The sequence below is a fragment of the Vipera berus genome (assembly GCF_964194415.1).
Source record: "Vipera berus genome assembly, chromosome: 4".
In the NCBI taxonomy this organism is placed as follows: domain Eukaryota; kingdom Metazoa; phylum Chordata; class Lepidosauria; order Squamata; family Viperidae; genus Vipera; species Vipera berus.
The window spans coordinates 93833962-94122319 of record NC_138206.1 but is presented as its reverse complement, the minus strand read 5'-3'; the positions used below and the strand labels follow the sequence as shown (position 1 = coordinate 94122319).

At 38.4% G+C, this 288358-nt stretch overlaps 5 protein-coding genes across 14 annotated transcripts; 3 read left to right on the top strand and 2 right to left on the bottom strand.

Moving 5' to 3' along the window:
* The first annotated feature begins 48886 nt into the window (after window positions 1-48886).
* On the top strand, window positions 48887-72747 carry NAXD (NAD(P)HX dehydratase). Of its 2 annotated transcripts, XR_014026352.1 has the most exons (12): window positions 48887-51560; window positions 53394-53768; window positions 56471-56621; window positions 58279-58324; window positions 59649-59737; window positions 61070-61178; window positions 63914-63964; window positions 64044-64148; window positions 65866-65986; window positions 66938-67058; window positions 67627-68143; window positions 72726-72747. XR_014026352.1 is itself a non-coding variant. In XM_081327147.1 (11 exons), the coding sequence occupies exons 1-11, from the start codon at window positions 50936-50938 to the stop codon at window positions 67775-67777; spliced, it is 1944 nt and encodes a 647-aa protein (XP_081183273.1). In that variant the 5' UTR covers window positions 48887-50935; the 3' UTR covers window positions 67778-68654. The 2 variants fall into 2 exon arrangements, 1 of the variants encoding a protein (XP_081183273.1); XM_081327147.1 differs by lacking the exon at window positions 72726-72747 and having other exon boundaries at window positions 67627-68654.
* Window positions 72748-74980: 2233 nt separating this feature from the next.
* CARS2 (cysteinyl-tRNA synthetase 2, mitochondrial) lies at window positions 74981-110360 on the bottom strand. 2 transcript variants are annotated; one of them, XM_081327148.1, is made up of 15 exons: window positions 109869-110360; window positions 108348-108398; window positions 104971-105088; window positions 103244-103315; window positions 102084-102189; window positions 101203-101286; window positions 98153-98282; window positions 96652-96785; window positions 93358-93443; window positions 91042-91108; window positions 85869-86007; window positions 84906-85029; window positions 79677-79775; window positions 78408-78665; window positions 74981-77165 (listed from the first exon to the last, which is right to left on the bottom strand). In XM_081327148.1, exons 1-15 carry the CDS (start codon window positions 110177-110179, stop codon window positions 77121-77123), a joined length of 1824 nt encoding a protein of 607 aa, XP_081183274.1. In that variant the 5' UTR covers window positions 110180-110360; the 3' UTR covers window positions 74981-77120. The 2 variants fall into 2 exon arrangements, with proteins under 2 accessions (XP_081183274.1, XP_081183275.1); XM_081327149.1 differs by having other exon boundaries at window positions 93358-93422; window positions 109869-110359.
* Window positions 110361-115510: 5150 nt separating this feature from the next.
* On the top strand, window positions 115511-122615 carry ING1 (inhibitor of growth family member 1). The gene is made up of 2 exons (XM_081327150.1): window positions 115511-115891; window positions 120799-122615. The coding sequence occupies exons 1-2, from the start codon at window positions 115750-115752 to the stop codon at window positions 121500-121502; spliced, it is 846 nt and encodes a 281-aa protein (XP_081183276.1). The 5' UTR covers window positions 115511-115749; the 3' UTR covers window positions 121503-122615.
* Window positions 122616-137676: 15061 nt separating this feature from the next.
* Window positions 137677-172958, bottom strand: ANKRD10 (ankyrin repeat domain 10). Its single transcript, XM_081327493.1, has 6 exons — window positions 172647-172958; window positions 164553-164705; window positions 158816-158907; window positions 142222-142445; window positions 140221-140316; window positions 137677-139159 (listed from the first exon to the last, which is right to left on the bottom strand). The coding sequence occupies exons 1-6, from the start codon at window positions 172845-172847 to the stop codon at window positions 138705-138707; spliced, it is 1221 nt and encodes a 406-aa protein (XP_081183619.1). The 5' UTR covers window positions 172848-172958; the 3' UTR covers window positions 137677-138704.
* A 17703-nt stretch (window positions 172959-190661) lies between these two features.
* ARHGEF7 (Rho guanine nucleotide exchange factor 7) lies at window positions 190662-287386 on the top strand (the record flags this gene model as incomplete). Of its 8 annotated transcripts, none has more annotated exons than XM_081327490.1 (22): window positions 190662-190677; window positions 191021-191057; window positions 207998-208084; window positions 223131-223215; window positions 224799-224929; window positions 225750-225951; window positions 227631-227719; window positions 234747-234841; window positions 235773-235868; window positions 238471-238593; window positions 243704-243842; window positions 244914-244973; window positions 248108-248254; window positions 248812-248898; window positions 251576-251654; window positions 252669-252808; window positions 254632-254856; window positions 257450-257543; window positions 259249-259338; window positions 279927-280026; window positions 283044-283098; window positions 285025-287386. In XM_081327490.1, exons 6-22 carry the CDS (start codon window positions 225753-225755, stop codon window positions 285145-285147), a joined length of 1941 nt encoding a protein of 646 aa, XP_081183616.1. In that variant the 5' UTR covers window positions 190662-190677; window positions 191021-191057; window positions 207998-208084; window positions 223131-223215; window positions 224799-224929; window positions 225750-225752. The 8 variants fall into 8 exon arrangements, 7 of the variants coding, with proteins under 7 accessions (XP_081183616.1, XP_081183617.1, XP_081183612.1 ...); XR_014026418.1 differs by lacking the exon at window positions 190662-190677 and adding an exon at window positions 259809-259842 and having other exon boundaries at window positions 190759-191057; window positions 285025-285069; XM_081327491.1 differs by lacking the exon at window positions 190662-190677 and adding an exon at window positions 266987-267163 and having other exon boundaries at window positions 190759-191057.
* Window positions 287387-288358: the final 972 nt, after the last annotated feature.

Here is a 288358-nt window from a genome sequence, read left to right as displayed (position 1 = left end):
CAATTAGGCAATTCTCCAGCTTTGTTTTTAATCTTCTTTCATAGCTACAGGAAAGTTGATTGTTTGGAACAGGAACTTATTTTCCCACATCTCAGAAACCCAAAGTAGTTATTCTTATTTATACGCTTTTTCAACCATACATTAGCATTATAAAACACAGTAAATGGCTTTGTTGATGATAATGCCAGTACCAGCAATCTTCAAGTTTAATGCATTGGTTCTTACCTAGAACACATATTTTAAAACTGCAGGCTGACAGCAATCTGAAGATTTGACTTTAGAACTTTTTGTTAAAGACTTTTTCTTTATTAGCACTGATGATGTTACCTAGTTTTAGTAATGAAAGGTCTTCAGGAAAACAACCAGAGAATTCCAAGGACCCCTCCTCGCATGATAGTGTTTAAAACTTTAAAAGGTATCCTCAGAAGCTCTTCATTTAAGTGAGAGCCTATTGCTCACATTAAGAGTGAGAGGAGGGAAATTTAACTCATTTTTATATTTGACTGAATCTTGGAACTAAGAAAATGATTTCCTATACTGCTCATAAAAGATATCTAAATAAAAACATTAGGTACAGAAAAACAATAATTATAAATGCAGAAGCAATCCTAAATATCAGTGTGAAATTTTTAATAGGAGGACGTTTCTGAATGAGTAACTGAATCTCAGAACAAAATCAAATCTAACATCCATTCTGTACACAGCTATTAATTAAAAAACCTTTATATATATTTGTTGCCTCAGAAGAATGTTTCCGATACCTGCTTTTCCAGGGTTTTGTTTTTTCTTTTTGCGTATTTATGGTCAGAGATGAACTGTAGCAGATACTGTTCTATTATTTCATATTTCATGGTTCCCATTTTTTTCCTTTCCTTTCTATTTTTCAGTTTCTTCAACCTCAACTCCAGATAACAGGTAGTCTTCGAGTTTTGATTGCAATTGAGCCCAAAATGTCTTTGGCTAAGCAAGACAGGTGTAAGTGAGTCATGCCCCATTTTATGACTTTTATGGCATGGTTAAGTGAATCATGTAATTGTTAAGTAAATCTGGCTTCCCCCATTGACTTTACATCTCAGAAGCTTCCTAGGAATACCAATAACAATAGCACACTTAGACTTATATACTGCTCCATAGTGCTTTACAGCCCTCTCTATGTGGTTACAGAGTCAGCATACTGCCCCCAACAGTCTGGGTCCTCATTTTACCAACCTTGGAAGGATGGAAGGCTGAGTCAATTTTGAGCCAATCAGGATCAAACTGCTGGCAGTTGGCAGAATTAGCCTGCAATACTGCATTCTAACCACTGCACCACCATGGCTCTTGCATGAAGATTGCAAATGACAATTCCAGGATACTGGGATGGTGCAACCATCATAAATATATGCCAATTGCCAAGCATGCAAAGTTTGATCACATGACTGGGGATGCTGCAATGGTGATAAGCTTGAGAACTGGTCATAAGTCACTTTTTCTTTTTCTTTTTTTTTATTAAAGAGTTTTACAAAAACAAAATTTTACAATATATCCCCAAATCCCTCCCACCCCAAACCTGCCCACTTCCCTCACCCCCACTTCCCAGAGCTAAATACAGGATTATAGTTACAATAATCATATTCTAAATAAAAATTATGTATAATATACAATTAACCAAATTCATAATGTGCTTTAACTCCCCTTTAACATAACTACAAACAAAGTACCAATAACAATATCCCACTAAAATCTACTCATAAGCTAAATGGAACTTTTTAGTCCCATATTTGTTCTGAATATAATTTATCCATCTCCTCCAAACTGAAATATATCTTTCCTGTGAATGATCTTTCAAATAAGCAGAAAGCTTAGACATTTCTGCAAGATTCGAAACTTTAAACACCCATTCTTCTATAGTGGGCAAACTATCCTTCTTCCAATATTGCCCCACCAGTAACCGTGCTGCTGTTATCATGTTCAACATCAAGTTAGTTTCTTTAACATCACAATCTACAACAATACCCAATAAAAACAATTGCGGAGAAAACTTTATCTTTCTCTTAAAAATCTTTTGAATGTTCCACCAAATTTTGATCCAAAAAGCTTTTATATTTCTACAAGTCCACCACATGTGAAAATAGGTAGCTTCTAAGTCACTTTTTCAAAGCTGTTGTAACTTTGAAAGTCATTAAACATTTACCCTCTTAATTATGTATATAGTACTATCAAACTGGAGGATTATATCTGATGTATCAATTGGGGTTTGTGGAATTTTAATGAAATGCCCAAACTCTTTAAAAAATATTGAAAATTATTATTCTTTCAGAATTGAGGGAAATTATGTAACCATATAAAAATGGAACATCTATCATAAACACTAACCAGCTGCATCTAGGGTTGATAGTATTTCCATTGGGTTATCTGAAAGATATGTTGCTTTCTTTTACACATATTTTTACAGAGTATGATATACTATAATGGACTAAGAACAGGAAAACTCATTTATTTCTCTCGGACCAAATATTGTTTTTATCTCACAAGGTTGCCGCTGTGGGGAAAAATTGAAGGGACCACTATATACTTCGTTAGAGATCCTATACAAAAGGCAATAAAAGGTAAAGGTAAAGGTTCCCCCGCACATGTGTGCTAGTCGTTTCCAACTCTAGTGGCCGGTGCTCATCTCCGTTTCAATGCCAAAGAGCCAGCGCTTGTCCGAGGACGTCTCCATGGTCATGTGGCCGGCATGACTAGACGCCAAAGGCGCACGGAACGCTGTTATCTTCCCACCGTAGTGGTCTCTATTTTTCTACTTGCCTTTTTACGTGCTTTCGAACTGCTAGGTTGGCAGAAGCTGGGACGAGTAACAGGCGCTCACTCTGTTACGCGGCACTCGGGATTCGACCCGCCAAACTGCCGACCTTCTGATCGACAAGCTCAGCGTCCTAACGCACTGAGCCACTGTGTCCCTTACAAAAGGCAATACTTATTTTAAAAATGCAGGTTAACAGCAGTCTGAAGATTTGTCTTTAGAACTTTTTGTTAAAAACATGTTTGTAATAATTATAGATATATTTACCTAAGAAAACACAACCCATATAAATTGCTCTACAGGTAGTCCTCAACATACAACAATTCACTTAATGACCATTCAGTTATAATGGCACTGGAAAAAGTGACATATGACCATTTTTCACACTTATGACCATTGCAACATCCCCATGGTCACGGATGCTTGAAAAATGACTCACGTTTATGACAATTGCAGTGTCCTGGGGTCATGAGCCTTTTGACAAGCAAAGTCAATGGGGAAACCAGAGTCACTTAACAACCATGTTACTAATTTAACAACTGTAGTGATTCACTTAACAAATGTGGAAAGAAAGTCATAAAATGTGGCAAAATAAAGACATTAACAAATGTCTCACTTAGCAACATAAATTTTGGGATCAATTGTGGTCATAATTTGAGGACTACATGTATTCAATATTTAATGCTTCTTCTTCTTCTTCTTCTTCTTCTTCTTCTTCTTCTTCTTCTTCTTCTTCTTCTTCTTCTTCTTCTTCTTCTTCTTCTTCTTCTTCTTCTTCTTCTTCTTCTTCTTCTTCTGTCACTGCATATTGTTATCAGTGGCTGGCCTACTCAGCTCAGTTTAACACTCTGCACTGGGGAACTAACTCATCCATAAGCCCGGATTTCACCTGTAGAATAATTTCCAAGACATCATCAGCTTCCATATCTTAATCTCCCAAATATGGGCAACCTAGATTGCACAACATGCAAAGTCTTTGATAATTAAGGAAAGCATACACATTTCTATGAGCTCTCAGAATATGGTATGCAAAAAATGCCAAACAGCCTTCTTTCTCAACCTTCTTCTTCTTCCAAGAAAATATTATCTTTCTCATCTTCTCTCTATACAAAGGAACTATTAATGAATATAGCACTCCATGTTGACTCCCTGTTTCTGAGATTAAGCTAATGTTGATACAAGGCTTTGGAAGGTTTCAATCATCTGTTCTAGATTGCTAAATACAGGGAACTGGCAAAATCATATCCAATATATTTTAAGCAGTTTTAGATTCATAGCAAAGCACTTTTGAAGAGACCCAGGCACAGAAGTCTTATCATCACTTTCTTCTCATTGCATTCTGTTTCCTTTCATTTTTTGCTCAACTTTTTGTGTTCCTTGAAGTCAGTGGCTCGGTATAATTGATATACAATATACTGATATAGTATTAGAGGTGTGGTAATTGGCTGTAATGTGAACCAACAGACTATCCCAGTTTGTGGGAGGGAAAGGAAGCTCAAAGAATGCAGAGACTCCTACATTGGATAATGTAGCAACTTGTTTACAAACAACTTCTGGAACATTATAGGAAACAAATGCCCCATTACACAAATCAGTAGGATTCACCATGAGATGTTTCTCTGCTCATAAAGATAACTTTATACAACTGCATTATTTTTTATGATAATGGTGGGATAAAAACAAAAAAAGTAGGATAAACTTAAAGACTAAAGTAGATTTATTGAAGTTAACAGGATGAGTTAATCTTCACTTTAATTTTTAAAAAGCCTGGTTTAAATATGACCGGATTTAGATTCAAACCCATGTATTTTTTACAAGCTGGGAGAAAAAGATTATTCTTTTGTTATGTTTAGAAAATATAGCTGTTGAATTTTTTCCTACCCTTTGATCTACTCTAGATAGTTTTGGTATTGATAATATTTTTATGTTCAATCCCTTAGATTGCAAGATTATATATGTTTTTACTTAGCTCCATTTAGTTGGGAAAGAATTAACTCTTTAAATATGCATAGGATCAGACTGCTAGTGATGTAGGGATACTTCTATTGGCCCATGTAAAAACTAGACCCAATATTTCTATTGGCCCATGTAAAAACCTGGAACCCTAATGTTTCGTTTTGGAGGGGGTTAGTTTCCAGGTATCTTGTACCCCAATTTCCTCTATCATATTAAAAGAAGTCTTAGGTAATCTTTTTCTTCAACTTTTTCCTGTTTTGCCACTTTTGTAGTCTAATGTCCCATCTACTATTGCATTAAAGTCTCCTACTAGACAAATATTTTGGTATTCCATTTCTACTATTTTTCTATGAAACTTTTGATAAAATTCTTCTTGTTTATTATTTGGTGCATATATTACTACTAAAGGTATTTGTTTTTGATGTAAAATTATTTCTACCATCACAATTCTTCCTTCTTCATCTGAATAAATCATTTTGGAGTCTATTGTCTCTTTAACATATACAGTGTAAGGTCCCAGTCCCTTACTTGAACTTGAGATACCATATCAGTCTAATCAGATAGCCCAAGCAGAGACTTCTCGATCAAGCAGCACTTTATTTGGTCAAATTAAGCAGCTAGGTGGCCAACGATCTGGAACGCTGGCAGTTACGTCCAGAAGTGCCACACATTAGAAAATTGGTAGCATTGCTTTATAAACTTTGTTAGCCAATGAAAATCAACAACAGAGCCATTACATCATAAGAAAGACATCAATCATTCCTGTACACTCCCTTATTCCCTCCTTCAATATATCACATCCATGTACATGTTTCTCACACTTGCATGAAATTTCTCTGGTGCAAAAGCTGATTATAAAAAGAAAAAAAGCAACAGTTAGATTAAATAATTTCCCTTTGTTCCCGAACCCTTCAACAGCTACTCCTCTTTTTTGTTGTTGTTGTGCTGATGCATAGTAGAGTTTCCCAATTTTTGGGTATTCCAAAAGTTTATAGTATTGGTTTTTATATATGTCTTTTGCAAACAAATTATATCAATATTTAATTTCTGTAATTTTTAAAAGATTTTGTTTCTTTTTGATGGAGAGTTCAGTCCATTTATATTCACTGAAAAGATTCCGCTTTCTCCATTTTGTTTACTTATATTTAGGTCTTGGCGATCTCATGGTCCTCTGTTCTCTTACCATTCCCTCACCCTCTTGGTCTGACTTCTCTTTCTCTTCTTCAATTTGTATAGCTGTTTCCACTGTTGTTTGTTCTGTCTGCTTTTGTTCTTTTCTATCCTCTTGTTGATGTTGTACTCTTTCAACCAGGAATGCTCTGTTTCTTTCATCAAAATCTTCTGCCTTCCAAACTGAATCCAGTCAATATCTTGTATTGTTTCAATTGATTAGGATCCCTTCTGGCATTAACCATCTAAAATTTATTCCTTTGGCAATTAACTTTGTGGCCAAGAAGTGATATTGTCTTCGGGTGTCACTTATTCTTTTGGGGATCTGCTTCAACACCACAGTTTCTTTATTTTATGTTGTAATGGTTCATTTTTAACTCTTCACAGTATTTCATCTCTTATTGTTTTTTTATAAATGTTACATGGACTTCTTTGGGTAATTTATATTTCCTCACATAGCTTGAATTCATTCGGAATATTTCATCTATTTCCATTTGTATCTCCACTCTTTCTATTTCTAGGGTCTCTGCCAATAGATTAATGATCACTTCTGCTATATCTTCCTCTTTGTCTTCAAGTATCTTTTGGAATCTTAAGTAATGTACAGCTTTCTCCATTTCCAAGGCTGCAACTGCTCCTTCTACGCTTTGGTTTGCTTGTTCCAATCTTTCATTATCTTGCATTAATGCCTCCATTTTTTTATCCGTTTCTTCTGATTTATTTTCCACTTTCTGGATTTTGTTCATTTTTAGCAATCAATTGGTGATGGGCATCAAATTGTGCCTTTATATCCAGCACTTGCTTATTTAGATTATCAAAGTTAGTTTTTCTCTCTTCGTGATTTTTCTGTATTGATTCTTGAATTAGCTCTAATGTGGCTTGCATCTCTCTCTGAGCACTATTTATTTTTTCTCGCTGCAGCAACGTTTCAATAGATCCCTGGCTTGCTGGACTAAATAATAATAATAATAATAATAATAATAATAATAATAATAATAATAATAATAACAACAACAACAACAACAACAACAACATTGGAAGGGACCTTGGAGGTCATCTAATCCAACCCCCTGCTCAGGCAGGAAACCCTATACCATTTCAGACAAATGGCTGTCCAGTCTCTTCTTAAAAACTTCCAGTATTGGAGCATTCACAGCTTCTGGTTAATTGTGTTCCAACAGAGGGTGCAGAAGAAGTTTTTTTCATAAGTTTAGTGAGATTTGGTGCTCTCATTTTTCAATTAAATGAGTTTTATAAATCCACAAGGAGAAAAAGCAAAAGAAAAACAAACCAACTGACTTAGGTTATAATCCAATCATGAAAGGAGCCAACTGTTTTAGGCTAATCCAAATGTGCCAGTTAGTTTAAAGATGTAAAAAGCCCTTTGTTTCCAAATAGTTTCTGTTGTACTTATATCCAGGGTCAGAAGATATGATTGTAGAAAGTTTTTTCTGGCATAGAGTCACATAAAGTTCTTTTGTTTACACCAGGTGTTGTTTCAAGGTCAAGAGCTTCTCAATTTCTTTTAGTATTTTCACCACTAGATGTCCTTATTTACTGGATTGTCTATGTCCGGGTTTAAAAAGTTCTTTTTAAGTTGTTTTCTCATAGAAATTAAATATGAAAAGATTTTCCACACTGTTAGAGTTAACTAAATTTTATTTAAATCAGTCCCAGTTTCATTTATATATACATATGTGTGTGTGTGTGTGTGTGTGTGTGTGTGTGTGTGTGTTAAGTATTTGTCAAGTCTTTTGAATACCTTGCTAGTTAAATCTTCTTTCCTGTTTCAGCCTAACCCAAGGCTATCTGCAGGCTATAGTCACAACTTACAACACTTCATTATTTGTGTAAATTATTCAAATTGCTAATGATAATTGCTAATACACACACACACACACACACACACACACACAATGATCATATCAGTCTCCCTTTAATTCTTTGTTAGCAATCAAAAAAAATTACACAAATATGAGCTGTCACTGCTGTGACTACTGCCTGTGGATGGCCTTGGGTTAGGCTGAAACAGGAAATAAGATTTGCCCCGTCTTTGGGGCCTAGCAAAGTATGTATATATATATGTTTTCTGAGGTTTTCGCGGGTGCCTGTATGTGGATCCTTGGTTTTTCGGGTTTTTCCCCGCGTGGAACTAAAGGTGTAGGCGCAACGTTTCGACGGAATCCCATCCGTCATCATCAGGCTTTAGCTTCCTTCTTCTGGGAGAAGCATGTGGCTGTTTGTTCCTCTTTTTTAAACTGCCAGAGGGGGTGTGTTCTGTGGAGGTGTGCTCTGATTGGGTAGGGGACCAAGTGTGTTCTGATTGGGTGGGAGTGTGTTTTGAATGGTGGGTGTGTTCTGATTGGGTGGGGGGGTGTTCTGAGTGGATGGGCTGGTCTCAGCTGCCAGCTCCAGACCTGAGCTGGTGAGTTGTGCTGCTTTTGTTCGGCTTCGTGTTTGTGGTGGTGCCATGTTTTTATAGTGGGTGTCAGTTTGCTTATTGTGTGGTTTGGAGGGGTTTAAAGTGGCTGATGTTGCAGCTGTAGTTAGGTTTTTGTTTTGTGGTTGTGTGTCTTTATCGTTGTGGGTTCGGATTTGCTTTTTGAATGGTTGTGTGGTGGTGATGTCATGTGATGTTATCATGAGTTTGGGTCTGGGATCATTCTTGGTGGTTGGGCCTCGTCTGTCAATCAAGGCGGGTTTCCAAATGGCTGGTAGACGAGAGGTATCATCTCGTTTATTCATGCTGTGGGGGCGTTTTTCTATCTCAATGGCTTCTCTGATTATTCTGTTGAAGAGCACAAAAACTCACTCAGAAAGGGAGAACAAACTTCATCCCTGGTCCAACACTTTGAAGCCACGGGACATGAAATTGATTTTAAAAAAACCAAAACTATCGCCAAAATTGAACATTTTAACAACAGAATAATCAGAGAAGCCATTGAGATAGAAAAAGGCCCCCACAGCATGAATAAACGAGATGATACCTCTCGTCTACCAGCCATTTGGAAACCCGCCTTGATTGACAGACGAGGCCCAACCACCAAGAATGATACCAGACCCAAACTCATGATAACATCACATGACATCACCACCACACAACCATTCAAAAAGCAAATCCGAACCCACAACGATAAAGACACACAACCACAAAACAAAAACCTAACTACAGCTGCAACATCAGCCACTTTAAACCCCTCCAAACCACACAATAAGCAAACTGACACCCACTATAAAAACATGGCACCACCACAAACACGAAGCCGAACAAAAGCAGCACAACTCACCAGCTCAGGTCTGGAGCTGGCAGCTGAGACCAGCCCATCCACTCAGAACACCCCCCCACCCAATCAGAACACACCCACCATTCAAAACACACTCCCACCCAATCAGAACACACTTGGTCCCCTACCCAATCAGAGCACACCTCCACAGAACACACCCCCTCTGGCAGTTTAAAAAAGAGGAACAAACAGCCACATGCTTCTCCCAGAAGAAGGAAGCTAAAGCCTGATGATGACGGATGGGATTCCGTCGAAACGTTGCGCCTACACCTTTAGTTCTACGCGGGGAAAAAACCGAAAAACCAAGGATCCATATATATATATATATATATATATATATATATATATATATATATATATATATATATATATATATATATATATATATATATATATATATATATATATATATATACATTCATACAAGATAATACATCCTACTATTAAATACAGTACATTGTGTTGTTTAAGTGTTCCCTTTATTTTTTGAGCAATATATATATATATATATATATATATATATATATATATATATATATATATATATATATATATATATATATATATATATATATATATATACTTTGCTAGGCCCCAAAGACGGGGCAAATCTTATTTCCTGTTTCAGCCTAACCCAAGGCCATCCACAGGCAGTAGTCACAGCAGTGACAGCTCATATTTGTGTAATTTTTTTTTGATTGCTAACAAAGAATTAAAGGGAGACTGATATGATCATTTCAAACTTATTTGTTCTCATCAGTCAGCCATACCCTTCTGAGATTCGAACCTGGGCCATTAGGCAATTGTTCTAACCTTTAGGCCACTGGCTCTTTCTCGCTTTGTTAGCTGAGAAGCAAGGGAGATATGTGTTAAGTGTTTGTTAAGTATTTAGAATATATATGTGTGTGTGTGTGTGTGTGTGTGTGTGTGTGTGTGTGTGTGCGCGTGTGTTCCTTAATTTCATTGTCATGTTTATAATTTCTTGCCATTTTTAACTCCTTTCTTACCAAATCTTTCCAGGGTCTTTACTTCAGAAATTTTTCAAATCAGGGGATCTCTATTTCCAAATCCATAAGGAAGAGGAATTTAAAAAAAATGGTCTCACCCAGTTCTTAGCACATTGTTGACAATCAGCTGTTTGATGGCTTGCCATGGCTCTCTTTTTCCCTGGTTGTCGATGACTTGGGCTGCCTGTGCCTACAGGCAGCCTTTCTTCCGTCCATTTGAAGAGGTTCCTCAGTTCGTTTCGACCGACTGCCATCTGGTCCAAACTCCCAAAGCTTTCCTTCTTCTTCATTGCCCCTCCAGGGCAACTTTCCGACTCCTTGGGGCTGTGGTGGCGAACCTATGGCACACGTGCCACAGGTGACACACAGAGCCCTCTCTGTGGGCACGTACACCGTCAACCCAGTCCCAGGCCTTCAGCTGGGTTTTATAAAATCTTTTTGCTTTAGGCCTCCGCCGCCATGTGCAAAAAAAAAGATTCAGTCAATCAATCAATTTCAACTTCTCGCGGAGAAAAAAAAGATATCGCAAAGTTGGAATTGATTGATTGAACTTTTTAGTCCCACCCAGTCTGCTGTTACCACCATAGCCATACCCACCCAATTGGCCACACCCACCCAATTGGCCACACCACACCCACCCAATGGGCCATGTCCACCCGGCACCCAATGATACATAACTGGGTTTTGGGTTGCAGTTTGGGCACTCAGTCTCTAAAAGGTTCACCATCACTGCGCTTGGGATCTCCAGACAGAGTGAAATCAGGCTAAGAAGCCAGAGCTTGAGTTTCTTCCACTAGTCTCATCATGACATCATTTGTGAATGCTGGCTCTGATGTTTCTATTGGCCCATATAAAAACTGGGCCCTGATGTCTGTCAGTTATAAGGGGAAACTATCTCTTCTCTTGGCACTGAGAAACAACAGGGGCAAAAGACGACCATCATTGAAGATCTACTGAGAAGTAAGATCCACTGTTCCAACATTGCCCATTCCAAGACTTTAGAAATCCTCTAATTTTAGTCACTAAATCTCAACCATTTAATTGCACCTCTTTTTTCTGGTTATTATTTGATTACTTACATACAAGCAGTATATGTAGGAGAAAACACTCATGTGCATGCAAGCTGTTAGCTATCTTCATGACCATTTTAGTACAGACACCCAACCCTGAAATCATAGGTGACCCAGTTACCTTTTATTCATAGAATGTGAGGGGATGCCTCCTATTTGCCCTCTCAAACAGCAAAAATAATCTGGGCCAGCCCCAATGCTACTACACTTTTTATTATATTATTACAGCTCAACATACAGTATATAATTGAGTTACTTTCTCTAAGTAAACATGTATATCCACAAATACTGATATGTAAAAACCACCATTACTTCAGAGAATTTGGAACATATTAAATACAAGATAGAGCCCCTAAGAGTAGATAAGGAGAGTGCATTAAGCTAAAAGATGGAGAGCTAAATGAAAACATTATCGCTACCTTTCCTTCTGTTTGTTTTAGTTCTGTAAGTCTCATTCACATAATGAGTGTATTGACAATCATTATGTAAATTAGATCACCTTTCCAGGAGGATGTCTGTTCCTCTATGAGTCATTTAAAGTAGTTTATATATTCATCAATAGAATCCATGGTTATAATAAGATTTTTTTCCTCAGGAAAATAGTAATTACTTACTAATATTGTTTTGGCTAAAACTATAACATAAATAAATAGAAGATTTTTTTAAAAAAAACAGAATAAAGGATCTATTTAGGAAAATTAGAGAAATGGGAAAATTCAAAGGAATATGAACAGAAAGATTTTTAAAGATGGAATATAATACTTTAAAAAGAAAGAAGGAATACATAGAAACCTTTACAAGACCAAATTGAATGAGACAATATGCAAGAATTTGATGATGAACTCATGGTAAAAAAAATAGATGGTCTAGAATAGGAAGATGTAGGGATGGAGGAACTGGCAGTCTTTAGAAAGGACACCAGAAAGAAATTACACAAATAGTTAGAACTGGATGGTGGATAATGCAATAGAAATAGCAAGAGAAAAAGAACTGTTTTACAAACTAGTCCAAAGCCTTGATTGTATCACTTGAATAAGTCTCTCAATGCCCCAAGCATCTGATTCTTCTGTTAAGAAGTCTCTGCAATAACCAAGATACAGTTGAGAAGGGTCCTTGGAGGTCATCTAGTCCAACCCCCTGCTCAAGCAGGAACCCTATACCATTTCAGACAAATGGCTGTCCAGTCTCTTCTTAAAAACTTCCAGTGTTGGAGAATTGACAGCTTCTGGAGGCAGGTTGTTCCACTGATTAATTGTTCTAACTGTCAGGAAGTTTCTCCTTAATTCTAGGTTGCTTCTCTCCTTGATTAGTTTCCATCTGTTGCTTCTTGTCCTGCTTTCAGGTGCTTTGGAGAATATCTTGACTCCCTCTTCTTTGTGGTAGCCCCTGAGATATTGGAACACTGCTATCATGTCACCCCTCATCCTTCTCTTCATTAAACTACACATACCCAATTCCAGCAACCGTTCCTTATTTGTTTTAGCCTACAATCTCCTGATCATCTTGTCTGTACTCTTTCTAGAGTCTCAACATCTTTTTTACATCGTGGTGACCAAAACTGGCTGCAGAATTCCAAGTGTGGCCTTACCAAGGCATTGTAAATAGTATTAACACTTCATGTGATCTTGATTCTATCCCTCTGTTAATGCAGCCTAGCACTGTGTTGGCTTTTTTGGCAGCTACAGCACACTGCTGGCTCATATTTAAGTGATTGTCCACTAGGACTCCAAGAACCCTCTCACAGTTGCTACTATTGAGCAAGGTACCACCTATACTATATCTGTGCATTTGGTTTTTCTTGCCTAAATGTAGAACCTTACTTTTTTCACCATTGAATTTCATTTTGTGAGATAGTGTCCAATGTTCAAGTCTGTCAAGATACTTCTGTATCTTAAGTCTATCTTCTAGAGTGTTAGCTACTCCTGCCAGCTTGGTGTCGTCTGCAAATTTGATGAGATCCCCATCTATCCCCTCATCCAAATTGTTGAAGATGTTGAAGACCACTGGGCCCAGAACAGAGCCCTGGGGCACCCCACTACACACTTCCCTCCATATAGATGCAGTTCCATTGAGGATGTGAATACAATTCACATGTATTCACATCCTCAATATAATGTATTGTATTCCATGTGAATACAATATATGGGCTACAGGTCTGGAAGTAATTAAAATAGCCTGAAATATTTTGACAATGCCACTATGATTACAGAAACAGGAAAAAAAGAAAACCAAGGACAATTGTTCTAAAAATAAAAATAGGAGAGCAAAAACACTGGGTTTTCTTTGAATATCAACAAAACAAAGATAATGTCTACTGAAAACCCAGAAGATTTAAGGTGAACAATGAGATAACAGCAGTGGTTGGCAGTTTTAATGTTCTAGGCTTCATAATTGGTGAAGAAGGTGTCTATGCAAAAAAGATTCAGAGAATCTTGGACAACAAAGAACCAGATAACTAGTATAAGTGGATGATGTTAAGTTTTATATTAATTGAAATGCCATAGACGATCAACTCATTTCAGCTAAGCTAAAACTTAACATAATTCACTTATTAGACTGACTTCCCTGTTATGCCTTGGAGAATTTTTATTCATAGACATTAGGAATTGACTACAACTTGACAGAATATCACATATAAGGGATTATTTAAGCTTTCCACCATTTAAAAAAAACAAAATGACAAAAAGTGAAGTTGTCAACGCTGCTAACATTGAATGTTATTGCTTGACGTGAGATGAAGAAGTAGCTATTTCATATGTTAAACTTTAAGACGTGTATTGTTTTAAAACATGTATTGTTTTAGTTTAAGGTTAGGAGGGGGGAATGAGTAGGATTGCACTTTCAAGGCCATTTGAAAGAAGATAAGGTTTAGCGGTTCTTCTAACGGAAGGGAAACTGATTCTTTAAATTAATTGGAGAATATGATTAATGACAAAATTAGAAAGATGGGGAATTGTGTTTTAATATATTGTGCAAGGGGCGGAGATTTCAGATTCCAGCTTCTTTCGAGCAAGCATTTGCTGGTGTATTAGGCTAATAAAGGACTTTTAAGGTAAACAATGCCTCAGAGTCACTTGAAAAGCCCATACATCGGAAACTTGACAGAAGTGCTTTTTCTCTTTTTTTAGAGGGGGTGGTGTATTCTACTGTAAATTTATTTTTCTCCTTCACCCTTCAAACCCTCTAAGGTAGGGCTTTTCAACCTTTTCACCCATTGTACCACTTTTAGGATAAGGCAACATCCAAGTACCACCAGTCACCTAGCAAGGTGTCAAAAACTTGATGACCAAAAAAAAGAAGGAAAAAAGTGATGAAGTACAGGTAGTCCTCGACTTACAGTAGTTCACTTAATAACTGTTCAAAGTTACAATGGCACTGAAAAAAGTGCCCCCCCAAGCTACAGTCGAGGAAGACACCTGTCTGCCTGACTGGTAGCATTCTTCCTCCTGTCTGAGGTTTTCATTGTTGTGAGCATTTCTGTTGAGGATTGGCAGCAGGGGTGGGGTTGGGAGTGTTTGGTTTTTATTCCCCCCCCCCGCTGGGTGGTTGCAGTAGGTTTTGGTCACTTCACATAACCCTGGGACACTGTGACCGTCATAACTATGAATCAGTTGCCAATGGTTGCCAGGAGCCAATGTACAATTTTGTGGTGGTCATCTATGCTGAAACACATTCAGTCTTAGCTCTGCAAGGCCGTCTGGAAATAGTGAGGGACCAGCCGCTGCTGTGTCAGCCCCGCCCCCTGGGCACACGCTGGAGAGGTGTCACCCTTTGTGAGGAATGAAGAAATGTACCATCGCTTGGAAGTGGCCAGCACGTGGCCCTCGCCTACTTCATATATCTGGCTTGATGGGCTCCAGGGAAGGGGTTTTGGCAGGCAGTGGAGTGCTCTCATCACAGCACTGAGAGGCTGAGCCAGGCAGTGTGAATCCAAAAAGAAGCGCGCCACTGCTCAGCCCTCAGCCTGCCCAGTTTTGGCAGGCAGCTGGGTGCTCTCCTCACAGCGCCGAGAGGCTGAGCCAGACAGCGTGAATCCGAAGAGAAGTATGACACTGCCCAGCCCTCAACCTGCCCGGTTTCATCAGGCAGCAGGTGCAAAGCTGGCGAGCTTCACACTGCCCCGCTCAGCCTCTCGGCGCTGTGAGAGCGCCCCGCTGCCTGCTGAAACCATGCAGATTGGGGGCTGGGCAGTGTCGTGCTTCTCTTCGGATTCACACTGCTCAGCTCAAACTCTCAGCACTGTGAGGAGAGTGCCCCGCTGCCTGCCGAAACCAGGCAGGCTGGGGGCTGGGCGGCATTGTGCAGGTAAATTCGACTCTCACGCTGCTCATGGCATCTCCTCCCCCAGAGCCCACCAAGCCAGATATGTGAAGTAGACGAGGGCCATGTGTTGGCCACTTCCAGGTGATGGTGTATTTCTTCATTCCACACAAAGGGTGACACCTCCCCAGCTGTGTTTCTTGCCTGTTTTCTCCCTCCCTCATCTCAAATATTTTCCCACCACTCTGTTTTAGGAAGGAAGGAAGGAAGGAAGGAAGGAAGGAAGGAAGGAAGGAAGGAAGGAAGGAAGGAAGGAAGGAAGGAAGGAGAAGGAGGGTCTGAGGGAAGTCCTGCCTTAGTCCTACCCTGCTGCCCTTTTACCATCTCCTTGTCCCCTCCCCCTGGCCTATCCTGGGGGTCTCCCATCCTATTGTTAAGGAAGCTTTGGATACAAAGCCAGGTCCCTCCCATGGAGAGGGAGTGGGCCTCCCTCTGACTTTACCCTCATACCCATCATGAGCAACCTGGCTAAGTAGAGCAAGCATAGCAGCAGCAGCCTTGAGGATGAGGGAAGTGGGGCTTGGTGCCACGGGTGCTTGAGGGCCAGGCTGGGTGTTTGACCTCTGCTGCCCAGGGCTCCGGGCAGCCCACGTCACCATCCAGCCCCCCCTTGCATGGCCTGAGAGGAACAGTGAGGCTCCTCCAGTGGACCATGCCTTGGCACTTGCCCCAGTCTCACCCCCTTCTGCCAGAGACCCTCAGAACTGTCCCACTCCTGCCCAGGCCCCCACAGGCACCCTTGACACGAACAATGTAGAGCTGGCCATGCCCACCCAGTAGGCTACACCCACTCCAGCCACGCCCACCCAATAGGCTGTGCCCACCCTTACCACATCCAGCCGGCCCCCCGAGGGCAAACGCAATGCTGATGAGGCCCTCAATGAAATTGAGTTTGACACCACTGTACTACAGGGCTGAGCAAAGGATTATTCATTTATATTGTGCTCCAATAAAAATATAGAAATTTTGCTGAGAAAATGGATGAACTGGTTTAGACTCACACAGATTAACATGCTTAATTCTGCAACTTCAAGCAGCTCAAAAAAACATTTTTACCCTATTAATAATAAGGACCTCACGTACAGTTTGCTACATTTTCTTTCTATTTGGGAAGAGCCTTACATAACTAACCTACCCTCCATCAGTAAACTTTCTTTAAAGAAAAGCATGATTTTAGATATTCAGAGTAGATTATAGAATAGCCTCACCCCCTATTCATAAGTGCTTGCAGAAGGTTAAAGAAAATGTTACTATGAATATTTGTGTATCCTTTTGCTACTTTCTTTACTGTCTTGCAAGCCCTTTCTATTTGATACATTTAAAATAAAAAGGAAGCTATTCATACCTTCTATAAAATTATTTATAACTATATGTATAAAATGAAGAACCATCATTTCGCTTTTACATGAAACCATTACTTTGTACTCCTCATGGATGCAAATAAATTCCTGAGAATATTTGGAATAAAGTCCTGATACATTTAGAGATAGATTAAGATTAGTTTGCTGGAAATCAGGGTGCTCAAAATTTTCTGATCCTTTTTGTTTTTAACCTTTAGAGAACTACTTAATGTAATTTCTTCTTAAATTGATTTCTTATGTTAAAAACATTTCAGATTTAGTTTTTTATCCTTTCTCTGCTTTTTCTTTTTTTTATTTTGACCCTTAATGGCAACTTAAAGGTAAAGGTAAAGGTTCCCCCGCACATGCGTGCTAGTCATTTCCGACTCTAGGGGCCGGTGCTCATCTCCGTTTCAAAGCCGAAGAGCCAGCACTTGTCCGATGACATCTCCGTGGTCATGTGGCTGGCATGACTAGATCCCAAAGGCGCACGGAACGCTGTTACCTTCCCACCGTAGTGGTCCCTATTTTTCTACTTGCATTTTTACGTGCTTTCAAACTGCTAGGTTGGCAGAAGCTGGGACGAGTAACAGGCGCTCACTCTGTTATGCGGCACTCAGGATTCGACCCGCCAAACTGCCGACCTTCCGATCAACAAGCTCAGTGTCCTAACCCACCGAGCCACCGCGTCCCTTCAATGGCAACTTAGTGCTTTACAAATAAGATTATTTATCATGCTATATAAGTAAACTATGATGTATCTTATTTTGATTTGCAAGCATTAGATTCCCTGCTGAAAGACAAAATATACTGTATGGCCTCCATTACACCTTGCAGTCAACCCAATTTTCCAGTTAGACATTGCACTGCTTGAAATTAACTAGCAATCTGTAATAGGGAAACTCTGTGCATATCCCTTGGGCTTTTCAATCATCCTAATTCTAGAGTTAGCTATTTTCCCAGTTAGAATAAAGAGCTTGGTTGAGAGCTCTGAAATGTGTATTGACTACAAAATTCTACTTTAAGGAAACTTCCCAGGGATATGAAAAAATAAGAATTTGAACACAGAAAAGATAGTTCTATGAAAGAGAAAAGATATATAGTTTCTATTAAACCAGCCAACTCTATTGTTCATTTAGACATCTCACTCTTCAAACCCAAGTCATTTGTTCCATTGCTGTTTAGGAATCTCAAAGGCATGACTAAAATTCGCCAGTGAATTTTGGATACAAAGCTGACAGGTAATAGTTATGGCTGTATGACAATGAGCCCAACTTTTTTATAGACACATACTAAATAGGAATTGACAATGTGGTGGGAACACTTTACAAGGAAAAAATAACAATGCAGAAAGGTCTTACAAAGTGACAGAAGATAGAATACTTTTGAGAAAGACAACATGCACGGGGCTTTACAAAAGGAAAAATAGTAACCTTTTCAAAGATATGAAATATAATGTATAAGGGAGCCAACAGTTCTTAAAGGAGAGGTATTAATCATGTCAACAATCAACAACTGCTCAGCTTCAAGACAGAATGGTTGTTGGTTCAGAAGCGTTCCAATTCTAGGACAAGCTTATCTTTGGTTCAGAAAAAAGATGTTCTCTTCCAGAAGAAGCAGACTTGCAATCTGGGAGTCTTCCTGATGTATGATTTCAGCTAGAGTAGCAGAGGGAAGTTTTCCAGACCATCTCAGACTATTCAGGAAGTATTGTTGTAACTTTACTTATGATTTTATTTTCTTGAAATACGGTAGCTTTGATTTGTCTTATTTTGTTAAGAGTTGTAAGATTGGGATGACATTATTTTAATAGTTCTGATTTTTATTGAACTGCATTTTCAATGCTGACCATTGAATGTTTTATAAATGTTAATCACTGAGAAGGAAGGAAGGAAGGAAGGAAGGGAAGGAAGGAAGGAAGGAAGGAAGGAAGGAAGGAAGGAAGGAAGGAAGGAAGGAAGGAAGGAAAGAAGGGAGGGAGGGAGGGAGGGAGGGAGGGAGGGAAGAAGAAAGGAAGGTTTCTTTCACACTTAGTAAATGTCAATATTCATTATAATAATACTTGTAATACCATAAATGTCAGCATTATCTCAGCACCAGACAAGTTTGTGTAGGCTGGAGAAAAAACAATACTGATTAAAACTTTGATACAAGATAAATAGAAAAAGTTAGGGCTATAAATTAGTCTCTAAAACAAAAATGTCATGTAAGAAGACAATGACAAGTCACTTCCATATTGTTCTGACAAAACCAGCACATGCCTGTGTATGAAATAACCAGAAATCAAGTTTTCCTCAAAGAAAACATGACTATGTATATTGACAGTTCACAAAGCCAATGAATGAATGATAGTTGCAGTTACTGATTAAAAAAAGAAATCAACCCCAGAAATACTAAAATTAGAAATAAGTACACAGTAAAATAAAACTACTGGGATAGCAGACATAGCCACTCCCTCATGTGTATTAATAAACCCTGATAAATTTGCAGCTTTAACAGGATAAAGTCCTTTATAAACCTCAAGGCCAGAAGGTTAGGTTAGGAAATGCAGGAAATGCTGCACACTCCGAATAGCATCTGTAACAATGCTTAGCAATGCTTAGCTGAGATGGAGGAAACCACTCTTTCTTTACTCAATGAGAATGAACAAATATGTAACATGAATATGTTTCCATGACCAGATGACTTTACTGCAAAATGCAAGTCTTTGCTTAAAGTTCCTGGACAATAAATATTTGTTTTACAATTATTTTCATTGAGTTAAACTGTCTGGAATCTGGAACTAGAAAGCATTTTAGTTCTGGGAGTCAGAACAATAAAAAAGGAGTGGTTTCCTCCATCTCAGCTAAGCATTGCTAAGCATTGTTACAGATGCTATTCGAAGCATGCAGCATGGTTGATTAAAACAAAGTCTTTATAACCTGGCACATAGCCAGGATGTCCTGCAATAAACTTTGAAACTCCTCCCACTGACTAGATAAGATATAGAACTAACTAATAACTAGACTACATTTCCCAGAAGCCATCTCTTAAGGAAATGGCGTTTAACCCTTTAAATGCTAAATGTTCTTACATACAATTCTCTTAAGGATACAGCATTAACCCTGTAAATGCTAAATACTCTAACACAGTTCTTAATTCCTAAACTAGCTACAATCTGGTCCAGCACACAGCCTTTCTTATAAAAGCATCCCTTTCTTCTAAAAAAATAGATTATAGTCTCAGAAATTAAATATTGTTTAAATTTTGTTCCCAACCCCCCTTCCTACACCCTACTCTTCCTACTCATGGAAAGACAAATGAAAATACCAACCAAGCCCTTAATTCTTTGCCTTTAACCTTAACCCTAGACCTTTCATTAATCAATCTGAGATATGATTGTCAACAGTCAGCCAGATGTTCACACTGGATTTGTCATTTTTATCCACCTGTCTAGTCCTTCCCAAGGCCCTGGGAAAGGCAGATATTTATGTTTGATAATATTAGAGCTATCATCACAGCAGGTAAGCTATTCCAGATAAAGCTTCCTTTTGCAATTGACTGATGTTGAATTTGTCAGTGCTAAGGGTGTTCAAGTGATGCTCCAGTTGTTTTGGTATTGTACTCAAAGTGTCTATTACTATCAGTACTACCTTTGTTTTCTTTTACTATAGTCTTTCTATTTCTATTTGCAGGTATTAAGATTGACTTGCTACAAAGCCCTGCTCACAACCGGACAACAAAAACTGGAATGTTCTTTCTAGCTTCCTTGATGGAATTTAAAAATGACTGATTGTTAAGTATTATTCCAAGAGTATCTCTCCCCCATAAACATACTATTCCTTACTTCTCTCCCTGAACAGTTATACTGCTTGAAATAGAAATCAGATATTTAGCTAAAGAGACCATTTGATTTCTGCATTTCAGAAATTCACAACTTGCTGTTCTTCCACATAGCTCACTGCAGGAGGCTGACAATGCCTAGATGCTGTGTTTAAAGTGATTCCTCAAGGAAGCAAGGGAAGACAAAATGTGAAGAACCTATCATTATCTTGAAGAATGCTGAGTTTTTTCAGAGGAGGGACCATCTCCAAAAAACTATCTGAAGGAGACCTTCCCATTGGTAGCTTCCATTGTCCTCAAGTCACTATGTATAGTAGTAATCTATTTATTGTGTCATCATGACTGTTTGCTTGAGAAAAACAATGTTTAGGCAATTGACATTCTTTGAGATGATAATTTCTGACATCTGCAGTCTGTTCCTGTACTGGATTGCTTATTTTGGAAATAATCTCCCAAAGTAGCAATTGTCAAGATAATTCTTCATTGCTAATAATCAACAGTGTGTTAATGCCTAATGATTAAAAAACAGAATTGGAAAAAGAATTGAATATAGGAGTTTGCTATTGCTATTGCTAGTCCATGTATGATATGCTATACACTAAATAAGTAAATAGGAGTTTGTGAAAGAAATTCATGTTTGACTGTAGTACACTGAACTCATATGCTGTATTATTTTTTCTAATTTTGTGACAACTTATACTCCTAAAATGATAAATGAATTGGTATGACACCTCCCCCGCCCCATGAATAAAGCTAACCCTGTTATTAGGATATGGGTTAGGCAAAAAAAATCATTTAATCGAAGTTATATTCTAGACTGAGGCTTACTTTTATCTGACACATTGCTCATTTTTATCTTTATCTTACTTCCTAGCCATACTTTTTCCATTTTGAAAGGATAGATTATTTAAAGCAATAGAAAACTCTACTCCATTAACACCTGCCATCTGCATAGGAAGTTCTTAACTTACAATCGCAACTGAGTCCAGAATTACAGTCCTAAATTGTGCTGGCTTTTTTGGCTGCTGCTGCTGCACACTGATGGCTCATATTTAAGTAGTTGTACACTAGTACTCCAAGATCCCTCTCACAGTTACTTTTATTGAGCCAAGTTTCACCTAACCTGTACATCTGGTGTTTCTTGCCTAAGTGTAAAACCTTACTTTTCTCTACATTGAATTTGATTTTGTTAGATAGGACTCAGTGTTCAAGTCTGTCCATCTGGATCTTGAACCTATCTTCTGGGGTGTTGGTTTTTTCTGCCAGCTTGGTGTCATCTGCAAATTTGATGAGTTCCCTTTCTACTCCCTCATCAAAATAGTTCATGAAAATGTTGATGAGTACTGGGCATGAAAATGTTGAAGAGTATTGGGCCTAAATGAAACCTTGGGGTACCCCACTATTTACTCCCCTCCATGTAGATGTAGTTCCATTGAGGACCACAAATTGAGTTCAATTGGTCAGCCAGTTACAAATCCATCTGGTGGTGATGCTCTCTACCCCACATTTTTCTAGCTTGCCAAGTAGGTTGTGGTCTACTTTGTCAAATTCTTACTGAAATCCAAGTATACTATATCCACATTTCATTGGTCCACTAGTTTAATCACTTTGTTAAAAAATGAAATAAGATTTGTTTGGCATGATCTGTTTTTGACAAATCCACGTTGGCTTCTGGTTATAACTGCTTGCTTCCAGGTCTTCACAGATCTGTTGCTTGATTATATTTTCCAGGATCTTCTCAGGTGTTGAGCACAACATTCAGCACAACATTGTTTTACTGCTACTTCAAGATACGTTTCCTTTCGGAAAATCAATTCCCACAAATGTTTACTATTGTATAAGAGGATATTGACAAATTAAACATAATCAGAAATAACAATCCATTATTTCTCCATAATCAAGTAAACCATTTTTTTTCTCCCCCCCCCCCAGGAACTCTTAGGTTCCATATATAAAGTTCTAATTTCTGTTTTCTTCTACTATCCTTGTTCCTTCTCTCAAAATTCTTGCCATCTTTATCCATGTTCATTGTAAATTCCCTTGTAATAATTCTAGTAAATCTCTTATTTTAAAAGGATAATCCACATTACTCTTTTGATAGACTGTTTGTATGTCTTTTTCAATTTTAAAATGATCATCACTTTCAATATAAATTAAATATTTCCATCTCTTCTTTGTTTATAATTTTAACTTCATTTTAAAATCTATTTCAGTTAAATTCCAAGAAACCTGTTCTTCCTCAATAAGAACTTTTGCTTCCAGTATAAAGTTAAATAATTCACCAAGTATGACATAATTCCTCTAAAGTTGTCACTTGATGCTGTCTGGCAATCAACTTTCAAAGTCTTGTTATCAACTTGAAATATAAATACATATTTTTCCCATGTAATAGGGTAGTTCTAATGAATTTCAAAGCCTTTTTAAAATCAATTTAATCTGAACTCTTAGTGCTTAAAAACTTTCTAGAAACACTATAATCACCCCTTTGCTTTATATTTCAAACAATAAACCATTTACAAGGCTGGAAAGGCATATTTTTCTTTCTTTTTCTTAAACAGATTGAAGAGAGACTTTCCCAATGAATGATAGACTTGCAATTCTGAAGGTTTCTCAAACTTAACAGTCAGTAAAAAAAAAATAAACTCCAAAGTGATTAAAAAGATGAGGCTTGGTTGAATTTTGAGTCCATGAAAGTCTTCATTAAAAGCTCAGTGCATGATACAACTCCCAGAAACATTGATTTCTGCTGTCAACCCTCAGTTGTTCAGAGTGCATGAAAATAATCCCAAGATCTCTCTTTAATCCAGAGAGGATTGTTGGCAGTTTTGATCCTATATCTAACTACCTTTTGGCTGCAATGCCTCCTACTGAGAGCGGAACATCAATGCACCAATTTTCAGTAGAAGGAAGTCTTTTAAGCACAGTTCCAGCACCCTTTCAAAAGGCCACAAGTACATGTTTTAAATCAGTTCTTCTACTCTTACAGAATAATGCTAGATTCATTATATAACAAACCCATATAAAGCCTGCCCGATTAACACTTTGCAAAGCAGCAGTCAGTTGTTACAAGACAGCTTTGGAGGGCAGTGCCCAGTAACTGAAGGATCAGGGAGCATGTCTACAGCAGCCAAGGATATCAGATGAAAGGTTGACAAATATTAGCACTTGTCTGCTTACCCCAACATCAGATAAAATTGACATAAACTGCCTTCACGGTTGGTTAGTAATGAGGCAAAGATTGCATCATGAGCACATATCTTCTACAAACAGTTAGCAAAGTGCCTTTATACTATGAGTAATAAGATGTGAGTGGAAAAAATCCAATAAAATAACAATCAATTTGCACACAGTTAAACAGTACCAATCTTAAGAACTGAGCCTTCACATTAAGAGGAAGTTGTTACATTTATCTTTAACTAACTATAAATAACAGCTTTGTCAGCCTTGCAAGGTTGTGCAGACAACATAGATAGATAACCTTAATTGTCATTTTTTATGTGGGCACACTGGCATTCATTAAAAAGGAAATTTAGTTGCTTGCTCTCAAAGTGTACACATACATAACACACATTTAAACATGCTATCTACAACATAGGCATAAACCTATACCCTTATGTATAAATAACATATAAATATTAATGACTGTCCATTTTGGTGGAGCAGTGGGCTAATGCCTCCTTAAGTAACACCAGCTGCCTGCAATTAGTGCAGGTTCGCATCCCACCAGGCTCAAGGTTGACTCAGCCTTCCATCCTTCCGAGGTAGGTAAAATGAGGACCCAGATTGTTGGGGGCAATAAGCTGACTTTGTAATAATGCCGCTTGGGGTGTGTGTGTGTGAAAGCCCTAACAAGCAGGCATATACATAGAATGAAGGCTACTGCTAAGCTTGTAAGCCACCCTGAGTCTTCGGAGAAGGGCGGGATATAAATGTAATAAAAATAAAATAAAAAAAATACATAATGGAAAGAGGAAGCTCTAGAGTTCACAATGTTAATACTGTATGGAACAAAACTATGACTGAATCTGGATGTTCTGCTTGGGATACCATGAAGCCTCCTCCCAGAAGGTAACAAGGAAAACAGGTCGTGAAGAGGATGTGTAGTGTCCAAGACAATCTTGAGGACCCTGCTCAAGCAACGCTTATATGCTATGTCCTGGATGGAAGGGAGGGAACTGCCAATAATCTTTTCTGCCATCCTCACCACTCTCTCCACCACCTTCCTGTCTGAAGCAGTGATGCTTCCAAACCAGACTATAATGCTGTATGATAGGATGCTCTTGATTGTCCCTCTGTAGAACGTGGTAAGGACAGGGGAAGGAAGATGAGCTTTTCTCATGTGACACAGAAAATTCCAGTCCCAGCAATCTTGATGCAAGGAAAATATAATCTGAAACAAGATCAGTAAGGACAGTTTCAATAGGTGTATGAATCATGGATAATGATGAAAGAGAATATATGTTTGTATAGTATGAAATCCTGTGTGTGGTAAGGAGAGCTTCAAAGGTAGAACAGCTTCAAAGATGTAGTGATTAAGCAAGTCTCCACCCCACTTTCACAGAGCTGAACAGCATCTAAGTTTAAATTAGCTTCTTCTGCAAGAGGAACCCTCCCTATCACACACTGAGTGAAATTTTCACTAGCCCCTTTCTTTGCTACATTTTCAAAATTCTCCTTTACCTGCACTAGGTAATGGGAACAAGTTATGCTCTTTTTAAATTTTGTTGGAAATCATTTACAAAGCACTACATTAGAATATCAATCTTAATTTTTCTATCTATATTGTTACGTAAGCTTTATTTTCCCTGAGGCTTACGGTATTTCCCAGTACAAGTTTAATAACTGTGTGTTTTATGTAACTTGAAATATTTTTACAGAAATTTCACATATTAATAACAGAATGAAATCATCTTGAGGTTCTCCCCAGAATGTTTATTTTATTTTATATTTTTTTCTGTTGAAGAACTTTTTCAGTCATCATCAGATCTGCATAATATTTTTATCCATTTTCACTGCAAGTTAGAAGGGAATGTTTTCTTTTTCCCCCCCTTTCAATTAAAGTTTGTTTTTATTTATCTCTTATGAGATTTGTCTAGTTGGAAAAGGCTGTTTAGGGCACCGACTTCTGTTTTTTGCAGGAATAGAAATCAAGGCATCCAAGATAGATTGCTATCTTGCTTCCAGTATTGCAGAAAACATTCACTGAAGAGAGCATATCCTTTGGATAATTAGTTCCACTGTCAAACTGTTCTTATAGTAAGGAAGTTTATCCTGAAGTTCAGTCAGAACTTCCTTTTCTGTAACCATGATTCTTTGTTCCTATATTCTGGGTCAGCAGAGAATAGGTCTTGACATTCTTATATGAGATACTCCCCAAGTAATTAAAGAGTGCTATCATGTCCCTCTTCAATTGTTTTTTCTCATGACCAAATATACCCACTTCCTCAGTTTTGTACATTTCGTTTTGAATCCCTTAATTTTGGCTTTCTCTGTACCCATTCCAGGTTTTTTTTTTTTGGAATTTTCTTAAAATATGACACCCAGGATCTGGATACAATATTCAAATGGAATTTGACCAATGCAAATTATTACCTTATAATTTTAAACTATATTTACATTACAAGTAGTCCTCAATTTACACCAGTTCATTTAGTGACTGTTTGAAGTTACAACGGCACTGAAAAAAGTGACTTGTGACCACTTTTCTCACTTACAACCATTGCAGCATCACTGTGGTCATGTGGTCAAAATTCAGACGCTTGGCAACAGACTCATATTTATGACAGTTGCAGTGTCCTGGGGTCATGTGATCAGCTTTTGTGACCTCCTGAGAAGCAAAGCCAATAGGGAAGCCAGATTCATTTAACAACCATGTTACTAACTTAACACCTCCAAGGATGCACTGAACAACTGTAGCAGGAAAGGTCGTAAAATGGGACAAACTCACTTAAGAAATGTCTCACTTAGCCACATAAACCTTGGGCTCAATTGTGGTTGTGGCTCGAGAACTACCTGTAATACAAACTAAATTCTGGATCAATTTAAATGAGTCAAAGCAAATGTAGCTACACTAGACTTCAAAAAGGAGCCCTGTAAGAATAGCTCGCTGAAGATGGATGAGCAATGGTACAAAAGTGAAGAGGCTAAATTTCCTGTCTTTATCATTCCAGAACATTTGGTATTTATCTTGCATTGAAAGACTTTTCAAGCAGTTTATCTGTTCATTAGCTAATGTATCATGTCACTCAACAAGTAGCTCTAGGTCAGCAGGTGTTCTGTTCCAGCCTACCACCAGCCCTGTTGGAATGTCAGGGACAACCCCTTTTTATATTCAATAGGCTGGAACTAATCCAACCAAATTTATTTGCAAAAGCTAAACAAAAAAGTTCAAACAAAAGTTAAACAAATACAGACCAAGACTTTATCAGAAGCTCTTCAAACGGTTGCCTTCAGCAACCAGCATCTCCCACACATTCCCCTTTTAAACAGCAGTCTCAAGGCGTGGCTTCTCATTGCCTTCTCCCGAGTTGCCTCATTGCTTTCCTTTGCTCAGTTCTGCTGGTTTGCCTCCTGCTCCTAGCGTCCCTGAACAGAGCCAGCTGTGGATCGTCTTCTTCCAATCTTTCAGGCTCACACAGCTGGGTCTGAGGAGGAACAAGATGGGAGGGGCCTGGCTGAGAGTTCTGTGGTGCATCACCTTCCTCTGACACCAAAGGCTCTCCAAACCCCTCCTCCTCCTCCTCTTCAGAATTGTCCGATTCAGCTGCCGAAACCACAGGCTGACACTGAATCACAACAGCAGGATAGTCTCCTAAGCAAAATATTATTGAATGGTGATCTTTGTATCCAATACACTTTTTAATTGTTAGATCAATTCCTGAGGATATTCTATTTTGAATTTATAATTTTAATATCTCATTTTACAGAAATCTACCCGTAGTGCATTTCCTTGGAAAATATTATCAAAGACATCCAGCTGATTATCTTCAAAAAGTTTTCCAATCTTGTAGAATATTCACATTCCCAAACGTTATCTTCATTCCCTTCCAAGTTAACTTTGAATATGAGTGAAGATTATTTCCCTTTTTTAAAAAAAATACAGTGTTATAAAAGTCAACATGCTAATATGGAATGATGGCAGACCAGTCACTTTTCTTCCATTAAAGTTTAAGGACTTTTTAATGTATCCTTATCAAAAAAAAACATACAGATGAGAAATTTGAGAATGTACTTGGTTTAATCAGATTTTGTTGGGGAAGCATAGTAATTGATTTATATACAGCACCAAGCTATAGACCAGGGCTGCACAACACTGAGCCTGTCAAGCAGTCCACTGGTATTTTTTTGAAATTCACATTGCCACAGCCAGGAAGGATATGTTGCAGCTACTGCCCCAAAAGATACACTACCAAGCACCTCCAAGGCCTCCATGTCTCACCAAACCACCAGCGCCAGCACTGCCTCTGCTTTACCAGCCAGATAATTAATTTTTTTGCAGCCCACAATTATTTTTTTAATTGATCAATGTGCCCATTTGCCCTTATAAGTTGTCCAGGCCTGCTATAGACCATAAATGCTGAACCACATAGCCTAGCAAAACAAAACCAAGTAAGACATATTATGGCTTAGCATGATGAACTTAGCCAATATCAGCAACCTCACCATCACTTCTAATATATATTGTATAACTTTAGACTGCAGGTTTGTTTTCCGCTAGCAGATTCTTTATTTCAAAAAGAGGAGATACAGCTACTGTATAGAAATGATATCAGGGAAATAAAGACACTGTATAATATATGAACATATGAAAACGAATACAGTAGTCCTTGACTTATGACCACAATTGAGCCCAAAATTTATGTTGCTAAGTGAAACATTTATTAGGGAATTTTGCCCTATTTTATAACTTTTCTTGCCAAAGTTGTTAAGTGAATCGCTGCAATTGTTGAGTTAGTGACACAGTTGTTAAGTGAATCTGGTTTCCCTATTAATTTTGCTTGTCATAAAGTCACAAAAGGTGATCACATGACCCTGGGACACTGCAACCCTCATGAATATATGCCAGTTGCCAAACATCCTAATTTTGATCATGTGACCATGGGGATGCTACAACAGTCTTTAGTGTGAAAAACAGTCATGAGTCACTTTTTTCAGTGCTACTGCAACTTTGAATTATCTATACTGATTTGTGTTAATATAAAACATTAATGGATTTCTCTTTGGCATTAGATACTAAAATCAACATTAAAATGTAATGCAAACAGTATGAGACAGAATAAAGAGAATTTTGTATTACAAGGTGCAAAAGAATTATGAGGTTAAAAATTAAGTCTAAGCTTGCAACAGAGATGTAACATGGTGCAATAAATGCAAATGAATCGAGATCAAAATAAATTCAAATGAGGGTTATTAGATGAATTAGAATCAGTTAACAGATGGTTTTATACATTCTGCTAAGCCATAAACCACCCTATAACTGTATTCATACAACATTTATTTTATTTATTTATTTATTTGTTTCGATTTATATACCGCCCTTTTCCCAAAGGACTCAGGGCAGTTTACAGTGCAAATTAAAACAGAGCCTTGGTGGAGCAGTGGGCTAATGCCTCCTTAAGTAACACCAGCTGCCTGCAATTAGTGCAGGTTCACATCCCACCAGGCTCAAGGTTGATTCAGCCTTCCATCCTTCCGAGGTAGGTAAAATGAGGACCCAGATTGTTGGGGGCAATTAAGCTGACTTTGTAATAATGCCGCTTGGGGTGTGTGTGAAAGCCCTAATAAGCAGGCATATACATAGAATGAAGGCTACTGCTAAGCTTGTAAGCCGCCCTGAGTCTTCGGAGAAGGGCGGGATATAAATGGAATTAAAATAAATAAATAAATAAAAAATTAAAATAAAATTAGATTAATAGCCCCAAAACAGTTTAAAATTTAAAACCATTAAAACCCCTCAGTCCAGGCCGGCTAAATCAAATAGCCAAGACGCAAATTGAAACAAACTACATTTTGACTTTTTGCATGTAAAATAGACGAATAATTTTCATGGTAGCCCTACTCCACATGATATGTGTGGTTGTGGATGCATATAGTGGCCCTTGCTAATTTGGGGAAACAATTTGAAAAATAATCATGAAAACATAAATGGTTACAATAAAACAAAAAGCTGATTAGCTGAATGGTTTGCAAGAAAGAAGGATAACATTCCACTGAACTAGAAAGTGAATGTTAAAATAACCATAGAAAAAATGCTACTGGAAATTATTTAAGTTCAATTTAGATAACTTCTTGAGTGGTTTTATCAGATATCGGTAGTGTTTATTGAGTCAAAGTGTAGAAAATAATGTTACTGGAAGTGATTTAAGTTCAGTCAAATCACCACAAGGTGGCAGCTATAATTTTCTATACCTAGCCACTGCTCTCCAAACAGACCCAAAATAAGCGGTATCCCAATTGTTGATAAATACTTGAATAAAATCATCAATTACTTCAAGAAAATAAAATTTCTTTTGTAAATGACATTGTTATACAAATTATTATTCTTATAGTTTTACTGTATTTGAAGACTACATTTCTTATAGGATAAGGTTTTGCAGAGCTGTTACTAGTGAACATGAGACAAGGGACATAGACATGAGGGAGATTTATATCTAGGTACAGACACACACACATTCAGCTATAGTTAAAGATGTGTGCATCAATTGAGATTTGCAAAAAAGAAAAGTGAAATGTAAACAGTGATAATTATTTTAATTATAAAACAACAGAGTCTCAAGTACTTTACAAAAAGAGAATTTTATCAAGACAGATTAAATGCAAATGATTAATCATATAACGTACTGGCCAGCGTTTCAGATTGCTATTCCATCAAACATCTCTTAATGTGACTTAGCTATGTCATTAACTTAACAGTCATGGGACTCATTGAGAATTCTAAAGTATGCTTAAATTTTAATAACATCATCACATTTTAACAGATTAATCTCCTGGGGTCTGAAGCCCATATCGATTTATCTTCAAATTATTCCCTGAAAAAGAGTATCTTCATCCATTTTTAATGAAAACCATGAATCAGGTATATCCTAATATCAAGTAAGTTAATTCAAAGCATAATAATCTAATGGCAATATATTTCTTATTCAATATCTCAGACAAATAAAGAAGAAGGGTGAACTGTTCCACTGGAGAACAAAATACTTTGGGTCTTCTGCTTATTTATGATCTTCCAATTTATCCAGTTTCTACTGATCCAACAAAAAAAGTAGGCAGGGAATTCTGGGAGTTGAAGTCCACACATTTTAATGTTGCAAAGTTTGAAAAATTACTGCACACTTCTTTTTTCCTTGCTTCTTGCTTTACTAAAACTTCTAGAAGTAACTGCAACTTATACAGGAAACCCAAAGTAATCGTTCAAAAATACAAGATCATAGGCATGCTTATTTCAATCAGTAAAAACAATAATATAATATATGGCATGTTTTTCTGCCAAGAAACAGAACTCTTTGTATTTACAAATCTAGGCACTACTGTGGCTTTCATGTGCATTGAGATAATATCTGCCACTGAGAGAGTCCTCCAAGATAGTTTGCTGAGTGGTGGTGGTGATTTTTCCCCCCTGCTGATAAAAAGCCAGTGGTGGGATTCAGCCGGTTCGCACCACTTCGGCAGAACCGGTAGCTAATTTTTTGTTGCCCAGGCAGCATCCACACAGAGAACTGGTTGTTCACATATTTGAATCCCACCACTGCAAAAAGCTGCTTTTGCTGCCAAAGCGGGTTCCTTGGCAGCCAGCTCCCTAGACTGAGTGGGGGCAGCTAGGAATGACCCAAGATAACTCTTGTACCACCATGGACACTGCTGGGAAGAGGAATCCTAGAGGTTGCAATTCCTGGTAGGAGTGGTCAGAGAGTCTGTGTCCTCATCTTTCTTCTCAGCTGGTTGTTTTTTTAAAAACTTACCTTGGCTTTTAATTGCACATTTCAAAGTTTTTTTCTTTTAATTTGATTCTTAGTTTTAAAAGTTAACTGACTGTTTGAAGGCTGATTTACCATAAGCCCCTGCTGGATTTTAACACTTTCTTTCCTTTCTCGCTGATTTTTTTTCCCAGTTGTGAACTGCTTTCTCTTTCCTTATGGAAGCTAATGGCAATTTTCTGAGCAGTGAAACTGACTAGATTGGATTTACATCTATATCAGATTTCACTACAGGGTTTAACTCTTTAAAAACTTTGGTCTAGATTTTTTAAAATTTTTAAACTCAAAAAAGGAAAAAGAAATATTAAGAATAAAAAGAACAAGGAAAAAAAGAAAATAAATATGTAAAGATATTATTTCCAATCTTTATCATAAGTAAAAACAAATTTGATAACTCATCAGCTCCTGTAATGCTACAAAGATATTTCTTTTTCCAATAGCCTATTATCTATATGCAAATCTATAAATCTTCAATTTTTTCAATCCTGATGTCAGCAAAGTCTGTAAAGAGTTACCAGAGCTTTATAAAAACAAATGTCTTATTTTAACTTTGATCAAACAAACCAACTTTATATTCCTTTTACTTCTAACAATTTAGATGTTGTAGGATTTGTCTTTTCAATTTTACTTTTTTCCATCTCAGAAGCTTCTTCAAGGCTTTAGCAAACCTCTTTCATAAATCCAATAAAAAGTCATGATCCAGATCATTGTCTTGTTTTATCATTTGTATCTTGACTTTGATTTTGAAAGATTTTACCAGCTGTTTTTGTACATCCAGTAAAAAGTCCTTATTAGGGTCATTCTAGTGTGTCATTTGTAATTCCACTTTACATTCCTTCCCTATTTTGTAATCTATTCTTTTTTTATTTCCACTTTGATTTTCAAAATTTTAATCAGTTTCTTTTGCGCTTCCAGTAAAAAGTCCTTATCAGGATCGTTCTTTGGTTTTCAAAGTCTTAACTTTCTTTTCTATTCTAAAAAAATCCACGCTTTTTATTATCTAGTATATCTGCATAACTTTAACATAATGTATCCACTGATACAGACATCATTGTTGATATTTCTGATATTGTAGCCAGTTTTTCCCTGCAGCATTTAGAGCAGTGTTTCTCAATCTCAGCAAGTTTGAAATGTGTGGATTACAATTCCCAGATTTTTCCCAAACCAACATTCTGGATATTGTAATATACGCATCTTAAAAGTTGCTGAGATTAAGAAACACTGATTTACAGCTTTGTCAAATTTGCATTATTCAGATAGTTTTCAGGTTCGGCTATGTATGTTGCAATAAACTCATTTTGCTTTAACCTTACAAAACCTGAAATCTTCCCAAGAAAATAGCTAGCCTGTTTAGCTCCTTTTGCCTTTGCAAAAATTCACTGTGACTAATTCATTGCTGCTGGTTCTCTGCTTCCTTCTTACTGCCTTTTCTGACTTCAGAAATAAGGCAAGATTGGAGAGGCTTTTTAAATGATTTAATTTAATTTAATTTAATTTATTATCATTTCTATACCGCGCTTCTCCCGAAGGACTCAGGGCGGTGTACAGGGCAAGAATAAAACACAGAAATTTACAAAAATTAAAAGAAATTAAATACATGCCCGATTAAAATACAATAGATACATAGTAAAAACCCCAATAAGAATGATAAAAAACCCCACCAATCCCCCCTCAGGCCAGGCCGGCTTGCTCGAACAAGTATGTTTTCAGATCGCGGCGAAAGGAGCGCAGATCGGGCACCGTCCGGAGCTCAACCGGTAACTGGTTCCATAGCTCCGGAGCGCCCACAGAGAAGGATCTCCCCCTGGGGGCCACCAATCGACATTCTCTGATCGGTGGCACCCTGAGGAGGCCCTCTCTGTGGGAACGCACAGGGCGCAGGGAGCTTGATGCCGGCAGCAGATGCTCCCTGAGGTACTCCGGCCCCATGCCATGGAGGGCTTTGAACACCATTACTAGCACCTTGAATCTCACCCGGAAGACAACTGGCAACCAATGCAGCTCACGGAGCAGAGGTGTCACGTGGGAGTATCGGGAAACTCCCAACACAACTCTCGCGGCTGCATTCTGTACCAGTTGGAGCCTCCAGGTGGTCCTCAAGGGAAGCCCCATGTAGAGGGCGTTGCAGTAGTCTAGACGAGAGGTCACGAGCGCGTGAGTGACCGTGCATAAATCATCCCGGCTTAGATAGGGCCGCAACTGGCGCACCAGGCGAACCTGGGCGAAAGCCCCCCTAGTCACGGCCACCATGTGATCTTCCAAGGTAAGCCGCGAATCTAGGAGGACTCCCAAGTTGCGAGCCCTATCTACGGGGGGTAATAATTCACCCCCCATAGAAAGAGATGGAATATCCGAATAGACCCGGGATGAAGGTATGCAAAGCCACTCGGTCTTGTCGGGGTTGAGTTGAAGTCTGTTCCTCCCCATCCAGACCCGAACCGCCTCCAGGCAACGGGACATCACGTTGAGGGCATCACTGGGGTGGTTTGGGGTAGAAAGAAAAAGCTGGGTATCATCAGCGTACTGATGATACCCAACTCCAAAGCCACGAATGATCTCACCCAGCGGTTTCATATAGATGTTGAACAGGAGAGGCGAGAGGACCGACCCCTGAGGAACTCCACAAACGAGAGACCTCGCGGTCGACCTCTGCCCTCCTGTCAACACCGACTGCGAGCGTCCCTGGAGATAGGAGGAGAACCACTGTAAAACCGTGCCTCCCACTCCCAATCCCCTGAGACGCCGCAGCAGGATACCATGGTCGATGGTATCGAAAGCCGCTGAGAGGTCCAATAGGACTAGAACAGAGGAATGACCCCTGTCCCGAGCCCTCCAGAGATCATTCACCAGCGCGACCAATGCCGTCTCCGTGCTGTGCCCGGGCCTGAAACCCGATTGGTACGGGTCTAGATAATCCGCTTCATCCAGGACCAAAGGGAGCTGATGCGCCACCACACTCTCAACAACCTTCGCAAGAAAGCGAAGGTTGGAGACCGGACGAAAGTTGTTCAATACAGCTGGGTCCAAGGCAGGCTTCTTGAGGAGGGGCCTCACCACCGCCTCTTTCAAGACGGCAGGGAAGCTACCCTCACTCAAAGAAGCTGATATAACTGCCTGGAACCAGCTGCGTGTCCTCTCCCGGGCTGCATAAATCAGCCAGGAAGGGCACGGGTCCAATAAACATGTGGTGGAGCTCAGTCTCCCCATAATCCTGTCCACTTCCTCCGGAGTCACAGAATCAAACTCCTCCCAAGTGATATCGACAAGACCACCCGCGTCCTGATCGCCAGACTCTGCCCAGTCGGAGTCCAGACCGGTCCGAATCCGAGTGATTTTGTCCGACAGATAATTGTTAAACTCCTCGGCACGACCCTGCAAGGGTTCCTCCCTCACCTCCTGATTAAGGAGGGAGCGAGTCACCCTAAACAGAGCGGCCGGACGATTATCTGCGGACGCGATAAGGGTAGCGAAGTGATTAGACCTCGCCACCCTTATCGCAGCGAGATAAGACCTAATATGGGTTCTTAGTCGCAATCGGTCGGATTCGGATCGGCTGGACCTCCAACCGCTCTCTAGGCCCCGTCTCCGGCGCTTCATCTCCCGGAGCTCCGCGGAGAACCATGGAGCTCGACGGGATCTGCATCGGGTCAGGGGCCGCAAGGGTACAACTCGGTCAAGAGCCTCAGTGGCTGCCCTTTCCCAAGCTTCCACTAAGGCATCTGCCGAGCTGTGAGTGGGGGAGGCAGGTGGGGACCCCAGCGCTGCCTGGAATCTCGCGGAATCCATTAAGCGTCTGGGGCGGTACCATCTAACTGGTTCCACACACCCACGGCGGGGGGTGGCAAAACGGAAGACCAGCCGCAGGAGATGATGATCGGTCCATGACAGGGGCATAATAATTGGGGAGCCCCCACCAAGATCATCTAACCACCGCCCAGATAAGAAAACTAGGTCAAGGGTGTGGCCTCCCTCATGAGTCGGCCCTGAAATTACTTGCGTCAGGTCCATGGCCGTCATGGAAGCCATGAACTCCCGAGCCAACTCAGATGATCCTCCCAGAGATGGTAGATTGAAGTCCCCCAAAACTATAAGTTTCGGGAACTCAACCACCAACCCAGAGGACATCGAGAAGCTCAGGCAGGGCTGCTGCTGCGTGACTAGGCGAAAGGTACACCAGCAGCAAGCCCAACTGCGCACCAGGGCCGCATCTCAAAAAGAGAGACTCACAACCGACTATCTGCGGAACGGTGGCCTCCCGCGGAGCTAAGGTCTCCCTCATAACAACAGCCACTCCCCCACCCCTACCCTGAGCCCGAGGCCGGTGTAGCACCCGGAAACCTGGTGGGCAGAGATCAGCCAGAGGAATACCGCCCTCTGGGCCCAACCAAGTCTCCGTGATGCAAGCCAGGTCCGCCTGCTCACCCTCGACCAAGTCACGGACGAGAGGAGCTTTATTAACGACAGACCTGGCATTCAGGTACACCAGCCGGAGCTCAGGAGGCTGCACATCCTCACTCCCGGGACCTCGGGGTAGAACAAGAGGGTCGGAACGCCTCACCGCTTGCAAGTAGCGGAGAGGCCTTCCCTGGAGTTGATACGGCCCTCTGTTCCTGCACCTGCTGCCATTCCCTAACGTCGTGGGAATAGGCATTCCCACGACTTGCCCTGGAGCCCCGGGGGCGACCGACCTCCGCTCCTCCCCTCCGCGATCAATCCCGGCCCTGGCCTGAACAGTGGTTGCTGGACTGCCCCCCATATCCGAACAACCAAAAGAAGTTCCCACCCCCCTCCCTAACCTCCTAAAAAATTTAACCAAAAAACTAACCAGGGGCCTCCTATTTGGCTTATATCGGAGGCCCCTACCCATGCCCAGCCATCTCTCAGGGTCCCAACACTCGGGCCCTTCATCAAGAGGAGGTGTAAAAAGTAAGGCGGGTCGCTCCCAGGATGGGGGGGCCCCCCTGAGAACGTATAAGGTCGTGCTCGAATAAGTCAGACGCATGATCTTAACAAGTCCGACAAAAAAAACAGCAAGGCAGACCAGATCAACTCAACATGGGAGGATCTCAAAATAAATAAATCGAAGGCAAGTGTCCAGAGAGCCGGCCCAGCTCCACTGCCACTGGAGCTGGGAAATCCCGGGATAGATCGAATCCCGCCCTCTCACGGCGGTCAAAGCCGGGGGGCAACCTGGTACATACAAACCGGGGGAGCAATACCCCCCAGAGCTCTCACCTCTGGGAGGCAGCAGATGTAAAAACTTAACCACTCTCCCACAGTGGTTACAACCCGGGCCTTCTATTATAGGGGAGGGGGGAGAAGGGGAGGGAGTTAGAGCAAAGAATCTATGAAATATATCAGGATTAATAAGCCGGCATGGTCACAAAATGGTAGGAGGGATTCTGGTTACATAAGTCACTTCCATGTTGCAAAAAAGACTGGATGATAGTCAGTCAAGGAGGGAAACCACAACATGGTCCAATGATTTTCTGGCGGCGCAGAAATTAAGTTTTGCCTCACAAATGTCCGAGGCAACAGCGTCCGCGTTCCACCACCAGGCCAGGTCACCATATCAGAGAGGCCCGCTCCCTTCACCGTCAGCCATCTCGGAAACCAGCTAAACGACGTCTCCACCACTCCAGCATTTTCGCGCCCCCGCCGCTCCAAGCCGCGATTCATAGTCATTCTAACAACACGCAGCTTCCCAAGCAGCAGGAAGGCGTTCCAGAGCATCACCGAGCTGTAAACAATTAATCCGGGCGTCACAGATCTCAGGAACACCACCAGGCTCCGTGGAAGGGGTCTCGGGACCTCCGATGCACAAACGGTCAGCCGGTCGGAGCCACACTGAGCGGAGCTTCAGCAAAAAATCAAGGTCTTTCCAGGCGCCTCAGCAGCCTCCGCAGTCTCCCTCGGGGCTCCGCCCAGCTCCTCCGCCTCCAACAGCCTCCATCGGAGTTCGCCGGGTCCCTGCGGCACCGATAAACAGCTGATCGGCGCCACACAACACGGGGCTCTGTTCAGCTCCTCCACGTCCACCAAGCCGTCCAGAAACTCCCGAAACTCCCCCGGGCTCCTCCAGGCTCCTCCGGGCTCAGCTGGCAATCCTCAGAAAGTCCTCAGAGAGTCCTCGGAGTCCTCGGAGCCCTCGGTGAGTCCAGGCTCCCAGAGCCAGGCAAACCATGTAGGCGTTCTTAAGGCAGGCACCAAAGCTCAGCTCCCTCGTCCTCCTCCTCCTCACCCGAAACCTTCACAGGACCCAAATATCACTGTGAAGCTCCCCAGGGTCGCCACATTGCTAAAATTGCCGAAGCTCCTAACGGAGCTCAGCCCTGCACGTCCGCCATCTTGTGCATGCTCCCAAATGATCCCACTTTGTTGGTGCTGGGGTTTTTTTCTACTTATCTAATAAAAGACACTTGGGCAGAATTTTTGTTAGTGCTTGTGTTACTATAACTTTTTTTTTATTTAAAAAGTTTTACAATACATTTTGACTTTAATCCCCCCCTCCCCCACCCCCACCCAACCCTCCCTATCCCTCTCCCCCATTCCCTCCTCCCCCCCCCCGACTTCCCAGAGCTAAATACAGGGTATAAAATCAAAAAACAAACATAAGCACCCCTATGTTATCAGCAATAAACTATTAATTCTATCTCCCTCTAGCTCATATAAAATGAATACAAACAATATTAATATTACAAATAAAGTAAAAAAGAAAAAGAGGAAAACAGAAAAAGAGCTTTACTCAGAATAGATTTTCTTAATCCCAATCCTTATTCATATTAATTTCAAAAAAAAGAAAAAAAACTTTCACCTACTATTTACATTCTCCAACCTTTCTCTAATTTCTAAACAAATTCTCAGTTACGCGCCAAAAGCGCCTATCTCTATTAACCTTAATAATCTCCAACCAAACTAAACTATGATCAAAAATAATTCTTGCATATATCACGCCAAATGTCTCTCAGTTCCAAATCATCCTTGAGTTCAAATAAAAAGAGTAAAAAAAAAGGTTTAAGCAGTCTGTAAGACAACTTGTTGTTAATTAGGAGCTTGCATACCCATTCTTAGTTCAACACATACTTTTAGTCCATAACCCTAATATACTTTTCTAACAAGCAAATAACATCAATCTTAAATTGTGTTAAATATTAAAAAAAAAACTTTCTTTCTCCTCTATGATAAATTTAATCCATTGACATTCTAATTTAAAAATTTAATCACCAATCTTAACGCTCCAAAGCTTTTGGAGCACGTCTGTCATGACCCCCAAAACTTCTTTGGACTGCGCCCCTCCCACAGCTTCACTGTAAGTACACTTTGGAGATTCCATAACTTTCTGCTGGTCTTGCTCTTGCTCTCGTCTCGCTCTTCTTAGGGCGGCACGCGTCATCCTCTGGCCTCCTGCAACATCCGATGAAACTGTATCTTGATCCCCTTTTAACACATTGCTATAAAAATCACGTGCCTGGGCCACAGTAACCAGACAATGTCTTTTACCTTCATGCGTCACCACCAGTCCAACTGGAATCTCCCATCTAAACTTAATATCACATTTCTTAAGTTCCTGTACAAGAAATGCAAAATCTTTCCTTCTCCTTAAAATCTTCGGAGGAATCTCTTTTAAAACCAAGACTTCTTGCTCAGCCACTACCAATTTAGTATCATAAGCATCTTGAATGACTTCATCTCTAATTACTCTCTTTGTAAAATAGACCACCACATCTCTGGGTAACTTCCTCTGTCTTGCAATCCATGAATTTACACGAAAAATTTTGTCCATATTTCCCTCAATTTCAGATGCTGGCTGGCCCAATACCCCTTCCAGAGCCTCAGAAATCAGCTGCTTTAAATCTTCTTTACAATTCTCCTTTAAACCCCTGATTCTAATAGCATACTGCATCTGATGATACTGAGCAAGGCTCAATTCTCCGTCCATTTTATCCCTTATATTTTCATTTTCTAATACCTTTGCTTCTAATATAGAGTTCTTTTGACTGAGATCCTTCACTTTTACATCCAGCTGTTGCACACATTTAGCTACAGATTCAATCATAGACAACATGTCCACCCTCATTGCTCTAAACTTCTCTTCCATCTTCTTCTCCAATTTCTCCATTTTCTCCTCCATTTTCTCCTCCAGCTTTTTCAACTTTTCATCCATCATGTCAGACATCAATTGTGAATGCTTTCCAAGAGCATCTTGTAAATCCTTAAGCGTCAATGCCGGAGGAGGTGCAGGAGGAAGCAAAGCTTGCAATGAGGTCTGTTGCACCAGGGAAGACCCCGCACTCCGAAGAGCTTTAGAAGTTTTAGCCGCCATCTTCCCCCACTTTCACTTATTGCGCACTTTCACTTTAAAGCTATAAAATCCATTGAGCTAGAGAGTAAAGATAAGAGTCCACATCACCTTGACCTCCTGTACCGCTCTGCCTGCATCTTGACAATCAAAAGTATTTCCTTTTGGCAGGGGTGGTTGCTAACGCCTGGCTCTGCTCCATAAATCCCGGAGCAGGGGCGCTGCGCAGCTCGGAGCAACCCAGGCTTTGGGGGGGCTCAATCCTTCAGCCGCCCAAACTCTCAGCTCAGGCGGCCCCGGAGAGCTCAACCCCTACCTGGGGCCTCACCCCCTCCTCTTCTCCCGAGGAGGGGGCTTCAAATCCATCTAAACAGCTGATCGGCGCTGTTTACGATGGAAAAACACAGCTGCGGAGCGGGCAGCCCGAAAACGGCTGTCTTCGGCGTCGCGTCGCCACCGGAAGTCCTATTACTATAACTTCTTGAAAAATTAATTCCAACAAACCTGCAAGACTTGTAACCTATTAAAAGTAGCCTAGATAAGCATCAGTGCAAGATCAGAGGCATATTTTATCATACAATGATAAGAATAGCTAGTACATTACACAACTTAATTAATATTTAGACATATACTGTGGGATAGATACACAAGAATAATTATCTTCTTAAGGTATTCATAAAATTTCATATGAGGGCATTTTATCATGCATAATGAACGTGAAAAAAACAAAAAATGTGGTTCATATTCATATAATGATGCAAAACTTTGATTAATATTAGAATGCAATGGAATTATTTGTATTAAGTTATGTGGATGCTGAACTAAAAAAGAAATATGGAAAAATAACACTAATATTGTATATGGTAACTGCAGCAAGATTATTGTAGGTACAAATATAGAAGAAGAATAAAATACCACAAATATAATTTGGATTATAAAATCAATAGAGCACACAGAAATGGCAACGCTGACCAATTTGTTCAGGGAAAAAATAAAACTTTTTCAAAAGACTGGAAACCTTATATGGGCCTTTTGCTAAAAGAAAAAAAGACAAAATTGATGATTTATAGATCTGGGGATTATTAAGAGCTAAAGAAGGAGGTAAAATAGTAGGAGGGCAATTATGCAATAAAAAGAAATATTCTTTTTTCCCTTTTAATTTTCCCTAATTTTATTGTAGTATGTATGTATGTATGTGAATGTGTGTGTGTGTGTGTGTGTGTGTGTGTGTGTGTTTGTGTGTGTGTATAAAATCTTCATTTTGGCCATTATCTATCCATTGTAGGCAGTATATGTATATGTATATGTATACGTATATGTATATGTACAGTATATGCAAAGTTAAAGGTGTACCTGTAGATTTTACTCTGCAAGTTGTTGCCAACTATAGGGAGCAGTTCTCATCTCTGTTTCAATATGTGTGTGTGTGTGTATGTATGTGTGTGTAAATATACAGTATGTAATATTTCATACTGTATTTTTTATTTTCTTGGACTAATCCAATGGTCCCCAACCCCCAGTCCGTGGACCAGTACCGGACCACGACATGCCAGCAACCGGTCTGCACAAACAAGTAAAGCCTCATCTGCAAGATGCAGGCAGCACACAAAACCACACTTCCTCCGGTCCGCGGAAAAGCCTCTCTCCACATAACTGGTCCCTGGTGCCCAAAAAGTTGGGGACCTGTTACCATTCTTGCTTGTTCTTATAAAGTAACCTAAGACAATAACTTGCAGTGACTTCTTTGGAATAATATAAAAATTACAGTTAGTCTGCTTTTCCTAGTAAAAAACCCCCCTTCTCAGCCATTCCTTATCATTTCTTTGAAGATTCTTCCTTGCCATATTACGACATTAAAGTGGTGGACAGCTTTTGCCTTTTAGATTGATTATTAACAGTAAAGGAATCAATAAATACAGAATAGACAAGCAATTGTAAAGTAGCAATGAAGCCCTGGAAAAGATACTCAGGTGCTGGGATGTGTCTATTCCTACAAAGATTAGAATCATACAAGCAAGAGTTTTCCCTGTGGAAAACTACGGAAATGAAAATAAACTTTGAATAAACAGGATAGAAAGAAAATTTACATGAATGTTAGAGTTGAAGAAGACTCCTAAGAATATTAGAGAGGGAGGGAGGGAGAAAGAGAGAGATAACAAAAATACCAAATGTAATGTATTGGCCTTATCTGCTTAAATCACTTGCTTTATGTCTAACTGCTTGCTTAATGGCTGACCTACTTTTGTATGTTATGTAATGGTTGCTGGCTGAGCTAGACTTGCTGTCTCCAGTCTGTTAAGTAGGTTTGGGGTGGGAAACTGCTGCTTTAAATCTATTGGTCACCACCTAGAGGCCAACCATATAAACAGGTGCGCAGCAGCTATTAGCCTGCTTCAGTTCTGTTCTGACTCTGAATAAACTTGTTCCTATTTTGAACACCCAAGAACTGAATACTTAACACTGGCGAAAAAGGTGGAATGTGCTGCTTCATTGTAAGAGCCTGAAGTCACTAGGGGGTGAAGCCAGCACAGAGCCTGGCAGGAACTACATTCCCCCCCTCGGTTTTCCTAGCAAGCCACACTGGAGATCACCGTGCCCTAAGGATCCATCCTAGGGCCTACACAGCACAAGGCAACGCAAGACACAAACCATGAAGACTACTCTCTATGGCGAAAGTCAGAAAACTCGAAGAGTTTGACATGACACACCCAGAGAGATGGGCATCCTACATTTCCCACGTAGAAAACTACCTCTGCGCCAACCAAGTCAGCGAAGATGACCTGAAGGCAGCGACCCTCCTCTGAGTGTGCGACCCAGCCACCTTCAATATCGCCAAGAACTTGGGTGCACCGCTTGAGTCCATCACCTACGCGGACGAAGAAAAAGCTTCAAAAACATTTCGAGCTGAAGTTATCCATGAGAGTGTGGAAGCATGCCTTCGAGCAATGCAAACAACAATCCGACGAGTTGGCAACAGAATTCATCTCAGTTCTGCAGCAGGCATCTCTATGCAATTTCGCCAATTTGGAAGAGAGACTAAGAGACCACTTAGTCTGTGGACTCAGGAACTGAGAGCTACAACAAAAACTTTTCGCTAAGGAGACTCTCTCGCTACAGGAAGCCTTGAAGAGGTCATGGTGGATGAAGCCACTGGAGGAGCCGTTAAGGCACTGTAGCCCTCCAAAAGCATGCCAAGCACCAAAGCCATCCACCACGAGGACGCTGAGTGGATGGAAGACACCGACTCCGACTATGAAGTCGACAAGCAACAGAGGCACCAGGAGAAGGGACCGAGGCCATCTGACAAGGCAGTTCCGTTCCTTAGGTGCATGGGCTGGGGAGGCCGCCATCAAAGCACAGAATGCCGTTTCTGAACAGCAACGTGATGGGCATGTGGAAAAGCAGGCCACATTGCCATCTGCCAAGGTTGCCAGCAGGACTGTCAGCAGGAAGAATCATTCAGGAGAGGTACCGGGGCCCCGGGACAACACCAAGTAGGGTTCTGCTCCAGTCGTAGGAGCGTGTTCCGCACTGGTGCCCAACGACCTCATAAGCAGAAGCTTCGACTGCAAGTCGAGCTTCAGGGAGTTCCATGTAAAAGGGAACTGGACACAGGCTCAGCTGTGTCCATCATCTCCATTGGAACCTTCTGGCACATTTGCAGCCGTAGCAACAGATAGGTCAAACTTTGACCATCTAACATTTTACTCTCAGACTTCCAGAACTCCTGAGTGGCGGTCAAGGGTGAAGCCACATTAGCAGTGAAGTTCAAGGGATTTACAGGCTCACTAGATGTTATTGTGGTGGAAAGCCAATGCACGAGCCTCATAGGGCTCAATTGATTTGATGCAATGGGCATCCAAGTAACCGGCATTCACCAGACACAGGCAGCAAACTTGTCTTCAGTCTGCCAGGAGTTTGCGGATGTTTTCAGTCCATACCTGGGAGAGTACAAGGGCCCTCCAATAGCTTTTAAGCTTGATCCCCTGGTAACGCCAATCCAGGTGAAGCCCTGTCGAGTGCCTTTCGCATTAAAGCCCAAAATCGATGCAGAGCTGGATAAGCTGGTCAGTCAGGGGGTATTGCAGCCTGTAGACAGTGGGGGGTGGGAGACCCCCATTGTAACACCACTCAAGGCCAATGGAGAGGTACGCATATGTGCTGACTATAAGTGCACCATTAACCGGGCACTTCAACAGCACGCGTACCCAGTGCCAGTTGTCAGCCATATTTTGGCGTCCTTGCAGGGAGGCCGCATGTTCACTAAATTAGATTTAGCACAGGCCTATCAACAGCTGCCGGTGGATGAGGACACGGCAGCCACCCAAACCATTGTTACACACAGGGGGGCCTTCAAGGTCAAGCGCCTACAGTTTGGGGTGAGTGTGGCCCCAGGGATTTTTCAGGGAGTGATGGAGTGTATGGTCAAGGGTATTCCGGGGGTCTGTCCCTACTTCGATGATTTACTCATTGCCGGGGACTCTACAGAAGTCCTGGCTGAATGGCTTAGAGCCGTCCTTCAGCGGTTCTGCGCAGCAGGACTCAAACTAAAAAAAGAGAAATGCAAGATTGGGGTACAGTCTACTGACTTCCTGGGATTCTGCATCGATACTGATGGCATCCATCAATTGGAGTCAAAGCTGAAAGCGATTCAACTGGCTCCAAGCCCTAGGTCCAAAGGGGAGCTTCAAGCCTTCTTGGGCCTTCTAAATTTTTATCATGCATTCCTCCCAAATAAGGCCACAGTGGCAGAGCCATTACACCAGCTCTTAGACAAAAACACTCAATGGCAGTGTACCAATGTTCACAAAAGAGGTTTCCAGGCAGTCAAATCACTGCTGTCCTCGAACTCGGTGCGCAAGCACTTTAATGAAAAGCTGCCAGTTTGCATCGCGTGTGATGCATCCCCATATGGGGTTGGGGCTGTGTTAAGCCACTTGTCGGCTGATGGGAAACAGTCTCCCATTGCTTATTATTCGAGGACCCTGTCTTCTGCTGAGCACAATTACGCACAGATTGACAAGGAGGCCTTGGCCATTGTGGCCGGGGTTAAAAAGTTCCATGACTATTTGTATGGATGCCATTTCACGGTCTTCACAGACCACAAGCCACTCCTAGGGTTGTTCACTACAAACAGACAGACACCTCAGATTCTGTCCCCGCGAATGCTGAGGTGGTCTATATTCCTTTCAGCCTACAGCTATAGGCTGATTCACAAACTGGGTAAAGAAATGGGCCAAGCAGAAGGCCTTAGCAGATTGCCTTTGCCACACGTGGAGCCAGATGCGGCTCCAGCTGCACGCATTTTAGTCATACAGAACTTGCCAGAGTCTCCTCTCCATGCTGGAAACATGGCTGCTGAAACAGCAGCTGACAAAACACTTAGCCGCATACTAACTTGGGTTCACACTGCATGGGTAGACAAATGTCCAGGGCCAGAATTTCAAGGGTTTTTTATGAGAAAAGATGAGCTTTCAGCTCATAAACGGTGCATCCTTTGGGGAAGTAAAGTCATAGTCCCCAGCTCATTACGGCCCAGGGTTCTTCAGTCTCTGCACGAAGACCATCTGGGAATAGTCTGGATGAAGGCACTGGCAAGGAGCTACCTCTGTTGGCCAGGGCTAGATAAAGCTATCAAGGCCCAAGTACACAGTTGCTTCACATGTCAACAATCCAGGCTGGAGATGGAGCAGACCTCTGTCCACCAATGGGAGGAAACACACACACTGTGGTCCAGAATCCACATTGATTTTGCCAGACCCTTTCAGGGACAATTGTTTTTAATAGTGGTCGACAGCCACTCTAAATGGTTAGAGGTGGTGCCAATTTCCACTATGACTACTGCTAGGACCATCCAGGTGCTGCAGAAACTATTTGCAACACATGGGCTTCCAGACGTCTTAGTCTCCAACAACAGGGACCAGTTCACCGGGTCAGAATTCCAGGCCTTCTTCAGGGCCAACCTCATAAGGCATGCCACATCAGCTCCTTTCACCCATCGTCAAACGAACAAGTGGAATGCATGGTCTGCACAACCAAGGATTCCCTGAAATGCATTGTCACAGGGGATTGGCACCACAGGCTGGCTGATTTTCTATTCTGCCAGCACACAACGCCTTCTACCGCCATGGGCAAAAATTCCAGGTGAGCTTCGATGGGGCAGGCATTTGATCACTAAACTGGACAGGCTGCACCCTGACAGAGTCGCCTCAGACACTGCATAGCCAAAGGCGCCCAGAACCTTGCAAGTGGGTGACTGGGTTTGGACCCAGAATTATGGGCAAGGGGCTTTGTGGGTGGCAGCAAAAGTTGTTAAGGTGTCAGGACCACTCTCATATGAGGTGGTCCTGGAAGATGGGCAAGTCTTCGCCAGCACATTGATCAGCTGTGTCGGCGGCTAGCAGATCAGTCGCTGGCTCAGGACTCCCAAGAGGGACAGATACTGGGTCTACAGGACAGTGGTCCAACAGAGCAGTTTGCACGCTCTGAGAGAGCTCTTGCACATGGTGACGGGGAAATGACTGTAGAAAAGTCCCCTTCTGACACACAGACTGTATCCCAAGATCTGGACAGACAACCTGCACCAAGAAGCAGCCCAGCAGATTTCGTTGCACAATTGGACTTTGGTTTGGGCTGACCGGGACAGGCCAGCCAAAGGGACTTGAGTCACTCGGACTCCACTGAGCCTCAGAGCCCTGGTCTACCCAGCCTGGCAGGCAAGCAGGTAGACCGGAAGATTCCTTTAACCCCCAGATGTTCTGAATGGTCACGAAGGCCGCCTAAGTGTCTGCAAGATTATGTAAAATAAATGAGTTTGTGCTATCCAGGGGGAAGGGGTGTAATGTATTGGCCTTATCTGCTTAAATCACTTGCTTTATGTTTAACTGCTTGCTTAATGGCTGACCTAGTTTTGTATGTTATGTAAAGGTTGCTGGCTGAGCTAGACTTGCTGTCTCCAGTCTGTTAAGTAGGTTTGGGGCGGGAAACTGCTGTTTTAAATCTATTGGTCGCCACCTAGAGGCCAACCGTATAAATAGCTGTGCAGCAGCTATTAGCCTGCTTCTGTTCTGTTCTGACTCTGAATAAACTTATTGCTGTTTTGAACACCTCATCTCGCTTAATGCCTGCAAGAACCGAATACTTAACACCAAATCATCAAACAAATCAATCCAGGGTTCTACTCTGGGGCACATAAGAACTCAAAAATATTGTAATAGTTCAAGAAAAACCATTTGAAACCCTTTTCATCTTAACTTCCTATCGAATTACCTAAGCATCATTAGAAAATAATTCAAAAGCTGAGGCAAATTTAGTTATTCAAATTCACCCTGCCACAGCTCTTAAATATTTTGTATTACACTAATTAAAAAGCCACCAACTGTGGGGGAAGATCCAATTCAAATTATGTATTGGATATTATTAAGTATTTTCCTTCAGGATTTCCTCGATTCCCCCAAAGTTCTAAAAAAAGGCCTGGACATTTTTAAGGCAAATGTTCACCTCGTTCATCAATGACAAGCCATGGTTTGTTTCAATCTTCCTTTTTCAACAAACAGTGGAAAACATACAAATGAAGCCAGGATAACTGTGCTTTACAGTTTATTTATTTATCATATTTATATAGTCACGTATCTCAGAAAATATGACTCTGGCCAGTGCACAATCATAACCAGCCTCATGTCCAAATTTCCTGCAGCCTTGTGTTTATCATGAATGAAAGCAGATATACATATCCCAGAATAATGTTGCAAGAGCCAATCTGGGACCAAAAGTTTAGGCTTCTGAGCTTTTGGACTCATGCTGGAGCCCATCCTCAGGGAACATTTTGCTAGAAAGAGGTTCCTTGAGAAAGGGCTCCAGGAGGAGCCCAAAAACTTGGAAGACTAAACCTCTGGTCCAGGTAGCCAACCTGGATTGGATCTATGTTTGTCTGTTTATGAACCTAGCAACTTAATTACAATATAGGATAGTCACATGATTAAAAATTTATTATTAAGCTATTATATAGTACATACCTCTGTCATTATAAACCAGTTATTCCTGTATTGGAACTAGATTTTGATTCAAAGGAAGATTGGAATTGCAAGCAAAAATTAACTGGAAATAACTTGCCATTAAAATCTAAAGCACAGAAATGGAATTAGCACTAGTGATCATATAAGAACTCCCATTCTTTATGAACAAAAATTATCTAATTTTTTTTAAAAAGTACAGTATTAAAGAGTTGGGAGAATTAAAACAGGATTATAGGTGATCCATTTTGGATCCCTTCCCTTTAGAAATAAAAGAGGAGGGGCAGAGCTTCTACTATTCAAGCTATCCGAATCAACACACTCCTTTTTATGTTTTAACGCCATATCTTTTTAAAATAAACATCTTGGTTCGGCTCTAAAAAAGAAATCCTGCACCTAAATCTGCATTGCTTTACCCATCAACTTTCTGAAGATGTCAATCAATGAAAGAAACCACCTACGATTGGCTTTTCTGTGGGCGGTGCTCCCGCGGAAGGAGAGGGCGGGAAGAGGGCGGCCTGTAAGTTCCCATTGCCGCGGCTGGGCTGTCCACCCGGAAGGAGCGCCGATGGTTTGTGCCAGCCGTTCGCTGGTGTGGTTGGCAGGAGGTGGCGCGAGCCCCGCTTGGTGGCGAGGTAAGGAGGGGAGCGCAGAGCCAGCAAACTGGCGGGGGCGCGGAATAGCTAAAGAGGACCCTGCACACTTGGCGCTTTTCTCCGCGGCAATGATTTGGGGAAGGGGCGCTTATGTAACCGTTGCGTTGGCCTCGGCACTGATTATATTCTGGCTGCAATATGGAAAAGGTATGAAGCGTCTTTGGAGTGTTTATCTCACGTGGGTAAGGCGTACCTTTACGTGTCGGCTGCTGTAAGCAATGCATAGCACGCCAAAAACACCGCCTGCTTCCATTTAGTCACCTGGAGTCGTACTGTATTTGAGGTTGTCTGTACAGCACGCATTCTCGAACTGTCTCTATCTCACCTCTCTTGCTTTATAGAACACCTTTAAAAGAAAGGAGGGGGGCGAAAGAAACTTGCTTTGAAACCTTGTATTTACTCAGAAGGAAGAGCCGCTGAGTTCAATGATGATTACTCAGCAGTATATAGATTGCAGGGTTACAGCAGAGTACGCCGATTTGGTGAGAAGTGGATTAATTTGGGGCATGTTTAAGGGCATAGTAAAAAAAGTAAAGGCATTGACGTTCGCCACAATGTTTTCTCTGCAAAATCGCGGAGAAATTTTTACAGCAAAAAAAAGTTACTGGCCTTAAGTCACACTCAAAATGCTAACTTGAAGTTACAAAGTAAAATCGATCCGTTTGTTTCGAGATCACGAAAGGACCGCTCAGTAACAGTCTGCAGTGGGATTAAATTTATCTTGGTCTTACTTTAGGCGTGTTTTTTGGTACCTGTGTCTGGATTTGCTGTATTGAATATTATGCTATATGCCATTTCGCAGATAGTGAATTGGCTTTTCAAGGGGTAGACCACATTTTAGATGTTTCCGATGTTTTCTAGTGTCGCTTACCCCGAATAATTTATGTGCAATCAGGAATATTCAATGGTTAGAGAAGCCAGATGCAGTATCTCTAAAACTGCTTTCGGCGGAGGCGTGGCAAATTCGCAGGAGATCAATCGTTCGGTTTGCATAACACTTCAAACCAGAATATGTATTGTTTGCATTTGGTTTTAATGTGTTCTGCGGCCTCGGCCAACCTGCTTTGTAAAACAAAATTTAGGATTTGGCACACATGCCTGACTACTTCAGTGGTGACTTGTTCACTGAATTGTAAGCAATTCTATACGTATTTTTCAAGGAGGCAGTATTTTGTACGGTGTGTGGTTCTTATAAGAGGTCCTGATGAAAAGAGGCCGCAAAGATAAAATACACATTTTATTCGGAAAACTGTCATGTATCTAAATGGCATGTGTTTTCTTTTGGAGCTATTCGACCTTGTTTGGGGCACGTTGGGGGGGGGGGTATCTGTATTGTTTTCTTTTCTTCTGTGGCCGCACACGCACGCCTCTTTTATTTGCAGGAAGGAAGTCTGGTCGGGGCCGCTACGGGCTTCTGCGTGGATCTGGGTCCGAAATTCCATTTTCTTCCTTACCGGCGTAGGGCTCAGATCCCGAGGGAGCCACCCTGTTTGGGGGATGCAGGGGGGGCGAGGCCGCGCGCGAGGTGCATTGTCTTCGCCCCCTCCCTCTTCTCAGTTGAAGTTGTGACCCCTGAGTCTCCGCCGCTTTGTGCGTGAACTTGGTGACTGACTGGTGTGCGCGCACGGAGGGGAGGGGGACCGAGTGCAATGCGCGGTGACGCTGGGCTGCCTTGGGCCCTCCGGAGCGGGGGAGGAGGAGGAGGAGGAGGCCGGCTCAGGGCTTCTCTTCGGCGCCGAGCTCATACCGTCTCCGCCGGGCCATCTCCGAAGCCGCCGGGCAAGTGAGGCTATGAATCGCCAATCGGCTCTTCAAGTGCCGCCACCGCCACCGCTGCCCAGCTCCCGCTGCCCGGCCCCGAGGCGAGGGAGCGGCCACCGCATCGGCGGCTGAAAGGCCAGGCCTGCGCCAGCCACTTCCACCGAAGCAGCGACGGCGGGGTCCGGCTGCAGCCCGGCGGCGTGGGGAAAGTTTTGCTCGGGGCCGAACGGGCGGGGGCGGGGGCGGCCGCGAAGGGATGAGGAGGGAGCCCGGCGCAGCGCCGGGCTCTCTGCCGCCGCCGGCAAGCCGCGCAGAGGGTGGAGTGGCCGGGCGGCGCGGTGGGCGTTGATCCCCCCTTCTCGCTCGCGGTCCCCGCCGCCCCCTCCCACTCCCCCGCCCGTTTCTCTGCCGGCCGGCCGCGCTCCTCGCCTCCCTGCCCGGGCGGGCCCGGCCATTGCGGCCCCCGGCTGGGCGGGCAGGAGGATGATCACCAACACGCGGGGCTTCCTTTGGTCGGACCTGGAGACGCGGGCGCTGTTGGAGATCTGGGGGGAGGCGGACGTGCAGAGCGCGCTGGACGGCAACTTTCGCAACAGCCATGTGTACCGGGACGTTGCCTGCCGCCTGGCCGAGCTGGGCTTCGAACGCACCCCGGAGCAGTGCCGCATCCGCATCAAGGGCCTCAAGCGCCAGTACTACCAGGCCCGCGAAGGACTCAAGAAGAACGGGCACGCCCGCAAGATCTGCAAATACTACGACGAGATGGATCGCATTCTCAGCTGCCGGCAAGGCGGGCACGGAGTTGCCGAGCGGCCTCTGACCCCAGCGGAGGTGATGGTGGTGGCGGCGACGGCGGCCGGAGATGAAAGCCACCACCAACCCGCCATGGTGCTCGCCGCGCCCCCTTCCGCCAGACAGAGCGGCCTCCGCAACAGCCGCCAGGCGGACGCGGAGGAGCACGACGACGACGACGACAAGGAGGAAGACGACACGGGGTCTTCCCCGCGGGACAACTTCCAGGACGACTCGGGCGAGTGTTCTTCTTATGGCGACCACACCATCAAAGTGGAATGTCCCCCCTTCGCCATCCCGCTGCCACCCGCCGAAAGTGAGTTACTGTACTAAAAAGGGGAGGGGGAGGGCGAAGGATCTATCTTTGACTTGTACTCCTCATCTTTCCAGCCAGTGCCTAGTTGGTTGTGGGTGAGATGCTTCTCCTACCTTAGTTAAGGTCTTGTACCTCACTCTTGTATTTGCTGCCTGGAAACTGAGGCTGCAATCTTTTGCTCTTTGCCCAGAAACTTGCATTGCATGGGCATGTATTGGGTTTTTTACACACACACACACACACACACACACACACACACACACACACACACACACACACATATATGTACACACACACACACACACACACACACACACACACACATATATATATATATATATATATATACATACATACATACATACATACATACATACATACACACACACATATATATATCCATTTATGTATAACCTCTGTGTGTGTGTGTATACACACATACACAGGTTATATATAAATGGGCATATATAGGTCATTGTGGATTTCCATTTAGAGCAGTGTTGCTCTGTTGTGCTGTGTTTGGCTGGCTTAAAAGTGAATATCTCAAAGATTGCACACCATAAAAATCATATTTTCTCTGTTACATTCTTAGTTCCACCTTTGTCTATCAGAGATCTTAAGAAAAAGTTTCAGCACAGCTGTCACCTTTCTCTCCAGTTCTTGATTAAATTAGCATTTCCAAGCTATCATTCCCAAATGAGTTGGATTTCTGTTTTCACCATCTCATTGAGAGAGATAATAGATATGGTGCAATATGTTGAAGAAATCTGGTCTAGAATATAAGGAGTCTTACCTAATCATACACAACTTAGAGCAGATCCATTCAGATAAAGTTTGAATTATCCTCCTAGATAGAGGCTGGTTAACATTAGTAAATTTCATTTGTTGTAGTAACTGCACTTTATTTTAAAATTAATTCCTATTAACCATATTATAACTGCTTCATTTAATTTAACCAGAAAGAATCCTTGTTCTGCACATGCTAACTGCATATTAAAATATTACCCAGCAACAGCAGGGAGTCAAAAAATGATGTAAGACCTTGGAAATATCTGTTTTGAATTCTCTAAACAATACACTTCATATTCCTGAGGATACTGTCACATTTATTTATCCATGAAGAAATCAGACATATCTTGGGATACCAATGAACTTTTTATCCATTTCTTTTATTGAAGGGTACAAAGAGTTTTAATACCCATTTACCCCTCAAGCTAATTTTTGATAGGCCTTTTATACAAATTCTGTGTAAAAGGAGCAGTATTGTATATTTACCAATGTTATTTTCTGCAAACATTTTTAGAAAATTATTCATAGAAAGCAACAGTGGTGTTCTACTCTGTGTTTTTTATTTTGCCTAATTCTGGCTTCATAAATTGACAGGCTTAGGTCTGGTAGTTCACACTGTTTTTTTACACAGAACTTATATCAAAGACAACATGTATAGTTACATTCCTTGTAATATATCTCTAAAAGTAGGAAATTAAGCTGATGATAATTAAATGCAATAGAAGTGCTATTAGAGTTGTGTTGTAAACCACCTGAATTACTAATATTGTGATTAAAATAAGCATATATGTTTTTTAGAGATTTGCCTCAAAATCAGTACACCCTTGCAGAATATGAAAGACTGATTGATTATGGGGTAACATTTTATGGACTATACTCAGTTAATTTCTATGAAGAATACATTAGAGTTGATTATAGCCCACAAGGTATTATACTGTAATGAATATTTACTAGAATGGTACATAGGTGAATATGAAATTTTAGGGGTACTTTTTATTACTTCTATTCTTTAAACTATTAAAATTAGCTTGCTTTTGTTTTTAGGTTTTAAACAAATTAATGCTCACACCAATGCACCACCATTATTATCTCAGGCTAAAAGATCAAAAAAGCGACATGCAAATTTAACACTGGACAAAATGATGGAAAAGTTTTTACAACAAAGTATGGATACTGAAGAGAAGTTTTATAAGTATGAAGAACAGCGACTTAAAATTGAAGACAAACGACGTGAAGCAGAGCATGCCAGGGAGCTCCAGATGTTGCAGATGTTGGGACAGATGTTAGCAGGAATCTCTTCCACAGTATCACAAAGGTCCCAGTTTGTACCAAGTAATCCTTCACAAAGATCAAATCACCGATCCTATGGAGAAAATTTTAACTATAATTCTATGACAGCAACATTATCTCCACCCATAGGTACTTCATTCTCTTGCATTTTTGACACATGGATCTACTAATAAGTTTTGTGCACTTAGTTGTGCATCTTTCTAAAAATCAGTGAAATTATACTTGGTATTCTGAGGTTTGTTTTAAAAAATGAATTGTGTTCAGCTAATAAAAATATTTCTGTAGACATGGAGTTTATTTAAAGTTATGCTTTTCTTGAGCATTGCTTTGGAATACAGCATTGTAATGTGTAGCTCATATAGTTCAGCATTTTTAAAGATGTAGAACAATAAGTTATTATTTTAGATGTTTAAAATGAGATTATATATATATAGATAGTAAAATCCATGTAGGTAGATATCTAATGCTCATAAGCTTCTGGAATTAAATATTTAAAATAATGTAAAATTTTCATTAGAATCAAAATTAACTACTTAAAAACCACAAGCTTACTGTATAAATAATTGCAGAATACAGTGACCTATTAAAAAGTGACTTGTTTAAAACTTTAAAAAAATCATGGCTTATAGCAGAAAGGAGGGTGTCATCAACCCTCCCTAATACTAAATAGGAGAAGAATGTTTCTTGTTTATAAATAGCAATACCTGGCAATAGCAGACAATAGCACTGCTTCCCTTTACTACATTACTTTCACTAATCTTCCCCAGTTCTGCCTGCCCCAAATATCATATTCTTCATTTGAGGGCTTTGCAACTTCATTAAGCATTAAAATCTTTCAGATTAATTGTTTCTTATAAACTTCCAGCCAAATGTGGTTATTAGTGCTGGAAGAACTGCACAGTTATGTTAGGTAACTGTGAAAGCACTTCCTGGTTACAGTACTAAATTTACATTCTAAAGCAGCTATTAAGATGCTCTTAAAGCCGTCTTCATGCACAATAGGTTTTGCATAGTTGCACAGTAATACAATGAGCAAAGTTTTAAGTAGGGGAATATGGAATTTGTATCCTGCAGTGTCAGGCATTCCCACCCACTCCCCCAGCACATTTGCTGTGGCACCTTGTATATCACAGGGTTTGCTGGAGACTGAATTGAGGAAACATGAAAAGAATGCTTGCAAATCCTATTGTATTTAGTTGTTACCCTTGGAAATTGTGCATGTTAGGATATGCTTAATATTTCCACCCATAGAGGTCTAGAAGATTTTTGGCAGTGCACAAGTTTCTTATCATCTTATTCCAACCTGCTATGGAACAGAGTTTGAAAACTGGTTTTAGAACAACTCACATAGCTCACTGTGCCGATGTTCTTCAGGACTAGAGGTAACTGCAACTGAATCCAGCTCTATGTATTTGATATAAATAAATTTTGAGCCTCCATTAATTGTGGAGTCCTTGTTGTTTAATTTTTGTTACTTGCTTTCAGATGTTTCAGTACCTTGATACTAGGCACTAACTCGGTGTGAGTTTTACTCACTGTTTATATACAGTCACTTGCGCTGCCAGTTTCTGTGGGGTGAACAGGGAGCACACCCCACACTAATTTGCACTGATGATGTTACCTAGTTGGGTACTGAAATGTCTGCAAGCAAACAAACAAACCTAGAGGGCTCCACAGTTCAACCCTGATTGGAGCCTCCATTAAGATTCAGAGTTTCATTCTGAACTTGTAGAATGCTTTATGATTGCTTAGTAAGCTTCATTGTACAAGTGCAGTATAAAATTAATACCAGTTTGGTGTAGTGATTAAGATACTGGCCTGGAAAGTAGACTTCTAATCCTTCCTTAGGCATGAAACTCAGCTGGATGACTTTGGGCCAGTTGTTCTTTCCACCCAACTCATTTCACAGGTTCACTAGTTCACATGTGAACCAGACCATCATTACTTATTCAACACAAGAAAAGTTAGCATGATTTGTGAACATAATTGAATTAGTATCTATCTCTTGGCATCTTTTCATTCTGAAGCAATATGTTTTTCGTCAGTTGTAGCATTTTCTCTTTGCAGTCTCATGCATAAGATAGAAGTCAATACATACAGTACATCTGGTTAGTCTTGTTTCTCCTGAGCGACAGATGTTATTTCAGGTGGTTGGCATGCAACAAGTAAAACTTGGTTAAAAAAATTGATTTATGTAAAATCAGTAAAATCAACTGCCTGGAGCTACTTATAATGTTACAGTTAAGACATCTCCATTTTTTCTCATTAGAATTTTCTCCCAATATATTACATACCTCTTGGAAATCGTTAATAGACAAGTTGAAAAAAACAAACAGGAACTTGATTGTTCAATATGAAACACTTAGATCAATATGTTTAGAGAATTCAGTACATTTTGCACACCTTGGTTTCATAGTGAGTGGGATATCTCAGAATAAAATATATGTGTTTTCTTAAGAGATTTCTTGTGCTTCCAAGTATGTGTGACCATACCCAAGTAGGGAATTGGAAAACTGATGCCTAGATGTGGAAGACTAAAATAATTGATTTGCCAAACTAGACATGTTTTTATATCTGTTAGAAGGTTGATGATTGGGCGGGTGGGGGTAAGTGTGGTTTATTCAGACATGATAAACAAAAACGTACATTGTATACTGTTGTTTGTGAATAAGATTATGTGGAATTTGGGTTGTTAAAATATATTTACAATACAAATATGTTTTAACAGGGCAATTTCTTTAGAAAAAAATTCTTATCTGTGAATACATACGTTAAACATATTAATCTTAAAAGTTTATATTTGTAATATTTATATTTCCTTATTTTTTCAGTTATAGAGAGATCTTTTTCAGTTCACAAAACACATTCCATAAAGGAAATGGAAAATATATTTCAATTGGTGCGAAATGTTATTCCACCTTTAACTGCCAAAAAACATAAAGGCCAAGATGGACGAATAGGAATTGTTGGAGGATGTCAAGAGTAAGTTAAATAAAAATGTACAAATATGTATTGTTACTATACTGTCTCAGACATTACTGTTTATCTTTGTGACATTACTGTTTATCTTTGTTTTTTACTTGTATCACTTTCATACCAATTATTGTAACCTATTGTAACCCAATTAAGCAACCTAAAACTAAGGAAAAATTTCCTGACAGTTAAAACAATTAATCAGTGGAACAACCTGCCTCCAGAAGCTGTGAATGTTCCAACACTGGAAGTTTTAAAGAAGAGAACGGACCACCATTTGTCTGAAATGGTATAGGACAGGGGTGTCAAAATCAATTTCATTGAGGGCCGCATCAGCATTGCGGTTGCCCTCAGGGGGACAGGTGGGTATGGCCAGGGTGGGCATGGCCTACTGGGTGGGCGTGGCCAGCTCTACATCGTTCGCATCAAGTGTGCCTATAGGGGCCTGGGCAGGAGTGGGACAGATCTGAGGGTCTCTGGCAGAAGGAGGGTCTCTGGGCCAGGGCCAAGGCAGTGGGGGCCATTCCCTCACTGTTTCCAGTATGGCTTCGCGGGCTGCATGAAACCACTTCGCGGGCCAGATCCGGCCCCCGGGCCTTGTGTTTGACATGTCTGGTATAGGATTTCCTGTCTGAGCAGGGGGTTGGGCTAGATGACCTCCAAGATCCCTTCCAATTTTATTATTATTCTTGTACCATTTTTGTGCCATTTCTACAGAAAATTATTTTTCAATTTTACATTTTTTTTTCTTGCATGGAAGTAGTAGTCTTCAAATAAAACAACACATATTACTATTACATACTTGGGGCATAGACTGTGTTAATCTTCAGTTAGGATGTCACAGGAAATTCATGCTTTAGGCATTAGAGGTATATCAAGGTATATCTTTTGTGTGTTACAAATAGCTATTACTATCAAGCAATATGTTGCAAATGTAGCTTAATTCTAACTAGAAAGGTTACTGCTTTAATTGAGTGTTATGTATTGATCTGGAGAAAGTGACAGAAAAAATACATTGTCTTGATCGCTGCCATATTTCTGCACTGTTGGAAAATGACTCCATTTTCATCATTAGCAAATTAGGGTGATAAATGTGTATCTTATTTATAATTAATATAGTGTTAGCCTACTGAACAGTGAGAGCTTCATTTGGATCTTTAAGTCATCTGACTGCAATTCCACAATTTAGTATATAAATTAGTATCTGTCATAAAAAGCAATACTGTTAAGGAATAAAATGCAGAAATATTTTTGTGATAGTACAGAAAAGTGGAAAGTATTAAATATTAAAATTCACTAAATTTTTAGTTTAAAATTGTATGGTACATGAACTTTTATGAATTAAAGTTTCTATTTTGTGTGTAAATATATATGATAATCAGTGATTTAGGGTGTTCTTGTCACATTCTACATCTGAAGTTCAAAAGTGAGTATAAATCCTTTAGAATAACTGCATATTGTACAATGATAATAGTTGTGTGAAAAGGCAGTGCAATGTTAGATTTAGTATATTTGACAAAAATGTTAATGTTAAGAAAGTATCAGTAGAAATATGCTGATAAAGTGAAGTGATGTTGCTATATATATCACAACTTTTCCTTGTGATATAAGTTCATTGGTCATATTTTTAGTAAAGTATATATTTCCTGGATTTTTTTATATGCAGGTATACAGGAGCACCATATTTTGCTGCAATTTCTGCTCTCAAAGTGGTATGTTTCTTTTTACATTTGCGTTGAGTACAATTAAAGATACTGTTGTTTATTCCACAGTTAAACACAATTGGACTATTTAAAAATGTGCTGTACCCTGTTCCCAATACTAGAAAAAAATGATAGTTTTGTATTGGTGAAATGTCTAATTTATTCAGGAAACTGAGATTTTAGTGTATTGATAGTAACTATATGTAGGTCATTGCATGTGTAAATTTTAATATCCATCCATTATCAGACGTAGATATTGGTTACGTAGTGTGTACAATGGTATTAGAAATTTTGGAAATAGTAATTACTAAAGCTGCTCCTTAATCATAAATGAAGCCTGAATTTCTTGATGGATTGGAAAATTTAATTTATTCAAGATGAACTGGGTATCCTAACCTGTTGTGTTCCAAATTCTACTCCTTTCTAAAGTTTTGGCCCTGATTTGTTACTTCAGAAATTTGGCAAGTGTTCCTAGGGCACTATGCCAAGAAGAAGAAGAAGAAAGCTGACATTTATATAAAACACCATGCACAGGAGGGGTAAATGTATTGGATTTAGTTATTAATTAACTCAGAGCAGTCATATAACTGGATCATCTTTGGATGCTTGATTTACGACAGTTAATTTAATGACTGTTCCAAAGTTAACAACTTTGAAAAAAGTGACTTTTTTCACACTTATAACTATTGCAGCATCCTCATGGTCCATGATCAAATTTCAGACACTTGGCAGCGATGTCATATTTATGACATTTGTAGTGTTCTGGGATCGTGTGATCAACTTTTCCGACCTGACAAGCAAAGTCAATGGGCAAGCCAGATTCACTTAACAACTGGGTTACTAATTTAACAACTGCAGCGATTCACCTAACAACGGTGGCAAGAAAGATTGTAAAATGGGGCAAAATTCACTTAACAACTGTCTTGCTTAACAATATAAATTTTGGGCTCAATTGTGGTTATAAATTGAGGACTACCTATATTCATAATGAGTTGTTTCATTTTTTTTATTGGCTGCATTGTAAACTTCATAGGAAGAAACTGTCCTTGTATATTTACACCTAACTTGAATATATTATTTTATTATTAATAAAGTAAGAGAGTTTTAAGTATTGGCTTTTAAATATGGAAAGTATGTTTATTTCTAATCTGGAACAGGTTTTTTTAATTAAAGTTAGTGAGATTTACTTCTTATATTTAATATTGGGGAATAAAAAGGAAAGGGAAACCTGAGAATGTTGAATTTCAGCATGAAATCAAAAGAGAAAAAATGTAACTTTGAGAAATTTTAAATAAATGTTACTAATGATTGAAAACGTGTGCATTTTTTTTAGGGGGCAGACCTATCACATGTATTTTGTACCAAAGATGCAGCAACTGTAATAAAATCTTACAGTCCAGAGCTTATAGTTCATCCAGTTCTGTAAGTATTTTGTCTTTCTTTGGACATGAAAAAAAAAACACATGCTTAGCCAGCTGCTGTATAACTTAGGGTTTTAACTGAAGAAAGTTAATTCCAATCATAATTTTTAGTGATATGTTCATATCATCATACAAGCCATTGCCTTTTGCATCTGTCTAAAGAGTAGAGTATCTTCAGATGAGATCAGTGTCCCTAGAATTAACAGGATAATATTCAAAACTATTTATGCAAGTGTTCTTTATGTGTCACATGCATTTTTTCATTTTGAATTATAGTAAGTTTTATCTTGCTTGAAACTAGGATCATTTCAGAAAATCATATTGAGATACCTTTTTTTTCCTTTCATAGAGTTTCTTTAAAAGGCATGTAGGCATTTGATTGCTTCAGAAATTGCTGCGCTCTGAAGTCATTTCAAATTGTTTCTCAAACTTAATAATTTTAAAATGTAAAGACCAGCTTGCAGCGTGCCAGTGCCCTGGCTGGCTGGAGAATTGTGGGAGTTTATCCACACCTCTTAAAGTTGCCAAGTTTGAGAAATTCTGTGTTAAACCCTGCAAAAAGGATACCCAGAAAAGGGTACCTCTTTTCTTTTCTCCCACAAAGAGTGATGCTCAATATTCAAGCCTAGCACTACTTGGATTTTTGTTGAGGCTGAGTTCCAACTGAAAGTTAGGTCCCCTCCCCTCCCCCCCACACTATTTGTTAAAGCAAAATATTCAGCAGTGCCTGAAAATTTCAAGAGCACCAAGATATTTTATGGAACCCATTGCCTGCGATTGGTCACTAAGTGAATCTAAATGCATACGTCTTACATTGTAAATATTATATGAACTTGGGGATGGGGGAGGACATTGGGGATGGGGAGTGGCTAAACAGTCCCGTGAGATGGCACTGAGGGATGGGTCAGGAAGCAGCTTGTCTCTCAGATAACAAGGTCCTTTGCTGTAAAGAACTTCATAGGTGATAACCTGCACCTTAAATTGTGAAACCTACTGTGAAGAGTTCAGTTTTCATGCAAAAATAAGAACACAGTTCTTTACAAATGTAATATTGGGAACTGCTCTTACGAGATACAGAGGGTATTCCCCCCACCCCTCTTCGTTCAATTGCAATGCATCATGCTTTATCCATAGCAATAAATTGATATCCCTCTATCCCAATTGTTTTTCAAAAGTAGCTGGATGTTAACTTTTTTTAATCATATGAATGTGATGATCTGTGTTTTCAGGAAAATTTCTATATATCCTTCTAGTAGATGCATAGAAAGAAAAGTGCTATAGTGGTAAACTGGAAGATTGTTTTTTATTTGCATAGTTTGATGTTTCTTTTCAGTGATAGCCCTGATGCTGTGCGTGAGGTAGAAAGCTGGTTACCACGACTTCACTCAGTTGTCATTGGACCAGGACTGGGAAGAGATGATATACTACTTGAACATGCCAAGGTAACTTGGACTTCTTAAGGTATTGCTGGTACATTGCCTGGATACTATTATTATTTTTAAAAAAGAGAACGTCAGCTTTATTATTATTTATGCTTTATGCCATTTCAGAAATGTAAACAATGCTGCATGGCTTGCAAGTTATAAAAGCAAAATAATTTAAATAGAAATCGTTAAAACATCCTGTATTTATTTGTGGCTCCTGCAAGCACGTACAAAAAGTTGTTACAGATGGCTTTGGCTAATTTCTGGGGACCAATTCATAGATAATGGTTTCTATAAAATATACGTGATATTTTACTCCTCTCTGCCTTTGTATCCATGTGCAAGGTACAGTGTTAGGTATTTATTTTGAATGTATTTTTCTGACACACTTTTGTTGGGAAAGAATGAATGCCAAAATAAAGTTTGCCTTCGCATAGATTCCATTTAATAAACTTATAGTAACACCTGTTGCTTAAGATTGCAAATGCCTGTATCATGGCACTACAAGAATTGCAACATGTGGAAAGTGACTTTATTTGGAATTGTTGAAGAAGAACTAAAAAAACGGAACTGATTTTTTCCTTGAGGAAGAAAAGAAAATGTTTCACTTCTCAATCAAGAAGCTTCCTCGGTTCTGACAGCAGGGGGCAATGGAAGGATAGGTACTGACAATTGAGACTGGATGGTGAGGGGATGGAAAGATACGTTCTGATAGGATGGTGGGTGGGGATGGAAGGATTGTAATTTTTTGCAGTCATCTGATTGTAATCACTCTCTGAGAGCTGTTGAGGCCACTTGGGTTTTATGCCCTTAGGGTCACCTGAATCAGGGTGTGATTGGTTGTGAAATCTTCTTGAAACTGCTGCAAGAGCTGCATTGTAAACTAGAGATGGGTGGTGTCTTATTAGCCCTCCCCCATTGAGGGAGGGGTGTTCAATTCTAACATAGATGGATTCTTTTACCCTACTTTCAAACCAATGATCCTCTCTATCCAAAATGTGGACTTTGCTGTCTTCAAAAGAGTGACCTTTCTCTTTCAAATGCAGTTGGGCCACTGAATCTTGTCCTGATGGGTTTGATCTCCTTTGTTGTGCCATGCACTTGTGAAGTGGTTGTTTTGTTTCACCAATGTACAGATCTGCAAATGCCTCACTGCACTGTATTGTCTGTATATCACATTGCTTAATTTGTGTTTCATCCTTGGAATGGACAAGCTTCTTCTTTAGTGTTTCTTGGGTTTAAAGTGTACATGTATTTTGGATTGGTTGAAAATCCTCTTGAGCTTTTCTTGAAAGGAGAAAAAATTCCCATGTGGTTTGTTTCACTAAGGCAGAAGCCTTCGATCACTCTTTAGAAGACAGCAAAATCCACATAACCCCCCAGGTGGCCTTAACAGCTCTCAATGAGTGCTAATGACCAGGTGACTGCAAGGAAATACAATCCTTCCATCCTCTCCCCCCACCCCCTACCATCATCCTATCAGAACCTACCCTTCCATTCTCTCCTCCCCCCATCAGAACTGATGAAGCTTTTTGGATGAGAAGTGAAATGTTTTCTTCTTCTTCCCTCGAAGAAAAAAACAATCCAACTGCTCTTTGAAGAAAAAAAAACACCTTTAACAATTCCCAATAAGCCATTTTTTTCAGTGTAAGAACTTTAATAGTCACTGTGTAGGTAAGATAGGTAGGCGGAAGAGTAGTAGAACATATCCATGAACAGTAAGCAATATATTTACACACATTCAAGAAATAATAAAGCTAAGAAGGAAACCAGAACACATCCCCTTCAGCAGGCAACCCCCAGATAAGCAAGGATTAACAACAGGCAAGCAGTCAAGCAGCAAACAATACCCTAATAAAGGGACTACCAAGTTGAAAATAATACCACCAAAATTGACAGGGAAACCTGCTGTATATAAACAGGGAGCAAATCCCACACTCACTCACACTGATGGTGTTACCTACTTAGGTAATGAGCTACACATACATTCTCTTCTACTGAATGGGATTATTATGGTTGGATTTTTTACAGTTTGCTTTTATTTTTATTTTATTTTTATTTTAATTCCATTTATATCCCGCCCTTCTCCGAAGACTCAGGGCGGCTTACAAGCTTAGCAGTAGCCTTCATTCTATGTATATGCCTGCTTATTAGGGCTTTTACACACACACCCCAAGCGGCATTATTACAAAGTCAGCTTAATTGCCCCCAACAATCTGGGTCCTCATTTTACCTACCTCGGAAGGATGGAAGGCTGAGTCAACCTTGAGCCTGGTGGGACTCGAACCTGCACTAATTGCAGGCAGCTAGTGTTACTTAAGGAGGCATTAGCCCACTGCTCCACCAAGGCTCCTTTTATCCTAAAAAGCTTATTTGTATTGGCTTTGCATGCATTTTTAATATGTGCTTTTAAATGTGTGGGAAGTCTTCAATAGATTCACTAAATGAATGTGAAACTATATGTGAACATATTTTTTGGTGAAAATATTATTGTGGAAGCGAAAGAGGAAAATGGCAAGAGTAATAAATGTGATATAGAGCATTTGTGCTTTTTAGAAGAGGTGTTTTATTATTTGGAATGGTTTGAATTTTATTCTGTTTTATTTTATTTAAAATAAACATTTTATTTAAAATGTTGAAGTTGCCTTTTATTCAAAATGTATTACTTTTTGCAAAAGGAAAAAAGAATTACATTTTCCTGTTGCAATGTTACGATATTTAATTTACAGTTTGTTTTTTTTATATATAAATAGGGCATTATAGAAAAATCCAAGGTCAAAGGAATTCCTATTGTGATTGACGCTGTAAGTATGTTAATTTTATTAATTTGTTTAAATGATTTTGAACTTATCATTAAATATTTCTTCCTATTGCCTCATGCAGGATGGTTTATGGCTCATTGCCCAACAGCCGTCTCTTATTCAGGGTTATCCTCGAGCTATTCTTACTCCAAATGCTATGGAATTTAGCAGACTCTATGAAGCTATGGTGAGTCCATACGGTTCTTAGTTACATTTCCATGAGGGAAGACACTGCAAACCCAAATTACATTTACTAATGTAGAACTTCAGTAATTAATCAAATAGGCTTTGTGATTTTAGCCCAGTTTAAGCTTTTTAAAGCATAAATTTCTAGGCTCTCAACCAGATTGGGGGGGGATAAGAGTTCACCATGCTGCAATGACACCCAGAGAAGGTGACATTTAATCTCAAGGTTGCTTCCTAATTTAATAAACAGATTAGGCTGCCCACCTTAACCTACGTATCTACAGTATGTATGGTGTCTATGTAGTGAACATTAAAAAGGCAGTTTTTGACAAAATCATATGTATTTGTAGTTTATTTGGTGGAGCAGTGGGCTAATGCCTCCTTAAGTAACACCAGCTGCCTGCAATTAGTGCAGGTTCGCATCCCACCAGGCTCAAGGTTGACTCAGCCTTCCATCCTTCCGAGGTAGGTAAAATGAGGACCCAGATTGTTGGGGGCAATTAAGCTGACTTTGTAATAATGCCGCTTGGGGTGTGTGTGAAAGCCCTAATAAGCAGGCATATACATAGAATGAAGGCTACTGCTAAGCTTGTAAGCCGCCCTGAGTCTTCGGAGAAGGGCGGGATATAAATGGAATTAAAATAAAAATAAAAATATTTGTCTAGCTACAGATAACTACAGTCCCTATATGTACAGGTAGTCTTTGTTTAGTGACCATAATTGGGATGGGCAGATATGTTGTTAAGCAAAGCCTGACATTAAATGGGAAATCATGTGTCTGTGACTGTGCTTTTCTTTTCCCATTCCCCTGCCCTTTGGAACATTCATCTGGGCACTGGATAATTAGCAAGAAGGGAATTAATATTTGTATTTAGATTTATTGAAAAGGAAGGGATTACAAGAGAGTAGGTAGGCACACAATTGAGAATTCTCATTGAAAGCAGTGCAGTGGTGCCAGCAGAGGTCAAGCACAGGACAATGTGTGCTGGCTATAATGGTGATCACACAGACTGAGGGATGCTGTTCAGTCATAAATGTGGTCATTGGTTGTAAAATTATTTTTCACCACCATTGTAACTTTGAACAGTAACTGAGGCAACTCAGTGACTGAGATCTAACTATAGATCACAAGTCTAGCTAGCTAGGCTAGGTTTGAGTTTGAGAAGGATTTAGACAAGATGGCTTCATGCACGCCTCATTTTGTGCAATAGGATAAAAAAAACTAAGTTACCATCCATCTTCAAGTAGTTTGGTCAATCTTCCAACACTTCTTCATACTTTTCTACATGAAAAGCATCATCTCATCAAGGTCAAATGTAACTGTCTCTTGCTTGAGAATGACTTATGTTTTGAAATCATTGCTTGTGTCTTAAAGAGAAAGCTTCATTCTAGTATTTTTTTAACATTACACAAGTTAAAACTTTCCAAAGCAAACCCTTCTAAGATCTGGGATCTGCTTTGAGTGGATTTTTGTACCCCTTCTTTTACATATCTCCATTCACTTTTGCATAAATAAGTGCAGATAGCTTGTGAACAGATCAAGTGAGATATAGTAAGACTTGTTACAAATATGGCAACATCTGTTGTATGGCTAATAGAGACTATAGTTGAGCAGGCAGCTAACATTTCATAACATAAAAGTTTAAAAATAGTATGATGAATTCTTCATTACTTGCTGCAATTAATTCTGTATGAGTTCTCCCTTTGCTCCTTTCTAGCTTAGAGACCCTGTAGATAACAGTGATTATCATGGATGTCTGTTAAGACTCAGCCAAGCCTTGGGGAATTTGACAATTGTTCAGAAAGGCGAACGAGACCTCATTTCAGATGGAGAAAAAGGTATATGAAAGAAACACAAAGCAAATATTTTTATAAGTTAAACATTGTTTTCCAATATGGGTAGATGGTAAAGGTAAAGGTTCCCCCGCACATGTGTGCTAGTCGTTTCCAACTCTAAGGGCCGGTGCTCATCTCCGTTTCAAAGCCGAAGAGCCAGCGCTTGTCCGAGGATGTCTCCGTGGTCATGTGGCCGGCATGACTAGACGCCAGAGGCACACGGAACGCTGTTACCTTCCCACCATAGTGGTCCCTATTTTTCTACTTGCATTTTTACGTGCTTTCGAACTGTTAGGTTGGCAGAAGCTGGGACAAGTAACAGGCGCTCACTCTGTTACGTGGCACTTGGGATTTGACCCGCCAAACTGCCAACCTGATCGACAAGCTCAGCGTACTAACCCACTGAGCCACCGCGTCCCTATTAGGTAGATGGTATGGGAAGATAAAACCAAATGCAGGTGCATGCATTTAATATATTAAGGGAGTACTAGCAGTTATTTTGCTAGTCATTGGTCAAAATCATATTCTATGATTTTAAAATATACATAGATTGGCCATCAGAGCTATTTGATAATGTAAATGTACAGTGAAATTATTAAATAAAAATTGCTGTCGCTAAAGAGGTCCTTGTCTTAAACCTTTGAAGTTAATGTAATAATGCAAAAATAAATATGTAATAGGAAAAAAGACAGTCCTATGCCTGTTCAGCGAAATGTAGTTCTGAGTCCATGTGCACATAACAGTGTTTAAATATTAATCTTATAAAATAGATAGATAACATAAAATAGTTTCTGTTAACAAATTGGTTAAATTCAGTTCTGGTCATACTTAAAAATGAACTTTGCAATTAAAGATACACTTGCTTGCTATACTTCATATCTACATTTTTTCTGTTCTCCCACAACTCTGTTCAATAAGGATTATTTTCAGTTCCTTTCCTTTTTTGTATTACAGTGCTTGTATGTAGCCATGAAGGAAGCAGCAGGAGGTGTGGGGGACAAGGAGACATCCTCTCTGGGTCCCTTGGAGTCTTAGCCCACTGGGCCTTTCTTGCGGGACCAGAAAAAACAAATGGGTAAGGCATGTTATGCATCCTGATCAGCTTCTCTTGATTGATGGGTACCTTTATAGAACAATTCAGCATATGCCCAATTTACAGCTGCTCTGTGAGAAAAATAGGCGGTTTCTAAATTTGATAGATAAGCAAATAAATAAATTTCTATTAGCAGCTGAATAGATCCAGCATCATGGCTAATATTGCAATGTTTGGTGCAACTGTTTGCAAAATTCATCAGACATGAACTGAACATAACACTGGTAAAATACATTAATTTTATACTTGTTTTTTTCTTATGCTACTTTATCAATTTTAGTCCTTTTCCCTTTGAGAAATCCTCACCTGGTTCAGGATGTTTTTATTGTTACTTGCATTTTAGTCCACAGTTGGACATACAGGTCTGGGATATTTAGCATCTTTTAACTCTGATCTGGTGGGCAAATGGGATCCATCATTATTATTGCTTTCATTGCTCTTTCTGCCTGTTTGTACTGGCCTAAGAACTAGCAAAGATTTGTTGGTTTGTTTGTGCTTCTGATAGTCATGCTCATTTCAGATTTAATTGGGATTCTTGTTTCTATTTTAGTCAAAATCCCTTTCTAGTGGCTGCATTTGGAGCATGTTCACTTACAAGGCAGTGCAACAACCAAGCCTTTCAGAAATTTGGACGGTCTATGACAGCTTCTGACATGGTTTTAGAAATTGGAACAGCCTTTAATAAACTTTTTGAAACCTAAGACCAAAGCAGCAGAAGAGGAAAAAGAACAAGTCTGGCAGCCATGAAAATTGCAGTAGGATATCCTTGTACAATGCATCCCTTTTCAAGTGCTGTTAGCAGTAATGGTATACTAGGTAGTTTTTATTTTTTAAAATAAAAAGTGTAGGTATTTTTAACGGGTTTGGATTTTTTTTCTTTTCCTTATTTTGGGCTGAACAAGTTGTAGTTGCAGATGTTATAATAAAACAAAACTGAAAGTATTTCCTCTGTTCTATCTTACAGGTTGGTTTTTGAGCAATAATTACCAGTAGCAAAAAATACTCATTTGATAGGCAACATAAAGATAAACCAACTGTGGATTCATAAGCCCCATGCTTATTTTCTAGTAAGTACTTACGTGGATATTCTCAGTCATCTAGGTCATACTTGTCTCAAAGGTACTTTTCCAAAAGGCAACTAGATGATGTTTTTTCCTTAAGGAAGATGAGTTTTGCTTCTCATGTAAGAAGCTTCATCAATTCTGACTGAGTGTTGGGGAGATTTTAATTTAATTTAATATTTAATAATTTGATTTCTATACCGCCCTTCTCCCGAAGGACTCAGGGCGGTGAACAGGGCAATACACAATAAAAATATTATACAAAAATTAAAAAGCCATTAAACATTATGCCCTTAAAATTAATACATATTACAATTAAAACTATTTATAAAAACCCAACCCCATCCCGTCAGACCAGGCCAGCTTGTTCGAAAAAGAAAGTTTTGAGATCGCGCCGGAAGGAGCGAAGGTCGGGGGCCATCCGGAGCTCAACCGGTAAGCTGTTCCAAAGGTCTGGCGCGCCCACAGAGAACGCTCTCCCCCTGGGGGTCACCAATCGGCATTCTTTGATCGGCGGCACCCTGAGGAGGCCCTCTCTGTGGGAGCGCACTGGACGGAGGGACGTTGACGCCGGCCGCAGGTGTTGCCGTAGGTAATCCGGACCCATGCCATGAAGGATGTTGGGGAGAAGATGGAAGGATCATGTTTCTTTGCAGTCATCTGGTTTTTAGCATTCTCTCTGAGAGTACGCTCTGAGACTCGGTGGCTCTACAAGAGTGTTAACAACCAGATGACTGCAAATAAATATCCTTCATTTCCCCCCCCCCTCCCATTCGGTCAGAAATGATGAAGCTTCTTGGTTGAGAAGCAAAATGTCGTCTTCCTCAAGGAAAATATAGTTCAGTTGCCTTTTGGAAAAGCATATTCGAGGTAAGTATTTAAAGGCTCGTGGCCTGCACTAACTAATTTCAATGGAAGGAAAATTATATGTGAAGGTCTCCCATTGAAATAAATGGGATTTTAAAGTACTTTGGTGGCTTGTATTACAATATTCTTCCACCATCTCAGCTTCCTAATTTGATTTGCAAGAATTAATTTGTTTTGTTCTTGCAATAATTGCCGAGGTTCAGTTCTGTGCACTTAGTATGCCACTTTTGATAAGTGCCGTCTTTGAGCAGAGACTGCATGCAAATTGCCTTTGACTCCTTGGTCTATAAAGACACTAATTTTTGTTCCTTCTTGAAAGTGGGGGGTTGGAAATGCATTGCTAGTTTTTGTTTTAAAGTAGCACCAAGAAGCTGTAAATCATGGCATGTTTAGCTGAACATATTAAAGCTTCATCTATTATTCAGTGCTAGTTTAGAACATAAAACCAAATCATTTGTGGAGAAATCAGGCATACCTGGAATTGGGAGTTCAGCAGGTTATATTACAAAAGAGGGAATGTTTTAGAAACGGCTCACCACGAGCAGCTTTTGCGTAGATCCCTCAGTCTTTGCACAGCGATTGTGGATAATAGAAAGTGCCCTTCATGCTTTTATACTAGCATTAAAAATCATCTTGTAACATACTACTTACATGTGGACGTATTTTTAGGGGGGAAAATCACCAGCATTGAAGTGGTTCAAAAATGAAAAGTGAAGTATTAACCTTAATTGCACAATAAGATCACTCAGCTCACAGTAGACTGCAACATAAGAGAGAAGATAGTTCAAAGCTCAGTAGCAATTTATTCTTAACATCCTTGCAATAAAGGCTATAGAACCATCCAAGAGCATTCAGCTGCCCTAAATGTATCCTGTTAGTTTTACTGAATAAAAAGCTTAATTTAGTATGATTGAACTAAATATTTTGATTTCAGCAGTTTCATCTCATAGTAATTGTTTTTAAAAGATTGCAAAAAAAAGATGGAATATAATTGGTTTTTACTTGAATGATTAACAGTCTGCTACTATGCATATTTACTCAGAAATAATGTCCAACAAGTCAGTGGAGCTTGTTCCAAAGTATATATGTGGACAACTTAAGCCTTAGTATATACTCTCTAGTGCTAAATTAGCACTCCTCTTTGTATACGGACAGTTGCTATTGGGGTTTGTTACAAGGTACAGTAGTTAACCACTATTTAATGCTAACTTTCTTTGGCAAGCAGGAAATTGCTCTGTATAAATTCAGTGCTTATGGTTAACATTTCAGTGCACTGAGATTTCTACCTCAGAACATTTGTTTTCTTTATATTAAGAGTCTTCTCTTCTTTGGTTCTATCAAAGTTCAGAGCACAGCTCATTAAAAAAATTAAGGTACAAGTTGTGCTACTTGGAAGTATGGGTGAGGGATAGATCTGCTATATGTGGAAGAATAGGACAGCAGGGAAGAAAGTACCTGTGGGCCTCAGCCTTTCTTCCAATTATAGAGATTGGCATAATTTTTCTTTCTGAATTGTTGAATTGTCTCTAAAAAGAACCAGTTTCTCTGGAACCAAAAATATTTCAAAATGAGAATCTGCCTGAAGCAGATCCCATATTGTACTCCTGCATCCAGAAAATTGCTGTTATAATTCAATAATTATTCTTCCTGTCTGTGTAAGTGACTAGGATGTTATGTTATACAAATAAGTTTTATATGCCTAGCATCCACATCTAAACCACCCAGTACAAATTTTTATTTCTTGCATGTTGGAGGGAATCTGCAGTAGGACAGGCACATTGTGTCTAAACCCTATATTTCTCATATCTGCTCCATTATACAATCTGAAATTATTTGAGGTACAAAAGGATGAGAAGCAAGTCAACCATTCAAGATGCTTCATTTGTGAGTGTTAGACCCATAAAGTGGAATGGATTCCCTGTGTTGTTGAAGTCATAGCAAAGTCTTGACAAAAGAAGATGTTAACCATACAGTATTTTCAATTAACATGTACCAGAATTCTCCCATAAAATTGAAACCATGATATTAGAGCTGAGAGATGGGAAAGGTAAACATTTAAATTAAATTTGTAGGGAAACCAAATGTCCAATTTTTCAGACGGCTCAGATGAATAATTACATTAAATTTGCCTGTTTTTTATGTTGTTCACTAGTGTATAAAGATTACATTTGAAATTTTCTGAAGCTGTAGGAGTTTCTTTTGAGGAAATAAAAATGACAGATTGAAATAAATGTAGTGAGTTTGTTCATCCTGACTTGGCTAATGAATCTGTGATATATTTATATTTATATTTATTTGATTTATATACCGCCCTTCTCTCAAAGGACTCAGGGCGGTGTACAGGGCAATAAATATCAAAAATACAAGATACAAAAGTTAAAAAAACATTAAATAATTGTGCCCGATGCAATAAATTAGTTAAAATCAATGTTAAAACCCCAAACCCATCAGACCAGGCCGGCTTGTTCGAATAAATAAGTTTTTAGATCACATCGGAAGGAGCGAAGGTCGGGAGCCATCCGGAGCTCAACCGGTAAGCGGTTCCAAAGGTCTGGCGCGCCCACAGAGAACGCCCTCCCCCTGGGGGTCACCAGTCGACATTCTCTGACCCTGTGGCACCCTGAGGAGGCCCTCTCTGTGGGAGCGCACTGGACGGAGGGAAGTTGACGCCGGCAGCAGGTGCTCCCGTAGGTAATCTGGACCCATGCCATGTAGGGCTTTATAGGTCATCACCAGCACCTTGAATCTCACCCAGAGGGCAACTGGAAGCCAATGCAGCTCACAGAGCAGAGGTGTAACATGGGAGTATCGGGAGACCCCCAACACAACTCGCTGATATGGCATTCAGCTTGTGTTTCCTTTTTAAGCTGCATTTACTTGCCTCATTACTGCAGTTATTTTCATTTCTCCCTGCAGAAAAATAAGAATTCATTTATTCCATCAACTGCCAGTACCAGCGTACAATAGTGTTCAGTTAAGATATTTATTTCCATGTGGATGTCACAAGGGATTAAGCAAAACCTTTCTCTAACCAGTATCTCAAGACATGTTCATTAATAGAACAGGAGACCCCAACATCTTGAATTGATAAGAACATTTGCATTGCACTGCAAACTTTCCTTCAAAATGGATTTGGGGTTGCTGTATTCATTCAGAAAATAGTTGTCCCGGTGATGGAACCTTACAAAGCAACTGGTTATAAGGTCAGCTCCACAAGGATGCATCCCGTCACACGATAAGCTTTTTTCCTATTTCGATGGGGCCCATTTAGAGCTTAGAAGCATTCTTGAAAATAAAGATGTCAAGTAAAGACACTTGTTCTTCAGCATGCCAGTTTCCCATAATTTTAATTTAAAAAATGTAAAAAAAAATCAAATTCAGGAAACTTTCTGGGTACCCAAAATAGTATTTGCATATGTATTAGGGCTTCTGGTTCTGTGTAGCCAAATCCAGTCATATAAAGCAAAAGGGAAAAAAGTACACTTTTCTATTGCTAGTGTGCACCATCACTTTTGAACTTAATTTTCACTGGTGGTTCTGTCAGATCTAGCTTTGTACAACTTGTGGCCATACAGAAATTGTGTTTTAGTGGCTCTGTGATTTCTTCTACTATAATGCAGTTAATCCCTTAGCAAGGGATAAATGAGCATAAACAAACTGGAAGTACTTTTCTGCCATAATATATAAATCTCAGCTCAGAAGTAATTTCCATTTCATATAGGATTTATTGCTGCAAATGGTGCTTATCCCCGTAACTATCAATGAAGGAGGGTTACCCTCTTGATGTGGCGGAAAGGTCTTCAGCAGCTTTGGAGGCAGACTCATTTCAGAATGAATAAAATTAAACACTCTTGTGCTTCATTTTTTTCCTCTGGTGATATTTAATGTACGCTGTACTTGGTCCTCTCTCCTCATCTAGGACAATGGCAGCTATTTTTTTTTCTTCCTCTACACACATCTTAAATTGCCAAATTTGAAAAACACTGTTCTACACAGTTCTGAATTCAAGAGTGCTCACTCGCAGGATTAAACAGATGGGCAATTTCTAGCTTTTGCAAGAGAAGGGGCATTTCTGGCCCTTGGAACATGCTCATTTGTCAGATTCCTGCAGAGTGACTTAGGTGGCAGGAGGACAGGGATAAACAGCACTAACTGGCTATTCTGTGAAAGTTACAGAAAGCGGGAAATGAACCACTGTAGTAGATTTAAAGATCGAAATGGTTAGCAGAAATAATCGTGGAGCCGTGGAAGGAGCTGTCCCTAGAGATAAGGCCTGTTTCTGCTTCACTTCTCTGTTGCAAGAAGGTCTATAATAAACTTGATTCCCTTTATTCAAGCCAGTCTGGAGACTGGGAGGTACAGATGAAACCAGTAACCCCATTTGGGTGTTCATACGTGTGCATTCTTTCTCTCCACACATAAGCATGCAGACAAAATAGTCTGTTTAGCTTGCAAGAAAGCATTTAAATTACAGTGGCTGCACTTGGCAACTCACAGGTTAGAAGTGGACAATATGCTGCTGATTTCCTCTTTTGAAGTTGCAATGCAAATCAGATCCTTAACATTTGTTAACACTCCATTTTTTAAAAACTGCAAGCGAGATCAATGTGTTACCAGAATTGGGTGCCAAAAGTGTAGATAATGTAAATCTGCCTATGGTCACATAAACAAATACTTCCCATTGATTTTTTTAACCTTTTCAAGGTAGATATTTGACCTTTATTTCAACAATATTGATAAAGGGGATATAACAAATATAATGCCTCATTTACATTTGTAGTTCCTTGTGTAATTAACCTGAATGCAAATTTTGCATGTGGAAAATCTCCAATTAATCTCCAATTCAGATACTCTTAAAATTAGAATTGGTTACAACAGGCAGGTGCCAATGATTAGAACATACAGGTAATCCTTGATTTACAACCACAATTGGGACTAGAACATTTGCTGCTGAGGTGGTCATTGAGTCACATTTTATGACCTTGCCATGGTCACTAAGAAAATCAATTGGTTGTTAAGTGAATGATGAAATTGTTAACTGAATCTGCATCTCTAATTGATTTTGCTTGTTGGAAGCTGGCTGGGAAACTCAAATGATGAGTAGGGTGCTGTAAATGTATAAATAAATGCTGATTGCCAAGTGCTTGGTTTTTTATTGTGCCTATCGGGAGACTACAACAGTTGGTCAGTGCAAGAACTGGTCGTACCACCAACATAACTTCAAATGATCACTAAACAAATGGTCATAAGTTGACTACCTATAATGAAAGGATCAGGGAGAAACTTGTCTTATTAAAACCAGTGACACTTCATTTTGCTTTTTGTTTTATTTGCTTTTCGAGTACTCTTGAGGCTTTCAGAAAATAAGGTTATAGATATCTATGAATCTGGGAAGGGATTTGAAAAAAATGGCCAAGCAATTGGACAATGATCTTAAACATTCGATCCTCACCAGCTCAAGGTTGACTCAGCCTTCCATTCTTCCAAGGTCATGAAATGAGGACGAGATTGTTGGGGGCAATATGCTGACTAAACCGCTTAGAGAGGGCTGTAAAGCACTGTGTAGTGGTAAATAAGTCTAAGTGTTATTGCTATTCCAGTGATTCCACTAAAGTAGACATGTCAAACTTGCGATGTCGCGTGATGTATTGGGACTGTTTTTTCATTGCCGGCAATGGGGTGGGCACGGCTTCTCCATCACTCGTCTGGTCCCTGCACTAAAAAATAGCTGGGGGAAAAAATGAAAGTCCTTGAAAGGCCAAAGCCCACATCTCAATGCCATCTAGGTGCTATAGGGTGATTGACCACGGGATATGCATACAAGAAACCCCGCAAATATTGCACAGCTGAAGAAAATTCTGGGTGAGGAATGGAAAAACGATTGGGAAAGAATTATAAGAAGTGCCTACTTGTGGCTTCTGCCTAAGTTGCATTTATTTTTTTCACAAAAGAAAATGGAGTATCTGTTAATTTTAATTTAATTTTATTTATTTTATTTTATTAAACTTATATACCGCCCTTCTCCCGTAGGACTCAGGGCGGTTCACAAGGTTTTTTAAAACAATGCAACAAGTTACAAAAATTAAAAACAATTAAAATAATTACACTAACCTTGAAATATAACCCAATTACAATTAAAAATACAATTAAAACCCCAGTTAATACTCTCAGTCTAGGCCAGAAAGCTCGAAGAGCCAGGTCTTCAGGTCCCGGCAGAATGAGCGAAGGTCAGGGGCAGTCCTAAGCTCTACAGGCAGCTGGTTCCAAAGGGCCGGCGCACCCACAGAGAAAGCCCTCCCCCTGGGTATTGTCCGCCAGCAATCTTTTACCGGCGGTACCCTGAGGAGACCCTCCCTGTGGGAGCGCACAGGACGAAGGGAGCTTGATGCCGGTAGCAGGTGTTCCCTCAGATATCCCGGACCCAAGCCATTTAGGGCTTTATAGGTCATCACCAGCACCTTGAATCTCACCCGGAGGGCAACCGGAAGCCAATGCAGCTCGCGGAGTAGAGGTGTTACATGGGAGTATCGGGAAACTCCCATCACATTGAATAATTGAATAAATTATTGCAATGTCAATTTTTCATATTTTAGTTCAATTACATCAACTTTTTTGACATTATTTGGGCATAACATTTTCAGTATTAAGTTGATGTCATCATTTTAGCCATTCAATTGCAGGATGAAGGCCTCTTCCGCATGTTTCCAAACAATACAGTCCTGAGCTTTCTTTTGCCAATTGAGCCCATAATGCTTACTGATGTCATCGATCCATCTTGTTTTAGTGTCCATGAAAGAGACCTAAAACAAGATGGATCGATGATATCAGCAAGATCTAAAGCCAGATGGATCAATTATATCAGCAACTGGCAAAAAAAAGCTGAGGACCATAGTTGATATCCACATACATGTAAAAAAAAACCTACACGGATATACTTACTTTTTCACATGACTGTATATGTATTTTTTTGAGGAAAAGGATATACTGCACACAGAAAAACCCTAAAATTGCTAATCTTGTAAAAAAAATGTTTACTGTGATTTCATCATTCTTTTGCTTGCTTTTCTATAAGCCGCATGAATCAGAATAGCCTAAATAACAGGAATGTCCAAAGATAGCAACATTCATGGGTCATTCATGGGAGGTTACAGTGGCAAAGGCAGAAGGGCCTTTCTGGAAAAAAGTGCCATCCAACATTTTCTGGGCAAGTATTGTACCCTTCATACTTTGTTAAAACATCAGTCTTTCTTCTTTTGGAGGGAATGAACCAACAAACAGCAGTGAACCACACATACTATATGGGACCTGCCTATTTTGGAAACAACTTTTTTCTTAATGCCCCTTGCGTCTACAGTTTCCAACCTGTGCTTGTTACTTGAGCTTTTTCACATTTTCCCCATTATAAAAAATATGCCATCTTCAAAAAGCCTAAATGTATCTGCTTTGCCACTGCCTCTGTTCACCCAAATGTTTCTTGACACTATACGGAACAAGACACCTGCTGAGGACAATTGCAATTTCAACAAATCATGATGCTCTGCTTCAGTTCTTGAAATGTTCATTTGGTATCAGCTAAAGAAAAACTCTTAAATCCATTGTGAAATTCTGCTAATACTGACAAAACAGCCTGCAGACTTTGGATGTTAAAATATAAAATCTATAATTCATCCCCATTCTCAAAAATTCACTTCATTTGGTACTTTTGGTGACGTTAAAATAAATCATACTTCAATTACGTTACACTTCAGTCAATCATTCAGAAGTGTGAATATGTAGAAGTTCATTCCAACCATACGATTACAACAGATGGGAGTAAGTTTAAGCAAAGCAGCTCTTGAATCATTAGAGCTGACAAAGGTTTCACTAGATAATTTCTTACTACTATAGAAAATACATTTGAAGCAACTGAATTCTCACCTAGGCAGTGAAGCAGAGAAACAATCAGTATTCCTCAAATCACAAAACTACACTTTTTTGACAATATTTTATTTAGGTTGCTTTAGAATAAAAGTCCAGCAATCAAGGAACAATAGTCTTTATCTTGTGGTCTGGCTTTTCTTTAAAAAGTTATTATAATCACTCCAAATGTACTTCTTATCAGTGCTTTTCCAGTTCATTATTGATTTTTTTCAAGTTCCCATGTAGATGTAGAACTTCTATCCTATAAATATTTTGGAGAACGGGAGGGGAATAAAGAGAAAGCCGAGAATTGCATTCTGTTTACTTTTATTATTCAAAGCTGAATTTGGAACTCTATACAAATCTATGCATGCTCAGCCAGAAAGCTTATTTTGGCCTTCAGTTCAGATGCAGGTTCAAATATGGAAAAAACTAGCTTCCCATATTACTTTTGCAGATCTAATCAGAGGAAATTAAATAGTGGTTATGAGAGCTGTCACTCAATTATAAAAATACGAGCTGAAAAAATCAAATTATAATTAAAAGTATTCGGGTTTGGGCAAACTTCAGACTTTTAATGTTTTTAACAAATGGCTTGTATGTTGGATCCCTTGAGTTATTTTCTATGACTGGTATTTTCTGTTTTGAATGTAATATTTTACTGATAACATTTTAGACTTCACATAAACCTTATTTCATCCTTTAAGCTTCCCACAGCTTAACAAACAAGTGATGGGCTATACTTTTCCCCAGAAACACCCTATCTGCTCTCATACCAACAAATTTTCTGCTTTCCTTGTGCTTTCAGCTTAACATTGCTCTAGCAAAACTACTCTCAATAATTGATATGCTAAATAATTCCTAGAGTGCAATATCAATATTGATCATATTTCACTGGAATAACTTTGAAATCAGTTATCTTTATTTCTACCAAAGGTGACCTCCTCCTACAGCATGTACTGCTTAATGTTCATCTTTTACCTGGCTTTCTCTCTTAGCAGGAATTGAATAAATATGTATATGATGTGACTAAATTAAACACTCCTTATTTTTCAGTAGCACTTATTCCTCTGTTTAAAAAGCTAGCATGCAACTCCTATTGTTATTTCGACAGATAAAGAAAATCAAAAGCTGCTTGAACAAGTACATTTGTGGAACCCTATGCCCTTTATTTCTATGCAATTACAGGAGTACGTAATTATTTAAAATTTCCCAATGACACTTCAAAACAACATAGCCTGTTTAATCTTAACCATGTTGTTCCCAGATAGAACATCTGCAAAAGCAGCTAACCCAGCAATACTGAGAGATGGCATTCTTCAATCAAACATAGGGATTCAGGTCAGACCTACTTAGATTTTTTTGTATTTCAATATGGAGCAGAAAAAAGCACACTACCTGTTTTCAGTGTGAAGGAAAAGTACACCTGGAGCCTTATTCCTAGGCTTACCTACACAGTCAGTAAAATAAAAATGGTCAGAGTTTGGACAATGCAGAGACAAACCTTTATGTTGATACCGTATATGGCCAAGTCTTGACGAAGGCGGTCACACGCTAGCAGAAGGGGCATTCTCTCCTGCAACCGTTGCCGCCTTTCCTCTTTCTGTTGCTGTTTTACTTCTGAGAGGTCAGCACTTTGGGCAGATGGACTTTCTTCAGTGTCAGGGGTAGCAAGAGCAAAATTGCGCACTTTGATCCGGAAGCTCACTAGTTCATCTATCACACTGGAGAGCAAAGCTGAATGCTTGTGTTCAGGGAGAACCTATAAATCGTAATCAAGTTTGTTTTTATTAAAGACTGGTTTTCACTGTTACTGTACACCACTCTGAGTGCCTTTGGAGGAACACAATATAAAATGAAATTAATAACAGTAAAGTTAAAATCAAGACCAATAATATGTATGTGCCAATAAAAGTCAATTATAACCGCGATGATGCAACAGGAAAGAGTGTTGAATCTCAAAGCATCTTCTCAATTTTAAATTAAGACCCAGGTTCAAACTTAATAAAATCCCAGCAAAGAAAACAGTTCAGATGTAGTAAACAGTATAGAGCTCACAGGTAAGCTCAAGTGGAGAGGTAATTACAGAACTGCATTTTTCATTGTGGAATACAGATTGGTAGAAAACATGGCAAAGGTCCTATGCTAAAAATCTCTTTCCACTGAGAGCAGGAAAAACAGGTTCCCTTTTTTAAAGTCTGCAGTAGTTGCTCCTCCTCAAAAGGAGATTGGCCAGAGTGGCTGCAGCATCTTATGTTTAAATACATATAATTCTTAATGATGGAAACCAAGTACTAGTACTCCACAACTTACAACCACAATTGAGCCCAAATTTCCTGTTGCTAAGACAGTTAAGTGAATTTTGCCCCATTTTATGACCTTTCTTGCCACAGTCCTTGAGTGAATCACTGCAGAATTAAATTAGTAACATGGTTGTTAAGTGAATCTGACATCCCCATTGACTTCGCTTGTCAGAAGGTTGCAAAAGGGACACTGCAACTGTAATAAATATGAGTCAGCTGCTAAGCATCTGAATTTTGATCATGTGTTCATGGAGATGCTGAAACGGTTCTAACTGAAAAATAGTCACAAGTCTTTTTTCAGTGCCTTTAACTTCGGTCACTAAACAAACTGTTGTAAATGGAGGACGACCTGTAGAAATTTGTTTTCACACAGCCCATAAGCACTGGCAAACAATTTGTTATATGCTTGGGGGGATTAGTCTATAGTAATGGAATCTCTTAATAAATCCCCTTTTATAGCAGCCTCTTACCTGACTTTCAGCAAAGGTGACTCCAACCATGTTAAAAAATTCCATCAGATAGGACACTATAGCTCCAAACACAATAGCACTTCTAGGGGAGCTTGTTTCCTGATTTCAAAAGTTACAAAGAAAGAGATGGAATAATTGAAACCATTCACTTTGATGACCAAGGCATAACAATGCAAGAAGTAAATGAATCATTTTCCAACCATTCTGCATCTTTGCAGAAATTTTTTTGCTTTATCTTAAATCTTTCCTAAACTGTCTTTATCCAAGAATGGAAAATTCTTAATGATAGCAAGGTGAGCTATAATCATAAGGGAGATGGGACAACATGTGATGCATAAAGCAATTCTCTTAAAACCATGTTTAAAAATACCTAACTATTGCGCAGGAAATTACTAAAATATAACTGCAGAGCAAACAGTCAGAAACTAAGACTTGCCGAGTTGCTGGGCTTCTGCTATTTATAATTAAAGTTTTTGCCAAGTTTTTTTTCACCGTCAGAGAAAAGCGGTACAATTAGATTGTAGATTACACATTGGTCCATATTTTGCGAAAGCTTCTGTAATTTGGTACGGTAGCTTAATTACATCTACGTACATCTACAGCTTTTATGATTCCAAGCAGAAATCCAAAAGCATATAAACAATACTAGTTCTAATACTAAGTCTTAGAAACTGAGGAGAAAGAAGGAAAGAGTAACGCTTCCAAATGCAAAACCACAGGGCATGGCAGACTTATCCACCTTCTACTTTTATTATTCTAAGTCTAACTTTGTATAAATTGAGAAACATTTGAAATTCTATCAAAATTAGGGAGGCGGAAATTGTGAGAAAAGCAGATACCATACTCACTTTCTTATACTGAGAGGGAGAAAATATATGCATACAGAAAAAAATAAATCATGAAGCTTATCTGGACCCGTACCAATCGGGTTTCAGGCCCGGGTACAGCACGGAGACAGCATTGGTCGCGCTGGTGAATGATCTCTGGCGGGCTCGGGACAGGGGTTGCTCCTCTGTCCTAGTTCTATTAGATCTCTCAGCGGCTTTTGATACCATCGACCATGGTATCCTATTGCGGCGTCTCAGGGGGTTGGGAGTGGGAGGCACTGTCTTGCAGTGGTTCTCCTCCTATCTCCTGGGCCGCTCGCAATTGGTGTTGACGGGAGGGCAGAGGTCTGCCCCGAGGCCTCTCGTTTGTGGAGTTCCTCAGGGGTCGGTTCTCTCTCCCCTCCTGTTCAACATCTATATGAAGCCGCTGGGCGAGATCATTCGTGGTTTTGGGGTGGGGTATCATCAGTACGCTGATGATACCCAAATTTTTTTCTCCACCCCGAACCAACCCAGTGATGCCCTCACCGTGATGTCTCGTTGCCTGGAGGCGGTCCAGGTCTGGATGGGGAGAAACAGGCTTCGTCTCAATCCGGCCAAGACTGAGTGGCTGTGCATACCGGCATCTCAGACTAACCAGTCCATTCCATCTTTAATGATGGGGGGTGAGGTGTTACCCCCCGTTGATAAGGCTCGCAACTTGGGCGTCCTCCTGGATTCACGGCTCAGTTTTGAAGACCATATAGGAGCCGTGACCAGGGGGGCCTTTGCCCAGGTTCGCCTGGTGCGCCAGTTGCGGCCCTACCTGCACCGAGATGCCCTGCGCACAGTCACTCATGCGCTCGTGACCTCCCGATTGGACTACTGCAATGCTCTCTACATGGGGCTGCCCTTGAGGACCACTCGGAGGCTTCAGCTGGTGCAGAATGCAGCCGCGCGGGTTGTGATGGGGGTTTCCCGATACTCCCATGTAACACCTCTACTCTGCGAGCTGCATTGGCTTCCGGTTGCCCTCCGGGTGAGATTCAAGGTGCTGGTGATGACCTATAAAGCCCTAAATGGCTTGGGTCCGGGATATCTGAGGGAACACCTGCTGCCGGCATCAAGCTCCCTTCGTCCTGTGCGCTCCCACAGGGTCAGTCTTCTCAGGGTACCGCCGGTAAAAGATTGCTGGCGGACAATACCCAGGGGGAGGGCCTTCTCTGTGGGTGCGCCAGCCCTTTGGGACCAGCTACCTGTAGAGCTTAGGACTTCCCCTGACCTTCACTCATTCTGCCGGGACCTGAAGACCTGGCTCTTCGAGCTTTCTGGCCTGGACTGAGAATATTAACTGGGGTTTTAATTGCATTTTAATTGTTATTGGGGTTTTTAGTTTCAAGGTTAGTTTAATCATTTTAATTGTTTTAATTTATGTAATTTGTTGGACTGTTTTAAAAAACCTTGTGAACTGCCCTGCGTCCTACGGGAGAAGGGCGGTATATAAGTTTAATAAAATAAAATAAAGAAAAATAAAGAAAATAAATAAAGTAAGCTTGACACTTCAAGGGGTAGGTTGAGACTATGAACCAGGGATAAAAAGTCACAGATTTGGGGAGGGAGAAAAGAAAAAAAAAACCAGTTCTCTCCAAGAGGAAGTGTGTGTGTGTTAAGTAAACAGTGGAATGGAAGTTAGGTAGACGAGAGTGACAGGACTCAACATTCAACAGTCATATTAAAACAAACCATGATTCCAAATCAATGAAAACAATCCAGTTAGTTTACAACAGGGTCCCCCAAAATAACAATCCCCAGGAATTGATAGGACTATCCCAAAGGGTAAATATTATGTGTAGGTTATCTACAGTTAGATTAACAGTCTAAGACTAATGGCAACTTAATAATTCAAGTTCTAACCAAGAAGCTAATAATTATTAGGGTAACATCTCAGAATATAGACAGTTCCGAGCAAGGTGGTTTTTGTAAAATTGGGGTGTTTGGGTCTGATAAATTCAATATTTCCAGATATCAAGGAAATCGTTTAGGTATTCCCAGTGAGGCCCAATTATTATTGGTATAACCGTGGGCTTCTTTTTCTATAAATGTTCAACTTTAATTTGCTAGTCCCAGTATTTTGTAATTTTTTTCAATTGTTTTTCCTCAATTGTAGCATCACCCAGAATAGCAACTTCAATGAATCAGATTTGATTCATTTCAATAAGTATTATATACTGAACAGATGTAGTTATGAAGCAGGATGCCTGTCCTATTAGATCTTAACCTGCTCATTTTCTAAAACCTTCTCAACAAGCCCATATTTTTCATTTCCAACCACCTTAAATTGGATGATTTATCAATTTTCCCAGTGATTGCTGTTGCTTATTGCTTTACATTTTTCCAAGCTGCTTCAATTTTTCTGGTGCTAAGCCAGCATTTTTATTTAGCTTCTATTACATTCTTCAATTTATGCTCTTTCATGTTTTTTTAAATTACTTGCATCTGAGCTTAATTTCTTCCTCTGGGCCTCCAGTTTGATCTTCCACTTTGGGATTGAATGATTTAGCTTTTGGTTTTAATACCCAGTTCTTCTGCAACCATCATTGCTGTAATTAAAGCAAGCTGTTTTGATGGTTATTTTAACCTTGCAAATTTACATCCTGCATTGTAGGTGACAAGTCTTTGGGAGGCACTATTTTCAATGCCGGCAGTCTTTTGTCTTTCTACTGGTAATTCTTCATATCCCATAATTTTCTTTTTTAATTCTTTGGGAGAGGGCATGTTATGTTCATAGGTTTTTTTTCCAGTTCTGGCCTGTGCTGACTGTTCTTACATCTTTCTAAATTATAATTTTTGAAGTTCATATCATTTTTTTATAATTATCTGAGGCTTTTCTACTATTTTTCTATTGTTTTGGGGGTCTTCTATTTTTACAACTTTTCTTAATCTCCTCCAGTTCTGCATCCTTGAATATTTTATTTCTGAAAATGAATCTCCTTTGGCCTTTAATTGTTATTCAGTGATATTTTTTCCCGAGGTTCAAACATTCCCTGCTTTGTTAGTTCAGCTTTATAATAGCAGGCCATATTGGTATGATTTTCAAACGCAGCATTCTTTTGTCTTGTCTGTGGTTGCTATTCTTACTCCTACAGGGCCAGGCCCTGGTTGCCCAACCGTAGCTCCCGAATCCTGTTGCCCAGTTGTTGTTAAGATACCCAGGAGCTCTAACACCTGATGGATGCACAAAGAACCCTCTGATAAACTAAAAGATAAAAAGGATAAGTATAAAAATGGAAAGTGGGCCACATAACTAAGGCACAATATTAACATATACATCTGGGGTGACATGATACCAGTGTTCCAATATTTGAAGGGCTGCCACAAAAAAGAAGGGATCAACCTATTTCCCAAAGCACCTGAAGGAAGGCAAGAAGCAATGTATGGAAACTAATCTGGGAGAGACGCAATCTAGAACTAATGAGAAATTTCCTCACATGAGAACAATAAATTAGTGGAATGACTTGCATTCAGAAGTTGTGGTTGCTCTTTCACTGGCGCCTTTAAAAAGAGACTGGATAATCACTTGTTTGGAACGGTATAGGATTTCTTGCTTGAGCAGGGAGTTGGTCTAGAACAGGGGTAGGCAACCTTGGCTCTTTTATGACTCATGGACTTCAACTCCCAGAATTCCTGAGTCATAAAAGAGCCAAGGTTGCCTACCCCTGGTCTAGAAGACCTCCAAGGTCCCTTTCCACTCTCTTATTGTTAAATTCTGATGTAGTCCTTGTTTACCTGGGTAACAACCAATTCAGCATAGGATTCTTCTGGTTTATCGTCAAATTAAATAGGCTGAAGGATACATTAGTCTGGCTCTTCTGCTAAGACCTGTCTAGCATGAGTTACCCTTCCAGTAGAGTACACTACCACCAGCATAGCCCCTCAACTTTATTAATATTATTTATAGTATGATTAGCTAAAGTATTTGTTAAATTATGTTCATATAATAAATGTTTGGGTGTCGATGAACAATCAAACTTCATGAGGAGGTCAATGAGTAGAAAAATTTGGGAATCCCTATTTTACAAAGCTGTACAACAAATGCAGGGGAAGCTTGAAAAATGTCTTCACAATCAACCACCATCTGACGAGGGGAGGAGATAGGAAAGGCCTCTCCAGAAAGGCAAATAAAAAAATCCAATGATTAACAAAGAAAATGGCATCCTTCATAAGCTGCTACAAATCCAGTAATAACCAAAATAAAATTTGAGCAATTTAAAGCATAACAAATTCAATTTTGACTTTCTGCAAATGCAGTACAGATAAAGCCTGTTATAAGAATGAAATAAGTTGCTAAAAAATACTCTGATTTCAGTCAGTTTAGAGTTATAGACAATTGTCGTTTTCTGATCTTTGTGTCTTAATGGGTTACCTTAGTGACGGTTTTAAGCTGTCTGTTGCCATAGTGAATGAGGTCCAAAATTGCACGAATAGCCCTGGGAGTGTCGAAGTCATCTGCACATGCTGCCTCTACTGTTGTCTTAGTAAGAGCTAGTCTTGAAGAAAAATGGAGAAGGTAAGGCACAAGAAACAAAACTTTGTCTCATTGATATAAGCCAGTCAGCAAATAAAAATACTTCAATTCAGACGTCAAACTGAAAAACTGTTTTAAATGGAAACCGCAGCCATTTTCTACAATTATCCCTGACATGTTCTGAGCATGTGTGTGTAATATGTGTGTCTATGTTAAAATATATGAAATCATGCTAAGAATGCTAAAGGTTGCTGTTAAGCAATACACCAATTCACTGATAGTGTCCTAGTTAGAAAAAAAATAAAGTGAAGAATTGCATGCTTTGTTTAAAACAAGCTATTTCCTCAATCATATTTTAGGTCTAGATAAAATACCTTTAGAATTGTTAACATAGGGTTAAGAACCTGGCACTTGTAGTCACTAAGATGCCCAAGTCACCACTAGATGGCTCTTCATTTAAAAAAAATGAAGTGGTTGAAATCATGCAAGGTGGCTGAATTGCTTAAGTTCATGTTTTCATGGCAGATTTACTAAAATTTGACATTAATTTATTTTTAATATAAACTGCAAAAAATGCAGAAAGGTCAGCCTTCAGAAGAGATGCTGCCCTCATGCATACAAGAAAATGAACTAAAAAAAGACTCCATTACTTTTCTATTTGCAGTCTATGGCACCCGACAACCAACTCATATTAAATTGTCATCCTTATATATGAAGTTTTACATGCAGACGTTAATTAGAAGGAAATATCTTAAAATCATGCTTGTTGCTTGAAGCAGTTTCTGTTCAGATTTCTACCACGTTGTTCGTCTCCATAAGGCCAATCACAAATGCAAATTATAAAGAATATATAGCACTTACTTTTTCCAAAGTTCATCTTCCCTAATGGCATCACAGTCAAACTGTCCTTTCATATAGGCATTGGCAGTGCTTATAAAAGAACGTATTGTGTGAAGAATATTCTTTGCATCATTCATGGTATCATTACTATATTCCACTCCTAGGAAAATAAATTTATATGGAATAATATAAACAGTTTGACAATATTATAAAATAGAAGAGCATATTTTAAAATTGAACAAAACCAATACTGTCCTTTCCCTGCCCTTTCCTTGTCCAAAATTTCTCAGTGGAGGATTTCTTGCATATATCGAAAATTATCAAAGGATAATTTGAGAAGAATATCTTATTCTATCAAAGAATTTTGATTTTTTTGTTGTTATATATATCCCGTTAATTCCATTTTTGGAAGGATTTGTTTTAATGAACAGGGGTCCCCAACCCCCGGTCCGGGGACTGGCAGTAGTCTGCAGCATGCCAACAACCAGTCTCCGCAAACAAGCAAAGCCCCATCCGCAGGCTGCAGGTAGCATGCGAAACCACGCCCCCTCTGGTCCGCGAAAAAAACCTCTCTCCACGGAACTGGTCCCTGGTGCCCAAAAGGTTACGGACCTCTGCTATAGAACACTAGAACTAAAATTGAAAAAAAATAGCAGTAGCATTAACAATATTTGGGACAATAAACAGACATAAATGCCTGGAAGAAATATACCACATGAATAAGATATCAAAACAAGTAATATTCTATCATTAGATTTCTATCTTTGGGAATTGTTCAAGGTACATAATAAGAGGGCAAAATAGTACAGGTAACCCCTGAATTATGAGCGTTCCCTTAGCGAACATTTGAAGTTGTACAATGTGCCCCCTAGTGTTTACGAAAAACTCCAAAAATTACGAATGTTGCTGCACCACGGCAGTCGTTCACCCTTATGAACAACCGCAGTGGCACTGCAACATTCACCTTAGCTATTCCCTCACTCCCCACCCCTGCCCCAGGTCTCCCTAGGCACTAGCCCTATGGATACTCACCTTGCAAAGATCGAGAGATCCTTCGCTTTCTTGACTGTTTCCTTCAGTGCGTTTGCAGAGAATGGAGGCCTAAAGTAACACAAGATCACGCAAGATCAGTGGCACAAGATCTCGCGTTACTGATCTCATGTAATCTCATGGTAGTTTACGCCTCTGTTCTCTGCAACAGAGAACAGAACTGAAGCCAGGGAGAATGGACCTCCAGAGGCATGCAAAAGCCTCCCCCGGCCTTCATTCTGGGCCTTGGAGGCTTGGAGGAGGCCTCCGAGGCCCAGAAAGGACCTCCAGGAGCATGTGGCCAATACCTACAGCCTCCGCTCTGGGCCTCGGAGGCCCATAATGGTCCTTTGGAGCCCCGCTGAAGCGTCCCCCGGCATCATTTCTAGGTGGCAGCAGCCTGATAAAGGCCTCTGACACCTGGATCAGGCCTTCAGAGCCCCACTGAAACATCCTCCAGCGTCCTTTAGGATGGCAGCGGCCCAGAAAAGACCTCCGACACCTGGATCAGGCCTTTGGAGCCATGCTGAAGCATCCCCTGGCATCATTTCCAGGCAGCAGCAGCCCAGAAAAGGCCTCCAACAAACGGATCAGGCCATCGGAGCCCAGCTGAAGTGTCTCTCAGTGTCATTTCTGTGTGGCAGCAGCCTGGAAAAGGCTTCCGATGCCCGGATCAGGCCTTCAGAGCTCCACTGAAGCATCCCCCAGCGTCCTTTAGGGTGGCAGTGGCCCAGAAAAGGCCTCCAACACCTGGATTAGGCCTTTGGAACCACACTGAAGCATCCCCCGGCATCGTTTCTGGGCAGCAGCAGCCCAGAAAAGGCCTCCAACACACGGATTGGGCCTTCGGAGCCCCACTGAAGGGTGTCCCACTGTCATTTCCGGGTGGCAGTGGCCTGGAAAAGGCCACCGATGCCCTGAAATGATGCCGGGGACGCTTCAGTGGGGCTCCGAAGGTCAGATATGGGCATCGGAGGTCTTTTCCAGGCTCTTGCCACCCAGAAATGATACCGGGGGACACTTCAGCAGGGCTCCAAAGGTGTGTTCTGGGCCTCGGAAGCCTCCACGAGTCCTACGAAGCCCAGAACTAAGGCCATGGGTGACGGCCAAGTGTTTCCAGAGGTCCATTCTGGGCCTTGGCGGCCTCCTTTATGCCTCCGAGGCCCATAACAGAGGCCAGGGAGGTGGCCATGTGCTTCCAGAGGTCCATTCTAGGCCTTGGAGGTCTCCCTCTGCTCTTGCTGGGAGCACAGAAACAGAGGTTGGAGAGGAGACAGATCTTCACAACATAAGTGACCTGGCGCAGCATGATTGGGTGGGGGAGTAATTGTGGGGACCCCAGGGGAGGGAGTCTGAGTTATCTCAGTGGGGGGGCACTTGGGTGGTCTGAAGCAGATGGCCTTGTTCCATCACCAGGCCCCTCATGGCCTTCCCCATTGTCAGATACCTCGTGTTCACTTAATGAGCCACACATTCACCCACATATTAAATTAGCGAATGCATGGGTGAAAGATGGGAGTGAATCGCGTTCAAGGTACGAGATTCACTCATACAAATCGAGTTACGAATGGAATGGGTAGGCTCCATTACATTCGAAACTCGAGGACTATCTGTAATAAAAGAATTAACAGTGTAGATATTGCAAATTATTGTTCTGGACACTTATTAGTAGCAGACAGATTGGTCTAAGCAGCACTAAAATAAAATAACGATATTTCTAAAAATGTTCCTTCCTTGTTTCTTCATCTATTTTACTTTCACCCAATTTCCATAAATAAATGGAAACAAGCTGTAGAATAAAATGGATTTTCTGGTCCACCTCACACTCCAAGGTAAGCTCAAAAAAAAAAAAGTACTGTAATGCTACTAAGTCCAATTTCAAAGATGTAGATGTTCCATAGAATTTAATAGTTTTTACTAAACTATACATTTATTGCTTGGGCACAAAGAATGAATGCATGCAGGTATCTTTATTACTATCCATTAATGGGCTTGACTGGATTAACTGGATTATCCAACAATTAATGGTTTTTGAAGGAATTTCTTCAGTCTATTACCTTTTTTATAACTGTACCAGACCTGTTTAAAGAGAATGAACTGTTTCATAACAGAAAGTTCTGGGTATATTAACTTTCAGGAGGAAGTCACTGGGAGAATCTGGAACTAATAATCATCTTGTTCTAATTTAAATTTAAAGCTATTCTCTTGTGTAGGCAATACTACTTTTGAAAAATAGGATCCCACATTTTCTTCTTTTCTGTTGGTGTTTTGAAATGCCCTCTTACAAAATTTGATTTGCTGAAGCTAGGGAGCAGGGAGGGTGTCACAAAGCAGCAACTGAAAAATTATCTGCTCCATCAAGTAAAATGTACTATTTCCAATGCCATGGATTGAATCAGAGAACCATATTGCTAATGAACATGTGATTGAGAAATAAAGGTACCGCTAGCTCTCCAAGTAGACCAGACCAGGAAATTAACTCCATAGGAAAGTTAAAACTATACTTTATTGAGACTGGCTATAATAACAGAATTTTGCAAGTTTGATTGTGTTCAACCTCCATCTCCTTCTTGTAACCCAGTGAATTAGGGAGGAACTTCTCTGAGCTACTTCCAAATGTTATTTTCGTACTCTAGACGTGGAAATGTTTTAGCCCCTTTTGCCGAGGTAACAGTTCCTTAGTATTTCCAACAACCTCATCTACAGGTACTGACATTATAATAAAAGGACTGACTTTGGGGAAACCAAGGTATGTGACATGAGGTTGACTGACCAGAAGCATTAGGCAGCATTACTGTCATACCCAGAAAGATGGCTTGTCTGAGTGGAAGAGGCTGGTTGTGTAAGGCTAGTGAATGGATAGGAGACAGGGTGGGAAGGAGAGACTAAATGCACAATCAGCAATAAAGCAGAGATTGAGCAGGCAAGCAAGAGAAAAAGGCTGAGTGAATGCATAGGTAGATAGGGTAAGCAGACATAGTGATTAGATGACAGAGTACATATAACAGTGGGGAGGACAACATCTTTTTCACATACAAATGGATTTTTGTGCTGACTCTGGATCAAAGGAGGAGGAATAATGCTTCAGGACCACCATAGATAGACCATGTTTTGACAGATTTTACAAAGCCCCCATGGTATAAATTCTTGGAAAACTTCACTTCGTTCTCTTCAACTCAGACTTGGCATGATTTGTTTGTTATGTCTTTGTTTTAGATCAAAGCACACAGATGAGGGGATATGTTTGATATACACTTCAAATACACAATCAGATTTTTATGTGTCTTTCCATATGCATCTATTGCAAATAAAAGCAGCAATATCACTGATGTTCCATTTCAGATTTTAGTAAACAGCCAATCAATGTGATACTGTAGTCTCGCTGTTAAAAAGGAAAAGAATCCTTTTATCTATTAGATTTATGTCTTGCTTTTCCTCAAAGTCAGTGTTCCCAGCCCTTCTGGCTGGGCAAGACCGCTGGTGGTGGCGGTGGGGGAGGGGAGGGATAGTTTCAGCGCAGCCATGCGCACCACTTTCACAAATGCAGCTTTGCATGCACCCACCGCTTCCATGGCCCAGTTCCAAATGGGCAGTGGCCTGCCACCAGGCCATGGGCCGAGGTTCGGGGACCCCTGCTCCAAGTGATATACATTGAATGTATTCCTGCAATTTCCCCAACAACCCTATGATATGCAGATCTTTTCAGGGTATTGAAAATGTATTTTATGACAGGGCTTTTCAACCTTTTCACCCATTGTACCAAGCTGGTACCTGTACCACTGGTTGAAAAGCCCTGTTTTATGAAACATCTAAACACACTGAAATCTTCCAATGAAATAACATGGAACATGGATTTAAACCACAAGTTCATCAAATAAGTCACTAAATATTCCTGCATCAGTCAAAATCTGAACTCTTATTAATTTCGCTATGAAAATAAAGCATAGAGCCTTTTTCTTCAGTTGCCAGCTGGAAAAAGGATATATTTTAAAGTTTAGCTGAAATTAAGAATGAAACAAAATGATCTTAAAATTTAAAGCTGTCCCCTGAAAACATTTTAAAAGTAGTCATTTCAGACGTATGCACATAAAATAAGCATCTAATTGCAATTTCATCAACAATATACATCTTGTAAAGTCATTTGTAGTCCAAGAAATTTTCTTACCTGAGCTGTACTTGGTCCGCAAACAAAACATTCTAAACTGATCAGATGAAAATTCTTTTAGAAAATCCTAAGGAAACAAAAAAGAGGAGTGTCTCTTTCTTGATTTTGCTAACAGAGTTAGATCATGAAGAATTTGGCAAGGCGTGGATGATGAGCCCCATTTCAGAATTCAAATGCTTTCCATCACATCCAACCTCTAGATTAAAATGTAGCACATTATCCATGTTCATGCAGGGATGCCAATATTTGCTTTTAGATCTAATGATTATTCAACGTTTGAACTGGAAAAAATCTGTCCAGACCAGTTAGCAAATCTGATATTTTCTCAAAAATCATTGCAGCCCGAAACATGAGGCGGAGATAAGACCAGTAAAAAAAAGGGAAGCTTTAAAATGCACTTGTTCTCTCAGTGCACATACATAAGATGGCAAAAACAGAGAAAGAGACGAATACAAGCACACTCAGAGCTAGGCACACTGCAATAAAGAGTGTGTGTCATCCCACCCTGTAAATAATGTGTACACACACTGTTTCTAACCCCTGGAAAGGTTTCTGGGATTCAACTGGAAGACTTTTGCCTCATGCGACTCTTTCTCCTCATTTTAAAGTTGTTCTTCCATTTCTGCAGCCTACAATCAGCCTTATGCCCCATATCATGACATCTGGCAGAATCTGACAAAGCATTTGGGCCTTTTGCTGAAAACAAAGCATAGCTCTATTTCTTATGGATGCAGAGATGTGGAAATGCAAGACGGCAAAAGCCCATCATGACTCTGTCCTGGGTGACTGGCAATACCCACTTGTTTTTTCAGAAACATTAATATTTTAGAAATGTAAAATATATTAAAACTAAAATTGTACAGAAACTCAGCAAGTGCAGGTTAAAGCAAACTGAAAATATATACCATATATATGCATGGTAACTAATTTCAGTCTATTATAGTCCAAAGTGAAAGAGATTCAGTTTCCTCAGTGAAAAAGGCCAGCACCGTTTAGTGGCAAGTCAGCTGACCAGGCCTATTTTATATATTATGTCTGGTAGGATCACTCAGAGTCAAACAGGGACAGAGCCTATTCTTTGATAAGAAGAACAAGAAATGGATAGTAATGAAAGTAAGAGATATACAAGTGCAATTCAGAAATAAATCTTCATTTGGTTATCAATGACAGACACTCGCAGGTACAGAACTTTTATTATACACATTAGAAAAGTACAACATTACATTACTTTTTGACATAATCGCCATTCAAATTGAGGTACCTGTCATAACATCTTACAAGGTTTGAAATTTCTTAGCGGTAGTCACTCAGTGCCAAATCTGGGCTATGGGGGAGGGTGATCAAAAACATCCCAATGGAACTGCTTCAAAAGTTCTTGAGTGCGTCTAGTGGTGTGCGGGCGAGGATTATCGTGAATCAACACAACACTGGAAGTGGTGCCATAGAAAATGCCAAAGAAGTACTGCTAGTGAAGTTCATGGAGCATGGTTCGATCATCAATTCAGAAGTCTACTGTGAAACATTACAAAAACTCAGATGAGCCATCCATAACAAGAGTCGGTGCATGACTTCCAGTGTAGTGTTAGTTCACAATAATGTTCGCCTGTACACCGATAGACGCACCCAAGAACTTTTGAAGCAGTTCCATTGGGATGTTTTTGATCACCCCCCCATAGCTCAGATTTCACGTTGAGCGACTACTAAGGAATTTCAAACCTTGTAAGATGTTATGACAAGTGCCTCAATTTGAATGGTGATTATGTTGAAGAGTAACATAATGTTGTAGCTTTCTAAAGTGCATAATAAAATTTCTGTATCTGTGAGTGTCTGTGATTGATAACCAAATGGGGGTTTATTTCTGAATTGCCCTCATAGAAGGCACAAAACTGCTGGCAAGAGGTGTTGACACTGTGGCATACTCTTGTATCTTCTATTTGCAAGAAAGGGAACATGCAGTCACAGCAAACAGAGCAATTCTCTTTTTTTAACATACAATTTAACCCTCTGCCCCAGTGGCCTCAGAGAGTAAATTCTGCATAATAATGCATAGGACTGTACTGTTCATTTTTAAGGGTTCTGCCCAACTTCAAAGAATAGAAACTGGAAGCTCCTATTACTCTATCTGCCTCTATAAACATTTGTCTTAAGATATCCACCAAATTTGTTCAAGAAAAGATCCCAATGCTCCTGTTCAAATTCTCTTTACACTAGCCTCCACAAGCCACTTCCCATCCACCTTCTGCACAGTCCAAATCCTACAGTTTTGCCCAGAAAAATATTATTAAAAAATAGCTAGATAACGTGAGTTTACAGTACCTTAATCGTAATGTAGTTTTTTAATGATTTTGACATTTTTTTACTCCCTCTAATATGCAGATGTCCTGGAATGAAAAAACAAGTTCCTGCTTTGTTTTAAAAACAAAAACTGCTCCAGAATTAGGAAAGACAAAAGAAAATTATTTTTCTTAATAGGAGACAGGAAAACAAAAAAAATGAGACTTATTTCAACATTCATCTTTAAATATTATCCGTTATTTTTATGTATCAATAAATAGTAAGAACAATTCAAAACCTCACACAGATAAAAATATATTTTTGGTAAATGACTTAGGGATGTGTCTTATGATAAAATTTAAGTAATTAAATATTGCCAAATAGAGAGATAATGAAACTTCTCATTTTCTATCAATTCATTAATTACAGGATATATTTTATGGCAAAAAAAATACTCAACATAACATTTTTGTATATCATTTAGTCTGCTTTTAGAAAAAAAATAATGCACTTCTTGAGATAGAAACTTCTTTTACAGGCTATATAGTTCAAGAGTTTACAGCTGTCACAGTATTTCTGGATTCTACATGTGATAATATATAGTATGGTATATTTTATCCATCAGTACATTTCATAAATATTGCAAGAAAAGCTAGAAGATATTATTATTTAGTTTACTTTAATTCTATATTCTGTTACAGAACACTGACCATTTATTTTCTCAAACTGATAGTCAATTATTAATTCACACCAAGTTAAAGAAACTTTGTAGACATTTTAAAAACCAATTAATGGACACAGCAGCTTCCATCCTGGTAATGTTTATTTATTTTCATCCCAGTCTTCATTATTTTTTATAAACAACTCAGGGTGGCAAACATACATTAAAAGATACATATATGGGCTTCCGGTTTGCGCGCATGGCACTTTCGGGCGTGCAGGAAGAGCTCTCTCCCTGCCGTCCAATCCTTCTTCATTGGAGGACCCTGAAAAGGGTCGAAAGTTGCCCTGGAGGGATGACCACACCTTGTGATTGCGGAAGGGCAGCAGCCCTCCGCTTGAATTCGGAGCAGCTCCTTTGGCCCGAAGAAGAGGAGATCGGCCATCAAGATGGCCGATCATTAAGCCGTTCCCTGCCGAAAGCCAAAAGCACCATCTAGCACAACGAAGCAATCTGGAGGACCTGGGTGAGACCTTACCTTTCTTATCCCCCTATCTGCCTTCCTGTGGAACTTTTCCAAAAATTTCCTCCCCCCTTTTTTGAAAATGGCATTTGTATACTTGGGGAATAACATTTTAAGTCTTAAAGTGTCAAAGAAAAAAACAACAACTGATTAAGCAAAGAAATTAAGCAATCTTATTTCTACTTATTAAAAAGCTCCTATTTTTGGTGGGGATCTACTACCCTATTTTCTGTTTAAGATGTGAATTAAGGAAAAAAGAATGGAGTAATTATACAAAAGCTTTATATTAATTTGGAAAAAAAAGAACTTCACAACTTATTCTATATGCTATTGATGACATCTTGTGGCTAAACCTGGAATAGCAAGTAAACCTTTTGCCTGTTGTGAAAGCTGACTGAATAACAGAGCTGTCCTTGACACTATCTTCAAAGATGGGAATACCTGGCACTGAAAACAACTTTTAGGAACATTGGAGGTGGAAAATTATTGACTCCTATTAAAATAGCCTCCATGGAAGAAATATGTGCTGAAAAACTTAGAACACTTTAAAAGACTTGTGGAAAATTGGTCATTCGAGATTTAATGTCTGTTTGTTAAATATATGTCACTTGTGTGGTGATGCCATTAAGTGATCAAATTACATCAACTGTCAAAGACATTTTGATTGTTGCAAAAGTATTATATTCAAAATTTCAAATTAAACAAATATTAAAAAGAATTACCCTTAGTATGTGTATTCTCAAATGTAGGTATCTTCTTTTTTGAAAGATAACCAGTCTTCCTCTACAAATCTGGGTATGCAACAATTTGGGGGCCACAGGTACATTTAATACTTTTGAAAATATTATATAATGGAAGCTCTCACAAAATGGCTGCCATAGCTGGGAATTCTATTCATAAAATGGCTATCAGAATCAGAATCACAGTTGGAAGATACCTTGTAGGTCATCTAGTCCAACCCCCATCCAAGAGGCTATAGCCTATTGCACACACCCATCTCCCCAAAGGACAAAGGAATGAGATTGTTTATCCCTACCTCCCCAAGGTGTTTCCTATTATTCAATTTTACCTTTGTATTTTTCCCCTCCCACAGGCAAGTGCCATTTTTATTTTCTCAGACCCAGGCAGCCTGAAGATACAGTTTATCATTTAATGGCAAGAAACTATATTTCTGGAGGACAAAAACACAATGAAAATATTCGCAGAAATATTACCATTTTTTCAGAAATAAGTCCTTCCTTCCTCCTTCCTTCTTCCCTTCCCCTCTGCTCAGAATTCAGAATATGTCTTGTAGTATTTCTATGTAAATATTTCCAAGAATATAATGGCTTGAATCTCAATATTATTTATTTATCAAATTTAGGCACCACCCATCTCACTTTCTAAAATTCATCGTCAGAATGTAACTTTCCTATCAACTCAGCAATTCCAAGGAATTTTACAATCCCTCTTGAGTAAAGTAGCCAGCAGTACAAGGATATAGAAGTAAGGTCTAAAACTGGGCAAAAGTTCCTCATGTAACAAAATTCCATTCTAGCAAAGTGCTACTGCTATGTTTTTAGTAGCTCTCTGTCCTTATATGATGTTTTAAAAAATAATTTCCAAATGGCAAGTCTTGAAGGATGTTCAGAGAGAAAGGGGACAACAAAGTCAACTTTTATGAATTTCCATTAGTTCTAAAAATCAGGGTCCAAGTAAACTTTTGTCTTAATTTTTCATGTTTAACCACCCAAATAGATGGATGAGCCCTGCACTGTTTATCCTTGGAAAGGTCAGCCAGAGATACTCCAAGCAGTTAAAGTGACTCATGCTATAAAATCTGCCTAAACATTATATCACGGGTGTCAAACTTGCCACATTACATGACGTGTCATGATTTTTTTTTGCATTGCCGGCAATGGGATGGGCGTGGCTTTGGTATGATGAAACTGGCCCACAGGCTAAGGTATAATAAACCTCAATAGTTTCAACATGTAAACATCTTGTAGGCCATGAAATAAGCTCACTTTATGATAGTTTCTATATATCTTGATTTATTTAATGTGTTCTTCACAAAGTTCATTGTCCTTCATAGCTGTGTAATTTCATGAATCCAGATTATTTAAATAAAAGGAATAAAAAAATTTAAAAGTTTATTTAAACCAGAACTTACCAGAATGTAGAAAATAATTTCCCCATTGTTCACATTGATGATAAGCCTCGCATTGAGCAATTTCATTTTCATGATGAGGAAATGCAAGATCTATACCACCAGTATGGATATCCAAATGTCCCCCAAACACTAGACTATTAAAATAATAATAGGTTAAAACAAATGAATAATGACTAGATTTAAGGAAATGTTAATAAATTAACACAAAATTAATATCCAAACTATGGCTTCAAATCAATAAAAAATTGGGAGCCAACCTGGGAATTTATTCTTCACACATTTCAAGGGAATTTCTTTAAGCCATTTGCTTGAATGTTGCAATATTTCCAAACTGTGGTAGATCTGATTTTCTATATCTTTGCATGTAATTCAAACATGCCACTGGATAATTACATGTAGCCTTGCTCTTAGCATCCAAATTGTCAAAACAAATGCTAGATTACCTCTAAAGGCCCAGATTGTGCTAAAATGTATGATACAGTAAAGAAATATGTGGCTCACATCAATATTACTTTTACATTAACATCCTAAACCTTACATACTTTAATATAGATTTAATTATACTGAATTTTAATGGATTGTATCTTACTTATACATTAAACTGAATTGGAAATATTTTCTCTCCATCCATTACCTCACATTAATTTAATTGAGTAATTCCTGGGAAAGCTATACTTTCTGATGTTTTCTTTACAATGTGGAGGGAAAATAACACATTGGTCCTGGTCCTTATAAACATAATTGCTGCAAGGGATTTTTTTAGACAAAAGGAGACATAGAGCTATTTGCAAAATGTACAATTCTGCCTTGTAAGCCGTCTTATTTGAGGCATTTCCTTTCACCAGGCCCAAGGAAACTGGCCTGGAGATGATCCAACAAATTTCTAAAATGCCACCACTTTCAACAAATTTGATAGGCTCAATACAAAGACATAAGGGATATAATACACAAATTCAATTCTTTACTGAATCTCTACTCAACATTCACCCATAGAAAAGTCTGTCAACGCCTTCCCATTCTTTTATTGCAATCTCCAGATCTACAAGCTTGGCTTCAACACAAGAGACATACGCCACAATCAATCAATCAACATTCAGGATGACAATGCTATGGACCATAGCAGTTAGTTTAGATTTCAAGCTGCAAAGGAGACAAAAAGCTGTTGGCATTAGTTAGCCATCATGCCATTCAGATGAGTCTGTTTCCAAGTGTGCACTTACAGCAGTCCCAAACTGCAATTCCTATTACATTTTTAGCAAATAAAAACATGCTTGTGGTATTAATAGTTATTAATATTGTTTTATGTTACTTTATTATTGATATTGTTTTCATTCCTAATTAGGAACCACCCAGAGTCTGATATAAAATGAGCAGCTGTATGTTTTAAGTAAGTAAGTAAAATAAATAACTGACACCCCACACTGACCCTGTAGTGTTTCTGCCAGCATTGCTTAGTATGTTTTTGAACAGAAGCAAGATTAGGAAATGAAAAAGAGCTGACCTTGATATTGTAGAGCATTCAATGTGCCAGCCAGGTCTTCCTTTCCCCCAGGGGGAATCCCAGCATATCTCGTGAGGTCTGGCTGCCTTCCAGAGAGCAAAATCCTTCTTGTGACACTTATCACTAAGCCCTGCCAATAACAAGTAGTGATGACATGATTAAAGAGAAAACTCCCGGAATTCAATGTTTCAAAGAAATCCATCAGAACAGGACTTATAGTGTGGATGTCATGGGCCTCATTTAGCTGAATGACCAGAACAAATCCCAAATACAGGTAATCCTCAATTTACAACCATTCATTTAGTGACTGTTCAAAGTTACAATGGCACTGGGGAAAAAAAGACTTACGACCAGTTACCGTACTTATGATTCACAGCATCCTCGTGGTCATGTGTTCAAAATTCAGGCATTTTGACTGGCATATATTTACAATGGTTGCAGCATCCCGGAGTCATGTGATAGTCATTTGTGACCTTTCCAGCCAGCTTTCAACAAGCAAAGTCAATGGAGGAAGCCAGATTCAATTAATGACATGATTCACTTAACAACTGCAGTGAATCGCTTAACAACAGAAACTTTGGTCCCAATTGTGAGAACTACCTGTACACAATCTAAAAAGTATGGATCAGTGTGTGCCACCTATTGTCTGTGCAGTGCTTTACTGCTAACTAATGCATTAAACTTTCTATTCAGTTTAGCTATAGCTAAGCATCAGTACGTAGCATTGAGCATTGGACTGAAGCTCATGTATAAGAGATCAGGATTAAATGCATAGCCACACCCTAAATCTTTCTTGAGGGTCTTCCAATTTCCCACTTAAGTTGCTAGGATAAGTCCTCTTTAATACTGAAAATATCAAGTTATAGTAAATGTAAAAGAATAGATAATAATAATAATAATAATAATAATAATAATAATAATAATAATAATAATAAGAAGAAGAAGAAGAAGAAGAAGAAGAAGAAGAAGAAGAAGAAGAAGAAGAAGAAGAAGAAGAAGAAGAAGAAGAAGAAGAAGAAGAAGAAGTTGAAAGGGACCTTGGTCGTCATCTAGTCCAACCCCTTGCTCAGTCAGGAAACCCTATACCATTTCAGTGGCTAACTAAAGAAAGTATTATACCAGGGGTGCCCAACCACCAAGCCGCAGCCCACTACCAGGCCGCAGCCTGTTCGGAACCGGAAGTGGTGGGTGAGCATGTGTGCCCGTGCGTTTGTTGCTCACACAGAACCATCCCATCTCCCCCTTCCCTCACCGGTGTGCCAAGCCTGAAAGGTTGGGGACCGCTGTATTATATATCTGGACATACAAAAGAAACCAACCGTGTCTTAACAATTTAAAGGGATATACAAATACCAAACTCAGAGAGTGACCTGGATAATTTTCCCATATTGGATTTGCAAAAAAAAAGCTTGTTAAAAGCTTTGAACAGAGAAGGGACAAAGCTTTGCGAGAAGGGAGAAAGAAAAAATGAAAATAAATCAAGGTTAGGACACTATATGAAAGGGCTATAGATCCAAGATTTTAAAAAGTAATCCTTAATACACTTTGCTCACCAAGACTGAAATGATGAGGTTTTAAGGATTTGTTTATTGTTAAGAGATGGCATATGGGAAGAAGCAATCACTTGTTATATTTTAAGAGAACGTGATAAATTACTAAAATTGTTTATACAGGTATTCCTCAACTTACAATAGTTCATTTAGTGACCATTCAGTGTTACAATGGCACTGAAAAAAGTGACTTATAAACTTTTTCAATTATGGCATTTGCAGCATCCTTATGATCATGCGATCAAAATTTAGATGCTTGGTTCATATTTATGACCACTGCAGCATCCCAGGGTCATGTGATCACCTTTTGTGACCTTCTGACAAACAAAGTCAATGGGGAAATCAGATTCACTTAACAACCAGGTTAGCAAATTATCAACTGCAGTGATTCACTTAACAACTGTGGCAAGAAAGGTCGCAAAATGGGGCAAAACTCATGTAACAAATGTCTCAACAGAAATTTTGGGCTCAGTTGTGGTCATAAGTCGAGGACTACCTGTACTTGTGATAAAAGGAGAAATCATGCCTTTTATATTTTTCTTTTCCTTTATATTTGTTTTTTTCCTATTTTTTCCTTGTCTTTTTTCTGCACCTATTGCTTCTTTTTATTCTTTTATTTTTTTAGTTTATATTAGTTTTTTATCATTGTAGTTGTAATTTTAATAAAATTACTATTTAGAAAAGGGAAAGTATCATACATCAGTAAAAATTGCCTGAGAATCTACCTATCTCATGTATGCTTCCAAGGAAAAGGTCTTGGGGTCTGGTCTCTCAGAGAAATCAAGAGGACATTGATCAAAAAACCACCTTTCTCTATGATGGGCTCAATGCTGAGGAACCCTTTGCCTCCAGAAGGTGTGTGTGTGTGTGTGTGTGTGTGTGTGTGTGTATGTATGTGTGTATATATGTATGTGTGTGTGTATATATATACATATACATATACATATACATATACATATACATATACATATACATATACATATACATATACATATACATATACATATACATATATATATATATACACACATACACACACACACACACACACATATAAATGAAGCCGGACTGTAATTTTTATCTTGTTTCCAATTTGATTCTACTCATTTTATTTATACAATTTATTATCAAAAAATTTTTGGAATCCAAAGAGTTCACAGAAATATAAATTAATTTCATTACACAAACTATGTGAAACATAATCTGCCCTCAGCCATGCATTTGCCAAGATAACTATAAAGTTAACTTGTTACAGAAGTAGTTCTACAGCTGGTCAAGGCTACAGTTCTAGGAAAGTGCGCAGGAAATACTTCCCTTTTTTTAAGGTAGCCAGTCCCATAGTATTGCTATATTGCTGTTACTGCTTTATACTGGGTTGGTTAATGTTAAGAATATTTTATGACATATACAAACTCTCTAGAATCTTAGTGAAGACATACAGTATGTATAGCAAGTAAATAAATAAACTTGTACAAAGATCAGTAACCTTCAATAACATACCAAATTCCTCCTGGGCCTCAGGATAAATACTTCTTAGTTTTCCGTATCTGTCTCCCCTAGAACGGACATCAAAATAAACATTACCTGTCGGAAATAAACAATTTGATCTTATTATAAAGATGGGAAATATGTAGTATTCTACTCGAGGGAATCATCAATCAATGCCTTTACTTTTATGCAACAATGCAGGCTAGCCCATATTATACACCAGATGCAAAGGAATGGTCCTGGGTATGCTGTTCCCTAGAGACAATGCAAGTGTAGCCTATGCTGCTCACATTTCAGTACCAAGGCAGGAGAAATTTCATAGCAGACCCAAGAGACAAAAATACATTAATGGACAAAACACACTGAGACAACAATCGTGCCAAGGATGCAGATTTCTCACTCTCCATAATCAGTGAAGGTAAGCATATTCTACAAGCAAAAATTGGAATCAGTTACTGTTTGTCCAATGATCATTCTGGTGTTAGGTCAATTTATTTCTTAAAAATGTTTTACCTATGTTTCTACACCCAATTATTTCCAAAGTCCCTTGCCAGTAATATAATAAGCTCGTAGCCAAAAGAAAGAAGGAAAGAGGAAAAAAATGTACAATGTGATAAGAGAAGCCAGTGGAAAGGCTGCAGGGGTCTTGTGGATAAGCCCTAACTCAGCAATGTAGCCTGTTAACCTACACTGCCTCTTTTGATAAGGCCTTTCAACAAGCCATGCATCACAATCTCATCAATAAAAAAGGCAGCATTAATGCACAAATGTAAAAGTGTTACTAACACTCATCTATACAGGTGGGTTAAGAATGCCCCAGCCAATTCCAAAGCAATGTACTAACTGAACTGCAAACACATCACAGGATTACTGTTAAGACTGGGAAGTCTTACCTTGTGAAGTTGCATAACCATATCCATTAGTAACAAGTTGCTGTATAAAAGAAATTATCTGAGGAACATTTTCAGTTACTCTCATATAAATTGTGGGAGGAAGGACCTATGTAAAAACAGAGAATTATATATTAAGGAGATGATTAACTGCTGATTAAAGTGATACAAAAGCAAAGGAATGTCTCTCTAAAGGAATACATCAATTAGGTAGGAACTGAGTATCTTAAAAGGTTAAATTATGGCAACTGGACCAAAGTTTATTAAAACTGAGACATTTTGTTACTCATCCAAGTAACTTCAGTGAAAATGAAAATTTAGGTAGGCAGATAGTCGTTGGAAAGAACCAACTCTTGCCATACAGACTCAGTTTTAATAAACTTTGGTCCATTTGCCATGTTTTAACCTTTTAAGATACAATCTCAAGTTCATGACTCTGGGCATCTAACAATAATTTAAAAAAACATAAAAATGAAGACACAACAATACACATGTAATCTGTAACTACGGAAAAAAAATCAAATCCAACAATAACAAATCAATCTAAATGTTGCAAAGGCTCGATCACACCTCCAGATTCCCAGGCCTGTGATGGTCTGAGCAGTTTGGACTAGATCTTCTCTTCCAACCCTATGGTTCAATGATTTCCACATCATTTTCCCTCTACTGTTTCCGCTCTTCTTTCATCTCACCTTCTTTTTTATCCTTCCAACTTTTATATCTATTCACCTGCTTAGCCCCCTTTCCTTTGTCTATTTCCGGCATTGCTCCCTCTCTTTGAATCTTTCTCCCTTTTCACTTAAATGTTCCTTTCTTTGTATCAGCAGACATTGCCTTTCTTTTTAACTCTACCTACTTCTCTTGCTTGTCCTCCACTTCTTCTGCATCCCACATCCATGTTTCTTCCACTTATTTTTTTTCTTTTGTTGGTAAGATCCACAGAACCAAATCTAAGCCACAGCCTATCTACTGTTGCATCCAGAATTTTTTTCTTAAAAGGTTTTAAAGTGTTGTTACAAAGCTAAACAAAGAGGGGGCAACAACTACTATTACAACTAGGGCACCCTTTGAGTCAAAGGGAGTTCTCCACCACTGTCCTAGCAGCTCTGCAACAAAACAAGATTTACATTCAACATTAAAGCATATCAATTAAATGTTTGTACATTTAAGGCAGCCATATCTTGTTTAAAGTCCTCCTCATAGCAACGAGCAAGGGTTTCTGGGGAGATTTCCATCTATAAGAAAACAGCAAGTGATTAAGCCATGCATCAAGTGTAAGAGCTATCAGAGGTTATGAAATCAAGATATAACTAAGAGGTCTCACCAACTGTTCTTCTAATGAATTAACATGTTAAAAGGTTTAAGAAATACTGGCTTAAAGGATCTCCAAGATCCGTTCCAACAGAACTTTTATGATTTAATAATTACTAATTTTATACATCTATCTATATAATATTAATAATCTGATTCTTGCAACCTTTTATTGGGTGAAATGGTGCATCAAAGGGCAAAACATTTTCAACCAAGGTAGCTCAAATGGCCTATCTTACAGAAAGCATCCAAAATCCGGGACCCATGACTCCCACGGAACTGAAATTTGACAAATTTTATAAAACATTTTATGAAATAAAAATAACCATAAAGTACTTTATGACATAATCCAAAATGTCATAAACATAAAATTCCTTGTCTGACTATGCTGTACATTTCAACGTGGGCTACTTTTAAAGGCAGAACTTTGCCATTATATTAGAAACTCTGCCATTGTTGAAGGCACCCAATAAAGTTACAACTACAAATATCTCTGAAACAATGACCCAACAAGTCACAGGTTGTCCAGTAATACATAAATAATTCTGAAATATACACAAGTAGGCTTTGATTTATGACCATTTATTCAGCAAGTGTTCACAATGTTGCTTAATGAAGGGGGACTATGACTGGTCCTTGGAGTTCTGCTCATCACAGGGTCCCCTGGTCATGTAATTATTATTTCTGTCATTCCCTACCAGCTTCCTATGAGGAAAGTCAGGAACTTGTGATGATTGAGATCCTAGCTTAATGACCTGCAAAGTCCTCATTTAACAATAGCAACTAAGATTGGCAGAATTATCGTTGCTATGTAATGCAGTAATTTCACATCATGCTTTATGATTGCATCACTTAGCAACAGACATCCTGGTCCTCATTATTATTGTAACCAAATGTAATTAAAGTAATAATATGAAGTCATTAAAAATGTGCTGATCTAAAAATCAGACAGAAAAAATATTCCCCTGACATTAAGCTTTGACCTTCTCATTCTGCAACTGTAGGGGCTGCACATTTACTTGAAAGGATTCTCCAAATCATTTGATGGAGCAACCATGGCAATGGAAGCTAGGAGAAGGTCATTTCAAATAAGGATTTTCACTTCAAGCAAGCCTGATTGCTCACCATGATCATTATGAAGGCTTTACACTGCTATATAATTCTGGTTGACTGGGCTTTCCTAAAGGAATGGAAGCTTTGTCAGAGAGCTTCTCCATGATTTGACTTGTTATTGCCATATTTAATTCTCTTACTACTTTTGTACTACAGTGTTCTTGTACTTGTTTCTATTTGGGGTTTGTTTTATGTTGTGTTTTTGAAGTGTTTTTGATTGCAACGGCCAACCAATATGTTCAATAAATAAACAAATAAATTTCAAGGGTTTTAACTATTTTCAGCTTATTTAAAATCAATTCAAACAGATCAATTGTATTTCACTAACTTGGATATGATGCAAATAGCACAATACAAGAGCACAGAACAAATTTTAGATACCAAGCAATAAAACATATATAAAGTAATACACAATATAAAATATACATTCTAAAAATGCATAAACTAGGCTGATTTATATGCTTACCTCACGTGCTCTTTTAATTATTTTATCATCTACATCTGTAATCCCCATCACCATCACTACTTCCTTTCCAAATATCTTTGTTATTACTCTTCGAATTATGTCAAATCTTACATAGGAACTGAAATACAGGGAGAAAAATCATGGATGTGTTAGGGCAGTGACAAGTTTTATAAATTCTGATCATCATTTTCAGCTCTGAATATACCCAAAATATATTAGAACAACAGAATCTTATGGTACATTAGAAGATTTACTATGACATAAAATGTAGTTTTTGCGCAATAGGAAAGCTTCAGGAGTCTGAGATCTATCCTGCTTTTTAATTAGGCATCAATATGTGGCAAACACTTATGTCTCAGGTGGATGCTTAAAATCACCTACAGTTGAAATTAAATTATTCTAAAGCCAGAAACTAAGCAAAATTTACTGCCACTTGACACAAAAATATTATCCCATGTTTTAATGAAGATTTCACTTGGTGGGCAAGGAAGGGAGAAGACTTTTTACTGTTGCTGCAGTTAAAAATTGGGAATCAGGTCAATCAACAGCAAATCCTACAGATATTTATAAAATGCCACAGGAAGTTTTTTTTTTACCCCTCCACAACTTTACCTGATGCTTGAACTGTGCTACAAAATATAAGAGACAGGTGGCATTTCTATACAACCTTCAACTGGCTTCAACTGCACTGGCTTCCGTTTGCCCTCCGGGTGAGATTCAAGGTGCTGGTGATGACCTATAAAGCCCTAAATGGCTTGGGTCCGGGATATTTAAGGGAACACCTGCTGCCAGCATCAAGTTCCCTTCGGCCAGTGCGCTCGCAGAGGGAGGGTCTTCTCAGGGTGCCGCCGATAAAAGATTGCCGGCGGATAACACCCAGGGGGAGAGCCTTTTCTGTGGGTGCGCCTGCCCTCTGGAACCAGCTGCCCGTGGAGCTCAGAACTGCCCCTGACCTACGTTCATTCCACCGAGACCTGAAGACTTGGCTCTTTGAGCTCTCTGACCCAGGCTGAGAATTTTAACTGGGGTTTTATTTTCAGGGATAATTTAATCTTTTATTTGTCTTTTAACTTGTATTTTGTATTGGTATGATTTTAAAATGCCCTGTAAACCGCCCTGAGTCCTCCGGGAAAGGGCGGTATATAAATCTAATAAAATAAATAAATAAATAAACTATTTTTAACTATAGCTATTGTTGAATATAATGTTGCGACCACGGCTTGGTTTTTCTATTTTTTTTTCTTTTCAAAGCAATCTTACACCTATACACTCTGAAATAAGCTCCACTACTAACATACAGTAACAATGGTAAACTTTCTTTAATATGCACTGTTAGACAAGTGTCTTGTTTTGATTAAGCCCTAAATAAACAGGCCTATGTTGCTGATAAATAAGTTGTTTAGCAATTTTATAGTCTTCCTTGATGTTCCATTTCTATTGAAACAAGGTAATAATTTCTACTTAGAAAATACAGATAGTACTCAGTGAAAATTTGAACCAGCAAGTTGGTCATTAAGGCGAAAATGCAACTGTGTTTTTGATCTTATTTCAGCTTTCCTTTGTTTTACGGATGAGCAAAGGTAATAAATGTGAAGATTTATTTATTAGATTAATATTATGGCTCACACACGGTGACTAGGATTAACATAAAGTTACTTTTTCATCGGCTTTATAATTGCAGTCACTAAATGTGTATATTCAATGCTCATAACATAATTTTATATGCCTAATAAAATATGTAACTAAAATCATTACATTCATATTACTACTAATCAGATAAGTTGGCATTATTTAGCTCCCCAAAATAAAATTATATATTTTATTAAGTATAACCTCCTGATACATATTGGGTAAACAGTCATTATTAAGTCTGAAGTCAGCCAATTGTGGCATTTTCAAGGAATCCTGGCTTAATCTGCTTGCTTGTAAGCTGCCCTGAGTCTTCGGAGAAGGGCGGGATATAAATGGAATTAAAATGGAATTAAATTCTCCAAATCACACTTTCCCCTCTAAATCTGGGTCCCTACACAGTTCTCTTAGATATTTCAGTGAGTTTACTTTGGTGATCTGGAAAAGTCTCATGATAATAAATAGGTCAAAAATGTATCATACTGCAAGGAGTTGAATTTCAGGTTGTATTCAAAGTTGCACTTTGCAATTAGATATCAAAAATGTTCAAAACAGATTTACTCTACTTCTGAAAGGAGAAAAATATAGAAGCTAACCTGACTTCAGTGAGATAAGTTGTTCCAAAATTAGGAGCTGCAACTCTCTGGGTACCAATTTTCTAATTTATCTTAGGAAGGGCACCTACAGCATCATTTCCTAGTTGGACAATATAGATAGGACTATCAGATTCTACTTAAGGAAGACATTCAAAAAACTATTTGTATTTGACTATGTCCTTGCTTTAACCACTTCACCCATAGCTGAAAAATAGGGATACTACAAGTAATAAAATGTTTCACCTAAATCTTGCAATTGAGTAAGGCAACCACTACATAATATATATTGAAAAATTCTTTTCTCCAAGTTAGATGCAGAGGTGTCCATGGAGACAGGGGTGAGTGGGTGTTAGAAAAGACAAGATGCCATCACAACAAACATAAAAAGGGGCAAGGCTATGTGTCATGAACATCATTCTGCAGATTTCCCTGGTCAGATAGATTGACCATCTTTCATGCTACATCTAATCTTCATCCATTTATTTGAACAAGCCGGCTTGGCCTGATGGGGGATGGGTTGGGTTTTTATTGTCATTTTTAATACCGGTATATGTATTTACTGTTTTTAGCTTGGGCATATGTTTAATTCTTTTTAACTTTTGTATTTTTGTATTTTTTTATATGTCTGCCCTGTTCACCGCCCTGAGTCCTTCGGGAGAAGGGCGGTATATAAATAAAATTATTATTATTATTATTATTATTATTATTATTATTATTATTATTATTATTATTATTATTATTATTATTATTATTTAATGTCTTTGTCAATTCTCTATGTAGTTTCTTGGGATTAGTGAACCTAATGAGACTTTCATTACAAATAAATACAATATCACGGTTAACTCAGCTAATTCTTGCTTTTTGTTGAAAGAGCTAATCAATGCTAGTTTATCTAATAAAATAGTCATTTATGGGGAGAACAAGGACAAGATAAAAATCTAATAAATAATAAACAAATGACAACATTATCACACAAAGACTGCAATTTGAGCAGATGTTACAAAAGAAGGTTGTAATGGCATTTGCATGCACCACACAAATGTCAGCATTTTACTATGGAACAGAATTTGCTATGGATGCTGCTGCTAATTATAGTCTATATCTAGAGAAGTTTGTGAGGTACAAATGTAAATAAAAATGATTAAAACTCACCAAGCATGCCCAAGATGTGCATGATCATATACAGTAGGCCCACAACTGTACCTGCAAATAAAATTAAAGTGACAAAATCAGAGATACAAGTGGAAAAGTCACATCAGTGAACAGTTTTTAAAAGTTCAACACCAGCCACAATGACTGACCATGGGTGATGAGATTATCTGGTTCTGGTGCCATACTAGGGAGACTTCACTAAGAAATATATTTTGAGAGTCATATCTTATTATCCACATGAAACCTGCTCAAAATTTACCATCTTAATTAGGTCCAAACTGAACAATGGCAAATTTCCAAAGAAAAGGGTATAAGGCAGAACAAATGACTAAATCACAACTAGATTGGGAGCTTGCTTTTTAAGCCCAGGAGGTCCACAAATCATCATCTTTGAGATGCAAACAATAAGGAACTTCAAGAAAGCCTTAAAAGAGTTTGGACTTTATTTTTACCCATTTCTTTGCTAAAGCAGCCTTGCATAACATTAAGTCTTCCAACTAATTCATAATCATGGTAGGTAAAAAGAATAATTATGCATGCTGCACATCACTACAACACGAATTAGCACCACCTAGTCAATCTTGGATGACAAAGTAGAAGATGAGTAACAGGTCCCTAGATAAAGGCAATGACAAACGTATTTCTATGCTGTGGCCAAGTAAATTATATTAAAATGTCTGTAAAGTGATCAGGAATTGAACCTTTACTTTTAGGCCACAAATCTGTCAGCACATGTTATTTAATGCTACCTTTACATTTTCTGTTTCTGCTTTAAGTATTTAATAACTGAGCAAAGCTCCAGAAGATCTCTAGATGGCAATAGATATGCACATGCAAATTCTTTTCTGCCACCTAATTGCTGTCCCTAATTTCACTGGTCAAATATGGTACCCTATTCTATCAGAAGCCGGCATATGGATTTCTTCATCTGTAGCTACTCCTTGGCCTCTGCTAATATTACAGGTATTGATTCACCTGTCTTCTATCTGCTTGAGCATTATCTGACAGGGTTCTTTCTTATTTGGAAGGTAGATACTGTATGCCTGTTTCCCTGCAAGATCAAGTTCAGGAGGCCAGAGGCCTTGGGACAGATGAGTTTCCAAATTCCATAAACCAAAACTTTGCCATTTTAGAGCCTAGGCTGCAATCCCCAATAAGAGCCCCATTCTATTCAACTAACTTTTTATTTTCTTAGAAAAGGGGTTTAAAAATATAGTGTTCTCACTGGGTTTTTTTTAATTGACTAATCCAATTCTGTACTACTGTACTGCTTTTCCTTCCCATTGAGAAAGGCCTATAATTTTACAAGCCCCATGTCAAGGAAAGCTTCCGAAAGGAGTGGCTCCTCCCCCTGCATTTACTACTGTACATCTCCATCAGCAACAAAATAGGTTTATTTCATTGCTTCTATAAGCGCAGCAATCCTGCCCAAGGTTTGTGTGCGCGTGGGGGGGGGGGAGATCTGAAAATTTATCAGTAGCCCAGGCCAGGATAGATTTGACAATTTTCTAATTATTCTACCAAGTCACCACGTTGGCATTTCTCAGGAGAAGGGGCTCTTTGCTTCTGCTCAAGCTGTTATAGATCTGGATCCCGGTGTCTTCGCCGGTGGGTTTGATCCACTTCGTCCTGACCTCCAGGGTACCCCCAGTGCACCTCCTCCTGCGGGAGCCTTCACCCAGCGGATGGCGCTTCTTTGGAGCGGCAGACGGAGCCCTGCTGGCCACCGAAGTTAACCTTCCGTAACGACGCACGTCCAGCCGTTGCAAAGGAGAAGCGGTGGCGTTCAGGGAGCTGCCGCCAGTCCGGGCTAGCAAAGGAGCGCAAAACATGCTTCAGTTGTGGCGAGGAGGCCGGCGCGGCGTTTCAGCAGCGCCTTCTCTTCTACTGCTTGCGCCGAAGCCAATCCAGACACGCAGCACACACGACTGCGAGATCCCGGCGGGTTCCTCCTCCTCCTCCTCCTCCTCCTCCCAGCAAGAGGGAGGGGCTCTCTCGGCGCCGCAGCTCCCCAGTAGAAGGAAGCGTCGCACAGCCCACTCCGGCGGTAGGAACAGTCGGCGCCGGTTGTTCGCCGCTGAGGAGAGCGGTAGCTACAGGCGGAGTCCAGCAGGAAAAGGAGGAGCTTTCGTGGTTCTTTGCCTACGTTAATAGGGAGAGGCGGAGAAAGCGAGGAAGCATTCAACAACGGCGAAACGATACCTTTCAGATTACAGGATTCTCTTCCAGACTTGCCTATGACCTTGAAAGTTGCGTAGCGTTCCGTATTAACTCGCGAAAAAAAACCCGCGGAGACTGAAAGTAAAGCTGGTGCACCTTTTCCAGGGAAGGCATCTGATTAAGTAAACCTGAATTGCAAGGGGAGAGGGCAACACCGCGCGTCTATATGTGCAAGCGGTAAGTGGCTGTAGTGACCAAAGGCGTACCATATAAGCCCTGTTAAAATCTTTCTGAAATATGCAAATCTCTACAGCTTTACTCGGAAATAAAACTCGCTGATAAATTCCCTGGGTGGAGTCTTGGTAGGGGAAAACCCGGGTTCAATCCCTATTCAGTCGGCTTTCTGGATGACTTTGGGCCAGTATGGCTTTAAGTTCTACTCAGACTTTTACCAGGATGAAAGTGTTTGTTGAATCTGCCACTGTGAGCTTCTTAGAGAAACATGAGGAATATGAGAAAAAGGTTTTGAACAGCAGCTTAAGACTGGGTTTAAAACAAACTTCAGAAGCCAGGATGACATCACTGATTTTAACAATGCCATGTCAGGCCTATTGGACTTTGCAGAATCTATATTTTCATTTGTTAAAAAATTATATTTGATTTCTGAGATGTTAGTTGCATTGTCTAAGAACTTTTTCTTAAGAAGCAGACATGTCTCTTAATTTTATCACTGTTTATAAGATGTTTGAAAAGCAAATGTGAAAGTGATCTTTCATTAAATTTAACGGACATATTACATTTTTATCAAAATAACGTTTCCCAAGCAATTGACATTGTTCCAGTAGACACTACCATGACAATTATATTTACACACCTGCACACCCCACTTTGTGATGCCTTGTTTGATGTAATTCAGAATGAATCCCAATATACATGGTCATAAATACCATTAAAGTCACAGTTATTAAAACATACTCTGGAAGTGTGCTTTAATTTTTTTATATGCACTCATTCTATTTTGACACAAGTCAGGATGGCTTATAGCAAAAACAATTTATGCATCCATAGAAATGAAATAAAAATACTACTAAAAAGAAAAATATATATTTTATTGCAATCATTTATATCAAAGAATTCTCCCAAAACATGTAAGCAAATAATTAAAAATAACAAAAGCTACTAAAAACCTTGAAAATTCTGCCCCTTGAGCCTTGAGAAAATAATAGCTGTGGTTTATAGCCCATCCTGCATCTGTAATCCTAGATCATATGTATAAATGTGTGCACCTATGCATCTACAAACTAAAATAAAGTACTGAACAGACACGACTCATGCTAATATTGACTGAGTGTAGTTTATAAAATATGTTAAGACTATTAATGCAAAACATCTTATACATCTATTTCTGATTAAATAAATGGAGTTGAATGAAGATACCAGTTTGCATGTCTGTGTTTCTTCTTTGAAACTAAACTTGCCTAACTCTACAGATTGGCCAGAAAAAAGTTTCCCAAGTTGAAAAAAGTCTTATTCAATATAATAGTTATGAATCTTTGTCTTGAAGCCACACAAATATTGGAGTTAATTGCTCCACACAAAAATAAGTTCCTATAAAACCCTAAGCACCATTTAAGGCTTTCAAGAAGATTCATGATTTTTCAGAAGTTTTTACACAAAGTATCTCCATGTGTAGGTACTTAGCTACTATTGCTATTTCTAGGAAACACAGATAGAAGAAACAAATTTTACAACACAAACCACTGAATACAAATGCTGTTTGTTTATAAAAACTCCTCCCTTTCTGCTAACATATGTACGATTGTGGCTTAAGCAGCATAGTGTAATTTTGTCTAATGAGAAATGAACTTTCGAGGACAAATCCATGCTAAAACTCACTATGAAACAAAAGGAAGCTTCTGTGTTAAAAAAAACACTAGTTTTATCCCCTCTCCCTTTTTTTCTAGTTATGTTAAAAAATATATCTGTATGCTGTTTTCCCCCTATCCACCAGTTTAGAAAGAATAAAATTCCTTGTGCTTATTCATCTTGTCTGCAGGTTTTGCACACCAATTGATCACAGCTGCTTATTTTGGCATCTCAATTTTTTTAACCACAAAATGGACTAGGTTTATCAACCAAATGATTGACAATTGCTTCTGTGAATTTATGTAAAGGAAAGGTCATGTCCTACTCTAGGGGGTGGTGGTGCTTATCTCCATTTCTTAGCAGATGGAGCCAGTATTGTCAGAACTCTTCCATGGTCATGTGGCCTGCCTGACTATATGCCAAAGGCACATGGAATGCTGTTATCTCCCCACCAAAGTGCTATCTATTTATCTACTTAGCTTGCATGTTTTCGAACTGCTAGGTACCCATATCATAATCACCACAAGGATATCACATCAATCTGGTGTGCAGATTGTCTGCAGCAGGTAAAAAAAATTCAGACATTTAGCATTTATTTATATTATTTTTATTTTATTATTTATTTATATTATTATTATTTTCACAAATTCAAGGCAGTGAACATATCCAACATACCTTCCTATTATCCCCATAACAACAATCCTGTGAACTGAGCTGGGATGAGGGAAAGTGATTAGCCAAAGGTCACTTGTGGTGGGTCCCTTGATTTTTTAAAAGAATATTTTTATTTCCTGTGGTGTTGGTTTTACAATCTCTATTCAAGAGAAGCAGATGATGCACCTCTCTCTTTTAGATAGACTGCTGTTTTCTCTACTGACTGAAAAGTAGCTGTTCCAGGATCACCTACACCAGACAGGATAGTATTTCACACCTGTAGTGACAATGTAAAACAAATACTTTGCCACTATCTGCACTACAGTTTAGATCTGGAAACCAAGAGACTGTGAGTTAGTCTCCTCTTAGGCATGAAAGCCAGCTGGGTGACTTTGAGCCAGTTGCTCTCCCTTAGCTCCAACCCACCTAACAGGGTTGTTGTGGAAGAGGAAGTATAATGTTAATTTGCCACCTTGAGATACTATAAAGTAATCAAGTCAGCTTAAAATATAATCTGTTCAAATCCTCATTGTGCAATTTCTATTAGTATAACTATTCAAAATCTTACATTTTTAAATTTATATGTGGAAAAGTAGGTTTGCCACAACACACCTGTTTGCTTTTAAACCCAGAAAGTTAATTTATAAGATGTAATCAATGAATATCATGGTTGTAAAAACAAAACAGCTCAATAGCCCTTCAAAATTCACTGGACAAATATGATCTGAAAATTTAAGAATGACTCCACTACCCTGCCAGTCACCAAGGCATTTTTTTCTTCCACCTTCTGTCAGTTTTACATCCTAAACAATTTTCAGGCAGTTGTTGTTTATGCAGGCATCTGGCAATTACATCTGTTAATAAATATATTTAAGTTGCCATTGCAGTTAACTGTTGGCTTTAAGCTCAATTTCCTGATATTTCCTCCCTTTGTTCATTTTTTTTTTCTTTCCATCAACCTAAATCTACTTTCCAAACAGCAGGACTACCTCCTAGGGACAATTATCTGAACATGGATTCGAGCTTAGAGGGGTACTGCAGTTGGCTAAATTCAAATAAGTACCAAGTGATCCTTTCTCATCAGGGCAGAGGAAAGCAACCAGCTTGTTCCACTTAGATCCTGTTTTCTGCAGCTGAATGTGCTTTGATTTTCAGATTAGGCAACCTTAAAAGCACGGGGGCTACCCCACCCCGGAATCCAGTAGCCATTATCCGGGCGCATGCGGCACCACAAAAAAAAAAAGAAGAAAGAGGTTATAGGGAAATGTAGTTTACTTTTTTGCATCTTTCGCCCTCCATTTTATTCACAAGTCATCAATTTGCGCATGCACCGATTTTTACTTGCCTCCTCTGTTCCGGCTCTGCAATCCGCAACCTGTGACTGGATTAGAAGGCAAAGGGGTGGGAAACAGCCTGACAGTTGATTGGGCAATCCTGTTGTCAGTGTTGGATTATAATGATAGAGGCAGTAGCTAACTTCAAGCAGGGAAGGAGACGGTCTCCTTTTAACTCGGGAAACTGCAAACTGGAGAAACGAAACAATGCAGAGGGGAGGCAGAAGGGAGCCAACAGCTGCATCCCTTCCTCTCTGGCCACTAAATGCGGCTTGCTGCCGAGGCTGAGAAAGACCGTAGTCCTTTGCCGCAACTTCTCCAAGTATATGCCCGAGGCGCGACAAACGCAAAAGCACCATCCTAACTCTTACCAGCTCTGCCCGTTCTCCGGTCGGGGGTGCTGAGCAATCCAAAGGCTCTGGCGGAAGAGTTCAAAAGCCAGCCGCCGAATGAAACGCCGCCCACCAACTTCAGACGTTTCTCTTTTTCGTTTTGCCTTTAGTCAACACAGCCCGAGTTCCCGCTCTAGCACAGGCAGCGCAGGGCCCTTTTTTTTTTAGGAAAAAAGAAAGAGTAAGCAGTATTGCGTTAGCGACCCCCCCCCCCTCCCAACGCCCCGAGACATGACTACGTCAGGAAGCTGTATTTGGCTGGGCATGCACAAAACCCCATTCCCGTGCAGCTCCCCCGCCCCCGCGGTCTCACTTCCTTCTCGGGAGGAGGGAGAGGCCAGCACAACTATAGAGAAAGCGGCGCATTGAGTGTCCTCGCTGCTGCTGCTCTTTCGGGGGGGGGGGTTGCAATGGGAGTGCTGCGCACGCGCATTAGCTGGCGGGGTTGAATGTTTCCCAAGTGTTTGAAACTGGTATTTGGGTTTTCCACGTTGGATCAAGTGCGGCGTACAGAGCAAGCTGCATTAAGATCACCGGCAGCTCAGGAGAAGCGGCACGCACTGGGAAACCCTGCTTCTGCGAGACATTTTCACCGCGCGGATCTTGTCTGCCGAGGGAGATCTGTGTATTTTTCTAGACCTTCTCCCTTTCCACCCTCCCCTCTCTTGTCCACACACTCACACGGAGACGCACACACATCCCTCTGATTGTTCCTACCACCTCCTTGGTGAGTTACCGACAACGACAGCCATTCAATCAGCTGCTGCTGGAGACTCGCGGACTGTGTGCCTGCCTGCCTGTTTAGAGAAGAAAAGATTCAGATGTAGCTTTTCTGGTGTGTTTTTTCGGTTTGATCCGAGCAACCGGAGAGAGACACTGAGGCGGCGGAGGACCGAGTCTCTGCCATTGGGGCTGCCGTGCTGGAAAGGAAAACTCTCGCCCATTGGGGTGAGAGGACGAGATACACACACACACATACCCACAATTTTCGGCCGGATGAAAATGTTGAATCCTGCCAACGGAGAGCAGCTTCATTTAGCGAACTATGTGGAGGATTACCTGGACTCGATCGAATCCCTGCCTTTCGATCTGCAGAGAAATGTCTCCCTGATGAGGGAAATTGACGCCAAATACCAAGGTAAGAGCTTTCTCCTTTATGTGTTGGTGGACGAGAGTCTGTAGAAGCCACCTCGGCTTGCCTTGTTTGTAGAGATGGTCTCTTGGGTCTCTTCCCTGCGCCCCCCGAGCTTGAAGCAGAGGGTGGCTTTTATTATCGGGATTATTTATTAGTGAGAAGAGAAGCGGAAAGCAAGGAGAGTAGAGAAGGGGGTTGCTCTGCAGGGATACCCAGTTCTTTTTTCCCTCTCGAGGCGGAACAAAAGGTCTTCCTTTCGGTCCTCCGCTCTGAAGCGAGGACTTGGCTTTTTAGGTGTAAAAATACTGGACAAAAAGGCGGCGGCACCGAAGCGGGGCAGAGGAGGGGCAGAGAAATCCGGACGCATGGGGCACGGAGGCAGCTGTTTTCTTTCTCTTTCCCCGGCAAAGAGGGGCTGCTTTTGGGGACGGTGGGACAGCGGCGAGGAAGAAGAGAAGGGAGAGCGATTACGGCACCACATTGAGGAATTTCTAGTATTCGCAATGGCTGTAGTAGGAGAGGGTGCTAGTAAGAGGGAGAGGGCGGGCGGGTGGATTAGCTGGAGTGTGCGAGGGGTGGGCCGGGCTTGTAGCCTTCGTTCCCTCTTCTTTTTTTCAATGGGGTTTGCTTTCAAAACGGGTTGCTCTCGCCCAAATTCTGCAGGGAGAGGGAGCGGAAAGTGATGGGAACCGATTATATAAATCCCGTGTGGGCTGGGGATGTGCGGAGGGCCTCCCCCCTTCCCAAACTCCTGCCGCGTTTTGCAGCTCTTACAGAGGGAGGCTGGATCCTTCCCTCCCTCTCGCACTCTGCAAGCCGGGAAATGGTGGTTGGAGTTAAAGAGCTGGAGAAGTCTTTTGTCACCGGGTGCTGTGAGAGGTAAAAGGGGTGGAGAGCGTTGAAGAGTGCGACGGCTGCTGGTGGAGGTGACACTGGAGTGCCCCTGGCACGTTCCAGTTCCCTTTTTCCGTCGGTGGAGAACTGGGGGAGATAGGAACGGGCTGGGGTTAGCGGCGCTTAGGGAGGAGGAGGATGGGAACAACAAGTATTTGTTTTGTGGTGAAGACTTATAATGTGCCGTCCGTAAGACGCGCCAAAAAGCAGGCGAGAGAGAGTGTAAGAAAGGCGAGAGAAAATGGGAAGAGACAAGCGTTAACTTGCGTGTAGGAACGGCAGTTTGAGCAGGGGCAATACGGAAGAGAGGAGGGTTGAAGGACAAGGGCGGGCATTTCAACCCGCGGTGAGCACTCGATTGCGCTAAAGGGAGACGCCTCTGCGCTTCAGCTCTAAAAGAAGAGAGTGAAAAGCGCCGTCACAGAGCTTTTATAGCTCCTCGTCATTCCCCGATTGTGCTCGCCACGCCTCTTCTTCCATTATTGGTGGAACTTCCCTCAGGAAGCCGCTTTGGCCCCGCCCTGTTGCTCAATGATTAGTATCCCCTAAATTCTGTACCAATCTTCGCTTCGTAGTGACGCTGACAGGACCGAAGGGTGGAGTGGGGGGGGGAGCGGCGGGGCGGAGGTTTCTTCTAATAGTTCGAACTGCCCCGGCTGCTCCTCTGCGATTGATTGGCTTGCTAGTTGAAGGAAGAGTTGAAGCCGTGCGGTGACTAATGGGTTGATGTGGAAGATGAAGGCGGTCGTCGGCCCGCCCTCGGGACCTGATTGGAACATTGACATTCAATGAGGTGGAGGTTGGTTTGGGGCTTTCCCTTCTGATTGGTGGCAATACTTTTTAGCTAGAGGGTGGGCTATTGGTGTAATTCCTTATTCTAATTGGACTGTTTCGACCCAGGCGGGCTGTGGTGGGAGATGCCAGAGCTTGATTGGCCGGCTGGACGGTTCCTGCTCTTCGCGTACGTTCTATTAAAGACAGACGTAAAGAGAAAAACAGACATACACGCACTCACGCCTACCGCCACTTCCCTTCTAAGAACAATGGTCCTCGAAATCGCATCCTGTGGGAGGGACGGGGAGGGAGTGGCTTCGTTGCCTCAGAAGGAGACGGGCGGCAAGGGTGGCGCTTCTGATTGGCAGAGGATAAGAGAGGCAGCTGGGACGAGCTAGCGCTAGGTCTTTTTCGAATGTGGGAGCGGACGCGAGCGCACACTCCCGGCGATGAGGCGGGGCCTGAGGGTCCTTGTTTTCCCGCTCCCTGCGCGCGCTCTCCTGGTTCTACTCCACCCCCTCAGCGACGCCGCGGCCGCGGAAGGCCTCTTTTGCTCGGGGTAGCCCCGCCCCTTCATCCGCGCAATTGACTGCTGCCCTGGAAGCGGGGTGGGGGCGGGGCCTTCACTCTTTCGTTCCGCGCCTTCATTTACTACGGTTGTGACCGGGATTTCGCGGGTCGGGACAAATCCATTTTTGCTCTCTCCCCTTTTGTCCAAATGGTATGTCTCGTTGGCTTGACCCCTTCAAGCCCTGGTCTAAAATAAAGACGTGGACGGAATAAATGGTCGTCACGGGAGACACGAGAGGCTGCCTCGGTTCCAAGACTGAAGCGCCGTTTATATATTTGAAAAAGAAAGTCAATGGAGTACAGTTTTGCGTGTAAATTACACGGCATACACATTGTATTTCCGTGTTTTGCCTCTTGATTTAAAAGAGACTGACGCATTCCGGCCTTGAAAACCATGTATTTCCTCAAGATGGCTTACAAATAGTTTGAAAGACAGTTCGGATTTTAGAGTGAAAACAGTGTACACCGTATAATTAACATAAGCAAAGATAATTAAATTGCATAATTTACATCGTGTAAATTATTGACGGTGTTTTAGAGGCAATTATATTAAAGGCTCAACTAGGTGGCAGTACCTCACCAACCTTGCTGATTTTAAAAGCTAAACTACTTAGTCCAGTAAGTAGAAGTTAGATGGGAGGCCACCAGCAAATTCCCAGTACTGGGAAAAACCCTGCCCCCTCCCCAAAAGAAATGAAAGAAGACAGTTATAGACTACTTTGGTGATGCTTTTAAAAAAACCACATGTCCATGAAATCAAGAACCTCAAGTCAGTTTTAACTTTTTGTACATTATACACACAGACACGTATATCTACTAAATAAAGAGCAAAAAAAACCCCATGATGACTTGAAGTAGAGCCTCTGCGTAAAATCTTGAAGCAACAGAGAATGCTTATTTATTTGCTTATACCAACAATATTTTTTATCCCCAGGCTCCAGTTTATATCTCAGTATGGATTATTTTTGTCTGGGATGGAAAATTAAACAGTTTGTACTTTGTTAGCATCTGAATGTGAAGAGGCTCAGTGGCTTAATGACATTGGAGATGGTCTCTGCTCCAGCAGTTCAAGTCCTAGCACTGGGTGTTGGGGTAAGCTCCCATCATTTGCCTCAGTTTCTGTCAACTTGACAGTTCAAAAGCATGTTCTAGTACAGACATGTCAAACACAAGGCCCGGGGGCCGGATTCGGCCCACGAAGTGGTTTCATGTGGCCCGCGAAGCCATCCTGGAAACAGTGAGGGAACGGCCCCCATTGCCTTGGCCCTGGCTCAGAGACCCTCCTCCTGCCAGAGACCCTCAGATCTGTCCCACTCCTGCCCAGGCCCCCATAGGCACCCTTGATGCGAACGATGTAGAGCTGGCCACACCCACCCAGTAGGCCATACGCGCACTCACCACGCCCACCCAGGCCATACCCACCTGGCTCCCTGAGGGCAACCGCAATGCTGATGCGGCCCTCCATGAAATTGAGTTTGACACCCCATCTAGTAGATCAATGGGTACCATTTTGATGGGGAAACGAGTTGGTACTTTCTGCAGTAGTCAGATTCCTGCTGACTGAATCTTCACAGCCATGGCACCTGTTTGCGTGGTGGCTATGAGGAAGGAGGAGTGACGCTGCAGGAAGAGCCGCTCGTCTTTCTGGGGTGAAGCACCTTGTCCTCCTGTGGCGCACCTTGGGAAGCGCACAAGTATTTCCTACAACAGAACTGGTACACTGGCAGCCAAACTACTACTCTGCAATAACATTGTGGTCTCCTGGCTAATGTAACAAGGCCATATATTAATAATAATCTGAATACGAGACTTCCAAGGAATACAGTGTAAGAGCTATAGGCTAGGGCAGGGCTTTTCAACCAGTGGTACGGGTACCACCTGTGGTACATTGGCACCTAGCAGGTGGTACACGACCATCCTAGAAAAGTGGTAGCGGGAGAGGAGAATGTGGTAGCACCGCACAAGCCTGAGCGAGAAATGGCTGGAGCTGCAGGGCTGCGAGGGCTCAGCGGAAGCGCCAAGATCAGCGCCAGGCTCCAGCTGGAGCCTGGCGCTGATCCTGCTGCTTCTACTGAGCCCAGAAGAAGCACCAATCAGCTGGAATGTTGCAGCATCTCCAGGGTCTTGTGATTTACATTCAGATGCTTGGCAACTGATTCATATTTATGATGGTTACAGTGTCCCATGGTCATGTGAAGTGACCAAACCCTGCTGCAACCACCCAGCAGAGGGGGGGTAATAAAAACCAAATGCCCCCCTTCCCCACCCCCACTGCCAGTCCTCAGCGGAAATGCTCACAACAATGAAAACCTTGGACAGGAGGAGGAGTGCCGCCAGGCGGGCAGGCAGGTGTCTTGCTCGCTGTGTCTTGGGCAATTTTTTCAGTGCCATTGTAACTTTGAACAGTCACTAAGTGAACTGTTGTATGTCGGACTACTGTACTTCACTTTTTTTTGGGTCAAGTTTTTGACACCTTGCTAGAGGACTGGTGGTACTCGGATATTGCCATATCCTAAGAAGAAATTACACGTGCCTTTTTCCAAATAGTGCTAAGCAAAGTACATGATGAAAAGTTTTGGGAGTTTTTTATTTGAGCGAAGATGTTTGATGAAGCTTAAACATTTCTGTTATATGCATGGCTGACGAATAACAACCTTATCCTTTCTTTATAGATATCTTAAAAGAACTCGATGATTATTATGAAAAATTCAAACGGGAAACAGATGCAGTACAGAAGAGAAGATTATTGCATTGTATACAGAGAGCACTGATTCGGAGTCAAGAACTGGGAGATGAAAAGATCCAAATTGTCAGTCAAATGGTAGAACTCGTCGAGAACAGAACTAGACAAGTCGATAGTCATGTGGAATTATTTGAAACCTGCCAAGAGACTAATGATATTACTGGAAATAGCGGTAAGACTAACCAAGACAAATCAAAGAATGAAACACTGACTCAGGCAGAAAAGCCCAACAATAAGCGATCCAGGAGGCAAAGAAATAATGAAAATCGTGAGAATGCTTCTAATAATCACGATCATGATGACATCACTTCAGGAACACCAAAGGAGAAGAAAGCCAAAACTTCCAAGAAAAAGAAGAGGTCTAAGACCAAAGCAGAGAGGGAAGCTTCCCCTGCAGACCTGCCCATTGATCCCAATGAACCAACCTATTGTTTGTGTAACCAGGTCTCCTATGGAGAAATGATAGGCTGTGACAATGATGAATGCCCAATTGAATGGTTTCACTTCTCATGTGTGGGACTCAATCATAAACCCAAGGGCAAGTGGTACTGTCCCAAATGTAGAGGAGAAAATGAGAAAACGATGGACAAAGCCCTGGAGAAATCTAAAAAAGAAAGAGCCTACAACAGGTAGTCTCTAGTTTAGAAGCAAATAAAGCCCTGAGAACTGATATTTATTTCCTGCCTCACCTTTTTGTTGAGATTGCAGGATTGTAAAATGTATATTTTTAAAGGCGGTTATACATCAAACCATTCTTGTCATAGGAATGGCGATAGGAAAAATGTTTGGGTTTTTTCCTTTGATACGGTTGTTAGCAAAAAAAAAAATGAGCTGTTGGTTAAGACATAGAGCAAAATAATGTTAACATGTAATGTTCAGGTTCATCTTATATGAAACATATTTTCACAAATTGGTAAGACTTCACCTGTGAAAATGTAGATGGAAACTTGAATAACATTTTTCATTCTTCCTTTTAGAAGAATGTGGTCTTGTCTTTCCAGAAAATTATTCTGTAGTTTGAATAAAGCAGCATTATCTTGCAAGTTTAACTAAAATACAACCAAATGTAGAGCTTAGGTGCTTAAGCCATCTTATTTTAGTTAGGTTTAAGCACACTTAACTCTGAATTGGTTTTATGGCTTGGAAGTATGTGTTCTTTGTTTCAGTTAAAAATAATTCCAAAACTATGAGCTATCACCATACATCCTATTAAAACATCTTACTGGGAATTAAAGACCATTGCTTTCAGCGGGTTTTGGTTTCTAGGAGAGATGTTTATATCAAGGTGAACTTTTCTGATGGTGAATGATGCAATAGCAAAGGAAAAGAAGTTACAGCATGGCTCTTGTTAAATGTGTCACTCTTAATAGCTCTCTATGACAACATGTTACAAGCTTATTTTTAAAAATGCAAAAGGTTAAATTTTACACAACATATTTTATATACTGGCCAACTACCACAAGGGCCTTTTAAAAATGATTTAGTATATTTTGTATTTAACCAGAATATGGTTTAGTAGTGAAACTTAACATAAATCAAGGCTTTATACTGTCACAGAATAATAGTGTAGCAGTCTTTACTTTGTATAAGTTGTACAAATGTACATTTTCAAGTGGAGTTGCACTTAACTGTATTATAATTGGAAATGCATCTACATACCATGGTGTAGTGGTCAATATGCATTTCCTTCTGTATGTATGAAAGTTGTACAGTTGTGATATTAAGGAATAAATTAAACAAATTGGATAATCCAGTTCACACCTGTGTTACTTTTCTTCTTTCTTTTCCTTTTGTTTTTCCTTTAGTTTTGAATGTATTGGATTGTGAACATATATTTTAATCTCTGTGCATTTAGAAAAATTTAAATGCTTTATAGGTGATTAATATAGTCCTATAAAGAAAAAGTGCATATTTTCCTAAATAATCCACTACTGATTTCTAAAAAGATGTCACTGTTAGTTAATCCACCCTCTTCTGCCAGGCTTTTTCTGCCTAGACACACATATATATGCTAGACAACCCATGACCCATTGGGTCATCACTTCAAAGATATTTCCTTACCTAAATAAAGAAAGAGAATGACCATGAGCAGGGGGGAAAATCAGTGGGAACGACTTCTGACTTCCCATCAGGTTCCCCATTGAGGTTTCTTGTGGGAAGCTGGCAGGGAGCATTGGAAAAGTTGTTTCTTTTTCTGTTTCCCTCCCTGTCTCATCTTGAGTTTGGACTTCCTACCAGCTTTCCCATTGACTTAAATGAGGATTACGAAATCAACCAGAAGTTATAAGCTCAAAGCCAACAGGTAGTAACTGGCTGCTGCTGGGTGGGGGAGGGAGGGATTGTGCGAGTGGCTGGCATGCACACAGAAGGACTGGGGAAGGGGTAGGAGAGACATAACTTGAGACACTTCTCTGCCAGCTTCCCCATTGAAAGCAAAGCCTTTCTATTGGGAAGGTTGCAGAAGATGTCTGTAATCACAGTTCTTGCTATTTCCTATTGACTTCTGGGAAGCTGTCAGGGAGCATGGAAACAAGAATCACCTGACCTCAACAGCATGGCTGCTCTAAAGTGGCCACAACTTTTCCAAATTTTATTTCCTGGTATATCATGGGTTCCCAGCATTCTAAAAGATTGCCTGTTTGAGTTACCTTGTTTCAATAATTATTGCCTTATAGCTTCCAATTTCACCCAATTGAAGGTTGCAAATTAAACATGAGACTTTTTGTAGAATATAAATATATAAACATAATCTCAATCCATTCTCTTGATATCACAAATTCAAGGATAACATAATTACTCTCCTCCAGGAAATCACCATTTCTTCAACCAGTTCTTCCCTGTTGGTGAGGATTAGGTTCAAGATAGTAGACCCCTTTGTTATTTCATCAGCCTTCTGACAAAGTTGTCAGTAAGAAAAAAGAGTTAAACTTCTGACTTGCCAGAGTTTCACATGCCCAGCTGATGTCAGCATAACTGAAATCCTCATTACTATTATTATTTTGGATATCTCTGAAAGACTAATAATCTGATGCAGAAATATCTGTATCTTCTGCCTGCCGTGATAATCTATAATGAAAGAGGTTTTTGTTTATTTATTGTTACCCAAATACTTTAAACAGGGTTGCCATGCTTTGATTTCTGAATTTTAAGCATATTTTTTCTTTAGATTCTGAGAATATGCACCTTTCTCTTGGGTCTGTGAGATGGGCCGTCCTATAGATCCATTAACTTATCTTTTTGAATCAATTGCAGTTTTTCAGTACTTTGGAACTCATCACTGTCATTCCATCAAGTTTCAGGATTGCCTATAACATGTTTATCTTCTTAAATTAAGATCTCTAGTTATTTCCCACAATCCTTTTTGCATTGATGTAGCTACATTTAAAATTTTGAGTACCATCCATCACTCTCTTGTCTTCTGCAAAACTCCCAAGTTTTCATTCTGCTTATCCCATTACTTTCCTCTTGTGTTTTGCTTTCTTGGTCTTTGTCCATACAAAAGTCATATATTTGGTTCTGAACTTTTGCAATCTTCCTATTCTAATTTTATACCATTCTAATGAAGTTTGTGAGGCAGCTGCAAAATATTTCCTTCCTTGTTTTTGTAAGATGTGTTTTCCAGAAATCTTTCATATCATAGACCACTGTTTCTCAACTTCTCCAATATTCTGGGATGTCAACTCCCAGAATGCCAGCCAGTTGAAGTCTACACATCTTAATGTTCCAGAGGTGGAGAAACACTGGCACAAATCATTGTCAGTATCCCTGGTGACACCATTTGAGTAACCAAATTTTGACTTCCAGGATTATGTTTTCTTGCACCATGACCTAACGTTGAAAAAGATGAAAAACCTATTTGCTCCAATTTCCTTCACTTCATGCCCAAAGTCTCATAATCTGCAGAGATTCCTTTCAGGATTTTTTGTCATTCTCACATGGACAAACCCATTGTCAGTGGGTTTCAATAGGCTCGGTGCCCTTTCTGTCATATCCTATACACGGTAAAGGCACAACATCATTCTGAATCTGCATATAGCTGTTCAGTTCCCCTTCATAGAGAAACACTTAACACCATCATATACCCCCTTCTTTCTCGGAGCATTTCTTTGATTTTGTTGATCCAATGTTCTGTGGCATGGTTTTCTCAGGTGACTGGCAGTCATTCTCTAGAACTGTGTTTCTCTATCTCAGCAATTTTAAAACATGTGGACTTCAATATGCTGGCTGTGAATTATGGGAATTCTATCAAAGTTGCTAAGGTTGAAAGACTGGTCCAGAGGGACAGCCTGTCATGGATTCCTGTTTCCATCGGCACTGAGATTTCTTCACTGTCCTGATTCCTCGGATCACAGTCTTCTATATGTTTACCAAAGGAGCTTTTTCTTGACCTTCATGACCTTCAAGAATTGAGTAGTACTTGGACCTACCATTTTTGGGAATCAAACACTCACAACTTAAATTATCCAATCTCCATTGTTTCATTTCTGTGTTGGGACACTATTGACCATCTAAGGCTTTTTTCCTTTTTGTCAAGTGTTTTGTTATGTTATTTTAGTAAAATGCACACATAGGAAAGTGCTTTCTAGCATATTTGTACCATCCTCTTATCCATTATTGTGCATATTTACCAGGGCTAAGGCTTAGCATGTTACTTAAATCTGGAATGACCAATATTTTTTGTATGATGAAATCAAGATATAACACCACCGCTTGATATACAACAGCAACACATCAATGCTTTTTTGAAGCTTGGAGGCCCAGTCTTTCTTTGGTATGTAACCTTCTTCACAGTTGGGAGACTTCATGGCTGAATGCATGGCTCAATAAACAAAATCAGGTTATCTGACTTGCAGTCTGACTTTCATTGGTTAGGTTATAAATTCAGCTTCAACTTAATTTTAAAAATGCCATATTGCTTTGAGAATGTGAGGCAAAGTCACTTAGCAATTTATCAAGTGCTGTCATGCTTAATGTTCTATTTCTCTTTGTTAGGGACACATGTAATTGCCCATTGAAATATCATGGCAGCAAAAACATGAATTTCAGAAGGCAATTTAAAACTGCATAAACATTGAGAGGTGTAAATATCAGCTGTATTCAACACTTACTGGTATGCATTTAGAACTCAGCACCCTCTTTGGAAAGTAATAAATTTGAACTCTACAAGTTTCTTTACTGAAATTGTTAGGATTCAGAAGGACATGTTAAAAGGGAAAGCAAATGACATGCTACAAAGAGAACACAAAAGAAGACAATTCCAATCTTTTAATAAATATGACAACTTAATACCTCTGCACTGACCCCTCCCACCTTTTTTTTTAGTTCATGGGCAATGTAGCAATTTCTGTTTCTTTCCATAATGGAAACTTATGTAATTAAAGTTCATAAGCTCAGAACTAATATTTTTCTCCCCTTGTCTGACTCCTAAAAACTGCCTCCATTAATTCAGAATCAACCATCTCATAACACGAAATTGCTGTGAATCTCCTGCTGAAGAACAACTTCCAGCAGGCTGCCATAAAGTAGTAGCACTGGTCTATTAGAAATTTCTTCCTGCAAATGTATGTACTGCATCCTATCTGTGGACTTTTCAAAGAAAATGGTTTGATTGATTGATCGATTGATTATGTGCCACTATGTCAGTGTCAACATTTAGCACCACATATATTTTCTCGGTGACAATCTACCCTTGCTCTTTCAGGTTTTTCCAATGGTGCACTTGTTGCCACTGTAATTAAGCCCTTCTATTTTACTGCTGGTCATCCTCTTCTCTTTCCTTCCACCTTTGTGAGCAATAGAGCCTTAATGGAAAGTTACATCTTTGCATAATGTCTCTGAAGTAGGATAATTTGGCATAGTCACTTGAGTCTCTAGTGAGAACTAATCTACCTTCATTTTCTAGTACTAGAGATTTTGTATGTAGGGAATATCTTTGAAGGTATCTTGGATGTTTGTTGTACAGTGTTTCAGTATACATCTTTCATTTTTGCTTGATCTTCTTTGAACTGGTGACTGTTTGTCTGTTGGTCTCCTTTAGCATACAAGACTGGAACCTCTTCAGAGTTCAGAGAACTTTGCAGAGACATTCCTTGTTCCTCTATGTCTATTTTTATCTTCAACGTCTTTACAGATGCTGTTGTAATGCTGCTTCTTGTCTTTTCTAATAGCTCTACAAAATCCTTTGTTCAATTCCTTCCTGAGATTTTGTTTTTCTTGGCTATGCCTTCTTTCCTCTTCTTGGCAATATGTGTGGTTTGTTCTGACATCCAGTTTGCTTTCCTCTGAGAGGGGTTTTTTTTTGGCAGTCTCTTTTTACATTCATCCATCACAATATCTTTACATCTACTCTATAATTCCTCTAAATCTGTGTCAATGAAGTTCAGGATTTCAAACCAATTCCCAATGTTCTCCTTGAAAATGGTGCGTATGTACTCAAGATTGTGGGAAATAGCTTTCTTTTTCTTTAATTTAGCTTGGAATTTGCATACGAGCAGTTCCACAGCCAGCAGCTGGTCACATCTTTGATGCTATAATTGAACCCCTTCTTTTAGAAATAATATAGTTAATTTGATTTATACTCCATCTGGAGATGTCCACATACAGAGGCATTGTTTTGGTTGTTTGAAGCCAATGTTAGCTTAAAGAAATAATGGGAATAGCAGCAATTGTTAGGCTGGTCTTCTGCTTCTCTTCAGTTTCATACAATCCAGTTTACATTATTTTCCTCTTTAAGACTTCCAACTTTAGCATGCCAGTCTCCAATCACAAGCAGAACATCTTGAGAGCAATTTTATGATCATAATACTCATAAAACTCTTCTACATTAGTATTTATAGTTGGAGCATAAACTTGAATGATGGTTATTTTAAAGGGTTGTCTGTTGTATAGGTAGAATAGCAGGGGAGTGGTTTCCCACCGGCGGGAAATCCACGAGCCTGGGTTGGATCCGGACACAACATTGTCTGTTAAATCTAATTGATAATATTCAGTTATTGATTGCATTGTAGCCAAGTACTGTTCTTATTATTCCTTTTCTAACCCTGAAAGCAATACTGTTCCTTCTTTGTTTATTGTATCCTGAGTAATACTAATACTTCCATCTCAGAAGCACCAAAATGCTTCCATGGTGAAAGGATTTGCTGGTAACAGGACTATTGCCTGGGGGGATGTTCAGTTAGGGACTCCTTTCGTGTCCCTGTGAACTTTCCCACCAAAGTGGTACTCATTTATCTACTCATGGTTGCCTGCTTTCAGAACTGCTGGGTTGGCAAGAGCTGGAGCATGTGATGGGAGCTCATCCTGCCCCGTGGCAGCAATGGGTCTCAAACATGAGCCAGCATTCTAACCTCATAAGCCACTGTGTTCCTATATCCTGAGTAATAAACAGTGTGATCTTCTGGGTGAAATATATAATCCTAATCATTTCATTTTATATTCCACTGTGTCGAACTTTCCTATGTTCATGTTTATTAGGTTCTGTGTTACCACTGTAATTCCGTAGGCGTAGGTTCAGCTTCAGCTTTTTCTTTCCTTTATGGCAAGATCAGCAACTAGACATCCAAAAGACTTTAATCTAATCATGTCATAAACATCCTTAGTGCTCTGAAACATTCTCTGTTCTTCCTTACCAGCATGTTGAACAGGCTGAGGGGACCATCGTTTGGCAATTATTTTATATTTTCCATCCATGTATTTTTCTTGGTAAAAATACAGGAGTCCTGTTTGTTATGAAACCTCCTTGCACAGTGCCATCATAACTCCAAAGAGTCACTGAATGAGTGGTTGTTCAACAGGGACTAGCTGTATCATTTCAGCACATTTTACATGGGTCTCAGACTGTAGCCTTTTAGAACATGAGCCCCAAATGTAGTAACAGTCCAAGTATTGATACATAGCCTATAAGTGCAGTGATTTGTTCTGACCACACCTACAAGTTCTTACCTGTGGTGTTTAGGAAGAAACCTGACATTTTGAACATCCTGGAGTGCAATTTTGATGCATTTTAGGCCGCTGAAATATTTGGACTTTCCTGGATCCATCCATTCTCATCACACGACACTGGAACTTGAAGAACATATAAACAAGGTGAGTAGGCAGTGAGTGTGGATGGGCTTTTCTATGGACAGGATTCTTAGAAATATAAAGAAACAGTTCATATTATCAAAGATTTTTCTGCATCAAGAAAGATCCCAGCCACTTTTTAATGTTTTAAACTGATCTTGTCAATAACATTCAAAATATGTATAGTATAATTTCTCATCTGTTCAGGACTAATCAGGATCCATCATTCTAGTTTTAAAAACCATTTATTCTCTTAGCAAGTACTGCTATGAACAGCTTCCTGTGTTCAAAGAAAGAAATAGAATAGGTCTATGTGAATAAGAGCAAGATTATTACCGGTATTTTTTCTTTCTTTAAACAGTAAATCAAAGAAAACTGCTTTTCCCTGACAAAGGAGCTTCTTTACATTTCTAAATCTCATTCACTACTTGAGTTAAAGATTTACCCAGAATTTCTTGGAAAGTCTTATAGAGTAGCATATTACATGTGTTAGAGCTTCACTCAGTTTCAATTTTTTATATTGAATCTTCAATTTCCTCTTCAGTTTTATGATAATAAATTACTTTTTTTGTCATCCTGTAAATTTTGTATATAAGATTTTACTAAAACATTTTCCAGTCTTTTCTGTATCAGTATTCACTATGTAATTTGGAAGAATAACTGACAAATGGTTATACTTTCATTGTGGAAAGATACTTGGTTCCATCTTAAATAGAGGTAATTGTTCTTTGATCCTTTTCCTTGCACAATGGATAAGCCACCAATTCTTGTGATGTTGCCTTTTTCAATGTATTTTTGTTTGCTGAAGTTCAAATTCTTGTAGATTTTATTCCAATAAATATATTGATTCCATATTATTTTTACCATGGGTATTATCTAAATCAGTGCTTTTAACATGTGGCAATTTTAAGATGTGTGGGCTTCAACTCTTAGAATTGCTGGCTGGGGAATTCTGGGAGTTGAAATCCACACAACTTGCAGTTGTCAAGTTTGAAAAACACTGGTCTAAACACAATGCTCTGTTTTAATTTCTTTATGTTTGAATGAAATCACTGTGTCTTTGTTATCACAACTGTCAATTCTCCAAAGTTTTTGAGACAAGGGCTAGGGTTATTATATTTTTTCTGATAACCATAATTTAAATAAAGATCAAATGTAGTCATTATGATACTTTCATTTTCATTGGTAACATGGAAATAAAATCTAAGTTGGTCATTAGACAAGAAATATTATTACTTGTGCTAAATGAGGGATCAAATGTTTTAATGTCAGTATATTTCTCAGTCTAACAAGCAAGTTGGTTGTTAAATTTGTTGCAGTCCTAGTGGACAATCACTTAGATATGAGCTAGCAGTGTGCTGCAGCTGCCAAAAAAGCCAACACATTGTTAGGCTGCATTAACAGGGATAGAATCAAGATCACATGAAGTGTTAATACCACTTTACAATGCCTTGGTAACGCCACACTTGGAATACTGCATCCAGTTTTGGTCACCACGATGTAAAAAAGATGTCGAGACTCTAGAAAGAGTACAGAGAAGAGCAACAAAGATGATTAGGGGACTGGAGGCTAAAACATATAAGGAACGGTTGCTGGAATTGGGTATGTCTAGTTTAACGAAGACAAGGATGAGGAGAGACATGATAGCAGTGTTCCAATATCTCAGGGGCTGCCACAAGGAAGAGGGAGTCAAGCTATTCTCCAAACTGCCTGAAGGCAGGACAAGAAGCAAGGGATGGAAACTAACAAAAGAGGGAAGCAACCTAGAACTAAGGAGAAACTTCCTGACAGTTAGAACAATTAACCAGTGGAACAACCTGCCTCCAGAAGTGGTGAATGCTCCAACAGTGGAAGTTTTTAAGAAGAGACTGGACAGCCATTTGTCTGAAATGGTATAGGGTTTCCTGCCCGAGCAGGGGGTTGGACTAGGTGACCTCCAAGGTCCCTTCCAACTTTATTATTATTATTATTATTATTATTATTATTATTATTATTATTATTATTATTATTATTATTATTATTATTATTATTATAAAAGGATATTGTACTATTGAATGGGCTATTGGCTTTAATAAAACTATCTTCACATGCATTAATATATATTAATGCAATGTAATCTATCCAACTAGAAGTAAGATTAATTATTGAAACAAAATAAATTATTGAAAACAAAGCAAATATTTTTATTGAGCTATTATCTTTTTTTTCCAATCTCATTATTTGGAAAAGCACATATTTACATAAATATGTATGCAGTTACTCTAAACTATTTATTTTTGGAATTATACAGGATTTCTTGTGGATGTTATCCACTCTCAAGTGCAAAACAAAATCTAATAAATCAGTATTCAGTAAGATTTCAGGAGACTTTACAGGATTACACACAAAAAAAGCAAAGGAACATTGGTGGTATGTGAAATAATGTCATGATCAAAACATGGTTGACTGAATTATTCAACTGTTTGAAACATAAATTAATCACATTGGTTGTGTTCATGTTTTATGGAAATCCAACAACCACATATTAGCCCACTGTAATGTGTTATGTGAACTGGATCATAGTGATCTTTGGAGGAATTTGAACAAGGTTGACAAAAGCATATCCATTTTGTTGTATCCCTATAAAGTGAAGCTTTCTAGACTCTAGAGCAGAACGCACAACTACCCAGTTAACTGAGGTTGCGATTTCATAAAGTTCAAGTTTACAAATCAGCTATGGGTCATATTCTATCACCATCCTCTCCACTTTTTCTTCCTGAAGTCCATTTCAAGTGATCTAGTCATGAAGTTTTCTTTTTCCCCCAATTACCAATAAGGTGTTTTTTTTTAAAAAATTACTTGCTCTGAAAAACATACAATTGGCTAATAAGAGTTATGTCCGGAAAGACTCAAGGAGGTTTTGTATCTTGTTGCTTTGATCTAAGTTAAGATTTTATTTAGCCTTTCCTAAGAGGTAATATGCATTTAATAAAACTTTCAAAAAAGAGAAGCAGTCTTTGTATGTAACACAATTAGTCATAACCCAAATAGCATCACTATCTTTCATTTGTACTGTATATTTCAATGGCTGTTGTATTAGTATTTTCTAGTTTTTAGAAAATGAAAATTATCTTTCACAACTTATTCTAATATTAAATGCCTCAAGCCACCAAAACATAAGTAGGGTGGGAGTCACCCATACCTTGGGGGGAACCTTGTTCTACAGAACTGGCCCTCCAACAGAGACTTTCAGAACCTATAGTGAGACAGCCCTGCTGGTGGACAGGCACATACTAGGGGAGATAAAGAGTACTTCAACTAACAATGCCCTATGCCACATAGGGCTTTATAGGTAATGGGCAGCAACTTGAATCGCACATGGAAGCAAACAGGCAACCACTGAAGCTCTCAGAGGCATTGCCCATCACTGCCCACATCACTGATTCCAGACCAGTTGGAGTTTCCAGGTGATCTTCAAAGATAGGCCAGGTAAGTGTATTGCAACAGTCAAGCCACAAGATAACCAGGGCACAATTGACTTTCTAAAGGGCCTGTTGATTTAGGAAGAGAAGCAACTGATTTTGTGGTTTTGATAACTGATTATGATAAAGTCCCTCCTTAAGGCTCCTAAGCAAACTCAGCAGAATTTAAGACAAGTGCTTTCATGTGAGACAATTGGTTGAAAAAACAAGAAAGAAGAACAAATCAACATTTTGTTAAAATACAGATTTGAACAAAGAGTTCCTTCTTCCCTGACCCCCATTACAAGGTCAGTGTTAGATCTGTCCCTTTTAAGTTAATTTTAAGTGATCTGGAGTTAGGAATGAACAGTTAGTGCCCAGGTTTGCTGATGATAACAATCAGTGCAGAATGTTAAATTGAAAAGGATTGTGTAAAGCTTCAAAAGGTTTTCCACCTGAGTGAAAAATGATAAATGCAGATCAGCATAAAGAAGTTTAAAACAAAGCATATTAATTCAAAAACCACAAACTCCATATCTACATTAACAGGGTTTGTATTGGTATTGACAGATCACAAAAGGTATCCTAGAATCATGAATAATTCATTGAAAATACCAATGCTGTAAGCAGCTGTTGGAGGTAGTAAGTAAGTAAGTAAGTAAGTAAGTCAGTCAGTCAGTCAGTCCTGGGTAGAAATTATTAGAGAAGGAACTGAAGATAAAATAAATAGCAATGCTCCCATATAAGTCAACACCATGGCTATTGTTTTCTGGCCCAACAAATAGCTTCCAGTTGATCTTCAAAGCTCATGCAGAGTAGATTGTAATAGTCCCCATAAGGCATAGTGAGGACCTCTCGCACCAGGTAGGGCCACAATTTGCTCATCAGTCACTTGGGCAGAAGCTTCACTGGTGTTGCTTCCACCTGTCCATCTTGTAGCAGTTGAGAATCCAGAAAAATCTTCAAGTCATGGAATTGCTTTCTTACAGGCAGTGCCATTCCAAGAGAGCTTCAATGAACAAAACGGTTGATTTAGTTTGGGTTTGACTTTAGCATGTTTTGTCTCCTCTAAGCCCTAATAGCCTCCATGCACTGTCACAGTCATGTTTTTTCACTCAATAACCACTTTGATTAACAACCAAATTGTTGGAAACTAATTACTAAACCAGGATTACTTGTAGTCATCATAACATTAAGGTGCTTTAATAATCTTGACCATTTGGAAAATCCTTGCATTACATCAAGAAAAGAATTAGCTCTCCAGATACTGTTGAACTTCATTTCCATCCATTCATTTCACAGTTAGCAAGAATGATGGGGTTTGTAACACAATAATATCCTGAGACCCACCTTTTGCCCAGTTTCCCATTATATGCTCTATTGGCAAGAAGAAAACTATCTTACATTTTTCTTTTCATTTCCACTAGAGGGGAGTGTAGAGTAAGAAAGTTGATTCCCTTTGATGGAAGTGTTAGAATGTTTCTCATAACTATTATATTATGTTCTTTTCATTGTGTTTTAGAATGAATTAAATGCAGAACCTGCATATACAAATTTATAGCAAGATTTACTGTTACTGAATTTTAGTATCGTAAGATTTATAAATGTAAGATATCCCTTGTAATAAGAACATGGAATTAGCTCAACTATGATAGAAATTTGAGGGCAGTTGGGAAAATAAATATCAGCTGTCAGGGAAATAAAGTAAAGATCAGCTCATATGAGATGTGAGTAGCTTAGCATGGAATTAACTACAGGGAGATGTTTTCCAAGGTCCTGGCCCATGGATTTCCTTTGGATTACTCTAGTGCACAGGTCAGCAACCGGCGGCTCCGGAGCCGCATGCGGCTCTTTCAGCCGTCTCCTGCGGCTCCCAGTCCTTCGGCATGTGCAGTCCCCCCCAAAAAAAAGTGGGGTTAAAAAGTTCAACCAATCAATTCAAACTTCTCACGAAAAAAAAACTTGCAAAGTTTGAATTGATTGGTTGAACTTCTTTGGTTTGTGGGACTGCCCACAAACCTCCTTTCTTCTTTGGACTCCACATGGCGGCAGCGAAGGAAGACACTGGAGGACTGCTGGAAGGTGAGTGGGCCGTTTTTCTGTATGCTGTGCCTTCCTCTTTCTGCTGCAAAAGAGTGGGGTGGGGAGGGACTTGGGTGAGTCGGCAGCAGCCCTTTTCCCACCTTCTGCGCCTTCCTCGGGCTCCCCTCCTGAGAAAACTTTGCTGCCGTCTCTCATTGAGAGAATGGGGCGGCGGAGGCTTGCAGAACGGCGGATCCAGCCTCTGCTGGCGGTAGAGGCTTGCAGAATGGCGGATCGAGCCTCTGCCGCCGGTGGAGGCTTGCAAAATGGTGGATCGAGCCTCTGCCGGCGGCGGAGGCTTGCAGAGAGGAGAGTGGCGGGCTGCGCCTCTGTCGAGGTAGTGGGAATGCTTTGGGGAAGCCGCGCATGGCCGGCGGGAGGGGAAAGCTCTGCGTCGCCCGTTGCTCTCTCCTCCTCTCCCGGCAACTTCGGGGGTTCCCGACCAGGGTCTGCTCAGAGCGCGCATGCGCGCGCTTCCCCTCCACCGCCCCTCGGCAAGATGCGCCCCAGCGAGCTTCTCCCATGCCTGCTTTGCCTCTCTGCGGCTTGCCTCGGCCCGGCTGGTGGACTCTTCCTCTTTGGAGAGCCTGAGTTTTCCTACAAGCAGTCCATCTCCAAGCCCATCCCCGCCTCACTGCTGCTGTGCTGCGGGATCAAGTACCCCGATATGCGGCTGCCCAACCTGCTGGGCCACGAGACGGTGCAGGAGGTGTTGGAGCAGACGGGCACCTGGATCCCGCCGGTGCAGCAGTGCCACCCGGACATGCTTGCAGAATGGCGGATCGAGCCTCTGCCGCCAGCGGAGGCTTGCAGAGGAGAGTGGCGGGCTGCGCCTCCGTTGAGGTAGCGGGAGCGCTTCAGGGAAGCCGCGCATGGCCGGCAGGAGGGGAAAGCTCTGTGCCGCCCGTCGCTCTTTTCCCGGCAGCTTCGGGGGTTCCCGACCACGGTCTGCTCAGAGCACGCATGCGCGCGCTTCCCCTCCACCACCCCTCGGCAAGATGCGCCCCAGCGAGCTTCTCCCGCACCTGCTTTGCCTCTCTGCGGCTTGCCTCGGCCTGGCTGGCAGGCTCTACCTCTTTGGAGAGCCCGAGTTTTCCTACAAGCGGTCCAACTGCAAGCCCATCCCCGCCTCGCTGCTGCTGTGCCGTGGGATCAAGTACCCCAATATGCAGCTGCTGGTGCTGAAGCAGTGCCACCCAGACACACTTGCAGAATGGTGGATTGATCCGCCGTTTTGCAAGCCTCTGCCACCAGCAGTGGCTCAATCCGCCGTTTTGCAAGCCTCCGCCACCAGCAGTGGCTCGATCCGCCGTTTTGCAAGCCTCCGCCGCCCCATTCTCTCAATGGGGCGGTGGAGGCTTGCTTCGGCTGCTTTTTTTTTGGCAGAGCCATCCATACTAGAGGTGGACGGGGGCAGGGCTAGTGTACGTTTTGCCTTGTTCTGCGTATGCGTGTGCGTGCACACACACGCACATTTTGCGGCTCCCACTTTTTTGTGTGACGGAACTGGTTCCGAGTGGCTCTTTTGCTGTTTCAGGTTGCCAACCCCTGCTCTAGTGGGTTCAAATATTCCCAAGTAACCTTCAGTTCTCCAGACTGCTCCACTAACATGGAAACCTAGAATACAAATTAGAACTCGTACCGAGTACCTAATTCAAGTGACATTTGAAATTCTTCAGACTCTGGGTCACACACCCCTACTTCTTGTTGAGTCTCCTAGCCTATTTTGGAGGCTTCATGCAAACCAAAATTACTACTGTTTCCTTGCTGTACCTTTTACATACATTCCTTGTCCACCTCTACATGCATTCTTCCTTTGCTGGAGGAAATCCAAATCAGGAACCCTCTTCTTTGATAATATGTTAGTTAGATTTGATGAAGTCAAACCAGTGCATACTTTTATTCATGCAGTTGAAACTGCAGTGAGCAGTTTCAAAAATATTCATATATATTTTAAGACAAATCTGAAAGCAGCTTGGACCAGCATAGCCAAGGATAAGTTAATCAGTCTGTAATTGGAACCTTACTGAAAAAAAACCCAGATCTGAATCTTCTCCCCTTTCAACACTTCCCACCAACCTATTTTCTTTTACTAAGAGCCAATTTATGAATTGTTTTTTTAAAACTCAGAACCTTCTTTCCTTTCTGCTGAATTAAAATGAGCAGATGGATTATTTGAATGGTTATGTAATATAATCATTTTTTCCCAATTAATAACCATGCAGAATATACACGTCCAAAAAATGAGTATCTGAAATAAAAAATGTTTCCTCTTTTCAACAGCCAGCCTTCCTGCCTACTTTCCCATGTCTTCCCCTCACCTCTTTTAAGAGTTAGGGTGTATCAGTCCCATTCAATCATCACAGGCCTTCTTTCATTCTACTCTCAATTATTCTTCTGCCCAAGCAATATATTTTAAGGCAATTTTTTTAATAACATTACTAACTTGCTTACATGAATGGTGGCCTGAATGGGTAACTACTTATTAAGCACATGCCTTCCCACTAATCTAAGTGGCCATGTAGCCTGCTTCCAGAGATTTAAGACAGTGTATTTTCAACCTCTTTTCTGTTCATCTTTCCTTAAAAAGGCCGCACACAATGAGTTTTATGACTGAACGTGCAGTAGTTTTGACGGATGTTTTGTTAAATATCCCAGCAATAGAATGGTTACTTTAATGCAGGGATGTCAAACTGCCGGCCCACGGGCCGTAGCATCACAAACCGCGCCCATCCCATTTTTGGCAATGGGAAAAAGTTCCGAGACGTCGCGACGTCGCGAGTTTGACATGCCTGCTTTAATGGAAGCTGTGGAGATTGTTAGGCTTGTATCTATTGCTTTTGCAGGGAACATTAGGTTTTTAATCATGGTAATGTTCCTGTCGTTGATTTAGCTGAGCAACCCTAATTATTAGTGAGTAGCATATACAAACGTTTCTGGCATTACTTTAGTTATTCAGCTCTGAATATCCGTTATTAATCCTAAAGGCTTGAAGAAGAATTGACTTAAAAGACCACAATCCAATTCACAATATGTCTTTCATCACAGCAATCTCCAACCTATTTCTGTCTAGATTAGGAGAGCTCAGTGTCACAACTAAGGGTAAGGTAGAGCTTTATTTCATATTAATAGTTGGTGATTTTTCCTTTTGAAAGGAATTTATAAGGTACACTTCAAAATGTAATTAGTAAACAAAATAGCACTACTGTGCAAAAATGCTAAAATATAATGCAATGTGTTTTATTTTCTAATTCAATTTGTAAAGGTCTCTTCAGAAACAGAAAAAGACACATCAGTTTGTTTTTAAACACTTCATCTTAATTTTATGCAAATCACAAAAGAATTGTTACAAAGCTTTCGAAGTATACATGTACATAGAAATTATACAATTGACCTTTTCAATTCAATGAATATGATATTGAATTTGCTGAAAAATAAAATGGGCACTACTTTTAGTTGGAAATGCATATTTTAATGTTACAAAGCAATGCTGTTTTAAAAAGTAAATGCATGCATTTAGTAAAATAAAGCTGAAAGATACTGACTCGGCATTTTAACCATTTTTATAATTTATATACAGCGTCAAGCCATTCTGTGAACTATGGTAAGATACATTTACCTGCAGTGAGCAAAAAGTATTTCAAATTTATTCTGTTAATTGGAGGATATGAACCTATTTCCCCAATCTTATCATACAAAAGTGGGACAAGCTGATGTCAGCTTTGCCATTATGAAGTAAAACACGTAAATACCTCATATTCAGCTTCAGTTTAAGCAGTTATTAACTTGATCCAAGAAAATTCACTTCCTTTTGAAAACTGAGCAAATACATAAAACATTTTCATTGCCACCACCCATTCCTTGCATAGTTGAAACTGGTACTGTTACTGCTTACCAGTCTCAACAGAAAATGTTAAATCAAAACACTAGTTTGCTAATATCAAAATGAACTAATCTACAGTTTAAGTTTAGAAAGGTTTGATGAATGTGAAAACATTCTAAAAGTTTTTATAGCAAATAAAAAATATAAAACTAGACCTTGTCATAAAAAACAAACATTCTATTGTAAAATTAGCTATTAATATAACCAATGAACCTGATACATGCAAAATTAGAAGCATAAGGCTGTTGTGTCAAATGCTTTTAATATGTAAAAAAAAATCCTGCATCCTCAGGTGATACCATCCCAATCCCATTATTTGTATTACTATTTCAAAGTATATTAACATCCAGAAAATGTATCATTAATAATTCAGGAACCATGATAAAGATACATTGTACCTAAAACAGTATTATCGTATTTTTCTGCAACTTTAATCAAACTGGAATGCTCAATAACACTGTTAAGTTCAGGAATACTTTCAGCTGTATCCCCAAAACCATGGTAGTGTCCATAGTGCAATGTATCTCCAAGGTCATCCAACCATGGGGGCCTATTTGAAACAAGACTACTTGGGCTTCCATTCAGATGTAAAGAACCACACATATCAGAAGCATTTAGAACTTTTGCTGGTTCCTCAACACTATGGCCATCACTGATTATACAGTTATGATCAGAGATTAGTGCATTAGGTACTATCAGTGTTACGCATTCTTCACGCCTGGAACTCAATCCATTGAGCCGAGGTGGGGAACTGAAGTCCAAATGTCCATTGATGATATTTCCATTTGCCAATGCTTTCAATATGGAGTTATTGCAATTCATATCTGTATTAAGAAATAGACCCGTCAAGCACAAATCGACTCAAAATAAAAGCCATCCTCTCTACACTCTTTATCACACACATTAAAGTTGTTTTTTCCAATGATGTGATTGAAAAACAAGCTAGTGCTCAATTTGCAGCCCTATCAGAATATTTTTGATGAACTTAATTGTGGATACTTTCCCCTTCCATCCCAATTTCCATTTTTTCCTGCCAGAAAAGTAAACTGGTGGGGAGAGAACAGACTACACATGGCACATTCCCAATGAAAATATGCTCACCTATTTATACCTAGGATTTATTAAAAACAAATCCCTAATATATATTCACAACCCATACAGTTGACTCATTTAGCTTGGCCTTGAGTGAGCCCTTTTGAACTGAGAGTATTCTGAATGTAAGTACCCCACCCTTGAAAAGTAAAAGTAATTATTAATTGCAAATGAAATTAATATGGATGGCATTTTCTTTAGTTTTCAAATAGGAGTTTTGGATAATCAAATGATTGAAATTAATTCAGCTAACATTAGCAGCAAGCTAAAAAGAAATGTTTAAATCCATATGGAATAACTTGGGGAAAAAACTGGTAGCACTTGCAGAGCTTTATTTGACATACTAAAACTGGTCATGTGATTATGTAGGCAGTGCAATTAGCTTTTTATTTAATCATAATAAATAACTGTTGCATTAATTAAGCTATTAAGATTCTTTTAAAAAGCAATACTCTGTAATCAAGGCACATGGCATGCATGTTTAACTCAACACTGGCAACATTTTACACCTGAAACCAACACCTTCAAAATCTTACAAACACCTTCTACAAATATTCATGCTAGTTAGGAAGCTTTAAGGTACTTTAGCAATAAAATAGCTTAAGAGTTTGGACATATGCAAAAAGGTAAAACTATAGATAAAATGCATACTGATTCTTGCAACAACAAGGGGTCTGCATTGTGGAAACGGTGTAAATTTCAATCTCTCTGGGTTCAACAGAATCATTCTTCTGTTTTTGTTCTTCAATCATGTGAATGATCTTTTGGTTAACAGGAAACTCTTGCCTCCCACCTGATATAAGAGCAAAGTCTCTATCAACATGCATATTGTTAGCATCCTCTTCATTTCCTCCATTTGTCATTGGTATTAGGCCACCAAAACTTTGATCTGTTTAAGAAAAAAATATTCAGAACAGTATATAACTTATTAATCCAAAAGAAAAAAATACACCTATATTTAGCACTGTTAATAAAAACAAGGCAACACCAATGTTTGGGGCAGGTGAAGTTTGAACTTTTGTGATATGAAAGCTTTGCGGGTCAATCTTGAATATTGTCTGTACTAGTCTGTCTCCCAGGCCATTACAAATCTTGAATCCTATCTACCTCAGCATGTTTACTCGCTATATCAAGGTTTGTAAACAAATGGTTTTACGTGGCAACTGTTTTACTCAAAACTGGTCAACTGAATATTGTCCGCATTGAAAAATTCAGAATGAGAGATAATAATAGTGTATTCTTCAGATTTGTTGTAAAAATATTATTTATTTATTTTCTATAATCACCCAACTCAACCAAGTTATCTCTGGGCGGCTTACAGTTCTAAAATTATAGAACTATTATAATATAAAAAATAAAAATAATAAAAATATCTACTATATAAACAGCAGCTGTTATAATTAACAAGTAATAGTAAAGCTAAGTAATGGTTAGCTTTAACTCATTCAGGTAGATAGCCAAGTTTTTAAAACTTTGCGAAAAGCCAACAGCGTTAGGCCATTGTAATCCCAGGGGGACAATATTTTATAAGGTAGGGTCAACAGCAGAAAAAGCCCATCTTCTAGTACCCGCCAGTAGGAACTTTGACTGATGGGATCTGCAGCATGCCCCAAATGCTGGCTTGATTGGATAAGTAGAAACTCCTGGGAAAAGATGGTCCTTCAGGAAATCCTGTCCCAAGTCATGTAAGGCTTTAAAGGTGACAACCAGCATCTTGAAACACAGTCAGCCAGTGGACTTCACAGTTACATGTACCGTGTAGCTGGCACCATTTATTACCCATACAGCCACATTTTCCAGCAGTTGAAGTTTCTGAATTCTAGAGCATGTTATAGTAATCTAAATGGGAGGCTACAAGGGCATACATGAAAGTGAGCAGGGACTCCCAGTCTAGAAATGGGCGCAACTGAGCTGTGAGTCTAGGAGGACTCCAAATTGTCTTGGATAGTGCCAACCCTTCCAGAACTAGAGATGGAAGAACCTTATCTCTGGAAAGTCCAAATACCCACAGCAATTGCTAGGGTCGAGTCAGAGCCTGTTGTCCCCATCCAGACCCAAACAGCTTCCAGACTCTGGGATAGGCCATCCACAGCATCACTTAAGAGATCTGGAGTAGAAATGGGAAGGCCTGGAAAAAACGCCAGAAAAATTGGAAAAAACCCAGGTTTTTCCCGCTTTTTCCAAAGCTGTTTTTTTTCCTAGAAAAATTGAAAATGTTCTTTTCCGATGATAAATAATGTATCTATGACATGATATTCAAACTATGTAACATGAAGACTTTAATGAAAGATTCCTGTAAAGTCTTAAATTATTGCAAGTTTTCTCAGCTGAAGACAACCAAATCCTGGAATACAACTCAAGTAACACTGTACTTCTCAATGCAGTTCTCAAATAAGAGAAATATGCATTTGTGCCACTAGGGGGCACTGCAGGGAAAGGCTCCAGTTTAGTTTGCATGTTGATGTTTTCTTTTTTTTGTTACTTTTGAGGGAAAGGGTTACCTGTTTTATTGCAAGCATAATATTTTTATATACAATGCATTTCACACAATTCATAAAACTACTCCACACTCAATTTTTTTTCAATTTTTCCAAAGTATCTTATTTTTTCCGGAAAAAACCCGGCTTTTTCTCATGGCTTCAAAATTTCCGGAAATTTTACATCTCTAGTCTGGAGTAGATATGAAGCTGAAAGTCATTCATTCACATATTGATATCTCACCCCAAACTGACAGATTACCTCACCTATTATTGCCATTTTTCAACTGAAGTGAAAAAGATCCCCAAAGTCTCACCTTCAGTTCTAGCTTTCTTCATTCCAAAATTGTTCATGTCTTCAAAAGATCGTTTTCGACTAGGCCCTCTTTGACTAGTATTCTGATGGACCCCATTTAAAGTGCCATTGCTATAGAAATGGTTCAATGGGTAGTTCTGAAGGTTGAAGAGTAACTGAGCACATTCCTGGAAACCCTGGGTATGAGCAAGATCTGCTGCTGTCAGGCCACTGGCATTTCGTAAGCTGCACAATACAAATATATTGAATTATACCCCATAATAAAAAATATTATGGTGACTGCTGATTTTACTAATTCTGAAGATGAGCTTTTTTTCTAATTTGCCTAGTAAGGATACTTAAGCTATCGAGTTTAAAATTGTATCTTTTGAGCACATATCTGCTTTCTAAGCAAAAATTGGGAAGCAGTACAATTAAGAATCATGTGCCATAAAGAGTAATTCCTAATTAAGTGCCTGAAATTGTTAAAATGTCTTTGCCTGCAGCCTGAAGCATTTCACCTTTACACAAACTTCAGACATTTGATCCAACTCCTGTCTTATATCATCTCATTTGATTAAAAGGAATTATCTGTAAATAAATATTCAAAATAATTGTTTTATAAGAGTCCGCAGCATTCTAGAATCTCATAGCACAAAAATATTTCAGTTCTTCTTAACAATAAAAAATAGGTATGCAGGTGTATATCTTGCCAATGTTTATGTTTTGTACTAAGCTGGCAGCTTATATCAAAGTTTGTGACATAATAAGTGGTAGAATATTATTCAGTTCTTTGAACCATTATTGTGGAACATATTAAGATTTTGTGTTTTAAAACTGAAATTATATATATATATATACAGTATGTGTCTGTCATGCCTATTTTTTCTCCAATTACAAAATCCTGTGCCTTGTATATCTCTTTATAAATCATGTAGCGTAAGCAACACGGTATATGATTAGAATGAGGAAACTGACTGTTGGGGTTATTTATGAAATAAGAGAAGCAAATGTCTGAAATAAAGTATTAATATATGCTTAATTCAAAGCACAAAAAGAAAGAATTCTGAGATGGGAATGTTTCAAACCAAGTAGCTATTATTAATTAAAGTTACTCCAATTCTTTGGTGGCAATCTGCAAAGACTGTATATCTTTGAGCTGAACTACAGATGTAATGCAATTTAGAATAATTAACCTCTCATGCAAGTGGAATATAGTCAAGAAACCTACCTTATCAAATTCAGGCCAGCAAACACCTCTAATCTCAGAGACTGTAAGAAGGAAGTTATAAATGAAAGCCAAAGACTATTAGCTATCTAATAAAGTCACCTGAAATATCTACTCTAATTCTGAAAAAAATCTAAGCCCAGTTGTCAATATAGCTAATGAGCAATGCTAAAGAGGTTGTAGAGAAAATGGTGATTTATTCATAATTTCTCTTGCTCAATGGAGAACAGAAATTTGCAAGAAATGGTAAGAAATACGACAAAGGAGTCTGAGCACAGTACTAATAGACTTATTAAAAATAATATAGCAGCAGCAAGAATCTTGTAATGGAAAGGTGTGGAACTGTTAACTGTTGAAACAATTAAAAGACATGCTAAAAATGGATCCAAATATTGAGAAACTGCTCTGAATGAATTCTTTGTATATCTTTGCATATATAGGACAGATACTAGGGCCTGGATTAATCTTTTCAAGAAGGAAGCAGATAAGCAAAGGCAATAATCACGATATATGAGATTACAGAATCTGTAGACAAACAAAACTCATTTGAGACTAGCATAATTAATGTGGTGACATCAGTAAATACAGTTAGGATAGCACCAAAAAATCTTTCAAAATTGAGAGAATGGCCTCTAACACGTTAAATACCATTGACGTATGAAATTGTAAATCAATGATCAGAAGAACTATTTCCAGGGCTTTTTTTCTCATAGAACGCTCAGAACGGAGTTCCGGCACCCTTTTTGGATGGAACCTTGTAGGGTAGGCAAGGCAGGCTGTATGACATGTGTGAGTTCCGGCACCTTTTTCTTTTACAAAAAAAGCACTGACTATTCCTACTTTCTGTCAGAGATTGGTTTTGATCTGGGAAGGAATTATGGACTAATGCTGCATAAAGAAAACTACCAATTCAGCAGGCAGCTGCAATAAAAAAAATGCAACTCCAATATTGCAGTATCTTCACACCTAGATAACTTTCTATGAGGAAGAGTTTTAACAAATGCAATGTAAACCTTGGTGAGAAAAGAAATGGGAGGAGTGAATATGAAAGAAGTGTGTATAACCAGTGAAAAGAAAGTAGATGCAGAAACTTTATTTTGAAGCTGCTGCTTTTTGCTGGTTGAGAGATTGGTTTGTGTTAGAGAATACAGATGTATTAGATTTGGAAGGTTTTGACAATGTATCTGGATGGCATGCATATTTATGGTATGATAAGATAAAGGTCCACAAAGGTTTTAAAAATCATATAATTAGAAAGTCATTGATTAATGTGTGGATGAGATATAAAGATCTGTTAGAAAGTAAAACACCCAGGTGGATTTCACCACTAGAGGCTAAGACTCAGAAAAGGTCAAATATGGAAACCAAGTGGCTGAAATATAAGGATATATTGGTACAAGAAGGAGACCAATTTAAGATAAAAACGTATGAGCAGTTGAAAGATAATGTTGATGATTGGTTTCAATATTACCAAATGAATGAAGTGTATAAAATGGATAAAAAAGAGGTTTTCAAATAGAGAAATCCAAATTGGAAATGTTACTGATAGATACAAAATTAAAGAATCTTTCCAAGATGTATAATTTATTGCTGGAGTGGCACACAGAAGATGAACAAGTGAAATCAGTGATGATCGATTGGGCTAATGATGTGGGGCATAACACTATGATGGAGGACTGGGAGAGGATGTGGAAAAAGGGTATTAAGTTCACAGCATGTAATGTTTTGAAAGAAAATATGATGAAGATGATGTATAGGTGGTATTTAACACCGGTTAAACTTGCTAAAATTTATCATACATATGATAATAAATGCTGGAAATGTAAAGCTGTAGAAGGAACCTTTTACCACATGTGGTGGACTTGCCCCATAGTAAAAGACTTCTGGGAAAAGATTTATAATGAATTAAAGTTTTGAAAAATACATTTATTAAGAAACCAGAAGCCTTCTTATTGGGTATAGTCGGAAAAGAAATTCCCCAAAAAGATGTTTCTTTCTGTATGCCACAACAGCGGCGAGAATTTTGATAGCTAAGAATTGGAAGACACAAGAAATACCAACGGTGGAAGAATGGCAGATGAAAATGATGGACTATATGGAACTCGCTGAACTGACAGGGAAAATCCGTGACCAGGGAGAAGAGTCGGTGGAAGAAGATTGGAAAAAATTCAAGGATTATTTGAAGAAATATTGCTATACCAACTAGTTTGAAATGGACTTGGAGGTGTTTATAGGTTGTAGTTTTAGAATTTAATGTTTAGTATTAAGGATATTATGAAATAATGATTGTTAAATGATAAGAAATTAAATATAGGTAGATATTAAATATGATTTAAAATTATGAAATAGAAATTGCTAATGAGGATTAACGAACAAACGCAGATAGGGGGGATTCGAGGAAGTCACCTGAAAATGATTAGAAAGATTAGGAATAATGGAAGTTAAGTATTCTTTTTGTATTTTTGTTGTTGATTGTATTATTTATGTCATGTCTTGTTTTTTATATATTTTTTGTTTAAATATATGTTTATATAAAACCAATAAAAAATTAAAAAAAAAGAAAGTAGATGCGTGGTTTTTCTGTTTTCAAACAGAGGAGTCCATTGAAATGAATGACAGAAGTTTTAAAATCAGAGCAAAAGGAATTCATCATATAGTACATTAATCCAATCCATTTCCGAAAGAGATGACAACCACTATTGTGAATTTACAAAAGAGGTTAGAGGTTAGATAAATTAATGCAACTGAAGATTATGAAGTAGCCATATAGTTACCTATCTTTTCAAGATGGAGCCTCAGCAGGGGCTCAGCTACTTTCCTTCTCCACCCACCTCCTTAACTCACAGCCATTTTTTGCATCTGTCTTTACACAAAGGGAAAAAACAGACTAATTTATAAGAAACAGTGCCATAAAAAACAGAATAGAAACACAAGATAGGCAAGAAAATGGTAAGTGAGCACTTGTCCAGCCTAGACATGTTCAAATCACCAGGACCAGATGGATTACACCCCAAGGTTCTGAAGGAACTGGCAGATGTGTTCTCAGAACCACTGAACTATATTTTTCAAAGATCCTGGAACACTGGGGAACTACCAGAGGACTGGAAAAGAGCTGATGTAGTTCCCATCTTCAAAAAAGGGAAAAAAATAGATCCAGGAAATTACAGACCTATCAGCCTGACCTCAATACCTGGAAGATTCTAGAAAAGATAATCAAACAACGAATCAGTGAAGACCTAGAGGCAAAGAAAGTCATTACTAAAAGCCAACATGGGTTTGTCAAAAACAGATCATGCCAGACAGATCTTATTGGATTCTTTGACCAAGTGACAATATTAGTGGACCAGAGGAATACTGTATTGTGGATATAATTTACTTAGACTTCAGTAAGGCATTTGATAAAGTAGATCACAACCTACTATTTGATAAGATAGAAAAATGTGGACTAGATGGATTCATAGCTGGCTGACCGGCCGTACTCAGTGTGTGTAAAAAGATGTTGAGACTCTAGAAAAAGTACAAAGAAGAGCAACAAAGATGATTAGGGGACTGGAGGCTAAAACATATAAGGAATGGCTGCTGGAGTTGGGTATGTCTAGTTTAATGAAGAGAAGGGCGAGGGGTGACATGATAGCAGTGTTCCAATATCTCAGGGGCTGCCACAAAGAAGAGGGAGTCAAGCTATTTTCCAAAGCGCCTGAAGGCAGGACAAGAAGCAACGGATGGAAACTAACCAAAGAGAGAAGCAACCTAGAACTAAGGAGAAATTTCCTGACAGTGAGAACAGTTAATCAGTGGAACAACCTGCCTCCAGAAGTGGTGAATGCTCCAACACTGGAAGTTTTTAAGAAGAGACTGGACAGCCATTTGTCTAAAATGGTATAGGGTTTCCTGCCTGAGCAGGGGGTGGACTAGATGACCTCCAAGGTCCCTTCTAACTTTATTATTATTAACTTGGTATAGTGGTTAAGGCAGCAGGCTAAAACTGGGAGACTGGGTGACCTCAGTCAGTCACCCTTTCTCGGCCATTGGAAGAAGAAAACAATGGCAAATCACTTCTGAAATCTTGCCAAGGATACTGCGGAGGCTTGTTCAAGCAGTTACCTGGAATCAGTATTAACTAGAAAACACCAAAAAGGTATTAGGGTAGATCTGCTAAGTAGATCTGATAGGGAATCAGAAATAAGATTGTTTCAAAGTTGTATTAAGAGTGAAATTTATTTCAGAAAATGACTTAGTAATTCAAACATAAGCAAGCTCCCTGCCAAGATCAACAAAGAGGAAGTAGGTTTCCTTTTATACAATTTGCCTTATTTTTAATGGTAAAGAAAAGAGAGTTTTAAAACTTTTAATAGTGAAAGTGAGTTTGAAGGGAATGACAAAAGTTTTTGATTTAAGTAAGCAAGAATCTGCTATAGACTTTTTCTTCCTATTAAACAAGGCGGCAATTTTTCTATATATCATGGTACATAGAAGAGATGAGAAGTGAATGAAATGAGTATACTATGAGTAATTGTAAATTCAATCCAAATTGAGATCTAAACAACAAGCTTATTTAGATAGGGAAGACAAACATTTATATCATAATATAAATCTATACATACACCTCCTGGCGATCCATTTATCTTATCTTGTTAGTATGTAAGGCCAATTAATACAAAGCAGGCCTTAAAGGCAGAATAACTGGTTTTTGTTCCATTAGCTTTACCCCACACGCAAAAAACTGTTGAAAAAATCTGGCAAACATTTCTTGAAAACAATTCTTTTCGTTCAATCGTATGTTAGGTTTCTTCAAAAATGTGGACTTTGATATGGACTAGACATACTCTATCATAACATTTAACACAGATTTAACAGAAAATAGCCTTTAGGCAGGAATAGATTTTTATTGATCAAGATTTTTTAAAAATTGGTAGTATGGAGTTTATGTAAAACTGGCTTAAGGGAACAGTGTACTAAAGATACACAGTACAAGTAGTCCTCAATTTACAAGCATCTGTTTAGGAACCATTCAAAATTACAACGGCACTGAACAAAGTGACAGGACAGATCCTTCCACTTGCAACCATTGCAATATCCCCATGGTCACATGATCAAAATTCTGGCACTTGGCAACTGGCATGTATTTGTAACAGTTGCAGTGTTTCAGGTCATGTGATCACCACTTACAACCTTCCAAGCTGGCTTCTGACAAAGTCAATAGAAGAAGCCAGATCTGTTTAATGACCATGTGATTCATTTAACAATTGCAGTGATTTGTTTAACAATTGTTGGGGAAAAAGTTGTAAAATTGGCTGTGACTCATTTAACAACTACCTTGCTTAGTACTGGAAATTCTGGTCCCAATTGTGGTAGTATGTCAAGGACTACTTGTATCAAAATTCATTACTCAGGTGACTGAACTACCCACTTGAAGTGGCACAATACTTAATTTGCTAATCCAAAGAATTACTTAGTATTTATACAATACAGTTCTATATCCTGTGCTACAGGGAAAATATTGCAGATTATATTAGTCTGTTGTAAATAACCACAGAATATTGCTAACAGCAACTGCTACAACAGCAGCAGCTTACAAAAAGGTTTTCTTATGCTTTAAAAAAAAAGTACCGGTAGGTAACAAGGTAGAGGAAGAAAGAGAAAAATTTGCACTTTTCAAATGGGAAAGCGCCAACTGGAGGAAAGAACAAAATCTAGTTACTCAAAACATGTTGAATATGTAACTCTGTGATACATGTGATTTCATCTGAGTTAAAATGTCTATTCTTCTGATCTTTAGCAGTCATGTGCATGTATACCTTGGTTTGCAGTACTAAGGGCAACTTTGATAGCGACTTCTCCCCGTTTGCCTCATCCACATTCCTCTTGGTAATGTGCTGCTCCCAGAGACTTCATGTCTATGGTTATTCTTGCCAAGAGATCTTCTCATCTGTAGTCTCACTCTTCTTCTGTTTTGGATTTCCACTTAGCTATGTCCCCATGACATCCATTCTAAGGTCATGATTCATTTGAGACTGTTATAATATTATAAACCAGCTATTAAAGGATGGCAGTGATGAAGCATGTAGTATTTTAGAACAAACTGTGCAATGTTCTTAGTTAGAAACAGATTCATCAGCAGTTCCAATTCCTATTGAAGTTATCAACAGACATTCCTTGACTATATCGAACCTTATCCTAAATGTGATGTTTGGTATTAACTTCACAATTTCAACTGTTAAGGAACTTCTGTTTATTATATATGAATACTTATACCTTTCAATAATGAAAGAATTAAAAGCCAATCTATTTCTAACAGCCTACAATAAGTTATTTTTTCTAAAACTTAAGATCGCAGAGCACAAATTGATTAGGAACAGTAACTCCGACATTGAAAAATTGCTACTTTGCTAATTACAATTATTAGATCATGATTGAAATTTCAAAGCCAACATGTTATAGTGGTGAAGGTGCTGGGGAAATCCACCCTCAGCCATGAAGTTGAGTGGTTTTGGGCCAGTCCCTCTCTTAGCCCAGTAGACGTCATAATATTGTTGTGAGGAAGAGAAAAATTGAAAGAATGCAGTGCACAGTCTTGAGCTCCTATAGGAAAGGCTGGATATAAATCTAACAAATCATAGGTATCCTGAAGACAGTTGTAGACAAAAAAATGTGGTAACAAATATTATTTTGCCAGAGTTTTTGGTAGCTTTCTAATGGTTTACTAGAGAAGGAGAAAGGGAAATTCATTTCATTTATAGGTCAGCTGAAAAATTATCCACTTATAATGTCACATACTTTGAACAAAACATATCTAAAATGTTTGTCAAAAAAGGGGATGTTGAGCTTATATGAAGACTAGCCTCCAAGAATAATTTATGCAACTGCCAGAGTTCCTGTAGCTCAAAATTTTTCTTCATTAATGTCATGAGATAATTTAAGAAAACAAAATATCCACTCTTAATATGCTCATTTAAAAATATTCAAAATATATTGTTAGTTTATAAATTATAAAGAGACTGTAATTAGGCTAAGCAAAAGCATGCAAATCTATATATTCTATTATCTGAATTCCTAGATTAGCATTAAAACCAATCACCGCAACAAATACCTCAACAGTATGCCTTGTGTGCAGAAAGGAAGCGATACTGAACATTCAATGCCACAACTGTAAGGTTTTCGGAGAAGCACCTGTGGCAGTTTCAGCAGTTTCTATATGGAAAGCTCCCCCTTTCTAGGATTACTTGAAAAAATCAAGTCAATTCGAATTACGTAGCTGTAAAACATTGACATGTGTAGTTTTTATAGTTTCAGAATCTTCTCTTTGATTTAAAAAACGGGCAATGGTGCATTAAACAGGAAACTTACATCATAAGGGATCACATATTTTGCAGGCAACATTTAGACTAAAGTTATATTAACATACATAACGTGCAGTGGCACATAATTCATTATCATTAAGCCAACATCATGTGACCACCTTAACCATGAGACAGTGCGCCTGACTCAAGGACGGACTCTCAAGCACGGATTTTCATCCTGAAGCCCAATGTAATTCTGTCAGTTCTCTGAAATGTAAACATGATATGTACTAGAAACAAATCGTCAACTCATGGGTTCTGTTACTTTAAAATTTGGCAAATTGCAAGTAAAAGTGAATTCTTAACTATGCCTACATTAAAAATAGATAATACATGGGATTAAGCAGAATTCTTGCTACTGAAGTATTTTTTTCCACAGGTTCCTCACATACTATCATATGGGCACTAAACAAAATCAATCAATCAATCTAAGAAATTCTAAGCTGGAAATTTTAACCCTTTGGCATCCAAAAATAGAGAACACAACAAAGTGATCTTGAGATTATTTTAACCATTTAAAAGACAGATTGAGAAACTTCTCCAGAGTTGCTGCAGAAATAAACTGCACATACACAGATATTATGGTGCCATGTTTTCATTTTATATTGACATCCTTTAAACTTAAACTTCAACAGGAAATGGGCTACAGTATGTCTACCTCTATACTTACATTTTCAAAAGGATTCACTTTTTATTTTTCCCCAATAGACTTTTATATAAATTATAAAAACTAATTTTATAGACAAGCTTGCAAAGGTTTTTTCACTGTCCCTTTACACCTCACACAAGTAGAATTTAAATCTGCACTTTAGGGGAAAAAATTCTCTAGCAGAAAAAGTAAATGATTTTTGCTAAATCTAATTTTATATATATATGTCACTCACAAAAGGGAATTGAAGAAAGCAGAAACTTAGATTCTAACGTTCTTAGCAACAAATGCTAATGACTGAAATAGTTTTCACATAATTTTGGAATGTAGACAAAAACGAACAATTACTTCTGCAATTACACAGACAAATATATGAAAGTAGGGGGGCTAGACCACAGCAGGAATCAGCTGAAGTTGGATTGAAGGCAAGTTTAGCCAAAACTGAATGTGTACCATGGCTACAACAGATATCTAAATAAATGGCCAAATACACATATTCAGATTAAATTCCAATTCCAGGTAGAAACAATGATGTAAAACTAAATGGACTTAACGAGACAAGACAAACATTCTTCCATAGATATCCTTCAGGAAATACATATAATATCCTTTTTGAAAACAGTTATCTAGCTTTTATAAAGAACTGCCACTGAATACTTTAAACTGAAATAGTAACATTTTTAGTTAGATGAAAAGCTACTGTAGCTTTGAAGCAGAATACTGAATAAAGATAGAAACATGCAGGAATACCCACAAAGGAGGAGTGCACTGTGAAGATGGTAGAACTTTTTGAAATGGCTAAATTGACGTCTGATTATGGAAGGAATAACAGCTACATTTATAAAAGAATGAAAAACACTTTATGGACATTTGATAAAAATGGACAAAAATGAATCAGTGATACCAGGATCTGCAGATTTATGGAAAGAAGGAAACCAAGATACGTAACTTGGGAATGTGGCAAATGGTAATAACCAGGCAAGTAACTGCTGCGAAGATCAGAAGTCATTTCATTAAGTACAATTTCCTTTTTCTTTGATTCAATTTCTCACTTTTTCTTTTGTCTACTTACATAAGCAAAGAAAGATATCAAAGATATTTATTTGTACTGAGCAGTGAATGAACAAATATCTTTATAAGAATTTAGTGGTCCCAAATTGGAAGTATTGGATACTAAGAAACAAAAGAAATATATTTCTTTTTCTATACTTAAAAAAATAAGAAAAAAATAGATTTACTGTCTTTTACCAATAAATATATTGGAGTATACAGAAAGTCTGTATTATTTTTAATACTATGGATAAGAACAATACTGTAAAAAGAGAAAGTGTAGATAGTCTTAGAAGTTGGAAAGGCCAGAGAAGAGCAATGATTTTTCAAGAAGATACCTAGCATTAGGATAGCTCACCAGGAAGGTTTTGCTCATGTACACGTAAGGGAATATTCTGCAAATCTTGCAAATCTTCTCATTGCAATCTGTGATATGGTTCTAAATAATATTTGCACTTTGAAAAATTTGCAAAAGTAAAATGATTGGAAATTGATAATGCATTTTTTGCTTTAAATCAAAAGATGTTGGGATATTTAAAAATCATTACTGTTCGCGATAAGAGTTGTTAGCATTAAGACTATAATGCTGAAGAAGCTTATTTGAATACTAAATTTCATTCATGTTATTTCTACAGGATGCCTTGCTGAAAAAATAGTAATTAGTACCTCCACTGACATGTCATGTGTAACTATTGTTTTGCCTTCAGAGACTGATGCAATATATGGGAATGAATATAAATACCCAGTTGCCAAGATGAGTAAAACAGGAAAGCTGATCAATCTAGCAAAGTTTTTTCTTTCTTTTTTAATACAAAGGCTTCCATTTAATAGTGTAAGACTGGAGTTATTCTGGAATGATGAAAATGTACTGAGCCATGTTATTTGTAATTTTGTTTAATCTTAAAATTCAATGGACTATATTAAAGCTGTCTCCCAGAAATCATTCATCTGACCCTTAACACTTTCTCCTTAAGTCCTACAATTCTGAAATCATCCTAAGTCTAAATACTTATAAGCCACAACCTGCAAAAAAGCTGCAAACTGAAGACTCCTGTGCTAGGTATTTGTTCATTTACATGTATTTATTAATAAGAAAGTACATACCCCTTTTCCATTTAATACTACATGTTCATGTATTGCTGTATAGTTTAATAAGATGTTTATAAAAATCAAGCTTATGAATATGTATTTATATTACAGAGAATGTTATAAAAGAAGTGTATCTTCATATTTAGTACTGTATGACTATCGTGCTACTGATGAAATAAGAAGCTACAGAAAAGAACAAGATGTCAGCCTAGATATACGAACCCAAACTTTGATTACAACTAAAGAATTAACTACGCAGAATGTAATAGAAAAAGTGAAACAATTAAATATTATGATAGAAGATTCAATTGACCGAAAAACACAGTTAATGGAAAGCCCAGAAAAGAGACTGAAAACATGGAAAAGGGAAAAGACTTTCTATATAAACCAGAAGAAACCTGAGGATCAAGAAGAAGAACAGACCGAAGGGGAGATAAACATTTCAGGACAACTACATCGATGGAAAAATAGAGACACGATTTGTTTTTTGTCACCAAAAAAAATGGCGACTGGATGGCCTTCTTTACTTCAAACAATATATATAATACAGGAAGATCTATTTGTTGATTTAAAAGCACGGACATGGAAGGTGAGTTGGCAAAGAAAGAAAGCTAGAAGAAGGCTGAAGAAAATTGGGGTTTTGACTTATTAGTGAGAATTAAAATAGAACATATTCAAATAGACAAGATGTGTACTTTATATACTAGATTTTTTTATGAGCTGAGATAAAGAAAACTTTGGTCGTTTAAAACTTGGAAGTATAAATATTAAAAAGTTAAATTTGAATATTGATTTGCTTATAAAGGTTGAATGTAAAAGTAATCAAGATATATACAAGCTAAAACTCTATTAATATAACAAATATGTTTTAGCTGCTGTAATAAAAATTACTAGCTTAAATATGAGATAGTAGACACCAAGAGAAAAAAAGAGGAAGTATTTAATGTTGAAATAAGGGAAAATTTGGTTACTAAATTTAAGATATTTGGAAATTAATAGAAAATAAGAATGTTCTACTGTATTATTAATTAGTTGATGCAAGATGGTGAGAAATAGAATATATTCAAATAGATAAGACATGTATCCTGAACATCAGATTTTGTGATGAATTCGGATAAAGGGAACTGTGGTTATTTAAAACTTGGAAATTGTAAATATTAAATGTTAAATTTACATATCAATGGAAAACTAAAAATTGGGAAAAACTAATTAGGACATTGATAGTCTATAAAGATTGAATGTTAAAATAACTAGGATATGTATAAACTAAAAATATTGATATAATAAGAATTGTATTAGTGTAAATATGAGACAGTAAACACTAAGAGGAAAAGAGAGGAAATATTTAATGTAATAGTTTGAGACTTGTACTAAAGATATTTGTATGTTATTGAATTATCAATTAACTCAGCCGCCACGTTGCTTTTTAAATATTTAAATGTAAAAATAAAAAAAAATCAATAAAACTTTTTAAAAAATAAAATAAAAAAGCTGCAAGAAAATGGATAGATAATGTTAGGGAAATTTTAACTGAAGACTCCTGTGTTAGGTATTTGTTCATTTTCATGTATTTGTTAATAAGAAAGTACATACCCCTTTTCCATTTAATACTACATGTTCATGTATTGCTGTATAGTTTAATAAGATGTTTATAAAAATTAAGCTTATGAATGTGTATTTATATTAGAGAACATTATAAAAGAAGTGTATCTTCATATTTAGTACTGTATTACTATCATGCTAAAAAGGCAAAAGAAAACATGGCACCCAAACCTGTACATATACAACTCAAATTTATGCAATTTTCATTTTCATCAAACTTCACTAATATGGATAATAAATATATCTGTCCACATTAAAAAGTTACACCTCAAACCTTTACTGACATGAGGACATTGAGACCACCTGCTTCCCCTCTTCACGTGTCCATGAATACAGAATCAAGTTAATGGAGCAACCAAGTTTATGTCAGTTGGGCATACTGTCACAGAATATGCTCCAGCTAAAATGAGAAATACCACAAAAACATCAAAATATTTTCCACTGTGGTTTATTTAACATTGCTTTCTATTAAAGTATAAACAACTTTAAAATCCAACTTAAGTATTAGAGCAAACAAAGCATCTTGACTTACATTACTTTTATTTGCTTTATTTCAGAACTGCAAGTTCATCCTTTTTACAGGAATAAACTAAAAATATAAAGGAAGGTACTGAAAATAAAGAGCCTTCCATTTCAGTTAAATGGTAATAATTTAAATTCTATATTGTATTAGCATTATAGGTAATCAAATGCTTATATGTTAAACAGTATTTTTCATGTCTAAAGATGAAAAGTATTTTTAGTTTTAAGCTTAAAGGTTTAGATACATGTTCCTTGAAAGTATTCAAGGCAAAGTATATATGGATGATCTCATTTTTTCAATCATCCCAATGTACCAGTTTTATATAACATGAAGAGCTGGAAATGCACTTTGTCATTTATTTATTTTTAAAAGCCAGCATTTTTGCTCTGTAGCAAAACAATAATAAGAGCCAGTTCCACAGTAAGTCAAGGTCAAACAGAATGCAGGGGTTCAATTAGCACAGCATGTTATTAATATTTCTGTACTGTTGACTCTTACTGACTTTACTGAATGCTTTCTGGTAAGTACCACCAGATTTAAAAATAGCATGGGATTTGTACTTTGTATTGCCAACATGTTTTATTCTTCAGATTTGCTTACCATATTGTATAATATGACAAACGTACTATCTCCAGTTTTCAAAATAATGCCTAAATTTTCATTTCCACATAGGTAAATAATGAGGATATTACTATCTCAATTTGAAAGCTAGAACAATCGAACTCTTATATAGTATTCTGCAATTATTAGTTGTGACTACCAATTCTAAAGTTTTAAGTAAAATTACACAAGAGTAACAAAAATTCTTTGGAAGTCAGTCAAATGCTAACAGTCTTCTAATGTAGTTAGTAATGATAATGTTATTATCATTATCATTTATTAAAAAATTTAGCCACCCAAGTCTAGTGGATTCTTGTTTTTTTGAACAGCAGCGTGTAAAACATTTCAAATTTGAAACTGAGGAGGTAGAAATGAACACTCCAAAACTAGAACATTCTAATACTTTGAAAGACATGTTTTCAAACATCACATTTTAAAGCATCTTTAATTTGAAAGGTGTCCATGGTTGTAACGCACATGTAGCTGCTTACCAGGTATTCTAGGTAAATAAGAGGTATTGTCATGTATCTGCACTTAGTATAAGAAATCTAAACTGCTTGGCTTCCAAGATGCTATCAGTGACAAGAGCCCAGAAGGAATACATACAAACAGGGCTTTTTTGTCATAGAATGCTCAGAACGGAGTTCCGGCACCTTTTTTGGATGGAACCTTGTAGGGTAGGCAAGGGAGCTGTATGACATGTGCGAGTTCCGGCAACTTTTTCTTTTACAAAAAAAGCATTGCATACAAAAGATACATTTGGAATGCCATGATCAAAACCTTTGAGTACAATTAGAATAAATGAATCTCCTGACTTAGGTTCTTCTGTTTATTCAGGACTAGTGCTTTTCTACTTGCAACAATAATATTCTTTTATGATACCTAGTATGTAATGTAATTGTTATTTACAAGACTTGCAAATACCCTGATAATGTGAGCCAAGTAATATTAATTACTGGAAGGTTTCTACTAAATAGCAAACTTTAAAAATATGTGCAAGACTGGTGGCCATATTCCAATAGAAAATGCTTCAAAAAGCAATTTTTAAAATGAAGCTGAGTGCAGTGCATTCTAAATTGTTTTTATTGCATTTTAGTATAACGTGTGTTTGGAACTCTGCACCTTGATATGGTCCACGGGCTAATCAATAAAGGTATTGTTGTTTTAAAATGAACCTGAGTGCAGTATCCCCCTATGTTTCCCAGCAACTAGTTTTGAGAGAGAAATTGCCTCTCTCTGAACTTTTTATCTTCAAGCAAACAAATCAACTGGAAAGCAAAAGGAAATACCATAGAAAAGTTAAATATGTTAAGCTGGTGCAGCCAATTAGCTTTCTACTAATAAGTGATATTTGAAACATATCACAGCAACTATTAAATCAGAAAAATTCAATAGCCACTGTGCAAAATTTCCTGTTATGTAAAATGAATACTCTTCATAAATTTAATAGTTAATGCTCATATCTTTTTAACATTTCTCTTGTTCTAAGACTTTTAGTTTAAGATAGTATCTCCTCAAAATAAAAAATGGCTTAATTTTAGGCATTCAGTTTTGAAAACATAAATGAAATGTTATTCTTAAAGTACATAGGAGCGGGGAAAAGAAATTTCAAGGCAATATTTTTATGGCAATAAATAAAAGCGAAGTATTTTTTAGCAAGACCATTTGTTGAATAGCTTAAAAAGATGCACAGGAAGATTCTGTATCTCTGTTGAATTTCAATATTAGCAGATTAATTAAAATGGAAACCAAAGGGTTAAAGAAGCAGTGAATTCTGTTGCACTAAACTGAAAGTTTATTCTTCAGATTAAATTATAACACACTATTTAATATAACTAGCTTCAAGAGAAAATGCTAATGTCATTTATATTATAAGCCACGTAGCTTATACTCAACAGTTCTAGTGAACACTGCATCCATTTTGTCCAAGCAGTATGTTGTCATTGAGATTTTCTGAGTATTTTGCAGGGCATAACACCTTTAAAGAAAAAGTTAAAGAACAAAACTACAAAAAACTACTAAACATGCATGCCTGAAATTCCATTTTGGCAAATATCTAGATCAGGCATGTCAAAATTGCGACATCATGTGTCGTCGCATGATGTATTGCGACTTTTTCCCCATTGCCAGCAATAAGGTGGGTGGGGTTTTGGCGTGACGCATCCAGCCTGCGGGCCATCAGTTTGACATGCCTGATCTAGATGGTCTGTCTTTTTTACAGTTATGTTATTAAAATAATTCATCTAAAATACAATAAACTGTATTAACTAATACATACGTTTTCTATATGACAGACACTGTTATTACTTTACGCACACTTACACAGGAATTCGAGTTACCTCAATGAGTAAATGTGCACTGCAAGTGCTGAAGGATATTATAAATATGTAGCACTTGCGTAGTTCAACATGTCTTAACTGAAATAATTTCTATGTTGTCCACTGTTCTGGATTTCTTTGTTAATACCTGAATCCACTGTTCTATGTTAGTTAACTAGACATACAACTACTGAAAATATCCCCCAACATTACTTACTCTCTTTGAGCTCCATGAGCCACAAGGGCATTTATGCATTCCATACTACCAGATCGGGCTGCTTTGTGAATAGGAGTTTCACCAACATAATCCTGTAGCAAAAACATAGCAAATTAACTTAAACTACATATGACTTCAATGAAGGCTTCTTGGATTAAAGATAATAGAAATGTCATCTGGATAATATCACCTAACAAAGAGAAAGATGAATAATTAACTGTACTATGGTTCAAAATTGTATAAAATTATCTGGCTAGGACAAGCAGAATCAAGATGAATTGCCAGATTTGCTAATATGTTCCATTAATTTATATTCTGCCTTGCTAATTAACATTGAAGGGAAAAATACAAAATAAAAGATAAAAGTAATGTTTAAATTATACATACTAAACTATTAATATTTAAAAGTCTGATTAAAAGTATTATTTTAAGTGCTTTAATAAATGTGCAAAGATAATACCCAAATAAGTACATTCTAAAACTTAATTCAAAAGGCTTTGATAAAATGTATCAAATAATTCCCATCTCACAATGATTTTGTTCCTACCATGTTTCCCCGAAAGGCCCCTCCCCAGAAAATAAGCCCCAGCTTGATTTTCAGGGGTGGGCCTAATATAAGCCCCCAAAAGTAAGCCCTAGTTTGGGGGGGGGGGCAGGGTGTGTGTGAAGCTGCCCTACGTGCCCCACACCTGCTTACCTTGTCAGTAGGACTGCCACAGCCAGGCCTCCCACGCCTTGACACTTGTCAAGCCGTGTGGCTCGTCATGTCAGTACCGCCGCATGAGGCAGGAGGTTGCATAGCGCTTCCGGCCATTGCTGTTGCTTGCAGCAGGACGCCATGTGGCACTTCGCACCCTTTCCTTGCCACGAGTGGTGGAAAGGGTCCGAAACACCATGCGGTGTCCTGCTGCGAATGATGGCAATGGCCTGAAGAGCCGCTCGGCTTCTTGCCGTGAGCGGCAGAAAGGGCCCGAAGTGCCATGCGGCATCCTGCCACAAGCGACAGCAACGGTGTGAAACACCACGTGGCGTCCTGCTGTAAGCAACAACAGCCCGAAGGACTGTGCAACCTCCTGCTGCCAGCAGCGGCACTGGTGTGATGAGCCACACGGCTTGACAAGTGTCAGAGCGTGGGAGGCCTGGCTGCGGCAGTCCTACTGGTAAGGTAAGCGGATGTAGGGCCCATGGGGCAGCTTCACCCCCCCTACCCCTTAGAGCAGCAATGGCGCAATGCGCCACATGGCGTCCAGCCGCAAGTGGCCACTGAAGTCAAACAGCAGCGCAACAGGTGTCGGGGTGTGGGAGGCCTGGCTATAGTGGTCCTGAGGTAAGACAACCCCCCCCCAAAATAAGACCCAGTGCCTATTTTGGAGGCAAAAAAATTATAAGACCGGGTCTTATTTTCAGGAAAACACAGTAGTATATTCTTCCTGAATGGCAGACCACACCTTTTTATACTGTGAATTTTGTTAGTTATCTGGCCTATTTTAAAGCCTAAATCAAAAAGGGATACTTCTGAATATGTGAAAAATATATGCTTGCAGGTCAATATTTTAAAGATTAGAGTAGCTACATTTTTTACCTATGGCCACAAAAACAATGCCTTAGTAACAAATCAATGAATTGGGGTTTGGGGTCTATTAAGTAGTGTTAAAAATATTATCCATTGTCAAGTTTATATTAAATTTGTAACTTTCTTTTGGGCCTTTTGGCTACAAATAAAATTGAACTGAATGATCTTAAACTTGGGAGACAATTTCTTTTGGGTATGCCAACAAATGAGTAGGTAAAAGCAGTTATTTTTTGAAAAGCCTTTCTTACAGAACCTAATATTAGCAGATTCATAATAGGAGAAACAGTCCCTCTAAGAGCAGAATCTATACTATTTATTGGTTCAAAAGTTAACATGAGAATCTTATGTTGTATTCAGAAGGCAATTATCAGGCATCCTACCATCTTGATACCCTACAACTAGCAAATGAGCTACCATGTTTTATTTAAAGATACTGGAAGCTTCCAGATACTTTTCATGGATAGCCCTACTTTTCACAACTAACTTGCAACTGTTTTCTTTGAAAAGGAGACATGTCCTACTGACATGGGAACACTGATTATTTCCCTTAATCACAGTCAGATAGAACCCAGTTGACTTGACTAATCAAGAGACAACTCAACATTATCACTAACAAATAAAGGGAGAGAGGTTCCCAAGAATACTCTGACATACAAAGCACTTGTAGTATATAGGCACTCAATTTTAATCAGTTCATATCTGAAAGAACACAGAGTAATCTCTCTGTCACAAAGTGTTACATAGGATACAAGGTCTAGAATATGTCTCCTGTATAGGTGAGATCATGTGGTGGCAGATATCAAATCACAAACTCAGTGTAGAAATGAAATCTTCTAAGACATGACATCATTGTCCTAGCTGATGCAGAAAGCAAGTTTGTTAAGACAGATAATACATGAAAAATATCCTTATGGGATGCCAACTATGATAATTTTCAAAACTGAATAATAGATATTGAATCAAAACAACAAAATGAAAATAATTTAATCTGCCTTCATTCCTTTTCTCTATCTTCTACATCCTAGTTACACAGTTGGAAACAGAATCTCTGCAACACCTGCTAAATAGGTATGTTTATTCAGAATTGTTTTGGGTGACGGATGTTCTAACAGTGGGATATTTAAGCTGGTGGACCACATTCATTGCCACGTACTTTACTGATTAAAATAGCAGTGTGAAAGAGAACAATCATCAACCTGATTTTCTCTCTTGAAATCTCTTATCACAGTCCTTGACTTGTCACAGGCCAGAATGAATACTTTTATGGCCTTTGTAAAATGTTGTGTCATGTCACACAAATAAAATTATGTACCCACATTTTGGATGCTTGGCAACTGCTTACCTTTATGACTGGATGCAGCATCCCGGAGTCATAAGACGAAAGAGATGGTGCTAGACTTCTGGAGAAAAAAGGAGGAACCTGCCCCACTTTACATCGGGGAGGACTGTGTGGAGAGAGTTTCCTCCTTTAAATTTTTGGGAGTCTACCTCTGTGAAGATCTGACCTGGAAAGTTAATACAACCCAGGTGGCTAGAAAGGCCCAACAGAGGCTTCACTTTCTCAGGGTCTTGCAGAAGAACAGGGTAGAACAACAGCTAATGACCCTCTTTTACCGGTCTACTATAGAGCGCGTCCTCTCGTATGGTATTGTGGTTTGGTATGCTGGTCTGACAGCCACGGATAGGAGAGTATTACAGAGGGTGGTAAGTACATCACAAGACATTGTGGGCTGTCCCCTGACACCACTGGATATCGCCAGGGCTCGTTGCCTTGGAAGAGTGAGGAAAATTCTCAGGGATGACTCACACCCTGGACGATATCTCTTTACTCTCCTACCATCGGGTAGGAGATATAGGAGTATAGCCAGCCGCACCAACTGGCTGAAAAACAGCTTTTATCTGTGGGCTGTTAGGCTTTTGAATGAGAAATAACTTTTGTGAACTTTTTTGAATTTTATGCAGAATTGACTTGGGAGGCCGGTGTGTGATGTAGTTGGTTCACATGGCGTAGTAAGATGGAGGGTTTGTTGTCACTGTGTGTTGGGGGGTGGGAGCACAAAGGGAGGCTCAGCTAATCTCAATGTACACATAGTTGTACTTTGACAATAAAGGTTCATTTCATATGACCACAACATACAATTCTTTTTACTAGTTTCAATTAGATATTCAATATTGCTAAGCACATTGATTTGTGCTTTAGATTGTAAGTCGCCCTGAGTCTTCGGAGAAGGACGGGATATAAATGGGATTAAAAAATAAAAAATAAAAAAGATGTCCATTTGGAAGAATGAGTTTGCACTTACGACCATAGCATTAGTTTAATGATCACCACAAAAAATGTTGTAAAAACAGTTACATGGGTTTGTCAATTTACAACAGAAAATCTGGTCCCAACTGCACTCATAGCCTGGGATTACCTGTATCAGTTCAAAGATAATTCCCAAGTCACTGCATTGTTATGAGCCTTGGTGGAGCAGTGGGTTAATGCCTCCTTAAGTAACACCAGCTGCCTGCAATTAGTGCAGGTTCGAGTCCCACCAGGCTCAAGGTTGACTCAGCCTTCCATCCTTCTGAGGTAGGTAAAATGAGGACCCAGATTGTTGGGGGCAATAAGTTGACTTTGTAATAATGCCGCTTGGGGGGGGGCGAAAGCCCTAATAAGCAGGCATATACATAGAATGAAGGCTATTCCTAAGCACATTGATTTGTGCTTTAAATTGTAAGCCGCCCTGAGTCTTCGGAGAAGGGCGGGATATAAATGGGATTAAAATAAAATAAATAAATAAATCTCATAATACCTTAAATTTTGGATCTTGGCTATGACCTGAAGCCTACTCCTGATTTGCCAAGGCCATACCATTTGTATTTAATTGAAGTAACCTTAAACTAAGAAGAATTCATCTGCAAAACTCCAAAACCCTTTAAAAATCAGGCAGTTTAATCAAGTTGCATTTCTATTATAATTTTAGCTAGATTTCAAAAACTTTACTGTAATTCAGCAAGAGATCTACCAAATAATTCTGTTAGGCTGTCATAAATATGCAGCAGTTTACATGGACCCAAAAACTCTAGGTATCATTCAGATGCCCACAGGGAAGGGATGAGTATTGTTACAGCTATGTTTCAGAAAATATTACAAGGAAACATATCTGGGAGGCTATTCCCATGGATCATCATTCGTCATTATCCAGCATCCTTTACATTTTTTTTATCTTATTCCTGGATGACGTTTTCTAGAACATGGGTGTCAAACTTACCGTCATGTGACATGTTGTGACATATCACAGCTTTTTTTTTGCATTGCTGGAGCTGGGGTGGGCGCGGCCTCTGTATAATGCAACTCGCCTTCCAGCAGATGAAAAAATTATCAACAAATCTCATAAAATACCATCTAAAATAAGCTGTAATTCTAAGAAGCCTCAGGGCCTACTTTTAAATTCTAGAGTATAAATACAATGATTACCATTCAGTGATACATCTGAGCACTCTGGGTTTGAATGGAAAACATCTTTATATGTAATGCAGCAGACTTTTACTGTCTATTTCAGATGCATGAAATGATTTGATAAATACAGTAAAATTAAAACGTTAAGTCAATACATTTGTTCAACTGAACCTTTTATTGCTTACAACAGAGTATATTCCAATATTTAAGATTTAGTTTTACTCTGAACTAATTGTATTTTTGTTTTTCAACTAATGTTTTCAAATATATTCAGGGTATTATGTGAGTTACATGAAATATATATTAAAAGGACAAAATATTTTTCTGCAGAATGTAAAGAGAGAATGGTTGAAGATGAGTGCATGTTCTGCATCTTTGTTTGTGAACTGTGCTAAAAGAAGCTTCCACTCATATTTCAACAATCCTTTTGTTCACTGACCTATATAATGATTCAATCAGTACAGAGACTACTTTCTAATTGAATATAGTAACTTCCATAAGACACAGCAACTCTCAATGGGCATGTCTTATTCCAAAACTGAGAACATGCAAAAGAGGGACACAGAATGCAAATCCTCATCTCGAACATGCCTCGGAATCTGTAAGCATCCAATGATTGCATGAAAGGAACTATATCCAAAAGCAATAATAGAACTTCTTGAATTAGCATTGGCTCACAATTTTAGAATAACATTTAGAATGTGAAAAAATATTGATACCTGCTTGTTTATGTTGGCCCCTGATTGAATTAACCAGTTGAGACAATGAGGATGTCCTCCAAAAGCAGCAATATGGGCTGGAGTTTGCGCAAAACGTGTTGTATAGGTATTTACAGTCGCCCCAGCTCTCACTAACTGCATTAGGCATTCCAGCTAAAAAGGAAAGAAAAAAATGATGTTTCAGCATACGTTAACTTCATATCACATATATCAGTCTTAGCTGTTATATTTTATAGCCAACACTTATACACAAAGCCTTTCTATATGATATTTGGATAAAATAAGTCTCTTTCTTTTTGTCCCTTTGAGTCAGGATTGACTCCTGGAAATGGTTTGCCACTGCCTCCTTCCTAGGGCAGATAGAGAGCAACCAGCCCAAAGTCACCCAGCTGGTTTCTTGTCCAAGGGGGTATTAGAACTCAAGTCCCGGCTTCCGGTTCCGGAATTTCAGTGCTCCCAGACGTGTGAGGGATTTGCTCCTCATGTCGCCTGGATTTCATTGGGGGGGGGAGGCCTGTAAAGGGGTTGAAAGTCGCACTGGAGGGGCGATGAGTGGGGAACGATGAGTGGGGAAGAGGTCTCTCCAGTCGGTGGTAGAAGGGCGGCGGCCCTCCCGTTGGTTTGGAGCTACTCTCCGAACCGAAGAAGAAAGGATTGGCCACTCCCATGGCCCATCATTTAGCCATTTCCTGCCGAAGCCAAAAGCACAACAAAGCACTTGAAAACTGGGTGAGAATTGCCTTCTTGTTTTCTTAATTGTCTACGTTCCCTGTCAAAAGCTTCTTGAATTTGTTTCCCCCCTCCCTGCGAGGAGGGAAGGGATTTTTTTTCCCCTCACCCTCCTCAAGAGCAGCCTTTGTCTACACTGGGAGAGAAAAGAAACAGCCTTCTACTAAATTAAACTGATTTACTGGACTGCTTTTCTACTTTTGGCCCAAAGTTCCTATATTTACAGAAATGGACTATTCTACCTATTAGTCTAAAAAGGGGACAAAAAAAGAAATAAATAAAAAGATACTGTCTTTTGAAGTACTCTGAGGATATTTAATGAGTACTATTGGCAAACAAGCTTGCTTACATTTTAGACTGACCTTGGCATTAAGATAAAAACCTGAAACAGCTGGAGATGAATTTGGCTTAGACTTGTGGAGGTGGACTCTTACTGATTTTTGTTTGAAAAATAGCTTCCACTAAGGACTATTTATAATTATTACAAAATGGAGAAGGATCAGCCACAAACCTTGCTTAATTATAATCTCATACTTGAAACAATCTATAGAGTCACTGAGATGTCTATCTCCAGATTTAATAATTTACATGCCAACCTTAAAAGTCACAAATTGAAACCCAGACTGCAACTAAAGAATTTACACTTCAGAATATAATAAAATTGGAAGATATTACTATTGAGATAGAGGAATATAAGCAACAACTATCTAAAGTACCGACAACTTTAAAAGTACAAGGAACTATCACTATGGCAAATAACCTTAAGGACCAACAACATACTATGGGAAAACGTAATGTGCAAGATAGCGATGTTAACATAGAGGACGTGGAAGATCAACAAAGACACTTTCCTGAAAGCCTGGATAGCCAAGCATTACCGGTAATTACAAAATTGGATAAGACTCTCTATTTAAAGCAGATGAACCCAGACGGAAGAGGAATCCAGACCGAACTGAAGACAAAGTTTTTAGAGCAAATACAGAGACTAGAACTAACAGGGCAACAACATAATGATTACAAATGGTTTGGGTTTTGTGGACCATTCAAATAATATGTATTGGAGCGAAGAGAGACCTATCTGGCAATTCAAAGGCCTTGGTCTGGAAACCTGATTGGCAAAAAAACAAAAGCCCGAATTAGATTTAAAAAGTGAGTTCTTACAGAACCATTAAAGGTTATCCTTTTAGTAATCAGTGATCTATCAGGATCTAAAATAGAAAATGTTTATGAGATAGAACTAGAATGTGTTTATGTATTTATTAGGCTTATTTTAGACATTATAATTTGTGCACTGACATAATGGAAATTTGGTTTATAGATCCCACGTTTGATGTTAAAAAAGTTTGATTATTCTATTCAAGAATTAAGAATTAGCTAAAATTTAAAACAGAATCTGGTTGTGTATAAATAGTTCTAGATTGATAAACATAGGCTGTGGTCCTGTCAGTAACATGTGATTTATTAGGATGTGAAACAGACAATGTTTATTAGGTAGAACATAGCTACTCAGCCACTGTGTACATGTTAGATGCTATAATTTTTGATGTAATGAAATAAGGGAAATTTGGGTTGTGAGTATTATTTGGGATGCTAAAGGCTAAATTTGAATAATGTAATTAAAATTATAATTAGGTAAACTTTAATAACAGGACATAGATATATCTCAATGAAATTGAACTGACAAATTTTTCAACTGACCATGCTATTTCTAGAAATTTATTAGTTTAAACTGCTTGTATGAAATGTTAAGGGAAATTGAGAAGGATGTTTTGATAATGTAACCTGAATTATGTACTGAAAACTCTGTTACTGAATCTCTGATTACCCAGTCATCATGATGCTTTCTAAATATGTAGATTTTAACTGAAAAACCAATACAACTTTTTTTTTTTTTAAAAAAAGAACTCAAGTCCCCAATTTCTAACCTTATGCCATGATCACTCTATCAAACTGGTGTTTTACAACAGTATGACTCTGGTTTTACAGCTCTGGCTTCCTAGATGTTCTATAGTTTATAAATTTTACACAATATAATGTGAGCAATTTGGGATGTACCTGGGTTTTCCTGACACTTGTGACATACTGGCCGTTGTACATCAGAATACATGACATGAATATGATTAGTCTATGTCTACTGTGTCTTTGTAAAAGCCAATACACGAAAATCTTGATCAAAGGTATGATAATCCTAGAAGTCATTATCTGTGGACATTCTAGTAATGTCCACTGTCATATGGAAGCTACTCAGATCCTACGTAAACTTCTTATTGTACATTACAATGAAGGCGTTTTAAGCACCCATATGTCAACACCAGAGTACAATCCTCTCTTATAACCAATATTTTCTTTTCTATGTCTCTCCCACATCTTCAAGATTACCATATTTTGCACTTCTAAGACTAAACTGTACAGAACACCTGAATTCTAAAGCACCTCTGGCATTCCCACTCTGGTAAGCTCTAACATGCTTAGACAGGATTATAACTCCCTACCCCCAAAGGAACAAGCTTGTGATTCAAGAATGCTCCTGGACTCGTAGCTTCCACCTGAAGTGAAGGCTGCGGCCTCAGGGACCTTTGCTCAGCTTCTGGCACACTAATTATGGTCACCTGAACCAGAAGACTTTGGTGACCCATATCCTCATGTTCTTGCAATTGGACTAAACCCAGCATTTTGAAAATGCTACAGAAACTATGAATGACACAAAATGTAAAAGCTGAACTACTGGATGATGGACTCTATACAGGAGTCTGAAGAAAGCTGTTGGGGAAGAAGCAGTTCTTTGGTGTAAAACAGGCAGCCCACCCCAGATTGTGGGAAGGAAATGTTTTAAAGTTACTTTCTTAATTGTCTTACTTTACCTAAGAAATCAATCTTACAATTTTCAACATTGTTTTTGATGTTGACTAGTATGGTATTAGATACCTTCCTTATACCGGTATGTAGTTCTTACAGATACATAGCCCTGTACTATTATTGTAGAATATCTATTTTACAGTCACTACACTATCAAACTTTTGAACCTATTTCAGAGTTCTGATCATTATCTATAAAGATCTACCTGATATGCCATTAAATTATCTTAGGGCCAGCATGTCCCACAGGCAGTAATACAGATGGCTTGTTTAAGAACCCGCTTCTTCTTCTCCATCCCCAATGATGAAGGAATCTGGGTCAGAGGGTAATCTGCTTGCTGGTAAACCTCACATTGTGGAACATGCTGCCTGGTCACTTACTCCTGGTTTTTTAAAAAATCACCCATGACTCCTGTCCTTTTAGCTAGGTTTTTGATGATTTTAAAAGACACTTAGACAGATGTTAAATCATATTTATTTATTTGTTGTTGCTAGTTGCGAAGTCGTGTCTGACCCATTGCGATCCCACGGATGACATTCCTCCAGGCCTTCCTGTCCTCTACCATCTTCTGGAGTCCATTTAAGCTCACGCCTACTGCTTCAGTGACTCCATCCAGCCACCTCATTCTCTCTTGTCCCCTTCTTCTCGTCCTCAACCTTTCCCAGCATTAGTCCTTCCTTCTCATTAGGTGGCCAAAGTACCGTATATACTTGAGTATAAGCCGAATTTTTCAGCCCACTTTTTGGGCTGAAAAATTCCACTTCGGCTTATACTCCAGTCAACAAAAAAACTTAGCGAGGACTTGTGCGCGGCCGAGGCTTTGGTGCTTCCGGGATCGCGCGCACCTCTCCCAAGCCACCGCCGTCCGAGACCTGCCGAAGTTTGGGGAGGTTTGGGGAGGTGCGCGCGCACCTCCCCAAACGTCGGCAGGTCTCCGTTCCTCCTGCCGACGTTTGGGGAGGTTTGGGCACCTCCCCAAACCTCCCCAGGTCTCCGTTCCTCCGCGCAGACCTGCCGACGTTTGGGGAGGTTTGGGCGCCTCCCCAAACGTCGGCAGGTCTCCGTTCCTCCTGCCGACGTTTGGGGAGGTTTGGGCGCCTCCCCAAACCTCCCCAGGTCTCCGTTCCTCCGCGCAGACCTGCCGACGTTTGGGGAGGTTTGGGCGCCTCCCCAAACCTCCCCAAACGTCGGCAGGTCTCCGTTCCTCCTGCTGACGTTTGGGGAGGTTTGGGCGCCTCCCCAAACCTCCCCAGGTCTCCGTTCCTCCGCGCAGACCTGCCGACGTTTGGGGAGGTTTGGGCGCCTCCCCAAACCTCCCCAAACGTCGGCAGGTCTCCGTTCCTCCTGCCGACGTTTGGGGAGGTTTGGGCGCCTCCCCAAACCTCCCCAGGTCTCCGTTCCTCCGCGCAGACCTGCCGACGTTTGGGGTGGTTTGGGCGCCTCCCCAAACCTCCCCAAACGTCGGCAGGTCTCCGTTCCTCCTGCCGACGTTTGGGGAGGTTTGGGCACCTCCCCAAACCTCCCCAGGTCTCCGTTCCTCCGCGCAGACCTGCCGACGTTTGGGCACCTCCCCAAACCTCCCCAAACGCCGGCAGGTCTCCGTTCCTCCTGCCGACGTTTGGGGAGGTTTGGGCGCCTCCCCAAACCTCCCCAGGTCTCCGTTCCTCCGCGCAGACCTGCCGACGTTTGGGGAGGTTTGGGCGCCTCCCCAAACCTCCCCAAACGTCGCGCAGACCTGCCAACATGGAGAAGTGATTAGAATTTAATTAAAACAGACAATATTATTAAATCAATTAAGCATTACATTCTATCATTCTTTTGGTGAAATAGATGAGATTCTAAAAAAATGTGTCACTGATCGAAGACTTCCTTAATTCCATCAAAGTTACTAATAATGCATCTTCAGACTGGGGTAGAAACAATAAGATTAATAGTATGGATAAGAACAATATCATTACAGAACTATATTTGAACAAACTGGACAAACTACAGAGCTAAATGCATTTATAAATCCATAATTTTTAAATATTTAATGAAATGTAAGTCAATTCAGAGCTTCTTTAGGTAATTGCATTTTGAAATAAAACTGTCTTTGTTATGCATTTAGGTTAAAGGATAAAATATGATTAAAATATTAATATTAGCTATTAACTATTAATAGCTATGCAAAACCTCATTCACTGTAACTCAAGATAAACGTCACCCAATGCCTGGTGCCCTATCAAGAACAAACAATGAGACATGCAGGGATGAAGAATAAGTGCTTCTGGAACATTCTTAACCTCCAACTCAACTTGGCTTCTCCAACTTATGTATAGATATATATCTGCCAAAGAGCAGATGAATATTTCATTCTTTTGGGCAACTAAAATAGGTTGACTATAATTCTGAAAGTAAGGTCAAATTCAGTACATCTGATTTCAGGAAAGGAAGCTAGAGTTCAATAGGGCATGTTTTGGGGGTGGGGGGGTTTTTGGGTAGGGGCTTTGGGTGAACATTGACTTCTAGCAACTAAAGAAGTCCCTGCTATTTTCTTGGCAAGATTTTCAGAAATGGTTTGCCCTTCCTTCTTCCTAGGACTGGGAGAGAACGAATGGCTCTAAATCACCCAGCTTGCTTTGTTCCAAACTGGCTCTCTTATAACTCAACAGTACCATCTGAAGAAATTGCTTTACAGATAGTCCTCAATTGATGATCACAATTGAGCCCAACATTTCTATTGTTAGGTGAGACATTTATTAAGTGAGTTTTGCCCCATTTTACAACCTTTCTTGCCACAATTGTTAAGCTAGTAACAGGTTTGTTAATGAATCTGGCTTCCTCATTTGACTCTGCTTGTCAGGAGGTTGCAAAAGGTGATTAATCATGTGACTCCAGGACACTGCAACCACCATAAATATGAACAAGTCACCAAGCACCTGAATTCTGATAATGTGAAAAAACGGTCATTAACTCGCTTTGTCCAGTGCTGTTGTAACTCTGGTCACTAAAGGAACTCTACCAAATAAACAATTTACGTAAAGGATCCTTGAATTAGTCTGCAGGAGTAAGCCTTGTATCTCATGAGGTAACCTCTGAAAATAAAAGAGAAAGCTGCTGTCTTAACAGTAAGAGGGGAGGAGTGCCCTAATCCCACAACCAAAACACTTCTTGGCTTTTATGACCTGTTTACATTGGCTATATTTGAGAAAGTCTGAAAATGTGGGGAACAAAAATTATTACTGAACACAAAAGTCAGTCACTGAGTAGCAATTATTAATAGTTTGGAGAAGGTGAGATCCACAAAGATGGTGGGCTTCATCATACATACAATCACGGGTGTTTGTGCTTGTCATTTTTACCTTTTGCATTTTTAAAAACATTTTACTGATTTGATCATAATTTTTTGAGCGTGTAAGCTGCCCAGAATGGTTGAAAGTCATGTAGTAGCAAGTTTAACATTACATTACTAGACAATCTGTGCCCCACTGGGTCATTTCAAAGGTATTTCCTTGCCAGATTCCTTAATGTCTTCAACGACAGAACTTTTAATGTACTGTCTTCACTGGAAAAGTGGGCCTGATGTAAGTGGTGGCACCATCTAGTTTAGAATTATTTACTGATTTACATTTGCCAGCCAAGAAGCTTCCTCAACCAAATGTATACCCAAAACGGTATCTTTTGACACCAGAGCGCTCGAACAACTTTAACAAACACTGGGCATGCTGTACAGGTAATCCCAAACACCAAAGATAATCACTGTCTGGAGAGGAAAATCGAGTTGGAAGGCATAACACTCTAGAAAGCAAACCACGTGGGAATGCTCCTACGGAGAGTATCAAATGAGGCAACCCATATAGGCAATATTTGTATGTATATGTTTGTCCCTTCAACATATGAAAAAAGTTAGAAAGAAAAAGGACAAGACCTGAGTGCTGCTTAACGTTTACGTGAAGATACCGTCAGAAAATCAGATACGGTAATTAATTCCTTATTCAGTCTTGAATTCCACCTCATTCCTTTTTTGCGACATTCCTTCCAAAATAACCATCTTGTGCAAAGTGAACTGCCATATGATCTTTAATCTTAAGTTTCCAAATCTGAATACAGGTATATTAAAGGAGTTAGCAACCCAACGCTCCCGCGCATGAAGAGGAAAAAGATGAGGGCATCTGCAACATGCGTCCAGCAAAGAGAACGTTCCCCTTCACCACTGGATCTGTTTTCTTGCTCCGAGAGTGTCCTTTTGCACCTGGAGAATTAGATGTCTTTATTTCCTCCTGCCGTTGGTAATTGCTGACAAAAACTATAAGCAGATCTCAGACAAGATGCGTGCATAGAATGGCGGCTGTACTCGCCCGTTTCTCCACCGCCCACACCAAGGCGGGAGATACCCTTTAAGATGGCGGCAGCGGTGCGCTTTCGCCCCCTCTGCTTTCGCCAAGCCCCGGAGGAGACCGCAGGCTCCCTTCCCCCGAACCATCCTGCGCGCCGAATTGCTTTGAACGCGACCCGGGTGGGCTCTCTCACCTTTCCGAAATGCGCGGCCCAGTGGATGGGCGTCCACCCGTAGAAGGAGTCCTCGGCTGCTAGGCTTTCCCGAGGCGCGCTCTGAAGCAGGGCGCACAAGGCGGGCAAGTCTCCGTCGCGGCAGGCACGGTGCAACGGAAAGCGGAGAGCGAGCAGCTCCTCGCTGGAGAAACCTGCGTCCGGGCTGGATCCCAGTGACATGGCGACTTCAAGCAACGCGCAGGCGAATAATCAAGGCACGGTCGGCAGCCGGAGCTTTAGTTGAGGAAGAAACCACCTTCCTTGCAGCGCAGCTAGTAAAGCCCCGACGATTCCACACCGCCCCAGCAGCCGAACACAAAGAAATCGAGGCGGGCTTGCAAGAACCCCGCCCCGGCGAGAGGCGGGACCATAAGCTCCTGTACCAAGCCTGAATTCCGGGTGCGACTCGGTGGGAGGAAGCAGGGTGGCATTCAGGCTGTAAGAACAGCTGCGTCCGACTGCCTTACTTTCTTATCCCTTGTTCCGGCCTTAAAACAACCTCCTCACTCTCAGAAGGCGAGCATGAATCATAATCGTCTTCGAAACTCGGACTGTATCCTGGCTAAAGAAGTGACTGGAAATTCAAGCACCTACGCTCTTTTTAGGTGGGGCTTCCCCATCTGGGCCGCAAAACCCAGCGGACCAGCAGAGATTTATTTTCTGAGTCCCTTGGCAGTTGTTTAGTGGTGTTCTTAATTGTTGCGCCTCGAATCCTGTCGGTATACTTTAGTAAATTACTATTATATAGTAATGTATTATTATTATCTCAATCGCTGGGCTTCAACTCCCAGAATTCCTGAGTCAGGAGTTGAAGTCCACGAGTCATAAAAGAGCCAAGTTTGCCTACCCGTGATCTATGCAGTCTGATCCTTTTTTCTTGGGAGGAAAACCAAGACTTTGCTTGGTCTGTAATACTTAATCAAATCCAAGTTGCATTAACTGGAATTATCCATGAGATGTAGTACACTGTAATAAATAGACTTCCCTAAATGGCTGCAACACTTTTGCTGTAAAGTCTGTTAAGGTCACTCCTTGGAAACTGTTCCTTAGAAGTAATTCATATAGTTAGATTTTATATATCCCAAGACATAGACAAATCATAACTTGGCTTAACTTTCATGCATACAGCAATTGTGATTTGCAAAATCATTGTTTGTAAAGTAAGTTGTGTAAATCTAGATATACGCTCCAATTGTATTTAGAATGAACACATTATAGCCATTTCTATGAATAAAACTAATAGTTTTAAGGTTTTAAAGACTATGGTCTATTATCAGATGGTTGAGTAAGACTGAAAACGGATGCTTTCTTTAGAGTACACTTGCTTAAAATACTGGGGTTTGTTTCTCAGTCAACAGGGAAAATATTGGAGCTACATGCCCAGCATTTCTGTTTTCTCCCAGTGTAGCAGGTACTTGAAATATAATTGTGTTTAATACAAGCCATTATGCTCATTTGCCCCACGTACATATACTCATGACAACACCATTTTAATATTCATAAGTTAGAGGTAAGTCTTAAGGTTACATGAGGGTTCCAAAATCCTCCAGATGGTATGAAGTTGTATTTCATGCTATTAAATGATTAAATATAAAACCAGTAATTTTAATCACGTGAACTTTGTGGTATTTGATTAACTGAAAATGCAATTAAATAATTACTTGACTCCGCTCCCTATTTTGGTTAATAGGGCCTTGCAAATCACTCAAAGGTGTAAACTGAATAATACTCATGGTATATAAAAGATAGACAATGCAACATAAGTACTTCCAGACATATCCCTATTTTCTTGACATTGCTCTTGCCACATTTCTTAGGTCAGTGATGGTGAACCTTTTAGAGACTGAGTGCCCAAACTGCAACCCAAAACCCACTTATGTATCGTCGGGTGCCAGGTGGGCATGGCTGCAGTGGTAACAGCAGACCGGGTGGGACTAAAAAGTTCAGTCAATCAATTCCAACTTTGAGATCTTTTTTTTCCCGCGAGAAGTTGAATTTTTTTTTAAGTTTTTGCACACGGCGGCAGAGGCCTAAAGCAAAAAGGTTTTATAAAACCCAGCCAAAGGCCTAGGACTGGGGTGACGGTGTCCACAGAGAGGGCTCTGCGTGCCACCTGTGGAACGTGTGCCATAGGTTTGCCACCACGGTCTTAGGTGGAGAACACTAATGGCTGTTGAAAGCATTATGTAGTTAATTAGCATGAAGTACTGGTAACTTGATTCATAAAATGGTGGCGTTGTGTGGATGCTCAAATCCCTGCCCTGGCTGGATCTACCAGGATGTGACATCTGACTGCAAGATGACTTTAGTGACGAAGGAAAGCCCCAGGATGCCGCTTGTCTTTCTGGTCCAGAGCTAATTTGTCCCCTGTGGTTCACCATGGATAAGCAACGGACTAGCACCCTTTGGCAGCCAAAAAACCACTATGTACTAATGTAGTCTCTTGGCTAATTGTAACATTGCCATACCCTAAATAATAAATATGTAATAACTGTAACATTTAATATAAATTAAATAGTTTGTATAATTTTGAGGAAAAACCTCTAAGCATTTGTATTCAGGGTTACTACATAAAGTAACATTTGTATGGTTCAGATGAAGATAAATCTTTTAGGAAGAATAGTAACATAATACTTTGCACTTCCATCTCTTTTAACATATTTCTGTGATAAGAATAGAAAAATAGAATTAGAACAGGCATATCAAAGTTGGGACGTCGTGTGACGTCTCGCAACTTTCCCCCCATTGCCGGCAATGGGTTGGGCGCAGTTTCATTATAATGCATCCGGCCTGTGGGCTGGCAGTTTGACATGCCTGAATTAGAAGGACTGATAAGCATCAATACTTCCTAACTCCCTTCTCAGGGTATTTTCTGAATAAGCAGAAAGGTTCCACGTGAAAAACCTGATTCAACAGTACTTAGAACATAAGCAGATTTACAAACAAATGTCCGAGACTACCTTTTTAAAAATCTGGTTTTGTGAGTTGCTGCTTTTTACTTTTATGCCTAGTATACTCTGGGAATGTTTTAAGTCAGTGGTCCTCAATCTTTCCAGCTTGCTGGGGGATGGGAAAGGGGATAGCTCTCTGAGTGGCAGGCGTTCGCACGCACAACTCCCTTTGCACAAGCGATGAGCATTTGGCCATAGCTTGCACCAATGGAGCTTGAGCACAAGCACCTGCCGCTCACCTAAGTGGAACTGAATGCGTGTGCTCAACCACCACTTGCACAGCCTGGGTCTTTAACAGGAGGTTGGGGACCCCTGTTAAATCACAATGGTAATTTTCGAAGGTCTTTTTTCCCCAAAATTTTTTGCCATAATCCTTTTTCAGAAGTGATTCACATGGAGCATGTGAGAGGTATTTATTTTCCTCTAGTGCATCTTTGTTTCTTTCTTCAACAGAAGAAAATGCTGATGGAACACATCGAAATCATTTTCTTTTCTGCATAAATGCACGTGGAAATAATTTTGTCTTCTTAATTACCACCATTTTTTGAGTTCCTTCAAGTATTTTCAGAATAGGTGAAGTGGAACACAGCTTCGCAGAGGAGACTGCTTGTAGGTTGATTGCTTTGCCTTATTCCTGTAGTTTATGGGCCTATAGCTCTTAATGACCACACACAGTAACCAGAATTAAGAGAGCTAGTTTACGTACATCCCAAAGTAAGTTTTCTCCCTCACTGAACACCAGAGGCTAGTTTCTTGATCATAAATTGCTTGTTAATGTTTTGAATACAATGTTCTCTGCAACTTTGTAGGCTCTTATTTGAGAAACACAATTTCAAAGTCTGCTATGGTGTGTGTTTAGCTGATGTGAGTCAATTTTTAGATTTAAGTACGCAGTCTCTATTTACAATATTTGTGATAATCTGGGGCCCCAAAATTCTCAAACCCTTAAAAATGGCCAGAGAAGGATGATGTATTGAAGAATAATAATTTTGCAACTCAATCTGGAATTCTGAATGCAAATCATGCATACTGTAACTATCCACAAGTCTTTAAGTCTGCCTTTCCTTGGGTAAAAGCCAAAATTCTTAGGGTTTCACCAGCTGGATCTTTCCATCAAGGCACTCCAAATAGAACTGAAGAAGCTACTGTTCCTGTATAATAGAAAAGTGTCAAATGTCTGATAGTCCTAATGCTGAGATTATACAGACTTGTAGTTTTCCACTGGGATTTGCAGAAGTCTTTTAGCCTTCTTTAATATAAAACATTTTTCCAGCAAAGAAAATAAGTGAAAGAAAGTGAAAAGAAAGTTATTTATACAGTATGAGAGAAACCTGCAATGATCTCTAGGTTCTGATTCTCAGTGTTCATTTTTGGATTATATGAAAAGACAACAATCCATATGAATGGCTTTGCCATGAAATAACCACAAGTTCCTATTCTAACACAATGTAGTTATAAGCTCCCAGTTTGGCATAAAGGAAAATCTGAACCTTGAGTTTTTATAATAAAGTTTGAAATAAGAGCATTTCAGGGTTTGCCCCAATGGCAGCTAAGTTATGCTTTATGCAACAAGATAAGAAAATTTGATATATTTCTAGTACAAATGTCACAAAACAGAAAGGGAACTATACATCCTTAAAATAGATGGGAGCTTACTATGGACATCTGTAAAGACACTGAAGGCTACAAGTTTAATGCATATCCATTAAAATTTGGAAACGTACAGGTAACAACCACATCTAAGCCCAAAATTTCTGTTGTGAAGCAAGACAGTTAAGTGAGTTTTGCCCCATTTTATGACCTTTCTTACATAGTTGCTAAGGGAATCACTGCAATTGTTAAGTTAGTAACAAGGTTGTTAAGTGAATCTGGCTTCCCCATTAACTTTGCGTGTGAGAGCTGCAGATGATGGTCACATGACCCTGGGACACTACATGCCACTTGCCAAGTGTTTGAATTTTGATAATATAACAATGGGGATACTACAACAGTCATATGTGTAAAAAAGGTTTTTTTTCAGTGCTGTTGTAATTTTGAATGGTCACCAAACAAATAGTTGTAAGTCAAGCAAGGACTACCTGCACTATAGTGTATAGCATTGTAAATAATTACACCATTTGTGAAATTGTTTCAAAGAATAAAGGTACATAAAAATAAGTCTAATATAGTCTAGATTTGTACCCTGAGTATACAGAGATAAATAATATAAATCCACAATAACAATATCTTAACAATATCAATAATATAAATCCACATTATCAATCATAACATTCCTGCCACCATCACTTTTTAAATGTTAGCAAATTAGAAAATTCATCTAACAAAGATGGCAGTGTCTCTATAGCTCCTCCTCCTGAAAAAGAGGAAATTAGCAAGGAATCCTCAGGGTGCCTCCAATCAAAGAATGTCGATTGGTGGCCCCTAGGGGGGGCGTTCTCTGTGGGCGCGCCAGACCTGTGGAACCGCTTGCCGGTTGAGCTCTGGATGACCCCCGACCTTCGCTCCTTCCGGCGCGATCTAAAAACTTATTTATTCGAGCAATCTGACCTGGTTTGATGGGTTAGGGTTGGGGTTTTAATATGTCTTTTAATTACTGTTTTATATTCGGGCATATTTAATTGTTTTTTAACTTTTGTATTTCGTTTTTATATTTATTGCCCTGTACACCGTCCTGAGTCCTTCGGGAGAAGGGCGGTATAAAAATATAATAAATAAATAAATAAATTATGATACAGAAATGCAAGAATTAGGAGGTGAAGAGCAAGCACAAAGGTAGCCAGTGACTTAAGAGTTAAACATATCCACCGTGATGATTACATGTAACTATTATATGTTGAAAGAGAATCCTGGCTATCAATTTTTAACTATTTAAACCAACTGGAAATAGATTAGGATGACCCTGACTCTATTGGCTTTTGGTAATGTGCCAGGCCTCAGATCCTGAGTGTGTGTTAAGGACCTATTTCTCTAGCCATAAATCTATTATGATTTTTTCAACTACTGTATTTATTTTTTGTACTGTTTGTTTTTGGTTTGCATTTTATGACTGTTTGCTGCCCAGAGTCACTTGATTGAGATGGGCAGCCTTAGAAACTGAATGAATAAACAAATAGCCTAAGGACTTATCTTGAAGTTTTTTAAAAAATGTTTATGATTGCTGTAGGAAAAATAAATAAATTTTAGGGGACTTTTGTGTATTCATATGCTTCTCAGTGGGAGATATATTATGGACTAATTTTGTGTTGGTTATCACCAGGTCATATATTTAGCAGTTATGTACATATTACATGCAGGACACATCTTCTCAGTGATTCTCATTTCTTTTTCCTTTATATCAGCCATGAGTTAAGATCTATCCTTGTTGCCTGGATATCTAAACATAGTTGTCAGTTTCTCACATTGTAATAATTTTTGGTTTAAGTGATGCTTACTGCTTAAACTATAACTGGCTAAATTCACACATGCTAAGCTATGGTTTGTTTTAGCCATGGTTACTGAATAAGTATCAGTTGGTTAATTTTACACAAGCACTGAGCCAAAATCAAATAAACTATTAAATAGCTTAGCCCAATTTGTGCATCAAACCATTACATTAGTAGGACGACAGTGGTGCTTGTTATAGAAAAAGAATAATAATGAACTAAAAGATAAGATAGCTAACATAGGAATATATAGCATAAAAAGTGAAATGAGACCAACAATATGGCTTACCTCAAGTAAATGCAAAACCATATCAGTGTAACAGACCATCACTTCTACTGTATTAAGTTTTATCAGAGAACAAATATGAGCACCATTTTAGAGATGGTAAGTGCAGTTAAAAACTTGGAGAAAAAAATAATTTCCACTGAAGTGATACTTGTAATTACAAAATTCAATAACCAACCAAATATGCTGGGTTTTTTCCCCAAAGACCCTTTTTGGATTATTTCAAGTCAGCATGTTCAATTAACTTCCTGGAGATCTAAGAAGGACTATGATAAAAATAATCCACTAAACACTTTGCCTTAGAGCCTACTGCCTGAAAGAAGAAAAGACAACACAAAGCCTCTTCATCAATTTCTATTCAATTTCCTGAGACTGAGTGACACAAAGCTCATATCTTTGAAGGCAGCAATATGGAAAGATGGTTCCATCATTCTGAGGGTTGTACAGATTTATTGTCCCAGAGGCTTAACATAGAAATTAATTGTTCCCCCAAAGTCTGAAGAGCAGGCATCTCTTCTGAGGAGACTATAACGATCCAGAACCTACTACTCAAAGTATACACAGGATAGATACTACATGCTACCATTTTTTTGCTTTTCTATTTGGCATAGGTTACTATCAAAAGGAACATCAGTTGTGTGTCACTGGATGTTATTTCCACCATATTAGAGTGGAGGAGCTTTCTGATTTTGCGACTTATTATGTTTAATAAACCTGTGTAAAGCAGTACTATGCTACTTTATGAAGCAACATCAAAAGGGTACTTAGGTTGAGATTTTGATTGAATTGAAGCATTCATTTAAGTCTTCACACAGCCTGAATCCTTATCCACCACAGTATAACATTCATGGTTACCTGAAAGTCTCTTTCCTTTCTAACTCTGTCCATGAATTCCAGTGGCCAGTATGGAATCTGGATGGAAAGCTCCACTGATTAGTACATTTCCAGAATAGGCATTGTGCCTCAGTCCCTGGTCTGTTGTCACAGTTCCAGATATATTCTTCAACTCTTAATATCTAGTGCATTGCCGGTACTGGCTTCTAAGGCCCTCATATTGAGAAAACCCTACCAAGGGTTTAGTGTTTTAGAAGTACTCCTACTTCCAAAAATAAAGAACTGATTGGGGTGCTCGGTTCCTGGTATCAACAAGCAACTTTGGATCCATTTCTGTTTTCTACAAATGCTGAAGATTGGGAAGCTGATTTATATCTTTATGTTCGAAGTCAAGCCTTCGGTTAAGTGATATCCTCAAGCAAAGATAAGGACCAAAACAAGGCAATTGGGGAGTCAGACCACATTGGTCCCAACTCTAGCAACAATGATGAGTGCCATCAAAATCTATCACTTTTGACACTGACTGTATGATCCTAAAACCAGAGTCTTACACAGTTAGCACACAGGAGTTTTTCTATCACCATGCTGAATCAGCAGAGAAATGGAGAGATGGTACAGTGAGATCTGCTTAGGACAGAATTAATCAGTACATGCATTAACATTCTGTATTTTAGGTCACTTTTGAGTATAGGCTGGCACTGGAACAACTCTTGATAACAATGCAATCTTGTATACTTTATTTTACTTTAATTTTTACTGTAAAATATGATACAGCTAGCTTTTTTGTCTGATGCTTTCTTAGAAACTTTTAATACTTTAATACAACCTTGACTCTGATGACAAACATTAATTTGTCATATGAACTTTGACAACTAGGAGGAACCTTATTCCCTTTGAATTTGGACGGTATTTATCTTTGCAATTTGTATTTATGACCCTTAAGTTGCTAGTTAATTGACTGACCTGATGAGACAAGACACTGAGAGATAGTCCCTGTGCATCTTGATAGGTATTGTTAGAAAAACAATGTTGAACAATTACCCTAGTCCACAATCTTTGAAATGCAGTCCATAGTAGTCTAGAATCTATAGTTAGCCTGTTTTTTAAGTTCTGTTCTTGGACTATGGGCTTGAAGGATTTGTCATTTTCCAGAAATATCCAATAGCAGTCTAGCCAGTTCAGTTAGCAGTTGGCTCCAAATTCAGCATAATGTCTCTTTAATATTTTCAAATTCTGTTCTATTTTTTGAAAAAAAGTCAAGGAACAAGAACAGATGTTACCTTTCACTTTGGAATATCTGCCAGTTTTCCTGTTTTGTGTGCATCTTCTGGTTAATATTTCAGCTTGGGAGACAATTTAACAACTAGCACCTTGAACTGCACTCAGAAACCCACTGGAAGCCAGTGCAACCCATATAGCAGCAATGTTATATAAGTGAACTGTGGTATGATCAGTACTGCACGTGCTACTGAATTTTGGATCAGCTGAAGCTTATGAATATTCTTCAAATACAGGCCCATGTAGAGTGCATTGTAATAGTGCAATTAGAAAGTGACAAAGCCATTAGTGAGCAAGAGTGTTGTCTCTCAATCTAGGAATAGGCACAACTGATGCATAAGATGCAATTATGGAAAGTTCCTCCTGGCCACAGCTGCCAACTGTTCCTTAAGCAATAGTTTGTAAGAGTCACCAGATATACACTAACTCAGGGGAAATGTTACCTCATCCAAAATTAATGATGGAAAATCACTACATACAGGATCTTAAAACCCACAACCACTTAGTTTTGTAAGAGTTGAGCTGAATCTTTTCCTTCCCATCCAGACCTGCACAGATTCCAGGCACTGAGAAAAGCACTCAATGGCTAGTTTGTGGCAGAAAAATATAACTGAATTTTATCAGCATACTGATGACACTCTTATGCCAATAGATGACTTCACCCAGCAGTTTGATATAAATAGAAGCAGAGAGTGAGTGAGTTAAGGCCTAGGACTAAATGTTCTCTCCCCCCCCACATTCTTGCTCAGCACTCATTGAAAGCAACATAAGAGAAAGGAAAAGAACCACTGGAGAATTGTGTTCCTATCCCAATCCCCTCAGCTGATCAAGAATATCATTATCAAGGTGTCAAAAACTTCTGAGAGATCAGGGAGAGCTAACATGAATATACTACTCCCACTCTAACACTCTTGAAAGTCATCCACAAGTCCTATCTTGGTACTGCATCCTGGCCTGAACCTCGACTTCAATGGATCCAGTTAATCTACCCCAGAATCCTTTGAAGTTCCAGTTTTCCCACCTTCTCAATTATTTTTCCCAAAAAGAGAAGGTGAGAGATTAGATGAAAAGTGTTCAGTACTGCTAGATACAGAGATGGCCTCTTAAGGAGAGGGCAGACCACTGTTTCCTTTAGAGCAGGTAGAACAGTGGTGGGATTCAGCCAGTTTGCACCACTTCAGCAGAACTGGTAGCTAATTTTTTGTTGCCCAGGCCCAGAATGGACTTCCGGAAGCAGCATCCACACAGAGAACCGGTTGTTCACATATATGAATCCCACCACCACCTTGCAAGGAAGCATTCAATAATACATGGATCCAGCTGCACATATCTCTGGAGACTATGACATCCTGGTAGCAGGGTCACCGACTATACTCAGCTTAGATAACTGGACAAGATAACTGGACCCGATCTCCAGCACTGCCGAAGGTCAGGTTTAAGTCAATGTAAGAGAGCTTATCTCATAGATGCTTGGCATAATTGTCACAGTAGCCTTGAAAGCATTCCACTTACCCCTCTTTATGCAGAAAGACTGAATCACCTGAAACAGGGTCACCAGGTAGCTATCTATAAGTACAGGTAGTCCTCAACTTATAACCACAATTGGGCCCAGAATCTCAGGCACTGAACAAAGTGGTTGTTAATTGATATATCACCTGACTGCTTCTCTCAGCAACCACAACCCCGATTATCCGAACTGTGGTCATTAAGCAATCACAGAGGTTATTAAGCGGAATGCTAGGGAGAGGGAAGTAAAACACAGAGCAGTTTTTTGGGATCAACACATTCAAAAATAAAAATAACTTGTCATTATATATATTTTCCTATAAAATATAATTTCAGAACTCAGTAGCAAGCTGAGATATTACTTTCAATCCATCTTTTCCATGTTCGTTTTTTCTGTTTTTTCTTGCCATTTTAGTATTTAGATACATTACTAAGACTGCAAATGAAAATTTGATGGGAGAATGCCTTCAAATAAATTGATGACATTATCTATCGCATACAAGGAACTACTCATCATTCACAAACATCAAGAAATACTAAGCTCTCTTACTGTCAACCCTCCTATTACTTTCCATGTAGGAATATAATGTTATTCACACGGACATGCGTATTTTATTTTAGGAATGTGACAAGTTGCTTCTGGAAGGGAAATGGGACTGACGTCCGTTCATCCGAGTATATTTTAAGCAAGCTTCAATAAACAGTACAGTATGTGGTACAGGAAATGCCCTTATTTTTAGTTAATATTTGCTGAGAATTTTCTCACTCACCCCCCCACCCCCGCAATTATAGGACAGTCTTGATTTCCTTACAGTCCTTCCAGAAAAACTTTAGGTCTGTTGCAAAGACACTGTTACCAGACTTCTATATTCACCAAGATTATTAAGATTCCAATACTTTTTTTTCTAGCAAATCACAAGAAACAGTTGCCGAGTATTGTTCTTTTTAGTAATTTCATTTGCTATTATTATTTTTTGTCATTTTAGCCATTTGAAGGCAATATTAATGAGGCTCTGGATGTAGAAAAATTTGCTTGTTTATTAATTTATTTTAAATGTAATGGTTTGTGGTTAAAATTTATAATATTTATGTGCCTAGGTTTCAATTTATACTGATATAAGTTTAGAAAGCTGGTTAATGGATCACTCAAGCCCTTGGATGACTCCATTTATATCAGTCCATATAAGATAGATGAAGGATACCCATTCAAATGAACGTGTGTAGGATGCCCATGTAAAGGGAGCATTATATTTTGAACAAGTATATCATAGGCATATACCTGTCAATTCACAGGCTCATTATATGGATATTATCAGTGCTGCTTAGCAAATTAACATTCAGATGAAATATGTATGCCAGATTGAGTGGATACTATACATTTATAGAATTCTAATTTCTTTATAATCTGTTTCTATTGCTATCAGCATCTGTAGATAAGTATAGAAAACAGAATAGTGTTATTATGACAAGTGTTGCAAAAACACCCAAGACACTGAGAATTCACTTACCTTTTCTTTCTAGCCTCTTTCATTATTTACCTGTTAAAAGGTATTGATGAGTTTGTTTATTAATTTTCCCACCGTTTTCTACATTATTTATTCTTGATTATTTTTCAATCTTCATTTCTTAGGATTCTTTATTTTTCTTCAATGAATAGCAACGTAATTCATTTTTTTTTTTAAAAAATAGATTGTACACTGAGGAGTGCTGATAAGCAGAATAACATTACTTTTAAGAACATTACAATGGTACAAAAGGACAATACCCCCATCCTCCTTTTTGTTCACAGAAACACCAAGATAGACACTGGAAATCTCAACACACCACCTGGTGGTAATAGCAATCTCATTTATGTTATAACTGGAAATACTGAAAGGAAAGTAGGAAGTATCATATTCAGCATCATCAGAACTTCTTGCTGTAGGACCCCACCAAAGCAAACCTGAGGCCAGGATGATTAGAATTTGGGGTGTATACCTCCATTGACATGACTGGAGTAGGCCCATTTGATCTTTTGAAAATGTTATGGTTAATGGCAGCCTGAACGTTATCATGAAATGATTGAAAATTAACAATACCAGAGAACACTTTAGATGCAAAAAATATTCTGCTCTAGTCCTTTTCATCTTGCTGTATGTTAGATCCTGTTTTAAGCTTGTGGACTAAATGAAGTGTCCTGCAACAGATTCAATCTGATTCCAGAGAACACAGAGGGGAGTTGGGAAAATCTTTCTCAATTTGAATCTTATCTGCAATATATAGGGTTATAGTCACTCCGAAAGGACCATGTACACTACAGTAAGAAGTTCCTTGAATATATATACCATCCCTGGGTATTCTGGTCAGCAGTGACAACGGGCACTTATATTTCTATTTCTAGCAGCATAAGAGCTTTCTTCTTGCAGTGGTCTAACCTTGTAATCACCATCCATGCCAACTACCTCTTGAGGGGATTATTACAGTATACTCTATATGGGGATGCCTCTAAAGAAAAATCAATTATTCAGCAAGGACCATGTTTATATCAGTAGGATTATTGTATGCCTGCATGATTAAGGCTATGCCATTTTCATATTTTATTTCTAATATTTATCACATTTAGAAACTGTCCATCTCCCCGAAATAAAAACTCTGGCCGGTATACAAATAAAATGTTTAAAAAGATAAAAGCTGAATATACCATTTTAATTTTTTTTAAAAAGAGGCAAAAATAGTTAAAACTGAACATGAAAAGTTAGTTAAAGGTGGGGAGAGTACCTTTGGGGTGATAACCAGTCCCAGAGTTATGTGCTCCTCAGCGAGCCGCGAGATACAATGCTGCACTTCAAATTTTCAAACATTTTGCTGGGGTGGCTGGATTAGGAAAGTACCACTATGAGTTTTTGATTTTATATCAAGAATCAGGGTTATGTTACAGGGTGGCCTAAGGATCTGCTGGCAGACAGCATGAAGTAGCTCTGGACATTTTTGTTTTTCCCATTAAAGTAGTAATAGTTATTGTGTCAATACAATCTAATCAAAGGGTCTATGGTTGGCTTTATACTCAAATCACACTTAGGATAATCATTTTTTGCCACAAATATTGATATGGGTAACGGGGACAGTGTTGCAATTTTGAGTTATTGAGTTATCACAATGGCTGCTAGAGATTTGTTCAAGTAAAGCAGGGAGCAAAGCCAGAATTGAGAATTCTGTGTTTCTGCCTTGCCTGTGTACACTTTTGTTGGCCAGTGAAAACACTCTCAAAATATGCTCCCATTTGTGCAAATTCCAGTACAAATCTTAGGATACTTATTCCAACTTTGCTTGGGCAGGCACCTAATCAGGTTTAAAGAAAATGCAATTGTTTTTTAAGTTGCCCACAACTTTGTCTAGGTACTTGAGACCTCTTGATCTAAGTCAGACATGTAAAACACAAGGCCCGGGGGCCGGATCCGGCCCACGAAGTGGTTTCATGTGGCCCGTGAAGCCATCCTGGAAACAGTGAGGGAACGGCCCCCACTGCCTTGGCCCTGACCCAGAGACCCTCAGATCTGTCCCACTCCTGCCCATGCCCCCATAGGCACCCTTGATGCGAACGATGTAGAGCTGGCCACGCCCACCCAGTAGGCCATACGCACTCTAGCCACGCCCACCCGGCCCCCTGAGGGCAACCGCAATGCTGATGCGGCCCTCAATGAAATTGAGTTTGACACCCCTGATCTAAGTCTTTATCTGTTGTTAATAGGTCCCCCCCTTTCTATCTGAACATTAGCAACTGGAACAAATTAAAAGTACAAAGTATAAAAAAACTACATCAAAGCATTTATTTCGCTAGTATTCCTGAGAATGCAAGCTGCCCAGAATTTGGTTTAAGATGGACTGCTACACAAATGTTTTAAATGGATTACTGACTGACTGACTCAATCAATTAACCGATCCAGCAAAATATCATCTGTAAATATCAGATTCTCTGATAATTCTTTATAATCTGTTGGGTAGTAATTTTAGCTGAATAAATGCAATAACTTACCAATATTCATCAAATACAAAATTTGCTCCTTCAGTCAGTTGTTTAAATTTAATATTGTGTAGTGTGTGTACTTCTGTGATTTTGAGTTAAAAACAAATGTCTTGAAATCCTATAAATGCATACATGATATCTACCTTTAAATTAATATAATTAATTAGTCAATTTTGTAGGATCCCAAGCAAAGGAACTCTTCTATAGATCTTGCAGAAATACACCGCTGTTTCTCCATAAGATATTTTTGTTATTGCTTTCTTTTCCAGAGATGATAAAAAGAATTCACATTATTTTATATTAGTTTTTAATGTATTAGGTGCTCAGAGTTATGGGAATGAGATAGGCAATCACTGCTGTATAAACAAACAAACATTTACAAATGAGCTCACCTGGTTTTAATTTTAACAAGTGTTTGGAGTGTCTAACTGTTCCTGAAATGTACAGCTTTAAAAATATTTAATAAAGGAATGCTTTTGAGAGTTTACAATAAAAAGCTGAATTTTTAGATACAGTATCAGCCCAGTGATCTGTGGGACTATTACGTATCTCTGTATTTTTTCATCTGCATAAATTCAGAATGTTCCAAGCTCAGGCTACTGATCTGACCCTATTTAGACATCTGATCTTTGGCAGATCTGAAATGTACCTCAGGTCCTAATTCTTTTTCTGAAACCAAGCTGGCTCTAACACTTAAAAGTTGAATAATTATTATATTTAGCCATGGAAAAAGGAGAGTTCCAAATATCCAGTAATAAAATAGTTTAATAAAGTGTTAATAATAAAATACTTTCTAATGAAATTATAAGGGCTTATACCGGTACTTTATGTCTTTGCCCGATTTCTAGATTTATGTTGCTATTCTCATCTGACAGAGAAAATCTGGTATCATTCAGCTTCAGAAAGATGGTAACTGCTGGTTAAAACCTTAAACGGAAGAGAGACTTAATTCATCAACCTGATAGTAAGCTTCACTTTTTGGCTTCGGGCCTATTAGGGATCTCGCAGTCTGCCATAGTTCCTATAGGCAAAATGGGGCATTTATGTAAAAATCTTAGTTCATATGGGCTCTTTACTAAAGCCCCTATAAGGATCTCACCAAGAAGACCTGGTTTTTGCAGTTCTCTAGAATGATGGTTTAATTTTTGAAAAGCTTAGCATGCAGAGATATTGGTATTTTATAGTGGTACAAGAGGATGAGGAAGAGAGTGAAGACAAAATAAGCAAGCTCAGGCATCAGCCCTTCAAATGACTTATGAAGTTGATATAATGATCAGCTTTCATTGAAATAAAGGAGGGTGAAGAGACATCACATGAAATGTTATAAGATTCTGCAGTCTAATTTTCCCCTCCGTTTCAACCAGATGGAATAGCTAAAAGATGACAAGGAGAATGGGAACCCTATGGTGACTATATCCATGAAGTACAAATGAAGTAAGTCGACCACATTAAGAAACTAAGATGTAAAACATTAGTAACAAATGCACTACTTGTAATCCCTGCACTACCTGTAATCATCATTTCAGATACAGTATATTTCCTTACTGATTCCTCAATGCCTTCAACAATGGCAGTTTCTGATATACTTGAAAAGTTCGGATATATTCAGAGATGTATCCACCTTGCAAATAGCCCATGTTGAACTGGATAGCCCAGTCAAACATTAGCATAGGGCAGGGGTAGGCAACCTTGGCTCTTTTATAACTCGTGGACTTCAACTCCCAGAATTCCTGAGCCAGCTTGGCTGATTCAGGAATTCTGGGAGTTGAAGTCCACAAGTCATAAAAGAGCCAAGGTTGCCTACACCTGGCATATGGCATGTTGTGTGACATTTTGTATTATGTCATAAACTGTTTTATGATAATTTTTATGTCATAAAATATTTTATAAAATTTGCTAAATTTCAATTCTACAGGAGTTGTGAGTCCCAGATTTTGAATCCATTCTGTAAGTTAGTCCATTTGAGGTACCGTTTCAAAAACTGTTGGCCTATGATTACCGCTTTGCTCAGTTAAAGGTTATGGGAACAAGAGTTTTAGTTGTATATAGATATTCAATGATATTTATGGAAAACCATGAAGAATCAATCTATAGGTAGTTATATCAACAAAACAGTTTTGAAATTTTGGTCAGATTTTGCAGTAAGAAAAGTGGAGTCTGATTTTGGAGCAAACTGATATTCTCAAATTTCATGTCATACAGTACTGCTGCTATGAGAGTAAAATGGAGGGACAACTTGATATTTGGAAGAAAGAGTATAAATGAAATAGATAACTGATAAAATAAAGAGAGAAAAGGGAAGAGATGTTGCTTTTTCTTCTTGTCAAACCTGTGTCTTATTAAAAGCTCTTCTGGCAAAATGCTAAACGTCCAAAACAAAAATAGAAAAAAAATCATTAATAGTGAAAAGTGACTGGCCATTTTAAATGTACTTTATCTTAGATTTTAAGACAGATATTTGTTTATGCGTTTTATCCGCGTTTTTAGTCAGCAGGAAAAGAAACAAGAAACTTTCCTGCTTCACAAAAGCCCCATTTCGACGCCACTTCGATTTATTTGTTACAAATCCCGTGGTAGAAATAAACGCACCTGCCGCTGGAGGGCGTCGCAGGAACCGCTCAAGCCACCTCAGGGTTGAAGGTACAGTGTAGTAGAACAGTTAGCAGAGCTCTTGAACTGTTTTGGAGCACGAGGAAGAGTCCGTCGCAAACGCGAAGGTTTTTCGGGAAAAAAAGTTTCTCTTCTTTCCGCTGCACAACAAGCTCGGCAGATTGTTTTCCTGCATCTTCCCTCGTTCAGTGGTGCGGTAAATTTGTAGCTTCGGAGCTGCCCGAAAATAATTAAAAGTCGCCTAACTCTTATTTCTGTCCCCCTCCCCTCCCAGATCGGTCTTCCTTGTCCTTGTTTGCCGAGGCAGCGAGTTTTGTGTTTTTTTTAAAAAAAAAAAACCCGAATCGGACGGATGGAAATATCAATTCTGGATATTCAACGGGAAAAGTCGGCTGCTTTCAAACACCCCCTCCGCGCGGGTCTCCCTTCAAATCACAGGAAAAGCTTCCCACTCCCACGCAGGAGATAATCATAGATTATTTCCTTCCAAACTTACGGTAAACATTTCTTTAGAATTTAACCCACCTGGCCATTTGAGTCATGGAACCGTTACATTCAGCGTTCACACACACACACACTTTTTCAAAGGCTCTTGCAGACCTCCGTAAGGCCGCAGAAGCAAAAGCAACCCTGCCTGCCTGCCTGCCTCTTCGCGCGCACTCACGTGCAACTACGAACGCGTGCATGCGCCCCTTTCGCCCGCAAGCCCGGGATCGGAGGTCCGCATTGCCAGCCTACGGATCTCTCTGCGAGGAAAGAAATCTGGGCTTCGTTTTAAGAGATTCCCAACAGGAGGCGCGGAGGCGGGGGCGCGCGCGCCCGACGGCGGGGCGCTGACTCGATGCGAGGTCCGCGCGCGGAGCGGGCGAGGGTCTATTTTCTCCCACTCCCCCGCCTCCTGCCGCCTGAATGATGTCATGGAGAGGCAGCCGGCGGGGGGAGGCGCTGCAGGTTCATGTGTACATAATGAAAAGGCGTTTGACAATCTGCCAAAACGCACGGGAGGGAGAAACCGAACCTCCTGGATTTCGTAAATCGAGTCGTCATCATCTGCAACTACGGGAGGAAAGAGGAGGGGGAGCAGTGGCGGCGGCGGCGGCGACTCGGCTGCTGCCTCAATGTGAAACCCCAAGCAAAAAATAAAGGGGGGAAAAAGGGGGAGGGTGGGGTGGTTGGGGGGGGCTAAGTCCGGGGAGAAAGGGCTGTTTCGAGAGCAACAGTTCCCAGCGCCCCGTATAATACGACCCCCCCGCCTCCTCTGGTGCATTGCTTTCCCTGTCTCTCGCGCGCTGGCTCTTCGGTGGGATTAGAAGCTTTTTGGCAGCGGCAGCAGCCATGAATTCAGCTGAGCAAACCGTTACATGGCTGATCACCCTGGGGGTGCTGGAGTCGCCCAAAAAAAGCATCTCCGACCCGGAGGGGTTTTTGCAGGCATCTCTGAAAGACGGGGTGGTTCTTTGCAGACTACTGGATCGCCTGCTACCGGGTACCATAGATAAAGTAAGTGTCTTAATATTCTTATATTTCTCATTAAATCTCTCCCTCTCCCTCCGGCCGCCTACGCCGGCCCGGCCCCATAAGAGAATCGGGTTTTACTTGGGCTTCACCGCCAGGGAGTCGCATAACGCAAGGAACGCACCAAACTGTCCTTCCAACATGTGCGGGTCTAGCAACCATTGCAGCCTAAAACCCCGCGCGGTGGGCTGCATAATGCGAGGCTAACAGCTCCTTTGCGATTCCCTCGGATTATCTGGGCAGAGATACCGAGAGGCTCGGGCAGATTAAAAAAAAAAGCGCGCATGACGCGCCTGGATTCAATCCGTCAGGCTCTTCTGTTCTGGATACGTCGGAAAGTGAGCCGAGTCCGGGTCTCGCTTAGATCCACGCACTTTCCTTTGTCCAGGGTCCCCCCCCCCAACACTGCCTTTCCCCACCCTTGGAAAGGCAGGAAGCGTGTGGCCTTTTCCGTGGGAAGGCTCTTGCGCGGACACATCCTTCCTGTCTAGCTGCAGAGGCTCCATTGTCAAGCTTGAAGGAGGGGATGGAAACTGAGGAGTGGGTGGGGAGGTGGGCCCAATGGGGAGCAGAGTTTGAAATATAGGGTAGTAAGGCAGCTACACTTTTAGCTTTTCGGCCTTCAGGTAGAAGTGCTCTAGGCTTCCTATTTTCAAATCGTAGCAAAAAGGACAAAACGCTTTTTAAGCCATCAATCACCCTCGAGAATGATCATCTATGTGTAATTTTGTGCGTGTGTGTGTGTGTGTGTATATGAAAGACTTAAAAAGCTGAATGTCTAGAAGAAAGGTTTCTTTTTTCACAAAATATTTAGATTTGAAGATTTTTTTGTGAATGCATTATGTATCTTAACTATTTTAGTGAAAAGTAAGATTGCTTTGTTTTGATAGACATGGAGGCATATTTAAATTTACTTTGAGATTATTTTCTGTAGATACCGTAAATACAGACCATAATTTTGTACTGAGACTGTAATGTGTGATAGTGCAGGGTTTTTATGTTCTGCGGCCTGATAGAGCCTTTGAAGCATTTTTGTGTGTGAGTGAGTGAGTGTATACACAGAGAGAATATAGAGATTCCATGACTCTTTTATACAAACCTTACACACAGATGTTCGATTTTAAGTGCACTTCAACATGCAATGTAGGCTTCTATTTTTAGGGGAAAATGAGAAAAAATTGCCTAATTTCAATTTTGCCATGACACTCCCATTCCTAGTGCTTAAATATGTTCTTAGTGAGAAATTTCTTAAGGTGCCCACATTGCAAAATGATGACCTAGTTAGCAAGGCAGCTCCTGTGATTTATTGTGTTATTTTAAAGTCTAAGTTTAGTATCTTGATATTCAGATGGAGTACTGTGTGATGTGAAAAACCAAGGACATAGGTTTTTTTTAATTTTTTATTGGGCGTGTAAAAATGATTTTTAAAAACCCTTTCTTTCCTCAAATTCTTGTTTATTCAAGCATTTTCAAACATTAGTTTGAAATGAGAAGATTCTGTGTATTCTGCAAGAGAGAAGGATATATTTATTCCATATGTATAAAAATGTACTTAAATCAGCAGATTGGACTTTTGTTTCTCTGTCCACTAGGAACCAGATTTTAGGAAGGAAGGAAGGGGCAATAGTGCTACACATTGATTCTTCCCCCCTCAGTATGTACTGTACAATGCACTTTGACCTAGATATTGACTGAAGTTGCACTTTTATTCTAATTAAGGAGAGACTAAATGAGAATGGGTAACTGAGCATTTCCATGTTTCGAGGAAATTGCAATAGCGATGAGGGGCTGGAAAAAGTACATACCCTGTTTAACGAAAAGATTATATTGGCCAGAAATTTGGTGCTCTTTAAAGCAGTCAGATTAGATGCATAGTAATGGCCACTAGAGGGTGAATTTGCTATGGAAGGTGGCTCCTAGTTACAGCCTGAGAGGTTATGAATTTGAATTTTGATTTTTTTTTACTTTTTCACTCTGAACAATAACCTTCATGGAGCCTAGGAGATAGAAAAGTCCCTTGCATATTTAAGTTCCTTTCTTTAGAGATTTACAGATCTTGCTTTAATAAAGAACACAGACTATTTCTCATAAACCTTGAGTCCCCTTCAGGAATTTATAATTTAAATAAGTTTATCAGTGATCATCCTGAGGAGTTCTGAATATATCACAGAATCACAGGATTGGAAGTCTTCTAATCCAAACCACTTCCTAGGGCAGGAATCCTCAGACCATGGTGGACAAATGTCTTCCCCACCTTTGCCTGAAAGCTTCCAGTGGCCCCCACAGCTCCAGGAGGGAGGCTTTTCCATGGCTGAATAGCTTGCACGGTCAGGAAATACCTCCTTATATCTAGATCTTCCTTAAAATCTCTGTCCGTTGCTTCTTACCTGTAAGAGCAATAGTGGAAAGAAAACCACACCCACTTTGCTGCATCAGCCTGGATATGTATGATTTGGTATAGTATTGTATGGGTCCAGCTGTTGTATTTTTTTAAAAAATATGCCTTATGGGTTTGTGTATTTAGTGAAGTCAATCAAAAGTGATCTATTCAGCAAACCATGATTTAAGTACACTATGTCTCAACATAATCTGTGGACCATTGTGAAATATAAACCAAACAGATCTAGCCCAATGGTCAACCTGGTTTTGATGGAAGCTGCCTAAGTCTTATGAACTCATATTCAACTTTTTGAAATCCAAATTATGCTTACAGTAACCTTGCCACACATTTTGCAAATAAGTCTTTTTTTAAGGCTAGGATGTGTTGGTGGACTGACCAGACCTAAAATCTAATGAAAGAATGATTGATACTCAGTAATTGTTGAATGTCCTGGCGTTCTTTGAAATTAACAGTATTAAGGAGTAGAGAGAAAATAAGGGAGTAAGCAAGTGGTAGAATGGAATTTGAAATTTATGTGTCATTGTCACTAAGGAAGAAGTTTGGAATGGAAACTGAAGGCACTCTGAAAGAATGGCTATCTGCAGTGTGCTTACTCATCATTAATTTGGATAATGTAAGAGTGCAATTTAGAAAAGAAAATCCTAGAAGGTTTATGTGTGATTTAAGATAGCATGGGATTCTGTTATTATCTAACAGCTTTAAAGAAAATAATTCTGCTGCATTCTAATGTTGGCAACTATACTGGGCTGTGGGCAAAACTGGAAAGCTAACGTTAGAGGATTTTGGGGGGAAAAAGAGTTGTAGTTTGAGCTAAGAGGGAAGTGAAAATGCTGCATGTATAGGTAGAAGGTTCATTGGTATTTTAGCTTACTAATTTAAATATATGATTGACCAAATTGTTCATTGTGATATTAACATTCTCGGATAGGAGAGTGTTCCATCAGACTTTCTGATTTTTCACTTGCTGCTTTATCTTCATGACTTAACTTTGGAAGGATTTATACCATTTCAATATCAGTCTAAATTTTTGGATGAATGATTTGTATCAACACACATTCATTTTTAAAATTAATATGACCAATAATACTTCATCAATGAAAAGCAAATGTTACTGAACTGACTCTTTGAGATATATCTAAGCTTGGTGAAATATTAGGCATACAAAATAGTAGAGATTTTTATGACCACCAAACACACACATTTCATTTTAGGGTTCATTACACACCCTTCCTGCTAATGTTAAGATGGCTTGCTTACCAATTATGCAGGACATGTCCTCAGAGCCTTCCTGTTGGTACCATCCAAAAAACACTGTTTTTTCATTTGAAAATGGAACAGTTGTTTCATTATGAAGATATTCTGTCACCTGGAAGAGGAACCTGAGGGAAGTCCAGCTGACCTTCCCATCTGTCCAGCTTCTGTGAACTTTTCTCCTTTGATTGATAAAGAGATTTGATCTTTGCCAGCAATAAATGTCTTAGAAAAGAAATAGTAACCTTAGCAAAGAAATAGTAACCTTGTGGAACCTTGGAAGTTACTGATATGGAAAGTTTGCTTTCATGATATCAGAATCTTTAGTTCTAGATGGTTCCAGATGAGAAGTGTCCACAAAATCCAGAGCTTTCATTAGAATGACAAAAGCATTGTTGTGAAGTAAGCTCCACCCCTTTTGTACATGGATATGTGTGATGACTCCCCGGACGCTTCCCCAGATACCTCTCTAGATGTCAGCTCTGGGGAGGATGAACCAGTTTCTGGCATGTCAGGAGGGAAGTTGATTGATGGCTCTGAGCAGCTGTCTATGAGGGGTTTGGCTGAATCTCTCAAAGTGAACAAAGAACTCTATTTTGCTTTTTTATACTGGTCTGTTGGTAGAGGTACCAAAACTTGATCAGAAAGATTCTGATGATATCAGAATCTTCGGTTCTAGATCACTGCAGCAGAACAGTCCTGAGATTCCAGGTGGGAAAAACGTGCAGCTACAACTGCTCAGAGATGATGAAAAGGAATTGCCTTCTGCACCTGATCCAAGAAAACGTAGAGCAGAGAAAAGGCAGGAGCAGAGAAGATCAGCCAGATTACTCAAGAGAAGAAAGCCTTGCCCTTCTTGATGGGCTGCACCAGAAGCTGGCTATTTAGCACAGCAGACAGATGGAGGCGACGCAGGGAAAAACGTGTTCATTTCCTAGCTGTGTGTTTTCTGGTTGCTGTGATTCCTGCCTTGCTTTGGATTGACATTGTGCCTTGACTTGGATTGTGCCTTGGAAATTCTGGACTTTTCTTGCCTAGTGAACCCTCTTGTACTGTGGCTTTAAGTTTACCTGGTGGATTTATTTTGATTGAGAAACTTTCAAGTGCCTTGTGGACTCTTTGGCCATTGCTCTGTGGATTAGCATTGGCCTGCTTGTGGCTTGACTTAATTAGGACAGTTGTAGTTATTTGTGACAGCCCTCCTTTACTTTTAATACAATGCAACATGCACATTAAAAAAAAGCATATTTGTTTGGAAACCAACATTTTGAAATGAATGCAAGTTTAGAAATAGTTGAAAGATTGTCTGAGTAGTGTATGATAATCTCTAACTTTTTTCTTTTTTGTCCATGTAAATTGATAACCATATGTGAACTACATAAAGCGGCTTTGAGATAAAGCCACAGTAAACAAACATATACGGTACGTTGCTGCTATTCCATTACTTTGCAAATAGTAAGCTGAGTGCATGTTTCTGTTTGGAATTAATCTTTTGGACACTTAATAAAAACAGCTTCTCCTTGCAAGAAACTATCAGAATGACTTAAGCATTTTGGGTTAGGCCACAATCCAGACAGAATGTTTAAATGCACAGAGTACTTAGCAGAACTTTGTGCTTAACAGAATGTTTTCTTAAAAGTCTCTGAAATTGAGCAAAAGATGAGCTGCTAAGAGGGAATAAAAAGCTCTACATGTAAAACTCTTATAGGGGCACCAAGCAGCTTGGTTCCCCGTGAGTTATAAGAAACTGCCACCAATCTGCATCTTTCCAAAAACATTTTATTGGGCCCAGGGGGAATGATATGATGTAATCTCATCTGCTTTTTTCTTACAAAGTGGATTAGGTAATGTAACAAAATAAATGTGACGTGACAGAATCATGTAAGGTATGAATTGGAAGGAGCAAGACAGTTCATTTAGTGACTGAAGTTACAATGGCACTGAAAATACTTATGATCATTTTTCACACTTATGACTGTTGCGGCATCCCCATGGTCACGTGATTTACATTCGGATGCTTAGCAACTAATTCACATTTATGACAGTTGCAGTGTCCCAGAGTTATATGATCCCCTTTTACAGCTTTCTGACAAGCAAAATCAATGGGGAAACCAGATTCACTTAACAACCATGTTACTAATTTAAGAACTGCTATGATTCACTTAACAAATGGGCTTAGAAAAATCATAAAATGGAACAAAACCCATAACAAATTTCTCACCTTGCAATATTAATTTTGAGCTCAATCATGGTCGTAAGTTGAGGACTGCCTCTATACCATTCATGGTCAAGAAAGTAAATATAAGAATCAGGTCCTCCTTTGAGGGACAAATGATGAAGCACAAATGATCCTACATTGGACACAATTTGCAAAGACCTAGCTCTTTTGAAAAGTCAGGGATGCTGGGAAAAGTGGAAAAAAGAAAAGAGGGTGTCCTGCAGCAAGATGGATAAGCTTCACTACAGCTTAGCACTGGGGTGGTAGACTCACAACGTCACGTGACATGGTTCCTCAGTCCCCTTTTGAACACTCCCAGGGAGTGGGATCCAACTGTTGCTAAATAGTTCTTACTTTCAGCAAGTTACTTCTAATCACTCTTCTCCAGTGCTATGGTATATAGTACTATAGGGGTCCCCAACCCCCCGGTCTGTGGACCGGCACCAGTTCGCGGCGTGCCAGAAATTGGGCCACACAAACAAGCAAAGCCCCATCCACGTTATGCAGGCAGCATGCGAAACCACATTCCCTCAAGCTTGGGGGAAAACCTCTCCACAGAACCAGTCCCTGGTGCCCAAAAGATTGAGGGCTGCTAAAATAATACATAGGGCAGGGGTCGGCAAGCTTAAACACTGAAAGAGCCACTTGGACCTGTTTCCCAGAGAGAGAGAGAAAACACTGGGAGCCGCAAAACTCTTGGGCACAAGGGGGGTAACTTGATTGAAGAGTTTAATTAAAAAGAAATAGAGGCTGTTGTGCATGAGTTCTCTCTCTCTCTCTCTCTCTCTCTCTCTCTCTCTCTCTCTCTCTCTCTCTCTCTGGGTGCCTCCAGTCAGAGAATGCCGGCTGGTGGCCCCCAGGGGGAGGGCCTTCTCTGTGGGCGCCCCGGCTTTGTGGAATCAACTGCCGGTGGAGCTCCGGATGGCACCGGATCTCCGCTCCTTCCGGCGCGGGTTAAAGACCCACCTGTTTGAACAAGCTGGCCTGGCCTGATGGGGAGTTAATTTGGGTTTTAAATATTTGTATATTTTATTGTTTTATCTTGGGCATTAATTTAATTCTATTTTAACTTTTGTAGTTTTGTATTTTTATCATATGCCCTGTTCACCGCCCTGAGTCCCTCGGGAGAAGGGCGGTATAAAAATTTAATAAAACTAAACTAAAACTAAACTCTCTCTCTCTCTCTCTCTTTCCTCCTCCTCCTCCCTCTGATCTTCTGCTCACCTGGCAAGCTGGCTTCATGCTGTTCTGGACAAGCTGACACACATTCTTATTAGGCTGGCTTTCCTGCTCTGCTTTCTGCTGCTTCCTGTGGAGACGCAGCAAAGGCAGGAGCCCCGCCCAATAAGCCCCCCCCCTACACACACAGAGAGAAGTGGCTCTCTCTGTCTGTCTCTGTCTCTGTCTCTCTCTCTCTGTCTCTCTCTGTCTCTCTCTCTCTCTCTCTCTCTCTCTCTCTCTCTCTGCAAATGGCTGGGAGCCGCAGGAGAAGGCTGAAAGAGCTGCAGGTTGCCAACCCGTGACATAGGGCAATGAGTATAAAATAGCCGTTTGTATAGATTGGCTTTACCAACATTATTTTAAGCATTTCAGAATATGCTCATATTCCCTGGCTTGTTCTGATTCAGTTCTGAGTCAGTCTAGAACGGAGGTCCCCAACCTTTTGGGCACCAGTGACCAGTTATGTGGAGAGAGGTTTTTCCGCAGACTGAGGGGGCGTGGTTTTGTGTGCTGCCTGCATACCGCAGATGGGGCTTTGCTTGTACCAGTCCACAGACTTGGGGTTAGGGACCCCTGGTCTAGAATGTCTAACACAGGACTTTTCAACCAGTGGTACGGGTACCACCTGTGGTACATTGGCATCTGGTACGTGACCATCCCAGAAAAGTGGTAGCGGGGGATGGGGATGAGCTGAACTGGTGGCAGCACCACACAAGCCTAAGCAAGAGATGGCCAGAGCTAGGCAACTGGTGGTACTCAGATGTTGCCATATCCTAAAAGTGGTACAATGGGTGAAAAGGTTGAAAAGCCCTGGTCTAACAGACTGTTCACACATCATTTTTCCAGATCATTTACCTCAAATTTATCCTAAAATGAATAAAATGCATTTACACACTATGCTAAATCATGATTTATTTAACCATGGATAATTCAACCAATGTGTTTATACACAAATCATAAACACAGGGCAGGGCATTGTGTGATTCCAACAATAATAGCCTAAAGGATGATTAAGGTGAAATCATACATAATATATATTAATCTAATAGATTAAAATGGTGTACTGGAAAAAGCACTAAGTTAGAACCTGAGGGACTGTGAGTTCTACTCACATCTTAGGGATGAGGCCATTTGGGTGACTTTGGGCCAGTCAGTCAAGAAAGAAAGCAAAGACAAACCACTTACAAAAAATCTTGCCAAGATAGCCTTCAGGCAGTCACCAGGAATCAAAAATGGCATGAAGATACTAACTAACTAACCAACTAAATAACTAACTAATTTTTTATAGAAAAACTAACTTAAATAAGAATTTATTTCTGAATAGGTAGGAATAAAGTAATACTGTGTTTTCCGCCATTTCCTCTTGCTGATTTTCTTTGGGTATTTACAGATTGTATATTTATATAGAAAACAGAAAGCTATAGCCCGTTTTAAATAATCTTTCTATTGAATGGATTTTTTTTCCTGGCAAGGCTCCCATTTTTTTAGAAGCTTGATGCTGTGCCAAAATGTAACAAGCAGAATATTTTTACTAATTTTGCGTTTGCCTGTCAGTATTGCATTTGCTTTGGCACACACCAGGAAAAAAACATAGCAACCTTACTGGAAGAAAACATGCTTGCTCTTATTTACATGATTACACATTCCAGGAAGACAGGCTGGCTCTGTTCATACAAGGCAACAATGCATACTGATTCAGTGAAAGTGACAGTACCTGCACCATGATATTGTCAGACAAATGATGCAAATAATTTCTGTCAAGTGCATGATAAAGTCACAATATATGTGGCATCATTTCCCCCTTGCCCTTATGCAGATGCCCATGAATCATGTAAATGATGTTATAGTAAATTAATTCAAATGTATGGATTTACACTGAATCACAGACTAACCAAAGAGGCTGGATCTGCAGATCATGGTAGGCTAAAATATAGTTGGCTGATTTGGTGTCAATTAATCATGGCTAAGTGTACTTTCTAAATACACGTCACTCAGCCACAGACTAGCTGGCCATATTTCAGCTTAGCATGGCATATGGAATATCCCAGTTCTTTCTAAAAAAGGCAGAGTTTGTATTAACACTCTTTGTTTTAGAAATTGTAATGGTTAGATTCACATATGCTGAATGGAGTCCATGAATGGAGAGAACCATGTTTGGAGCCTGTGGGATCCTTCATTTGTAGAGAAACCAACTTGTCTGGTTCCTACAGTTTTTTAAATAGAAACTGAATGGCAAATTGCAGAATTTTTATGTTATTTTGTAAAGTTGGCAGGTTTGGCACACCACCATTCCCCCAATAGAAATTTTAAACAATCTCCCTAAAATTTCTAGCTGTATCGCCCAGCTGGCTTCATGCCTAAGATGAATCTAGAACTCACAGTCTCTGGGTTTCTAGCGTGATACTTTAGCATCAGTCGAAATTGGCTTTCATGGCATATTAGTTTGTTTTCAAATCCTAGTGTTCACAGAGATCCAAGAGCCAACAAGCTCTTCCTCCACAATAGTTGAGTGCTGGGAACTCAATTAATTGGGGATCATTGATGAGACAGAAATTAGGTTGTATTGTATGAATCTCTGATGTATTTTGTTTACATTTGCTTGCATTTGGAACATGGATTGTCAACATGGAATGATAGTATACTTAGCAATCAGAATCACAACAGAGAAAAATGGCATTATGGTGAAGAAGCAAATGAATAAAATTGATAACAAAGCAGCAACCATACTAGGAAATTGGTCTCATGCCACTGACCTGTAAATCACACCACTGTGGTGAAAGTGGCTACCAAAATACTGCAACTCCATTGACATAAAGAAGCCCCCATGCCAGATCCTCTGTGACAGTTGATCAAAGACATCATAGGGTTGATTGTACCCATATGGTCTTTTTTCTGACAATAGTGAAGATGTGCAGCCTCCTATGGAGATTTATGTATTCTGGCAGGAATACTCTGAATGGGGCAGCTGTGTTTGGTCTGTTCAGGGAATAACAGTACACACACTTATTGTCGTTTACAATGTTAATTCTATGAAAGCTGGTGAGACAAACATTTCCTAAATGTACATCAAATTAAATTGTATACCAGCTGTCCTGGTGGTTCAGGGAATAGCAAAATGATAATTGCTTCTTAAGGGCTGCAGTTCTACTCTAGCTTTTGGGGAAATTTCACCTGTTAGCTGACCTCTACAATATATCATTTTAGAGCTACCATCCAGATTTCCTTATTGTGCCAAGGCATAATGTGGCTTTGGCTTAGCACAGTGTATAATTATCAACTGCAATATGTCAGCCGTGATTTATGACAGTCTTATCTATGAACTATTGTGGCTTTTATTTTGGTGAAAAAGTATGGCTTAGGTAGGCAACCAAAAGGTCATGGGCATTTGCCCAATTTCTGTTTTGTGACTTCCACGGCCTCAAGATTACACTCCTGAAATTTGCTGGCAACTGGATGTATTACTTTCTACCTCCCATTTTTATTAGGAAATGAACTAGGTATACAAACCCCCTGTGCATTATAAAAGAGGTGAAAATAGAAAAACTGCAACCAGGGCATCTTTTCTCAGTTCAACTGCTTTTGTTGTCTCTGGTGTGCTGGGATTGTAATTAACCATGAAACCCTCAGTTTCATCACTGGCCTCCTTCCTGCCATCTTACATTTCCTTTGGCTGCTTCTGCTTTGTATAATTGTAGAGTTTCGCAGCATGATGCTGATGTGATGGTCTAATATCAACATTAAATAAAGAATAAATGAAATTATCCCAACCTAGTAAATTGCACTCCATTTCATGAGAACTTGGGCAAGAACACTTGGAATTACATAAGATGTAAGGTGATAAGATGGCTGCAAGATTCAGCCAATGCCATTGAGCTATTTATTTTGAGGGTTGGCAAGCAGTGAAATTGTGTGATCACCCAATGCCTGAAATAGTTGTTGACTCCTGCTTCTCTTTACTGTAATTGCTTGGTTTTTTTAACCAAGTTTTTAAAAAAACCTTTGGAAAACAAGCAGGCAAGCACTAGGAAGTGATAGCGCGGTGCCAGAATCCAAACAAAATGAATGCAACTGTTCTATCATCTTTTCTTGAATTATCTGACATCAGAAAACTGAGTAAGTCTGTAGTATCAGGCTTCTTTCTCTGTTGAATGAACTCAACAAATTCCTAATAGCTATATGCTGAGAATTCTGGAGGTTGGGCAAATAAAGAAATATTTAGGTCTATCCAGGAATTTTCTCCTATTACCCAATTATAAATCTCCAAGTTCTGACTTACATTTCTGTTCCAGTGTTCCATTATTTTAAATGTATAATGTCTCAAAAGAAACCTATTTTGCCTTGAAATTTTCCTCATTGGTTTTCTGAATTAATACCACATTTAAAAGTATATACCGGTATATATTATTTTATATAAACTGTATAGTCAACTGTAGATCTGGAATTGCAAGATGGGAAACACATCTTGGATATAAAAATAAGAGGTTGGAAGTAGATATATTTCATATATTACACTTAGCGATAATGTAGTTTAATTTGGTTTGTACTCACAAGTTGTATCTTAGTATGAACCTGAGAAGATTTTTTTCAGGTCAAAAACATACTTTGGCTTTTAGGACATGGTTGTCCGAAAGCGAGTAGACTGTGGCAAAAAGTAAACTTACATGTAAATTACGAATTTTAAATGTGGTTAACATAGGGCTACTCAAATAGGTTGAAAAAATCTAAATGAGCATTAGAACAGGGCTTTTCAACCTTTTCACCCATTGTACCACTTCTAGGATATTGCAACATCTGAGTACCACCAGTCGCCTAACAAGGTGTCAAAAACTTGATGACCAAAAAAAAAGGAAAAAAGTGATGAAGTACAGGTAGTTCTCAACTTACAACAGTTCGTTTAGTGACTGTTCGAAGTTACAATGGCACTGAAAAAAGTGCCCCCTAAGCCACAGCTCAGCAAGACACCTGCCTGCCCACCCGGCGGCGCTCTTCCTTCTGTCCGAAGTTTTCATTGTTATGAGCATTTCTGTTGAGGATTGGTAGCGGGGGTGGGGTGGGGGGTGTTTGGTTTTTATTCCCCCCATTTGCTGGGTGGTTGCAGCAGGTTTTGGTCACTTCACATGACCCTGGGACACTGTGACAGTCATAAATATGAATCAGTTGCCAAGCATCTGAATGTAAATCACAAGACCCTGGAGATGCTGCAACATTCCAGCTGATCGGCGCTTCTTCTGGGCTCAGCAGAAGCGCCAGGATCAGCACCAAGCTCCAGCTGAAGCCTGGCACTGATCCTGGCGCTTCTGCTGAGCCCTGATACCCCCGACGAAGCACTGTTCCTGGTGCTTCCGCTGAGCCCTGACAGCCCTGCAGCTCCAGCCATCTCTCGCTCAGGCTTGTGTGGTGCTGCCACCGGTTCATTTCATTCCCCTTCCCCTCTACCACTTATCTAGGATGGTCGTGTACCACCTGCCAGGTGCCAATGTACCACAGGTGGTACCCGTACCACTGGTTGAAAAGCCCTGCGTTAGAAGATAGAAGAGATGCAGAAAAGGTATATTTTACTTCCATCTATCGCAGTAGTTTTCCTTTTTGTAGCCCAACGATTTTTCTTTATGCATGTACTGTAATTTTTTTCCCTATCCTGTTAAACATAAGAATTTGATGACTTTTTGCAAAGATTTCCTGGCTGTATCGAAACATTTTGGAGTGTTATGCTTTTCTGTCACAAGAGATTTGTGAGAACTGAAAATCTGACCATAGAAACATCTATTGGTGTAATATGTTTTCCCCTTGCTAGAGTTATTTGCTGTTGAAAAAGAAAGATCCAGATGGTTTGAATAGATTAGAACTGTGCACGATTCAAAAGTTATTTGGTAAAAACTTTGGAACTTCTGTGAGTGTAGCATCTCTCTGCTACTCATTAAAGAAGCCATGTCTTGTGGGGGGAGGAATTCTATGGAAACTTGGAAATAGGTGTGGCAGCTCTTAAGGGCTTATTAGTATACTTCTAAAACAGCTGCATCTTTGGGAGGACTTGTATAAAAGATTTGTGCAGTATACATGTGAGTTGTGACATACTTTGTTCAAATCATTTTTGAAGTGCAGACAGAGATGGGTGTTTGACATAAAGTGATCTTAAACTACATCTAATGTTTTCCTATGGTCTCTTTCTCTGGAGACTGTAGAAAATTAGGCCTCCCTGAATTTTGCTACTTCAATAGTGCACCCCATCAAAAACTTGGCATGGCTCCATGCAAATATAAAGTGGATGAGGTTGTGACATAGTGGTGTCATGCTAGTTTCATGAAACTTTAACCCTTTCTATAGACCTTGTTGCATTGTTGCTTTTGAAAAAAAGCAGTTTATAGGGAGTAACTAAAGAAGACAGGTACTAGGGTAGAAAAATGCAATTGCAAATCAACTAAAAATGGCAACTAATTCTGATGTCATATTTTGTGAAAGTTGTGATTCAGATATTCAACAGAATCTGTCTAAACTAGGTATGTCCAATATATGGCCCACGGGCCACATGTGACCCTGAACAGCTAGTAATTCGACCCCACAAGATAATATATATAAAAAGGAAGTTTTTTATTATTATTATTTTTATTCCCATTTATATCACGCCCTTCTCCGAAGACTCAGGGCGGCTTACAATCTAAAGCACAAATCAATGTGCTTAGCAATAGCCTTCATTCTATGTATATGCCTGCTTATTAGGGCTTCCCCCCCCCAAGCGGCATTATTACAAAGTCAGCTTATTGCCCCCAACATTCCGGGTCCTCATTTTACCTACCTCGGAAGGATGGAAGGCTGAGTCAACCTTGAGCCTGGTGGGATGCGAACCTGCACTAATTGCAGGCAGCTGGTGTTACTTAAGGAGGCATTAGCCCACTGCTCCACCAAGGATTTATATACGTTACCTATATTATATATTTTATATGCAGCCTAAAACTGTTCCTCTTCATTCAGTGTGACCTAGGTAAGCCAAAAGATTGAACAAACATGGTCTAACCCATTTCACCATTTGATGGGAGCCATGGCAAATGCATGTGTGTGGAAAGAGACAGAGACATTAACATTAACATTGGAAGAGAATGATTTAAATAACTGAAATGTATTTACTCATTTACTCAAAAGATAGGGAACCATAATTTAAGATCTATCCTTCCCACAAAAATGTTTAGATAAAAAACAATTATTTGCTTCTGTAATATGGGGGAAAGGTAGGCTTATTTTCTGATAAATGTTGTTCCTGTTGATAGCTGGTTTGTTCACAAATGCATATTTTGAGGACCGTGCTTGTTAATACCACAAAATTATTTTCAGTCCTTTTAAGTCACTGATATATACAAAAACACTCTGAGGGGTACTTGATGCTCTCTGAAATTGGTTGTTTTCTTGCAGACATTTCATTACCCAAACTAGGTAACATCAGCAGGGCTAGCAAGAAAACCAAGCTCAGAGAGCACCAAGAACCCCTCATTTCAACCCTGAGCCACAAATGTTTTCCTTTATTAAAAACCACTCTGCAATAAGTTACTCATCTTTTAGCTTGGCAGGCTATGTTGTGATAAGTGATTGCATTTTATAACAAATAAGGTAGACATGCAAAGTGAAATGATTCTCTATGCAGCTTCTTTTGCAATAAAGTATTTCTGTTTAATATGGGTACCAAAGAACAATAATTGATTGCCAGCATTAATTATGAATGAATGCAAATATGAGGCCACCTGTTACTATTGAATGATGGCTATTAATTTCTACCCTTTTGTGTCTATACTTTAAATAATGAGAAGAATTTACTCTGTAAAAGGAAAAAGTTCCAAATTTGTTCTTTTATTTTGAGGTTTCTTATGCAATCTCTTATTGACACTTTCATGGAATTTATTCATCAATTCATTTTTAAAGCTGTTTTAAAAAGTTGATTAGGTATAAACATACAGGGAACACGTGACACATTTTTTAACTTCTAAAATATTTTTTTTATAAGTTCAAGTGAAGTTATTCATTAGAGTCAATTATCAATTGCTATAAGTACTGAGAAAATTGGAGTTTTAGAATCAGGAATGAAAAATCAAAATTGAATTATAATTCAGAGATAGATGAGCACTTAAAAACTCTCTAGATGTAAGGAATTCATTACCATGGTCTTAGCTATAAGGCTTTATTTATGGTACAGAGATAACTAAGATCTTCCCTGTATCGACCATGGCTGACAACATTTGGAAATCCCTAGTTAGTACATTGTGCCTGGGGTGTGGTGCATAAAAATGTCAATAAAATGTGCTTCTTTTTTCTGTGTAGACCTATGGGGAAGTTTCTACATCTTGAGCTTTTTTCCTGCCTCTGCTATCTTAAGGTTATCAGCCTTGACTGATGACAGAGGTACATAGCAAAAGATGGTTAACAGTCTTAACCACCCATTCAAAAGTATGATTAGTTGCTGTAGGATTAGATGCACCTTCATAGATCCAAAGCTGTTTGACACATTTCTGATAAGAATTAGATAGTGATGTTTTTTCAGTACTGGCATAATAGAATAAAAATGAGCAATGCCCATCATTGGCTACAGGGTCCCCAATCTCTGGGCTATAGACTTGCACCAGGCTTTGTCATCCCCGAAATCAGCCGCGCAAAGGAGTGAAGCACCATCCGCGCACGCACAGGATGCAGGCAGCGCACAAAACCACGCCTCCTCTTGTCCGCGGACAAACCTCTCTCCACGGAATTGGTCCCTGGCACCCAAAAGGTTGGGAGCTGCTGGGCTACAATATTCTCTGCTTTTCTATTAAAGGTGCACAATGCAAATGCTTCATCAGATATGACCATCATTCTGTTTGGGGTTGAGGAATCTGTTCTGCTGTTCTCCTAAACAACAGAGTTCAGATTATTGCACAAAGTCTTTTTACTGGTTGCTCTAGTCTTGTCAATCAACTCGAGAACATTTGTGCTTTTTTCATGTACTGTAGTTTAGGAAATTGGGTAGGACAGGTTATTCTCTGTTAACTAAGGTGTTTTGATTCTTTACTCCTAGTTTGTTTCACTATTATGTTTTATAACGTAGTTCATGATTTAATGATTGCCAACTCTCTCATTAAATTATGGTGGCACGACATTTGTCAATTCCTGCCCTGCCTTTATTGCTTTTATTTCCAATTTTTGCCAGTCACTTAATTTTGCTATAAGTTAATAGTTGGTTCTTTTGGATGCCTTTGACATAAGGTAAATTTTACCTTTAACCTTAGTTCCATTTGGCATGGCTTAAAAGCCATGGGGATAAGATGAAGGCAATGTCGTGAGGATGTTAAAAAATGCAGAAGCCTTTGAGGAAAGGGGAGCAGCTCGGGAGAACCACTTCAATTTGCAATCGTTATTAGTTTTTTTCCCCCAGCAGCGGCGGCTGAAAAAAGAGATGTGCGAGCAAATTTGATCTTTTTTCCGGGGAGGGGGGGCGGAACTCGTAGGCGCGCTCTTTTTTTCTTTTTTCTTTGGACCCAGTGGTCCTCAGGATGGGAAGCATTTATTGGCTAGGGACAGGGAGGGAGGCAGCAGGGAAAATGACCCGGGGTGGGTGGACAGAGACTTCCCTCGTCCTCTTCACACGCCATTTCCTGCTTTCGTGTTTACTTCCCGGTTCACCTCTCCCGTCACGGGCACAGCAAATCAAACGCTGCTTTCAAGTAAAGTACAAGACGGGAGAAGCAGGGGAGTGAATGGGACTACAGGGAAGAGTTGTCCAGGAAGGTAAGTCCGGGGTGGCCTCTCTCGAGCGCTTTCCCGCAGTTGGAGCCCAACCCGATCTGACTTCAGCTGCTTCGCCTTCTCCTCTTGCAGGTTTATCCGGAGCCGCGCACCGAGAGCGAGTGCCTGAGCAATATCCGCGAGTTTCTTCGGGCATGCGGCGCCACCCTTCGCCTGGAGGTGAGGAAATGGGATGGGAGGCGACGGCAGGTCTACCTGTGGGGCGTCGGGGGAGGGGGAACGGGGTGGCGGAGGACCACCGCCGCGGTAAGATCTCTGCAAAAGAATGAATCGGCTTGAGCGGGAGCTGGGACGGAGTGGCTGCGAGCAAGAATCCTCCCTGTCTCTGTTTTACACAGGCGAGTCTGTCAATAGCCCAGTATTAATATGCTATCTGCATACCTATAAGCTGTTTGTTCGCATGTATCATTCCTATAATTCCTCTACGTTGAAAACCCTAATTTATGCCACCCTCCTGTTGCATTGTTTGAACAGTGTTTTTGCAATCAGGCTTAAATGTGTTTCCTACTAAGAACTCGGGGGAAGGACAACCTAGGAAAGATATGATAGATCAGCAGTTTCTGGAGACTCTGTGTTGTATTGGAATGCTTGTCTTGGGGGTGAGAATAATTACCTCACAATGCCCAGGCTCCTCCTGACTGGTACTAGCCTCACAGCAGAAGGTTATCCTAGTGTGATTTCTGCTAGAAAACTAGTAAGGTACTTAGTTTGGAGAAAAAAGTTAATCTCCACCTTGTGTATTCAGTAGCTTTTTTTTATGTGTCTCTTCAGAAACTAGCCCACCACAGTGAAGCCTAATAAATTGTGAATATCTAGCCTGTGCAATTTGATTATGGTGTGGAATGTTATGAGCTTGAGTTAATTCAATAAAGTTAATAAGGTTAAGCCTGTTGTGTAAATATAACCAGTTTTGCCCTTGTGAGCAATTTAGTTATAGCTCTTTTCATGTTAGGGAATTGAGAGTCAGTTTGGTATAGTTTAAGTGCTGTTAGGAATCAGAAGATTATGAGTTCTAGACCTCGCTTAGGCATGAAAGCTGGCTTGGTGACTTTGGGTTAGTCATGGTCTAGCACCTTAAACCCATTTCACAGAGTTGCTATGGGGAAAATAGGAGGAAGGAATATTATGTGTGTTCACTATCTTGAGTTGACCCAATTAAGAAAGGTGGGATATATGGGCATTTAGGGCATCCTACATATTTATGGGTGTGTCTGGCTTTCCTTTCAAAGGTTCTGCTACTAAACATGTTTTAATGCTGGAGGCAAAGTCCATCATGACAGAAGTGCCCACTCATTGATAAAGTGTTATTACTATCATGTCCAAAATTCCTTTAGTAAGCTTTTCACTAGTTGCAGAATTTTTTGATTTGTAATTTCATATGTACATTTGCTATTTCATATGATATACAAAGTTGCTCTTCATCTTAGAAACTGTCTTGGAAATCCCACTCCTGCAAATCTAGTGTGCTATTCCCTTTTAGTAAAATATGCAAATAATTCCTCCCCTTGCCACCTATGAAGGAGCCGAAGGAAAAAGAAATTAACTAAATTTAGTTATCCACAACATTCACTACTATGATTCTGTGATCCCTATTTCCCCATTGCTTTCTACATAGCTGTACTCTGCTTTATATGTTAGCCTTTTGTTCTTTAAACTTGCCACTTCTCTCTTTTGGAGGATCTTGTCATCTCCTCCTAGCCATTACTTTTTGGCATTTTCTGTCTTCTAAACTCCTTTTTCCCTTCCTTTATAGATATATTTTGCAATTTGTTCCTCATCCATTTTCTGTGCTCTAACCATATTATCAGTTCTTCATTTTTTATCTTTAGTAAACGTTCTAGTGTGAAGATGTGTATCTTGTTGTTGTTGTTAGCTGCGAAGTCGTGTCCGACCCATCGCGACCCTATGGACAACATTCCTCCAGGCCTTCCTGTCCTCTACCATCTTCTGGAGTCCATTTAAGCTCACGCCTACTGCTTCAGTGACTCCATCCAGCCACCTCATTCTCTGTCGTCCCCTTCTTCTATTGCCCTCGATCTTTCCCAGCATTAGGCTCTTCTCCAGTGAGTCCTTCCTTCTCATTAGGTGGCCAAAGTACTTGAGTTTTAGCTTCAGGATCTGGCCTTCTAAAGAGCAGTCAGGATTGATCTCCTCTAGGACTGACCGGTTTGATCGCCTTGCGGTCCAAGGGACTCGCAGGAGTCTTCTCCAGCACCACAGTTCAAAGGCCTCAATTCTTTGGCGCTCAGCCTTTCTTATGGTCCAACTTTCACTGCCATACATTGCAACTGGGAAGACCATAGCCTTGACTATACGCACTTTTGTTGACAGGGTGATATCTCTGCTTTTTAGTGTGCTGTCTAGATTTGCCATGGCTTTCCTCCCCAGGAGCAAGCGTCTTTTAATTTCTTGGCTACAGTCCCCATCTGCAGTTATCTTGGAGCCCAGGAAAATAAAATCTGTCACTACCTCCATTTCTTCCCCATCTATTTGCCAGGAATTGAGAGGGCCAGATGCCATGATCATGGTTTTCTTAATGTTAAGTTTCAACCCAAGTTTTGCACTCTCCTTCTTCACCTGCAACAAGAGGCTCTTTAGTTCTTCTTCACTTTCTGCCATTAGAGTGGTATCATCTGCGTATCTTAGGTTGTTGATATTTCTTCCGGCAATCTTAATTCCAACTTTTGATTCATCTAGCCCTGCCTTTCTCATGATGTGCTCTGCATATAAGTTAAATAGGCAGGGCGACAGTATACAGCCTTGCCGGACTCCTTTCCCAATTTTGAACCAATCAGTGGTTCCGTGTCCAGTTCTCACTGTTGCTTCTTGACCCGCATATAGGTTTCTCAAGAGACAAATAAGATGGTCTGGTACTCCCATCTCTTTAAGAACTTGCCACAGTTTGTTATGATCCACACAATTAAAGGCTTTAGCATAGTCAATGAAGCAGAAGTAGATGTTTTTCTGGAACTCCCTAGCTTTCTCCATGATCCAGCGTATGTTGGCAATTTGATCTCTAGTTCCTCTGCCTCTTCGAAATCCTGCCTGCACTTCTGGTAGTTCTCGATCCACATACTGCTGAAGTCTAGCTTGTAGGATTTTAAGCATGACTTTACTAGCATGAGAAATGAGTGCAATGGTGCGATAGTTTGAACATTCTTTGGCACTGCCTTTCTTTGGAATTGGAATGTAAACTGATCTTTTCCAATCCTGTGGCCATTGTTGAGTTTTCCAAATTTGCTGGCAAATTGAGTGTAGCACTTTTACTGCATTGTCTTTTAAGATTTTGAATTGCTCAGCTGGAATACTGTCACTTCCACTAGCTTTGTTGTTGCTCAGCTTTTCTAAGGCCCACTTCACTTCACATTCTAGGATGTCTGGCTCGAGGTCAGTGACCACCTCATTGTGATTATCAGGGACGTTAAGCTCATTCTTGTATAGTTCTTCTGTGTAATTTTGCCACCTCTTCTTAATCTCTTCTGCCTCTGTTAGGTCCCTGCCATTTTGGTCCTTTATCATGCCCATTTTTGCATTAAACGTTCCCTTCATTTCTCCAATTTTCTTGAAAAGATCTCTGGTCCTCCCTATTCTATTATTTTCTTCTATTTCTTTGCACTGTTCATTTAAGAAGGCATTCTTATCTCTTCTAGCTATTCTCTGGAATTCTGCATTCAATTGGGTGTATCTTTCTTTTTCTCCCTTGCCTTTCGCTTCCCTCCTTTCCTCAGCTATTTGCAAAGCTTCCTCAGACAGCCATTTTGCTTTCTTGCATTTCTTTTTCTTTGGGATGGTTTTGGTTGCTACCTGTTGTACAATGTTGCAAACCTCTGTCCATAGTTCTTCAGGCACTCTGTCTATCAGATCTAATTCCTTAAATCTATTTGTCACCTCTACTGTATATTCAACAGGGATATGATTTAATTCATACCTGAGTGGCCTAGTGCTTTTCCCTACTTTCTTCAGTTTAAGCCTAAACTTGGCAAGGAGAAGCTCATGGTCTGAGCCACAGTCAGCTCCTGGTCTTGTTTTTACTGACTGTATAGAGCTTCTCCATCTTTGGCTGCAGAGCATATAGTCAATCTGATTTCTGTGTTGACCGTCTGGTGATGTCCATGTGTAGAGCCGTCTCTTGGGTTGTTGGAAAAGAGTGTTTGCTATGACCATCGTATTCTCTTGACAGAATTCTATCAGCCTGTGCCCTGCTTCATTTTGCACTCCAAGGCCAAACTTGCCTGTTATTCCAGTTATCTTTTGGCTTCCTACTTTAGCATTCCAATCCCCCATGATGATAAGAACATCATTTTTTGGTGTTAGTTCTATAAGGTGCTGTAGTGCTTCATAGAACTGGTCAATTTCATCCTCTTCAGCACTGGTGGTTGGGGCATAGACCTGGACTACTGTGATATTGAATGGTTTGCCTTGGATTCGAACTGAGATCATTCTGTCATTTTGAGGATTGTATCCCAGTATTGCTTTTCCTACTCTTTTATTGACTATGAAGGCTACTCCATTTCTTCTGAAGGATTCTTGGCCACAGTAGTATACCTGATGGTCATCTGAATTAAATTCACCCATTCCTGTCCATTTTAGTTCGCTGATACCTAAGATGTCAATTTTCAGTCTTGTCATCTCTTGTTTGACCACGTCCAGTTTTCCTTGATTCATGGATCTTACATTCCAGGTTCCTATGGAGAAAAAATCTTTACAGCATCGGACTTTCCTTTCACCACCAGACATATCCACAGCTGAGCATCCTTTCGGCTTTGGCCCAGTCGCTTCATTCTTTCTGGCGCTACTAGTACTAGCCCTCTGCTCTTCCCCAGTAGCATATTGGACGCCTTCCGACCTGGGGCTCATCTTCCAGCGTCATATCGTTTTGCCTTTTGGTACTGTCCATAGGGTTTTCATGGCAAAGATACTGGAGTGGTTTGCCATTTCCTTCTCCAGTGGATCACGTTTTGTCAGAACTCTCTGCTATGACCTGTCCGTCTTGGGTGGCCCTGCACGGCATAGCTCATAGCTTCATTGAATTACGCAAGCCCCTTCGCCACGACAAGGCAGTAATCCATGAAGGGGGATGTGTATCTAAAGATACACTAATCTACACAGTTGTACAAATACATTTAATTTTTTCATCATTTGTGCATAACTTGAACATGTTCACTGTATTGTCACTTTCAAATTTGATTTTTAGTTTCATACTTCTTGCTTTATTATACTGTGTCTAATGTGTGCTATAAATCCTAAGAGTTCTTTGCTAGCAGCTGTATACAAAGTTTCTGTATAGCACCATATTTATTACACAAAAATCCATAAAATGCATCAAGGAAATCTCATACATCATTGTTCCATTCAGTACTCTGGATCGTAAATGTTTATTATATTTACTAAGTATTCCATTCATTTTCTCTCATACATTTGTTTGGTTTTATTTTAGCACAGTGTGTGAGCTCAACTATTGAGAGTTATTACCAGAACTACTGTATATCTTAGCATTTTGGACCAAAACAGGCAGTTGTTTATTTAGTAGCCAGTGGTTTAAGAAATTGCCTTAAAATTATATATCCCTATTTCAGGGATCATACTATATCTGAGGTGCAGTGTGCCTGTTGATGTTTTCTTTAGTGCCACAAGGCTATATTTTGTGTCTGACTATTTACATCAAAAAAAGTATAAACAAACAAATTGAAGCTGATATTAAGAAAGCAAAGCATCACTTTTTAGCATCATATTTATTTCCAAAGCTGACCCTGAGAATTCTTAGAAAATAAGAATGGGTGGTTGCTTTTTTTTACAAGTAAACTGACCTGTCCAGTTAAAGTACAAAGATTTTATTTATTTGTGCCAGAAGCATCACAATTAAAATAAGGCTTACTGTACAACATAAAATATAAAATACAGAATTAAAATATGTACAAGTTAAGCAGATCTTATCCAGAAACTAGCAATATTAATTCTATTAATATTGTATTCTGTCTCTGCCATGAGATCCACCAAGGACAGGTATACATAATGTGTTGTCTGCATGTCACCAATCACAAAGGGCAGAAGCTACCAGTTAGCCCCATTTGTTCAGAATATCTCTGGATGTTGTTTTACCCATGTGCAGTCTATTCAATGATTTCCCTACTTCCCAGTTTTTGCCAGACCCAGGTACCAGCTACTCCATTGTTTCCATCCTTAGGTCCTCTTTGCTTTTAAATTCTTCAAAGTCTTCCCCATTGACCTAAGGAAGCTTTTCCTAGATTTAATGTCTGATGATCTGGTTTTAGGACATAGAGAGGGTGTTGTTTAAATCAGGGGTCCCCAACCCCATGTTCGTGGACCAGTACTGGGCTGTGGCATGCCAGCAACTGATCTGCACAAACAAGCAAAGCCCCATCTGCGGAATGCAGGCAGCACACAAAACCATGCACCCTACGGTCCACGGAAAAACCTCTCTCCACAGAACTGCTCACTGGTGCCCAAAAGGTTGGGGACCTCTGGTCTAAATATTGATAATTTAAGCCTCTCTCTCTATGTTGCTGCTTCTCTGTGACAGCAGGCAGGGCAATGCCAGTTAGATGATAGATCTTATCTGTAGGGGTAGGTTTAAGGTATCCAGTAATAATACTGTTAGCTTTATTCAGAGCAACATCAACTTTCTCAGCATGTGCTGATTTATATCAGAATGGGCAGGCGTATTTGCCTGCCAAGTGGGGACAAAGCTAAAGCTGTTGTCTTAAAGACCCTTAATTTGGTACCCCAGGTAGTGCTCATTAATATCCTGAGGATGTGATTTTATCCACTGACCTTCTGATTAGTGCTGTTACAGTGCTGTTTACAGTTAGGGCCCTATCTAGAGTGAGCCCTAAATGTTTACTCCAGTAGTGTCCCTTTCCATATAATATGCAACTTCCTAGCAGCCTGCTTATTGCGAAGATGGAATGCATATACCCGAGTTTTTGCTGGATTTGGCCTTAATTGGTTATCCCAGTAGAATTGATCCAGCTCTACCAGAGCTTCAGTTAAACAGTGTTCAACCTCATCAAATGTTATTCTCTGTGCAGCCATTGCTTGATGATCACCTTACATATAGTTGTTAGTACCTTCAGCCGATCATTGGTATAGATATTAAAAAGGGTTGGAGCCAATACACCACCCTGTAATAAGCTGTTCCTTTGGTTCTTCCATCTACTTTGCCTTCCCTGGAACTCCACAATAAACAAGTGGTTCTGAAGCAGATACCTAATTATATTTGTAAGTTTCAGATTTTTAGCTATATCATAAACTTTCTGCTTCAGTCTTCAAAGCATCCAAAGCACAGTACAAAGATAAAGTGGGATGCTCGGTAGCATTCTGGTAAATTGGTATTTTGTGTGTGGTTGTACTGACAGTCTTTTTGTGATTGGGAAGGACCCCAATAATAATTCTGAAAGAGTGTTCAAAAGATGAACTCTATTCTGAATATGATCATTTGTTCAAAAAGGTTTTGGTACACATGGCCTCTGTTTTTATGCAAGCATTTTGTTTTCATTTTCAGAATTAGTGTGGTCTAAAAGTGAGCCACAATAATTGGAATTTGGAATGTGGAAAGTTGATAATAAAAGTATTAGTTCCTCACTTGACTTAAATAAGCCAGTAGGAATAGATTTATAAATGTACCAGCGGGCAATTCTGGAATCATTTATTCAAAGCATGCCAGTGCTTTGCTTGGAAGAGCTCCCAGTGTGGCTTGCAAATCAAGAAAAAGTCTGTTCTGCCTTCCAAGTTTACACTCTAAAAAGAAATGACATGAAAAGAATGAGAATAGAGTAGAGAAAGGAGGGAGGGAGGGAGAGAGAGAGATATCAAATGATTATGATTGGTGCTGTGCAGTGACCCATAGTGTACCCTATGTCCATTTGATTGTGGACATCTTGGTTGGTGAATAGGTTCATCCAAGGTAGAGTACCAAAGTGAATCTGTCTTTTTAAAGGATTCTCATATCTTGATTGTAATATCAATTTCTTGGGATATTCAGGTAGGGAGATTAAATTTAGATGAGTTCTAGGAGATTATTAAAAAAACAAAATCTATTATTGTCACTGGATTGTATTACATAACGTGCAGTTAGAGGGCTAACTAAATTTCCAAATGTCTTTTGGACACTTGATGTAAATACCTGTTCAATGTTTGTTATATCTGTGCAATATATTTCTATGCATAATCAGAACTGAATTGCAGTAGTAAGATTACGAATAAAGTAGTGCTGAAATATTTGAGTGGAGGAATTTCTATCTAGATTTTTTGCCCTGGCATCACATATTAAAGAAGTTGTGATTCCCAGTTTTTTTCCACCAGAGAAAGTTCTTCTCAGCGTCAGATCATTCTAACCTAGAAACCAAGACAAGTGCTATGTCTCTAGCAAATGATACAGTTGGCAAAACCACCTTAGGTAATAGAAGGTATTCCAGGCCACTTTGCATTACAATAAATAAACTCAGTGCATACTTGCAGCTATGGTCTTATTTAGTATAGATGATTAGACCAGGTCAGTTGGAATGATAAACATTTTCTTCTTGTGATATTCACATTTGTCCTGTTCCTGCCATCTGTTATAATAAAATCAGATAGAAATAAAGAATACTTATCAAGATTCTGTACCCTAAATTTCTGGATAGTTTCAAGTAACAGTCTTTTATGTAAATCAAGGAGATGAAATCACAAAGACTTCAGTTCTCTCTCACTATTATAAATGAATAAACAGTGGAATTTTTTTAAATATACAGTAGATTAAACAATTGGAGGCAAGACATATTGCAACACACTCCACCCACAGCACCTTAATATAGAGTAGGGGTGTCAAACTCAATTTCATTGAGGGCCGCATCAGGGTTGAGGTTGACATTGGGGCAGAATGGGCGTGGCTAGCTCATCGTCACTCGTGTTGGGTGCCTGTGGTGGCCTGGGCGGGGCCACCAAGGAAAGTGAGACCAGGGTGACCACTATACCCTTGTCCACCAGAGGAGCCTTGCTGTTCCTCTCTGGCCACGTAGAGGACGACAACTGATGCAGGCTGCCCAAGGGCCTTTCCCAAGGGGGCGCCCAGCTGCACTTACCTCCTCCTCAGGGCTGCTGCTGATTGGCTTGCTCTCCTTGGCCAACTTGCTCATGGTGTGTACGGGAGGGCAAAATGTGTGGGTCAGAGGGAGACCCATTCCCTCTCCCTGTGAGGAGACCCAGCTTTGTAACCAAAGCATCCTCAGCGATAGGATGGGAGACCACAAGGAGAGGTCAGGAGGAGGGGACAAGGGGATGGCGAAAGGGCAGCAGGGTTGCTCGTGGCCAAGTGCTAAGGCAGGAATTCCCTCAGACCCTTCCTCCCTCTCATTATAACCTTCCTTCCTTCCTTCCTTCCCCCCCTTTTTTTCTTTGTCCTTCTCTCTTCATTCTCCTTTCCTTCTTCCTTCCCCTCTTTCCTTATCTTTGTTTGTCTTTCCTCTTTCTTTTTCTCCTTTCCTGTCCCTTCTTGGATGTTCAAATGCAAAAGGGGAAACATTTCTCGATGCCTCCTTGCCTTGTGATCAAATGCCACTTTTGCTAGTAGTCTGTGGCCACTTAAAAGACTGAGAACAAACCAGGCTCAGTTTATCCCATGCTTGCATTTAGTGCACAGACAACAGTAGAGCAAAACTCTCAAAATGTTGGCTGTGATAGTTGATCAGAGCTCCTCTGATTTTTATGTGCCACAGCTTTAGCATTTAGGAACAGAGGTAAGTTAGTTGCTTTTCTGTTAATACTTAATCTTTAACAGAGCTCCCCTGTTGGGACCCTGCCATGGTCTAATTCAGACTGGAAATATAGCAAAGGGAAATATTTTCGCCCACTCTGTTTTGTCCTGTTTTCCCCACTGGAGATGGCTGTTTGCAATACACAAGGAAGGGTTACTTTGCTAAAAGTTCACAACTAAAGAATACCAATGTTAATTTGGATTGCCAATAAAGTCCTGTCTGACAAAAGAGAACACAAAATTGCTTTCTCCTTTGAGCCCAAGTCTCGATGGATCCAGGATTGAAGCCGAACTGTGTGAACTGGGGCATCTCCAACCAAGTTACCTTTCCTTCCTTCCTTCCTTCCTTCCTTCCTTCCTTCCTTCCTTCCTTCCTTCCTTCCTTCCTTCCTCCCTCCCTCCCTCCCTCCCTCCCTCCCTCCCTCCCTCCCTCCCTTCCTTCCTATTCTCATCTCTTTCCTTCCTTCATGCTCAGGAGGGGGTGATGGGAGGGGGAGAGATTGCCATCACTGCTGGTGTCCATGCTGCCGCCGGCTGTCGCTATCCCACGTGGGCAGGGTTGGTCCTGGTGAAAGGGAAGCCTCGTGGCTGTGAGGCTAGGTCAGCGAGCGGGCCATGGAGGTGCTGGTGGTGGTGGGGGCACTGATCTACAACTTGGTTGCGTCCATCAAAGCCAGAACATGCTCAGCCTTAGATCCACAGGGCAGCCCTGGAACCAGTGAGGGGCCACCCTGCTGCCTCTGCCCGCCCCCTGGGTGTGTGCACAGGAGACAATCAGCACCTGCATCCTGGATGAAGTCAGCCTGCAGGGCAAGACAGCCAGCAGGGACACCGGATTCCTCTGCCTGCTCGCCACCTCTTGCATGTGCGCCTGGGGGGCGAGGGCACCCATCGCTGGTTCCAGGGCTGCCCAGTGGATCTAACGTTCTGGCTTTGATGAATGCAACCAGGTTGTAGATCAGTGCCCGGTTGGCCTGGCCGGGCCAAGGTGCTTCCAGAGCAGGTCCCCGGGCCAGACGGAACCACATGGCAGGCCGGATGCAGCCCGCAGGCCCTGTGTTTGACATGTCTGTTATAGAGGGCAAGTCCCTTTAAACAGATTTTAGAATCCAATTCTGAGAAGAACTGGAATTCTGAAGAAGAGTGCTTCTCAATACTGTCCATGCAAGGATTCCCAAAAAAGTTGGCATTATGTAATAATGAAAACAGCTGTAATATTACAGAATAGCCTATAGAAATCTTCCTATGCCCTTACATGTTGTCTTAATACCATTAGATACCAGAAGTATTAGAAGATTGATTGGGAAAAAATACAGTCTCATCTGAGAACTCATGAGATCTATTTCAGTTATTTCATGAATGATACACTTGATTCAATTCAAAATTATTAATACTAAGCATTATTTAGAATAGCGTAACCACTTACATTTCTAGAGACTAAACCGTTATCTCCACCACAACTACAAATTACATTTTACTTTATGTGGTATAATTCACATGCAGGACACTTATAAATGGTGATGAAATACCTTCTCCATGGCTAAGGTTGTCATAGGAGACACGGTTTGTTCTCTAATGCCTTGGTATTATCCCTTACGCTGTAATATTTGCCTCTTGAAGCAGTGCTAATAATCGGCTGACTACGTAGTATTGTATTTATTATTGTTAGGGTTTTTGCCTAATTACAAGAAAGCTAGTCATACAGAATTGAATTAGTTATTAATGGGTCAAAGAGAAAGGCTAGCCTATGGTTTCAGTTGAGACTGAGTTATAAAGTAGTGAGATATTAGACTGCCAGATATTCTAGGGAGTACATGTGCCATGAAATTAAAACAAGCCAACACTAAACCTTTCCTGTTCTTCTTGTAAATGAGGGGTAGGAATTCTTATTTTTTTTAAACCCCAGAAGTAGTAGGCCTCTGGAATGAACCTACAGAAGTTTAGATCTACTCTGGCCAGATGCTATGATATTAGATTCTATAGTGTTGGCCATGCTAAAAAAGTGACACAGGAAAATCAAGTCCAGACCAGAGGCAACTCCTATATAATAATATGTAACTTTAGATTTGGCAATCAGTCTTGAAATTGAGGCTTCAGAAATAATGGGGAAGGAAAAGAAAAAGAAAACTAAGAGAAATGCCCACAAATGCCCACTAATATGGTTTCTCAACCATCATATTTTGAATATGTCTGCTGAAACTCCCAAATGCGTAGAAATGCAGGGATATTTTTTATTACGGTGTGTTCTACTTATTTGTTTTAGGAGTTGATGTTTCTACCCATATAGTCTATTTCCTTTTGTTTTACTGCCAGAAGGATCTATAGGTAGCATTCCAGAGCCTTCGCAGGTCTGCTTCCTGAGAAGCAACTGCGGAAAGATAGGCAGGGGGTCATTTAATTTTCCTTTCATCTTTATGCTAAAGAGCACCCATATATCTAAATGCAATTTCTGTGATGCAAAGAAAGGCGTGCCTTTCTTGGTGTGATCTTGAGTCCTTGGGGATTAGCTACTTAAATACTTGTTTCTGTTAATATGATTACTGTCTTACATGAAGAAACTTTTGGATGTCATAAAATCACTTTCATATAATCAGTGCAGTACATATACATACTTTGTTCTTCCCTCCCCCATCCTTTATCCTGTTTGTTTTCCTGTTGAGTAACGCATGCTAGGTGCAGAATGCAATGATGATGATGATGATGCTTCAGTTGGGGTGAGCCAATCAACTTGTTCCAATATGCCAGATTGTCTCAGTCTGGCAGGAAACATAAGACCCTTAACATCCTGTTTTTTCATTATTCCTTTTAATGCTGGTTTAGTAAGCTATTATCGTGTGAGAATTTACAATGGAGGTGAGTTTAAATCCATTTTTCCTCTTGCTATTTTAGAAAAATTCTCTTGCTTTAAATAGTTTATTTAAAATTTTCATTTTAAATGTCTTTCAGGATTTAGGACACCAGTTTTTTTGCCTTTGTCTTACATCATGTTGTTTAACGGTTTCCAAAACATAGAAACTAGATTTTTAATTTTTTTAAAAAAAATTAACTGAAGTTTTCTCTTTTTAATAGACTTTAGGAAGAAATTTGTAGAATATTTTTTGAGCCACTATTGTGGATCTCTGATGTTAAATTGTTATTCTTCTTCTATCTTCTTAGAGGTATAGCAAAACTGGAGTATGCTTACCAGATGTGAAAGAGATGCAGGATGTAAATTACACAGTTTATATATTTTGCTTTACAACAAAGTATACATGAAAAGGTATAATGGGAGTAATAGTAATATCCATACTGTATACCCTTTATATGGAAAGTTTAGAACTTTTACAAAAGATTTTGCTGTGAAATGTTCTGAAAAGCTAGCCGCATTTAAATTATGAAATAGAAAAGGCTATGCATGTGAAAATGAATGGATTTGGTTGCACACATGGATGGGACTACACACTCATAAAAGGTAGATTTTATAATGACTGTTATTTTATGCATATTGATACAGTATAATAAGCTTTCTATTTTTAACTCAAAATTTTTAATTTAGTGGATTTTGGTTACATGAAACTAAGTTTTTTATGTGTGTCTATTGGCAAGTTATTAAAATTAGTTAATAGGAATAAAGAAATAGAAATTTTCATTTTTCTGATATTTATAGTACATGTGGAATGTATTTTCAAAAACCGAAAAAGCTTACTGTATTGCTAATATTTCCTAATAATGTTTATAAGTTAATTTTGATTTTTAAAAACTGAAATAAATACTATTAAATGCCATTTAAATTGTTTCCATTATGCAGATATTTCAAAATATGCCGCTAATTCTGTTAAAAGTTCATTTACTTAGGCCCATCAATACTTTTTATTTCATTTGCATTTTCATATTTTTCTAAAAAAAATAGTACTATGAGTTCAAAAGAATGTTTCTTGTCTTCTACGTAATCAATGCACATTCAAATCTTACTGGGTTTTTATAATAGTTTGTGCATTCTTGTAAGGTGATTACACTTTGAGTTTTTCTTGGGTGAAAAAAGTGGAATTACTCTTTATTCGGCTCTCTTCATGTATTGTTTTAATTCTATTTATAGAAATAGGGTATGAGACCTACTTCTAATTGACAAATATGAGTGAAGTGTATAAGCTTCCTGATACATAAATGTCTTTTTAAAAAAGTGGTAACAAACCCTGTTTTCCTCCACAAATACATGCTAACTCATACATGTAAGAGAAATACGATAATGAAGAAATACGAAATGTGTTCTTTGCTATGTGCTTGTTATATTGTTATACTGTTATACATGAAAATTTGAGTCACTTTGTGCTTCATATGATTACTTTTTAAAATCTGAGGTAAAATGCAGTTTTTGCAGTTCTACTCTGTACTTAACTGTAAGCTGGCAATGTTTAGTATTCAGTCCAAACATCAAATTCTGCTCATTATATGTAATTCTGTTTGTAGTTTTGCATGTGAAATGATGTTTTTCTTATCCTTTCTTCAAGGATTTAGATAGGCTATACTGTCTGTTGGATAAGCTTCCAAGGTGTATACAGTATGAATAAATAGATCAGTGGATTCAGATGTCATTCTAAACCATGGTTTAAGCATCATCTGTTGAATAGGACACAGTTGGCTTCATTCACACATGACATCGTTATACAGATGATAATTGCCAAAATGACATACTTTTGTATTAATGGACCTTCCTAAATAATAGACATCCCCTCCCTACAATATCTGTTAAAATGAGATTTCACTGTACTACAAAGGATGGGATTAAATAACATATGAAATGAAACTTGAACAAGCCACATTATGTATGGCTTTGAGTAGTGTCAACCTGTGATTTAGGACTACCTGCAAGTTCTTCTAGCTGCTGTTCTTAAAAATTAATGGCACAGTTTCCAGTCATTTGATGATGGAAAAAAGATGTGGTACAAGCCTAAATGAATCAGTTTATCAGTGTTTTCTTTGTTTAAACAAAGAAAAACTTCAAATATTGTGGGAAATCAAGCATTTCATACATGAATGTATATGATTGGGGTGTCTTCACCTGCTTTTGCAGTATTTTAATGCAGCCGGGAAGTTAACTTTCTTGGTTTAAATATGATCTGAATCACTCAATTATCTATTCTGGGTTTTGAGCCCAGGTCTGTCCACTATAAGGTTAATATTCTTGATAGCTGCAGCTCTGCAAAGACTCACATAATTCATTGCTTGTATACACAACATAACTATGGAGTGTTGAATCTGGGATTGACATGGTGTTTGAACCTAGTCATGCTGGATTATAAATCATGTTTTATTGCTTTTGAGTATCAGTCAGGCCTGTGCAGCTCCAAAACAAACAATGGCTTTTATATAAAAATAAACTATAAACATTGAGAGTCACTGCTATATATTACCATGCTTTTCGAAAAAGTGTTGATTTTCTTTCTAGATTCTAATAAGACCATGGTTTTTTTTTAGACCTTTGATGCAAATGATCTCTACCAAGGACAGAACTTCAGTAAAGTGCTTAGTTCCTTGGTGGCCTTAAATAAAGTAACAGCAGGTAAATATAAATCCATTTAATATGTGTTTTTAAAATAGTTTTCTAGAAGTTGATTGTTTTCTGTTACTTAACATCCTTTTTCTGTTAATTTGTATGATTGAACAAATCATACAAAGTTAATACTATATAGCACTTCAAATTCAAAGGTACAGCGGTGCTTCAAAGTACATGGCAGCATGAACATAGCATCTGTTTGCAACTCTTTAAAGTAGCCATGCCTTTTTTTGGAATCACCTAGCTATACTTTGCCACTGCCATGCAATCCAGGGAAGGACACCCTTGATTTCAGAGGCTGCAGAGACGTGCTTCATTTGTGACTCCTCTATTTTGAAGCATCCATTTGCTTTCAGTGGAGTGCCTCCCTAGCAGAAAGTAGCTTCAACATTGAGCTTTTACTGCCTTCTCCTAGTTCCATGTAGCAGAGCCGTAGATAACTTTCTAAATATTGGTCACCAAAGGGAAGGCAGAGTAAGTTTCAAATGGATTCAGAGACTACATGATATATTTAAGCACTGCTTTGTGTATACAAATCCCATTGATATCAGTACCATGTGCTTTTCTGTACAATGAATTGAGGCTGAACATTCAGCTGACTTAAATGAGGGAAGGATAGTCTGTACATTTAGATCAGCTTTTTCCAACGTAGTACCTAATGTGTTAAATGACTCAACATTTCTTAGTTGTCTTAGGTTTTGACTGAATGATGGGATTTATAGTGTAATTGATCCAGAGACTGCTGGATTGGGGTATCCTAATTTAGACTAATAAAAACATACAATGAATTGTAAAATTTACTCTTCTGGAAAATCACATATAGAAGCAGCATTCATTTTAAATTTAATCTGAGAAACTAGATGTGTATATTTTAGTGTAGCTATTATAAAACCCAATGCCCTCCAGATATTTTAACACATTTCAGGATCCTCAGCCAATATACCAGCACATCTGGAGGGAGTGCACTATTAAGATTGTTCTAAAAGAAGACTATAATGATTGTATTGCACATTCGGTTATGCAGTCAGTTTATTCTGTAATCCTTTCGACTGTGAAAGGGTGCAATTGCATTGCAGATTAATTTGGGTATTTTAAAAGGAGAGAAATTGGATTTAAAGAGCTAGTTTACAGGAAAACCAATTTCTGTTATTTTTTTAAACTGGAGGCTCAAGGTAATGTACATCTTAACTTTCAAATTCAGTGGGATTCAGGATTACCTCTGTGCAATATTTTTTGCTTCCAGCCTTAAACTTTACAAGGGCAGCAGTCATAGCTTTTGGTTAGCTTATGACTATTTTTTAAAAGTTAGGAAGTGGTGATTTTTTTGTTTTGATACTTTTGAGTTCCCTCCAATTGATAGGGATTGCCTCCCATCCTGTATTTTCCCTGGTGCATCTAGTGCACTTTGTACTTTGGATTGCAATGTATATTCATGAAGGATATCCAATTTACAAATTTGAGGAATAAGTACATTGAAACACACCCATACCTATTTAAATATATTTCCTAAAAATAAATGTAACATTATATATAAAGTAATAGGTAAACGTTTAAATGTTATATACATATATGTGTGCCAATTTTTTCAGATATTGGTTTAGGGAGTGATTCTGTGTGTGCAAGGCCATCATCTCACCGGATAAAGTCTTTTGATTCCTTGGGATCCCAGTCTTTACACAGTAGAACTTCAAAACTTTTTCAAGGCCAATATAGAAGTCTGGTAAGCATTAACACATTTTAATAGCTTTTTATTTTTCTTAATCAGAGCTGCAAAATGAAAAGCTTGATAGCTGATGTTTTGCATCTCACCTAAGGTGTCCAATATTTTTACATTGTTCTGCTTTTCTTAGTTTTTTGAGAAACAACAAGAAGCAGTATCTCCTTGCATTAAGATAGTTTACAGTCAAGAGTCTATATTAATTTATTCTGAAGTGTTTTGAAATAAAAGAGCTTCAGTGTATTTAACTGTACTGGAATACAGCCAGGGAGTCCTAGAACCTCTTTACTGTAGACCATGACACTTTTAATTCCACCTTGTTCATTATGAGCTACTGTTCATCAGGCTAAATCTGGTACTCCTTAATTTAATGTGTTAAATCTTACATATATCAATTTACTACTGGCATATTGGTTAGTTATTTTTCAGTTTCAGCTAAAAATAAAGTTACAAGTATACAGATCAACAACAGTTCTGTATCCCAGCGTGTACATATAAACTGGTTGATAAACACGAGCCAACCAGAATGATGACAAAATGATAATATTGTTCAAATAACTATCTGTTTGATTTGCCATAATTTAGAACTTAAAAAACAGTTCTAATACAGTTAATGTTATCAAAACAGTAACTGATTAGAATTATATATAGTTGAAAGGTTGATTATATAATGTTTTAAAATATAGAATCATATATGCATGTAGGTTGAAGAAGCAAATATGTTAGCTTTACCTTACAATTCATGGTTAATTTTTAATTAAATATTTTGTTCTTTTGAAAAGTATCTAAAATGTTATTATTTTACTGGTCTCATCATTTCTAGGATATGACAGATAACAGCAACCACCAACTGGTGGTAAGAGCTAAATTTAATTTTCAACAGACAAATGAAGATGAACTTTCTTTTACAAAAGGAGATATTATCCATGTTACAAGAGTAGAAGAAGGAGGCTGGTGGGAAGGAACTCACAATGGCAAAACAGGATGGTTTCCCAGCAATTATGTGCGAGAAGTAAAATCCAGTGGTGAGTTTCAAGAGTCTGCTTTTCTCAATAACCTTAAATAAATTTGGTAGCTATTCAGGAGTATAAATTACTTTAATTACTTTATTTATTGGAATTTATTAGGTGCCCAATTCCAGTGGAGAAATGTATTAATATAATAATGCCAATACATTACAATATCCAAGATTCTTGGGAAGAACTGGATGCAAACAAAGGCCAACACCAGCTAAAGAACTGGCAGCTGTGATTTCACAATGTTGTATAAATAACAACAACAAAATATGCCTATCCCAGGTCTTTGGGAAGGATTTGATAGGTGGATAAAAATGCCAGATCCAGTCTAAATATCTGGTCGAGTACGACAAATCATCAACATAATAAACAAGAACTGGTGGGACCATAAAATATAGAAAGTAATAGAAAATGAAGAAACTAAAGTGCTGTGGGACTTTAGAATTCAAACAGGCATTTGACACAAAACATCATAGACTTATCGATTATTGATATAAAAGACAAAAAAGTCTGGATAGTGGATTTTGCAGTTCTTGGAGATAGCAGAATAGAAGAGAAAGAACTGGATAAAATCACAAAATATAAACACCTTCAAATAGATGTAGAATGTCTGTGACAAAAGAAAGCAAAGGTAGTACAAATAGTTCAATCAGAATATCTGGAGCACCACTTAAACACCATGAACACTATCAGCATTGATAAAATCATCATTATTCAATTGCAGATGGCAGCTCTACTTAAAATAGCTTAAATTGTGCAATAATACCTGTTACACTATCAGGCAACAACTTCTGCCTATTCCAGTTCCTTGGAAGAATTTGATAAGTGGATAAAAATGCCAAATTTGCTCTAAAACTGGCTGACCTCTTGGTCCTTCTGCCCCTCCAAATCTTGCAGATGGATTACAGCTGTTCATGCTTCCCTAGTTCTAAAGATAGTAGTGTATTATATCTGGAATGAGAGACATTTTTTGACAAAAAAGAAATACATCTATATAATGAGACATAAAAGCTGGAAGAGTAACACTTGCAATAGTTTTTTTAAAAAATATGGGGAGGAGATATAATGTGTTTTGTATAAGCACTGGTTTTTGCAAATATAAAGACTATTGCAAATCATTTAATTGATAGCAATTTTTTGAAGTGGAAGTTCTTTTGGTAATGACTTTCATATATTTGTATTCCTTGTGTATTATAATAAATACGTTGTTTTTAATCACCAAATACTTGTGTGTTTTGTCATGTAAAGTTTTTGAAATTGTGTTTTGCTGAATTGACCTGATTATCTTTTTATGTCTTGACTAAATAAGGTAAATCAAGAAAAGGTTTTATGCCTATATACTGTACATGACTTCATTTTTCTTTCCTTTTTGCTGCTTCAATTAACCATAGCTTGCTATTATATGCCAAGTGAGAAACCATTTTTTCTGGATGGAATATATTGAGAAACATGTTCAATAAAAATTTCCTGGCATTTTTTTCCCTGCATCTTTCCCTTAATGGAAAAGGAAAGGTAACATAGAGCTTATAGGCAAAAAGGTTTTGATATACCTTAACTGGGCTCTAGGGCAGTTCAAGTGCTCAGTATATAACTTAGATCAGTCTGGATATTGTCTTAAGTGCGTTGTTTCAGTATCAGGTTTTAAGATGTGAAAATATATTTTATTGCTGAAATAATCTTTGTTTCAGAAAAACCTGTCTCTCCCAAATCAGGAAGCTTGAAAAGTCCTCCGAAAGGGTTTGATACAACTGCTATTAGCAAAAGCTATTACAATGTGGTGAGTGACTTTATGTAAATCTTACTTAGTTTTTGTTTAGGTTTGTACATTGAAATCAAGTGTATTTTTCCAAAGGATATAGACCTGCAGGACCTAGACATATTTAAAACAAAGTCAGTGGTACCTTAAAAACCAGCCATGCCTACGTTGTGACCAGCCAAGAGCCAGGAATTTCATCTCTTATCTATTTTTATAGTCTAGAAGACTTGGCATCCATTTTCATCTTCTGTTTGTTATTCTACAGATCACGTGTGTAAGAACCTACCTTAAAAATTATATAGCCTATTTTTTTAATGTTATAAGCCACCCGGGATTACCTATCTGTGAGTTGCATCATCATCATCATCATCATGATAATGTTGGAAGGGACCTTGGAAGTCATCTAGTTCAACCCCCTGCTCAGGCAGGAAAGTCTATACCATTTCAGATAAATGGCTGTCCAGTCTCTTCTTAAAAACTTCCAGTGTTGGAGCATTCACAGCTTCTGGAGGCAGGTTGTTCCTCTGATTAATTGTTCTAACTGTCAGGAAATTTCTCCTTAGTTCTAGGATGCTTCTTGTTCTGCCTTCAGGTGCTTTGGAGAATAGCTTGATCCCGTTTTTTTTGTGGCAGCCCCTGAGATATTGGAATACCTCTATCATGTCATACCATATCCTTCTCTTCATTAAACTAGACATACCCAATTCCAGCAACCATTCCTTATATGTTTTAGCCTCCAGTCCCCTGATCATCTTTGTTTTTCTTCTCTGTACTCTTTCTAGAGTCTCAACATCTTTTTTACATTGTGGTGACCAAAACTGGATGCAGTATTCCTTGTGTGGCCTTAACAAGGCATTGTAAAGTGGTATTAACACTTCACGTGATCTTGATTCTATCCCTCTATTAATGCAACCTAGCACTGTGTTGACTTTTTTTGGCAGCTGCAGCACACTGCTAACTCATATTTAAGTGATTGTGCACTAGGACTCCAAGATCCCTCTCACAGTTGCTACTATTGAGCAAGGTACCACCTATACTATACCTGTGCATGTGGTTTTTCTTGTCTAAATGTAGATCCTTACTTTTTTCACCATTGAATTTCATTTTATGAGAAAGCGCCCTAAGGTTCCTGTGGTTTCAACACCTATCATTTCATCTCTGTTAGTGAGAATTAAATCCAATATGGCTGATCCCCTAGTTCCCTTCTCTACTTTTTGGGAGACAAAATTGTCTGCTAGGTTTGTCAGGAATCTGTTTGATCTTCCACTTGTTGCAGAGTTTGTCTCCCAGTTGATGTCAGGGTAATTAAAGTCCCCCATTACTATTGTGATGTGCTTCCTACATACTTTAGTTAACTGACTAGCAAAAAGTTCATCTATTACCTCTGTTTGGTTGGGTGGCCTATAGTATACACATATGGCAACGTCATTCCCCCCCTTTTATATTGACCCAAATGCATTCCAGACAGTTTTCATCATTGTTGTGCTCTATTTTTGTAGAGATGTAGTTATTTCTTAAATAGAGAACAACTCCAATTCTTTTATTTGGTCTGTTTCTTTTAAATAATTTAAATCCCTCTAGCTGTGTGTTCATTTGTGGATTTCATCTCACCAAGTTTCCGTAATGGCAACATTTGAGACATTTGAGTCCTTTATGACCCTGTGTTTACTTTCTACATACAGTTGCAAGAAAAAGTATGTGAACCCTTTGGGATTATGTGCAGTTTTCCATGAATTGGCCATAAAATGCGCTCTAAACGTCATGTAAGTCACAACAATAGGAAAAAAAAACAGTCTGCTTAAAATAATACTACACAAACATTAGCTGTTGTCATGTTTTAATTGAACATAAGATGGAAACATTCACAGTGCAGGGTGGAAAAAGTATGTGAACCCCTAGCCTAATGACTTCTCCAAGAGCTAATTGGAGCAAGGAGTGAGCCAACCTTGACTCCAACCAGTGTGATGATATTGGATGTGTTGCTGACAGCTGTCCTGCCCTTTAAAAACACACACCTGTTTTGGGTTTACTGGTCTCAAGTAGCACTGTCTGGTGTGAACCATGCCTCGCAGAAAAGAGCTCTCAGAAGACTTACGATCAAGAATTGTTGACTTGCATGAAGCTGGAAAGGGTTACAAAAGTATCTCCAAAAGCCTTGATGTTCATGTGTCCACGGTAAGACAGACTGTCTACAAATGGAGAAAGTTTAGCACTGTTGCTACTCTCCCTAGGCATGGTCGTCCTGTAAAAATGACTGCAAGAGCACAGCGCATAATGCTTAATGAGGTAAAGAAGAATCCTAGAGTGTCAGCTAAAGACCTACAGAAATCTCTGGCACATGCTAACATTTTTGTTGACACATCTACAATAAGGAAAACATTAAACAAGAATGGAGTACATGGGAGGACACTACGAAGGAAGCCATTGCTGTCCAAAAAAAATATTGCAGCATGTTTGAAGTTTGCAAGAGCACCTGGATGTTCCACAGCACTACTGGCAAAATATACTGTGGACAGATGAAACCAAAATTGAGTTGTTTGGGAAAAACACACAACACTATGTGTGGAGAAAAAAAGGCACAGCACACCAACATCAAAACCTCATCCCCACTATAAAACATGGCAGAGGGAGCATCATGGTTTGGGGCTGCTTTGCTGCCTCAGGGCCTGGACGGATTGTTGTCATTGATGGGAAAATGAATTCCAGAGTTTATCAGGATATTTTGCAGGAAAACGTACAACCATCTGTCTGCCAACTGAAGCTCCGCAGAGGATGGGTGATGCAACAGGACAATGACCTAAAGCATACAAGTAATTCAACAAAACAATGGCTTCAACAGAACAGAATACGCCTTCTGGAGTGGCCCAGTCAGAGTCCTGACCTCAACCCGATTGAAATGCTGTGGCATGACTTTAAGAGAGCGATTCACACCAGACATCCCAAGAATATTGCTACATTGAAACAGTTTTGTGCAGAGGAGTGGTCCAAAATTACTCCAGATCGTTGTGCAGGTCTGATCTGCAACTACAGGAAACGTTTGGTTGAGGTTATTGCTGCCAAAGGAGGGTCAACCAGTTATTAAGTCCAAAGGTTCACATACTTTTTCCACCCTGCACTGTGAATGTTTCCATCTTATGTTCAATTAAAACATGACAACAGCTAATGTTCGTGTAGTATTATTGTAAGCACACTGTGTTTTTCTATTGTTGTGACTTAAATGATGTTTAGAGCGCATTTTATGGCCAATTCATGCAAAACTCCACGTAATCCCAAAGGGTTCACATACTTTTTCTTGCAACTGTAACCTGTGTGGTGCCTGAGTTCCCCTATTTTCTTACACTTGTTTGATTAGTGCACTTCGTGTGGCACTCTCTATTAAAACCTTGATTTTGATTGACAGCAAGGTTGATATTTTTGTCCACACACACATCTATGTTTCATGCACTGATAACTATAATTTTTAGATTGCCGGGGACAGGAATGTTCTGTGTCAATTAACTCACTGTCTCTGTTATTCAGTTTAAATATTTCTCCAGAACATCTGTGAATTTATTGCCAAGTAACTCAGTCCCTTTCTTTGATGGATGTAAACTATCTCTTGTACACTTTTTCATTGGACCAACTGGAGACATTGTGACTAATATAACCAAAGCCTTCCCCTTTACACCACTCTTTTAGCCACATGTTGAATTCTGCTATACATTTTGAACACTGCTGATGGTAGGATACAACTATGGATAACTGTTGATACATACCTAATATTACATTTAAATTATCTTAAAAACCAAGCATTGCTAAATTGGTACCATAAGACATACACAGAATTGTGCTACTGTTCTGCCACTTGAATATTCCTCATCATTCCCAAAGCTATTATATAACATCATTACTATGTCAATACCATTCGCAACAAGTATTTTGCTTCAGTACTATTTTTTTTGGGGGGGGCTGTGGTGCCAGAGGCTGTCTCCATGCCACCTCTTTGATGTTATTACGGTATTAGAATGAGCCTACCTTTACAGTTCTATCTATATTTATCTTGCTGGCTCAAAAGATTTTAGAAATTCCTTGAGAACTAAAGGAGCCTTGGTGGAGCAGTGGGCTAATGCCTCCTTATGTAACACCAGCTGCCTGCAATTAGTGCAGGTTCGCATCCCACCAGGCTCAAGGTTGACTCAGCCTTCCATCCTTCCGAGGTAGGTAAAATGAGGACCCCGATTGTTGGGGGCAATAAGCTGACTTTGTAATAATGCCGCTTGGGGGGTGGTGGTGAAAGCCCTAATAAGCAGGCATATACATAGAATGAAGGCTATTGCTAAGCACATTGGTTTGTGCTTAAATTGTAAGCCGCCCTGAGTCTTCGGAGAAGGGCGGGATATAAATGGGATTAAAATAAAAAATAAAAAAAACTAGCAGCAAGTATAATGGATACACTGGAATATTATATTGATTCTAATTTTTCATTTCAGTGTTAGTCACAATCTATGCGCTAGATGGGCTGGTTGATAATCACAAATACCCCCAGATTTCCATTTTCTTATCACAATTTTTTTTCTGCTTTGTCTATAACTCTTGTTTGCATTTCCAGTCTTATTTCAGAAAGTGGCAAAATAATAATAAAATTTGCCATTTTTGCCACCTTTCCAAAATTGGAAAAATTTGCAAGGATGAAGGGTTTATACTTCATCATTCAATCTCCAACTGTATAATCTTAAAATGGAAAAAAAATGAACAAGATGCTGGTAGGTGTAAATGGATAAAAACAGATATTATGTATTTAATACTTTAGTCCTTGTGTCTTCTTCATTTGTGATGGTTAGGTTATAATGCCTGTACCACATTTTTGATAGGGGAAAATAATTATCTTGAACATCTGTTGGATCATAGCAAAATCTCACAGCAGCTTTTAGAGTGAGACTATGTAATTGACAAAATAATAAATGAATGCCTTTTGCCATATGACAGACTGTGCATTAAAATCTATAGCAGGTGTTTCAGATCTGTATAGCTGATTTTTTTTCCAGAAAACTAAAACTCATCCAGATGTTTTCTTTGATATTTCTTATAGAGCTAAAACAATGGGCGCAGTGGCCAGTGTCCCAGAGGTTAATTGATGGTTTGGGTATACAGTAATTATTTTTCTAGCTTTTTTTGAAACTGGTATAATATCATCTACGTTAATATTAAATAATCTTGATATAGAGCTACCAAGTTTAATTCTACATTGGATTATTTCAGAAAATAAAATAAACGTACAAGGATTACTATATACTAGCTTATATATTCTGTATACGCTAGAATTTTTAAAAGATTGCTTTGAGCCGTGGATGGAGACATATATGTAGTATGCATAGAAGCGGGGAAATCATGCACCATTGTTTTCAGCAATAGTTCCTAAATATGTGATATGACAAAATTCATCATTAGGAAATATATTATATATTACATGTTTTTGTGAAATAGATCTGAGTTTCGGAATACCTAACAGTGGAAGACTCCTTTAAGAAATTACATTTTAAAGCAATGCTGTACAAGAGGTTTTGCTTTAGGGAAATAGCTAGACTTTGTGTGAATGAACTTTTGATGTACTTTATTTTTTCCTGTACTTTCTGACTGGATTCCTCACATGGGATTCTCTGTGCATTTCATTTAAAATCCACATTGTAAAAGCTTACCATCTCTGTGAAAGCAATCCACATTTAGTACTTAATTTCATGAATTGGTGATGGGGTTTTCAGAATCAGGTTGGAATATTGTGGGGTCTTGTAGCAGTCAGAATGCAAAAAACAGGAAAGAGGAGAAAGGTGATTATTAAAATAGAAACATGATGGGGACCTCAGAAATTACTAAGTGCGGCCATGTAAAATGTGCTGTACTAATGTATTTGCAGTTTTACTGCTGCAATTATAGTGCACATTTTTTTCTGCATTAGTGATAAATATGGCATCTGTGTAAAAGAGAGAGTGTAAAAAGTAAACATGTATTACTTTTTGAAGAAAATACGTTTGTATGAACCCTAAAATTAAAACAGGCTTTTAAAGCAGTTTTTTATGAATGTTGGAAATGTAAGATGATTCAAAGAATTGAGTCCTTTTTTTGAGAATGCACTTTGCTTTGATTAAATTGTTATTTTCTTTGTTAATTCATATTCAGTGTTAAGTTGTTTTATTTATATAATCTTTGTTCAATTTAGAGAGGATAACTGTGTTTATTTTAACTTCAGAAATAATTTATCAACCCCTAAAATAGATAGTTGAATGGAAAACATTTAAATTAAATGCATTTTTATGATTATTGTCTTTAAATAGCAATTTGATCTGTGCAATTAGAACACACAACAGAATGTATTGGTAGCATTTGATAATCTTTCTAGTATTTGAAAACCTGGCTGAATGAGTTGCTTGGTGGATCCTTATTTTAGACTCTCCTTCCCACAACTTAAGTCAATTATTACCTAATTTCTTCTTAGATTGGAAAATGGTTTGCTGATTTTCTGTTGTTTAGCCTAAATTCCTTTCAGTAATCTGCTGATTGTATGCTATTGCATTTTACTTTCCAAAATTTAAATGGACTAATCTTTCTAATTTTGTAGTTTTCAAATCTTTTTTGTACTGTACTTTGAAACTGCTGTTTTCATAGTTTATAAGTTCTTTGTAACATCTGTCATTCCTAGTGCTTAGTGCAGAATGGAGACATTTTAATCTTTGGGGCAGGAGTCAAGTTACCAACAAAAGAATGAACTCAGAAATAGTCTCCCTTCCTCCTCCCCTTTTCAAGTGAATAGGCCTATTCAAGGCCCCCAAGCTGAGCTCAGGAACACTAATGAAAGAATCTACAAATTCTCAGTTTTAAATAGCCTATCCCTTGTTTCATCAGGTTTTCATTCAAGCATGAATAACTGTTTTATATACCAAGCAGGCTATAAATTGGTTGCATTGTATAATAACTGAAGATTGTAAGATTCCTGGGAGACTGATCCAGTTTGACTGATTTTTTTCTTAATGTTTCTTAATTGTAACATTCTGATTTAAAGCTTTATGTGTTGTAGGTGCTACAGAATATTCTGGAAACAGAAAATGAATATGCTAAGGAATTACAGATGATGCTTTCTAGCTATCTACGACCCTTGCAAACTAGTGAAAAGTAAGTGCATTTGGCCATAAAAAATGTTAGAGTTAGTTGGGAGATCCAGAGCCAGTGTAGGACGTGGTTAGTACCGTAGTTGTAAACTTACAACCACAATTGAGACCAAAATTTCCATCACTAAGCGATGCAGTCATAAAGCAGGACTGACTTACGATAGCAATCTTGGCACTCCCCATTGCAATAATTAACTGAGAATTATGGGTTGTGAAGTGAATGAGAGCAGTTTGTTAGAAAAGTGCCAGTCAGAAAGACACACAGAAATTATATATTGCCATTCTTTAAAAAATGATCACTTATCACTACTGTTTTTAGATGGCATTACCCTATACAGTATATTGAACTAGTTTATTCATAAGAGTCAGTTGTATTGCCTCCTTCTGTCTTGACTCTTATCAAAGTCTGCTCTGGATACTACTTGCTTTCTAATTTCTTCAGGTATTGCACACCTTCAACTGCAGTTCTGTCAACACTGCTTACATGTTCACATATGGATTATTTTATGGTGGAAGAGAGCAGCCAATTTCCTAAATGAAAGGAGAAAATGTCTTAGATAGAATATGTGGTCAGTGCAAATTGTTCTATTGTATTATTTTGGGCAAAAGTGTAGAAGGAATGGTAGAAGCTGGGGGCAGAGTAAAAAAGGGATTAGCCTAGAATCCCTATGTCCAACATCCCCCTTGATTGTCCTTGACCCTTATCTAACTGTAACCAAGTGCTGACCATAGTTGAGAAGATTCATGTATATAGGCTTTTAGCATTAAATCAGTTTAATTGAACCAACCATGTGAGGACTTGGTCTTTTGGGGCTGACAAAAAGGCAAGATTGACAAGTAAACAAGACAATTCCCTGAAGACAAGATTAATCTGAAAGATTTTGCTTTTTTTTAAGAAGTATTTTGTTTTAATGTTCTTATTTACTTGGTTACAGATTAAATTCTGCAGATACTTCATATTTAATGGGAAACCTAGAAGAAATTAGTTCTTTTCAACAAATGCTTGCACAGTCTTTAGAAGAATGCACTAAGTAAGTAGTGGGGGTATTGTTTTTTATTCTTTTATATTGGGTTTTTTTATTTGTAAGCTGCCCAGAATCATTGTGGCCAAATAAGTCTTCTAAATAAAATAAATCTTTATATGTCAAAAATGAAACTTAACAGCTCTGAAGTAGACCAAGTCAGGAAACAGGTTCTACAAGAACTTATACCGAGTGAATCAAGGCAGAGCAGTCTTGAGCTTATTCCTCACTTTTTTCTCTTCTCTCTAATGGCTGATGAACACTTAATGTAAGGCCATTTTTGTTCTCCTATATAAAACTTGCTTTTATTTTTTTTATATGAAATTCAAATTAAATTTTATTATGGCCTGAGAACACTGCTTAAAAACATACAGGCAAATAGAATGTCAGAGTAGCTCTATAACATTGCATTTTCTGTGTTGTGACTAACTTTTAAAATTACTTTTATTTTACTTCCAATAACAGCATAAATCAAGGTTCATCCATACTTTCATAGATCACAAAGATAATTAAAATTACAGGTATTAATGTAATAATATAATATTTTCAGATTTGATAAATATGCAATTGACCACTTTTTTAAGATGAGCAATTAACCATACTGTTAACAATTTTCAATTGTTAAATTATTGAGGAACTTGCACTGTTGAATATTTTATTTATAGCATTTCCACCCAACTTGGAGAATGTGACTTTAGGAGCAGACAAAAAAACCAATAACAAAAATGCCAAAAACAAAATTTCAATACTAGTTAAAAACCTGTTAATAGGTAATCAGGATGCAAAATTTATTCAGTGTCCCCAGATGAGAACTTTTTTCACGGTGATGCAAACGTGGAAGAAGGAGCCATGTTTTCACTGTGTTTTAAAGGCCTGCAGGGTTGGAGCCAGCCATAAATTGAGAGGAGGGGCTTGTTTGGGAGCGTAGGTACCACCATAAAAAAGGCATGTGTCTAGGTCCCATAAAATGATAGTTTCAAAATTGGTCCAAAACTGTGTTTTATCTGTTGGAGTATGAAAGAATCACAGATATAGTGGAAAAAAGTCATCCTGAAGATCACTTGGTTCTGTGTTACGTAGGGTTTTATAATTTCACTGGAAGCCAGTGCCACTTGTGGAATAATGGTGCTACCTAGACATGCTGAAAAATAGTCATAACTACTACTATGCTGCTGCATTCTGGACCAATTGTAGCTTTCAGATGATCTTCAAAGGCATCCCCTAAATCAGGCATGTCAAACTTGTGACATCACGTGATGTCATGTGACATCGTGTGACGTATCATGACTTTTCCCCCATTGCCGGCAATGGGGTGGGCACGGTTTCAGCGTGACACATCTGTCCCACGCGTCAGTAGTTTAACATGCCTGCCCTAAATTATTAATTTAGCTGCTAAATATAAAAATATAGTATGGTTCCTTATTATGAACGTTAGCATTAATTCCCTTGAAAATATATAATTCCATTTCAGGAGCACTTTCTTTTTGTTGTTGTTGTTGTTTAATCTTACTTCTTAATTATTTCAGTATTTTCTTCTCCCCAAAAGCACCATTTTTTCACATGTGCTCATCACAGACGAAAAAGGTTTCCTTCTAGTGACAAGCTTACCAACATTTTCTTGGGTAGTTGTGAGATATTTGTTCTATTCTTACTGAAGTTGTGTACCAATTCTGTACTGTTATTCCACTGCAACTATTTCCATATAAATAGTTGCAGTGGAATAACAATATGTCCCAAATGTGCTGCTTTATGATGTAATCTTAAAAATGAAACCTCCAGACCTGTTTTATCTAGGGCTGTTATTAAGCATGACTGTTTCTGTAAACTTAAACAGTCTTTATTGAAACCTTTTTTAACCACAGAATACAAAATCCCCCAGCATTTCAAGAGTACCATTTCAGATTGAATAAGTGGCTGTACACTACTTTCACAATTATTCATGCAGGTATACTCACTAGATAGCAAGTGAGCCAGGTTCACATTTTGCATTTTATTTTATTATTTATTTATTTCATTTTTTATTATTTAAAACATATACAGTAGCCATTCATCTTGCAACCAACTCTTCATTTTTTGTTAATATGCCTTTAAATAATTTGGGATTGAGATACTTTTGGCATTGCAGATAAATCACTAAGATGGTTCTGGTGAGGACTTTCAGCATATGTCAAGAACTGTGGAGTCCTCATGGGCCTTTGTAGTGCTGACACCTTCACTCTGAAATATTCTCTTTCTTGAAATCTGGAAATCATCTATGATTACTTCCTTTCAGAAGCTAATGGAGACCCGGCTTCACTTTAAGAATGGCTTTATTTTTCTTCCCCCCTTTTTGTACTTGTTAAAATGATTGTCAGCTTGAACTGAATTGAATTATACCCAATAGTAATTAGTGTAAAATATAACATTAATGTTTACTCTATTTTAATTGTTGATTGAAAATAATATTTCATAAAGTGATAGGCAGCTATATTAAATAATAATTTATAAAACTCCATCCAAATAAGAATATTTATATGACTTTTGAGATCAGTGTCATCGGTATCCTGATAAATTTGAAGGCATTGGGTCTTAGATAATTTTAAAAAGGTACATTGATGCTCTTTTATTTCAGGTTGCCTGAAACCCAGCAGAAGGTTGGGGGTTGCTTTCTAAATCTCATGCCACAAATGAAAAATTTATACCTTATGTATTGTGCCAATCATCCATCAGCAGTAACTATTCTTACAGAACACAGGTATGTGCACCTAGAAATGATACAAATAAGGAAGAGTTTATACACTTATGTTTTGCTTCTTTTTCTCAGTTTCATAAATAATGTTGGCAATAAATATAAGCCTTTTGCCTTGGTATTTTCATTTGGTTGTGGAAATACATTTGAAAAGTTTTAAGTCATACATAACATGGAAATAGCAATGTTTTTGTGCTGGACTTGAAAATAAATAAAATTTCTTTAAAATATGTAGCTTGAGATTCTCTTCAATAAAAGTTTGCATCATCATCATCATCATCATAATTTGAATGTTCAGTTGACTGTGGTTCATGTCTAATGAATAAAAGATAATAAAGTTGGAAGGGACCTTGGAGGTCATCTAATCCAACCCCCTGCTCAAGCAGGAAATCCTATACCCCCTGCTCAAGCAGGAAATCCTATACCTTTTCCTATACCTCTCCAGTCTCTTCTTAAAAACTTCCAGTGTTGGAGCATTCACACGTTCTGGAGGCAGGTTGTTCCACTGATTAATCGTTCTAACTGTCAGGAAATTCCTCCTTAGTTCTAGGTTGCTTCTCTCTTTGGTTAGTTTCCATCCATTGCTTCTTGTCCTGCCTTCAGGTGCTTTGGAGAATAGCTTGACTCCCTCTTCTTTGTGGCAGCCCCTGAGATATTGGAACACTGCTATCATGTCATCCCTCATCCTTCTCTTCATTAAATTAGACATACCCAATTCCATCATCCGTTTCTTATATGTTTTAGCCTCCAGTCCCCTAATCATCTTTATTGCTGGATCTTATCAAAGATTTCTCTAGTCCAGTATATCAATATATAGAGTCATAAAAAATGAATAGTGCTGGTATTAAACTTTAAAATCCTGAATGGTTTGGGACTGAGTTAATTTGTATATTCTTTACACCAATGTAAATTAGGTCATGCAAATCCTTTGAAAGGTGCTTCATAAGGCAGAATGCACGCAAAGTGCCTTTCTTTGAATAGTTGAAACAGCTGCATCCTTCTCATACAATTGGTTCAAAAGGCTGTTCTTGGTTATTTCTCCGTATGGGCATCTGCACACCAAGGCTGTTTAATGATTCGGAAAAAACTGCTTTATATATGCTTTTACAGATTGTCTTTTTTTAAAAAATGGTTTGGATAGTTATAATGTAATCTAAAAGAAGCTTTGCTTATGGACTCATCATGTGATAATTCAGCAAGTGGATATAAGAGATAGTGGTTTCTTTCCTGTTTTTTAAACCAAGCATTAAAAGTTTTTTTTCCATTCTATTTTAAAAGTTTAGGTTAGAAGTTTTATTGTTTTTGGACAATTTATGAACCATTCTAGTTATGATCTACAAGAGAGGAGGGTTTTTTTTGAGACAATAGGCATTTTTAGAGGCCCAGTTTGTTAACCATGTGAGAAAAGGACTTCTCCAATGTTACCAACAATGGATTTTTTTTCTTTAAAGCAGGGGTGTCAAACTCAATTTCATTGAGGGCCGCATCAGCATTGCGGTTGCCCTCAGGGGGCCGGGTGGGTATGGCCTGGGTGGGTGTGGCCTACTGGGTGGGCGTGGCTAGAGTGTGTATGGCCTACTGGGTGGGCATGGCCAGCTCTACATCGTTCGCAACAAGGGTGCCTATGGGGGCCTGGGCAGGAGTGGGACAGATCTGAGGGTCTCTGGCAGAAGGAGGGTCTCTGGGCCAGGGCCAAGGCAGTGGGGGCCGTTCCCTCACTGTTTCCAGGATGGCTTCGTGGGCCACATGAAACCAGTTCGCGGGCCGGATCCGGCCCCCGGGCCTTGTGTTTGACATGTTTGCTTTAAAGAGTTTTTTAAGATCACATTCTATTTTTAGCCTTTTAAATTAAATTAATGTTTCATTTGGTTTTTATGGTTTTCTGCCTATGTCTTTTAAAACATTTAATGCAATATTTTGATAGCTTTTAGGTGTGGTAGAGATCTAATAAATACATGATAGAAAATCTGTTTTTAGATCTTATACTAGAACGGCTGGTTAAAGTAACATTTGAGTTTGGGCATGTCTTTGCATTTAATATTATTACCTTAATTTTTAATGTTATATTTTATATGTTCCCTTGGAAAAATACTGTAATTTTGAGAGATGATTTATAAATAATTAATACAAAGAAATGACTGTGAGGAACACTGCAGTTCAGAGGCTGGATGGCACAGGATGCCAAGTATTTTAGAAAGGAAAGCAGGATTATTGCTTTAAAGCCTTTTTGTGCACTTTCTGGAAGACTCTAGTTGGCCACTATTAAAAGCTGCATGGGAGCTTGTTGGGACTTTTGGTCTGATCCAGTGCAACGGTTTTTATTCTTCTTGCTGTTACATATTTCTAAAAAGCATTGTCAAGTTACTAAATGGAGAGATTGCTCAGCAGCATGCTATTATTGCAAGTGGGGCTAAGCCTTTATATTAGATAACAGTTGATGATTGTTGGGGGAAAAAATGCTGGTATTGCGTATACCAAGGTAGTTCTGAAGTTTGTGGAAAAAAATACTTTTTCTACAGATTCCCTGCTAGTAATGTTTATGGTAGCATTATCATTGTTATCAAAAGTATGTGTGTAAAGAGTTGTTTTAATGTGACTGTGCTGTGAATTTAAGAGTTAGTAGCAAGTAGCTGAACTTATTTTAACAGACATTAAAAAATTAGAATTTTGCCTGGTGGCCATTCTAGAATTCAGAATGATACCCTGAATAAAAGGGACTTTATAATTGATAAAGCATAATATAATACAAATAGGTTTGGCCGGGAAGGATTTGTGCCCAGATTTTTCTAATAAAAGCACTTCCATGCAGCAATCCCAACATGACACCTGTTTTATTTTTCATTTAAGGGATTCTGTTCTTTATATTATAAAGGGCTGTCATCAAGCCAGCCAGTTTAAATGTCTGAGATGAATTGGTTGCCTATGAAAGCACTCTTAATAGAATACATTCTGAAGAAAAGTGTGTATTTTCAAAAAAATAATGCTATGATTTCATTGTAATATGCTTCGTGGGGAAACGGGTATGAAAGCTGGTATATAAATAAATGGCATTATTTTAATTATTATGGTTGCTAGGAGTAAAACATTTGATGGCATATAATTGATCAAAAATTAATACAAGTACAATACTTCAGATTTATTGCTTCAAAGTAACAATCCTATCTGTAAACAGACACCACTGCTGATTTTTAAATTATAGTTGCATAAACTTAAATAATACATAACTATTGCATTAGTCTTATTGTTTTTAATATCAAATTTCAAAATGAGAAGCTTAGAAAATCACACTTATGAGAGATTAATTGGTATGTGGGATCCCGATAAGCATCTGAGGCAATCTATTGTCCCTCCCTCATGAGGTTTCCCAAGGGCTGCTAACATAGGGGTGATGTCATACTTGAAGCAACAGCCTCAGAATAAGGCATTCAGTGTGGAGGCAGTCAAGAGCTCAGATCATTTTGTGAGTCAAAAGATTTGCTGGAGGGTCTTAAGCATGCATTGTCTGTGTGACATCTTTAGACCTTTCAGTTCTGAGAGTTCATGTTCTATCTATTATAGGCAGGAACTGGAAGTGTAAGTTATGGCTTTCAGTGTTTTGCATTTGTTTATAATTATATATGTTTATTCTTGTTCTATTGTTTACTGATTGATTTCTGAAGAAAGTACTTGGAGGTTTAAAACATACTTCTTAAATTTGTAGCATTTTATACCTTAAAATGACAATTGATTAGATTTAATTTGGAGGACAAATTTAACATGTTTTAATTCATTGTTTTCTTTAGATATTTTTTTAATTACAGTTTTATATACATGCATTCAGAAACAAGTCTCAGTAATTTTACAGAGTTTTACTCATTAATAAGTGGTTCTAAGTGTAGAACTTAACAGTGGAAAATGATTCTATGTAGCCAACCTGCTTTGAGTAAATGATACATAATAAGTTTTTTTTTGTATTGCAGGGATCTGTGTAACTAAAGAATTGGTTTTATCTTATTTTTCTGCTTACTGTTTTAGTTCAGTAGATTGTGAATTTGCTGCTTAATGCTTCTCACATAAAGAGTCTGTTAAAATGGCTATGATTTTGAACTTTCTACACATTAATTTTGTGAACAGAATTATCATCTAAAGAAACAATTTTCTACTGTGATTAAATATCTGTAGATTCCAAGATTCATATTAAATCCCAAAGTAAAGTTCTTTCACAGGAAAAACAAATTGAAGTAATTAATCAAATCAAAATTGTGCTTTAAGTGGCTTTAGTTTCATTAGCTGAAGAATCAAAATAGTCACTGACAAAGAGGGAACTGTCCTAGTTATGAAAATAGTAGTGAATAAGGCCGTCTCCTCTACTTTACCTCTTTTCTTCATAGAAATATTGATAACTTTTTTTAGCAATTTCTTTCTAATTGTCTTTCAAAGTGGTATTAAGGGGGGATCAGTGAAGCTCTGCAAGAAAGATAAACATAATCCAGTTAGGAAGACATTAAAATTCTATTTGTCCCTCTTATAAACCAAAAAAAAGAGGTACTTGATAATTCTCATAGGATGTCTTTTTATAATAAAGTGAGTAATGACAGTATCAGGTCTCTGCCTTGTTTGGTTATTTCCCATGTGGAGAGAAGACATTCAGGAATTATGGGAAAAAAGTAATATAGATTTCTTTGTGTTTTTGTTTTTAAAAGGTTATCAGTCCTGGGATGTTAAAATAGAAGGGGCGTGGAAGATGCATGGCAGGCAGGGTTCAGGATTTTTCAGTACTTGACCCTCCAATTCTGCAGATAGCTTGGTTTCCCCCCTCCCCTAGCCCCACTTTCCGCAGGTTGGACAAAAAGATTTGAAGCAGATTTAAAGCACTAGTATTGTGGATGGCCTGGTTTTGCTCTAAATAAATGGCTGAATCATTGCTATTAATTTTGGGGGGAAATAATCTGACCGTATGCTCTGATTCTGTTGAATTGTCATTTAGAACAAGCCTTAGCTTGCTGCAGCATTGTGCAGATCTACATATAGAAGATATTGAACTGGAATATGTTTGAAAATTTCTTACAGATATGGCTGCCTGTAATTCTCCATTTAAACTTCAAATGTTTATTTACTTTTCTTTTTGTATGTACAGTGAAGAGTTAGGAGAGTTCATGGAGCTAAAGGGAGCCAATAGCCCTGGGATTCTTGTACTGACCACAGGCCTGAGCAAACCTTTTATGCGTCTGGATAAATATCCCACATTACTCAAAGAGCTTGAAAGACACATGGAGGTACAGTATATCCTCGCAGCATTTGCATTCCAGTTTAATGGTGATTCGAGAAACATCTTAAAAGGGCATTTCAAAGATAATGGGTAATAAAGTACTTTTTTTTTACTTCTCTGAGGTCATAGAACTAATTGTTTGGGAATACTAGATTATATGTTTAAAGTTGACTGTATTTTCAAAGACTAAGTAATACACTCTGATCCTAAATTGATGCTCACTTCAGTTTATTTATTTTATTTATTTATTTCGATTTATATACTGCCCTTTTCCCGAGGGACTCAGGGCGGTTTACAGGGCAAATTAAAACAGTACAATATATACAGGTTAAAATAAAATTAAAATAACCTGTAGAAATATATAAATGCCACTCGTAATGATGCTGTTTCTGATTTCCCCCCCTTTTCCTAAATTTTGTGGCTTTCTTTGATACTTTTGCAAGATTAGGAAGAGATGATTGAACATGTTTAATAATTGAATGTTAATCAGCTCAAGAGAGGATTCTGAAGCATATATTTTTCATATATTCCCATTCTAAAGCTCATTTAGTTTATTCTGCAGTGTGCCATTGTAGTTTTATTATACACAGTCAGTCAGTTTATCTGCTAGATATTAGTTACTATTGCTTGAAGGCCAAGTCTTCAGTATTAAACATAGAATTAAGAGCTTTAGTTTAATATTGTTGAATGTATGTATAATCTTAGTTTTAAACTTAAATATTCAATTTGAGAATTTTGGCACATTGTGCCATTAATCATATTTTTAATTGTTTCATATTAATTTACATCATCTCTTGAAAAGCTGACAGTGCCTAGGTTTTATTTTCTGTTCTATAAAGACTAGTCTAAATAGTATTTATATAGGAAAAGACAAACATTCATAAAATTTGTTCCTATCAAGCAAAAGCTTTCTTGCAAAATTATTTATTCCTTGCTGGCATGATCTTATTTAAAGATTAGTTGCTTAAATCAAAGTAGTTAAGAGGAAAGTTTCTTAAGTGTTTAATCCAGTATTAACAGAAATGACATTAATTCCAAAACAAGTTGAAAAACCATTTCCCTTTGAATTTTCTTTTAGGATTATCATCCTGACCGACCAGACATTCAGAAATCCATGACAGCTTTCAAAAATCTTTCTGTAAGTAACTTGTAGAACTCAAAAAATAGAGCAGTAGCCTTTGAATACCATTTTCTTTAAAGGGGCAGCAAAGAGGAAAGTTAGCAAATTGTTTCCATGGAGAAATAAAACATGGACACAATTGGGACCAGGCTTTTGGTTGTTAAGCAAGGTGGTAATTAAGTGAGTCACACCCAATTTTACAGGCATTTATTACTTCAGTTAAATCACTGCAGTTGTTAAGTGAATCACATGGTAGTTAAGCAAATCTAGCTTTCTCCATTGACTTTGTTTGTTGGAAGCCAGCTGGGAAGGTCTCAAATGGCAATTCCATGACTTTGGGTAGCTGCACCCATCATAAATACATACCAGTTGCCATGATCATGATCACATGGTCATAGGGATGCTGCAACAGTTGTAAGAGTGAGTATCGGTTGTAAGTCACTTTGTTCAGTGTCACTATAACATTGGTCACTAAACGAATGGTTGTAAGTCAAGGACCATCTGTAATAATTTTGATTTGAGCACAACGACAGCACTAGAAATGTGACTTATATGAGAATGCTTGATGAGTTATACTTCTACATTTAAACATATTTTTAACAACATTTTGAAAACAGGATTCCATATTTTTAATAAGTCTTCATCAGAGGTTATATGTCTTCATCCTCCCTTTTTTGTTGTACAACACACAAACTTACATTGCCGGAAGTTACCTACCCCTGCAGTCTCTTAGATTCAGGTTTCCCTGATTAATTTCTTTGATAAAAACCTTTTTGGCAGAGGTTAGAACTCTGTTAAAATGGGAATAGAAACAGTTGCTCTCCCAGAGGCTTCCAGTTTCCATTCCCTTTTTAATTTGAGGACTGGTGAGACATTCAAAGACAGTACAGGTAGTTCTCGACTTGCAACAGTTTGTTTAGTGACTGAACTTACAAGGGCACTGAAAAAAGTGACTTATGACTGTTTTTCACACCCATGACCATTATAGTATCCCCATGGTCACATGATAAAAATTCAGACAGAAATTGACTCATATTTTAGGATGGTTGCAGTGTTCCAGGGTCATTTGATAAACTTTTGCGATCTTCTGGCAAGCAAAATCAATGGGGAAGCCAGATTAACTTAACAACTTTGTTACTAACTTAGCAATTGTGGTGATTTATTTAATAACTGTGGCAAAAACGTAATAAAACAGGGCAACGCTCACTTAACAACAAATTTTGGTTTCAATTATAGTTGTAAACTAAGTGAGAAAATAGAAGAATATGGCGCAGTTGCAGGATTGAAAATAAACGAAGAGAAAACTAAAATATTAGTTAAAAACTTCACTGATAAACAGACAAGAGAATTAGCAAAAATGATGGATATGCAGATTGCAAAGAAAGTTAAATATCTAGGAGTTCAATTAACAGCAAGATATGTAACAAAGAAGACAACTATGTTAAATTGAAAACACAAATTAAAGTAGATTTGGAAAATTAGAAAAACTTACAACTGTCCTTGTTGGGTAGAATAGCTACAATTAAAATGAATATTTTGCCAAGATTACTGTGCTTTTTTCAGACAATTCCAATAAGACTAGAAAAAAATACTTTGAAGAATTAAATAAAATGATATTAAAATTTATATGGCAAGGCAAAAAAGCGAAAATAAATATAAAAATGTAACAAGATGCCAAAAATAGAGGAGGCTTTGGCCTTCCAGATTGGGAGCTATATTACCAAGCATTGATACTCACGTGGGTGAAAGAATGGATTAATCTGAGGAACATAAGATTGTTGATGATGGTCATGATCTTCAATTGGGATGGCACACGTTTTTATGGTATGGGAAGAGTGAGATACATAGCTACTTGCAAAGACATTATATTAGGAATGAATTACGGCTAGCATGGACAAAAATTAAAGAGGAACAATATTTGAAAATACCAGTTTGGTTATCTACAATTGAGGCGCTAATACATCCAAATGTAATTAATATGGGAAAAATTATAAGATACAATGATATATTAAATGAAAAGGGGGAACTCAAAACTAAACAGGACTAGGGATTAACTAATAGACTAGGGATTGACCTATCATGGTGGCCACAGTTACAGATACAATCCAGATATGAAAAAGACAGGAAGATATATGGTTTTTATAAAGAACCAACTGAATTGGATCAGATTCTAATGGGATTAGATGAGAAATTAATTAAAAGGACATACAATTATTTATTAAGTACTAAATTGTAAGAAGAACAAATAAAGGAGACAATGGTAACATGGACTAAGAATTTTGGCTATAAAATAGAATTAGGTAAATGGCAGAAATTGTGGGACACAAACTATAAACTTACAATGTCAACAGCACACAAAGAAAATCTTTATAAAATGTTCTACAGATGGCACCTTTCACCTGCAAGATTAGCGAATATGTACAAAGATAAATCTGTTAAATGCTGGAAATGTAATCAGATACCAGGTTCATATTATCACATATGGTGGACATGTCCCAAATCAAATACACCTATGGTTGGAAGCAATGATAAAACAGCATATAGTTTTAAATCCAGAGATAGTCTTATTGGGCATGTTACCAGGGAACTATAATAAAGGTAATACTTACTTAGTTTTACATATATTAACAGCAGCTGGAATAGTATATGCACAATTTTGGAAAAATGAAGAAACCCCTATAGAGGAGAATATAATTTAAAAATATACTGGAATGTGCAAAAATGGATAGGTTAACGTTAAAGATTAAAGAACAAGAAGTAACTGAATACTATATGACATGGGACTTATTTTACCAATAGTTAGCTGATAAAAACAGAGGCTAGAAAGTTGGAAATATGAGCAAATCTGCTTACGTGAGGAAGATTTATAACGCATTAGATTGTTATACAACTAATGTTATTGTGGGAAATACTATTTTTAACAATATGATTGCTACTTCTTAGTATATGATTGTATTCTGATAAGATTATTGTGAATGTGATGATTTTTATATTCTAATACTTTATATCTAGAGCACACTGTTCAATACAGAAATGGAATTTTCGAGATAGTAATAATTTTAAAAAATGGTCGTAAGTCAAGGACTACCTGTACTAAAAGAACTATTCAGTCCAGTTATATGACATGTGATATTTTATTCTGGCCCTATAAGGCACAGTGCCAAGAAGTACGGAAAAGAAAAGAACTTGAACTCCAGATATTAACTGAAGCCATCCGGTGCTGGGAAGGAGAAGACATTAAAACATTAGGAAATGTAATCTACATGTCACAAGTCATGATTCAGTGTGCTGGCAGTGAGGTATGGCAGGTTTTGCTTATACTACTATCAGAATTGTTTTTACTGTTTTTAATTCTTCCGAGCCATTCAGAGTCATTAAGGGTGGCCTTAAAAATATACTCAATCAGTTAATCTAGTGAGAAGGGGCAACACAAAACATTTGCCTCTTCAAAATAATACTTATATTCTTGAGTGTATTCTTTAAAAATGTCTCATCTTTTTGTCTTACATGCAATTAAACAATACTTTTAATTTCACAGTTACTAGAGGAATGAAGTCTTCTAGAAATAACATTTATAACAGTGATAGAAGTCATTTTCTTTTATTAAAAAATCAGTAGTTCTCTGTCTGAGACGAGAGTTTTGCCTTTTCTTCCAAATAAGGTTACATTCTCTGTAGGGAATTCGTTCTAAAAATCTCTTAGCCACTTTTGTTCTAAAGATGTCTAATGTGCTGGTTTAATAATGATAATTTGACAAATATTGTGATTGCCATCTCATTTGTTTATCTGCATTTTATTTAACCTTGCCATTTAATCTGACCTTCATATGTTACTGGTTTTTCTTCTTTCTAATAAGGAAAAAAATGAAAGATACCTTCTTCTCTTTCCTAACATTTTGCTGATGTTGTCTGCCAGCCCAAGGATGAGTGGGTTTATCTACCAGGTAATAGAAGCTTCAGTACAATTTTAGTCTCTGTGATACATTTGAATTAGGATAGGGTAGGGTAGGTTAGGATAGGATAGGATAGGATAGGACAGGATAGGATAGGACTAGATAAGGTAAGATAAGGTAAGTAAGGTAAGCTTTATTGTCACTTTTTTCTGTGAACACTGGCACATATTAAAAAATGAAATTCCTAGTGCCTGCTCTCAAAAGAAAATATACATATACCCATACCCAGACATGTACATCCTGTATAAATATATATATGCATGTATATATTAATCACAGTCCATTTTGAGTACATAGTGGGGAGAAAATCTTGAAAGTTAACAAGGTTGATACTATATGGTACAAAGCTATTACAGAATCTAGTTGTTCTGCTTCGGATACCATGAAGCCTCTTCCCAGAAGGTAACAAAGAAGAGTCATAGAGAGAATGTGTAGCATCCCTGACAATACTGTGGACCCTGGTCAAGCAGCATTTATATACTATGTCCTGGATAGAAGGAAATTAATTTTCAATAATCTTTTCTGCCGTCTGCACCACTCTTTGCATAGCCTTCCTGTCTGAAACAATAATACTTCCAAACCATACAGTAATACAATATGACAGGATGCTTTCAATCATCCCTCTATAGAAAGTGGCAAAGACAGGGGGAAAAAGATGTGCTTTTCTCATATGATGCAGAAAACTCAGGGGCTGCTATGCCCATTTCACCAGTGTCTCACTGTTGAGCGACCGAGCTAACCTCATCAGCTGCATACCCAGAAAATTGGTATTACTAACCCCTCCACAGTTGAATCGTTAATACACAGAGGTGTGTGGCTGTGCCTGCTTTGATCCAAATATTTGCTTTTGTATTTTTGCATTTTATTCTATAATCTAATGTTACAAACCTTAGAAAAAAGTACTGCTTTTAAAATTTTCGGTTGCTGTTCCTTTGCTGAATCACTTTCCCTTTTCACTGACAAATGTATGATGAATTTATCCATGTTTATTAATATGCACCACTACCAGCTAGCTCAGGGGTCTTCAAACTTGGCACTTTTAAGACTTGTGGACTTCAACTCCCAGAATTCTTCAGCCATGATGGCTGGTTGAGGAATTCTGGGAGTTGAAGTCCACAGGTCTTAAAAGTTGCTAAGTTTGCAGACCCTTGAGCTAGCTGATCGGCCCTTCTTCCTCTCTCCCTCTCCTATTCTTCCTCTCTGCCTTCTGAGCTCTCTTCCACAGTGTAGAAAGAATGCACGCACACCCCCAGTCCCTTCCCTATACAGGGAAGACACAGGAATCAAGCACAAAGCAAGAGAGGCTCACAAAAGCCTCCCAGAATAAAAAAAAACTAAACTCTGGGTTTTTTTCCTTTAAGCTGCCTCAGGCATGTTTCAGTTTAAACAATGTAGCAAAGGCTCGGCAGTTGCAAAAAGCGATAACCTTATATTAAGCCTGTTTACCTACACAGAAAACTTGCTAAAAACCATAGACAGACTCAAGATAAGCGGGTAAAACTAATTACATTTGTTTAAACTTAAAGGAATTAAACATATGGAAGTCAACACTTTGGACTCATTGTTAGCCTTTGTGAAACAGACTAAAATATTGCAATAACCAAAGCAAACCAAACCGAGCCTCTGAATTATAAAACACTGTAAAAACTGTATAAAATCCTTGTAAAAACTGTATAAAATCCTTATGGTAATCCATTCAAGCTGTCAGCTGATCAGGAAACCACTGGCTTCCAAAATAAACCCACCTCCTTTCTGACATGCTCATCTCCCAGCTTTTCATTTCATCAGCGCTGATTGCATTCTGGCTGGAGAAAATGAACCAGGCGACCTTTTCTTCCAGCAACAGCTGCTGCTTCTTCCTTGTCCCTGTTTCCTCCCTGCCTGCTGAGCTCTTCTTCCACAGCTTCTTCTCCATCCTCTTCTCTTTCCCTGTTGTTTTTCCCCCCCTTTCCTGCCCAAACTACCTCCTTTTATATCCTTTCTTCTCCCTCCCCCCTTTTTCTTCAGTTCACCTCTCGTTCTGCATTGCTTCCGGAAGTGCCAATCAGCTGGAGCCCTGCCAGCATTCCTGGGGCTTCTGCCAAACCCTGACAGTCCTGCAGCTCCAGCTGCCTCTCCCTCAGGCTTGGGTCATTTCAGCTCATTTCCCTCCCCCGCTACACTTCTCTAGAATGGTCATGTACCACATGCCAAAGTGCCACAGGTGGTACGTGTACCACCGGTTGAAAAGCCCTGCTTTAGATCTCGATTTTTTTCAGAACAGATTTCAGCCATGTGGTGGGACAGTTCATGGGAATGAGGAGGGTGGAGCAGGGAAGAGGAAGGAATACTTAAACTGCATATGAATTTTGCTCTTGTGACTTGAGATTTGCCTCAATGGACATATCTCAGATATAATTATATGTGGACCTGTCCTAAACTATTACCGGTATTTCCAACTGTAGAACCATTTGTATTATTTAACGAAGATCCTGCTATGGCATTTTTGCAAGTAAAGGCTTTTTAGATAAATAAATATATAAGTAAAACATCTAGGCATCTAGAACTTTCTTTAGTATCAGAATGTATATGTCTTAATTTCAATTATAATAACATTTCCATTGTATGTTTTATTATTCAATAATATTTGATGAATTAATTGAAATAATAATGGTGCATTTGCTTTTAGGGAAAGCTTCCATTAACAGGGATGACCATCACAAAACTAGAAGATAGTGAAAATCACAGAAATGCATTTGAAATATCAGGTAATGTTTTTTTCCCCATTCTGGGCTTTTTTGTGAATATGCAGCAAACAATGTTACCAGAACTGGCATCTACTCATTTTCTAAACTACTGTTCTCTATCTTGGTTTTCTCCAATTCCATAATCTGCAACAAGCATGTCTACTGGTCTGACAGGCTGGTGTACATGGGTGTTGTAACTGGACAGTTTATATAGGCAAAAGGAAGGCTGTTGGAAGTCTGCCAAGTCAACAGCAAGATAGTATAAGCACTCTCTTTAGTTTTGCATCATCCCACTTAAAAATTATTTAATTTAAATGAATTGAAGATAGGCTTCATTACAACTAAAAATATCCTAGAAAAAAATGTAAACTAAGCTAAAACCAATAAAACTACACTATCAACAGCTAAAATAAACTCCACTTAATTAGTAGGCTTAGAGAAAGATACATTATAAAAACATTGAAGAAATTAGAGCATTGTAGGAAATACTCTTCTCAAATCATTAATGGCCTAACAGTAGCATTTGGAACATAACTTTCTCAGTTGATCATGCATTATAGGAGTAAGTATCATTTGAGTTTTTCAGGACTTTAGAAGAAAAAACTTTGACCTGTATTTGGAAATATACTGGCAACCAGTGAGTTTTCTGCAGATTACAAATTGAGCAACTACTATTTTTCCAGGATGAATATAAGAAATGGCCATCATCTTAAAAATCAAGTAGTTGTCAATAAGGCAATCCCCATCAAAGATATATGTTCCAGGCATCAATTTGCACTTTCAACCTTCTGACAAATCTTAAAGCCAGATATTACACATATTCAGAGTTTTTGGAAGCAGGAACAAAAATTTGGTACTATGGTTATAACAAATTCTTGTACTATAATGTAAAGAAGACAATGTATTGCATAGGTATGAAAGAATTAAGATAGATGGGTATTTGCTATAATTTATATAGTGATTCAGCATTATACACTTTTAAATGGTAGTTATTTCTTTTACTTTTTTTGTTCAGCATGTTTTATTTGGTTCTAGGCAATATGATAGAGCGGATATTGGTATCTTGTAATAATCAACAAGATTTGCATGAGTGGGTAGATCATCTGCAGAAACAAACCAAAGTAACAACTGTTGGGACTCCTGCAATTAAACCACATTCTGTTCCTTCTCATACGGTAAGAGGACCTCTGCCTTTAATCCACTACTTATAAATTAAAGAGGCCCAACCCATTATGAAGGAGCTACTGAAGAAAACATATTTATATTATAATTAAAACTATAGCTTGACATAGGCTGATAATTAAATTGCACTGATAAAATTAGTGAGCTTTTAGCAGTAGAATTTTAATTGGATAAATAATTGGTGAAATGATTTTTGATGGTGAATTATTTATGTAAGAAAGGATTGTGTCAAATGTGACTGAATCTCTTGCTGCTTTGCTGGTCTCTTCAGACATCCAGGCCAAGGAACAAAATGCATGGTTATTTTCCTTATTAACTTTTATCATTTTGTGAACCTAGTAATACTCACATGGAAAGGAAATATATTATTTACTTGATCTACAAAGTTCCAATAATATATACCGGCATCTCAGACTAACCAATCTTTTCCATCGTTAACTATGGGGGGGTGAGGTGTTACCCCCCGTTGATAGGGCCCGCAACTTGGGTGTCCTCCTGGATTCACGGCTCAGTTTGGAAGATCATATAGGAGCCGTGGCCAGGGGGGCTTTTGCCCAGGTTCGCCTGGTGCGCCAGTTACGGCCCTATCTGGACCGAGATGCCCTACACACAGTCACCCATGTGCTCGTGACCTCCCGGCTAGACTACTGCAATGCTCTCTACATGGGGCTGCCCCTGAGGACCACTCGGAGGCTTCAGCTGGTGCAGAATGCAGCCGCGCGAGTTGTGATGGGAGTCTCCCAATACTCCCATGTAACACCTCTTCTCCGCGAGCTGCATTGGCTTCCAGTTGCCCTCCGGGTGAGATTCAAGGTGCTGGTGATGACCTATAAAGCCCTAAATGGCATGGGTCCGGATTATCTAAGGGAGCACCTGCTGCCAGCGTCAATTTCCCATCATCCTGTGCGCTCCCACAGGGAGGGCCTCCTCAGGGTACCGCCAGTCAAGGATTGCCGACAGGCGATCCACAGGGGGAGGGCGTTCTCTGTGGGCGCGCCTGCCCTATGGAATCAACTGCCAACGGAACTCCGGACTGCCCCCGACCTTCGTTCATTTCGCCGGGACCTAAAAACCTGGCTCTTTGAGCTATCTGGTCTGGACTGAGGGGTTTAATATTTTTAAATTGTGATTTAATTTTTGTGGCTAGACTTAATTTAATTTATTTTAATTTTATATTGGATTGTTTTTAACTTTTGCCTTGTAAACCGCCCTGAGTCCTTTGGGAATAGGGCGGTATATAAACCAAATAAATAAATAAATAAATAAATAAATAAATAAATAAATAAATAAATAAATAAATAAATAAATAAATAAACAAACATGGGTCAATATACTGATTCATTTGTATTATTAAGTTAACTGATTAGTATTTGTATGCAACAGAGTTGAAGGAAACAAATTCCAGTACATATAGCAATTACATGTTCCCGCTACATATTTAATAGTAATAACTAGTTTAGCAGGTTGGCATGATAGCTTAGTGGTTAAGACACAGGGCTTGTTGGCTGGAAAGCCGGCAGCCTGGGTTCAACAGCATGCAAACGCGAGTAGATAAATAGGTATCACTTTGGTGGGAAGGTAACAGCACTCGTCATGTTGGCCACTGACCGCAGAATGGCCTTGAAATAGAGATGAGCACTACTCCCTATAGTCAGCAACAATTAGTGAAATAAAATTCACAGGGAGTCCTTTACCTTTTACTTACTAGCATAAATAAGGCAGAGTATTGTTTATTGGAACAGTGTCAATATCCATAATCAGATGGTATTCATTGTATTCATTTTTTGGTCCTTTCTGACTCTTGTTCAAATGGCAGCTTCCGTCTCATCCTGTAACACCATCTAGCAAGCATGCAGATAGCAAGCAAATGCTGATGACTCCTGTCTATCATACCCTTCCACATCCTTCACATCATGGGACACCTCATACCACTATAAACTGGGGACCATTGGAGCCGCCTAAAACTCCTAAGCCATGGAGTTTGAGCTGTTTACGACCTGCACCTCCATTAAGGCCTTCAGCAGCGCTCTGTTATAAAGAGGTGAGAATGAATATCCCATGAAATAACTTGTTTGTTTTTAATTCTGTCCATGTACATTCTTTGCAACTTTACAAAACTTTTGAACTAGCTGTCATTCAACAGTAAGTCAGGTATAATTATGAAGAGCTGGGTATGATTTTGACAGAATTTTCATCCTGAATGCCATGCTCCTAAGAATAGTGTGATCAGCAGAGAATCATTGGTGTTTTATGTTTTTAGTAAGAAATGTACATGCAATAATGAAGCCTATATGGTTAGATCTATGTCCTAACAGCAGTTAAATTATTTAAAACTAAAGTTTTTAGTTTGATGCTGTATCATATCCAGTTTTGCATCCACAAGGGTACCTCAAGCTTCATCCAACGAAAATTCTTAAAAGCTGTCAAATGGGTCTCTTAATGTTTTTATATGGTTAGAATTGAGCTGTATTTTCTTTGGAGCTCATCTAAAACATCTTGAATTATGATGGAAGCAAACTCTTCAACTTTCTTGATCTATCTTACTATTCTAGATAGTCTTGTCTCCTCCCTGAAGAAATAAACTAATCATGGTCTGGCATAGTATATCTTTCCTATTCTGGCAGTAATTCTCCTCATACTTACTAAAGCTTTAGCTGGTTTTAAACAGTGGACTTGGGATTAAGACATTCAAACTGATAGAGCTAGAATTGCCCATGCTCATTACAGTGAAATGTCCCCCTCTTCCTAGACTATCACTAGTTACATTTTCAACAAATATGACGTACAAATGAAAGTTTACTCCCTGGCTCTAGTTGACATGCTACTCATGTCTCAGGTACTCAATAGGTGACAATGGGCAAATACAAGGTGTGGCCGTGTCCACTAATCTAATACAGTATTTCGTGGCATATCTTTTTGAGGCAGTAACTGCAATCAAGTACTTTCTGAATAAGACTTCACTTCTTAATTGGCAATTTGTCACACTTTTTTTGAGTAAACTGTTCCAGTTGTGTTAGCTTTGAGGGGTTCTTTTTCCCAACTCTTGGGAGTTTCAGCTCTTCCATATATGTTTTATTACAGTCAGGACTCATAGGAAGTACATCAGAAAAGTCTGTTGTTTGCTTTTCAGCTACTCTTGGGTTCAATTAAATATATGTTTTGGGTCACTATCCTGTTGCAGAATCCATGACTTGTGATTGAGACAAAGGTTTCTAAGACTAGGCATTATATTTCACTCCAGAATGCCGATAATTTGATTTCATTGTGCCTTGCACAGATTCAAGGTACGCAGTGCAGGAGGCAGAGAGAAACTCCATAATCTCTTCTTTGGCTCCAGTAAGGATAGTATAGGGAGGGTGTCCTTTTAAAAAAATATATTATTATTTTTTCTTCTGTGAACATAAGAGTAGTGTGACTTAACAAAAAAGCTCTGATTTTGTTTTCATTTGTCCAAAGGATATTCTCCCAGAATGACTGAGACTTGTGAATATGTATTTTAGCAAACTCAAGTCTAGTTTTCAGAAATGGGGTCTGCTTGCATCTTTTATCATGGAGACCAGTTCCAGGCAGACAGTGATGGATGGCTTGGCTTGATATTGTTGTACCTTTGGTGTTGTACTTTGATTTTGGAAGTCAGCCAGGATTTGTTCAGAGGTTTTCCTTGTTTCTCCCCCATTCATATTGTCGTTTTGTAGAATCTGGGGTTAGTTTTTTCCTCTTGTGGCCATGTCCAGTAAAATTAGCTGCAGTCTTTTATTTTTTATTCTTTACAAGAATATATTAAGTTATACATCACAAGGAAAATGTCTGTTGTCTGAACTATAAAATAAAGTTGGATACCACTTACTTAAGTCAGTTTCAACTTACTTCATGGCAAATTGGGATTGTTTAGGGAAAAGTGGATGTGTACCAATACTTTTTTGCCACATCTGCATCAGACTTTCTTATGAAAACTTGGATATGTTCTGAAGCAGAAGTGGAATCCATATTACATATATTGTTAACTTCCCATTGTACACTCAAAGGCAGACAGATTTCATAATACCAGTTGTCAGAACATTTATTCATTCTTCAGATCACCTTTGGATACTATTTACCTTTATGTAATCAATTTCCACATACCTCCAGGAAAGCTGCAAAATGTCTTTCAGTAGCTATAGTCTACAGAGGTCATTTGGTGTCGTCCTACCCAAACTGCTTTAGGCTTCTTCCATAACTTTTTTATATATTTTATTTATTTATTAAACAAATTTGCCAAACTCACCTACTGACTCTGGGTAGTGTTTTTACTGTTTCTGGCTTCTGTAATTTTTTTTGTGGTACTTAATGTGCTTTATATGGATGGTCTTGGGCTGTAAATAAATTTATTTTCCCTTTGACAGACTGCTATTTTCAGCTTCTGTTTAAGAGTTTCCTTACACATGTGTCTGCTTTTGCTAACTATGAACGCACACACACACACACACACACACACACACACACACACACACACTAATGAGTTTCTAGGACATAGCTTGAAAAGCAGAATTTATAATAATAAATCATTGTTTCATTAACATGTCTTAATGTTTTGAACTTTTACAAATAAATGTCAGTTATGTACATTATATACTATTTTAAAAAAATCCAAACAGGATCTCAGCAAAAGCCCTAAAACCATGAAAAAACTGTTGCCCAAGCGAAAACCAGAACGGAAACCATCAGAAGAAGAATTTGCTCTGAGAAAAAGTAAGTATATTCTGGAGGGATGAAAGACAAAACTGCAGTTCTTTTTTGTGCACTATACATCATGGTAATCTAATACATTTGAATTATTTGTTTTATTAAGTTTTCTAATATGACTGTGTATCCTATTATAACAAATAAAGCTTCTAAAAAGCTTTATTTGTTTTTATAGGAATATATTTGATGCCATACAGTATATCTAAAATGAATAGTTTGATTTTATTTAACCCTTTTGGGAAAAGTACGCTTGGGAAAAGGATCAATTTTTAAAAATACCAATTAAAACTAAAGAGGAGAGAGTTGAGAAAGATTAGAAAAGAAGGTTGCTGCATACTTCAGAAAATAGAGTTAAATGTATTTTAAAATTACCGTAAAATCTCAAGAAAACACTGCCTGTGTCTTTGCAGCACAGTTACAGAATTCAGTTCTGTCCCCTCAGCTTTTTAGTTATAATAAAATCACTGGGAGAGGTTGTTTGTGAGTCTGGGCTGCATTTAGTACAAAATGCAGCAGTCTGCCTGCAAATGGCAGTGGCTTTGAGGAGTACATTAGAATATGATATGTGCCTTGGACTGATCACCAATAAGATTCCAGGAACAATTTATAGTGCTGTTTACAAATGATAAATCACTATCTGACTTAATGTTGAAATACTTCAGAATAGGCTTTTTCAGCTAGCATCAACCTAAGGTACAAATCCATGAAATTAGGAAGACAAAAGTTAAAGAATGTTTTTTCATCAATGGGCCCAAACTATGGAATTTGACTTATCTCAGTTCCTACAGCTTTTCAAAAGCAGTTTAAGACTGCTCTTCCTAAGTGGTCCTAAACTTAGTTAAGATGATGTTATTTTAATTTTCTTTGTGTGAGGTGTTCTATTTTTAGATTGTATGCCAATTGTAATTTGACTTTGATTATCTTTTACTCTGGATTTTTTAAAAATCTTCTCTGCCATGTGTGATTTATACTACCAAGAGTCTTATGGTTATTAATAAAATAAAAGGAATAACATAGCATTTTAATTTAATATTTTCCCCAAAAACGTAAATCATAGTTTCCCAATTTGAAAAAATGAGAAGCAATAGATATTTGAATTTCCCTAATTTATTTCTGGTTGTCTTGAACTATGTGTGTCAGCAGATTGATAATTCATATCTTCACCTATTAAGCAGTAATAAAATATTTTACTATCTCAAGATCTAGAAAGGTACTATTGCCAAATCTAAAATCCTATCATCATATTACTGGAATAAGACATTTCAGAAACACCTATGATTACAAGTACTCCTTGTAATCAGCTGCCCTGTTTAGAAAGCATTCAAAGTTATGATGGCACTGAAAAAGTAACTTTATAACTGATCCTTGCACTTAATAACTATTGCAGCATCCCTGGGGTCATGCAATTTGGGCCCTTTGTTACCAGTGGGCCTTTGTGATTATTGCAGCATCCTGCAATCACGTTATCACCATTTGTACATTTCACAGCCAACTTCTGACAGAGTGAGTGGAGAAGCCAGCAGTAAAATTGTGAATTGGGATCACATGATGTTTCACTCATTGACCGCATCACTTAGTAACAGAGTGGCTATCCCCAATTATGGTTGTTAAACGTGGATTACCAATAAATTGTTAATCATAGTGTTTATTTTGAGTGTCAGTATACAGCATAATTGTATTGTTAAATTAATATGTTTTGGGTATTTTATAGGTACAGCTGCTTTAGAAGAAGATGCTCAGATTCTAAAAGTTATTGAAGCTTATTGCACAAGTGCCAAAACACGTCAAACATTAAACTCAAGTAAGTTTCTTTTTAAAAAATATGAATAGAAAAATGTAAAGTATTATTTTAGCCATCTAGCAAGTAATTGCTAAAAAAATTTTTTTTATTCATGTCATTGGTTTGTATGGTCTGAAAAGTGAGGTGTAAGTGATGAAAATAGTACATAAATTCATTAGGAACTTGGGCATATGTGCATTTGCAATGTTCGCTGATTCTTTGATCCTTTAGAAGTGCTTTTGTGATTCCCAGATTTAGCAGTAAGAAATGTATGTGTTGGCAACACTGCTATGATGTCTTATTGAATTTCTTGAATAATACATGCAAACAATTTAGTTTTAGATGTTCATTTTAGTGCATTCACCATCTCATTAAGCCTTTCAGTTGTACTTACTGAAAGATGATTAGGCGTTGCTGTTTACTTTTCTAATTTTTAAAAAATGTTCTTGCAAACATTTTAATACCTAAGGCATAGTTTCTTTTTGGTTTAGAATTGGAGGCATTCTTTACTTGACAGTCAAAAAGGTAGGTATGCATTTTCTTCATCGGCTCACAAACACCACCATTTTTATTGTGAGACAGCTGAATGAATGCCACTGTCAACATCATGCCTTTCCCTTTATCCTATGAGCCAGAGTTCAGACCATGTTCTTGTGCAATGACAGTGTTTCACAAGCATTTTCTTCTAATCTAGTGTTCTCCAGATTTGTTGACTGAATGTTTGTACAGTATGGTTAGTGACACTGCTTTAGCAGTGGGAACTGAATCCAGTAAATTTGAAGGACAACAGATTAGGGGAAGGCTTTTCTAGGACATTCTTTCACCTCTCTGCTGCATCATGGAATACATTGAGCAGTTCCTCCTGACTAAAAAGAGGTCACTCCCACAGAAAATTAATAGAGCTCCCGATACTGCATGGATAATGTTTCTACTGGGAACATATATCTTTCTTTTTTTTGCTGTAAAGTGAGAATCATCACCCTGAACATTTCTGTTCTAATTTAATGTTTGTGTATAATGATTATGTATTCTTAATTTAACAGTAGCAAACATGGATGATATCCATGTCATCACAGAAGTTGCCAAACTCAACCCTAAATATATGTTTACTATAGCAAGATTTAAGTAAAGGTAGTCTCCTTTGAATGAAACTCAAATCTTAGACTTATCCATGTAATTTTCTTAACAGTAATGCAAAAGTGGTTTCCTTTGCCTTCTTACAGGATTTTACTTTTTACTTTTAGGGTCTTTCCTGTTTTTTTCATCCAGCTACTAACTGGATATGCTTAGTTTTTCAAAATTGGCCTTGTTGCTGCTCAGCTAGACACGTGCAAGATTTCAAATAGTATAGATAGTGAATAAACCTTGCTTGACTGATTTGGTTATTTTTAATTTTAGTTAAGTCAAATCTCTCTTATAATAGTAAATATTAAATGTTTGATATGGTTTACATTTTAAAAGTTGTTTTTTAAAGTTCTGCTTTAAGAATGACAGGCCACTATTCTGGGAAATGTTGGCTTACTATGTATGAGCTGTGAGTCAGTGTCTTCCTGCTGAACATTTCCAAAATGCTTTAATTTAATTATCTAATTTGAAAACTTGGCTTGGATTTGTTTACATTCTCTGCAAGCTAGAATTTCTAAACTGTTAACAACCCCTTAGCACAGGGGTAGGCAATCTCGGCTCTTTTATGACTCATGGACTTCAACTCCCAGAATTCCTGAGTCTGACTCAGGAATTTTGGGAGTTGAAGTCTATGAGTCATAAAAGAGCCGAGGTTGCCTACCCCTGCCCTAGCATACAATTATGATTTGTATAAACAATAGCACAAGGTTCAAGGTTTAGTTAACATGCTTAACTGCAGAAAAGCAGACTTCCAGTTACCTAGTTTTGATACCACTCTGGAGGGTCAAGGAGCCCCCCTCCCACTTCCTGCTTGTTGTTTTACCATTACATTTAGCATTGATGAAACAACAATTTGGATAAGGCTCTGTCTGCATTGCATTAGTGAACGTGTTCTTGTGGTTATGTTTGTATAAAAAAAGAAGGAATAACAGATATGTCTCTAATTGTCTTCTAAGGATTCATCTGCCACCAGTGCAGCCTTTTATTCATTTTTTTAGAAGTTCTAACTCTAATGATTTTTTATCTGCTCAAGCTAGTAGAAACAGCCAGGTGAGAGTGAACAACTGTTTAAATTAACACTCGGCTCATTCATGGTAAGTCAGGATCCCCCAAAATCTGGCTTACAGTGGTGGTTTCTATCAAAAATGGTAATGAGACATATGATAGAAAAATCCATCTATATCAAAAATTGCTGTTATTATAGTTATTAGTACCTTTTTATTCTATATTTTTAAACATTTTGTATATTGAGCAAAGCTGCTATTTTTAATTACTCAGATACATGCTCAACTTTCACTGTGTCTTGGGGACTCAGGTTATTTTAATCTTAAACAAGGCTGCAGTGGTGGAGATCCTCTGCTGTAAGTAAAGCATTGCACCTAATCAGACAATCTGCCCGCATGCATAACATGTACTTAAGGAATACTCTTCTTGATTTGAATCAGTTTGCACAGTTTTGCCATTAATGATGAAAGTAGTCAGCAGTTAAGGTATTTTTTTTCTTCAGAATAGTCAAAGTTGGTCTGTACAGGAAGAAATCAGCATAGAGACTGATGGGGGGTTTTTGTCCAGTAAATCTCCCTAATGCTTATTTTGGTTAAATTTTGGACAATATGCATTGTAGACAATAATTTGTGTGCTAATATTTGACAGTTAACAAACTGTCTCTGTTTTTTAGAACATCAGTTAAAGCTCTTTTGTGTATCCTGTGAATTTAATTTTAATAATAGGGTTAATTATTCTAGAATTACTTTTGCTTTACTGAGAGGGTTTTTTTTTGCTAGAACCTTAATAAAATGTTTTGTATTGTTATGGAACCATAGGCACGCATGATTGGTACTTATTGCTATAAAATTGTCACTGATGTTTTTATGTCTTTTTGTACGGGCCTTTTTATAATTCCCTTCTAAATCAGACATTGTCATTTAATTTGATATTAACCCTACAATTAACTGAAAGTTATTAGGATTCTATAGATGACTGAACTGTGGGACAGGATGAATTGGTAATGCTTCAAATGGTACAACTGTGCTAAGTTGGTGCTTGTCATTTAAATATATTTTTATATACCAATATGTATAAGGTGAGAGAAGTCTTATGTGAGCATATTCTTTTTAGTTCATGCAAGTGTGTCCTTACTGAGACACAAAACTAGTGCAAAATGCTTTTTGCTCTTTTCCCTTTTCTATGTATATTTTATAAGTATACATAGTGCAAGAAATTTCATTGCATACATCAAAAAATACTGCTTTCATTTGTGTTTCTCTGCAATGGGAAATGATAATAGTAATTTGTTGCACGGCTTCTTTTTTCAAGATTGCTAATTTTATTTAAATAATTCTTATTTTTAAAATCTTATCGCCATACAATTTAACAGAACTTCACAAAAGCAAGTGGAGTTGGCCTTGTACTTTGGGAAGGTTGGCTGGTTTGTATCTAATAATTCCTAAATATTAACAATATTTTAAGAGATTGGGCATTGAAAATACATTCATTATGAGTCCAGGAAATTAGATCATGTTTCAGTGTCCCTTTAGTGTCCCTTTACCTCTATGTTCACATTCTGCCTGTTCCTCATAGTGCAGATCTGGCAGTTCTGCTAGTAGCACCATCCTTTTGTCATTTTAGAAGTGCTGATAGGAAATGCAAGTTTAGCATAACAGGAGGAACCATAAGAAATAGGACAAAAGATACTTTAAAATTTTCATATGGAGAAACATTATTTGAAAAATAACTTGTGAGACAGGAGATTTGGAGAAAAGTAATAGCAGCTGGCTTTTCTTTCCTTTCATCTATTTCTTGTTTAAATCTCTGTTCTACCTTGACAACAAAGTTGTATGCAGAAGTTTAGGTAACCTGCTGAAACTACAATTTGCTGAATCCCTGAGGGAACAGAAATTGATGCATGTAACTCTCTACTGTGAGAAGTAAATGACATCTTTCTGTGAAATTGAATGTATCTGTACCATCTATGGGTACTTGTTTACTAATTCAGAATGAAAAAAAGTGAATATGGCAAATGCAAAACATACACTTAGTTTTCAAATGTGTATAGTCAGCTAATAATCTCTCTGTTCATGGTTTAAGACTTTCTTTTCACTGCTCCTTTCATAACTTCTCTAGCTCAAAAATGTTCTTAGGTCTCTTACATGGATTGTATGTTTGAGATTTGCCCAAAGATTTTCACTAAAGACATAGTACTGTATATAAATATTTATCTTCCTTTCCTGTGACTGCTTCTTGGTTGATTTGGTGTAGATGAATGCGTAGATAACCTTGAAGAAGACATGCAGGAGCAGTTAAGGAAAAATAAGACAAAACTGAACCCTGGAAAAGGAGATGGCTTAGGAAGGAAACTCTCAACCCTATCTTGAGTCTGCTTGGTACAAAAGGCAGAAAGAAATTCTGGCTGGCTTTCAGGATTATGTCCTTTACAATAATAAGCAGCATTATGTAATTCCTGCAGTGCCTGTTTCTTGACCTGGCCTACCTTTAAGGACTAACAGTATATTTTGGTGCGTTGTCTTGCCAAATTATATCCAACCTATTTTTACCTATTAAACACTATACAGTGGTACCTTGGTACTTGTCCATAATTTGTTCTGAAAGATGTGATGAATACTAAAAGCGACGACTACTGAAAAGCCACGTGTCTTACCATGTGGCCTGTAATTTAGAAGAAATAGTTGCTCACGAGGCAGCTGATGTCAGCAAGTTCTTCCTGGTGCGTCGACTACTGGGAGAAAGATGAGTGCCAGGACAAGATTTCTGCTTCAAAACTCATCGAATACCAAATTTGACAAGTTTTGATGCAGTGGAGTGCTGAGCTATCACTGTACATATTACATTAGGCTGCCAGAAATATTTGGAAGCTGTTATTTCTGCCAATGGCAGGTTACAAAAATGTCTGGAAAGACATCCAAACTTCTGTACCTGTCATATTCACTGTTCTGTTTTGAATAGCAAATATACATTCAAATTTGCAGAGATATGTCATTTTTAATTTTGTTCCATGGAGAGTTGTGTCAGCTTTAAGGAGTCATACAATTTGAGTATGATGCCTAAATCTCTGCATATAACTCTATTTCTATGGGCCTTTTCACAAGATGAGAATATTCTGCTTCTTTGAACACAGTCCACATATACAGTAATCTTTCCTGAGTTTCACCTTTTTGGTGGGACAAAAGAAATACTTTTGCATGGGAAATATGCCATTCATTGCAATTAAAATGATCATATAGAATATGATTGCACACAAAACTAGTCTTACTCTTATTTTTGAAGAAATGTTACATTTTTTGGATTAAAGTGCTTCAATTAGTTCATTATATATTTAAGATTTTTATGTTAATTATCTATTTGTATCCTGTGCTTTGGATCTCCAACACAGGAGAGTTTAAGTATTATCCTGTAGAGGGCAGGTGTAGCTCAACTCCTTACAATTACATGGACATACCCTATCCATCCATGTAATTGTTTCTGGCAACAGTAGTGTTGTGCATTGCCTGTTTCTGAGGTGGCTTTGAATATCTCCGAAACAAAAGCCTAAAGTCCTAGACTACCATGCTGATATCCATCCATGTATAACTAGTCAGTAGGGGCTACTTTATTACTTGTTTTATGAATTGTTTTTAACTTTCCTGATCTTTGTTTCTTTGTCTTCTGTAAAACTGCCCTGCACTTCTTGATTTTGATGTATTTTACCTTATAAGGAAATAGGGTATATAGCTAATATCCATATTCTTTCTCCTGAAACAGAATGGTCTTTTTCCTTCATTATATGTGGACAATGTGTCGTCACAGAACAGAAGATTTCAAGATTTCAATTATAGGCCTATAAGTCTATTATAATGTGAAAAGACCATTATATAATTTTGAAAGGATTGGAAAAGCAGTAAGAAAATCCAGTTCCATTAAGCTCAGTGGCAGCTTGTCCTAAATATCACAGTGAATTGTCTGGTTTTGTTTCACCCATGCCCAACTCCATTTTCTATAGAAGTTAAAGGGACATTTAGGACAGTCTCAAATGGCCCTGTTCACATGTGCAGCTTATAGAAAGCTGACTTGAGAGCCTAAGGAGAATGAGGCAATTCTATGCAGTAAGCTACTTAATGAGCACATCTCCCCATATGAGTTTTGACTACTGCAAACCTTCTTTGTTGGGGAATTCATATCAGTGTCACTAAAAGGTTGCAGCTATGTGGATAATGCCTGGGTACAACTGTTTTGGACACTGTATATGCAAATTGGGCCCAAGTGTCTTATGTCTTTACTTTCACTAAATCAAGCTGATTAGTATTAGCTACTGGCTCAGTGGGTTAGGACGCTGAGCTTGTCGATCAGAAGGTCGGCAGTTTGGCGGGTCAAATCCTGAGTGCCGCGTAACAGAGTGAGCGCCTGTTACTCGTCCCAGCTTCTGCCAACCTAGCAGTTTGAAAGCACGTAAAAATGCAAGTAGAAGAATAGGGACCACTACGGTGGGAAGGTAACAGTGTTCCGTGCGCCTTTGGCGTCTAGTCATGCTGGCCACATGACCACGGAGACGTCCTCGGACAAGCGCTGACTCTTCAGCTTTGAAACGGAGATGAGCACCAGCCCCTAGAGTCGGTAACGACTAGCACGCATGTGCGGGGGAACCTTTACCTTTACCTTTTTACTTACATAAATAGTTTTCAGTTTCTCTTGGCATTTTTCAGTTTGAGAATTGTTTCTCTCATATTTGCACATTCTCTTTTTTAAATTAAAAGTTCCTGGACCAGTTAAATTTTTTCTCCCATGCTTCTGGTCTGGAATATTTCTATAAAAATAAGTTACTTATGATAGGAATTTCTGATAGGAATTTTGTGTAGGATGGCAAAATGCTAACAACTCCTAGTCATTAATTTCATAAGGACATTCTTCCAGTCCCCCCAGGAAATCATTCCAGATACAGGTGTATGAAGAAAGCTCTGATCAAAATTGGCATTTAAAGGGAAAATGTACTAAATGTACTAAATATGGCTAGGTAATATATTTTTGTTCAATCTGCACATTCTTCAAATGTATTGCATCCCCAATGCCTGAAGTTGCAAGTTGGGGAAAATGCATACAGCATTCTTGAGCAGATTTTTTTTTCTTCTGGAAATATCATCTAGCCCAACTTTAAGAATCGATTCAAAAGACTTAAAAAAAAATCTTAATGTAATAATTTCCACCACTTTTTTTAAAAAAAACACCCTTCATGTTAAAGTCATGGTTTCTTAGAACATTAAAAGCAACATGAAAGCAAATGCACATTCTAAGCAAGAGAGTCAAATTCAGAGAGTTCCCTTTTTTCGTCTTTAAATGTATGTGCCAAATATATTTTGTAGATAAAACCCAACCAAAATAGAGACTTAAAAGATTTGGTGCTTTTTTAACAATATTTTCTCTTTTCCTTTTCTTCCCATCACCTTTTGCTTTTATTTTCATCTGTTTTGGTTGTGGCTTATCCTGTATGTCCTCCTCCTCATCACACCCGATGCCTGTCTCCATCCTCCCTTTCATTTCACCCATACATCCTTAGCATGGCAAGGCACTGACCTGATGCATAATCACGTCTTGGCTGATGATGACCAATCCAGTCTAGATTCCTTGGGTCGTCGCAGTAGCCTTTCTCGTTTGGAGCCTTCCGACCTCTCTGAAGACTCTGACTATGACAGTATATGGACAGCTCATAGTTACAGAATGGGCTCTACATCTCGTAAGAGCTGTTGCTCCTATATCTCTCACCAGAACTAATGCACTTCTGAGCTTTTCTTAACAAATGCTTGTTGTATCACAGCTTGCTTTTCTTAGACGTTTTCTTGAAGTTCTTTGTCTCTTTTAATGTGATATTTTAACAGTCTTCTGGAGAAACCTCTGACTTCAGTCACACCTTCTACATTTATGGTATATTTTTTATATTAAGATTCAAGTATTGGTATGTAGCTGTGAATGGTTTACTCTTTTTAAGATTTCAGTATAGCTACAGCACTTCTCACCACCCACCCTGATTCTTGCAATATACTGTATACTTGTTTCTTGAAACAGTACTTGTGCCATTCACATGAATATTATTAAGCCTTACAGTGTTTAGGTTCATACAAGTTTTAAACAAAATAAGTAACTTAAGAATAGCAGCTTAAAAAACCTCCCACCACAGAAACCAAAACTGCCAGAAATGAGATCATCATATTTTGATGTTTGTGATAAATGTCTAAGTTAATTTTTAAAACAACAAGCAGATTTAGTATATTACTAATTAATACTGCATCATTCTACCTACATTTCCTAAATTGGAAGAATCAAAAACTGAGCAAGTGAGTTAAGCATGGAAAACTTCAGGACTGCAAAACACTGTTCTGAGAGCTATTAGAGCATGTTGAGTTTTGCTATGATTTTTGCTAAGGTAAAGAAATGATACATTCAAGAATTTGTGCAGCCAGCTCAGTATAATGCAGTAAAATATTTGCAAGTTTCTCTGAGCTGCAATATCACATTGAACTGTAGCTGGCATGTTAAATGTAGATTTTATGACATAAGTCTACAGTAATAAATCATAGGTCACTTACTGTATTGTACTACAGGAGACAGGCTAATTTCTGTCTAAATATAAACAAGTTAATACATTCCTTGGGGGTGGGGAAAGAAAAACCCAAGTATCCAGATTTTGGAAGTGCCAAAGTCGTATGTTCCTACTGGCAATTTAAGCCCATTCTGTTAAAATTGAACAGTAGGGGTATATTTTCGTAGTTTGTTTTTTCATTGAAATGTAAATAAAACTGCATTAATTTCTCTATAAGCACACTTTTAAAAGTCATCTAAATTTCCATCAGTAATACTCTTACAAAGTTTTGCAATGTTTTCTGTGTTTAGCTCATTAACAAAAGGTCTTATATTTCATGAGAGGGTTGCTGCCAGAATTCATTTTAGAAAAGAAAGCAGTCTAATGGTATTTTAATTGGTACAAACAAATCTTCAAAATATTACTTTTCAAGGATACTGAATTTATCAAATTCTGAAATTACTTTTCAGTTCAGCAATTTAAGTTACTACTTAAATTAATTTAACCAAACAGACCAATTGTTAGAGTACCAGTCCTTAGAATGCCACAGTTATTGAACCTGTAAATATGAACACAATTTATACTGCTCAGAGATTGGATAGTATATTGGTTAATAGAAGCAGTTATTTGAGCTGATATACTGAGAAAGTAAATGTAAATTTTTTTGAATTTAATTCTACATAAACCATTTCATAAATACATGTTTTTAAATGAAAGTCTAAGGTAACGTATTTACCTATTAGCCATGAAATAAGTGATGGATTAGTGAATTGGGACCCTAGGCACAAAATGTAATTTTGTGCTACATTGCTGAAAATGAGCTGGCCTAAATATCCATCACTGCCTCCAAAATGGCATAATGAAACGGGAAGCTGAACCACTGTAGAGCCCAAAGGAAGCTAAGAGCAGATTAAGTTTCTGTGACCCACAGAGATCAATCAACAGTAGCAGTCCTTAGAGGCATTGGCTTCTGTTCTGCAAAACTCCCATTAATGTCGCATTAAATTATTATGAATCTTCCAGTAGCATTGGGATTAGGCTTCTATTAGGAAATGAGATTCTTAATCCTTTCCATTGAGGCTGGTTTCCTTTTCAAATACAGCATCTTTCCATTACGAGCACCTGAACAGAAGCAATTTGAGTGTGGAAATGACTGGGCAAAGGAGTTAATAGCCTCCCTTGCTGTTTTTCTACTCAGATGTATCTTTCCTTGCTGTTTTTCATACATACAAAAAGTTAGGAAATTATATGCTTTTGCTATATAAAACCTACTGTGAAGACACAGTGGATATGGGAACATTTGTGTATTCCATGTGGGTGAACAAGGTTTTGTAAGCCTCCTTAACGCTTATATTTTCAAAGTTTAATAAAGTTCAGTATTATTCATATTGTGTTTTTTAATTAAAAATGAATCAAAAATACAATGTGAATAATACTGAACTATAGGTCAATGCTGTCATTCATCAAAAGTGTTTTGGTTTTGAAAGTTTTTTTTTAATAATGGGTAAAGGCTTTTATAATACAGTATTGTTTTTATGACGTACTACAAATTTGAATTACTGTGGCTGCTCTAAAGCTTTGTATTCTTTTTCAGAATGTTTATTCAAAATGTTCAAAATTTCCCACTATAAATTCTTGCAAGAACTGTGAACCATGGGATGGGATCTTTATAATAATTTTCTTCAGTGTAACTATACTGTTCCCTATTGGTGTTTTTGCTGTTGGAAATTGCTGGCTGTTTTGATGGATTTGAAGTTCTAATGCAACAGCATTAAAAAAAACTTTCCAGTGTTAACATTGTTGTATTGTATTCAGCCTGAAGTTTTAGTTATTATTTTTATGGAACCTGTATGATAACACCAAGTACTTTATGTTATGAAATGTACAGTCAGTATTATAATGAATGAGTTAAGAATTAGAAAGTAAGTGTGAACCGTTGTGGGTCCTTTTCATATGGCTTAAATGGTATTGCCATTCAATTAGTATTTACTATACTAACTCTTATCTATATTAATTTTGTGTTTTGTATGATCTTGCCAAAACACAATATATTGTGTACATAGTGATATAAAAATATATGTATATATAAAGAGAGAGAGAGGCTTTGCATTTTATTTGTGAATGGAAAATTAAGTTATAGACATTTGAAAGCAAATATAGATGTATATCTGAATGTGCATTGTATTGTACAGCTTGTATTTAATTGTATGTGGTAGCATATAACAGCTAAATTGTTTTTTTAAGTATTTGTTATGTACATTTTAATACATTTTGTATTTACTAGTTTATGTTTTTATTGAAGTTGTTATGCCAAAAAAAGAAATAAGAGAAAAAGCAAACTGATTTAAAATATTGTTTTCTTAAAATAATCTTTTGAAGGTGACCAGAATGGAAACCAAAAATAAAATAATTAATTTAGGACTTGAGTATATCTGAGTAGCTGCCTTCTGTATTTTGAGGGATTATTTCATGTTGAAACAGATTTGTGTTAGATTTCAGATTTTTAGCTTACTGAAAATCTGTTAATTTACAGAATTATTTTCTAATATTATAGAGGAGAATCACATTGGTTTCATTCAAATGCATTAACAAAACAAGGTAAATCTTCCCTGTTCTCCACCCTTATAGAGCTGCCAAGGTACTAAAACCTTGCACTGTAAATTAAGAATTTTTTATCAGTTTGTCCAAATCATAAAAGTAACTATGGTTAATTTAATCATGTTAGTAAAATCAATCCTGTTTGATAAACTGACTTTATATTTGCTTCTTTCTTTTTTAACAATTAAGATGAATTAGAGTTCATCTATGTTAAGATGAAATAGTTGAGTTAGAAAAAGAAAAGATAGGCCAGAGAAAAGCCAGGTTTTTTGTTAGTCCAAACAAGTACATCAAACATCTCATATATACATATTTGACATGGGTCAGTTCTTGAAGTGGAAGACACCTGTATGGTATCCAGGGAATATATATATTCTGATAGTTATTTCATTAGGTTATTAATGGGATAAGCAGAAGTGAATTCATAGTACAGTTCCAAATGAAAGAGGGAAGATTTGCATATACGGTAGTGCCAATGTGGCATCTCTGAAAAATTGGATTGAGGCATGTTCATAAATGCTCTCTTTAATTAATTTGTAAGATTATCAGCATACTACCTGGATTTGTAAAGTAATTACTGCCTATATTGTTGTTATTAAACATTTTATTTGTGTGAACCAGGGTAACTGCCCCAAGATTCAGATATGCAAACATTCAGTTATCCTGATGGGTTGGCAACCCATCTATACTAATCACAATTTGTCTTATTTGTTTTTTATGTGAACATCATCAGTTAGGGATTTATGGTCTGGGTCCCATTTTGAAGTATTACTGTTCATTCCTAACATGAAAAGAATGTACGTTTATCTGAGAAATTATTTTTTGAATTATTGAAGTATTAGGAGCTATCATTGTAAATATACAATATTAGCAATGTATATTGTTATGATGCTGCAATCATTTGTATATTTAACTAGTAAATATCAAATGACAATATTTATGAGTAAGTATTCATATGACCAGGCATTGAATTTTATTAACTTTTATTGAGTCTATGCCCAGTTTTATTCTTAGTAATAAAGAATATTTTGTAATCTTGTTTGCCTTAAAATGGTCTCTAGTATATCTGTTTAGTAACACAGATTTTGATAGTTATTTTCACAAGAAAATGTTCATAGTTAAAAATTGAACATGATGGATTGGAAGTATAAGATGAAACAGCCACAGTAAGTAGAATGAAATGAATAGTAAAACAATGTGCAAATAGGTGTTTAAAATATTTTTTTTGTTAAGATGTAAGTGCAGATCTCAAAGTTTAATTACTACAATTAGTTTTTATAGTCACCTTAAATAAGTAACTTTATATATTGAACATTTGACATTGAAAGTGTCTGAGAATTAAATAACATGACTTTCTTAATTTTTTTTCTAATGTTAAAGGTGATTATTTCTCACAACAAACCTCTTCACCTGTAGTTCGATAGTATTCGCAGTGTACCTTCTATTTCCAGAAACATCTGAGGGTGGGGAATTTCAGGGGAAGACAAAGAAGGCTGTAATCAGTGAAAGTAAGGTTTGACCTTACAGTAAACACAGGGAATTAATCATTTTATCAGGAATTTTTTAACTGGATTTGAAAGTTGAAAGGTGGATTATCAACTTATCAGCTTGATGCACATGCATCATGAGGTCTTAGTATATTTAGTTTGGGAACTCTGAGAATAATTCCTTTACTAGTACATTTAATAATGAAAACTAGTGATAAATGATCTTGCTTTTCAATTAACACTATATAGCTTTAATTCTCTTTGTAGCTACATGGGGTAGTTCATACAGCCTATTTGTTCATTTAATTTAGATGTACATCTCCTCTTTTATTCAGAAGTTCAAGGCACAATATACACAGTGTTCCTTTTACTTTTTTCCCACAACAGCCATTTCATGGCATAGATAGGGCTGATGGGCAGAGACTGCCCAAAGTCACACTGATTTTGGTTGAAAATCATTACCAGATCATGCTGATGATTTTACTTAGGATATCCTGCATGAAAAAGTGTCCCTGTCATTTGCTTTATCATATATTTTATTTGTTTACTTCTTGAATTAATTTACCATCAAGAGACAAAAAAGGAAACAAGCCAGCTGCTTTATCTACAGATGTGCATCGGTTGTTCTTGCTATCTTTAGTTTGGATTGTGCAAGATTCTGTACTTTGTAATTAACTGCATGATAGTGATGCATTTAAGCTAGAGTGATTTTGATTATTCCCTTCCACTGAAAACTATGTCCTCAACTCTTGATTGATTGCATTTCAACTGTCAAAGGATTGTAGATGCAGAAATTATTTTAGGGATCTTTTCTTAATTGGTTAATTATTCCAAAAATGCCCTTCCTCTCTTTTTTCTGAAGGCCATAGCCCTTATTTGTTCCCTTTCCCACACCTGAGTCACTCATTAGCTGTTCTCAAGTTAAAGTTTTTGTCTCTTATCCTGAGCTATTTTTAATTGTAGATACAATTTGACACACTTTGTCAAACATTCTGTCTTGAATTAGCCCATCATTTATTGACTACTGTTTGCTATTGACATGCCCCTTCCCATAAAGTCTGTGAGTTGTGAGAGAGAGCAAATTTTTAAACTGGCCTAAATTCAAAAGTTCCTCAATTGGATGCTGTGGGTGAATGAGAGGGTACGCTGTGAAGCAGGAGGGAAATTTCCTCCATATCTCAGAACCACTCCCACGTTCCTGTTAGCTGTTAGTAGTCCAACAGTTATTGGGGGAATAGTAGTTCAGTGGGAAGGTTTCCTATTGCTTCACCCCATAATCATACCCCGAACGTCACCTCATTGACCCCATGCAAAACAATTTACAAAACCCAAAGAGCATTTTGACTTAGTATCAAGAGACTAGTGAATACTTTTTGTCCAGCTGATGATAGTTGAGGAGGGAATAAAACAGCTTTACTTAACGTCCTGCAGATGGTCAATTTGTATTGATCGATTTGTATCGATTTTACATGAAATGTTTAAAATCTTACAGAATTAAGAATATATAAATATTGTAATTAAGAAAATATTTATGTCAGGACAGAATCAGCAATGGGGCAGCAGTTTTTAAACTGATATTTCTCTTGTCAGTTCAAAGATGGATAAATGATACTTTCAATAAGCCCCAAATAAGAAGACTGAGACACTACACTTAATCTTAGTGAAAAGGCTGAGAAGTGATGGATAACTGAGATCATTTTTTTATTATTGATATGAAAGGCTCACCTTGAAACCCCTTCTGATTTTAATAATTTGTATTTGTTTTGGCATTCCATCTTTTTAAAAATAAAATTCAACACATATATTTTAAATGGTATAAATTAAATAAAATAGAAATACATATCCATTTCATTTCTGTGTTTATACTAAATACAAATATTTATACAAATTTTGGCAGAACATTCTGAACTATTAACAGAAAAGAAATCTAACTGCAAGAATGGGAAGAAATTAATGAGTTGCAGGGCTTTTTTCCTCATAGAACGCTCAGAATGGAGTTCCGGCACCTTTTTTGGATGGAACATGTGGGAGTTCCGGCACCTTTTTCTTTTACAAAAAAAAACACTGATGAGTTGTATATAACCACAAACAGTTTTGACATCATATAAAATAGCTTCTGAATTGCTTTTTGTTCAAATAAAAATAAATAAATAATCCATCGTAACCTATATTAGGGGCTTACTCATATAAGAATGTCCTATACTTCTACAGATTTAATTTTATATGATAGGTAGTCCCTGATTAAGAACAATTCCATTCCTTAACTCTGCTTTAACCTGAATTTGTATTTAAGTCAGAACTTGTACTTAAAAACAGATTGCATAATTACTAAAATTGGCGGACAGCATGGTCCTTCCTCTGAGCAGTGAAATGCTGAATGTGTGTAATGTTTTCAGGAAAACAGGCTGTATATTAAAAACATGTGGCGTCATGGTTCCTGAAAGCATTGTGCAGTTTCAGCTTAAGTCAGATATTCTTAACTCAGAGACTATCTGTATTTAAGTGAAGCCTTGATGGGGCCTGCTATTATATTGATTTTTCTTACAGGTTTGCCGAAAGAGTTTCATCTCCCTTTTGTTGGTGCTCAGTAGAGATTTATACTTATGTACAAAAGAGTGCTTCTAAGGTTAGCCTTAAATCCACTGGTGGTATTATTTTAGTTTAAGTGAATGTATGCTTCTAAAATAATTTTCTACAGAGCTTGAAAATTGTTCCATTTCCTTCCCCCCCCCATTTTCTCTCATTGTTCTCATGATTTAATTGGAACTTGATGGTGTAAGATGAGGACTTTGAATCTTGTGAACGTTAATTTTGATATATTTTAAAATGGATGTCTTCAAATAGATTCTAACTCTGCATATATTATAATTTATCTGATTGCCAAGTTGAAACCAGCTTTGTGGACTTCTAATTCCATTTTAAGAATATTCTTTTTTTAAATGTATGATTGCTTTTCAAAGTTTCTTTTTTATGGGATGATATAGTACTTTAATAATACTAGACTGCTAGTTTGAATGTGAATAAAATGAATATGCTTGTGTCCTGTGTTCTGTATTTACATTAACTTAGCCTATTATTTTCATTGCGGACAATACTATCATTAATTGTGGGACAGCTGTGAATAGTCGCTGCAAAATCCTGAGAACTGTTGCTGCTTCTTTTAGGAGTTCTGACATTGTTAGCTGAACAGGTCTGAATGCTCTGAAGGATCTTTTTTGGCTTGAATCCAAAGTGCTCTATCTCCCTATTAAAGCTTGGGTAACTTTTCATGTAAGTCATTTTTTCAAGGAATAATAAGTTGCAATAAAGTATTGCAATCGGTACTTCATCTTTGTTAAATGTCTTTAAGACTATTTGTTAAGAAATGTTATTGTTGCATTCAAGAGATCCTGAAACAGTGTCCATTGATAAAGTGGAACCAATGAAAGAAAGTGACCAGTTTCTAGAAATTACCTTAGATCAGGGGGCCCCAACCCCCGGTCTGTGGACCGGTACTGGGCCGCAGCATGGCAGCAACTGGTCTGCACAAACAAGCAAAGCCCCATCAGTGGGATGCAGGCAGCACACAAAACCATGCACTCTCCAGTCTGTGGAAACACCTTTCTCCACTGAACTGGTCCATGGTGCCCAAAAGGTTGGGGACCTCTGCCTTAGATGGTACTTTGATCCCTGTGGTCTCCTCTTCTACATCTCCAAACAGATGTATCTGAGTTCTGGACCATATTGTGCTCATAAGTATAGCTACATTAAGACAATCCAAGCCCGCATTATCTTATTTACAGATTTCAAACATGCACACATAATAGGCTGGTCCAATGATACTACTAAATAGCATAAAGCAATTTTATATGCAGTCTTGTTTAATACAAAATGTAGATCCAAAGCTTTTTACAAAACATGGCTAGTGGTTAAGCTTCAGTATTATCTCTTAGGCAAGCAAAATTTAAAAAGAAATGTGTAGAATAGGAAAAAAATTAAATTCAACAAAATATGGAGGGGAAAAGCCTGCATGTTTTCATTTCTGCTTTTTGGGTTGCTTAGAAGTGCATTACTTTAAGCAGAATAAACATAGGCATGTCCATCATCAACTCCTGCATTTCATATCTTAACATTTTCCTCACAGAGGCATGAATCCACATCAAGAACTTCAAGGACATTTTCCAGCATCGGGTTTTAATATAAGTTACATGTAACTTTAGAGAGTTTTCTGGATCTGTTGGAAGTAGAAATAGTTTTTTCAAAGCTCCATAGTATTTGTTTCTCAACAGCAATTATTAGATTCATGCTACTGGTATTATCAAAAATATAGAAGAATGATTTGGTGAGATATACAGTAACTTCTGATGCATTTATTCTATCCAATATTGTTACAATATTCGATTAAACCTCTTTTTCTAAAAGAATGAAGCTAGCAGGCCTAAATCTTGAAGACTGACAGAAACAATAGGGCAGACATTGGAAATAAATTGCCAGGGTCGCAGAAATCTACAGAGGAACAAGATTATATACTCTACTGGGGCTGTGATCAAATGTAGACAGTAGTCCTTACTCTTGGAGTTCGTCAAGTCATCACAGATATTTGGCAGAATGCACTAATTATAACAGCCATTGTGTCTTATCAAATGTGTTTCCTCTTTTTATATGTCAGTTATCTCTAAGGAATATTTGAGTGTGAGTGCTTTGTGATGTAAATGATTGTGCTTATTAATCTCCCCTAGCATAATTTAATGGGTATGCTTATCCCAAACACATTTCTAAATTCCTGGCATGCTGTAATTAAACTAAAGAGTTAATTTTTAAGGAAGTAAATTGGGACCCTTTGGGGAAATCAGATTGTTAATGTTTAATCTGGTTAGACCTGTGAGGGCAAAATGGGAGTGAAGTGTGTGCAAGTCTGAAGTAGGCAATTCAAAAAGCCTGAGAACCCATAAGCTTTCATACATCGTAATTTAATAATTGAAAATAAGTTTTCAATCTGAAATGCCAATGAAATCTTGATTTTATACATAGGGGATATTTATATATACCTCATTTTAGGGGTTCAGATATCACAGAATTTGAGAAACCTTGAGCTAGAATCATTGCATTGTTTCTTTTCCATCATGCAAATGCAAGAGAGTCTTTACATACAGTAGATTTCTAGATTGTCCATACACAATCTAATATATAACTTACCAACCGTGTCACAGGTTGCCTGATCATTCTTTAAGAGGAATAAAGGAGTCCTAAATACCAGCCGTTTATTTTTCAGGGCTTGCAGCAAAAAATCTTTTACTGGACAATGTTACTTCCTGAAACATTAAACCCATGTTGTGTTATATTGCTGTCATTATAAAGACACCCAGCTACAGGTAATAATGTCCCATCTAGTCAGATTTCCAGCTTACCTAGATCCATTTTATTTATGGTTGTAATAATCCCATTATTATGGTGATTTTATTTCCCTTAACATGGCTAAGTTTTGTTTTACTATTTTTAAAATAAGCCATGATTTGACTGTTCCAGTATTATAATTATTGGGGTTTACTGTGGTTTTTTTATTTGCTGTTTCATAATTTGTTCTTTTTTTCCCTTTGAGCTAATAAATTATTAAAGTGCTGCTATCTACAGACTTGTTGCAGATCTTGGGATTTTTATCTTTGTCTTTTGCCTTTATTTCTGCAATGAGGTTGAAACTAAAGGTAACATTAAGAGGGATGTTTTTAAACATGCAAGTGGAAAGTACTTGGGCAGGTGTGTTTATGTGATAATGAGGATTATAACAAGTAGGAATGGGAGTTTTTGCTTTGCTATGCTATATTGCAGAAGGAAATTGCCATTTTAAAAATTGTATTGCATATTGGAGTTCAGTCACGTATTAGTTATATTTTACTGGATTTTTTGGCAAAACATTCCCTGGTGAAATTTCCTTCTGTGTGGAATCAAACTTTAAATGTGTTTCTATATTGAGTAATATGTATTTGCAGCAGAAATGACATTTTCACATGGTCTCACATACTTCCAAGGAAGACTGGATTACGTGATAGTGAATTAATTGAGGCTTACATTAAAAGAATATCATCAACCTCTTTGAAAACATGACCTTAAATACCTTATTAAATGTCTTTTTTATTAATTTCAATGGAAATAAATACTCTTTATTTAATGGTTAACTTGATTGTGGTGCTACTTGTAAGATAATAGATCTCCACCCTTAGGCTTAATATTAAGTGAATTATCTGACACTCAGATTAAGTTAATTTTTTTCTCAGGAATTAACGTCCTATTTTAAAATAATTGCTATTTTTCTAGCAATAGTTTTATATACTCTTTAGTTTTCTCTTGTAAACCAAGGATTGTGCCTTCATTACTTAATTTCAATCCATCTCTTGCTTTCTGCCATGTTTTAACATTTGAAATAACTTTTCTGAGTAGTTTGAGTAACTTAACATTAAAACATTGTTTTATGTAGTTTGCCCTTCAGAGTTAACATCTGTTTCACTACCAATCGCTATTTTTTCAACCTACTTGTCCTTATTTTTAAATTTTTATTTTGAATTTACTTGCATTATGTTTGTACCATAAAAGTTTTGTTTTAATTCTATTTACAGAATTAATATTTTTAAAAATATTTTTTAACATTTCTGACTCACTTTGTATTATAATAATCGTTTTCCAGCTACATAGTTGGTAAGTTGGTACCTTGTCCAATGATAAATAGAATTTTACTTCATGTCAGGTATAAAAAAAACTGTAGAATCAGAGATGCTATTCCATTGCAGTAAAATATTGCAATCACAATGCCTATAAAATTAGTATTTTATAACATATAATTAGTTATATAAACTAACTTTACAGGTGTTGTGGTAATAATATTTTCCTGCAGTGGAATAGGACCTCTGAATATGCTGGTTTTGTTCTTAGTTGAGAATGTTATCAATAAAGTGCTAGTCTTTTACCATGGAATAAACAGTGGAAAGAGAAGCAGCAAATGGTTATGTTGGCTGGGGATTATAAACAGTGATATTTAGCATAGGGGGACACAAAGATGTGAAATATTATTTTAAAGTATGGTGACCATACATCTTTTATTATAAAAGACAATCCTTTATTTCAGAAAGCTGTCTTTTAGATCTATTTTTCAAAAAATTACTATTGTCCTTTATTTTGATTATTTAACTTCTAACATACAACATGCTGAATGATGCATTTTTGTAATATTTTTCTTGGATTTGCTCTTAACTTTTCCTTTCTAAAGCAAAGTTATGAATAGAAATATTAGTTTTTATCCTTAACATCTTTCAGATTTGCCCCCTTTTCAGGTTTATCCTTTATTTTTTCCAGGAAAATATGGTTAACATACTTTTAAAGACATTTAAAGTTCAAGACATTTAGGCACTTGAAGTCAACTCTAGTAATATGAATTGTGTTTGATAGCAGTAAAGTACCATTTGAATTTTGTTTTTATATATAACCAGGTTTAGAGCTATCAGCAACGTCTTCAATCACTTTCTAAAATAATCTTCGCTGAATGTATTTATTAATCACAATAATTTCTTGAAAAACAGAATATTTCATAATTACTGCTTATTATTTTACTAGCTTTATATCTAACAGCTGCACTAAGTTTAATTTGGCAGTTTTTGCCTGATTTAATGCTGGTTGAAAAATTTAAATCATAGTTTGTCAACCATTCTTATTGAAGCCAATGATAATAAACTTGTAATATTGACTGTTACATATCTATAAAATAGAGCACAAGCAAATAAAAAAATCAACTGCTCCTATGAATATTAATTCTAATATCTGCCTAAAAGTATGTTTTGTCTTTTAATTCTATTATCATGTTATATTAGACTCCCGTAAAGAATCTGCTCCCCAAGTACTACTTCCAGAGGAAGAGAAAATTATTGTAGAAGAAACAAAAAGTAATGGTCAAACTGTGATAGAAGAAAAGTAAGATGATTTCTTTAAAACAGGTTTATATAATTATATATATAATTTTATATGTTTTTGTACAATGTTATAGTAGAATTTATGCACTTGTTATGTACATATCTCAGTAATAAGGAAGTATGGAATATACAGTCAGATAGCAAAAGTAAGTACACCCCATAGAAATTGTTGACTTTTTCATCATATTTCAACATACAGATATTTAATCTTCATATCAACAATATTGATAAAGGGGATCTAATATAACATCCTGCACCATTTACACTGTGTACTCCATTTGTTTAAATAAATAAACATAATAAATAACAATTGCAACCACTTCTACGTGGAACAAACATCATGTCAGATAAAAACCAGGATCCATGAACACCGGCTAGCAGTCAAATGCCACGATCCCAAATCCCTAATTGCTACCCACACTGACACCAAACAACACCAAAATCATCAGCCACACTACCACTCGCCATGCTTCGGAGTTCATCAAAGCCTGGCACTCCACAAGCAATTCCATTAACAGACACATTGACCTATAACCAGCCTATGAACCCCTCAGAATCCAAATCAATCTAACAGCCATCTGGAGACAGCAGCAGCCCTCAAGCCCCTCCCCCCAGCAGTTCACTTTCCAATGACCTTGACCTGATATAATCTCCCCATCACATGACCCATTACCAGCCTCCCACTGATGACTCACTCCTGATCCACTAATTCACACCCTCCAATGACCCTGACCTGAAGTACTTTCCCATCACAAGCCTCTCTCGGATTACTCAAACCTGGCCCATCACAAGACCCTCACTTGACACTCCCACAACTGAAGCCCTTATATAAGTAGAACACTGACACAGATATTCACCAAACACCACTGAAGATGTTACCTAGCCTGATAATGAAACATTTGGAAACCAACCCTCAAGCTCGGAGAACGAACCTTCACCCTCATAATAAATAAATATAGATTTCATATGTGGAAAAAGTAAGTACACCCCTACATTTCTTTCTTCCTCGCTTTCCTAAAATTCTACCTTAGAATCCCGTGCATCAGTTGAGGTGCCAATGATTAGAATATTGCCTGAGAGGATGAGGACAAAGCTGTCTTATTGAAACCTCAGACATTTAATTTGATTTGCTCTTTGTTGCTGAAGTATCATCATGCCTACATTCGAAAGAGCTCTCTTCCAGATTTTCAGAAAAAAGGTTATAGATGCCTATGAGTCTTGGAAGGGATTTAAAAATATTGCCAAGCAATAGGATATCAATCATTCCACAATCTGGAAGATCATCTATAACTGGAGATTTCAAGCAACTGCTAGCTTGCACAGGTGAGGTCGTCCCTATAAGTTCAGCTCAAGAGCAGAACAGGATGCATGAAAGAAGTCTCTTACGAATTCCAGAATTTTGTCACCTGATTTACAGATGGCTCTCAACTTTATTCATGTCAAAATGCATGGCTCTATCATTTGAAAAAATGCTGCATAAATTACTTTTACATGGGAAGTATGCCAGGAGGAAACCTTTGCTGCCCAGAAAGAAATCGGGGCAAGAGAAAGTTTTTGCTCATGAACACTTAGGCAAAATTTATAATTTCTGGAACAATGTACTCTGGACAAATGAGGCAAGCTAGAGTTATTTGGACACAATACCAGAAGGTATGTTTGGCAAAACTAAAGACAGCCTTTCACCAGAAGAATCAACACCAGCTCTAAGGCACATTGGTGGAAATGTTAATGATTTGAGGCTCCTTTGCTGCATTAAAGCCTGGTCAGCTAACTCTCACAGAATCCACTATGAATTCTTCCTTGTACCAAAGAATCCACTATGAATTCTTCCTTGTACCAAAGGGTGCTTGAATTCTTCCCTTGTACCAAAGGGTGCTTGAATTCTTCCCTTGTACCAAAGGGACGCCATCTGTCAGCTAAAAGTGGACTTTACAACATGTTAATGACAACAAACATTCTAGTAAATCTATCAAGGAATGGCTGAAAAAAGAGAAATTGAGTTCTGGAAGGCCCAAATCGAAATCCCATCAAAATGTCCTGGGATGATTTGAAATGGGTGGTGCATGCAGGGAATCCTTCAACCATTGCACAGCTGAAAAAATTCTTCATGGAGGAGTAAGGAAAAAACCCCAGTCAATGTCAAAGGCTGGTAGATAGCTATAAGAAATGCCTACTTGAAGTGATTTCTGCTTTAAAAAAGGAGTAATACTAGGTATTATTGCCAAAGATGTTCTTATTTTTTCCACAGAAGGAAATGGCAGATCTGTTACGTTTTTATTGAATGATTGTACAGTCATAGTTTTCATAGGTTTTTTTTGTTAAATTACATCAACTTTATCTTTAAATGCTATTTGAATGAAGGTAAAATACTGATATATCCCATATGTTAAAAACTTTACATGGGGTGTACTTACATTTTCATGTGACTGTATATATGTATATCCTCTTGAAATTTATTACTTAATTGCCTGAAATGAGGGTCATCAATCCACTGTTGCCCATTTAGACCAATTCTAGTAATCTTGGGTTCTCTAACTTTTCTTTTTGCATTTTTCTTCCTTTGTCCTTGTGCCAGCTGGGAATTGATCAGTGTTGTGGTAAGGTGGCATTCTTGAGTACCCTGGGATTTCTTGTTTTTATTTGTATGTAGGATTGCAGATGTTTTAGTGTTGGTAATTGTATTGTTTTTATATAAATGCTGCTGATTTTTTTCAAAAAACTTTGCAACTAATAGAATTCTCTTGAACAACATTTGATAGCAGATCCCTCCGTAATCCAAGTTACTTTATAGTAATTAGCTTAATAAGCTTACACCCCCTCTGATGCCTCCAAAAGTCTTACTTAAAGAAATACCAGAAAAGCCCAAAATTTACTGCAAATGGGCAGGTTCAATAGTTTCTCCTGTATCTTTTTCATACCACATTATATAGTTTTTGATGTAAAATCACCTGCATTGATATGATTTTTATATAGCTTTATTTACATTTTGTGAACTTTTATCTTAATTTTCTGTTTTAGAAGTCTTGTTGACACAGTATATGCTTTGAAGGATGAAGTACAGGAATTAAGACAGGTTGGTAAAACATACTATATTTCACAATTGAGAATAAGTTGATAGAATACGGTAATTATGTCAAAAACAGTGGGATTTTTTAAAAAGTGTGCATTAGAATTGGTGGTAGAATCAATATGTAGTATCAGTACTGCAATGAAATAGAAATTAAGTAGCTTTCATGCACAATTGATTGTACAGGTAATCCAATCTAATATTACAAATCTTGGCCATTTAAGTTATGTGTGTGTGTGTGTGTCTTTGTAGTTTATAAGTAAAAATATGAATATGAATTGAATAGTTACATACAAAGGACAGGTGCCCCACAAAAAAAGAATGTCTTTGTAGTCCTAACAGATGGTACTGTTTTAGAGAAGTAGGTTGGCTGATATTGTTGTGGAAAGGTAATCCTGCCAATAACTTGATCTAGTGTTATGTCACAATTCATTAGTGATAACCAGCACTTTAAATTACATCTGGATTTTTTTATTTGGAATCACCACATTTGTATAGTAGTGGTACTACATGTGTGCATTTACGTGGACTCATAATTACCTGCACCATTGCATTCTGCAACAATTGTAGCTTCTGCAAAGAGAATCCTCCCAAGCACAATCCAGTTTAAGACTGTCATCTCCCTATCATTCCACCCAGCCACTAAGACCTGACTTGGACTATACATCAAAGCCTCAGGAACAAATTTCCTTGGGAATCCTATTAGCCACATTTCACCTCTGGGACAGATCAATTAGTCCTAACTTCCTGCAGCCAGGGAAGGTCAACAGGGAGTGATTCTTCCATTACAAGGGACTGATAACACTATCCCCCAATTCCAGATGACATTGCTATTATCCCGAGATGAAACCCAGGTCTAACAGGAGGCCTGTTGTGTGGATTGGGCCCTCAGTAAACTGAATCAGGTTCATAGTTGCTCTGAGAGCCATAAACTCTTAGTCTGCCTACAAGTCTGTACTTATGAAAAGCTGGATGATGTCCCCCAACATCTTTAGCCCAGTAAACTGCACTGCTGAACCAGATATAGCATCAAGCAACACAAGCAGGAAAGCTGTTACTCAGTAGGGAATAGCAGCAGCAGCAACTCCAACTGATCTCTGAGGCTCAAACTCATGTAGAATCTCACATATATCTATCAGAATATTAGATCATGGATGAGATAGGGATTATTGGAGACTGATCTGACACTGAGCAACACAGCTACAAGGCTCTGTGAAGGCTCTTAAGGTTCAGTGAAGAGATCGGGGTGAGTCAGCAAGTCGGAATGTAGTTCTAATATAAGGCAGCAGGAAATATTATTTGAGGAGGAAGAAATATCTTCCCTTGAGCACAGTAGGTAAAAGGCAAAGGTAGACATGCAACCTGCACAGACTACATTAATTCCAGTTTAAGAAAAATCCACTGGTGAGAGCCCATCAGAGGTTGAAACTCCTGCCACAATGTACTGCTTCTGAGTTTAGCTATGGAGGAATCATACTTTAAAACCTCTAATTTCAGCTAGTAATTGTATTTATCTCACAAGAAAATTCTGGATAATTATTTTGTAAATTAATAGAATCTTGAACATGAGAATTACTTTGTAACTTTGATTCCATATTTCACCATGTTTCATCTTATTTCTGAGTTTGCATCAAACATCAACTGGAGCTCCTCCTAATAAGAAAGATAATTCTTTTCCTAAATGTGATTTGTATCTGCATTTATAACATTTTTAGAGGATTTTACAAAATGAAAATATTATGCTGAGCTCAGAGCAAAACAAACAAGTTTTCTTTACTGATAAATTAAACCTCAAGCTATTATTTCAAGAGAGCACAAATCTATAGCAATATACTCTGAAGGTCTCCTCACTGTAGAAGCATTGTAGAAAATTATGTTTTAGTCATTTAAGGCAAATTGTCATAATGTGTTTTGGTGGTTTTTTTTTGTCAGGATAATAAAAAGATGAAGAAATCGCTGGAAGAAGAACAAAGAGCTCGGAAGGAGCTTGAAAAGCTTGTCCGGAAAGTTCTAAAGAGTATGAACGATCCTTCTTGGGATGAAACCAATTTATAAAAAAAATATATATATTGATTTTTTTTCTTTCTATTGAAAGACCAGTTGTCAAATCTAATTGTGGAAGCCTTCTGATATTTAGTCAGTGTTGCCTATAGAGCACTACAAACCAGGATTTAACTGGATTGAATTATGTTTTTATATATAATAAAATTCAGTCCATTTATGAAGCTGTCTTTACTTAAGTGCAGATAGTGTGGATCCTGAACTTGACCTATCTTTACTTATTTCCATTCAAACTGCCTCATTTTGCAGTAATTGCAGCAGTTAGCTAAGAAATCCATGCCCCTCTTGTAAATATTTGTAATTTTGAACTTGTATGTGATCAATGTATCAGTACTCATACAGTATTCTATTGTCTTCCTGTAAGCAGCAAACATAGCAGTGGCTGATGCTATGCTCCTAACATATACTGAAAATTATATACTAGTATGAATTTTTTTGAATTTTTCATTCTCAGGCATCAGAAAACATTTTTGGTAATTCCCAGCATATTTCCCAGTATTCAGTCTGTTTTAATAATTTAATTAAATTTATTTATGTCTGTTTAAACTTTCAGACACCATTTTAACATAAATTTTAAAACTACCGACTGTCAATGCAGTAAACTGTCAATTGACATCATTTCATATTAAAGGTAAATATTTTAAAAATCAAGGCTTACATGTTTCTTTTTGGCATGTTAAAATGCAGAATAGTCAGATTAAGTCAAATGTGCTTGCTCTTATTTTAGTGGCTAGTTCTTAGATAATTTGTATATTAGAGTTTGCAGTAGTTGTGCATATATTAAACAGCTGGCGAATGTTCTAATGAATCACTCGGTACTGTTGTCAAAAGAAGTTCAAGTCGATGTGTGAGTTTGTTTTGTGAAATAAATGTATTATTTATTATTTTAGCATGAATATAGCAAGTTTTAGATTAATATACGTCTGTAGTGTTCTAGAGTCAAATCTTAAATCTTATTTTACTGCGCAAATATAATCTTTTTTTTCTTCTACAATCTAAACAAAATAATAATCCCCTGACCTCCATTCTATTTATATATATATATATAAAAACCACACTAAAAATGGCTTTCTGAAAAGTAACCAGCCATGGCTGTAACTTTATGTTGGTTTTTTGAAATGCATGTAGATATGGGAAAATACATATGGATTCTTTTAAATTACATTTTGGTCATGTAATATAATGTTCCAAATAAGTTTGCACATAGTTTTTCAAGATATTTGGTATTTGAAGTCAATTAATGAAAACCTAAACCTAGCTACAGTACTTTAAGAATAACTTTCTGCTGAATTTAGGCAGGTACCGTATTTTTCGGACCATAAGACGCACTTTTTTCCCCCAAAAGTGGGGGGGGAAACGAGGGTGCGTCTTATGGTCCAAAGGTGATCCGTATGGCCAGCCCCAACCTCTGCAAGTGGAGCACAAATCGGCACGTGCTGAGAAACGCCAATCTCACGCTTCTGCACTCTCCCTCGCTCGGTTTCAGCTTCCCTTGCTACAAGAGAAAGCAGGCTGAAACGGAGTGAGGGAGATTGCCAGGAATGCGAATTGGCTGATCTCGCGCTGCTGCAATCTGCCTCGTTTCAGCCTGCTTCTCTTGTAGCAAGGGAAGCTGAAACCGAGCGAGGGAGTTTGCAGGAGCACGAGATCGGCCGATTCGCATCTCTGGCAATCTCCCTCACTCCGTTTCAGCTTGCTTTCTCTTGTAGCAAGGGAAGCTGAAACCGAGCGAGGGAGTTTGCAGGAGCGCGAGATCGGCCGATTCGCATTTCTGGCAATCTCCCTCACTCCATTTCAGCTTGCTTTCTGCAAGAGAAAGCTGGGCTGCAGGACCGCCTCCGTGGGTACTGCTCTAATGCAGAGAGGGAAGGACAAAGAGGGAGGGAGGGAGGGAAGGAAGGAAGGAAGGAAGGAAGGAAGGAAGGGACAATGGGAGAGGGAGGGAGAGAAAGAGAGAGAGAGAAAGAGAGGGAGAGAGAGAGAAGGAGAAAGATTTTTTTTTCTTGTTTTCCTGCTCTAAAAACTGGGTGCGTCTTATGGTCCGGTGCGTCTTATGGTCCGAAAAATACGGTATATACTAAGAATAATGTACAAACTGTGTGTGTGCTAAAAGCAGCTTTCTTATTTTCAATTTTCCTCCTGCTTATTGGATAGTATAAAATTCTATGTTCTGCTTAGAGGTATGATGGCCCTGGAAAAAAAAGGGGGAATAAATCAATTCTTTTTAAATGAAGCCAGTCTCTCAGTATTGGATTTCGTATTATGTGGAGAGAAACATATTCTCCTTCCCTACCAGTCTTTTTTACATTTTTATTTTTTTACATTTCACATCTTTAGCTCAGAAAATTCTGTTGTCTGGAATAGGGAAAAACCTTCAAACTTCAGCTAAATGACCAAGGGTAGGGGAAACCTTCATCGTATTTATACCACATTATAGATTTTAAATTGCTTCATGTAATGGGGTGTGTGTGTGTGTGAGAGAGAATTCAGCATGGCCATACTATTAGAAGGGCAGTTCTGTGTTTGTCATAATTTCTAATTGTACAATTCTTGTATTCAGCAAAATAGTAAAACATGTCTCCCCCATTCACGAAGCATTAAGATTTCAGCTGTGTATTTCTCAGTGATGACATCTTGAAATATTTACTGAAAATTGTCAAGACTGCTGTCATGGCAGAGGGCATAGGTGGATTCTTATTTTATAAAATAGCTTAATTTTAAAAATAAAATTAAGGTGAATGTTACAGTTATGTTGGAACTGTCCAATTTCCTTCAAAGACAGGGTTAGGGGTCCTGGAATTAGAAGGCCCCAGCAATAGCTGACCCAATTAATGAGATAATCAGAAAATTGCCAAACTAAATGAAAATTGGTTAATCATCAAATCCCCCTCTTCGATTTGTTTTATACAAATTATCATTTCCCCCCTTTATTGGTGCTGCTCTTGTACCTCATATGCAGCATAAGAAATCAATTTGAATAACAATTACAGTTAGTCCTTGACTTATGATTGCAGGTGGGATTGGAATTTTGGTCACTAAGGAGTGTATTCATTCTCGGATAGACTACTGCAATGCTCTCTACATGGGGCTGCCCTTGAGGACCACTCGGAGGCTTCAACTGGTGCAGAATGCGGCCGCGTGAGTTGTGATGGGCGTTTCCCGATACTCCCATGTAACACCTCTTCTCCGTGAGCTGCATTGGCTT

Excerpts from the sequence above, each read along its gene's own strand:
- NAXD (XM_081327147.1), top strand. The coding sequence starts at position 50,936 with ATGATCACCAACACGCGGGGCTTCCTTTGGTCGGACCTGGAGACGCGG. Across the intron at positions 53,769-56,470 it reads AACATTATCTCCACCCATAG|TTATAGAGAGATCTTTTTCA; the intron begins GTACTTCATTCT and ends TTATTTTTTCAG. Across the intron at positions 61,179-63,913 it reads TACTACTTGAACATGCCAAG|GGCATTATAGAAAAATCCAA; the intron begins GTAACTTGGACT and ends ATATATAAATAG.
- CARS2 (XM_081327148.1), bottom strand. The coding sequence starts at position 110,179 with ATGTTTTGCGCTCCTTTGCTAGCCCGGACTGGCGGCAGCTCCCTGAAC. Across the intron at positions 93,444-96,651 it reads AAATTATTTTCTACATTCTG|GAACTTGTTTTTTCATTCCA; the intron begins GTAAGTTCTGGT and ends AAAACAAAGCAG. Across the intron at positions 79,776-84,905 it reads AGCTTAAAACCGTCACTAAG|GAAACAAGCTCCCCTAGAAG; the intron begins GTAACCCATTAA and ends TTTTGAAATCAG.
- ING1 (XM_081327150.1), top strand. The coding sequence starts at position 115,750 with ATGAAAATGTTGAATCCTGCCAACGGAGAGCAGCTTCATTTAGCGAAC. Across the intron at positions 115,892-120,798 it reads AATTGACGCCAAATACCAAG|ATATCTTAAAAGAACTCGAT; the intron begins GTAAGAGCTTTC and ends CTTTCTTTATAG.
- ANKRD10 (XM_081327493.1), bottom strand. The coding sequence starts at position 172,847 with ATGTCACTGGGATCCAGCCCGGACGCAGGTTTCTCCAGCGAGGAGCTG. Across the intron at positions 142,446-158,815 it reads GCTCATGGAGCTCAAAGAGA|CTTACGAAATGCCAGTGGCC; the intron begins GTAAGTAATGTT and ends TGTATTGTGCAG. Across the intron at positions 139,160-140,220 it reads AGACTTTGCTCTTATATCAG|ATATGAATTGCAATAACTCC; the intron begins GTGGGAGGCAAG and ends TTCTTAATACAG.